This window comes from Xiphophorus maculatus, chromosome 5, assembly GCF_002775205.1.
Source record: "Xiphophorus maculatus strain JP 163 A chromosome 5, X_maculatus-5.0-male, whole genome shotgun sequence".
Classification (NCBI taxonomy): Eukaryota; Metazoa; Chordata; class Actinopteri; order Cyprinodontiformes; family Poeciliidae; genus Xiphophorus; species Xiphophorus maculatus.
Genome location: NC_036447.1, coordinates 12,394,709 through 12,632,103, shown reverse-complemented (window position 1 = coordinate 12,632,103; position 237,395 = coordinate 12,394,709). Strand labels below are relative to the sequence as shown.

The window sequence follows — 237,395 nt, the reverse complement described above, 5'->3', positions numbered from 1 at the left end:
CATTCTCACTTTTTGTATTATATATATACTGTATATAATACATATATTTATTATAAAGAGAGTTAACTATATCGAGCCGTTATATTATACACTTTTGATGATTATGGCTGACAGATTTTAAAAAACTCATCAAAAATTAAAATATAAAAAAGTATAGTTTAAACAGAAATGTCTGCCTTCTGGACAGAACCACTGACACCTTTGGAGTGACAGATGCTCAAATTTAAAATGAGGTACATAGAATAAGCTCTTAAAACACCTCACAAAAACATTTTGATATAAATATAAATTAATTTAATAAAATAAAGAAAATGTATTGTTTCTTTTACACATGCAAATTCAAATATATGTCAGCTAAGAGAGATTTGAATCAATTTATCTGTTTAAAACTGTGCTAAATTAAGCCATAAATTCCATTATTTAATATGCGTTTGATGATACCGGACTCCATGGTAACATAACAACATGAGAATCTAGAATTTTGTCAACAAAGGAGGATTTTTTGTCAGAATTCTCTCATTTGTTGTTGCAGATCTCAGAGAAGTGACACAAAAAACGTTGAAGAGAGATTTACTTATTTTCAGCTAAAACTCAGTGATTATATCTAATATATAGTCAGTGTAAGTATTTTTCTTTTAATATTTATCAAGTAGGAATAAGTAACTACACTTTTAAAAAGATATACTACAATTATTTGGAAGAATTGCTAGTGAAATGTTAAGAAAGAAAGCCAGTTAGAAATAAGTTTTTTTAGTTTAAGATGAAATAGTTTTTTTCTTGTTTAATGAAAAGATGAAAAATATTTTTTTAAATAGTTTTTTGTGTTTTTTTGCATGTTTGATAATGGTGAGAAAGAGCAAATCTGAATGGTATGGCTGTAAATATTAAATAAATCAGTTTATATTTCACAAATGATTTGCAGGTGTTGAAACTGACCAAAAACTCTGCAGTTATGTTACATGTTTGACGTGTTGTTTTAGAGTCACTGACCAACTCCCCATGTCTCTGTTTTAGTTTAGAGATGTCGAGACGAAGTGTTCGATTGCAATCATCTGGATACTACAACCCTGATGGATCACCGACGGTGTGTTATAAAGAGACCAGAGTCAGGTGAGATCAGTCAACAAATACATTCAATGTAAAACATGGCAAAAGTATTCCCACTCTTTGAATGAATACTTTTGCAAAAAACTTAGCATATTTAACTTAAATGTCTTCTAATCTATGTATCTGTTTACATATTTGTATTTGTTTTATCTTGGCTGAACAGGAAGTGGACAAACCGCCGTTATGACCACACAGCAAGAGAGACCTCTTTAGGAAAGAACATCAGCTGCAGCAGGAGCAGCAGGAGGAACGGGGACATGGTGATGTACACGCTGAAACATTGTTTTGTCAGCGTCATGTTCCTCGCCTTGTTTTATGGTAAATGATTTTCTTCTACAAACAGCCAAGCACCAACATTTCTAAGTTTTGTAGAAAGTATTTTGTCTGGAAGCAGTGTTACTGACCCTGTCACCTTCCCCCTTCTCTTTTAGGATTTACTAGCGTTATTGATCCTCTGATGAGGGAACCTCCGGTTTCTTCACCCCCCACCATAAACGCAGTAAGCTTTCTGTTAATCAAAACCCATATATGAATGTCCTCTTTAGAGATATGACCAAACATCTAACTTCAATTGTGTTTAGGTTTCTGTCCCAGGATGTGAAGATGAGGGAAGACAAATACAGGAAGTGAAGGGTGTACTGGTTGTCCTGCAGAATAAAATGGACTACCTACTTCCATCAGCAGATTTGTTGCCCAACTTTGCACTGAAATCACAAGGTAAGTCATTGCTGTCATAAATCTGACTGAATGTTTTAAGCTTATATGGATTTAATTGACTTTCTGTGTGTGTTTGAAAACAGGAGCAAAGGTTTTAGAGTGGATGCCATTAGCTGTACATACTGGCCAAAGAGAAATGGTGAATTGGTTTGGGATTGTAATACAACGGCCGTCAGTCACCCCAAACATTGTCATTCAGGTATGAACTGAACTACAATCATAATGTAACATGAATATGAAGCAGAATGGTATTTCTATGTGATGCAATAGTTAGAAGGCTTTTTGATTATATTTTAACATCCCACTGAAACTTTGAACTCTTTTTCTCTTCAGGGGAGGACTCACCTAAATCCAGGAGAGTGCTGGGCCTTTGAAGGTTCCCAGGGACATTTAGTCATTGCCTTGTCTCACAGAGTTGTCATCAGTCACGTCTCCTTGGGTCACCTGCCTAAAATGTTGTCCCTGACTGGTGACACCTGGAGTGCTCCCAAGGAGTTTTCTGTTTATGTAAGCCACAAGTATCTGAATATTAAACAGCAGCACTCAGTCTAACTTTCAGAGATATTTATAAAGATATTTGTCTAATTTTGTTTTGCAGGGAATGAAGGAGTCCGGACAGGAGTGGAGTCCTCTGGGAACCTTTCTGTATGATAAGGACCAAAATCCGCTTCAGACCTTTGCGCTACCGGTACATTGATCTCAATTACGTTCTTAGCTACTTTGTTTAATCACTTTGCAACATATTTACAGCCATTGAACTTTTCAGTGTTTTAATGTTAAAAATACAAACATTATTGTATTCTATTGGGACTTGATAACAGAAACATGCTAACAGAAAGTAGCTCATCTTTGTGAATCAGATAGAAAATTATACATGATAACAAAATAGGCTAATCTCAGTCAAAGTGGATGCAGAACATCTAAAAAATTTATTTTTTCAGTCTTGCCAGATTCTGATTTGGATTTATGTCTGGACTTTGACTATACCTATCATTTGAGGTGCTTAATCTAAACCTTCCTATTGTATTGCTGGCTGTTTAGGGTTGCTGTCATACTGTCCACCCAGTTTTTAAGTCTTCTGCAGGTTTCCTTCAAGGACTGGTCTGTATTTACAGCTCTGTCCATCTGCTAATGAAGTCCACCCTCACCTCATCACCATCTGCTTCACAATTACGTGTTATGTTCTGTTGGTCTGTCACATAAAATATCAAATACATTGAAATTTGTGATTGTTAAATGACAAAATGGATAATATTCATGCAATATTAGAAATCTTGCTGGGCTTTGCAACATCAAAACAATGAATGAATGTAATTGAACTTCCTATTTAGCTTTACTGATTTGATATTCAGCTAACATATCATTTTGTCATTACAGAGCCACAGAAGAGCGGCTTTTAGCTACGTAAAGTTACACATCAGTAGCAACTGGGGCCATCTGCGGTATACCTGTCTCTATGATTTCCGAGTTCACGGAAAGATTGCACAAGCATATGATGAATAAAGGGTAGTAGGAATAGACAGGTGCAGGGGAATCAGACTGGAAACATCAGGATGAAATTTCAAATTAATTTGATTAAACTATATTTACTATATATAATTCATATAGTAAAACTTTGATGCAATTTGCACAGCATAAACACATTAAATAAATAGAATTCAATATTTAAATGATTTTAGCAGGGGAATTCAGCTGTAAAAACATCAAAGTGGCAGGACATCGAGGCATGCAGTTTGTGTAGGTTCAGACAAAGATAAAAGTATTAGAAATATATTAAAAGGAAAATTACGTATAGGGCTGCATAGTGGCACAGTGGATAGCACTGTTGCCTTGTAGTTTGATTCCTGGCCCGGGGTCTTTCTACATGGAGTTTGCATGTTCTCCCTGTGTATGCGTGGGTTCTCTCCGGGTACTCCGGCTTCCTCCCACAGTCCAAAAACTTGACTGTTAGGTAAATTGGTTTCTCTAAATTCTCCCTAGGTGTGTGTGTATGTATGATTGTCTGTCCTGTTTGTCTCTGTGTTGCCCTGCGACAGACTGGCGACCTGTCCAGGGTGTACCCCGCCTCTCGCCCTAAATGTTCACTGGAGATAGGCACCAGCACCCCTCCTGACCTCTTAGAAACAAGGGTGTACAGAAAATGGATGGCTAGAAAATTAAGAATAGGGCTGCATAGTGGCACAGTGGATAGCACTGTTGTCTTGTAGTTTGATTCCTGGGCCAGGCTCTTTCTACATGGAGTTTGCATGTTCTCCCTGTGTATGCGTGGGTTCTCTCCGGGTACTCCGGCTTCCTCCCACAGTCCAAAAACATGATTGTTAGGTACATTGGTCTCTCTAAATTCTCCTTAGGTGTGTGTATTATAGTTTGTCCTGCATATCATTGTGTTGCCCTGTGAGGGACTAGCGACCTGTCCAGGGTATACCTGGAGACCTCGCCCGTTTACAGCTGGAGATAGGCACCAGAAGAGAAATTTGAACATTAGGATATAAAATAGTTGTTTCATGTGGTAACGGGGCAAACCTATATTTTATTGGTGCATTTTATAATTCTGAACTGCATTTAGCTGCATTGCCTTGTAACTGTGATCAAATTGAATATCTGTAATTGAACTTTAATCTTTCTATCATTGGGCTGTTTCAGATTTCCATTTTTTTTCATAATTATGAGATACAAGCTTATAAGTAGAATAGAAAATTATTTCAGCAGGGAAATTCAGCTGTAAAAACATCAAAGTGGCAGGACATTAAGTACTACTTTTTGTAGGTTCAGATAAAGATAAAAGTATTAACAATATATAAAAAGGGAAACTCAGAGTATGGCTGCACAGTGCCGCAGTTTATGGCACGGTTGCCTTGCAGCAATACTGTCCTGAGTTGGAATCAAGGTCCATTGTTTCTGCGTGGGTTCTCTCCGGGTACTCCGGCTTCCTCCCACAGTCCTCTAAATTCTCATTGATTCTCTTTAAATTCCTACATCACACACATGAGTGTGTGTGTTCGTCTCTGTGTTGAAGTATACCCCTCCTGCCTGTTGACTGAAAGAGATAGTCACCAGCAACCCCATGAAGATATGTGTCTTTAGGTAATGGATGAAAAACTTAATATGCTGTACAAGATTGCAGAAATAATTATTTTAACAATTGTAATATAATTATTACTTAAACAAATGTTCAGTTTGATTCACCTTCACATGTAGGAAAATATGGTGGTTTAACTTACTTGTATTATAACATTATTCCCTATTGATGTAACAAACTAAATTTATTAGGTCAATGCATTTTTTGTAACTAGGATTAAATCGTAATTTTAGCCTCCATTCCATTTTGTGTAAAATTAGCATGTTTTCTCTGTTTTGTGGATTTTCCCTTTTATCATGATGTACATATGCATTAATATTGCAAATAACTTTGTGGTTTGTGTTTTCTCAGCCCATTTGGATCCAGCTGTGTGTTTGTCTCTTTCCTGTCCTCTTGTTCTTCGGCCAGCCAAGGCAGATGGCTGCTCATCCTGAGTCTGGTTCTGCTAGAGGTTTCTTCCTTTTTAAAGGGAGATTTCCTCTCCAGTCTAGCCCTGTGCTTGCTCAGGATGGGGGGTCTCATCAAATTACTTTTGGTGGGACTTGCTCCCCTCTGAAGAATCGCCACCTTAACGTGGTAGAGGGGTTTGAGTACCCCAATGATCCTGATACCTTATTTGCCATGGAATTCCACTCCCAGTCGAGACTCTAATGGCAAAATGGTCTCAGGGTAGGGGTCATACTAAGAGCGATTCAAAACTTTATCATGCACTCTTTTCCCAAGGTGGAATAACACAATTAAATTCAAACGATAACAAATTAAGTTTGAATTTATTTAGCATTTTCTATTTCAATCAGGTGGAAACAGCAGTGGTTTATTCTTCACACAAAATCAACAACACTTCACAGGTGAAACTGGAGCCTTAAATAGTCCCAGCTGTGACGGACCAAACCACCTTTAATTCTCAGGGCAATCTCAATTCATTAATCTCCACCTATTTAATTAAAATACCTTTTACAAATTAAAAACATTTCCATTTACTTTTTATAAATATTTTATCATTACACCATAATGAAACACCACAAAACCTATAAAGAATTCCTCCCGTCCCCACTTTTCAATGGCCTCTCCCAGAAACTATAAATGGTGTGTGGACCCTCGGGGCAGAATTTGTCCAAACACCCTGGAGAGGACACAGAAAATATAGGCGAGTCACTTCATATTAGCAATCCACACTTAACAGATTATGCACAAACATTTGCTCAGTTTTACCCACCAGTAGCTCATTGCTCTGAGTAACAATTATCCTCCCTTCACAGGCAACCACCTCACTTCTCAATGAAGAGCAGCTGTGCAGAGCCCAGAACAAAAGGCTACATGCTAATCTCTAAAAATACTCAATAAATACAATTAAAACTTCTTGTGTGCAAATTGTTATTGATGTGCAAATATCTATGCTTAAAGTGCAGTGCTAAATAAAGTGCTTGTTAATAAAGTGCAAAAAGTATTTTTCAAAGTGCTATACAGTGATTTAAGTAAAAATAGTCCCAGTAATGAAGATCTCTTCATTACATTTCCTCCCTCCTCTCTTAAAACCTTTTGAGGTCGACGCCCGCCCTGTGGCGGGCATGACGTCATGTTTCTGTGTGTGTTTTTTGCTCCAATGTGATAATAAATTTTGTCAAAATGAAACAAACACTGTAAAATCACAAAGTTTAGGATGTTCTGAAAATAATGATACCAAACAAGGTAAGGTAAATAGTTTTTATGGTGAAAATATAAGGGTAAATTCAAAATTAGACCAAAACGGCCATTTAGACCAAAGACTCCAAAGGGTTAAGAGGACAGTACCTCAGTCCTCTGACACTCTTGATAAACAGTCAGCAACCACATTAGACTTCCCTGGCTTGTACTGGACTGTGAAGTCAAATGGCTGCAGCGACAAGTACCATCCAGCGATGCGGGCGTTGGCGTCCCTCATTCGTCTCAGCCACTGGAGGGCATGATGGTCCGTCTGCAGAATAAAGTGACGTCCCAAAAGATAATACCTGAGGGCCTCAATAGCCCACTTCATGGCCAAGCACTAGTTTTCCACTGTTGAATATATTGTCTCCCTGTCAAGCAGCTTCTGACTCAGAAACACCACAGGTCTTCTTTCACCGTCCACCTCTTGTTGAAGGACAGCTCCAAGTCCCACTCCTGAAGCGTCTGTTTGTAAGATGAATGGCTTAGTGAAGTCTTGTGTGTGTAAAACTGGATGAGTACATACTGCTTGCTTGAGATCTTTGAATGCTCAATCACAGTCTTCTGTCCAGCACACTTTGTTGGGGGCTGCACCCTTTGTTAGATGGTTCAGTACAGCCAATCGTTCTGCAAAAGAAGGTATGAATTTCCGGTACCAGCCCACCAAACCAAGAAATCCTCTCACCTTCTTTTTTGTAGTTGGAACTGGGAAGGAATGGATTGTGTCCATCTTCCCCATTTGAGGCTTTATTTTCCCAAATCCAATGACAAAACCCAAGTACTCCGCTTCTCTCTGGGCTACATTACACTTCTTTGGGTTAACCGTCAGTCCAGCCAGCCTGATGTGGTGTAGGACCTCCTGCAGGTGAATCAGATGCTCCTCCCTGGCTATACACCACAACATCGTCTAAATAAGCTGCAGAAAATGCTGAAACATTTCTCAGTACATGATCCATTAAATGTTGGAATGTTGCTGGTGCACCCTGGAACCCAAATGGCATGACTCTAAATTGGTACATACCAAAAGGAGTTTTAAAGGCGGTCAGCTCTCTTGCATCTGGTGCCAAAGCTACTTGCCAGTATCCTTTGCACAGATCCAGCATTGTGATGTAGCTTGCTGAACCGACTTTCTCCAGTAGGTCGTCCACCCTGGGCATCGGGTACAGGTCAAAGTTGGACGCCGCATTTAAATATCTAAAATCTATGCAAAATCTCAGGGAGCCATCTTTCTTCTGTACCAGCACAATCGGGCTGCACCACTCACTACTAGACTCTTCAATTATACCCAAATCCAGCATCAGCTTTATTTCTTTTTCCAGTACTGGAACCAACCGCTCTGGTATGCGATAGCTCTTTTGACGACTCGGCGCATCTGCTTTCACCTGAATCTTGTGTTGAACCACAAGATTGGAAGACTGGAACTTCTTGAAAGAGCTGAGGATCCAACTGAGCAGAGGATCCCTGCTCAGTAGGGGACAGATGAGAAATGTCAACCAAAGCACTGTCTGACATGCTAGTTGGAAAAAAATTTTCAGTCACCTCCTCATCCTTAACTGCTCTCACAAATAACTCCTGGTGCACAGGCTCTTGTCGACCGTGGAACTCGTTCAATAAGTTGACATGAAAGGTCTGATGCTTTTTAGCTCTTTCTGGCATGTACAGTTCATAAACCACTTTACTCACTTGTTTGGTGATCTCATATGGTCCATGCCATTTTGTCAGCAGCTTGTTGTCACTGGTAGGAAGCAGCAACAGAACCTTCTGTCCTGGCAGGAACTCTGTCTCTGGCCTTCTGATCATACCATGTCTTTTGATGTTGTTGAGGTGCTTTCATGTTGTCCTGTGCAAAAGATGCCATTTCCTGAAATCGCTCTCTCATGTTGATGACATATGCTGCAATGTTTTCACGCGCTGGCTTAGCGTCTTCCCAACAGTCCTTCAGTAGATCCAGCTGACCTCTCACTTGACGCCCATACAATAGTTCGAAGGGTGAGAAACTTGTGGACCCTCCCGTTAAGCAAATAACTGGTACGGCGGCCATTGTCCCAGATGGCACCTGTGTCAGAGACAAACTTGCGCAGCATATTTTTGAGAGTCTGATTATATCTTTCCACTAGCCCGTCCGTTTAGGGGTGGTAAAGGGTGGTCTTAAGTCCCTTTATCCCTAATAATTTATAAACCTGCTGCAATAGTTTGGACAAAAAGTTTGTCCCACAGTCTGTGAGAATTTCTCTTGGTATTCCTACTCTAGAGAAAAACTGCAGGAGACAATTAGCAATATGTCGGGCTTTAATGGATCTGAGTGGAAAAGTCTCAGGGTACCGTGTGGCATAGTTACACATCACCAATATGTAATGGTGACCTGTAGAGCTCCTCTCTAATGGGCCCACAATATCCATGCCTAGCCTTTCAAAAGGTGTTTCAATATTTGGCAGCGGTTGTAGCTGGGCTTGTGTTACTCCTCTGCCTGAAGTCAACTGACATTTTTCACAGGAACTACAAAATTTAGAAATCTGGGTATACATTCCTGGCCGAATAAAACGGCTACTGATTCTACTTAGCGTTTTGTGAAAAACCGTATGACCTGCCCACAGAATTGAGTGGCCCAGCTCCATAACTTTGTGCCTGAACTATTGTGGAAGGGCTAATGCTTCATATTGTCCCTTCTTCTGATATAAAATACCTCCTTTAATAGTGTACACTGCATCTTCCAGGAAGTCTAACCGGCGCCGAGTACTCAGTTATACTTGGTAATGAGTATAGTACTTGGTTACTTTTTCAAACCAAGGTTTAAGAGTAGGATCATCTCTCTGGAGTGCACCTAAATCTGAGGGAATGTCAAACTCAAACAAGTTATTTGACTTAGACAACTGTTCTATCCCTTCACCACCTGAGCCTTTGAATTTCTCCTTTCTTTTCTGAGCTTTTGACTTTTTAGTTTTTCCCAGCTGTTTCCAGAGCCTCCCCAAAAAAGGGCAGCTCTTCCAACACAGTCTTTGAACTTTGAGCTCTTGTGACTACATTACAAGGTTTCAATGGTTCTACTGGTGTATCACATTTAGGACATGAATCACGTGCATCTCTGTTAGTAAGCACTTGGGGTTCATAGTCTGACTGGTGAATAAGGTCAAAGAGAGTGGGGATATCATTACCAAGTATAACTGAGTATGGCAAAGAGGGAACTACAGCTACCTGTAACAGGTATGTTTGACCTCCCACTGTCAAATACACCTCAGCACTAGGGTAGACATGTTCACCTCCATGTACACAGCTTATTTTAACCCCCACCCCACTTAGCTTTTCTTCTGAGATTAAGCTAGCATGCACTAGAGACTGGAAGCACCCAGAGTCAAGCAAAGCTTCTTCTTTCTGCCCATTAACTAGAACAGAAACAGTGCACACTTTCTTTTCTACAGCATCAATAGCTGGCCTTGGAACTGAACACAAAAGTGATGGCTTTGATTTAAGGGTGGGGCAGAATTGTGTATGGCCAAAGCCATTACAGTTGTAACATCTAATATCTTGGACTGAAGACTTGAGAAATGACTTAACATTGGGAGGTCTTTGGGAAGGGAACTGCCTTGAACTAGAAACATTTCTAGCCTGACTTTGACCAGAGCCCTGTTCACCCCCAGTGGACTTACTTGATAGGGCATAGCGAGTCTCTTGGCCAAAATAGGTGCTCTTGCTCCCCTTCCTGGCTGATGTGAAGACCTTTGCAAGAGAAGCTGCTTCTTTTGCCATCTTCGGGTCAAGCTCATGTATCCAGATCTCCAACTCTGGATTAACCATTCTTAAAAAACTGCTCCAGAATTATCTGCTCAGATATTTCTTGCACAGTAGATTAATCAGGTTTAATCCATCTTGAAAACAAGTCTTTCAATTGCACATGAAGTTCACGTGGCGTCTCACCTGGTTCAATCTTCAGGCATCTGAAGCGGCGTTGATAAGTGTCAGCAGTGATTTCATATTTTGCCAGAATTGCCTCTTTCACTTTGTCATAGCTCTCAGAGTCAGCCATATCCATTAGAACATAGACTGCGCGGGCCTTGCCGGTCAGCAGAGGGACAAGATGAACCGCCCACTCATCTCTAGACCAACACATCTGGGCCATCCTCTCGAACGTAGTCAGAAAATGCTCAATGTCGTCATCCGTGGATAAGGGAAGAAATCTTGGTTCAATCATGGACTTGGAACCATGAGCCACCTGGACATCACCACCATCTAATTCTTCTGCATGTGCTTCAGATGTCGTGGGTTGAAGAAGTGCTTCTGATACATCAGGTTTTTCAAGTACAGCATGCATTTGAAGCTGCATTTGTTGAAATTGATGCTGTATGCTTTTCCACCTCTGCTCCTGGCGAGAAAAATCTTTATCAATCTTCAGGTCTCTAGCCACTTGAGACCGCATAATAGATTTCACCAACACTGCCAGTTCCTCCAACTTCTCTTCAGGGTTGGTCGCTGCCATGGTCTCCATTTCAGAGGAAGCTCCAGCTCCTTCATCAGGCTCTCCCTCTTGGCCTGGCTTTTTACCACCTCTGGTTATCATCTTCTCACTGTGGCATGAACGGCACACTTCTGACACCACTTGTAACAAGGCGGAATTTTGCGGTTGGATTTTACAGTGAGGATGAAAATCTTGAGGCAGAGTCAGGTAGAAACAGCAGTGGTTTATTCTTCACACAAAATCAACAACACTTAACAGGTGAAACTGCAGCCTTAAATAGTCCCAGCTGTGACGGACCAAACCACCTTTAATTCTCAGGGCAATCTCAATTCATTAATCTCCACCTATTTAATTAAAATACCTTTTACAAATTAAAAACATTTCCATTTACTTTTTATAAATATTTTATGTTTTATCATTACACCACAATGAAACACCACAAAACCCATAAACAATTCCTCCCGTCCTCACTTTTCAACGGCCTCTCCCAGAAACTATAAGTAGTGTGTGGACCCTCGGGGCAGAATTTATCCAAACACCCTGGAGAGGACACAGAAAATATAGGCGAGTCACTTCATATTAGCAATCCACACTTAACAGATTATGCACAAACAGTTGCTCAGTTTTACCTAGTGATGGTCAGATGAAGCCTCATGAGGCATTGAACCACTTCAGCCAACTGGTTCGAGAAAGGGTTCATTTCTTGAAGCTTCATGTGCACACGAAACCACCTACTGGCCAGGTGTATAATCACAGCCAGCTGTATCTTAACACGTGTGATGCATTGAATTTTTGTCTATTATGGCTCTTGAGAATGACTTCACAAAAGATGTAGGACGAAATCATTTGCCTACATAAATTATGTATACACATATGTGTATAATAAAATATTGTTTGAATGTATTCTCTGTGTGTAATTATTCCCAAAATGGTAGTGTCATGTGATATGGCATGTTGTGTAATAAAGTTTTTCTGTGACTCTAGAAAAATGGCATGGGCTTAATAAGGCAGAGGACAGTGAAAGTGCTTGTGGAACTAGGGAGGGGGTGGTGAATAGGCTAATGCTTGTGTAACTTGGATGATTTCATGCATTTTTATTAAGAAACAACAATTTCTCCACAGTTTTTGGTTTCAAACGAGTTCTCTTTTTTGACACTACATGGATGATGTGCTATTATTGTACCCCAACTCCTTGGAGCACAATAAACACCTCACCTTTACAGAAAATAAGGAACAGTGAAAAATACAGTTCCTCATAAGCAAATATAATGCATCTGCAAATGTTCAGTTCACCTTACCTTGTTAGGGCTTATCAAATCGAAATGTTCCCACATAGGGGAAATCCTCCTCTTTCTCGCCGGCTCCATCCTACTCCTATCCTGTCCTCGCGCTCCTAAATCTCCTATCTCTCTCCTAAACTCTCCAAAGACCAAACTAACTGTCTCAAACTAAATAACCACTATCCAAACTCTGCTATCCAAACTATCAAAACTCTTTCCACTCTCTCAACTGACCGCAACTTGCTTTAGAAGCCTGCGGGGTTTCTAAAGCTGTCAAACCCCGCGCCAACATCTGAGCCACTTCCCGAAGCAGTCACGTGGTACAGCCAGGCAGCGAGGCTTCGGACGTCATCGTTTTCGGCTCCTCCCCTAAATGAAGCAAGCCTCGATACGCGCTTTACGGAAACGCCCCCTCCATTACTCGACACACGCCTCGAAGCCTAGGCACATCACGTAACATCACTAGTTTTACCCACCAGTAGCTCATTGCTCTGAGTAACAATTATCCTCCCTTCACAGGCAACCACCTCACTTCTCAATGAGGAGCAGCTGTGCAGAGCCCAGAACAAAAGGCTACATGCTAATCTTTAAAAAATACTCAATAAATACAATTAAAACTTCTTGTGTGCAAATTGTTATTGATGTGCAAATATCTATGCTTAAAGTGCAGTGCTAAATAAAGTGTGTGCTGTCCTCGCCCTGAGATTTCCAGTTTTCAGCAGCTAGACAGCCAGACAACGACGCTCCAATAACCAAACTTCTTTCTTTTTTACTTGTTTATTGAAGAGTGGCCTCTGACCACTGCCATCACTTTAGCCATCGTAAACTGAAACATACAAGACTGAGCATTGGCCAACGAACATCGCAAATGAGCCATTCTTGCTGCTAGCTAAAATAAAAAAACACTTTCCTAAATGACTTCAGCGTACAATTATTTACACCACAATTACATAAAACAAAGAGACAATTATTATTTTCACAATTAACCAATACTTGCGAACAAATCTTGTCTGAAACACAACGTATAAAGACGATAATCAGCTTAATTCCATAAACTTTTCGGTGTTGCGTTCCACCATCTTGGATCTATTTTCTTTTTTAGCGTCAGCAAAACAACATAACAACATATCCACCAGGGGGCGGTCTAGTGCGGTTTTCAACCTTGCTGGTCGAGCTTAACTTACCAAAGGCAGCACAAAGTGCTTGTTAATAAAATGCAAAAAGTACTTTTAAAAGTGCTACACAGTGATTTAAGTAAAAATAGTCCCAACCACTGACACCGTTGGAGTGACAGATGCTCAAATTTAAAATGAGGTACATAGAATAAGCTCTTAAAACATCTCACAAAACATTTCGATATAAATATAATTTAATAAAATAAAGAAAATGTATTGTTTATTTTACACATGCAAATTCAAATATATGTCAGCTAAGAGAGATTTGAATCAATTTCTGTTTAAAACTGTGCTAAATTAAGCCATAAATTCCATTATTTAATATATGATACCGGACTCCATGGTAACATATCATGAGAATCTAGAATTTAGTCAACAAAGGAGGATTTTTTGTCAGAATTCTCTCATTTGTTGTTGCAGATCTCAGAGAAGTGACACAAAAAACGTTGAAGAGAGATTTACTTATTTTCAGCTAAAACTCAGTGATTATATCTAATATATAGTCAGTGTAAGTATTTTTCTTTTAATATTTATCAAGTAGGAATAAGTAACTACCCTTTTAAAAAGATATACTACAATTATTTGGAAGAATTGCTAGTGAAATGTTAAGAAAGACAGCCAGTTAGAAATAAGTTTTTTTAGTTTAAGATGAAATAGTTTTTTTCTTGTTTTATGAAAAGATGAAAAATATTTTTTTAAATAGTTTTTTTTGTGTTTTTTGCATGTTTGATAATGGTGAGAAAGAGCAAATCTGAAAAAATGGATCTAGCAGTTGATTTCAAGTTCTGTGCTTAAAGTTAGTTCATATGAAAATGTAAAGATCAGTGACTGTTATTTATCGTCAGAAATAACACTATGACTGGTATGGCTGTAAATATTAAATAAATCAGTTTATATTTCACAAATGATTTGCAGGTGTTGAACTGACCAAAAACTCTGCAGTTATGTTACATGTTTGACGTGTTGTTTTAGAGTCACTGACCAACTCCCCATGTCTCTGTTTTAGTTTAGAGATGTCGAGACGAAGTGTTCGATTGCAATCATCTGGATACTACAACCCTGATGGATCACCGACGGTGTGTTATAAAGAGACCAGAGTCAGGTGAGATCAGTCAACAAATACATTCAATGTAAAACATGGCAAAAGTATTCCCACTCTTTGAATGAATACTTTTGCAAAAAAACTTAGCATATTTAACTTAAATGTCTTCTAATCTATGTATCTGTTTACATATTTGTATTTGTTTTATCTTGGCTGAACAGGAAGTGGACAAACCGCCGTTATGACCACACAGCAAGAGAGACCTCTTTAGGAAAGAACATCAGCTGCAGCAGGAGCAGCAGGAGGAACGGGGACATGGTGATGTACACGCTGAAACATTGTTTTGTCAGCGTCATGTTCCTCGCCTTGTTTTATGGTAAATGATTTTCTTCTACAAACAGCCAAGCACCAACATTTCTAAGTTTTGTAGAAAGTATTTTGTCTGGAAGCAGTGTTACTGACCCTGTCACCTTCCCCCTTCTCTTTTAGGATTTACTAGCGTTATTGATCCTCTGATGAGGGAACCTCCGGTTTCTTCACCCCCCACCATAAACGCAGTAAGCTTTCTGTTAATCAAAACCCATATATGAATGTCCTCTTTAGAGATATGACCAAACATCTAACTTCAATTGTGTTTAGGTTTCTGTCCCAGGATGTGAAGATGAGGGAAGACAAATACAGGAAGTGAAGGGTGTACTGGTTGTCCTGCAGAATAAAATGGACTACCTACTTCCATCAGCAGATTTGTTGCCCAACTTTGCACTGAAATCACAAGGTAAGTCATTGCTGTCATAAATCTGACTGAATGTTTTAAGCTTATATGGATTTAATTGACTTTCTGTGTGTGTTTGAAAACAGGAGCAAAGGTTTTAGAGTGGATGCCATTAGCTGTACATACTGGCCAAAGAGAAATGGTGAATTGGTTTGGGATTGTAATACAACGGCCGTCAGTCACCCCAAACATTGTCATTCAGGTATGAACTGAACTACAATCATAATGTAACATGAATATGAAGCAGAATGGTATTTCTATGTGATGCAATAGTTAGAAGGCTTTTTGATTATATTTTAACATCCCACTGAAACTTTGAACTCTTTTTCTCTTCAGAGGAGGACTCACCTAAATCCAGGAGAGTGCTGGGCCTTTGAAGGTTCCCAGGGACATTTAGTCATTGCCTTGTCTCACAGAGTTGTCATCAGTCACGTCTCCTTGGGTCACCTGCCTAAAATGTTGTCCCTGACTGGTGACACCTGGAGTGCTCCCAAGGAGTTTTCTGTTTATGTAAGCCACAAGTATCTGAATATTAAACTGCAACACTCAGTCTAACTTTCAGAGATATTTATAAAGATATTTGTCTAATTTTGTTTTGCAGGGAATGAAGGAGTCCGGACAGGAGTGGAGTCCTCTGGGAACCTTTCTGTATGATAAGGACCAAAATCCGCTTCAGACCTTTGCGCTACCGGTACATTGATCTCAATTACGTTCTTAGCTACTTTGTTTAATCACATTGCAACATATTTACAGCCATTGAACTTTTCAGTGTTTTAATGTTAAAAATACAAACATTATTGTATTCTATTGGGACTTGATAACAGAAACACGCTAACAGAAAGTAGCTCATCTTTGTGAATCAGATAGAAAATTATACATGATAACAAAATAGGCTAATCTCAGTCAAATTGGATGCAGAACATCTAAAAAATTTATTTTTTCAGTCTTGCCAGATTCTGATTTGGATTTATGTCTGGACTTTGACTATACCTATCATTTGAGGTGCTTAATCTAAACCTTCCTATTGTATTGCTGGCTGTTTAGGGTTGCTGTCATACTGTCCACCCAGTTTTTAAGTCTTCTGCAGGTTTCCTTCAAGGACTGGTCTGTATTTACAGCTCTGTCCATCTGCTAATGAAGTCCACCCTCACCTCATCACCATCTGCTTCACAATTACGTGTTATGTTCTGTTGGTCTGTCACGTAAAATATCAAATACGATGAAATTTGTGATTGTTAAATGACAAAATGGATAATATTCATGCAATATTAGAAATCTTGCTGGGCTTTGCAACATCAAAACAATGAATGAATGTAATTGAACTTCCTATTTAGCTTTACTGATTTGATATTCAGCTAACATATCATTTTGTCATTACAGAGCCACAGAAGAGCGGCTTTTAGCTACGTAAAGTTACACATCAGTAGCAACTGGGGCCATCTGCGGTATACCTGTCTCTATGATTTCCGAGTTCACGGAAAGATTGCACAAGCATATGATGAATAAAGGGTAGTAGGAATAGACAGGTGCAGGGGAATCAGACTGGAAACATCAGGATGAAATTTCAAATTAATTTGATTAAACTATATTTACTATATATAATTCATATAGTAAAACTTTGATGCAATTTGCACAGCATAAACACATTAAATAAATAGAATTCAATATTTAAATGATTTTAGCAGGGGAATTCAGCTGTAAAAACATCAAAGTGGCAGGACATCGAGGCATGCAGTTTGTGTAGGTTCAGACAAAGATAAAAGTATTAGAAATATATTAAAAGGAAAATTACGTATAGGGCTGCATAGTGGCACAGTGGATAGCACTGTTGCCTTGTAGTTTGATTCCTGGCCCGGGGTCTTTCTACATGGAGTTTGCATGTTCTCCCTGTGTATGCGTGGGTTCTCTCCGGGTACTCCGGCTTCCTCCCACAGTCCAAAAACTTGACTGTTAGGTAAATTGGTTTCTCTAAATTCTCCCTAGGTGTGTGTGTATGTATGATTGTCTGTCCTGTTTGTCTCTGTGTTGCCCTGCGACAGACTGGCGACCTGTCCAGGGTGTACCCCGCCTCTCGCCCTAAATGTTCACTGGAGATAGGCACCAGCACCCCTCCTGACCTCTTAGAAACAAGGGTGTACAGAAAATGGATGGATAGAAAATTAAGAATAGGGCTGCATAGTGGCACAGTGGATAGCACTGTTGCCTTGTAGTTTGATTCCTGGGCCGGGCTCTTTCTACATGGAGTTTGCATGTTCTCCCTGTGTATGCGTGGGTTCTCTCCGGGTACTCCGGCTTACTCCCACAGTCCAAAAACATGATTGTTAGGTACATTGGTCTCTCTAAATTCTCCTTAGGTGTGTGTATTATAGTTTGTCCTGCATATCATTGTGTTGCCCTGTGAGGGACTAGCGACCTGTCCAGGGTATACCTGGAGACCTCGCCCGTTTACAGCTGGAGATAGGCACCAGAAGAGAAATTTGAACATTAGGATATAAAATAGTTGTTTCATTTGGTAACGGGGCAAACTTATATTTTATTGGTGCATTTTATAATTCTGAACTGCATTTAGCTGCATTGCCTTGTAACTGTGATCAAATTGAATATCTGTAATTGAACTTTAATCTTTCTATCATTGGGCTGTTTCAGATTTCCATTTTTTTTCCACGTTCTCTGGTTTTCACGAAAACAATAGGAAGTTTTAGAAAATAATTAACGTCAGTGGGAAAGCTTTGTTTAGTATGGAAATCTGTCGTATTTGTCATTATTATGACAAATAATATTTGTCATTTTGACAAATATGACAAATATATGTAATGAGATATTAATTCACAATTATAGTGATATAAAGCGCCTAATCTCATAATTATCATGAGATAACTCATCATTATGAGATACAAGTTTATAAATAGAATAGACTAGAATAGAAAATTATTTCAGCAGGGAAATTCAGCTGTAAAAACATTGAAGTGGCAGGACATTAAGTACTACTTTATAGATAAAGATAAAAGTATTAATATATAAAAAGGGAAACTCAGAGTATGGCTGCACAGTGCCACAGTTGATGGCACGGTTGCCTTGCAGCAATACTGTCCTGAGTTGGAATCAATATCCATTGTTTCTGCGTGGGCTCTCTCCGGGTACTCCAGCTTCCTCCCACAGTCCTCTAAATTCTCATTGATTCTCTTTAAATTCCTACATCACACACATGAGTGTGTGTGTTCGTCTCTGTGTTGAAGTATACCCCTCCTGCCTGTTGACTGAAAGAGATAGTCACCAGCAACCCCACAAAGATATGTGTGTTAGATAATGGATGAAAAACTTAATATGCTGTACAAGATTGCAGAAATAATTATTTTAACAATTGTAATATAATTATTACTTAAACAAGTGTTCAGTTTGATTCACCTTCACATGTAGGAAAATATGGTGGTTTAACTTACTTGTATTATAACAATATTCCCTATTGACGTTATATTGACATTTTGTGTAAAGTTAGCATGTTTTCTCTGTTTTGTGGATTTTCCCTTTTATCATGATGTACATATGCATTAATATTGCAAATAACTTTGTGGTTTGTGTTTTCTCAGCCCATTTGGATCCAGCTGTGTGTTTGTCTCTTTCCTGTCCTCTTGTTCTTCGGCCAGCCAAGGCAGATGGCTGCTCATCCTGAGTCTGGTTCTGCTAGAGGTTTCTTCCTTTTTAAAGGGAGATTTCCTCTCCAGTCTAGCCCTGTGCTTGCTCAGGATGGGGGGTCTCATCAAATTACTTTTGGTGGGACTTGCTCCCCTCTGAAGAATCGCCACCTTAACGTGGTAGAGGGGTTTGAGTACCCCAATGATCCTGATACCTTATTTGCCATGGAATTCCACTCCCAGTCGGGACTCTAATGGCAAAATGGTCTCAGGGTAGGGGTCATACTAAGAGCGATTCAAACTTTATGAATTTTCCTCAAGTGGATTAGGTTCTTCAGGGAGATGGCTGTTTATTTGCCACTGACGTAGATTCAGGATAGTGGAAGTGAAGATTTGATGGAAACCTTTGGGTTTGTTACAAATAACACATAACTGATTTTGTTGTGAATTATATCAGTAAACTGAGAACTAAATCTACATCCACAGGGCTGGCCCAAGGTTGTGATTTAGTAACCTCTCTTCCTGTTAAGAACATCACCACCACTATCAGGACTGTAACTAGAGATGGAAATTAACTAGCTAGCTATAATCTCCATAAGTCAAATTTAATTAGCTGAACTTAAAAGTTATCACTGGTAATTGGTTATTATTCACTGAGAAATATTTGTGAACAAACTGAACTGAAACACAGAGATAACAAAGCATGAGATTGTGGTTATGGTAACACAACACTCAAACTAGGAATATTAAAAAAATTAAAATATTTTAATTTAGCTGTGCTGAAACAATTAAATGAAATTTATTCGCATTGTCATCTCATTCTCAAGAAACCTACAGCATGTTAAAAATCTAGATATGTGTTAAATTTAAGCATTCATGAGCCCCTGAAGGCCTGAGGACCCTAAGCAGTTGCTTTGTTTAATTATGCCTCAGGCCGGCTCTGTACAGTCAGGATGTTTTCCACTCTGCTTTTTTTTTTTATTGGAGTTGGACAAATTTTTATGGACATAATAGCTCAGCTGCTCAGTGGTTTCTGCTGACTAAATTTAGGTCTGGGTTAGATATGCAGAGCCTTCAGTTGACCAAGTGATCTTTCATTTCTATTTTTGAGAAATCTCTGAAAAATGGAAACCCGTGTAGTCTTCTTTCAGTAGTCAAAATTAGATGAACACAATGTAATATTGTATTTCAGTCAACAAGAGTGTATGCCTATTATGACTTTATTATTAAAACATCTAGATGTAGTTTTATTTTAAGGCTGTAAATTGGTGCTTGTCCTTATTTTTTCCAAGTCACTTCAGCTGCCAGTTTTCAGCTCTACTGACCCTAACATTACCCATTTTTGACACATGCTAAATCTCAAGTGCGGTGACCGGATAGTAATACAGATTTAGTTTTTTTCTTCGCCTCTAGATGGCAGTAACACATTTAACACCGCCTTATATAAATAAAAAGAAGAAGAAACCCCACAACAACTGTCATGGCTGCCTCCTGCTCCTTAGTGTGCTGTGGAGAAGAGACTGAATCCGACAAAGCGGCTATTGGTGAATATATCTCAGTTATTACATATAAAGTCGTTGAACCGGAGTTTTAACTTCGACATCGTCGCTTAGTGTTGTGTGAGATTTAGAGACCGTGTTTAGGGAATAGTGCGCGCACACGTGGGCAAACTGCACCTCGCTCGCCGCAGTTTGACTTCAAACCCATGAATAAATGCACTATTCTCCTCAAATGTGTTGCATCAGAGGTTAACAACTAGTCTCTGAATGTCTCTCTCACACAGTCCGCTTTTCCAATGGCTGCGTCACCAATGCAGAGAGCCTCGATTTCAGCTTGTACAAGAACAGAGATGAGAACAACCCGAGGAAGAAGAGCAGGCGGATACTGGTGAGGAAGATGATGGGTTTCTTATTTCTGTACACCCAGGTTGTGATGTTTGGATTTTTATGCGTATCATGTTTTTTCTTCTGCTGAGGTTGCTGAATCAAACAGACTGAGCTATGTTGGTCAGAATTTTGGAGCGGGATCTCTGAAATGCAACAGCCTCTGCAAGTAAATACAGTTATATTTGTTCTAAAAGAAATGTGTTGGATGTTTTCCTACTGCAGATGTCGCTTTTAAAGATGCTATCCTGTGGTGTATTTTCTCCACTAACCAATGTACACAGAATAATCATGAGCTGGGTAAAGTAGAATAGATTTCCACTTAGGAACAAACTTTGGCTCTATTTATGTTGATGACATCATAGGAGGTATACCAATCAAAAATGGTAACCTGACATTAATATGGTGGAAGAGCAAACATCAGAGTAAATGGTGTTTACTCTGCCAAAGGGTTTTAATACAGAATCATTTAACATATTCCAGATTAAAATTTTTAAGGATTTTTGAAAACTCTTAATCCTTTTCCATCAACTACATTTGTGGTTAGAAAAATGTCTGTGATTCAAAGTTCTGAGTGATTTTGTAGTAAAGTTGGGTTAGGAGCTTTAAACATAATGTTTGGTGTTTTCCCAGATATTATGTTGGAGTGCTGAACAAACAGACCATGCAAATGGAGGTGCATAACGCTGTGCTGTTCAACATGCAGCCTGTTATCCCAGGTAAAAACACTAACACACATTAGTACTAATTGTAACATCAGTGCCTCCCATTTCCTTTGAAAATCATTGAGAACTGTTCAAAATGCTTAATTATTGTGCCTTCAACACCAGGAGAGACACCAACTACCAAACCTCAGGATACTTCTCAATCCTACAGAGACAAGGTACGCAGATTTCTTTTTTCTTCTCCCACTTAATTAAACCATAATGACTTAATAGACAGAAGTCATGTTTAAATCGGATTCCTCTTGTCTTCAGGTTGACATGTTGATTGAGGCATTTGGCACCAACAAGCAGAAACGAGCCCTGGCTTCCCGCAGGCTAAACCAGGTGGGTAGCAATGCCCTGCAGACCGCAGTGGCTAAAGCTGCCACCTCTGTTATTGAAAAGAAAGGTCTGGAAGGTGAGGTTCTAACTGCTCCTCTGTCTTAAAAAAATCAGTAAAGAGAGAAAAGAGCTTCAAGCCTCATTTCTCATGGTGGCTGTGTTACCGGATACTTTTTTTCATTTTTTTCCTCAGCCCTCCAGCAGGAAGTGGTTGAGACAGAGTCCCAAGAGACCCTGGCGTCCCACCTGCCTCCTTGCAATCCAAACGCAGGCAAACGAGAAGACGTCTATCCATTTGATGAGCGTATCTTTTATTTGCTTCTGATCATTGTGTGCAAATCCTTAGGAATGTAACCATAGTTTTATATCTGGAGTTACAGTGGAGGTTTTCTCCACCCTTGACCGATCTCCTCAGTCCTGAGTCCAGTCGAGCTCGCTGCTTTGGAGCAGCCTGGATCCAAGATGGCAGCACTCACCAAGGAGGAGCTGCAGAAGATGAGAGATGAAGGAGGGTAGGGCAACAAGTTGCTCACAATGCCTGAAATTTCTTTAGCGGAGTGTTTTCCAGCATGATGAATTTCACTTTTACTTCTTGATTGAAGGTCACTGAGTGTTGTGAAGCATTTAGAGAGCATGCCATCTGAAGGTGAAGCCAGAGAGAGAATAGCACGCTGCGCCTTTTACCTCTCTTTGCTCCTCAAACTGGCGAGTCAGAAGAACATCCCACGCAAGTGTGAGTGTATCTGCTTTTACTCTTCTTATGCACTGTACACCGGAAGGTTTTTCTGCTCTTCGTGAAGCAGGCACTTATAAAGGTATATTAGGGATTGTACAGACCTGTCAGAGAGACGGATGTTTAAAAAAAAAAGTTTATTTACAAAATGTCAACAAATGTGGGCACTCCATTGACTTCCAAAGAAGCTAATAAAAAGGACATTTTTTAGATGAAAATGACAATCTAAACTGTCCATTTATTAACAAAGTGTAAAACCATTCTAGGAATGGGTAATAAGTAAATAAGTCAATAAAAGAGAATGACCATTCAGCCACTTGTCTGATATGTGGTAGCTGGAACAGCTGACAAGGTACATCTAAGTTTTTAGATGTACCTTGTGACAAGTGATTTCTTGTCACTCCTTTCAAAAATGTTTTTCTAGCAAAGGAAATGTAAAATTCACATTTAAGGTAAAAATATGGTAATGGCAGCATTATTTTCTGGGATGTTTTTCTGTGACTGAGCCTGGAACATTTTCAACAAAGTTGAAGGGGAAACAGAAAAATAGGAAGTTGTCTTAAGCTAGTGTGAAGATGTTTTGGCAATTTAGCACAAAATCACTGGAGTACTCTTTGGGAAAACTCAGCAGAAATGTTACTGTGACTCAGCCGTGGGATTGTCTAATCTTCCTACCTGATTCTGACTGAATGTTCAGACTCTAAAAAGTAAAACATGTTCTTTTCCTCCCGAAGTTGAGTCACAAAAACTCTCCAGAAAGTTTTACTTGTGTGTGCTGAATCATCAGAGGGGAAATTATTAGAACTTTCTTTGCCATAAATTCTGCTCTCTGTTCTTTATGTGTACAGTTGGACATGATGAAGGCTGCCCTCGCATCATTCAAATCAAGCTGTTCAGAACTTTCACTGTGGAGAGTTTCAACAATGGGAGGTATGATGATGAAGTGACGGTTAGCTTGACTTGTTGTCGTTTTGCACCAATTCTTCGACCAGAAAGTTTTGTCCTGTAAAAAAAACTTCAGATTGACTTAAAAATTGATTGTTTTAAATAAATAACCTAATCACATCTTTTATCTTTATTTTTTCCCCTCCCGTGTTTAGGGTGCAGAACATGGTATCAACATCAATGCGTGCCAAATTAGCAGGGTACAGCCTGGCTCTGTTGCTGCACATGGGACACATGACTGCTGACCTGTCATTGCTGCATCGTGATCTGGGAATCACCGAAGCCAAGTGAGTTGATTTTATTTTCAGTGCTGGAAAAAAGTATTTGCACCCAGATTTTGCTTCTTTTTTTTGCCACACTCAAATGTTTCAGATCGAACAGATTTTGTTATCAGCACTACTGGAGTACATAGAAGTACTAGAGTACATTTTCAAATTATTTCATTTACTAAGGGAAAAGAAGCTATCCCATGTGGATTTAAAGTAATTGAAAAGGGTTAGAGAGCCATGTATAAACAAAGATTGTTCCAACAGCATATTGACAACTCATTGAGGAGATCACAGAAGATCCAGAATATCTTTTTTGTTGCGATTCACCAACGAAAAAGAAAATAGGCATATATATAAGCTATGGGAGAGCGAGAGCTCCATGACTAAAACCACTGATGACAAGAACACCAAAGCCTACCTCACATTTGCCTAAAAGCACTTTGATAATCCCTGAGATCTTAAAGCTCATTAGACAAAAGTGGAGCCTACTGAAAAGTGCGTCCATTAAATCTGAAGTAAGATGTAAAAAAGAACATCATACACAGTCAAACGTCTGTGATGTTTCCCAGTCAAAATATGGCATCATATCAGATTGTGAGATTCTGTTGCATGACCTGAAGAAGTCCATGCTCACAAACATAAAAGTGTGGCAGAAATAAAACAACTGATTCCTCCTCAGAGATATAAATGACTTCAGCTTTCACAAATGTTTCAGTTTTTGTGGCCAGGGGTGGAACAATCAATTATTAGGGGGCAATTACTTTCTAACAAAAGGCAAATTTATTTTTGATAGTTTTTCCCTTAATAAACAATCTGCACTTTCTGTTTACTCTGTTTGTCTTTCTCTGACGGCCTGAGTCATTTAACTCTGACAAAACAGCAAGAATAGAAGAAATTAATAAGGGGGCAATACATTTAACAACACTGTTTATCTGAGTCAACATAATCATTACATTTTAAAAAGTGTTATTTAAACTATGACAGTATTAGTATAAGATGCTTCTTTTTCCTAAATAAAATCTCTGACCCTCATATTATGTACAGGATGATCGAGATCGCAAAGTCAATGGGACTGTCTTTGATTAAACCAGCAAGAGCCAAAAGGGATGAAGCTGCACTGAGTGACGACCACAGGCAGGCCACTGTTGCCCTACCGCTGGTCAAGTACGATAAGTTTGTCGAGCAACGGAAACGGAAGAAGATGCATTAAAGTATAAGAAAAGATGAAAGGACTGCAGGAAATTGAAACATCACAAAGAAGAGCCATTTATTATGTTTTGTAGACAAAAGAGAAAAGAGGAAACTTTGAGTTGCACATCTTGTTTTTCATGATTACTGTTGAGGATGTAAAAACTAATAAGCTGTAAACAACCTCTAGATGACCTAACATCCAGCTTTACTCTATAGGCACATTTGTAGACTTCACATAGGCTATATTCACATTGCAGCTTGAAGTGACCTAACTCTGATTTTTTTGGGTCGCTTTCAAAGAATTTCAATCTGTGTTGTTCAGACTGTCGTGAAAAGACCAGACATAAGTAACATTAAGGCAAAAAAAAATAAAAAAATCGGAAATGGGTCACTTCAGGCTGCAGTGTGAACGTAGCCATATTGCACACTCTCTTTCTGTTTGGTTGCAAGAAAATGAGTGTTGGGCGTTGAAGCCAGAAACTCACCTTAAAACAACACACTGTGCAAGAGGCAGAAGCTTAATTTTGGCTTGTTGTTGCATATTCACTTCATACGATCATCTTTCCAAACCCCCCTGCTACAATTGTAGATTTTTTTTTAAAATATCAAAAAAGGCACAGATTTGTACCAGATGAGTTATAATTTCTAAAGCCTTCCCCTGCTACTGGGATTTATTAAAGCGCACATCCTAAACAGAAACTATTAAAAGCAGAACGATAAAAACAAGTCTGTGGTATGAAAGACCATTAAGATAAAGCTTCAGTGAAACATGCAGTTGATATTTGGATGAGTTTTTGTTCAAAACCTTGTGTACAGGCATTTTATTGTAAAATTCTTAATTTATAAAAAAAAATCACATTTACATACAGAGCCAAAGGTGATCTCATGAATCCTGGAAGAAAAAGTCAGTACTTCTTTTGGATTATCGGTAGGTAAAAAGTGACCAGTTTGGGACCCCACAGCAACACACTTCAGTTTTTGCATGCTTGGCCGTTAATTCACAGGATGGAGCAGAACATGCTGCCGCTGTGACATCCGCTCTCTACGGCAGCGCCAACTCTGGTTGTCACGGAAATCCCAAGCCGCGAAGGATACTGGGAGGATGAGAGCCCTGTAGGGGAGCTGGCCAGAGGGCGAGGAGGCGGGTTTTCTAGAACCCATGGTGGGGAAGATGCACCACTAAAACGTATAAAGAGAGAAATAAGAAGCATAAATTACAGGGGACTTATGAACGTGATTTTAGTTCCTGTTTTTAGACCGTTGCTATTTGGGAAACATCTCAGTCTATTTTAGCTGTCGTTGTTGAGCGAATGATTTAAATATTCATACTCCTTGTTCACATTTTGTTCAAGTACAACCATAGACGTCATTGTTTTATTTGGAGCTATGTGACAGAACATAATGTAGTAAATACTTGTGAAGTGGAAGGGAAATTATTCATGGGTTTCAATTTTCAAAAGTGTGGCATGCATTTTTATTCAGACCCTTTCAGTCAGTATCAGTCAATACTTTGTTGAAGTCACCATACTGCTGGAAGTCTTTGAAGGGGTGTCTCTACAAGAGACTAATGTTTTTGTCCTTACCTTTTTCATAAAGTAGCCCAAGCTCAGGCTGAACGGAGAGCTAAAGTGCTCCAACAATTCCATTGCATTACTGGTTGCATGTCATCTTGCTGGATTTCAAAGATATGCCCCAATCTGAGAATATTTGCTTCCTCAAATTAAAGTTTTAATTCAGGATTGCCCAGCAGTTAGCTCAATGATGAACTCAGACCAGCTTAGATTTTCCTGGCCAATAAAAGCATTCCCACAGCAGTAACTACATAGTATTTGTTTGGTGTGATTTTTGTTTGGGATTATCTTTTCAAGTTCACATGTGAATATTGGTTTACATCTTTTAATTCATTACCTAAACCCAAAAGGTTGACCATTAAAATAAAAAATAATAAAATATTATAGCTATACTTATACGTATATATACAGCATATACATATAATACTTTAGCAAGGCACTTCTGACTGCCAAAAAATGCCTTTAGATTTTAGCATTTTGCAAGCTTTTTTAAAAAAAAATAATTCTGCTGTTCAAACCCAAACATAGTTATTAATGCATCAGCAATTAATAAAGGGAGTTTTTTTTAGAGGTTATTCTATGAACAGCCTTTCAAGAAATTGCGTATATTTAAAAGAACTTGAATCCTTTGTTTGAAATGGAACATTACACTGACTAAATTTCACCTGAAAATTGCATTTTTCCTTTGTCTAAAGTAATAACTACTGATATTAGTTTTACAGTAATATCCTGACATTTTAAGCCAGCTACCATATATCATTTCTCAGGAACGGAGGAAGAGCTGCGGGTATAAATTACAAGAAAACTCATACTATAGTGTTCAATTTCTAGAAAATTGTACAACTGAAATATCACTGTTATGAAAGACCAGCAGGAGCTGCTTATTTTTACATGGGAAGAAAAGAAAAAAAACAAACAAGACAGTTGCTTTTCACTCAGTTGCTTGGTTACCTGTTATTAAACCTTAGAATACTGTTGTTACGCAACACGCAGGTTTCATTTCCAGCATCTGTGTGTAGGAGTGGTTTCTTGTTTTCTGGATGACCCTGAAACAGGATGTTGTCATGGACGACACCTTTTACTGGGCCCAGCAGAGCAATACCACAACCCTGTGCTGGTTGGACACGATTACGAACCACCTGGAGACGAGAATCATAAAACTCACATTATATGCACAAAGACAAAGTTTTTCTGAAATAAGTCTTAACAGATCAATTCACCTTAATATCGGTGCTTGCAGAAACCTGGATGCCGTATCCACAGTTACTGACCACATCATTCTCCACTATCTGCCCGCTGCCACTAAACCTGACACCGTGGCCACTGTTTTCATAGATGCCGTTACCGCGAAGCTCCACTCTGCAGTCCTTCTCCACTGTAACGCCACCCCGGCCATTTTCAACAATGCAGTTAGTAACGAGCCGGGTCAGCTGAGTGCTCTGCAGCACAGCAACGCCCGGGCCGCAGTTTCTGTTCATAAGGTTTGCAAAAACATTCAGGGCCTCGCTGCTCTTCACATACAGGCCAACCGCTACAGAAAGACAGAAACAGGAGAATTGTGAAGGCTGACTTTACTGTGCTGTAAGAAAGCATTCAGAACCTGAAGTTTTTTTCAACATTTTGTCACATTACAACAAAGTTAATTAGTTTTTATGTGATTGGCCAATGCAAAGTTGTGCATAACTAAGAAGAAAAATACAAAATGATACATGGTTTTGAACCATCCTCCTAAACCCACAGGAGATTAACCTTCTGATTAGGCTGGGCCTACATGCAAAATACTGCGTAGCAGAAAACTACATTATGCATAAACCTAAACACACCATCCCTATTTTGAAACACAGTGATGGCATCTTCATATTGTGTGGATGCTTTTCTGTAACAGAGACAGTGAAGGTTGTCAGTTATTAGTAGGCTGGAACTAAAAAGAGGCCAATCTTGTAAAAAAAACAAAACCTGCCTCACACTGCAGGAGTCCAACTGGAGTTAGACTCCACATATACAGCCAGAATAGTTTAGATCAACACAGATGTGTTAGAATGACCCTGTCAAAGTCCAGTTGTATATCAAATTGAGAGTTTGTGCCAAGACTTTAAAATTTGTCTTCACAGACAACCTCAATCAAATTTGACAAAGCTCGAGCTATTTTGTGAAAAATAGCTCGTAGAATACGTAGAATCGTAGAATAGTTTAGATGTCATTTCAACTTTAGCCATGCACCTATTTACATGTTTATGTGACATAGCTTAGTACCTCCATTGAAGCTCACACAGTTGCCCTCCATTAGCGCCACGCTGATAGAGCGCCGAGCAGAGTGCCGCTCATCCTCGCTGTCCAGATCACTCTCCCAAGCGAACAGTTCTCCCTCTTCATTGAAGTTCTCCTGCCCTTCCCTGGCCTCTCCTTCAACTCCTCTCCTTTCCCCATTGCCCACATCTCCACCAATCCCTTCCTGTCCAGGCCAGTTCCCCTCCCTGGCTTCAATGTTGTCCGGATCCTTCCTGCAGAACACCGCCAGTCCGTACATACAGTTATGAATGATGTAGTTCCCCAAAAGCTGGGGGAGGCTGGATGACATAACCCACACACCGCAACCTTTATTACCTAAACAAATCAAAGGAGGAAAGTGTTTGAAAGCAAACTGGTCTAAAATGATATGCTCTCCATATAATGCAACCATTTTCAGGCAAGAAAGGACATACAGTATACATGATTTCCCTCAATAAGTCCACGCCCCCTCTCTCCCACCACCACTCCGTCGGAGTAGCCATAACAGATGTAGTTGTTCTTCAGTATTGGGTCACCTCCTCTGCGGATGTCCACTCCTCCCCACTGGTTCTCTCTTATCACATTTTCTGGAAAGGAACAACATAATATCTGCATAACAAGTCCAGTTTTGCTGATGTGAATAAAGAAATGGTGCAAAGCCACCCACACAAACCTGTTATCAGCCCTCTCCCATTCTCGTTTATAGCAATTCCTGCTGCCTGGCCTTGGAAGATGCAATTTCCACTACAAGCAGAGAGAACAAACAGTCCCTTATGCTGAAGCTTTCCAAATTTTAAAGTAGACTTAATTATCAAGCTACAGTAAAGGTAGAAAGTAAGTTCATCCCATGATTTAATGTCTTGCAGCAACTTTAGCAACAATAAGTGTCAGTTTCACAATAAACTGGGAGAAGAGTATCCTAACCCCAGTGCAAACAATAACCTTCATCGGCATGTCCCTGAATTCAGACGAGTTCAGAGCTCGCCTCTCAGCAGAACGACTGAAAGCCTTCCAGGCTTGCCTAGCAGTTTTTCACAGAGACGCACTCGTGAAATTCAGGCTGTGCCACAGGCTGCTTGGTCTGATGGCGTCATCACTGTCAGTCATCACGTTTGGCCATTTGCACATGAGACCGTTTCAATGGTGGGTAGCATCGCTCAATTTGAACCCAACACGCCATGCCCACCGGAAAGTGATCATTTCTGGGACATGCGCACACTCTCTAAGTCCATGGAAACGCATCGCATTCCACAACATCGGCATTGCCATGGGAACCATCCTGTCACGGAAGGTTGTTACCATGGACGCCTTGTTAACTGGCTGGGGAGTCACACATGAGGGAATGATGGTAGACGATGTGTGGAGCTCATAAACACGGACAGCTCACATAAACTGTCTGGAGCTCCTGGCTGTTATACTGGCTCTAAGACATTTTCTGCCCTCTATCAGAGGGCACCATGTTTTGGTCAGAACAGACAATACAACAGTGGTTGCGTACATCAACAGGCAGGGAGGCCTGCGCTCACGTCATTTACACATGCTGGCACACAGACTGATAATCTGGACCAGCTCACGCCTTCTGTCACTGAGAGCCACTCATGTGCCAGGGGTAATGAACAGGGCTGCAGACCTACTGTCCAGAGGCAATCCCCGCTTCCAGGAGTGGAGACTCCAGAGCGGGGTTGTAACCCAAATATGGCAGCGGTACGGTCAGGTGGAGGTAGACCTCTTTGCATCAGAGGAGAACACTCAATGTCCGAGGTTTTTCTCCCTGACCGAGGAGGGCGCTTCGCTGGGCATGGATGCTCTAGCACACGAGTGGCCTCCGGTTCTCCTGTATGCTTTTCCACCGCTAGAACTTATTATTCCTACCCTCGCCAGGGTGCGAGAGAGGAAACATTCATTCATCCTGGTAGCTACCCGCTGGCCGGGGAAGCACTGGTTAGCAGAGATTTTCCAGTCGCTGCAGGGCGAGCCGTGGCGGCTCCCTCTCCGCAGAGATCTCCTAACACAGGCATGCGGAGAAATATTTCATCCTCATCCGGAACGCCTAGCTCTATGGGCCTGGCCTGTGAGAGGGTGAATCTGGCGGCCAGTGGGCTTTCCCAGAACGTCATTGACACAATTCAGAGCGCAAGAGCAGTCTCAACTCTTAGCGCATATGAGGGAAAATGGTGTGCATTTGAGGGTTGGTGCGCAAAAACCATGTTTGGTGCAATGCAGAGCCCTGTGTCAGTTATTCTGACACTCCTACAAGACCTGCTGGATAAAGGCTTGGCTTTTTCTACTGTCAAAGTATACTTGGCAGCTATGTCAGCTTGCCATGTAGGGTTTGGAGACAAAACAATGGGGCAACATCCTCTGGTGTGCCAGTTTATGAAGGGTGCACGACGGCTCTGGCCAGTGTCCAAAAGATCTATGTGGAGAAAGCCAGTTTTCGCAAACCTGAGCAGCTGTTTGTGTCATGGGCTTCACCACAAAAAGGGAAGCCCCTAATGAAGCAACGCCTTTCCCATTGGATAGTCGGAGCTATTGCTATGGCCTATCAGAGTAAAGGCCTTGCACCCCCTGCAGGTCTACGAGCTCATTCCACTCGTGGCATGGCCTCATCCTGGGCACTGTTTCAGGGTACACCTTTGGAGGACATATGTGATGCTGCCAGCTGGGCAACTCCTCACACCTTCACTAGGTTCTATAGACCTAGTAAAGGTCTATAGAACAGCACCAACTCTGGCTCACACAGTTCTGGGTGTGGGATTCACACTTAGATAACTGCAGGAGGTATCTTTTGGTCTTCGAGTAAGCTTATCTGGCAATACGAGAGTCGCCATATCCCACAGTGAGATACCGAAATGAATGTTGAAAGAGAACTTTTGGTTAAGGAATTAATCCCCGTTTCTCTGAAACATGAGTGAGGTATCTCACCAGATCACCCTCGTTGTCTGGAGCAAGGAAGAGGTGTGCTTAAAAGACTGAAGATCACTTGCGTGACGTCACGTATTTATATTGGGAGGAAGTCCCTCCTCCTGGAGCTGACGTCACTTCTACCTGCCAGTCAGTACTGGTGTAATGTAATAAAGCTTCTGGGGTCCGTGTCCCATAGTGAGATACTTTACTCTTGTTTCAGAAAACCGGAGTTAATTCCTTAACCTAAAGATGTCCGTACTTCTTGACATTGTGTTGAAACACACATGTATCTTCCAGTCTAGCAAACTGCTAAAATTCTTGTGTTAATAGAAGCAGCAATAGAACATTGTTAGTTGGTGCTTTAATTAACAGCATCTAGCTGCTACTTTCCTTCCTAAATCATATGGGAATAGCGAGGGTGAATGTTTTTCCAGAGATTGTGTTGTCAACCCTGGAAACTGTATATTCCATCCATGTCTGTACATCATGTCATAAATGCTTCATTATAAGACAACTTATATCAAATAAAAGTGACAGACTTGACAGGTAAAAATGGTGGGTTGAGAACTAATGATTAGTATAATTGTTAAATTGTTAATATTTTGTTAAATACTGATGAACAATTTTAGGTTCCTAACGTTCATGCTGCTCTGGCACGACTGCCATCCAGTGCTCAAAACAGGCCCAAAAGGACACAAATTGGTGAGTATTGTGTGGAAAACCATGACTGATCTGCACAAAGCTCTGACCTTAATCTGACAGAGAATCTGAGCAGAGATTGTGAGCCAACATCAGTGTCAGACCTCACAAATGCTCTGCTGAAAGAACGTTAAACATTTCCATAAACAGACTCCTAGATGTTGCAGACAAACTTCCAAGATGAGTTGAAGCAGTTAAAGCTGCAAAACGTCTTCTTAAAGTTAAAATGGAATTAAAATGAAATTTCAAGTCCATTTGTGTAGTCAAATAATCCAATAGTGTTAATAACTCTTTGAAAATTACATGCCTAAAAAAATGGAAGTATAAATCTTTTTTCATGACTGAAGATGAATGAACTTGGGAAAAAATCCAGAGTGAAGAAATCATGATGCAAGAGAGGGCTAGTAATTACACAACCATATCCAAACATTGGGAAAAAGAGCCAAACAATTCTGGGTAAGATGGATGTTTATAGAGTCTGACATACCTCACCACTGGATTCCCGCTAAAGAGAATGTACACACCGGCTTCCTTGTTGTTATAGATCAGGTTGCTCCGAACTGAACCTTTCCCATTGCCAAGAACAACAACACCAGAACGCAAACCGCTGTGTATCTTATTGCACTGTGGAAAGAAAGACGGAACTTCAGTCTGAAATTCAGAAGTTCAGTTTTTGCCAGCAATCTCAATTTAATTTAGTGGAGATTCAGTACTTATAAATAAAGGAGGTGACACCAGGGAGACTCTTTTTCAATTGGCAAGTGTTTCTGTCAATAAAAAGTTTAACTTTAATACAAGGTGGTATCAGATTTACCAGAATGATGGGGTTAGCTCCCTTTCGGATGTCTAGCCCAGCCTCCCCATTCGAGTGGATGTTGTTTTCTGCGATGAGGCCCTGAGCAGATAGGCGCAGAAACACACCTGAAGCACGGCACTCGCACACCTCGTTTCTTAGCATCACAATCTAAGGAAAGAGAGCGCAAAGCGGCAGCTCAAGTAACAGCCTGAGAAGGAAACTGACCTAAATTACTAATGATACGAGTGCCTTAACTTGATATACTCCTGGAAATAACTTGTGAAATCTAAATGTGTAGAGAAATATAGTGGCTCTCAAAAGTGTACACACCTTTGGTAAAATGTTTTGGTTTTATGATGTAAAAAACTTAGATCATGACATCAAAATTTTAATTTCAAAACATTGGTACAATTAGACTGTTTAAAAAAATAAAAATAACATGGTTTTACAAGTGTGACATCCTTTACCTAACACCTTGCTGAACCAACTTGTGATTTAATTTTCTCACCATCAGCACTCTGCATCTTCATTTGGCAACATTTGCCCACTTTGACATGAAAAAGTTCTCCAGATCTAGAACTTTGTGAGGAAATCTCTTCTACTTGCCCTCTTCTGGTGACCCCCACAGATTTCTCTCAGATTTAGTCCTCGACCCTGGTTAGACCAAAGCTTAAATTTTCCCATCATGGAAGTCACTTTTATGCAGATTTAGATGCATAAACTCACAGAGATGCTTTTTAGCAGACAGTTCAAGGTTTTGGGTCAAAAAATACTAGTATTTGGAACTGGTCATAACTTTAGTGATAGAACAAAGTTTTCTTTGTATAACAGTAATTCCAGAGCATGATCATGCCACCATCATGCTTCACATTGGGAATTGGATGTTTATGCCCATTGAAGTTTTTTATAAAAAACATTTTTGAAAATGTTGCCCAAATACTTAAAGGTTTTGTTCCTTTAGACTCTAATAAAGCCTCTCACAAAAACATCCCCATATGGGGATTTGTGATGCATTTATGCACCACAAATTTGGAACAAACTTCCAGAAAACTGTAAAACAGCTGAAACACTGACTTCTTTTAAATCTCAACTAAAAACCCACCTGTTTAGGATTGTATTTGAAACGTAATCAACTACAAATTTAATGATGGAACTTGACTTAATGCTGTGTTTTGATTGTTGATTCTATGTTGCATTGTGTTTCTGTGTTTGTAATGATGTAAAGCACTTTGAAATGCCTTGCTGCTGAAATGTGCTATACAAATCAAATTTGATTGATTGATGGCTCCAATCTGGCAGGCGGGCTGTTATTAGGAACAAAATACTTAATTTATCCCTACTCCTGGGTTCATTTACACAAAGAATACAGATGTTATTGTCTTTATGAAGATTTTTTAGAAGGATCCATGTTTCTAATGTTGCTGATGCTCCAAATTTTTCCAGGTTGAAGACTGTTATTGTGACAGATATTTTTGTACATGTTCCCATTTTTACTTTGTAACTTGCCTGCAAAATATAACTCTAGCTAAAGCAGGTAAATGTAAAGTCAGGAGAACAAACTAGGGTAGCTGAACTTTAACTTGGATTAAACAGAATCAATATACATGATGTGAACTTTATAAGACTAAATGAGGAAATTGAATCAGGAAGTATTAAATTAAGGGCTTGAACAGTTATGCAACCAGACTAATGTGCCTACAAATGGTGGCTGGCACTCACTGATCAGTTTACAGTTTTATTGTGCAAAAATTATTAAAGGTTATTGCACCTTTTCTACAACCCCACCCAAAACAAATTAGATTTTTCAGTCAGATTGCACAGAATAAACATTTTATGTTATGTAATTTCTTTATATCAGAAAGACCCTGGCATAACAGGAATGTGTAGTTTTTTTTGAGAGCCACTGCATTTTACAGATTTATTAGAGGAAAGAACAAGGTTTTATTTACTGTGGAATGCTGGATGCACCGGACAGCGTAGTTCAGGCTGCGGAACAAGTTTTCCTCCAGTCGAGCTTGCCCATAGTTTGACAGATGTACACCCCCTTTCCCGTCCCTAAACACGCAGCGCCTCAGGATGCAGCCGAGAATCGATGATGCGAGCATCTGAGCCTCGGGGTCCCTGTCTAGCTCCTGCTGCAGGGTGAGAGGTTCAGGGGTCACAGATGGAGGGTCAGGTGAGGAGGCAAGAGGCAGAGAGCCATCTGCCCGAGGCTTCAGTAAATGGGATAGCCCATGGTGGTCATAAAGGATTTTGTAATCCAGCGTAAAGAGCTTCTTGGTGTTGTTAGTCCCTTCCTGGTTCTCCTCCTCCCCATCGCTGTGCTCACCGTCACTCCAGGGATCTTCAATAACTGTGCCCCGACACACTGCATCTCCACCGGTCCGTCTCTTCCAGTCCTCCATGCTTATGTTCTCCTTTTTTACATTACCACCGGGAGGTTCGGGCTTATCGTTGGAGCTGCCTTCATGACCTCTGGGAGTGCTGCTGGACTGAGACGGAAATGACCTAGCCAGAGCAGCCAAGTGCTTGCAAGCCCAGTTCCTTTCTGATGCCGGAGGACCCTCCACAGTCACAGAAGCTGAGTCACTTCCAGAGAAATCGCAGCTGTCCAACAAACTGAGGACAACACCCAGCAAGTGGGCAGAGCTGCCCTGGGAGAAGGAGCAAAATCGAGCCTGGCACGTCCCAGGACCACGGATTTGCAGCTGGGCTCCCTCAAAATTGCAGTTATCGAGTTGGACATGACCCCATGATGTCTAGAGAAGGACAAGGACACAAATTGGCTAGAGTCAGACACACTCAGCAAGACAGATAATAGTATAATTGTGAAGATTCTTAGTGTTGCAAGTACTTGCAAAAAATAATATACATTACAATTGTGTAGTGAAAGGAAAGTGTTCAATTATTTTCTATTTTTATTTACAGATAAAAGTCTAAAAAAAAGAAAAAGTGATGCAATCAATTGTGTTCACTCCCAATTTTCAAGTCTTGCTATGTATTCTCAATTGGATTGCTCGGACCTGGGACATTCTAGGATAAATACACATTTATATAAACCATTGCAGTTCTGGCTCTATGTCTAGGGTCATTGTCCTGCTGGAAGATGAACATCTGTCCACATCTCAAGTATTTTGAAGCTTCTAAGTTTCCCTTCAGAACTGCCCTGTATTGCCCTCCATTTATCTCCCCACCGGTTCTTTCATGCAACCATGTCACAGCTAAAAAATGTTTTGCCACAGCTTGATGTTGCCACCACACCATGTCATGTCCTCTTTTGAGCTTATGTTTTCAGGTTTTGTGCAGTGTAATGCTGCGTTACAGTTGTTATCAGAATTGGGTAATTTTGACTTCCCAGTCGGAAATATCAAATGGAACGTTCTCTAAAGTTAGATTTCCCACTTGGAAAGTGGGTGGCAAATCTGGCTACCCTCAGTTATGACTTGTAAGGTTATCGTTGAGTTTCAGTATGGCCGCTTCTCGTATTAACAGTAGAAAAATGTCGTGGAAATATATTTATAAGATACGCATGTAAGAGTCCATCTACAATAATTGCCTCCTGTACATTGAAAATGAGTAGAAAGTAAAGTTTAAAATGTTGTTTGTAAGAGGTACTTCAAACAATGTTTATGGGCATTGAAATCCCAACTCTTAATTCAATCTGAAGTCAAACTCGACTCCAGGATCCGACTTCCGAGGTAACTTAAGCGCAGCATTAATTTTCCACAACATACAACATTTTTCATATACACCAAAAAGTTCAAATTTGATCTCATTTAACCATCTTTATCCATGTTTGCCATGTCTCCAACATTGCCAATTTTGAACAGAATTTCTAGTAGTTTTCTTCTTCCCACACTTCCATTAAGGCAAAGATCTGCAGAATAGAACACACTTAACGACTTTCCATAAGATGTGCACATCTGCAGCTCCTCCACAATGTTCTCAAATAATCTCAGGTTTTCAAGGAACAGCAGGATTTCTACTGAGATTAAACTATACACAGGTGGATTATTTACTATTTGGTGACTTCTGAAGGCAACTGATTGAACTGAATTTTATTTAATAGCATCTAAAAGGAGTTAATATCTATGAATCAAACAATTATTTTTGTAAAGAAAAAAACATAAAGCCATGTATCCTTTTCCTTTCACTTCATAATCATGAATAACTTTGTTACTCAATCAGATGGAATCCCAACAAAACAGAAAGGTTTGTGGCTGCAAAGTTACAAACTGTGAAAAATTTTAAGTGGTGTGAATACTTTCTGAAGACGCAGTGTGACAAGCTGTGTGACAACACCTTGTAGACAACAGTGGAGAACCAGGGTGGCATAAACACCAGGTTACACAGCCTGGCAGTCGGGCACTGCTGCTCAATGCAAACCAGGAGGGCCACTTCACCCAGTCGCCCCACACCAACCAGCTCCACAGGCACTTTCAGTGCCACTTCCGCCTGCTCTTCATACACCCCTGGATGGAGGAACACACGGTCGTATGGCCCCACCACACCAAGAGCCCCTCGAAGGGTCTCAAACTCATACCCAGGGCCCACATGCCAAACCCTGCGATCCTTTCGTCTGCGGAAAAAGAGCAGGCAGGCGGAAGACTGGAGCTCCTGTCCGTTTCTGGTCCAGGTGCGGGTGGCGAGAGCGTGCTGTTTCAGGGCCTCCCTCCAGGACGGGGGCTCCAGGTGGGGCTGACTGGGCCAATTGGGATGCCGGCACTCGGGACAGCCCAGGCAGAGCTGCCTCCAGCGGGTGTTATCAAGTGAGAAGATGAGCTCCCTCCAGGCACGGCACACCTGGCAACAGCGGCCCAAGTCAGGGAGGGGGAGGTAAGCCAAGATAACCCTCCACAGCTCCACGGGGAGACTACCCACCTCCATGGCAGCAGAGACACCTGGAGACAGGGGCAAACGCAATTAAAGCAACAGGAAACCACTTAGACAAACAATAAAAACAAACATGCTTGATTAGTAAGGTTATACCATCACTGTGTTATTTTAGAGAGGAAACAATAGTGCAAGCTCTGTGTTCGTTATGTTTGCTTGAGAACAAACATCCAGATCCTGTTTTCCTTAAAGTTTGATAGTTCTATCAAGTAAATACAAATAATGATGGGTAGCTAGCGCGAAAAGATACCGCTAGTTATTGCGCAACTGCAGTTAGCTACAAATAATGAAAATTTGAAAACCTTACCTTTCAACAGTTCGCCATAGTTCGACGGATCAACACATGTCGGCTCGACGTTTCCAACAGCTGTTTACCGAGCGCTCCATGTCTGCATGCCGGGCGGAGAGTCTCCTCACAGCCGCCGCCGCTGCAGCAGTTCACTGCAGCCTATCATGACTGCAGATGTGCCACCGAAATATGGAGCTCAGAATCAAATAGGCTTCCAGTTTACGGCAGCAGGCGAGCACTGATCTCCATCTTCCGCTTCCATAAAGTGGGCGTTTACCTTTACGACCTCCCCTTCCCTTCTTCCTCGTCCACTCCACGCACGCACACGCAATTTCAAGGCAAGGAAGCTGTAGTCAGAGACGGTTCTTTTATGAATGTTGGCCTTTGCCAGTCCATCTGTCTGTCATGTAAGGATGTTTTGATCCATCAGTTGTCCGTTTATTATTGCAAGTTTGCAGGGGGAACTGGCTCTTATCTCCAGCAATCACTGAACAAACGCCAGACTACATCCTCGACAGGACACCAGTCCATCAAAACAACAACAGTGACACACACGAAAAACAACTATGCACGACGCAAATAAGGTCGATGTTTTTTTTTTTCCATCAACACATAAAAAAAATAAAAAGCAAGCAAGGTTATTTAATTTTGTTTTAAACTACAAAATATATCAAAAGACAAGCCTTTAAAATGTGTGAGTTTCATACGAAACTGATTTGATTTCAATTTTATGTTAAGAATAATTGCAAGACAAAAAAAAATCACTGCAGCAGAGAAATTAAAGGGTGTTATGTAAAATCGACTTTTTGATCTTTACATCATGTTGTAATGATTTTCCCTCATCAAAAACATACCTGAATTGCTTTGATTCTTTGACGCAAATTTAAGAAATTCTATAATCTTCCGGGGCAACAGCACAAAAACAACAACAACAACAACATCAACAAAAAATAAACATAGGCTACATGAACATGAACACAGACAATAGATAGACAAATATTGTTGGTTAATCAGATGTGACTCTCAAAAAATGTAATCACATTTTGTGTCTATGGTTTTCGTTTTTGAAAATATTATTTATTTGAAAGAATTGTGGGAATATTTATGGAAATGATAAATTCCAGTCTGAGCGAGGGGAGAAAAAGAAAATGACGCACTCGGTTATATTTGGTGTGACCAGCAGGGGGCAGTGTGGCGTTGTGTTTGTTCTGTTTGACTTCCTCATTCCAAGTGCCCTTCGTCTGCACATGGGAAAAATAAAGATTTATTTACTCTTAATCTGCAGTCATATATCTGCAGTAAACCTGAGCTGAGCTGCACTGAAAGGAACAGTTGCATGTGTCTTTTTTTCTCCGATTTAACTGGAAGTGTCAGGAAAACTGTTAAAATTACCTATATTTACTAAACAGTAAGTCAGATAGATTTATAATGTTACTGAATATGTAGGAATGCTTTTCTGAATGAGTGGCAGACAAAATGTTTTCTCTACTGTTACACCAGCGGTTGATTACATCGTAAGTGTTGGCTACATTTCACATTTATGATTAAAAACCTTGTTTTTGTCGCAATATTTTATTACCAATTTAAGTCGATAGAAAGTTAGTTTAATATAAATGTTTTTGATCAAAATTCACATGAAAACAGTTTTTTTTTTTGGATTCAGTGTAATATTTGGTGTCTTTGACTTGGAAACTCCATGGGATACCTCAGGAGTAGATAGCTGGGGAGAGGTGACCCAATGTATCAGTCCGGGATAAATGGAAGACAGTGGGTGGATTGATTTTATAACGCCAACCAGTCCTATGAAAGTAAATGAAATAAGAAATGTATACTTTATTTCCTTTTTAATAAAATGTATTAGTTTATATTTCAACGCTAAACCATTAGTTTTTGCAGAAGCATACTACATTTTGGACTGAAAACATGCACTTTGCTTATATTTTCCCCCCTAGAGCAGAGAAACCTATATCAGCATTAGCAGCTACATTTGGTTTTGTCCTTAGGCTCACTGAAGGACTGTGAAGCAGAGAGCGTTTTGCTTAAAATAATCCAAATTCCTTGTAGTGCCCACGTTTTGCCATCATATGGCATTGTTTGACCAAAAACAAAGTTGTTTCTATCCATCCATTTTCTGTACACCCTTGTCCCTAGTGAGTTCAGGAGGGCTGCTGGTGCCTAACTCCAGCGAAAGTTTTGGGCGAGAGGCAGGGTACACCCTGGACAGGTCACCAGTCTGTTGCGGGCAACACAGACACAGACAGGACAAACAATCATCACACACACTCACACCTAGGGAGAATTTAGAGAGACCAATTAACCTGACAGGCATGTTTTTGGCCTGTGGGAGGAAGCCGGAGTACCCGGAGAGAAGCCACGCATGCACAGGGAGAACATGCAAACTCTGGGCCGGGAATCGGCCCGGAGTTTGCATGTGGAAGTTTGCTTGTGGACCTTTTGCTGCAAGGCAACAGTGCTACCAACTGCACCACTGTGCAGCCCTTTCTACTGTAGTTTATAGTTATTTTTATGTATATATATTTAAAAAAAATCTTTAAAATCTTATTGCCCTTTACAGTGTACCTCAACGGGTAAAGGGTAAAGGGTAATTTCACTTTTTATCTTTTTGAAAGCAGCTGTGGACAATATGAGTAAATATTTAGTTGTGAGAAAGTGGTTACCTGCTTACAGATCTTATATATTTATAAAAATGTGTTCACTCAACCTCTACAATATTCTCACATTTTACACTTCTTTACTTTTGCATCACACATTCACTCTGACTGAAAATGCTTTGTGTGTACTTTCTCAGTATGTTTCCCACAGATCCATTGCTGGTGGTGCAATCTCCATTTCCTGTGTAAATTATCACATCCCTCTATGTTAACCATCCAATGCAAGGCTGAAGTCTACTTAAGAGTTTATAAGTTCCTTATAGTTGTTAACTAAGGCTAACAACTATAAGGTTGGTTTCTAGATCTTCTGAAGTTAATATGTTAAAAGCCTGTTTTGGCTTTGGCCCTTTTTGGAATAGTCTTATGTTCAATCAGGTTTCAGGACATACTAATCCAGATTTATGCTAAATAAAGACCATTTTCTTCTGTAAAATATTTGATTCTTCTAACCTCTTAACAGAACCGCACTTGAAAAATTGTCTACTGTATTTAAAGCAGTTCTAGCTCAAACTGTGGCTGCAGAGTTGTCACTTTAATGCAGATCTTTACAATTGATATTGCTGAATTTATGTACTTGCACAAGAGCATTTAAAAATGTACATGTTTTTATATATTTTTCAAAAAACATTTCCAAGATGTTTCAATAAAAAACCATAGCTTGATATTAGGGTAAAAAAATCTGTTTATTCACAATTATTCTTTCGATACATGTGATGGGAAAAATTCAACATTTACACAACGTATCAAAAATAGAAACTAAGTTCAGAAGAAAAAAATATGAAGAGGAAAAGGACTTTACACATGAACAAGTTTGATTTTTGAAATGAATTCTTTATACATGACTCACATTAGAATTATGTTAATTATTTACAGAATAGCTTTCTAAAGTTACAAGACGCTGTTAATGACATGTAATACTTTCTTGGAAAAGATTTTCTTTTCCCGGTATCCATTCTCCGGCCTGTCAGTTCTTGCAGACAGCAAACTTTGTACCTGTTTACATTCAAAGCTTCCATGATGAAAATCTATGCTTTGGGGGTTTGTTCTTGGACTTTCTGCCTATAAAGAAAGAAATTATTATATTTTATAAGTATTGTCACCTCAAAAACTATCCATGTGACACACATATTATTACAAATAATTTGTAATGATAATTATGTAGGAATGTGGCTCAAGCTTTATTCATCTGGCAGTGATTGCAACTTACCGGAAATGTTAAAGTTACAAACTACGTACATGTTCTCTGTTATCATACGCTACTCAAATCTGTGACTAAGCATGAATAGGTAACTCATAAAAAACTGGCGCTGCCATGCAGCTAAGACTTAGGTGTCATATAACTGTTCTGTTGTAGCCTGTTTCTCATACGGCAGGTTCAAATGCCTATTCTCCACTCAGTCCCTTTTAATGATTGCCTTAAAACAACAACTCTGTTCTCAAACTGAGTATCTCAAAACTTTACACATTTCTGTTAAAGTCCATGTTTCTGTGATGTAAAAAAAAGAAAGAAAGAAAAAAAAAGAAAAATCACGGGTTCATGATAAATCATTTCAAATATTTGTCCCCTTTTATTTAACATGCATCCTGTACAGTTCAAGTGAAAACTAGGAAATCTTTATCCAGGAAAGAAATCACTAAAAATAAAAACTGTAATGATGTGGTTACATAATTGTGCATCCTAAATACTATTAAGTCAGTTTAAAATAAATAAATTTTCTCAGTCTTCTTTGGCAGGAATCATTTTAACTTGCCAGTGTTAGCCGACTCTGTAAAGGTTCCCCAAACTTACAGTCAATGAATTAAAATTTGTGTTTTGATTAGGCTTGTTTGGCAGATTAAAAATACCTTTTGATGAGAACAACATTTCATCAGGCATTAAACTTATCTTTCATCAATCCCGAAAAAATGTTTTCATTTATTGGATATTATATATTTTTCATCATAATCATCATAATTACTATATGTATAAAACTATGATTCATATATTTATTTAAATATGATGTATTTAACTTACCGAATCGAGTTACTGAAATTGTTTTCCAATTAAACTCTGCAATAAATATCACATTCAAGATGGAAGATTTATTTGAATTGATTTGTCATGGTCTACTTTTTAAAAATCAAAAACCTGACTTTTTGCCAGTGGTATAAACACTTCAGAGGACTATTGTTTCTGTTCAGAGTGAGCTCACTTACCTTGCACGCCTGTTCTTTAGCAACTTTTGGACCCATGGAGCTTTTGGATCCAGGCAAACCTTTCGCTTTTCCATCTTAAGAGTTGCTCTGTGGGATCAAAGACACATCCAAGACATCAAAAACTAAAGTACCTTGAGAGGACTTTTGCTTTCAAAAAGACCCATAAAAATACTGCCAATTGCTTCAGCAAGTGTGCAGAGCAACTTTTCCTGAATTACTCACATGATTTGAATTTCTGCACAGTGGGAGCTCACAGGATGCACCTCCAATGCCACTATGCGACGGCCAATGGGCTTTCTTTCCTTGGTAATGCAACGACAGCGCAGATTCACCACTTGATTTCCCACAACACTACCTGAAGTTTTAGAAGATAAAGTCAGAAAGTCAATATCTTTACACAAGAAAATCGCTGACATGGATACAAACATGTATTTGACAGATGGACTCACCTTCATGTATGGTCAGGAAAACCAGGATGGCCACAACAACAGTGCTCAGAGACATATCTGCCTGGAGAGTGAATTTAAAAGTTTAAAATCTAATCCTTAATGTGGCTCCCATAAATGCAAGGACAGTGAAATGAAAAGCTTGCCTGTTCCCTTTCCAGCAGTAGAGTGTGTTGCAAGACTGCTCTGCAGACACTTGATTATTTTTTTATAAGTGCCTCCTCCGCTCTTTTAAGAGAAGAGGGGAGTTTTTCTTTTTTACTGCAGGTCAAACAAGAGTCGTCTGGAATAAATTTTCAGCATTTGACAGTTTGGTTCCTTTTAAATGAGCTCAAGCTGTGTGGCGGTCAGTCTGTGTTTGGTTTCAAGATTTTGACAGCAAAGTTTAGCACAGAAGGAACACTTTTAAATGTATAATTTCATTTCACAAAAAAATAATTTTCCAATTTAAACCAAGTCATTGCTGTTGCATGTATGAGTTCTTAGTGGTAAACTATCTGGAACAAATCAGCTCTGAAGCAACTGTTCCCCTGCAGCTGTATTGCAACATCTTACATTGTTTGGATTCAGGAGACTCCAGATATATTTATGTTTATGTAAATGTCGCTTTGGTTAAACTACATGCGAACCCAAGCTATTGTTATGCAGACATCTATCTAAATTCTGGCTCCTGCATATAATATCTCTTTTATCTTAACAGTGCTATGTCACAATAAGACAGCATGCATGTCCAGACATGACAGTTAACATTCAAGCACATATGCATGCTGTTTGGTCTCCCACCCACAGAAATTTGACCTGAATCCAAGATTTGTCCACTTGCCGAACACGGGTCAGTAAAACTCCATGTCTTATCTCCTCCTTTGCTCTTCGCCTGCCGTGGGTTATTTCATAAACTCCTCCAGATTTCCAGGAATTCCCACACGCTCGTCTTCTGCTTTCAGTCGAGTATCACTTCCTCGTGTTTAAAGGATTTATATTAACCCCAGTCACTCCCGTGCTCCAGCTGAATTTAAGCTATTGTAAACATACTGCAAAAAAACTGACACGTGAAAGACAAAACATACTTACAACATTGCACACACACAGAAACAAAGAGAGAGAAAACAAGACGTGATGATAAGCTGATGACTCATTCCTGATTTTCCCAGCTCTTGTTTGTGCACATTTTATATTAGGCTTTGCATTCATTTGCAAATCTATGTGACAAGGCAACAGTAACGGCGTAAAAAACCAGTTTGCCTAAGAAGATAGAGACATATAAGTGTACGAGGTATATCCACTATACTCAAGCATTTCCTTGCAAACCTTTTTACATTTTATCAAATTAATACAAACTTCTTTGGTATTTAAAGTGATAGACCAAAACAAAGTAGTGCAATAGTGTTGAGTGGAAGAACAATAATAAGTGGTTTGTAACATTTGTAACATTTTTTGCACAAAAAGCTGAAAAGAGTGGCATAATTTTATATTTTGCCCCAGTGAGATGTTGGATTTAGCATTTCTATGTGACATGTTCAAAGGCATAGATCTTGTTTTCTTGATCTAACGCTGCTTTTAACTTCTCCACATCCCTGACCTACCTGCTGTGCCCTGGTCTTCATGATACATTTTGTTTTTAAATAAATATTTTCTAAGAAAACACCAAGGCCAATACAGAATGGTGGGATTCAGTGTGATTAAGTAGTGCACTTTTGACTTGGCTGAACTGGTTGCACCCAATTTTATTCAGGTGAATGACTGTAAAGGCTTCTTAATGCAAATTCAGACCTGTTGTGAGAATTTGAAGGACTAATTGACCATAAAATTCTGTTTTTAGTTTATAAATCATCGATCTGCTGTGGTTGTTTCAACCTTCCAGACCTCTCAGGTCTTCTGGTTCTGGCCTGTTCTGCATCCCCAGAACCAGAACCAAACCTAGAAAGGCAGCATTCAGCTTCTATGCACCACAAATCTGTAACAAACTTCCAGGAAACTGCAAAACTGCTGAAACATTAAATTCCTTTAAATCAAGACTAAACCCCTGCCTGTTTAGAGTTGCTTCTGACCTATAATCACTGGAACATTGATCAACATAGTGATTGTTACTGGTTTCTCAGTTGCAGACTGTATGATGTTTTTATGACTTTTTATTTGTGTTTTTATGAAGTAAAGTACTTAGAACTGTCTTGTTGCTGAAATGTGCTATGCAAACAAACTTGGTTCATTGATTGATTGATAGTGTCCACACCTTTGTGTGAGCAGGAAACGGCCGATAAAGAAAAGAATAATAGGAAAACAGGATGATGAATGTGAGATGATGTGCACTCTTTATCTTGGACATCTGTCCCTTTACTGACCTGTGTTTTGTAGAAGATGTGAGGGTAAGGAAATCCTTTATGGAAAAGCTTGTATCAGCACACTACATACTAGAGGAATTGATGGTACATCCACAACTGTGAGAGAAAGGAATGTTTTACTGTTGGGGGAGGGATAAGAAGTGTCTGCAGCTTGACCCTGTGTGCCTTCAGAGCAGAGCAGGAGGCTGTGTTGACCTTTTCTCTTTACTGCTTCTCAGCTGTTCTTATCTAATTAAGAGTTGAAGTTCAGTTTACCAAAACATGCTGTACTTTTCACAATATTCTAATAGAAAGTGTAAAACTATGCATAAATTCCTATTTACCCATTTATCATTACAATGAGTTAGCATATCTAACTAAGCCTTTATGAGATAAATTATAATTTGTGATACATCATTGTCGAAATGTGTAAAAATTCAAGGGGCATCAATATTTTTGGTATATTACAATACTATTTTTTTTGCCATGTCAAGGAAGGCTTTGCAGCATTTGTTGTCTTTCTATAATGTTAATCTGATTACAAAAATGTCTGGTACCAGTCAGATTTCTTCTGCATGTATAAATTTTCACAACATAATAAATAAATGAATAAATAAATAAATCTCAAGGCTTTACCTACAGTAGGAATAAATGCACATTTTAGATTACGTGTGCCAAGTCTATAACAAGCAGAAGAAGAACAAAAAATACAACTTGAATACTCTTTAGTATAATCTTCTGATTATCTACAAATCTTGCTAAACAAGCACACAAAGAAGCTCCTTGATTAAGTTGAAACTGAAAACAAATCTGCAAATCATAGTGCTCTGGGATCCTGTGTCAGAATGAAAAGTTTTTACCTAGAAGAGGCCTGGGAAAGATTTTCACAGAGGGCCATCTTGATCCAGTTAAATAAATTAATCGCATGGATGGAAATATTGGCAAGTTTCAAAAATGTAGTGAAAGTTGTCTCTGTTTTGTTGTAACTTAGTTTGAATTAGATATTATTTTGGAAGACGCTGATGTTTTTGTTCTCCTTTTTATAATGATGAAAAGTTTCTAGGCTTTTTTTTTTTTTTTTACAAAGTTTGGTTTTAACATAAATACTTCCTGCACACATTTCTACCCAACAGATTTAATTGTTCAATTAAATCATTCACCCCTTGTTGAAATATCTTTGATTAAACATGATTTTGGAAAGCTGTGTTGAAACCCACTTACCACATCCACATTTGATCCATGCTATACTAGAAAAATGAAGAAATCACTTACTTGTTGTACAAGAACAGATGCGAAAAAGTCACTGACTCACAATGAAATTTCTAAAGCATAGTGACTGCCATGAACCACAATATTATTCACAATTACAGCCGGCGTACAGCAGTGGTGCCCATGTCCTCTTCCCAGAGCTGAAAGGTCTACCAGAATTACTCCACAAATGCATCATCAACTCCTCCAGGAAGCCACAAAAAGCTCTCACTTTCCTCAGTTAATTTCAGAGTTCATGATTCAAAGAGACTTGGCAGTAAAGTCATCCAAATATGAAGATGTATTTACATATTTGTTTCAGGAGGAATGAAGCATCATTGTTGTCTCCCAGAAGGTCTAATTATGAAAATATGAAAAACTTGTTTCATGATACTGGATGCAGAGTGAAAAGATTTATTCTTTTTGTGTATTTTTTAAAAGGTATTCCTTCCAACACATCACATCCATTAGCAGTACAATAAGATACTGACCTGTTAATGGCTTTTGCTGAGGCGTAATTTAGGAATATCCCATTTCTGCAAACAGTGCTTGAAGATAAATTTTTTCTTACTTCCTGTGTGATCACATGTGGGTGTCAAGTCTATTTCCCCCATTTGGTACATGTGTGTGTGTGTGTGTGTATTGGTGTGTGTGTGTAAATCCTGAATGATGATGCAATAAGAAATATTGTTAATATAATTTAAAAGAATGTTTTGTGCTAAAGAAACTTGGTATCAACCTGAATATTTTTATACATACATTTTAATAATAACCTGATTTTGGAAAATTCACCAGAAATGGAGCTGATTTTTAAAGGAAGCAGTGAAAATGAACATGTGTCTCATTCTGTCTCATGCTGGTCACATGCTGCTTTTAACTCACCTGATGAACATGATGTAATGTCAACTGCAACGGACAAAATGCTGAAAATCAAATAACTTTCCAGTGTTCATCACATGTTTCACTTTTAACCATATCACTTTCACTTTTAACCGCATGTTTGAACCATATCCATTTTTCATTTCCGTGTAATAAAGTCAAAGCTGACCAAAGATAGAGATGTAGGATGAAAAATTATTTTCCTTTCTTTTTCAGATATATTTAATTCCTATTTACAAGAAAATAAAATGTAAACAACACACATATGCAAATGCATATTCACACTCAGTTGCCTTTTTCACAGTTTATCACACTACAAGTATAAATTGTAGTCTATCTATATTTTATATAACGGACCAATGCAACGCAAAGTAGGACATGATTGTGGTTTTCATTTTTTAAAATCTAAAAAGAGTGAAAGAGTGGCAGTCCCTTACACAGTACGATGCAGAAGACAACCCTTTATTGTAACTGTACCTGTAAGTCTTTTTTGAGACTGAGGTTTATCTTTGTAAGGTAGCTCAAGTTCAGAAAGATTGGAGAGGGTCTTTAAAAAGCAATGTTAAAGTTTTGTTGCAGATTCTTAATTTGGTTTAAGCGTAGACAAGTAAGGGATCATGCCATTTTCATTTTTGGATTGATTGAACAAGGCTCTGTGTTGTATATTGATTTATGAGAATAAACCACACTTTGAACTTCTCCACAACTTGCTGTTTTTCAAAGCAGATGGTCACATTGAATTTTATTAAGGGACATAAGATTAAAGACAACTGAAAATATATGTGTCAACAATTTTAATATGTATTTTTAAAAAGCACACTTCTCAGTTTTCCATTTGTTTGTGTAGGCTTAGTGGACTGAGGATTGTGGTTGCAATGTAGGAAAATAAGAAAAAGCTTTGGACGGAATATAGTGGAAAGGCACTGAAGTCACAAACATAAGCATATCATACCTTGGAAGTAACTCAGAGTACAGTAATAAATGATAAATTATTGTGTCAATACCAGAAGACATCATCCCTTGACCCCAAGTTACCCAAGACTGTTTAGTAAGTAGATGCAGTGACGCCGGGACAGACGGGTCGGAGCCTGTTGAATTAGTCTCAGGCTTTATTCACATGAAAGTTTCTGGCTTACAGCCTGGTGTTGTTTTAAAAGTGTCAAGCACAAGGAATTCAAAGTTTGATGAATTCACTGATGATAAGTCTGTTAATCTTCTTGCAAAATCATGCTTGTAGGGACACAAAAATTTCAACGGTTTATAACGGCCAAAATGATTTCCCTCTCCGTATTCTCTTTGGTATTCAGGTGCTGCAGGTACTCAGTCGAAGACATGTGTTTACACAGTCTGAAGATTTAAGTGATATGACAGTGGGAATAATAGATACGCCAGCAGGCCAGCAGATATGCAGATAGTTATCATTCACCCCCATTAATCCACATGCTATAAGTATAATTCTTTTAATTATCTATCATCTACCAAACAATTATAAATTGTACTCTAATACACACAATTTGTCAGTGCACAGGTACAATATGCTAACAAAACAATAGACATATGTAAAAAAGCAGTTATGCATTACTCAGTTATTACAGTCTGTGTTTTTCCTTGTGACAGGTCTGAATGAGAGACAGTGAAATGAAGCAGCGTAAATTCCCACTCTGTGATTCCTGTCTTGCACAACACTCTGGCATGGGGAAGTGAGTCACTTCCACGACTGAGAATAAAAGCTGGGACTTCTCTCCGCCAGATTCAAACAGCAGCTGGAGAAAGCAGCAAAACCTGGAAGAGCAGAGGACAAGAGGAACAGAGAGAAAGACGTCTGTTGCAGAATAGAAGAAATCTTTTTGTTGTCAAGAAATATTTATTAGAAAGTTCTTATCTCTTCTCACAAGTGAATTAGTTACAGACTTTTTTGAAGCCAAAATGAAGAAAAGCAGCATTATTACCCTCTCCGTCTTAATCTTCTTGACCTTCCCCACCATCAGCGAAGGTAAGCCTCAGTTTTTTTAGTTCATAAAACTATAACTCCGTTGGCAGTTTTGCTTATGTGGACTGGGATTTATCTGGACTTTATGACCATATTAATTTGTAATCTCCACACAGGAATGAGCCTGAGAAGCTTAGGAGTGGAGCTGCACTGCCGCTGCATCCAGACTGAGAGCAGACCCATAGGGCGCCACATAGAGAAAGTGGAGCTGATTCCTGCCAACTCTCACTGCGAGGAGACTGAGATCATGTAAGAACCAATTTCCTGCCTCATTCTGATGATGTTGATGATGATTTTTATCGTTGTAATTGCATTGGTATATGAAAACTCATTGTTTTCACTTTGTGTTGCAGTGCCACTCTAAAAAAGAATGGCCAAGAAGTTTGCCTGGACCCTGAGGCTCTGTGGGTGAAGAAAATAATTCAGAGGATCATGTCAAAGTAAGATTTAGCTTGAACCTTTCCGTAATATAATATACAGATGTACAATTTTAAAGCCTAGAGTTCAAACCACAAAGTATTTATAGTTTTTTTCTGATTCTTCTTCTCTGCAGCAAGAAACGATGAGGAGAAGTGAATAAAGGCAGCGACTTCAAAGAATCAAAAGGATTGGCCTGGTCTGACGATGGGTCACTAAACTTTGATTCACCTGATGCTGAAAACTACAGCATCTTTGTCCTCAAATTGTTTGCATCAAACACTCTGTTTATTAACTTACCACCCCCTCTTTGTATGCTTTATGCTTTATGTACATAGAAAGTTCGGAAGATTGCACTATTGTTTTTATTTCTATTTATTTATCTATGTATTTATAAATTGGAAATCTTATTTAAAATTTTAAATAAATATCTTAAATGGAAATATTTTACATGTATTTCTTTCGAATATCCTTCAGTGTGAAGCTGTGTGGCAAATATCAAACAAGTGTGCCACCTGCAGTATGCATGAGTCAGTGCATTCTGTCTTGGTTGTGGGCTTGTCAGACTCTTGCATCCGAAACAAATTCTAACTTTTAGTAAGAATAGAAGTTATTTCTACATGTATTAGAAGTATTTTCCTACATGTTGAAAATATCCAAGATATCATAGCTATCCCTAGTCAGGATAAGTAAATTATGAAAAGTTTGAAAAAAAAATCTGTTTCTAGTAGTACATGTATTTGTTTTATGCTAAATTGTACATACTACATATTGGTGAGCCATCTGTTAATATTTACTGTACAACCCCGTTTTGCCAGCACTTAGTTTTCTCATTTTGTATTTGAAAGTTGGAGTACAGAAACTGAGAACCGGGAGTCTCAATTCTCCAGAGTCCTGATGCTCTTTTCACTTCAACTCACCACCAAGAACGAGTATAAACATATTTTTTTCAGTTGTTCTGGTTGACAAACTATTTGGTTTTTTTGAGTTGGCTATAACCTTTGGGTTATTATCCTGTCAAAAGACCCACTGCTGACCCTTTTTTATTTGGTTTTCTAAAACAAGCCAACAGATTTTCATTTAAAATCTCCAAGTGCATACTCCACCAAGATTCCCATATTTGGAGAAGTAGAACAAAATCAAAGTTCATGAACTGTACGTCACAGTAAGTATGTGGTTTCCCACATATTCATCCATGGTGGACAATTGAAACCCGATATTTACAAACACTATACAAAAAGATGCATAACTGTTTTATTCTCAACATTTGAAATTAACCCAGACTAAACTGTTGCTGTTTTAGGACAGTTAGGTTTACCAAACTAATTTGCTAAACAGATGAAATTGCCTAAATATATAATTTTCTCTGAAATTCAGAAATTTACATGGCTTTTCTTATAAGTTCATCTATAACTAATTTGAACTAAATGAAGGCCCAACTGTGAATGTTTTAAGGGCACACAATCAAACAGACCGCATTCTTGTCTGACAGCAAGGAAAAATCAAGAGAAATCCACGAGACATGATATAAGGAAGAGAACTGTGGACATCCACAAGTCAAGTTCATCCTTGGGTTCAACTCCCAAATCCCTGAGGCACATTTTTCATCTGTTTAATAATAAATACAACAAAACCCTTCATGGGAATGTCCACCTGTTATACTGGTGAGAAAGACGACATGTTCTAACTAGAGCGACTGTGGGAAAATAGCTAGAATGGGTATACAGGAAAAAAACCCTGTAATAATCATGCTAGGAATATAAAAAAAATAAGAATAAAGCATACATAGAACACCATAAATGACAAATCTAATCAAAATATTATGATCTTGGGCTGTTTAGTTGGGTTTTGTTTGTTTCTGTGTTTCTTAGTTCCTCTTGTATTTAATCAACTATGATTTTGTTTTACTTCAGTTCAGTCCTTTCCTAATTATTTTAGTTTCATTATTATTCTGTGTTATTTATTATTTTTATTAGATTAGTCTTGTTTTAGCTTCACTTTAGCTCAGTTCTTCTTAGTGGTTTTAGTCATGTTTACTTCTTCTAGTTATTCTTCGTTGCTCTAGTTTAATTATATCTTGTGTCTATTATTCTTTAGTGCTAGATTTATTTTCTAGTCCCCTGTGCTTCTCTCTCTCTCTCTTTCTCTTTCTCCTCAGTCTGTCTTTCTCTTCTCTCCCCTCACACCTGCGTTCAGTTCGCCAATCAGCCTGGTCCTTTGTTTCAGCAATCAACCTCCTAGTGCATAAGCTTCTCTTTTTCAGCCACTCCTTGCTGGTTCCTTTTGTTGCCCCTCTCCTTTGCCTGTATGCTCCTTGTGGCTACTCACATCTGTTTCTGGATAGCTATGGATTTATTATTTTGTATTTTTCGCTAGTTCTTGTGGTTTTTGTAAGTTTTTGTATTTCCTTTTCCTTAAATATTTTCTGTCCTTTACTCTATGCCTCCAGTCATCTGCATTTGGGTTCATCGTCAAACACCAATTATGACACAAAAGCTCTCAGATAACAAAGTACTTCCATGGTTGGAGATGAAATAACATTATATCGTAATATAAATTTTAAACTGATTTGTATTTGTTTCCTGGTCCAGCGATAGGAGTTGTTCAAAAATGATCGTTTTTGAATTTTATTTTATAAAATCTATGTTCTTTTGCTAATTTTTAAGCTATTTTCAAACTCCTGCAGAAATTGAGGTATAATTGTGTTGACAGAGAATTATTAATTTTCTTTTACAGTGAAGTTTTTATATCAGCTAAAAAACATTAGCTGATATAAAGTAATAATGTGATGTATTTCTCCAAAGTTGGGCAAGCTAACTTGTGACATCTGTATGGTGTTGTGCTCATTTTTGTCTGATCAAAAACAACCTGCTTATAACAGAAGCATTTGAGGTAGTTATACATTTTTTTACTTCTTCAGGCAATTTTTTATGGGTTTCCTTCAGAGAGATATCCTTAAAAACAGGACTACGAAATGTACAAAACCTCACACAGCTGCCTAAATGTTTTTTGTGATTTCAAGGTTTCAGATTTTAGCTTTGTGTCTTATTTTTTTGGTTCAATGGCACAAAAACCATACTGAGAGGTTCACTATTTTACTTATGCATTTCGGTTGTTTTTTAAAAGTTATTCTACTACATTAACTTGTAGATGCAAACACAAACAGACCAGTAGTTGTGATCACAACAGGGGTTGAATATCTTGCTTGTGCAAATATAACTAGTGTCAGACGGCATCTTTATCAAATTCTGTGTGTGAGATTGGCCATCTAAAAAGATGAACAGATCATAGAACTACTGAATTAAACATTTAGATTTCACCAGGTTTTGCTGATATACTATAAATATTGGTAATAGTGTGCCATTAATCAAAATAGATTTTCCCAAGGTTTTTCAGAGCTGCTAAGTTATTGTCTGAAATGAAAATGAACACAGCTGATTAAAATGATGAAATGATAGGCAGACCTATGCAACAATTAAATATAAATCAGCAATTTAAGTTAGGTGTGGTGAAGCAGGGATACTTCATCATGCAAAACACTGTACTGAACTTAGTGCTATGTAAAATATACTATTGGGTTATTAAATCAATCAGTCTCAAATAGTTGAAACTGGGTAGTTGCACAATGTATAAACATTTTTTTCCCCTCATTGCATAAGATTAAACAAGATGAACTAAACTGATGAAATCCATCCTGAAGAGAATCTGTGAGAATGCTTTTCTACTGCAGGGCTGTGGAAGCATCAGTGTTAATGAGATGGATGGAGCTAAATGAAGAGCAATCCTGGAAGAAAACCTGTTTTAAACAACAAAACAGCAAAGAGTGGCAGAGGTCCATCATCCTCTAAAGGATTCTAATAAACATACAGCCAGGCTTGGGTGAAAAATGTAGACACGCCAAATCCATTTAGCATATAATTACATTCAGTTAGAATGGACAGAAATGGCTTAGTTCTATTTAATTGCACTGACACTAATTTCAGTTCAAGTTATATGGACAGGTTCAATTTCGGGATAATACAAATTCAGTTTATGAAACCAGCTGACAGTTATCTTTCTAGCAACGATTTTGTAATCTGGTTTAACAGTGACCTCTAAAATACAAATAAACAGCATTAGAAATTAGACACTATGAATTATAGTCTCTAGCCTTTTATTGTTATGTGCAGAAATGATAGATTTCCCAGAAAAGCCCACAATATATTATCTGTTAGCAATTGCTATATTGTGATGTAATGGTAATTTGCTTAGCCAATCATCCAAAATTAACAAGCTTACACTACAGACTCAGACATGAATCCTGACTATTCTTTTGCACATTTATATTCCATAATTTCTCTCATTAGTTGCAATAATCCGGCAAAAGCTTTTCTGAATTTGCCTGTTTGAAAATGCCTTTCATTATTTCTGATTTGTAGCTTTGATTATGTCTGATTCGAGTCATTTTATTTAGCTGTAAATAAAATGACTCCCTCCATATTCCTCGTGTTTTATTTTTGTCAGACTGCTCGTTGCCATTGGCCTGAGAGAGGATGCAGGCAAAGGGGCGGGGCCGAGCGCACAGTTGGTGGTAGGTGCGGTAGTGCGGCGTCTGATGTGTGCATAAAGACAACACTCAGCAGCAGGACGAACACGCTCGGAAGACACCGACATGCACACAAAATGCTGCGTCCACGAGCTGTGACCAGCCGCTGGATGTGAAGAAAATAACCAAACACCGGGGGAAAATAACCTTTGAAGCGCGGGCGCGCGCTGGCAGCATTCTTGCCGCAGATTCCAGTAGACATAGATCCTGCTGATGCGCTTTCGCTGTGCATGAATCCCTCTGTTTGGTTTGCACGTTCAGTACAAAACCGAGCGGCATTGACGACTCTGTGGAGCCTGTGAGTGCACCTTATCCGCCTCTCTGTACACCTACACCCCACCCCCCGCTACACTCCGTGGCACCTGCTTCAGGATGGCCTTAACGATCTGCACGCGATTCACCGACGAATATCAGCTGTTCGAGGAGCTGGGGAAGTAAGCACGCATGTTCCTTTGTTTTTATCATCTGTCATTCTCACCCTCAGCGAGATGTCAGCTTGTTACGCAATAGGCCGCTCTGCTTTAGGGACGCGCGGATTTCGATGCTGGAGAGTCTGTGTGCTGTGCGTGTGCGCGCCGCTGACAGTTCATCCAATAGCCTAACCTATGATGCAGAGGCTATATGCGCTCTCGTGTGTGTGCGCGCGTGCATCACGCAGGCCAGTGTAATTGCTTTCTATTTGCTTTAATCCCAGCATCCGAAGCCCTGCTTGCGCTCTGTGCTCATGTCGTTCGGCAGGGTGGCGTCATTTTCCTCCCTCTTGGACAGCCGCTGATGCTGCAGTTGGATATTTGCGGGACTCCTTTGCTAAAAAGCTTAACCAGGATGACAAGTGCATCAGGCGTGTGCGCGCGTGTGTGTGTGCAAGGAGATATGGTAACTCACTCCTCCTTCTCTACCTCCATCACCCCTCCTGCGTGACAGAAATACACACACTGAATGCGACAGCTCTCGTGTAGTTGGGGATGACACACTCCCTAGCCAAGCATAGATCCGTGGTCAATTATCAGAGCCCGGCAAGGGAACTCTCACCTTTCCTCTGACAGAGCCACAGGCCGCCATCCGCACATACCAGCATACACTGATCAGGCAAAACATTATGACTTTTAAAAGGTGAGGTGCATAGCAGTGATTACCTGCCAATTACACCGGATAGTTAGCATAATATACTAAGAAGCAAGCAAACACTTTGTACTCAAGGTTGTTAGAAGGAGGAAGAAAAGCCTACGTGAAGATTTGAATGAGTTTGACAAGCACCAGATTGTGAAAGCTAGATGACTTGGTTCAGATGTCTTCAAAACTGCATCTCTTGTAAGGTGTTCATAGGACTCCACAGGTCAGTATCTATCAAATGTTATCAGGGGGCATGGAGAAGAGAACAGGCCAGTGGAGGGGAAGTCGATGGTTTGGCTGGAAATCCTTGGATCCTGCCCTTGGATTCAACTTTGACTCGACCTACCAAGGGAGTATTGGAAAAGCAAGTCATCCTTTCAGGGAACCAGGACCATCATGAGTATCACCTTTATCACCAGCATAATGTTCTAGCCAGGAAGCAAAAATGGTTCAGGATTGGTTTAAGGAGCGCAACAACTTTTAGGTTTTCATGTGGCCTTCAAGTTCTCCAGCTCTCAATCAAATCTATAGCATCTATGGGATGTGTGGGACAAACAAGTCTGGATTCTGGAAGGCCACACTTCACATCTCCCCCGACTTAAAGAACATTGGTGCCATTTACCAGAACACTACTTCAGGATTCTACCGGGCTGTTTTAGGAGCAAAATGGGACCCAGCACATTATTAGGCTAGTAGTCACAAAATTTTGCCTGCTTCTTTTGTGCACAGCAGGTATGTGTTGTACACACTTTTAAAAGTCTTGCTTACTTGTAAGTCTTTATTCCTTGAAAGGTATGAGCCTCTACGTATTGTTGTCATGTGCTTCCTGATCTGCAGCCTTGAGTCCTACGTGTCTGCAGCTAGTTGACTCCCAGCTAAAATAGAGGGACACAAAATAATGCAGTCTCTGTTTCACTGTTTGAGGAACTGACCTCTCAAAACTGTCTGCAGCTCGTCATCCTAATTTCTTCAATGTTACAGCAGTTTTTCCCTTGTTTAAAGGTTCAGCAACATTTACAATCCAAAGAGCCAATGTTGTCTAAATAAAATTGATGTACTGCTGAAAACATACTAAAACCTCGGAGGAAATCGATAATTTCAAGTCTTACAATAATATGATAGTTATGTACTCAGGATGTCCAGATCAAGAATTGTAAGTTAATACTAGTAAGTTAATATTAGGTATTTGCCAACACTGAGTCCAATTCAATAAAAGTCAATAAAGAAAATTATATACTTTTTTATCCCACAAAATGTTAGATTTCACCAGTATTGCTTGGTGTCCATTAATAGATTTTCAAGTTGCTGCAGTTGCCAATATATTTGTAGAGTTTCTGCTTCATATGGTGGCGACAGTGGTAGGTGTTCAGCTCCACAATCAGTGGGTTGCTGGTTCAAGTCCCTCTCTGTCTGCCTCTTGAGTTAGACTCATCACCTGTCTTGCCTGCTGATGCTGATCAGAGGATCCGTCAGACTTGCGACCGTGAATGAATGTAGGGTGAAGCACTTTGGGCTCCTTTGAACTTGATAAAGTGCTGTACAAGCACAGACCATTTATCGATCCACCTATAACAATCTGTTCACTTGAAATCTCATGCAACTGGTTATGCTATGATTTTTTTCTTTAATAAGTACTAAATTAGAGGTTGTTTTGTGGCAAAATTTTCATTTATGTTAGATAAAACAATGGTTAAAATCACCATTTATCAACAAGTCATTGCAACAATTATTGATTTAGTTTGTTACACATCCTTCACCAAATAAAATAATGGCTGTAATAAACTCAGTTATCAGATCCCAGAAAATGAATAAATCATAGGTCAGGATTGATTTCAGGTCATGAGGAATATTGGATGCTAAAGGTGTCTCCATGACTGCAGAGACTAGCAGTCATAAGATGGGTGAATCTTTCCAAGGCTGCATCAGATGCAGCTCTGTGCTCCTTCTATTCCTCAAATATAGCTGACCTAGTTTTTTGATCTTCGTTAATGACCTTGACACCAAAACAAAAAAGGACTGAAACAATACGGAGCCTTATTTTAAAAAAGTGTACAGAAGGTTTGTAGGGCAAGTAAATTTGTGAGATGAAATGCAGTGCTCACCTCTGCACTTGATAGACAAACATATCACTTTTCACCTGTTACTGTGCTGACTGATGTCAAAGGCAATCCCCGAAATGCCTACTGTCAGCTGAAGATCCAACTTTATGTAGATTAATATCTGTTAGTAATTATTGCAGTTGCTTTATTATCATTGCAGACAAGTTAAGCAACAGTATGATAACACTTCTGTTTACTGATTTCAACAGTGTAATGTAACCTTGGGTAACAAACCTCAGACAGGCTATAAGGTTTATTACCTCAGCCTGTCTGTAGCTGTTGCCCCTTAACTTTTTAAAGGTTGTTTCCTTCTAACTTTGAAAATCGATAACTAGCTGCTTCATCATATTATGGTTTCTCTTGTCTGGTGAGATATTTAAGTCAGTAAAACATACTGATGAGCGTTTCCAACCTCCAGTTGTGCAAGACTTTGCCATGCTGGTAACACTTTTAGCAAATTCTATTACACCGTGTTCCAAATTATTATGCAAGTGATATTTTCTCAGATTTCCTTAAATGGTCAATGCAAATGATGGTCAGTATAATTTTCAAGTCATGAACTATTACAGTATAAATCAAATTTTACTGAACAAAGCTCCCCATGAGAACAGTATTTTTTGTCAAAAATAAAAAACTCAAAATGCACTGTTCCAAATTATTCTGCACAGCAGATTTTCTAAACATTTTATGGATTATAAAGAATTGCAAACGGTCATTCTTTGAATGTGCAGCATTAAGTGGTCACATGTATTAAAATCAAAAGCTACTTCAATCAAAAACATCTTAACAGACCAAGTTACATGTTAACATAGGAGCCCTTCTTTGGTGTCACCTGCACAATTATTGATCCATTGAACTTGTGAGTTTGTGGAAAGTTTCTGCTTGAATTTCTTTGCAGGATTTCAGAATACCTTCCCAGAGCTGCTGTTTTGATATGAACTGGATTCCACCCTCAGATCTTCTGCTTGAGGAAACTCCAAAGCTTTTCAATAGGGCTGAAGTCAGAGGAGGATGGTGACCACATCAAGAGTTTCTCCCCTTTTGTGCCCATAGCAGCTAATGACACAGTGGTATTCCTTGCAGCATGAGATGGTGCATTGTCATGCATGAGGGTGATTTTGCTACTGAAGGTACGGCTCTTCTTTTTGAACCATGAAAGAAAGTCCATATACTTTGCTGAGGTCATTCTTACACCTTATGGACTCTGAAGGGGCCGACCAATGATTCTCTCCCCATGATTTTGGCCCAAAGCATGACTCCACCACCTCCTTGCTGATGTCACAGCCGTGTTAGGAAGTGGTGGCCATCCACCACCAAATCACTACTGCGTCCATCTGGACCATCCAGGGTTGCACAGCAGTCATCAGTGAACAAGTCTGTTTGAAAATTAATCTTCATGTACGGCTCGGCCCACTGCGACCGTTTCTGCTTGTGAGCACTGGTTATATTGTTACTGGTTTTTCTGTCATAAGCAGTCATAAATGATTTATTTAGGCAGTGTAAAACAGGTTTTTACTACTTTTTTAAACTAAGAGAAAATGACAAAGTATCTGTCATTATAAGCTTTCTTTTGTACACTTTTAAATGAGTAATTATTGCTGTTAGCATTAGTCCCTTTTATGTTCCCTTAAAAAAAATAAAGATCCATAGCTTAACTCTGCCAACATTTCCAAATCCAGAATGTTTTATGACAAACTTTGAAGGCTCAAAAGGATAAAACAAACCAACTTTTTTAAAAATGCGTTCAGCTCTTCTATTATCTAGAAAGTCTAACTCCAAAATAGTTTAAAAGTAAAAGCCTGAATGATCAGCAGACATGGCAGGCATGTCTCCACAGAAAACGAGTAGCTTTTTAGGCCTTCTGTACTTTTTCTGATATAAGCATGAAACACCTCGCTATGCTATAAAATAATGATTTTTAATTTTCCAACCTCAGTGAAAACTTCCACACTGAAAGGTGTTGCTATTTGTTCAGTGTTTCTGCTCGGGTGTGATGTGTTCACTGACTGGAAAAAATCTGTTCTTTTTAGTTTGATAACTACTGGTAAGCTGTAAGGCCTTTCAGGCTGAGATGCATCCATACCACACCAGTTTCACTCACCATCTGTTTTCTCTAGTTGTATATTTTTATATTGTTGAAGTTTTTCTTTTTGTGTGAATGTTTCCATTGTTTCTGATGGTGAAAATGTGACTTTTAGACCCCAATTGTAACATTTTCCCTTTGTTCAAAGGATCAAAGCAAAGCTAACTGGCATAGTTTCTCTTTGGTCGCCTAACTCACTACTAGCTCTCTGCTTGAGTTGGTTGCAACAAATTCTTCTTTGAACTCCTTTGACATTCTTTTTGACCTGCACTGTTTGATTCTGCCATCAAACGCCTATGGAAAAATCAGTAACAGAAACTTCATTCAGCCTAGAGCGTCAGATTGGCATGAACGCTTTTCAAGTGGGCAGTTTTTTTTTTTTCCATCAAAGACACATCGCTGACGTATTTTATTTTGTTTGTGTTTAATTAAAGGGGAGCATTCTCTGTGGTCAGGAGGTGCGTGAAGATTTCATCTGGACAGGAGTATGCTGCTAAGATCATCAACACCAAGAAGCTTTCTGCCAGAGGTAAGAAAAACAAACATTTATGTAAGAAAAATAAATAAGGACACACTTTGCATGAATACCAGAAACACTCTCTGCTTGTCACTCAGTGAAGTGTTAATAGACTCTGAATGATGCTCCCTCTCAGAGTGGGCTTGAGGTTAGAGTGGGATCACATGAGGGGGTGCAGGTATTGTTAATGTCACTGAGAGACAGACAGACAGACAATCAGACATGTAGGCAGTGAGGAAAACATCTACCTTGAGTTTGAATGTTGGTAGTTTTTTTTTCCTGGGTTCAGAAGGAAACAATGAACAGCAATGAACAGTAATATGTCATCATTTCTTTGCTCCTTTGCACTTTTGGTGCATTGGTTTCCTTCCTATTTGTGTAATTCTTATTTGTCCTTTAGTTCCTATGCAAAATTTAGTCACACACAACCTTGGATGTGTGTATGTGTTCTGTATTGATTCAGGGCTCTAGCTGGTCTTGTCGTCCCAGGGGCAGATCTCTTGCGAAGCCGACCCAGTTCTTTCACATCCGTCATTGTAATTGTAGCCGCTGGCCTGGTTGCCTCAAGCTTGGGACACACACACACACACGCACGCACCCCCACACGCACCCATATTCATACTCAAGCTCATAAAGACACACTCTCAAACATGTGCACGCACAAGCACAGCCATGACCCAACCTATTTGTGAATACTAACCAGTGGAGTGTTGTGCCTCTAAGGTTTCTTTTCTTCTGTCAGAGTCCACTTATGCCAACACTTGGTTTTTTGTGCAAAACATGGACTGGTACCAGAGCACTCAGACAACTAAGACTCTTTTCTTCCTAGCTTTTTCCTCAGGCTGAATGAGGATGAAGCTGACCACTTTGTAGTCAAAGTGTGGTCAAAGTGTTTGACCACACTTTGGGCCTGATCTTGAACCATTCCGAGGGAAGAACACTAAATTGCATGAGCAAAGAACAAATTGCACGCGCAGTATGTGAGTGTGTTGCACACAGTCAACAAAAATGGCACATGCAAAAGTGATGCAGATGCCCCCATTTAAATGAGGATCTTGTGTGACCTACCGGGTGTTGTCATTGAGATTGACAGAGAGCAGAGAGGCCAGAAAAGAAAAATGAAGCTTAAGCCATCGACTTGGAATGACGATGATAATATGGGTTAATAACCAGAGATTTCTATTTTACTCTTAACCCCAGGATTTCTACACATTTTTGAAGAATGCAAAATTGAGGATGGTGAATCATTTGTGGCTTATATCTTTATCCATGCTCTATTTTCACCCACAGTCTAGAAAAATCCAATTTTCTTTTCGATTAGATAGCAATTTCAGTCCAAAGATGAGTGTTACACCCTGTTTCATTGTTCATTACAACACAGAATAATCTGAAGCAGGAATACAAATATGTCACCCATTAGCTCATGAATTTGTGCTTAGATAATGTATGAGATTATAAACAAAGTTTGAGTTATTGTTTTCTAACGTAATGAGACTGAAGTCTGAATTAGAACAATCAATTATTGAGAATCTTATTGACCTGATGAGATAATGAAACGTGTGACAAGAAAAACAAGCTTAAGATTTAAATTTCTCAATATTGAGACAATGACATCCTAAGAACAGGTGGAAATAAAATGTAATAAAAATTATACAAATGTTCTTTTGACCATTGTAGTGTCATCCTCAATGATAATTTGCATTAATTACATTGGCTGCCAAACAAATGACTCCCTAGGGATAACAGTTTTTCTCAACATCAAAGCTCAAGGCAATTGTGCCTCATGGTTATATTACACAGTATTATAACAGTCAGCCTGAGCTTTTATGTGAAGATAATGGGAAATATTAAATTGTTATTAAAACTCATGCTGGAGTTATCATGAAGATGAGGTGTTGAAACTTTATTCTTAACAAAAAACTTAAGCTTTTTTTATCTCCAGATTATAAATGAAAGCATTATCACAACAAAACGAGGTCAAGATCCTGTTACCTTGAAATCATGGTACAAAAAACTCTAAAATATAGAGATTTATATTCATAATATGTGGTTTGTCTTAGGTAGTAAAATGTATTTTGTGAACAGTTTTAGCTTTACATAAAATGTTTGTACTTTATATTTGGAAAACATCTGAAAATGATTGCAAATTTAAAGGTTGAATCTGGAAAACTGCAGGATTTTGAATCATGAAAACAGATATATACACTATAACACATGAGATCTTATAGAAGATGAGACTGCCTTTTATCCAGGAACAAATGCTGAGCACCAAATCAAAGCCCATTACATTATGTACCACTTTCTTTCAAGTGACATGTCGACAGAAATTAAATAACTTCTATTTTTGCTTCTTTGTTTTTGCCAATTCTCATAATCCTTATTTTTGCCGTTGCCCTAGAACAATATTTACCATACTTCTGGGGTGATGTTAATTTTGGCATTTCATACAAAATATTAGTTACTTTGCCATTAATGTTGCTTTTAAAGGTGTTTTAATGTAATTTCCAAGCAAATAGTTACTTCATTGTAATGCAACAGTAACTGTTACCTTCAGTTATTAAAATGCTGTATATATCAAAAGCAATTTTAAAGAAATTTTACTTGACATCATATCTCTTTCTGATGTCTTGAAATTGGCCTGACTCAGTTGCACACTCGAACAACAGTGATGTCGAGACATGCAGTGGTTGTAAATTTTCTTTACTTTCCTTTTTCTGAAATTACAAAGCAACATTCATAAATCTGATGTGCGTCACACGATGTGCGATGTTCTACGGAGCTTACGTTCTTCAACACAGAACCTTAGGACCCAAAGCTGCCCTAAGCGCCTGTTAAAAACTGATCCCTTTCTTGACTCATTTCACTCTCAGAGAGAATAGTTACCAGCATATGTATGAATATTCAACTTAACATGGACAATGAAACACAGTGCTTTTTAATAACAAAACAAAACAAAATATTCATAGGAAAGAGAATAGAATCATATTTTAATGGAAGAGGTGGGGGTTCCTTGATCTAAAGACCCCAGCAACTGGTCTCTCACATCTTTTTTTTACCTCCTTTTCTGACACTCCCACTTCAGCACGTCATCCCAGCAATGCTTCTCCATTCCAACCACTGATGCATTTTACAACTGTTCTTAGGAGCATTGTAGTTTGAATGATAAGCCTAACAGATGCACAGTTCCTCCAGGTGTTTGCTAATTGCTTCTGCCACTAGTCTGGTGGAGCTGTATGAGGGAGAAGCAGGGGAGGGATGCTCTGAAGGCGGGGGCTCAGTTGGAGACTGAAGCTCCAAGGAGGAGGGTTGGGTAAATACGCATCGAATAGCTGCCATGGGAGATTCAAGGCTTTCTCAAACATGTATTAATGAGTCAAAGCAGCTCTCCAGGTATGTGTTTGAGGAGGAAATAACAGTATTACTTGGCATAAAGTGCAAAAAAAAAAAATCAATGTTGCTTAATGTAAAGCTACCGTCAGTTCTATCCACATAAATAGATTTTATTTTCTTAGGAAAATACAGTGCAACATTCAGCTGTGCGATGGGCCATTACAAATAAATTTGGACCAGGATCTTTGACTGTCTTTCAAAATTTTTTTTATTGTTAGCAGGAGGAGCTTGTATAGCTAAAAGTTTTACATTAAAATAAAAACTACATTGGCATTCTGATGAATGAATGACTAATTTGTCTCTTGATGGCTCACTGGCATCTATTTTGTGCATTCCCCAAGCTGCCTTGACATGCCAGCGGCACTGCATGCTCTGGAAGTTTTGTTTACAACCTATATCTTTTCTGCATTCTGTTGATGTATTAGATAGTTATGTGTAGAACTGTTAACACATCTTTACAATATTTCCACTGGACAGCTTCAGGGCAGTGTTCCTTAATTCCAATCCTCAGGGACTAGGGCCCTGCATATTTTAGATGTGTCTCTGTTTTAGAACACTTGATTCAAATAATTGCATGACATCCTCTGCATGCCATCAAGTTCTGCAGAAGCTTGTAAATCATCCATCTATTCCAGCCAGGTGTGTGGCAGAAGAAAATCACGTAAAACATGCAAGGAAGTGGTCTCTGAAGACTGGAATTGAGAAAACTTGCTCTAGGGGATACCAAAAAAGGAAAAACAAACAGTGCAAGAAAATACAAAAACTCTAAGGAGTTGTTTCATTCATGCTCTTTGCCATTAATGTTCTCACATGGAGCGCACTCTTTAGGTAAACCGCAACAACTTGAGGCTTCAACAGGATTTTGGTTTGTTTTGCAGCAGCGTTCCTTCTCATTTTTTTAAATCTATAAATTATTGCATGTTGCTACCAATAGAGAGCAGTCTAAGGAATATGTGAATTGAACATAACGAGACAATAAATTTCATTGTAAACTTGGTTGATTTACAATGTAAAAGTGTCAAAAGCATTGCTGTACATTCAGAAGTAGAGTTCTACTGAAAAAAATGACGAAAGGTAAATATTGGTTTTGTGATGAAATTTTGCTGATTCTCTAATTTGGGTATTAGTGTTTTTCACTCTTTCTTCTAAGATTCATATTTTTGTCATTCTCTTTTTATTTTTTGTGAAGAATGTTAGACTTGTGGTTTTGTCAGTGCAGCAGCATGATTTTAAAATTGTTAACTTTTTAAATGGCTGTACATAATCCATATGTAAGGTGAATTTTTACAACTCTTGCTTTGCATTTTATTGCTAACTATGGAAACGTGCTTATACTTGTTCAGTCAAAAACATAGGGACTTTAAAGATCATTTTAAAATAAATAACTGGAATAATTCAAATATTTATGTTAACTGAATTCTCACTTTGATTGGCATGCCATGCTAATACTGGGTTGGGCTGTTTTTTTGCCTTCAGTTACGCCTTAGTTCTTCATTGCATAGATGTGTCCGAAACCCTTCTCGGGTGCTATAATTCATTTTAAATTATAGCATCACCCAGTTACAGTATGTTGTCAGCTGCAAATTCTTCATGAAAATCTCCTGTTCCAGTACATCCCAAAGTAGATTCAGAACTGGTGACTGTAGAGGCCACTGGGGTACAGATAACTCACTGTTGTCATTTGAGCTGTGTTGCATTGTGCATTATCCTGCTGGAAGGATATAAAGATGGGTACACTGTGATCCCAAAGGGATGGAGATGGCCTCATACTGTTAGACCACCAGCAGTAGTCTGAATTTATGCTTCCATGTTGTTTATGCCAAAAGATGCAGACCACTTATCCTTTTGCTGATTTAACAAATGAAACCCAGTATAGTGCTGAGTAATAAAACATCTTCAATTACTTATCAGAAAACAGAAAATATCAATAATAATAATAAAGGTAGGCTTTAACGTTTGGTAGGACAGACGGTGCATGTGGCTTAATGAGTGGTATGTGGGGCCACCGTTATTTCAGGATTTTTGCAAGATGGAAAAGAGATTGAAACCAATAGTTTGAACTCTTTTGCATTATGTTCTGGTTGTGCTCTGTTAATATTCTACAAACACATTATCTTCTTAATTTTTTATTTTTAAGGTTGTTTTTCCTTTTCTAGTGGCCTTTATTTGATAGTGGTGAGACAGGAAAGGTGTTTTTGCGAGAGGGGGCAGACATGTGGCAAAGGTCAACAGGCCGGGACTGGAACCTGTGATGGCTGCATCGAGGCCTAAGGCCGCCATATATGGGGCACCATCGCCATGCCCCAGTAAACACACGCTATCTTAAAGACTATACTTTTTTTTTAGTTTGATGCAGTTTATGGTGATTGTTAAAACTCTTCAATACTTAAAACAGTGCTATGATATATTTTTTGTCTATAGCAACAGAAAACTTCTTTGTACCTTTTTGTATTCTTTGCATTGCATTTTTCCTCTCTTCCATTATGTCTTCTCTCTTATTGCTCTGCTGTCCTGTTTTTTGTGTGAAGACTACTCTCGCTATTTCTCTGTTCTACCCGTGTTGACCCTCGCTTGCTCAGTCGGTAACGGACACCTCGGCAGAAGGATCGGTGTCTCACCACTTGCATAGACAGATTTTCCAAAAATACTGTGAAGAATAATCTCACTCCTTGTGCATGTGGGTCTGCCTCTAAAAACACACACTGTCTGCTTGTGTGTGTATCAAGGGCGTAGGTTTGGTCTAAGTTTTGGTGGGACCTTACAACTTACTGACCAACCCCCCGCCCCGCACCGACCATTTTTGACCAGTGGGGGGAGGGGGGGGCACCACATTGGCTTAATAACCCCCTCCCCTCCTGCCCCCTCCCTATGTGAAAAAATATTACATAATTAACAGACCTATTCTACCTCACATTCAGTGCTGACCTTACTAAACACCAGACTTTACAACAAATGCGTTGCGTGATAGATATCTAACTTATGGGTCCCCTCACTGTACTTACAGCCGAGGTAGCGAAATAACTTCTAATGTCTGTCGTCCTTTTCTTTTTTGGTGGCGACATGGTCTCGGAGACTCATAATAAATGTCAAACTCAGAAGGAGACGCGTTCACTGTCAGCACCATGGACCAAGCTTCCGTTCCGCTTGTGGCCAGCTGGCCGCCGCCTGTTGCAGCTAATCAAAGAACGTAGATCCACGTTCTTTGAGCCAATAGCGGCATGGGTCGTCATAGTTCAGAACAGCGAATTTTAAAATGAATGCTACCACTGCGTAGTATATTGAAATATTAAACTAATCAGTGTAGATTTTCGTTTATTTATTTTGTTTTTGTTAAAAAATAAAAAATTTTTAAAATTAGTATGGCAAAAATTGGTCGGGACTATTTTATATCCCTTGAATATTGGTCGTGACATGTCACGACCGTCCACACCCAAACCTACGCCCATGGTGTGTATATTTAAAGGTTTACATGCAGGACATGCTGGCGCGTCAGATACAGTCTTAGCCGCTTTATATGATAAGCTTCAGAATTGCAACTCTGATTCCAGTCTCTTTGGCAGGATCATAAGCCATTGCACCAACCCCCCCCCCCCCCATCACCAAATCATATGCAGTTGCAGGCGTGTGTGTCAGTATCTGGAATTGACAGAGGTTTAAGATAGGACTGATGGCTGGAATGTGGGCAGATCAAAGCTCTGTGTGCATTTCCTGTTGTGTGGGCACGTATGTGCGGTGGTCCTGCTGGGGCTGGTCACTCTCTTGCAATCTACAATCCCGATTGCGCAGCATTTCATTAGGAGCAGTAGATGAGTCAGAGAACAAGAGGGGGTAAGAGAATATGGCAAGAGGGGAAGAAAATGATAGGAAGCAGCGAAAAAGGAAGATAATAAGAGAAAGGATGGCAAGTCAGTACTTGAGTTTTTGTGTTCATGCATTGAGACGCTCTCCCACAGCAGTTGATTTGTACTCTCCCTTCATGCTTGTGTCGGTGTCCTGTCACTGCTTCTCTGCTTGCCATCTCTTGTCACTTTATATTTGCTGGTGGTGTGCTGTGCATGTGTGGGTGTGTGCTGCCGTGCTGTCGCTTGTGCATGCCTGTAAACCCTCATCTGCTTTTAAGTCTCTTGAATATATAAAAGACAACGCTTGTTCATTTCATTTTTATAGTTATTGCATTGCACGATAACAGAAATGGGTCATAGCCTTGTTTGTTTGGACACAGCATTTGAAATATCCCTGGATTTTATTAAAACTAAATTATTTTTGAATTTGTCTTAAACGTTCTCCTTTTCACCGTCATCTTTCTTTTCAAACTAACCCTCAGTCAGAATAGACTTTTGGTAGCAACAGATTTAGTTGTTTTTTTTCTCCTCATTTTTATTTTTTAAATTTGTATTAAGTCACTGTTGGTCTGATTCACCTTGCTTTGTTGAGAGGTAAAATGAGAGATTGCAGAGACATGACGATATGAACGTTGGGGATGGAACGAGATGGAGATTGGAGAAACAGGAGGGAAGGGGAATCACATGACTCACTGGGTACTTGAAGGCTAAAAATAAATGCTGGTCGTGCTCTCATGCTGTCTGTCTCTATCTGACACACACATGTGTGTGCACACGGCTTTGAAAGTATTCCATCTTTTGAACAACGCCATGGTTTTTGGTTTCAGTTAAAGCCTTTCATTGGGAAATGTACCTCTGCACAATCTGTAAATCTGTATAAATATACAATATGTCAGTTACCAGCAAATTGTATCCAATGTATTTTCCGTGCAATTTGTTGACAATTTATCACTTCAATTGCTTCTTAACCTGGAAACATTTATTGTCATGCAAAATGCCAAAAATTTAATTGAGATGAGATGGAGTTTTTTGGACAGAAGAATTCAGGTTTGAAATTTGGATATGTATATTTGCTTTTCAGACATTTCCTGTTGCCAGCTTGAGACATTGAGGTACATAAAAATGATTAAATAATAACACTAGGCATGGGCTGCTATGAGATTCTCACTGTATACTTCTGCATAAATCACGGTCTCACTGTACCATGTCATTGACATGTAAAATTTATAGCATATCATCTAATTACTTTCATTTAGGGACTGTATTTCAACATGTTAATTTTGATTTATGAATTACACAAAATGTTACAATTTTAATGCAATTAGTCACATTTTTTTAAAAATACAACTGTCTCAAATCGGAAACTATTTGCTTGTTTCTGGTACACCTGTAAATCTAATGCATAAGCAATTTTGTATCCACCTTAGTCCTGGTGGTGTTGCTTTAAAACTGTTTTTGATATTGAGTAAGATAGCGAAAAGTCAGTCGATTGAATTGTCTTGGTTACAGATTCATTTTTGCGTTATTTGTTGCTGTGGCTGAAGATTATCTTGTGACTTCAGTGATAGGGATACCAAATATATGGTTGTAAACCAACATAAATTACAAACCTAAATCTAAAGTCTTAATAAAAGACTAATATTGGGAGCCCATTCTGGTAGATTTTAGAGGACAGACTCAACCGGAGAATTAAGCCTGACTTCAAAGGATAATTTCATCTTTAGGAAAATAGAGTCTTGTAACTATAAGCTGGAAATGAAAATTGCAGCTGTTGCATTTAAAATTGCCCTTCGGTGACTCACTCTGTAAGTAAAGAACCTACAGCATGATAAATAAGCCTAATAGACTTCAAAAACAGCTTTCTTAATTATACACCATGTGCTCCCAATGTCTCTTTGTACGCTGTTTGTCCTCCCTCTAGTTTTTCTCCTTGTTTGGCCCCATGGCAATTAATCTGTTCTTTAAGTGCTGCTGTATGTGGATTTTATAAAAGACCTCAACAAAAAATAAACTATTCTGTTATTCTGCCACTGTGTAATGTTCTTACAGTGCTATTAATAAAATAATTATTCTAATGTGATGTTCATTTAAAAGGTAATTTTCATCTTGGCATAAAATTCTCAAGGCATGATAACCTCTGATAAAAAATAGCATGTTGTCATGTTTTGACCCACGTTTAGACCCACCACTTAAAAAAAAGGGATTAACTCAGTTAACTGCTTTTTATTAAAGTCAGAAAAAGAAAAAAAGTTTATAATAATACAGAATTAACAACTGCTAAATTTAGCGGTAGTAGAATATTATATCTTTTTGCTGTAATGTTTGTTACAGCTTTCAGTTGGGTGAGTTGCTCAGGTAGCCAGTGGAGATCATTCTGCCTATATGAATGTCTTCTTTTACTTTCTCTGGAATCAGGCTACAACAAAGCATAGCCTGATTGATTGCAATCCTTTTTATTGACTAACATTGCCTTCTACAGTTTTGTGCTTGGCATTGCACTGATCTTCTATTGATGAAACCTCCAATGCAGAACACAGGAGATAATGTCAGAAGTAGGTTGCATATCAAGTGGTAAAAAGTTACCTGGAGCCTGGAGGTGGTAACGGCAACTAATATGACAAAAAGATGAAGCACAAGATAAACACGTAACAGATGGCAACTTAAAGCACTCAGAATATTTTGGAATCCTGCTGCCATAATGTTGCAAATATTTTTACATAAAAATCATTAGGCATTATTTCTTTTAAATATTATTTTTCTCTAATGACACACAACCACAAGTTGGAGTTAGAAATATCACACCTCTCAGATGTACTACATTTACAATCAGAAGGTGGGAGATTATTTTCAGCACCGCCTCCTATGCGAACGCAGTTTTGCCCATTTATAGCATCTATGTAGTCGTAATTACTGAAATGTGCATTTCAACAACTGCAGGAAATCAGTGTTTTTTTGTTTTTGTGGGACATTCGTCTCTCTGTTGAAATGATGGATGCAAACTTTGTAACTTAGTGTGAATTTTCTGATACAAGATAAAAGACATGACATACAGTATAGCTGGATGTTTTTACACAGATGTTCAAAACGTGTTTGACATAGATGATTACATCTGCAACCAGATGTTTCTTCATGAATTTCTGCATTGTTAGTGGGATTGTAGATATGAATATCTGCCTGTAAATAACAATGATTCTGATGATGCAAACTTTTTCTGCAGCAGGTAAAAACTGAAGCAGCTTTGTGGGTATAGTGGAAATATAAGCAAATTATCTATGAACTTTAGGAAAAGCAAACTGCTATATGAAAACTTCACATCTGGTAACATCTCTAAAAAAGACCTCAAGCTGACAAAATTTGGTACTTAAATGGGGTTTAATGTAATTTATCAGTCCCCTGGAACAACGGCACTTTTATAAAATTTTCACTCTGACCAGAAATGAGATCGAAACTAATATGAACTAACATGAAAAAATGTATACCTTTAGAAAAGTGCATCTTGACTAAACTTATTAAAAATTTTTTAAATGTCAACAAGCATCTGTTACATGTACTAAACTGTGAAGTTCTGTTAAGAAAACATAAAAATCTCCAGTACTTTGAAAATATTTTTGAAATAACTAAAAATTACAATTATAATACAAGTTTATATGTTTTTTCTTTGAAATTGCACTTTGAATAAATGGTTTATTTTAATTATCATTGTGGTTTGACTTGAACCTCGACTAAATAGGGGATCTATATACAGGAGCTTCAGCATGTATCCTTTCAGTTTTCCTTTGTTTCATTTCTTTTGTCCTTTTTGTAACATTAAAAGACAATATTCTCAAAGTGAACCTGTAATACTCTGATGATTGTATTATTACCTCTGTGCTGCAGATGCTCCTCACCTGCAGCACACAACAGTTAGCTCAATGTTGGGCTCATAAATATTAACAAGGCACAGTATGGCCTGATTTATGCATGCAAATCTCTGTATTTAATTACAGAAGTGTTTATGTGCCTACTTGTTTTTCTTGGTCATTTTGTCAGGATGTCTTCAAACTATCCTCTTCAGATTAAAATTATTTCACATATTTGACTGTGTCTGCTTTAAACTTGAACACGATAACAAAACATTCCCATGATGTACTCACAGGCATACTCTTGGAGCAGTTTTATCTTTGACACCAGCTGCCTTTGTTTCTCCTTCAGGGGGAGGAGAAAGGGAGAAGCTTGGGAGTTATTGGTTTCATAATTCTTCCTCTGTTGGTAACCAGCCGAGGGTGACGGTGTCTCTGCTTTTTGAATGGTTTTATTAGGCCCCTGTGTTCTGTAAGCTGAAGAATATAACTGTGTGGAGGAAGATTGCTCCGCTGCTGCCCACTAAGGATGTTACATTTGCCTAACTTAATCTTTTTAATTAAAACTCTTAATTAATTTAGAGGACAGCATTTCTGTTAACCTGCTGTGCTACACGTGGCTGGGATTTGCCTTAGTGTAACAGTTAAGACTAAGGATATGATTTATTGTTTATTGTTTAAAGGTATACTTTGACTGAGGCCAACCCAGAGAGTGTTTACAGCCTGTTTGAAATGTCACACCAAGAAAGCATCCAAAGTAAACTCATGCAGATCAGCTATTCAAAGTATCAAAAACGGTCAAATCTTGGAATTGAACTTGGAACTGTTTGGTATCCATCATAGTCCTGGTGGTGTTTCTCTGAAAACTGGCTGTTTTTTTGATTATGATAGCAGAAAGTCAATCAAGTGACTTAAAAAGATGGATTATTTGTTGCACTGTTTGCAGCTATGCCTATAAATGGGAGAAGATTAGCTTGTGACTTCAGTGGTTGTGTGTTAAACATGCATCCAAAGTAAAATGGAACCGTTTTTGTGATCTGTAGTTTAGTTTCCTTACCTTATGGACAGATGATTAGCTCACTGTAATTTTCAAGAAACCCATACCTGTCAAGTCTCCAGTTTTAACAGGGAAACAACCGTATTTTACCCCTCTGCCCCGGGTTGCTCCCACATTAATATTTTCCCATAAATTTCCTGTATGAGATCCAGCATACATGGCTGTAACAAGTGGTTACTTTAATAGTCTTCCCCTTCTATCATTGCTGATCAGTGTGCCCATTCTCATAGTGGTATAACAGCATCTGTTATACCTGTTATGAAATCTCTATTTTAGTCATATTCTAAATGATGTGTCACTGATCTGCTCTGCTTTATTTATTTCTTTATTTTTCCATTCATTTTTTATGTTTAAACCCTCTCTATCTGTTCCCTGATTTGGCATTATTGGATATATAGGATGTGAAATCGAACTCTTCAGTATAATACACTCCTGCACAACAGCTGCACATGTGAGCCTTCAGGAAACTGAAAGAGGAAGATGCTGGCTGGTCGGGTCTGCATGGGAAATTCTCAAATTGTCTCATGATGCAGATGATGGTGCAATGATTGTTTTGAGAGGGGGGGGGGGGGAGGGGGGAGTCAGTTTTGAAACACTGTCATTGCAACACTTTGGAGTTAGTTAGTGAACTCCAAAGACTATCTGGAGATTTGCATGGATATATATTTTTTTAATATCCAAAGAAAGTAAGATAATACACATATTTGTTTGGTCTAATACTTCAGAAAAATTAAGAATCTCAAAGTAACCTAACTTAAATTTTTTGGACGGTGGGAGGAAGTGGAACAGCTCAACACAGAGACCCTTCATCCCAGGCAGGATTTAAGACCAGGACCTTCTTGTGCCAGATAACAGTGTTAATATGTCAACAACTGTGCCATCATGTGGAAAAAAGGGAAAGAACTCAATGCAGCAGTGTCCACTTATTGTAGATGTTTAAAAAAAAAACCCCAAAAACTTTCACATTGAATAAGATGGAGAAGAATTTCACAAATCAGTTGTGATATGTGGAACATGGCATATGAACAGATTAAAAAACCCAAATGCTTCTGCTCTTTCAGAATAAACAAAGGGAAAAACTGCAGGTTCAAAGAAATTATCCCACTGTATACAGAGGAAAATTACTCATTGTGAACACTTTTACTATGTCCATTATAGAGAGACAAAAAGGTTACTTTATGTTAGTGAAAGTTTAGAGAATGATTTTTTTGTACTTTGTATAATCTTGGGAAAAATATCAACCTCCTTTTGCAGCAACAATTACACTCATGAGGCTTGGTGTATTTCCACCCTATAACTTAGGAAAGGTTTAAATAAGAATGGAAAGCTCCTCCATTTTCAAGGTTTTAAAGAATTTTATTAATGGCCTATTGCTGAGTCAGAAGTGTTGGTTCCCAGACTACCTGTGAGAAACTTGATAACCCAGGTATAGACCATAATGACTCTGTCTAGTTAGAACAGATCAGACTGAATGGACACTGCATGTCATGACATGAACTTGCTGTTCTCATTTTTGCAATAATTAATGAAGTATAGTTTGAGTGAAAATCATTGATTGCTGCGCGGGAAGTAAGAGTGACAGTTCATCAGGGGAAACTCCTTTTTCTTTTTTGTATTATTTCCATTATCACTTACTTTACTTCCCTCTTTAAAATTTGGTTACTACTTTTCTTTTTCTGGCTGCCATCAGCATTGTGGCCTTCGCCTCCACATCATCATGACTGACTAAATGAGTTGATAGAAATGTATTTAAAGTTTTGCTTTTGGAGTCCTGCAATATCTGTGGTGTGTCAGGGAGGAAGTATGTGAAGTTCACAAAGACTCAGATGGCTCCTTTTCAATTCTCTTAGTAAATAATTCACTATGAGGGTCTCAGTTTCATGACTTTAAGAAGACGTATTTCTTAAAAACAAAACACAAAAATGTATTCCTGAGAACAAGATGATACAATTTTCCTCAGAGGATTGCAGTGAGTGTGACACAAAACTCTCCAAAAATATTTTCGTTGTTATAGTACTTGAGTATTGTAGATCACAGCGGATTTTTTAATTCAATATTGAAGAGAAAAGCGTTAAGTAGCCATTCCCACTGCAAACTAAAAATATAAATGCACAGAAATTGAGTCAGGCTTAATGAGACTGAAGTTTCAAAGTCTTACCAAGTGATTGCAGCTGAATGGATTAGATCAACATCTGTGCCTTATGTAGTGCCTTGAAAAGTATTCATAACCCTTGAATTGTTCACATCTTTTCATATTACAGTTTCATATTTTAGTCTCATTTGGCCAGAGCACTTTCTTCCAAATGCTTGCTGTTCCCCCACATGGCTTGTGGAAAACCGACACAGGATTTCTTATAACTTTCTACAAATGACTGTTTTATTATTTACTCCACAAAGTGTGACTATATAAGTACATGGCTGAAATGTCTTATGTCAATTGAATTTTCTATCTGAGCTTTTGATCTTTGCCAGTCTTCAGAGTTACCAGAGACTTCTTGGGTTTAACGTTAAAAAAATATCCAGTAAAGTACATTAAAGTTCACAGTTACAACATAAAAAAACAAAAAAAAGTAAAACAAAGTTTTATGCTTTTGCAAGGCACTGCAATTATAAAGCCAGCTGTCGATTTTAACAAATGTAAGCAAAGTGCCTCTCAAAGCCTCTGCCGCATTGAGGATCAAGCTTGCACATTTGCACTGACACCTAAATATTTTAAAGCTTTTTTGTCATTGACTTGCAACACATTATCGAGTTTAGGCAGTTTCAGTGTCAAGCAGATTTCAGACTTGCTTACAGTAGCAATGTTTATATTAAAGGGGATTTACCAGAGTAAAATATAAAAGAAAATGTTGGGTCGACCAAAAATCTTCACATGCATTCATACACTCTAATCCAAGTTACCCAATTCTTCTTTGTTGTTTTTTTGAATAAGGACTTTCTCAATGAAAAGGCAAGTTGCATAGATAAACAGCTTTAACAACAGACAGGATGGACAGACTAGCACTTCTTTCTCACATAGCCTTCAGAATTGAGCTGAACATTTATTTGCATTATTTGTGACAGTTTGAGTTATTTATCTCATTTCAAAAACAGATGAATTCAGACTAAAAGCTTGTATGATGATGACACCTATTGAACTATTTTTCTGCCCGATGTTCTTTAGAGTTTTATAGTTGCATGAAAACTCTCGGGATGTCTGCCATTTGCATGCAAGGCTGGTTCCACTGCAGAGGAAAACGAGAGGCCTAACGCTCTGATTGGTGCAGGAGTTGCTAGACAACAGATGTCCAGCCAGCTAGGAGGTGTACTACCTGTGGAGAAAGGAGAGGGAGAGAAAGAAGGGAAAGCAGAGTGAAAGTAAAGGTTGGAAAATGCTGAGGAGGAGTGTGGCTTTCATGTGACAGGCATTTGCAGTGTGCAGTTTGTTGGTGAGCACAGCAGCAAATGCCATGTGTGTTAACGCGCCAAGTTAGAGAAACCCCCCGAAATGTCTGATAAATCGTCAATGTGTGGAATGGGTTTTCCACAAAGTGCCTCACACCAACAGATAACAGCTTTTGATAAAAAAAAATATAGGTAATTTGTTTTATATTCTTACAACCAATGACAGCTTAAAATCCTTACAGCACATAAAAATAACCAAAGGCACAAATCTTCACGTAACAGAGAAAATAACTGTCACTCGTGTAAGAAAACCCGAAGTTGGGGTCAATCCAGCTGATTTTTGGAAATTTACAGGCGAAAATAGGGTTGAGACAGATAGAATAGGAGAGATGCTAAATAAGTACTTTTCAGTAACATAGTGAGACTGCGAGAGCAATTAGTGACCTTGCTGTGAGGGTCATGTTAATAAAACACCGTCAACTGAGCTGTCCTTGTTTCAGGCTCTGTCTGCGGCTCTGTGCTCGTCTGTTTTCGTCTACATTTGGCAGTACAGTGAAATATTATTTAAATGGACATGTCCTCACAGGCAATATGGAAAATCTGCAGCACCACAAAGTAGCTGTATTAGGCTGTATGTGCAGGAGTGAGGGCAAGCCTTTACAGAATAGATATATTATGCTTCTTTTCACAAGATGATTTTTCTAAGGCATAAGTGTGGTTTAGGATACTTAAGTGAGGTTGTGTTAAAAGCAGTGAAAGCAGTTAGAATTGTTTTCTTAGGTATAAGTTCAAATTAGTTTGCCCTGGAACAAAGGTAATGGCTAGTCCAAAAGGAGACTTTTGGACATTTTCTTGGAAAAGAAAATGGTGAATTTTCTTTTTACCTTCATGAAAAAAACTCAAAATTCTAGAATGTTCTTGTGGTTTATGGAAACTCTATTTTATAAACCTATTAAGTTTCATCATGTTTGCATTTGGTCAGCATTAGCACTGAAGCCACTGGTTGTTTACACAGTAAATGGAGGTAAACCACTATCTCCTCTTCTGCTTGAGATTTGAATCTGTTGACAAAAGAACAGAAAAAAATTATTCTACTTGTCTTACATGTTTTGAGTATGGATGTGTTCACCTGCTGCTATATTTTTCTTTCTTTGGTTTTTGTTTCCTGGGGGAAAGTTGAAATGGGTCACTTCTAAAACCGTAGCATGTTACTCATTATGACAACTGCTGTTGTGACTCACAGTCCAGTCAGTAGACTTTGGTATTCTCTGACAGACACATTTGTGTGTCGCTCTATGTTCATAAAGTCAGATGAAATCAGTGTACGGTAATCACCCTGCAGAGAGATGTGAGAGCCTGCTTGGGTTGCCATATCTTGTTTGGGGCTGTGCTGCATCCAGGCAGCCACACAGTCACCTCTGTACTTTTTAGTGTTTTCCTCTTGGCATGGCATAATGTGTTAACGTTTCAAAAGTTTTCTTTGACACGTGCTACGAACAACATATAGCGTTTACTGTTTAGGACTAATGTCTTATTTTGGAAAATAATTTTCACTAATTACTCTTGTAGGAAATTAAAGAGAAATGTGCATTATACAAAACTAGTGGTGCTGTGGGGAAATGGTTAGTGGGTTGGCATAAAGGCTGAATAGGACGGATAGAATGTTGATGGATGCCCAAATGCACATTACTGGGGCAGTAATAACTTTACTAGGTTGCACAGAATTTCTATCCTATTCTAATCTTTAATATTTAAATAAATAATTGAAAAACCTTCCATTATATTTTTATCCTCTTATCTGTGCTATTCCTGTTTTTTCTCTCTTCATCTTCACCCTTGTTGTCTCCAGTCTTTAATTACTCCGCAGCTCCAGTGTAAAGTTTTGGATGATGTACTGGCACATATGGAGTATATGTTCGTCAAACACTTTAGTAGGCACATCTGGTCAAGTCTTGCGGATAGAGGGAACTCAATATGCTTTCACATCTAGTGACAACTTGCTGAAGTTCAAATTGCACATGAGTATGAGGGAAGAAAGGGAAGTTATTGCTAATTACTGCATGGCTGTTAGTTTCAGTGTGGATAAAAATGTCTTGTTAGTAAGGGAGATCAAAGGAGAATGGTCAGAATTGTATTCAATTATAGAAACGCATCAGGAATGTGGAAGACAGCTCTGAAAGCCAATTTGAGACAAATTGACCCCTTCAATTGTGGGAAATACCAAGATGATGTTCTGCAATCATCTGACTGACAGCTCAGAAAATTAGCAACGAGCGACTATGAATACTGATTTCCAAATGGCGTCACAATACAGTTGTATTCAATAAATTTGAAAAGTTAATTTATTTCAGAAACTCTATTCACTCAGTGACACACATTATATAGATTTATGGCACACAGAGTAACGTTTACAAGCCTTTATTTCTGTAGATATAATGCATTTCTGCTTGCAGCTAATGGAAATAAAACGGTTAAGATTAGACTATTATAGCAGACTAATAAAAACATTTGAATACAAAAATGTGGGAAAATAAAAAGTATGTTTAATCTCTAAAACAAAAAAAAGTCAGATTAATCAAGTAAAAACAGAAAATCAACAATTCTTTCTTGTGCTGGTAAAACAACATATTTATCATTAATGTTATAGCTATAGCATTTAATTGTTTAGTTTTATTGCAAATACAGAAATCACTCTAGTCTTTAAGCCTATTGGCAATCAGTCTGCAGCAACATGTGTGGGAGGGGCAACGCTGGGTCACTTTACGCTCCACAAAGCAGGACAAAAACTCTGACACACTTTCTCTCAGAGAACCTTAACACCAGTAATCAAGTCTATGTCCAAATTTATCAAACATTTCAACATTTAGATTGTGATCTTTTTGTGTATTTGCGTCCTGTTAGTGTTCTTGCATTTGTTCATAAAGCAGATGAAAAAAGATTTATCCTGCTTATATAGACAGTCATTCAGTGGAATTAAGGAGCAAATTACTTCAATTACTTTTTTTTTTTTTGCTTCAAAGCAATAAAAAATAAAACTGAATCCTCACTCACTCTACATAAATCACCAGAACAATTAATTAATCTGAAAATTTCATAATACTGATCAAAATGGAACTGTCCAGAAATGTCTTTCCATTTCATTTGCTTAACAACAACCTTGACATGCTTACATTACCTGTCATTTCAGGTATATTTCGCTTTTTTTCTCAGCTATTTGTCAACTTACATACCAGAAGTCATTTCGAGCTTACTGTGCCCCTTACTGTGCTGTTATGTTGCTGTGTGTGGCATGTAACCAAGCACATATCAGGTCACATTATTTCTGTCAAGCCTCTCAGTTCTAGTAAGCAGAAGAGCAGGCTGATGCAAAGCCAGCACGCGCAGACGGACTCAACATAAACACGCTGACAGTGACATTAACTCTGTCCTGTGTCCTCCACTGAGGCAAACATGAGCTGGAGCCAGCTTCATGTGGGATCATTTTTGCAGCCAATCATCATGGAGCATGAGAAATACTGTTAATGTCTGTGTGTTTGTGTCTCCTCTGCTTTTCTTTTAGATCATCAAAAGCTGGAGAGAGAGGCAAGGATTTGTCGTTTACTAAAGCACCCGAATATCGGTGAGTGCTAAAATACGCCAGGACACACCCGTTTTGTCCTCAGGTGTCTTGTGATATCCGCAATGACTATTCATCTTTGAGGCACAGTTACGAGACAGTTTCTTTAAAATAAAAGTGGAGAGTGAATTTGTGTTTGAGTATCTAATGATATTGTGCCAGTGCAATCTTCTGGAAAGATTTAAGGAACCTCCAGCTAAAAACCTCTGACCTCTTGGACTTCTTAATCCTCACTACACCACTGATGGAACCTGTGTATCTCTTCTTATGCTTTGTTTCTTTATTACCACATTGAGCTCAATATTTCTGATATTCTAGATACATTTTAGTGAGACATGTGCAACTATCATAGCAGACAATTTAAAACAGTTTAGCATACAGTTTAAAACAGTTTAAAGTTGCAGTAGTTAGTTTATAAATACGTATTTGTTAAAATTATGTCCTCATGGTATCATATGAGACAGATAATCTGAACTCATCTGCCTCTTCACTGTGGATCTATAGCTATCTGCAAAAATACAACCAATCACAGCTAGGAGTAGGGGCTAAAGCTGTCAATCAAGCTCACGTAGACACTACTTACACCTTCTTCCTTGCTTCCTGCTGCGCAACACCTCCTGTGTGGCGATTAAGCTTGTCCAACTTCAGCACAGTTGCAGCAAACTGTCAAGCTTGTCAGTTTGCTCAAGAGCATCTCTCAAACAGTGCTCACATCTTGTTTTGGGAGGGTGGGAGCACCATGTATAGAAGCATGATTGACAGTCCTGAGACCCTCCTCCTGGCTCTGATTGGTTATTTATGACTGAGAGCAATGATTTCTGCAGATGGCAGTAGGACCACTGGAAGGAGTTAAATTTTTTTAATTATCATTCTCATTATACGGTCAGGAAAATGACAATTAAAATTTTTTTATAAATAAACTTATTTACATAAAAGTTACCTACTACAGCTTTAACTGAAAACTCTTCCTAAATTTAGAAAAGTCCTTTTCCCAAACAGCTCCACATTTGATACTTGAATTGGGGCTTTTCTTTCTTTATCACTGTTTGATTTCCTACGTGAGCTGACTATGTTTTTGTGAAATCTCCTCCACAGTAAGACTCCATGACAGCATATCAGAAGAGGGTTTCCACTATCTGGTGTTTGATCTGTGAGTAACGAACTCCTCCTGCCTATCTGTTCACACACCCTCCAGCACAGTCCCATTTTGCATGTTTCGTTGCTTGAATGAGATTAAACAATACTTCAGAGATGCTGTTAGAGATTTTGTTATTTCTAAACATCTTGAGACTAAACGAATCGGTTTCTGCCAAATGACCCAAAGGTTTTCATACAACATAGAATAAACTCGTCAGACTTGGCTCTGCAGTAATTACAGATGTTAAGTCTTTCTTTTTTACTTTAATGGTTTGATATGGTTTGCTCTTTGATAACCACATTAAGGTTTTGGAAACTTTTTCCATCCTGGGATATTTCCTGTACATTTGAACCAAAAATCAGACATTCTTGTATAGGGGAGGGCATTTGAAAAGTGTTTTGAAAAAACCAATGCTTTAGAAGTAAATATACATTTACACTAATACCAAATTCCACCTGAAACAAGTAAACTCAATGCATGATTCTCTGTGGGTTTGTTCTTATTGTGTTGTCCAGTGTTATTTTCACTTAAAACACACCTCTTGGAGCTGTTTTACCAAACACACAGAGGTTGCAAAGAACAACCGTGATAAGTGTTTATTGAAGAAAGCTTATGCTGATTATGATAGGGTTTTTCACAACAAGACATTTTTATTTATTCTTGTTAAGAACAATTTGACTTGTGATGAAAGTTAGAACATTAGAGGACATTTGATGCTGTTGCCGGGGAAAATGAGGGAATTATCTAACAGAGCACAATGGAAAGAGTGGAATCTGGTGGTCAGATGCAAAGGGGAGTTTATCAGTAATTTTATTCCAGAAGAGTCTAACTGGAGGACAATACTGGATTCCACGGTGCTTTTATGATAGGTTGGTGAGTAAGCTGAATATTAGATATGGCCTTTTCGTTTGATAATACCACTTGAAAATTACTTGCTATGATTGGTTTTTATTGTAACTCTAATTTTCGCTCTAATTTGCAGAATTGTTTTTTAATTTAGAAAAACCAGAGACTAGACCAGGTGCATGTAGAGATGAGTGATATGGACTTAAAAAGTCATCATGATATTTTGGTGTAAATGATTAAAGTGACAACAAAAAAGTATTTCTAACTTCTTTGCAGAGTTTTTTAGACAACTGTATAACTGTGGACTTGCATAAGTATCTGTATCCAACATCCTAATGGGTATTTGAAAGGGCAGGCTATTCAGAGGATAAAAGCTCAAAGGTTTGCCCATCTTAAGCTGAGAAATTGCAGAGATCTTCCTTTTCATTTATCTATTTTATCTCCAGATGTCAAGTTATAATACCGTGTTATTAATAAACAGAAAAAGAAGCTGACCTGAATATCTAAGCAGCAAATTTTAGCTTAAATAAATACATGAAACATGATAAATCAGGCTGCATCATCTGAGCTTCCTTTGGTGGTTGTTTCAGTCTCAAACAGCAACAATGAACTGCTGCTGGTAACTTTAGCAAAAAGCCAATACATTTACTTTACACATATGAGACTTTAATCAATTGGGACACTTTTAATCTCCTCTTAGTACTTATGAGAAACTGTGCTGCCTGTTCGTGTTTAACTTTAGCTACAGGTACTATGCATGCCAAATAAGTACAAATAAGGGACGAGTAAACGCTCTCCGTCAGTTTGTAACGAGAAGGACGAGATCACGACAAACTCATGTTGTCACTGTGTCCCTGCAGGGTGACAGGCGGAGAGCTGTTTGAGGACATCGTAGCCAGGGAGTACTACAGTGAAGCTGATGCCAGGTAGCACCCACGTCCCCCCAACACACACACACACACAAACACACACACCCCCACATGCTTTCCAACAGACACACTCTGCTGAGCATAGCAATCATAATGCATCTTTGTCTGTTAAAATAGGGAATATTGTGTGTGTATGAGGCCGTGTTTGTGTTCACATATGGCCGTCTCAGAGGTATGGTACAGCTGCCTTCTCTCTGAGGCATCTTTGAGTTATTTATACAAATGATTAATGACATAAAGCCTGCAGTATTCATCATGACCAACCTAGCTTATAGTGCCAGCTTTGTGCTGGAAGATGGCCCCCCCAGAGAAATGCACAGAAAGAGTGTACATCTGTTTTGTCTTAGCTTTCTTGCCGTACAGGCCATATGGCGTTGGCCTTATAATGTGGTTTCATAGACTGAATGTGATGTGCAAGGTCTTCTTGTCGTTTATCCTGTCTTCAGTCAGGTAAACTGTATGAGGAAAAAGCAGAGTTTTATGAAATTATCTTTTCACTCTCCCCTTTTCATCACTTTCCCTCCTCCTGTAATTCCCTACTTCCATCTCTCTCTGTGGTTTATCCTTCCATTCACAATTCTTTTCATCTCTCTTTCCTCAGCCACTGCATACAGCAGATCCTGGAGAGTGTCCATCACTGCCATGTTAATGGGATTGTTCACAGGGATTTGAAGGTTTGTATGACCAAAGGCATTGCTGCAAACTCAGACAATATGAAGCAGGGGACAAGATTTAGAAACTCCTGTACTTTTGTTAGACATGCATCATTTTGGGCTCTATTTCCAATCTGTTGGTTTTTCTAAGACTTTAAACTCGCTGCTATTGTTTTAGCCAATTGCTGTTTCTCTTTAAGACATAAAAGCAGCATTCAGAATACTTCTTTTTCCCTAGCCTTCCCACCTGAGTAGATTAGGGGTTACACAATATGTTGCTTGTAGTATATTTGACAATTAAAGTTTTGTTTTTTTAATGGCAATGAGGTGGTGAGGTGACCAAGTCATTGAGAAATTGCATCCAGGTTGTTTCCGTGCCGAAACAGGAGATTCTGGCCAGAAGTCACTTGTCCAGTAAAACCTTGCTGCCGAGGTGGAAATAATTACTTTTTTAGAAGCTGGATGCTGGACTACTCATCATTTGTTTTCTGCTTGCTATGAACACAAGGCAGAAAGTCAGTCGCACTTTTTAATAATTTGTTCACTCATCGCAAGTCATGTTACCACACCATTCACCTTTCTAATCACATATTGCAAGGTTTACTAATATCATTCATCCCTTAAGCAAATCATTATTAACATATCATAACAGATGTTGGGAACAGAGGTATTATCAAAGAGCAGTGGCTGTAAAATATATACTTGATTTATCAGTTTTAATCAGTCTAGTTTTTTATATTTTTGACTTCAGATGATAAAAGGTAATCCAGACTAAATGAAAAACTTTAAATAAGCTATTTTGTTTAGCTGAGACAGCAAACCTTGAAGCATATGGTTGCGGATTTTGCACAAAAGTAGTAAAGGTTCAAACCTTGTCATAGTTTCTCATTTTTGTTCTGAGTACCTAAAATACCTCCACATATGTTGGGGGCTTCCTCAAAACTTTGTAACCAAGTGTTGTTCAGCTAAAGACATCTTTGGTAGCCAGGCCTGTCAATCCAACAGGGTAACAACTCCAGAACATTCTTTTGCACTTCAAAATAAAAGTCTCAAACAAGTGGTCTATACCACAGGATCTGATTACACATTTACTTCTTATATCTGTTACCCTGAAGAGCTTTGAGTCTTCTTCACTTGTCAGCATTGTCTTCCAGAAAATGTGTTGTTGTAAGAATGAGCCTGTGGTGCTTAGACATGTCAGATTCACTCACTGAAAAGTGGTTGTATTTTTAAGTTTCAGATGGTCCAATCACCAGTCAGGATCAATGGGAACATTTGAAAGTTTGTGCATTTTCATTTGCTACCGTTTCTTCCTCTTGTTCCCTAAAGAAAAAAATGGTCATATTTTTTTTCTGCTAATGCCAAAGTCAAGAATTGTCTTCTTGCTGAAAACTGATATTCTCTTGAGCATTGTCGTTGGATTTTTTTTAATGATTATCTGCAATTGTGTTGCAAGGTATTGATGGGAACAGAAGTAATCGAGAATCAGCATAATTAGAAGTAGGATGTGATGACAATTAGATTAGGGGTAAAGAAAACTCAAAAGTTAGTAACTCTTGTAAGATTTTAAATTTGCTGAATTTGTTGGGAAATATGTCCTTTGCTGAAATGGTGAAGCTTATATGTGCCTCATAATATCAAGATTTCTTTCACTGTTATGTAAATGTATGTGTTGATGTGAGTGTCTGTGCTCGGTGAGCTGTATGTCTGCCATAAACCGCCAGCTTTTCAGGCTGTCTGTGTTTGGAGTCTGTAAATGTTAACAAATGTATTATTCATTAGAGCACACTGTCTCACTGGCCTTAGGTTAGCAAAGACCTTTCTGCTCCACTGTATGTGTGTTTTTGAGAAAAGGCGTGTGGGCATGTGTGTGTGTGTGTGCTGTGGGCTCATAAAAATCTTTGATTCTACTAAACTGTGCCAGTCTCCAACGTGTTTGTAGTTATATATATGTGGCTGAGTCATGTTTTTACGCTTCTTGTTACCCCACTCCTTCCCCTGTATCTATCTTTCCTCGCTTTGGGCTTTGCTCCCACTCATGGATTTTATCAGTATATTTATGGCATTATAGAAAGAACACTCGTTCTTCACCAAGCCTCTCTTTCTTAATCCATGAGGCTCAGGAGACAAGTCCATAGTTCCAGCACAGAAAATGTCCGTGGTCACCTTGAGAGTCAGTCCTGTGCACGTTTTGTGTCTCTGTCATCTGTGTGACAGAAAGGGAGTTGCCTCAGACACTGATTTAAGAGCAGTTTAGTGTCACTAAGACCTAATAGCTTTGATTAGGTGTTGGTTTGGCTAATCTGATTTTAGATCTGTGTCTGTGGGCAGCATGATCCCTGAGCGTCTGACCTCTCACCTCTAACCTGTTTGACTCCGCCCCCCCCAGCCTGAGAACCTTCTGTTGGCCAGTAAGCTGAAGGGGGCGGCGGTCAAGTTGGCTGACTTTGGGCTGGCTATCGAGGTACAGGGGGACCAACAGGCATGGTTTGGTGAGTATCCACTCATCTGTTTCTCCACTTTTAGTTGATGAATGATTCAACTATATTGTCAATCATTTTTTTACGTTAATAATTCACAAAACTCCCCAAGTTACTAACAAGCCAGACTCTGAAACAGAAAAAGGGTTTAAGTCCATGAGAAACATAACTCAGTGTCATATAAAGATAGAGGTGTGGATATAAGACAAGGACTTGGTCTCGAGTTAAATTTACAAGTCACAAAAACAAATCTTGTGATTTGTCCTAGACTTGTTCTGTCCTTCTACACCATTACAAAAAAGAACTTGCCTCCAATCTTATTTAATTGCTGTGAAATTTGTCTCTTTGCAAAAGTTAATCAAAACAAAAGCATTTTCTGAAATATGTATTTCTTATTCACTCACTCTGTCATGGTACTAGATATCTTTTAAAATGGGTTCTGGGGAATTCTAAAATCAGAGCCTGTTGTCCCTTGTGTAAGAACACATCCTTTCCCAGGAATCCAAACCCACTTCACCAAATTAACCCTCCTGTATATTCAATTCAGTATTCACCTAAAACAACACAGCAGTCAAAGTAAGCTTTCCACAGCAGATGTGTTTCATCACAGTCCCTTTCAACGCAATGTGAATAAACAAATCATTCTCATGATGCTTTCCAAAATGAAGAAATATACTTACCGTAATATATATTTCCTTCTACATCTCCCCCTCTCTACTTTTAAACTCTGCAGGTTTTGCCGGCACCCCTGGGTACTTATCCCCAGAGGTCCTGAGGAAAGACCCTTATGGGAAACCAGTTGATATGTGGGCCTGTGGTAAACAAGTTTCAGATGTTTTCACTTTTACATGTTGAATACAGTTGATGATTTAGCTAAATCATTGCCAGTGGCTTTCTGTTGTGATGCAACTCTACAACGTCACATTTTGTCCAGATTTTGTTGCAGTGTAAATTGTGTTTGTATAATTTTTGAATCAATACTGGCTGCTACTGCTGTAGCCATCCTATTGCCTTTTTATTTATTTATTTATTTATTTATTTATTTATTTACAACTGATCTCCTTTTAGGTGTGATTTTGTACATCCTGCTTGTGGGCTACCCTCCTTTTTGGGATGAAGATCAACATCGCCTCTACCAACAAATCAAGGCAGGGGCCTATGATGTGAGTGTCCACAAATATATGTACCTTACATGAAAAAAAAACATAAACACTAATTATTTGTAGACATTTCTTTGGACATACTGATGTTCTCATCATACTGTACATAACCGAGATTCAAAAAAGTGTTTTTCAAGTTAAAACATCGTATTTGAGAGATTCAGACAGGAAAAAATAAAATTAAAAATTACTTTGCTGCAATATTCAGAACCTATGTTTACCAATGGAACATATTATCTTAAAAAAATGTCTATGTGTCGTGCATAATGTAATTAAAAAAACAAAAACATTTGTGTCTGATTTGTAAATTGTTTACCAAATTTATGTTCTTGGCAGTCATATGTCCTATATCACACATTGCCAGATTCACCATCAGACAACTCCCATTAACCTATTTCTGTTTTTGTTGTTAGCAAGTAATAAAACCTGAATATATTACAGAAATGCAGCACATTAAAACTACATTGCAGTTCCTACTAAAGGTATTCTGAGAATGATGCTCTACTATGGCAAAATCCAGATTTTTGTAAGATCAAAATGTCTTCTGATAAAATATCCACCAAGTAAAAACCTACTCTGTTGTTACTTTAGTCAGGGAGAGAGGTTAAAAATATCATAGTGTCTCAGAGGTTATCGTCAAACTCCCTCCCACACTTTGCCTTTCTTTCCAAGCTTTCCGAAAGGTAATATTATCCAAGGTGAACTGATTTGCAGGACTGATCATGTGGGCATGGCTCCACATAAGCCTTTAGTTTTACTTGCTAAATCTTGAGCCAGGCTGCAAGCTCGTTCAGTTGTTAGCTCTATTGCCTTTCACCAGGAGGTTCTGGGTTCAAATAGAACCAGGCTTTTCTTAATTTTCTTGCAGGGTTTTCTCCAGGTCCTTCAGCTTTAACAGATGAAAATGAGCCTTTTTACTCATTTTGTTGCATTTACAAAAAGATAATTATTGTTCATTGTCCCTATGTATACACACTTCAAGTTCCTCAGACAAATACACTCACATAAGATCAAAGTCACAAATGAACATTACTCATTACTGATACGCAACAAGAGCAACATATTTCTTCTTTTGATGATCTCCTACACGTTCTGTTTTTCTTTTTTACTGGGTTAGTTTACCAGTCAGATCTTAGGAATATGATTTGATTGCAATAAACAGCTACTGTACATGACTGCCTCCGGGCTTGTGATTGGTGGTTCATACAGTGAGTGGTACTTCTTATAAACTGTGATTACAAATCTTTCCCACTCACATGAATGACATAGTTGGAATTTACTGTCATTTCTGACAGATGCTTTAAAGAAATAGAAGTGCGATGGCCCAGTAATGACCCTTGGTTTACTCAGGAACTGAGATGGATGAATTTTGGTATTTTCAACACTCAGGGAGTTTTGGAAATCCCAACTCTCACTGAGTTGTTGATTTTAATTGTTGTAATTCTTTAGAAAAAAAGAATTACAATCTGAACATCTTTAGAATTTATTAGGCCTTGAGAGTTGGCTGAGACGACTTTGATAGTTTGCTTTCGGTGCATAAACATTGTGGTTTTTGAATATAAACAGATCAATGTACAAAGATTTTGCGTGTGCAACCAGATGTTCACATACAGCGACTTAGTCAAAGAAACAAGTTCTCCATCTCATCTAGATCTTTTTATGGTTTCAAAAGTGTCAAAAATATATTACTTTTTTGTGTTGGATACAAGAGCTTTAAATGCTCCTGTGTTTTTATTAACAGTTTCCATCCCCAGAGTGGGACACTGTAACTCCCGAGGCCAAAGATCTCATTAACAAGATGCTAACTATCAACCCCAGTAAGCGCATCACCGCTGCAGAGGCCCTCAAACACCCCTGGATCTGCGTATGTTTCAATAAAACATAGATGAATAATTATACAGATCTTGATTCAGTTGTGTTATTGTCTGCACCCTTTTCTAACTCTATACGTTTTCCCTCCTCCTTGCAGCAACGGTCCACTGTAGCCTCCATGATGCACAGGCAGGAGACTGTGGAGTGCCTGAAGAAATTTAATGCAAGGAGGAAACTCAAGGTGATACTGCAGTCAAACAATTGGTGATGTTTCTATTTATGCTGGGTAATTCATCTGCCCATTCCTCCCCAGTCTCTCCCAATATATCTCACAGTAACCTCAAAATGATGACGTGTCTCCAAATCCCTAATGCGACACTGCTGCTAAGCATTTCTCTTCTTGCTGAAACCTCCTAATCAATCTTCCTTCCTATCTTCTTTTTTGACCATTGCCATTTCCTCCTTCTGTCCTCTTCTGTAACTGCAGGGAGCAATATTGACCACTTTGCTGGTCACAAGAAACTTCTCAGGTATGTTTTTCTCAGCCTGGTGCCCCATGACTGGTTTCTAAAATGTATCTTGGACATTAAACATATTGGCTGGTTGTTAGAGAAAGTTGGCCTTTTACACTTATAATGGGAATTTTTCTATAAAAACTCAATTTAATTGATTGACTTCAATGCATGCTGGAGTTGGAATTTAATATATTTCTGTATGGAGCAGGGATGATTTTTGGCCAGTGGTAAACAGATTCATCTCACTTTATCTCTCTAGCTGTTGCTCAGTCACTCTTCTTCTGCTTTTTCATATTCTCTCTTGCATGTATTTCTTTTGACCTGTCACTAATATTCTGGGTTTTGTTGGCCCACTTTCACTTTCCACTTTTTACAGTAAATTGCATCAACACATTTGTGTCTCTTAATATTCACAATTTTCCTCCCTTTTTCAATTTTTATTTCCGTTTCTGTGTTTGGATTGTGGTATCCATTTGAGGTAAGATGTCTGGGATGATGAGGAAATGTGTGGGGATGGATCCAACCAATTTTTTTTTATCTTAAGGCTCTCCTTCTGTCCTAACAGCCTGTGAAGCATGCAAGGAGACAATTTCTTTCTTTCGTTTTTTTTTTTTTGCATTTATTCTTTTAACAAAACCAGTATTGCACCATGAAACTTTAAAAAGAGGAACTTCACAAAGAACAGCATATGGCATAAATTTTAAAATACTACTAATAGTTAAAAACAAAGTATAAACAAAAGTATATTTAAAGCAGAGGGATGGTACTGAATAGAAGTGCACCTGTCAGAGACTTGTTTCCAGTTTATGATCTTTAGTTTTGTAAATATCTGATCTGCTGATAAGTCTGATTTCTCTTCGATGGCCATAATTCATATTTTTCAATAAATTATTTTTTAGAGTTCCTGCAGTGAGTGTGTACTGATTTATAATGTTTTAGTAATAGTTTACAACAAACAAAATTTGATTATGGAGTTGACAATTTTAGCTGATAGCTGATAGCGACTAGCATTATTTGAATGATTAGCACCATTAGCATATCTAGCCAAAGACATAAGTCCCTACTTTCTCTTGAAAATGTGGACCCTTACCACAACTCAGATATCCCCAAATAGCTAACAACATTGCTAAAATTGGCATGTTCCTTAACAGAGAGAAGTTGAGGAGCTGAAAAGACACAGAACAGAACTTTTTTGAATGTTGCTAAAGTATGGTAACTGCTAAAGCTCTGTTTGGGTCTATGCCAATTTGATAGAAGTCCAGTTGCAAGCAGCTGCCAGATGCAAGCAGCAAAGTTAAGTGCAAAAGAATGCACTTAAAATCGCAAAGCAGTTAAATGACCGGTACTCTTAAAAGTTTAGTTCTCCATAGCAGACTGTTTTGCTTCCAATAGTTTTTAAAATAATATTTCTACTTCCTCAGTATTGCTGTCACTGCAATCTGATTACCCTTTGATATTACGTCGTATCTAAATGGAAAAATACAGGATTTCTTTTCACTTTACGATAAGCCAGTCACCAGCCAGGGCCTACCAAGCTGATTTGTCTAATTCAGATTTCCAGCCAATGTCTTGGTGCATAGAGTTGAACGTTTGGGGTTCTGGTGCATGTGTATGTCACTTTAAGAATGTAAGTCTTTTACTGTTGTTAAGTCATCTTTTCACCTGAACTATATTCACTCAGCTACAACCTTCCCTTCAGTCCCTTACTTATGAATGAAACTCTAGTAGGATAACTGCCTTGCATAAGTGATAATGGTATTAGAACCATTTGTAGTATAACTTTATAGTTCTTGCACTTGTATTTGCACATGTAAATTAAAGCTAAGCACTGATGGTTAAATATGCCTGCTGCATGTTAGTGAGGCCTCAGGCACAGGACTATGTTTATGAATCCTCATTCTGAACTTTTCTTTCTTTCTTGGCACATGCAGCAGCCAAAAGTTTGCTCAACAAAAAAACAGACGGCGTTAAGGTGAGTTGAAGAGGCCGGTGGCCCTTTTCTTTCTCTTTGCATTGTTTTGAATGGAATGTTGAGTTGTGCCTGGGCCTTATGGTTTTATGGCCTTATGGCCTCTATTGTGGTCTGTCGGTTTATTTTTATATTTAAGACCCAGTCTGAAATTCCATACCAGACATGGTGATACATTTGCTGACATCATTGCAAGCTTTATTAGTTTTTAAGAGACTCCAGCTAACAATTCTGTCAGTATCTTTGTTTTTATTCAAATAGGTGTTCATTTTAGATTGGAGTTCTCTGTTTATGCTTTGAAGCTGGGTCACTGTGTTTGGCACTTCAGTTGTCATCAGCTACTTCTCAAAATGAGTGCTGATGAATCTAAAAACACTTTTTTGTCTAAACATCATTAAATGAAGCTCATTTTGGGAAATATAATATTCTATATCACATCTGGTGTCTGGTTTATTAATGTGTCCTTGTTAAATACATTTGGAGTTGGATAAAAGGTGCAAAATTTACAGTGGGTTACTGTGTTCTTGCATACTTAGTTATTGAGCATCTCAGTGTGAAAGTTGGCAGTTGAAAAGTCTGTGCACAATTTAAGTGTTTAACAATATACAGTATGAGCTGAATTAATCTGAAAATGGCATAGACTGGGCTGGTTTGCTGCTGGAGCTACTTCAAATGTTTGGCAGTCTGAGATGACCAAATCTTTCTGGTTCCACACAGAGCATGTGTATAGCATAGCATGAGATCAAATGATTTTATTATCAGGTCATTGCTGCCACATCTGCATTATATCTATATAAACAATACTGTATAATGTATGTTTTGAATCTCTAAGTTGGCTCTTATGCCACTGATTTCTTTGTTTATAAAAAAATCATGGCACCCTTGCTGATCTGGAGATCAAATTACAAATGCTACAGTATTATGTCAGTGCTAGGACCATTTTACCTTAAAAGGGTATATATTCTTTAACATAATCATATGTTAAAGAATTGCAGGACAGACACACAGTAGTGCGATGGAGCATTACCCAGACCTAAAGGTTATTACGGTACAACATTTATCCCCAGGATGTCTTAGTTATTTTTTTCTCTTTAAGGGCAAAATCCACCTTCACACTAATTTTAAGAGGAAAATATGCCTACACCTGTATTGTAGTCAGTAAAATATTAAAAACATTCCAAATGTAAAACAAATCTTCAGCAAAGTTTTGTTTCCCAGATGAAGAGTTGAAAATGTTCTTTTTGAAAATGTTCAGAATACATAGTAACATTCTCTTGTGAGGTATGTATTGTTCAAGCTGGTAAAAAGGAATAAAAATTCCCCATTTTAATAATAATGTATCCAAAAAGGAAAGAAAAAAAATCTGGTTACCTTGTCTGATTCTTGGTGCATACAGCCTTAGCTGAACAACATAAAACACATAATGCACCTCCATAAAGGAACAAAAACAAGAATGTACAGAGGTAATGTTTGGGAAAATACTAAATACAATCTATATTTCAGTTGTTTAGACAGCCAACATTAGATTAAATAATGTATGATTTTATTTTGTGTATGACTTGGTTGGTCTTTTACATGTGGGAATTTTAGCTATTTGTAAAATACATTTTTCGATTAATGTCTCAAAAACAATTTTCATTAGGTTTATACTTGGCCATTTTGACATTTTGTATTTCAGATATATACTTGTACAGATGTCATTCTGTATTTGGTAGTCATTATTCTGTGATTTGATGCAACTTGGCAAATGGCTGACATTTAATTTTTTTAGAGAAAATATTCTTTTTCAGTGGAATTCATCCCGATCTCTGTAAATGTCTTGCATTGTGTATCTTTCTAAAAAAAAAAAAAGCCCATTTGTTTAACTTCAAGTTTATATATGGTGAGGTGTATTCTTATTGGAAGATTATCAGCTGGCGTCCCCAGAAAATTTCCAAATAACTTGTCTTTAAACTGTAGAAAGGCAGCTTGAGGTTCTTTGGAACTGTTTTTATTTCCAAATAAATCTGTAGGAATAAGTGCTATATTGGAAAACCTGAAATCCATCCTTCTTTGGGAAAATGTTAGTGATAAACGCTTGATTTTTGCTGACTAGTTCAACAGTTCTCAGATCAATTAGGATATTACTCAAGTTCATTTTCCCCAGCAAAACATGCTTGAAATTTTTTTTTTTGCACTTTATTCATGAAATAAAATAATATTAGTCATATACCATGTTTTTATTCCTTTGATGGGATGTTTCCATATTTTAGGAAATATTAAATATCAATGTTGAATATCCTCAAAAATATTTCCTGACAGATCAATTTTTAGACATGAAAGTGGACACTTCAGGTTTCATTTTAACTGTATGTTGGTCAAAAGCTTCTACAGTATTGAATCTACCACAAGTCAGTATGCTGTATTCTGAAGGAAAGACAAAAATAGATCTCCTCAACACCTAGACGTTTGTGAGAAAATTCTGTGTGTACTCATGTTTTTTATTTTTATTTTACTTTGTACATGAAATAGCTAAGGGCTTAAAGAGAATTGAGTCATTATCACCCAGTAGTTGTCATCCATTGTCCTTTTCCTTTTCATTGACTATTAGTTATCAAGTAGTTGTGTCTGTGGAATGATGACAATGAAGAATCACTAAAGTTTAGCACTTAAAATGTGTTTCTTTTCCCTCACTCATCTGTAACTCCAATCTAAAACCTTTCTCCGAGTCAAAAGATCCAAATTTTACGTGTATAACTTTGTATTGATGTTTTTGTTAAACTGGGCAGTTTGAAGAGGGAAAAAAACAACTTATTTTGAATTTAAACTTGTGCAGTACTTAGAAAAAAACTAAAAAAGAAAGTATACGTTTTTCAGTGACAGACTTATAAAACATTTTAGTTCATTGTTAATGTGATTGCGAAATTTTAAATTCTCTTTAATGAAGCGTGGGTGAGATAAGTTTTGGTAAACTTATTTTTTGCTGAGTTATATATACAAGTTTTCTGTTTTCTCCTACTTGTTGCTTTTTTTTTGTTTGAAATAAATTAATACATACTAAATACAATACAGTGAAAATAAATCAATGTGTTTTTTGTCCTTCCACAATCCCAGATTTATAAAGAAAGTTCTTAGATTGCAACACAATTTGTTTTAGTAATACTTCCATACCAGTCAGTTTAGCTGACTTATTTTTTTTACTGTTAACATCTGATGTTTCATTTTACTCTATTTGACCCATTCCCCCTTTGACCTCCATTCCAATACTGTATTAGGTGCTGTGCTCTATTTTCCTTGAAAATCAGAACTTGTATCTTAGAATCATGTCCAACTCAGATTACAGTGTTCATTTTAAAGGAAAAACCTTTGGGATTAACTAACTACTGTGCTTAATGATCATTTCTAATCACTATAAGGGAAATAGAAAGTTATGTTTCCAGATTTTGCACATCCACTCGTGGCAACAAGTTCACTGAGTGCAGCACATTAAACTCATGGAATCTTCATTATTGTCGTTTTGCAGGGCTGCAGGTTTAGTCAAAGCAAATTCTTATCCATGCCAGTGGTTGTCAGAGATCTCAAAACATGAGAATGCAACCTTGGTAGGTTGTTTTTGTTGAGCTGTGTATCTGACTACCTAACATGGTGAAAACATGATGAAGTCATGAAATAAAGGTATAGTCTATGTGATTAACGTAATAGTAAGGTGTGACATGTTTTGGGGTAGAGCAGCTGGGTTTATCTCTTCGAAATGGCTGGAAAATATGGTGTGCTAGTTCAAAAACTGCGTACATGTGTCATGTCCCCTCACTACTCCCTGCAGGTCAACAACAAAGCCAACACAGTGACCAGTCCTAAAGACACTGGCCCTGCCTCTGCACTGGTATATACATTCATCAGTCTCATCAACATCCACACCTTTTTTTTTTTTTTTTTACTAAAAGGTGTAAAACTCATTTTCCAGATTGGAGGAGGTACAGGTTCACAATCTCTGTTGCTTGATCTGTACACAGCTTGACTAGATTAAAATTCTTAACGGGGTGTGCAAAAATATTGACAAATTCAAGGGTAGTAAATATGAGATGAAACAGCAGTCATGCCAAGTAGCCAGTTTTTCCTGAATTATAAAGTATGTTAAATAATTTGAGTGCACAGCATGTCCAGAATCTCTGACACAACAAGCCATGAAAGGTGAAAACTTTTCATATTGACGTATTTTTCACTTATATTGATTGGCAGAGCATACATGTTGTGTATAGACCTTAGTTGGTCTAAAACTGAGATGTGTTTTAGCAATAATCCTTTAGACATACCGTCCTAAATTTCTAATTAGGGCGACCTTTACCTCAAGTCTCCAGCCTATCCCTCTTCTCCTTGTCCCCTCATTATTCCCTCATACTGTTCTCCAGCTAACTTCCATGTCTCTTTACTCCTACCAGTTGTGCATATAAAACTAGAATCCACATCTGCATTACTGAGGATTTGTTCCTGACAAGTTTGCCTGTGCATGGCTGTGAGGAGTATGATGGTATTTGCTCCTTGGCCGTCTGTTTAGTGGCTTTTGCGTAGTGTCTGCTTATAAGCTTTCTGTGTCTGGCCATGTGACCAGCGCTTTGCATGATGTGAAAGATTTTCTCTTCCCTCATTCATTGACGGTTTGATTACGCATGTACATGAGGCACACGACATTGGTCTTTTTTTTCTCTCTATCCTCCTGTCTGTCTTCATTATCAAGCACACACAGAGCACACTCACACAAATACAGAAAAAGATGTATCTGGGTGAGTGATTAGAGGGACTGAAGGGATCATCAGGATCTATTCTACAGAAGCCCAGACATCTGATTACTCCCACAGGACCCTGTCAGACACAAAAAAGACATTGATGTCATAGGCAGGCAGACAGACAGTGATGACTAACACAGGCTATAGTTTTAAATTTCAAAATTATACACAAAAAATGCACACAAAAACATTTTCATGGACAATGTCTGTGCCATTTATTGTTACCTGTTTGCTCATGCTCTTCATTCTCTTGTTCTCCCTAGGAGCCACAGACAACTGTGATCCACAACCCTGTAGATGGAAATAAGGTATAACAAAATCTCAATGTTCATCAATATACAAAAACAGCTATAGTTTTAAATTTCAGGGTGACTGTGGCATTACAACCAAACAGCTTAGAAAGGAAGGACTTTCAGTGGATGGAGTTGTTCAGTCCACCTGATGTGTGACAAAGGAGACAAACTGGAAGATGACAGTAATTTTTTAAATGCTGACCAATTTGTTTTTTTGGCTAATTCAATTCAAAAAATAAGGACCTATCCAGTCCTAAGTTGATTTAATACCCCAGAGCTGGGATAGGTCTTTGACACAGTTTACTGGGTTGGGATTTCAGTTCCAAATTACTACAGAGGTGAATTTTAATTGTCATAATTTAACACTAGATAAACAATAAAAAATTTCAATCAGCCACATTTACTTAATAAAGCGAAGGTGAACGGCTTTAATTGTATTCAGTGCTGCTTACTTATAGCGGAAGTTTTGAACAGGATTTCCTCCAGAATATTCCACAGTAATATGGTATTTTTACTTACTAAAAAATGTAAATTAATTTAAGCAAAATAAAAACACCTCAAATGGAAGTTACAATAAAGGTTCAGTCTGATTGAGTCCTGGTATAGCTCAAACTGGTGATCTGTGAAAATTGATCAGGGTTCTTGTATTTCTTTTTCTAACCCAACAAGCCCATGTTTTGACCCAACTTCTGTCCCAGACAGAATGAACCCAACATTTGGGTTAAGAAAACAACCCAGCAGTTTTTTCTTCTTCTCTGCGTTAGCTGCTTTCTCCTTTACCAAACGCACTCTGACCTACTCAGTTAAACAAATATCTTTTTTTTTTTTTTTTTTTTTTTTTTTCCAGGAATCCATTGAAAGTGCCAACACCACCATTGAGGATGAAGATGTAAAAGGTAGGAAAGACTCTCACCACACACCAGTTATAACAGCCGGTACTCATCATTTCAGACTGATCAATCCTCAGTTGGTGTTTCTGATTGTGTTGCCACATAGTTAGCGGAAAGGTAACAAATGCAATTGGGTATTTGGAAAAAGGAAATGTTGTTCTTTTAAAATTGGATGCATGCCTTTTTAACATTTATGTTTTTAGTATTATTTAATCCCCCCCACACCTTTTTTCTTCTTTCTCGTCATTTTATCTCCTCTGTAAATTCCTTTCCTGATCAAACATGTTTGTCTTTGTCATACCCACTACTCAAACACACAAACACTGGACACAAAATTGCACTCTCATCGCTCATGCAATCTTGTCAGCCCTCCGTTTGGGCAGCTTAGTGAGCGGGGTCTTGAGTTCAAAGAGTCGCTCCTCACAGATGTCTGACTCGGGACAGACTCCCACCTCCTCAGTTCAGAGTAAGTCCCCTTTGCAAAAGGGGAGATGCCCTGTTTCATTTATCTTTGTAGGATCATGACCTCTCTGTTTGAAGTGTCTCAGATCCTGTGATTGTGACATCCAGATCATTTCAAGTTTCATAGTCTGTAGTTTTGCATAAATAAATACATAAGTACTTCTCATACCCCATCACTTTAAGTAAGATCCTCTTGTTGCTCCTAAATATTTGCTCCTTGAATCCAGTTTAATGAAATCAATTCTTTATTCTATTCTTTTGCTCTTAATTTAAAACTCTGAATATATGTGCCTTGTACTTCATGTTTTATCTTCATTTAACTTTAGTTCCGTGTACATTGCTCACTTAATTATGCATTCATACATTCAGTGTTGTTGTTCATGTGTGACGGAAATGAAGCTTGACGACTAACCTACATGCACTTTTTGTTGTAACATGTCTCTTTTGTTGCACAATTTAAGTAATTTTTTCAATATCCCCCAGCCTGCACCAATAACAATAAAGGTAATTGTTAATATTACTTAGTTACAGCTAGTTTTGTAGTAATTACATTGCATCTGAGCATTGGTTTGTATGTCTATTTTGAGCTTTGTTGGGTGAAAGAAATCCCGTCATCCTGCATTTTTTTTCCTGCCTGATCACACTATTAGTCATGGGAGGCCCTTCTTTTCTCTCTTCAGAAAACATAAATTATTATAAATAAGATAAATACTGAAACATTTTTTGGGGTTTTCTGAGCGCCTTCCATTTCTAATACCTGTTTTGAAATCTTGCAAACGTGTAGACTAGAACTCATTTAATGCTATTTGACGCCAAATTGTCTATCTGCACTAAGACATTACTTGCTTAAAAAAATTACTTGTTCATCTTTTTTTTAAACATTCCATTCTTTTTTCTTGTTGTAGCTCGTAAACAGGAAATTATAAAAGTTACTGAACAGCTGATTGAGTCTATAAATAATGGAGACTTTGAAGCCTATGCGTAAGTTCACATTTTGCATATGCACAGTAATATTTGACCTTTCGTAATCAGCTGCCTCCTCCATTTTCTGATGACGGACTCCCTTTTTATACACAACAGGAAGATTTGTGATCCTGGTTTGACGTCCTTTGAGCCTGAGGCCCTGGGTAATCTGGTGGAAGGACATGACTTCCATCGCTTCTACTTTGAGAATGGTGTGTTCAAGGCAATTAAGAAAAACAAAATATTAGCTGTTATTATTAACATTTTTCTACAGAACACAAATTGGTGGCTTGTGCTACAAATTAAAGGTAATTTGTAAAAGTTGCAAATGCTTTTCTTTGTCACCAATGACATCCATTGCAGTACAGAACACCAAGTTTCTGCATCTAACATAAACAATGGAGAAAAATTAGAAGGCGGTTTTGTTTACATCAAATTAATCGTTCTTATGCCGATGGTTATTGGGTTTTCAAACAAAAAGATAAATTGTTGTGGTGGTTTACATTAGTGAGATGTAAGCTATTGCACACGTTCTCGTAGCAAATCCGAATGTGGAGCGCTTTCTTTGTTTTTAATTGGGATGAAACTAAAGCCAGGGAACTGACAAAAGTTACATACTCAAAGCACTTGTTTGAATTAATCTTGTAAACATAACAGAAATAGAAAGAAACAAGAAGTACCAAAAGATGACAAGAAGCCTGCAAACAAAAACTAAAGAAAAGTTGGATTTTCTTTTTACTTTTGCACTCTTATGAATATTCTCAACCCTAAAACAACAGCTTTCCCTTTTTTATCTTTTGTGTATACCTAATATAAACTGTGTAAAATGGTACATATTAGTGAAAGCAATGGGATCGTGTAGTAAATACATCCCAATCTTGTTAGAACTCATAATGTTTTTAAGGAAGTCAGTGTAAACTGAAACGTGATGTTGTTCTGTTTGACTTTCTTTTATCTTGCTCCCAAACCTTTAGCCTCTATATGCATACACAGATTTTTGCTGCATTTTAATTAAGTTAACCTCATAAAAAAATAAGTGCATAATGCTTAGGGAGAATTCATTTGAAGCGCCAACTGTGCTAAAAATTCACTGCCAGTGTCCTGCTTCACGCTTTTAAAGAAAGTAATTCAGGTTAGCTGTAAATAGGTTCCTCGATTGCCCAGTTTTGCTGCTCAAACTGGAGCAGCATGAAGGAGCTACTGATAGTTTTTGCAAAAGCAAGCAGATTACCTAAAAATAGCCAAGCAACTAACACTTATAATACATCTTTCCATTTTACTTTAGATTATTAGTTAAGGTGTTCCACTACAAAATGTGTAGGAGAGGATGCAACTGACAAAGTATAAATTCAGGGTCTTTGTATGGCTTCAGTTGAGTGTTCAATATCAATATTTAGTCTGATCATTTTGCTATTTGTGTTTGCTCCCACTCTGCAAGGGCATGAACTAACCTTGGAGCAAAAACTCACTCATGAATAATGACTGCCGTAAATGGCAGAATGTTCTCAGCCCGGGTAAAAATAGTTCAGATAAACCAGATATGTCCCAGAAACCTCAATCACTTGGCAAGCCCCTGTTTGTCCGCTCTCCAACATCAACATATGGAGACTTGGGTTCCTCACACACTATTAGCTTGTACTACAAGGAAGAAACAGTGTATTGCTTTTGGTGTAATTCAAATTGTTTTTAGATCATTATAATGGATTACCTGTAAGTGATGGAGAAAAAGTGGATTTCCACATTACTTACTCACCGTGTTTTCTTTGTAATCTCTCATTCACAGCGCTGTCTAAAGGAAATAAGCCGGTGCACACTATCCTCCTGAACCCACACGTGCATCTCATTGGGGAAAACGCTGCATGCATTGCTTATATCCGGCTGACCCAGTACATGGATGGGAGTGGCATGCCGCGTACCATGCAGTCCGAGGAGACCCGTGTGTGGCAACGTCGTGATGGAAAGTGGCAGAACATTCACTTCCATCGCTCAGGCTCACCCAGCATCCCCTCTCAGTAAGAGGCCATAAGAAATCGATAAACAAGACTCTTACTTTAGCTAAGGACACACATACCAATTGAAAGAATAGAATTCGTGCAATAAATGATAATCTTAATTCATCCTAAAAAGGGTGGATGTATGTATAAACAGTGTCTATATTAGCACATATTTTATTTTAGAAATATGTTAAGGTTCCATAGGAAACTTTTTCATTGACTGAGATATTTTCACTTAAATCATAATGAATAAAGATTTAGTTGAGCCGCTAAAATTATCTGTCACATTCCTAGGGTACGTAGGACTTTAAGTCAGAATAACCAGTTTCCCCAACCTGTACTGAGCATAGAGTGGTGCAGAGTCGCCTCTTTGCCTCGTGTTGCTGAACACTGAACTCTGCTGGCTAAAAGAAGGCTAAGCACATTTTCCTCACAAATTGGAAAGACACATTCGAATGCAATTCTAGTTGAATAATAAATTTAGTTGGGGGTTGTTTTATTGATGTTTGGATGTAATCAGACATTTAATGAATAAATGTAACAATATTAATATGCATGTTATATTAATCAGCAGTCAGAATAATTGTTGCTATTCTGTTTATACTTAAAACAAGTTAGATATTGTATTTTGTTTTTAAGAATTTCTAATAATATAACGACACCTTGCAGCTAATAGTTTTTAACTAAAGGTTATCATATCTTGAAAATCTCATTTTGGTCCAATTTTTCTCCAAGAAACCTTTGATTTTGCATTGAAGGACACAAAAGGCCAACAGGATCACTTCCACTGTCAGTTGTGTTAGCAGCACCAATTGTAAAAAACTAAATTCCTTAAAGTCATGACTTTTAGCAATGTTGCATGAAGCACCCAAAAAACATGACATGACTTGACAGAAGTATGGAAATGGGAACATATTTATATAACCATGCCATTGTAAAAATAGAAAAAAACACAGTAAGTAAAAATTGACAGTATAATAATTAAGTAATTTTATATAGAATGATGCATGTTGCCTCTGCTCTATGACTAAGAGTCATAATGCAGACTTCTACATCCTTATTGAATTTTGAGCTCAGGTTTAATGGAATAAATCTGTCACTTTCCTGTTTGGAAACCCAACGTTTTAATATTTTCTTCATATAAATACAGTGCCAATAGATAAAAACAATGTTATTTTTCTATTTCTGTGTCTTTATGAAAGAACACAGCAAACTGAAAAAAGTACAAACTAATGAACCTTTTGATTCGTGGCATCAAGTGGGTCTGAGGCCTCACCTGATTTACCAATATGTGAAGATATCTATTAGGTTCAATAACTGCCTACTGAAGTTGGCAATAAAATTTAGATTTTGTGTTGAATTTGAATAAAATCCACAATACATTAGTTTTATTTGATTATTTAAATTGGAATTTTTTTGTAATCTGTGTATTACAAACATGTGATTTTCCCAATTAGCCTGATGTAAAAAGAGGTTCAAAAAGTGCAAATTAATAACTTTTTTTTTTTTTTACCAAACTTTCCCCTTAAAATGGCTGTGCAGTCGTCAACTGATCAATATTATTTATGTATCTGCACTTGATGGCAGTATGTATAAAGCTACACCATATTTTCAGTGTAGTTATTGTGGAACAGTGAATAATTTATGCTCTTTAAGTCCTATATTTTTTGTCTTTTCTTACAGTTAATGGAATATCAGTGTGTGAAAAAAATCTAGTGGAGCAGTCAACTAGCCAATCCTCCTGACAGCTCTTTAGACCTTTGACCCTTCCATAAGGACATGACGTCGCACAGGATACAAGCATTATTACATTTTACTGTTATGGTATTTTCTGAACAGACAATATCCAAACCCACCACTGGGTGGCAGCACACTGTATTTGGACATTATGAAACAAACATATTGAGAACATTTTGTTTTTCCTTTTTGGTTTGTTTTTTAAACGTTTTTGGTATGCATTTTAAATATAAAACGAGATGTTTAAAATTTCCTCTACTGTAACCTCTCCTGAAGATTAGTTCTGTATTTTTACGTGTATTTCTGTGTGTGCAACTCGACAACCATTTGGGAGATCAGAATGTTCATAAATTGAGCTTGCTTTAAGTTCTGGTGATGTATATACAACGTGATTGTTGATGAAAAGAAAACAAACAAAAACAAACACTGAATCTGCTATTCTTGCTATCAGAAGACTTGAGAATTTCTGTAAAATCAAGTTTATGAGCTACATTTCTGTTTGCTATGAGCTGTCATACTGTTTAAATTGTCAGATTTCAATCTATAGTACTAATTTAAATGTAAAGAAAAGCAGAGTAGCTTACACTTTGCATTGAGCTATGTTTGCCTTTATATCAGTGAAATAAGAGAATGTAGCATATATGTAACATATGAAAATCCAAGATTTATTGTGTAGTGCATGGTGGGGGAGAGGAGTGTTACCATGAGTAAGACCATATGAAACTAAAAATATCTGCTGTTTAATTTGTCAGTCACTGACTTGTTTGCATTTGTTATTGTTGTGCATCAGTCCTGTCCCAAACTGTTTCTAATGTCCTCCAGTGTCACGAAAGTGTTGTAAAAAATAATAATAATAATAAAAAAACGTCTTATCTAAGCCTCATGTTGAACAGGAGGGATATAAAATGTTGGCTGCCGAAGTACCCCTTACATTTTGTATTAAAAAATTAACAGAAAGGAACACAAGATAATTTTTCACAGTTTGTACTTGTATCGTGTGCCTGTGTGTCGGCTTTCTGTTGTCATTCTACTGTCATACCTGCCTGTTGCTTTACCAGCTGCAGAGAGAGGATTCATGTGATAAAGACAAAGAAAAGGCCCTGGCATCTAACTTCAGTCACATCAAGTGACAACCAGATGACACTGGAGGGAAAATGTGGGGAGAATAGTTGGACAGCCTTGGAAGCTGGGATGTCTTCTATGTTGAGCAGTGCTTTTGCTGGCTATATGTGTCACCATGGCAGAACAATGACAGTGTCTTTGTTGCCCACATTGTTTGCTATCTCCAACTGGTTTCTTTTCTTTTTCGAAAGGGAAAAGATGAGTGTTTCATTTGACAAAAAGTATGATGTCAGTGCATTGCACTACTCCTTACATGGTGTGTACCTGTTGCCAGCATGGCAATGGATGGCTTAACATGTTTAAGAAACAAATATATCAGCTAAAAAGTGTGATGAAAAATGGGTTTTAACTCATGTCTGTGTGGCTGGTTGATTGGCTTTTCTGCTGTAGAGCTACTGTTGTGTATGACCTTAGTGTGGAAAATGCGTGCATTCTTTGATTTAGATCTATGTATTCCCTTGAATTTTAAATATACAGGTGTTGAAAATGAGAACAGCTGTGTATCTGTTAAAACTGAGTTTAACTTGATATTCTTTATTTATCTCGAGATATGGTAATCAAGCAACATTGCCAGTCAAAAGTTGATTTACACTCCTCATTGGCATAGATGTCATTGATTTGGGCTTTTTAATGTTGCATTTAAACCATTCTGATCTTCCAAATTAAATTAAGCTCTTCCTTTTTAAAGGTGTCATAGTCTCAAACAACAATGAATTTTGTAAAGAAGAATTTTGGTCACAATATTTAATGTGTGGCTTTTCTCTAATTAACAAAGTGTCAAATCTATAGATGCAGGCTCAATTGTATATACATGAACCTTTGTTAATATTTGGATAGTTAATAAGCTTTGTCCTATCCAGGTGATTTTTGTAGTCAAGTTTCTGGAAGTTGGTTAGGGTGTTCAGCAACAACATAGGAATCACCAAGGATTACTGGGGGAATCCTTGGTTCACCCAAGGATGAACCAAGGTCCATCTTTTGGTTTACGCCCATCGTAAGCCAAAAGATGGATGAATGCCGGTGCTGGTGTTTATAATTAAGTCATGTTAATATCACCATAGATTTGTGAGAGCTAAGAAAGAATTCCTTTCTTAAAAAAAAACACATGCAAATTTTCAGCAGGAGAAAAGTGTTATGATCAGGGAATACAATAATAGAGCGATTTGGTTGTGAGAGGATTGTGGGTTTTAAAACTGAATGACACTTTACTGTCATGCATGGTGGCAGCATCATGAATTCAATTCATATTCATTTTGAATCAAAAACTGGGTGCTCCAATTAGAGAATCTTTCCCAAAGCCCTGACCTCAACTCTATTCAACTCTGGTGGTCTAGGCTTATAATGCAGGCCAATCCCTTAAAAGCCATCTATTTAAATCAGAAAAAGGCTGGTGCACAGAATTATGTTAAAGCCTAATTACAAAAAACATGTGGTCATGGGGCTGCTTGTGTAGAGACATTTACCCAAATATTAACTTACTTGAGCCTGTATCTGTAATTTTTGCCTCTTTGTGAATCAGAGAAAGTCAACAAATTCGGACTAGTGCACCTGATTGTTTTTAAAATCTATTAAAGGTGTACTCTGTGTAATCATTCCCCCTTTAAAAAGAACAGGTAAAATTATTTGATTTGGGAGATCTGAATGTTTACATAGTTGAGCTTGCTTTCAGATAAGTGTCTGTAAACTCCAGATTGGTACGGTAATGTAACCATTATTATGAGAAAACCGGCTTTAGTTTGAAATATTGTCATGATAATAAATTTTTTTCCCAAACTGCCAGTTGGCTCTTTTGTAATAAAAGATCAGTCTTTAATTTCATTAATTGCAAATATTTCTGAGTTGCAGCTTAACATTTTATAAAATTATAGTTATTAAATTAAAACATTTATTGCATAGTCACAAATGTATTTACATCTGCTCTGTGAATAACATTTTTAGTTCTTATTCATGGCACATTTCCCTAAAATATAAAACTATCATACATTTTTAAAATTAATTCCAACATTTCTCTCTGAAATTCTAACTTTTGGGCTAAATCTTAACTGATGGTGACCCATTCTTTTCTTATTCAAATTAATAAGTTTGTTAGCTTGTCCTGATCTGCCTTTTTATAATTTACCACAGATTTTAAACATGGTTAAGATCTGAGGATGTGCTATAGACCCAGAATTCTTGATCCATTTTGTTATTCAGTCAACCTGCAAAGATTTAATTTTCAAACCGAGTCTGTGTTGCTAGAAGAAGTAGCTCTTACAATATGTTTTAATTCTACTCCTTATTCATGGCTGTTCTTAGCCAGAAATGTGAGCAAGTTCACTCACCTTTTCTTGACAAATTGGGCTCCAAGAGGACAACTCATTACAAAACACACTTTTTGGGTCTTTTGATGCAAGTCCTTTCTCAAAGCAGAAATAAAAGCCTCGTACTCCAACATGCTGTGAACACTGAACAACTTATGCACTGTGGCAATATTTGTCTTGTGTTCTAGTTTCTCATTCCTTTAGTTTTTGCAGATTCTATTTTTAAAATACACCTGCCATAAATTTATGGTGAACTTCAGCATTTTCTGTCTGTGGAGTGGGGTCTGTCTGTAGGGATTCAAGGGCATGGTACACCCCAACCAGGTCGCCAATCAACTTTTATTCCATTGCCAAACCTTAAAGCCACATCTGGACTTTGTGAACCTGATGCTGAAACTCGCTTAATGGCCACCAGAGGGCAGTATAACTTTTATCCTACACTTAGTCCTTTAAACATGCCACAGAACCTATTCAAGATGAAGATTCACTTTGCAACTTAAAATATGTCTATAATATAATATGATGTAGTGTAGATACTAAAAAAGATGTCACAGATTCCACTGTACCTTTCTATAGGATGCAAACAAGTTTGTTGGCAATCTCCAAATATATGTGTAAAAAATAAATTAATTTCTATTGCAGATAGGGTAACTGCATTATCTCACTATGATTTTAAAAAATATATATATCCATTTATTTTAAGCACATTTACTTTGAGGGGGAAAATCACAGAGGTAAAGTTATAGTTACCTCCTAAAACATCTGTAATTCATACTTTATCATGTTAAAGCTTAAGAAAACTTTGGTTCATTTGTGCCATTTAATATGTAATTTTCAACCCATGTTGACTATGTAAAATATATATTCCTTGAATTTGCTAGATGATGTATATTTTGCAAACTGGTCTCAGTTTCTGGAGGTTCTATAATGCATTATTTTCAGTTAAGATTTCTTTCAGGGCTATTTTCTATCATTTTTTAAAATTATTATATTTGTCCAGCAGATGGCGCTATTCTTTCCCCCGTCAAACCGTGCAGCAACATTTCACACTTTATCTTCACAAAGCCGACCTCCTACTCAAGCCTACAGAAAAGCTGTGGGGCGAAGTGAAGAGAAGATTGTATCAGGCAAATTAGAAAGAATGTGCAAAGATGTATGGTCGAGTTCCAACACCGTATGTTTGCAGGTTTTTATTTTCTACCAGTCATAGATACACTGCAGCCATTTACTTTTAGTCTGTTTGAAATTTAATACAATAATTCATGCCCTTGTAGATAATTATTAATTATGAGCTGTATATGCACATAACTGTCATCAAAAAAAAAAAAACAATGCTGTTTCAGTAAACTAAAAGCAAACCTGTCACAGTGAACTTCCACTATTTTGCATGTTTTCTTGAAATCATAACGTAAACAGTGAGAGTGATATACATGTCCCAGGTAAGCACAGTGACATCGTACAGCCATCTTGTGTCATTTCATCATCCTCCACACCCCGCAATGAAACTGCTCATTTACTGTTCCCTTATGGCCGGTGCACAAAAAGCGTGGAGGGGTTCCCACCTGACATTCAGGAGTGCAAAAGCGATTTATGTAAAATAAACAAGCACACACTCATCCACTCAATTAAATATTTTCTCAATGAAAAAAAGAGAGCTAATAAAGCTTTTACATTAAATGGTTCAGCAAATACCTGGTTATGCTCCACAGACATGTAAATGTTTTTCTTTTCCTGATGGATACCTGAAATTTAAATAGCTTTTGAAGTGGTGATGCTTGCAAAACTCTAGTGAAACCAGTCACCACTGCTGCAGCTAGATCAGCACACATTCATCATCCATAGCTCATGAGTCAATATCAGAAAGCCAAGGAACAAATGTAATTACACATAAAAAGACACTGAGGAAAGAAAAAGAAGTCTGAAAGACAGTCCACAGAGCGGCAAAGCAGTCAAAGCCGGGATCTCACTGACACGTGTTGATTAGCCATGCCAGTTTTACTTCACGTGAGTGATTATTAATTCCTAAGCTACAGATGTCAGCTATTTTCATATAATAGATAATATATGTTTCTGGCTACTAAAGACAAGAGTACACATAGTCTACACGAAACACGACAGCAGCAGTTACATTTTGTGTCAGCACAGTCCGTTTTTCTGTTTGTGACATCCTGACCACCTGAGTCAAGGGGAAAAAAAATGAAAAGGACTCAAATTGTTGGTGAAAGAAGCATGTTACAGCCAGAGTGATGTAAATTATATGTTTTTTGTTTAATTCTGAACCCTCAATGAAGACATCAGTAGCTGAATTTATTTTAAGGTAAGTTGTCCTTTACCTTGGACTGTGTTCCCCTGTTTTTATCATCTGTTTTCTTGTTGCTCTTCCACGTATTCAAAGCAAAACTACAACAACCTGGACATTAAGAATAATTCAATAAGGAAACAGAAGGCTTTCTTTGGTCATAAAAAGGCAAAGCAACTTCAGAAAATCATTTTAAAAATTATGGTTTGATAACGTCAAAAAACAAAATTAAAAAAATTGGAAAACAAAAATTAATCTTCCAGAACTGAAATGGGAAGACTGTGGTGTCTCTGAGGTGCACACTGGGATTGCATGTGGCTAATGCATAGGATTAGCAGGGACTTTAGCGTGGACAGAGCTGGGGATCTGGGGAGAGAGATAGTCATTCAGTTGCTCTTCCACCTCTGTTTTGTCTTTATTGTTGTCCTCATTTTCATGGCAGCAGTGAAAAACCTGGTGGAGTTGCTACTATTGATCACAGGCAACTGATCTTTTCCTGGGTCCTCCAATTGTGAAATGAAGACGTCTTCGTGCTGCCCGGATCCTTCCACCACTGTTTGTGGGTTGAACCTTTACACATGTGGGCCCTTAATACAGAATAAGAAGATACTAAATATAAGTGCTAACAGCTACATTTAGCTATTACAGTGGGAAGAACACTCAAATTTAGATATTTTCAGCATCAGTGAGGTGTTTAAAGATAAAATTGAAAGAACCAGAGAAATGTAAACATTTTTCTGTCTAATGCTTTTCAGTGTCCAATCGGCAATAAAACAATGTGAATTTGGATATATCTGCAACAGCTTGATATATCATTATCAGATATATCAGTTACACCCTGAGTGTGACAACAAAGTCACACTCATGGTGCCTCTATCTGCTCCTACTATCAATAATTAATAACTGCTGAGAGCAGATTAGCTCAAAATAGTTTTACATGCTGTTATTAAGATGTTTTCTGAAATGGGCAATCTCTCTCTACTACGGGAGGAAGCTCAATGTTTTCTGATTGTGTTTTCAAGTTGAACTTAAGAATTTGTCATTTTTTTCATGTTTGTTTTTTTAACCATCCATTGCTAAGACCCACCTATTTGTTCAAGATTGTTCATGGGTCACATGGCAAGATGCAGGTTATAGCTTGGCAAGGTTGCCATTCCATCACAGATCAATATAGTTTGCAAGATCTATTTTCAGAAATATAAAGAATTTTTTTACAAACCTGTTTGGAATAATTCTGGGCTGATGGGAGCTTTGAGGCCAAAGACGGACCTCCCTGGGAAGTTGCTCTCCTTTCCCCCTCAACTACAGTTTTCTTTCCTGAATCAACTTTTTCTTGCCTGGATGACAGGAAGCCTTCACTTTTTAAAAATGTGACCTAGGTCAGCATAAAATATTATTAGTATATTTACAATCCTTTGCAAAGCACTATCAATGTAAATGTCATATTAATATAATTATTGCAAACAGTGCTGAGAAAAAATATTTGACCCCTTACATATTTATTCTATTGTTTTTTTGCTACGCTTAAATGTTTCAGATCATCAATCAAATTTCCATAGATAACCTTAGTAAACACAACCAGGATTTTAAAATTCTAATTGGGGCCTGCCATGCAAAGCAATGGCAGGAACCTATTGCTATTCTCCCAAGAAAAGTTTCTTTATTATTATTATTCTTTATTTTTCATCCGTAACCGTTAATGCGGCTCATACCGCTGCGTGCACACCTACAAAAGAGGTATCAAAACGTGCAGAAAATTCACGCCATTCCAGCTATTACTTTTGGTGGGATTCGGGATTAACATGGCGACATAATTCGCAAAAAACTACGAAAAAAACCCCATTATAAGTCAATGGGAAAAATCCTAGAAATACCCTATTTTTGAGGATTTGCTGTGTCGTCACAAATTCACCTAGAAATGCCATTCAAATTTCATTTTGTAGATACGTCTGTGATCTCTTCGAAAGTGAAGACGGCTCGTCGATACCAGTTATGGTTTGTCCACAATTTGCCTCTAAGCGACCCAAAGTTTCTCATTTTTGCTCATATTAGAGTGACAGCCGACCTCGGTTCATATCTGGGCACAACATTTCTTTCTCTCATCACTGTAAATGCTCTGAGTGAGGTACAGATATGAATCTCGGGACTATCGCAGAAGACACATTGAACTGTCATACGCTTAAAACGCTTTTCGAATATGTATTACGGTTCCCGAACAAGAAGGATTTGTTTCCAATGCTTTTTTTCAGTAAAGTGTGTTTGCTCAAACACACTTGTGTGTTTGAGAGCTCACAGCTCAGAGCTCACACCTGCTGAGACCATTATTTGCCATAGCAACGGAACTCAAGAGGCTATTGGCTGCTGGTTAGGACTACGAATACGCATCGTTGTAGTTCTATCTATCCTCAGTTGAAACAGATCAGGACTGAGAACTGGCCTTTACAACTACTTGCTGCTTTGGGCTGTATATAACTGATTTAACTCAGTAACTGTTACACATGGGATTAGTTTTACACTTTAAAATTAAGCATATTGAAAATTTCACAATAAAAGCCCTGAATATTTTTACATGACGTAATTGCTCTTTTTTGGCTTTATTTGACTTTTTCATCCAAAGCACTGTTACACATGGTATTAGTTTGGCCCTTTAAAATGAAGCTTAACAAAAATTTCAAAATAAAAGCCTTGAATATTTTTACATCAGCTACTTGTGTTTTGAGCATTATATAACTATTTTAACCGAAGGACTATTACGCATGGGATTAGTTTGGCCCTTTGAAATGAAGCATCCTGCAAATTTCAAAATAAAAGCCTTGAATATTTTTACATGACGTAATTGCTCTTTTTGGCTTTATTTGACTTTTTCATCCAAAGCACTGTTACACATGGTATTAGTTTGGCCCTTTGAAATGAATATTAACAAAAATTTCAAAATTAAAGCCTTGAATATTTTTACATCATGTAATTGCTCTTTTTGGCTTTATTTGACTTTTTCATCCAAAGCACTGTTACACGTGGTATTAGTTTGGCCCTTTGAAATGAAGCTTAACAAAAGTTTCAAAATAAAAGCCTTGAATATTTTTACATGACGTAATTGCTCTTTTTGGCTTTATTTGACTTTTTCATCCAAAGCACTCTTACACGTGGTATTAGTTCAGAACTTTAAAATGAAGCATACTGAAAATTTCAAAATAAAAGCCTTGAATATTTTACATGAAGTAATTGCTCTTTTTGGCCGTATATGACTTTTTCATCCAAAGCAATGTTACACATGGGATTAGTTCGGAACTTTAAAATGGAGCATAATAATAATTTCAAAATAAAAGCCTTGAATATTTTTACATCAGGTAATTGCTGTTTTTGGCTTTATTTGACGTTTTCATCCAAAGCACTGTTACACATGGGATTACTTTGGAACTTTGAAATGAAGCATACTGAAAATTTCAAAATAAAAGCCTTGAATATTTTTACATCAGGTAATTGCTGTTTTTGGCTTTATATGACTTTTTCATCCAAAGCACTGTTACACATGGGATTAGTTTGGAACTTTAAAATGGAGCATAATAATAATTTCAAAATAAAAGCCTTGAATATTTTTACATCAGGTAATTGCTCTTTTTGGCTTTATTTGACTTTTTCATCCAAAGCACTGTTACACGTGGTATTAGTTTGGCCCTTTGAAATGAAGCATTCTGAAAATTTCAAAATAAAAGCCTTGAATAATTTTACATGACGTAATTGCTCTTTTTGGCTTTATTTGACTTTTTCATCCAAAGCACTGTTACACGTGGTATTAGTTTGGCCCTTTGAAATGAAGCATACTGAAAATTTCAAAATAAAAGCCTTGAATATTTTTACATCAGCTACTTGTGTTTTGAGCATTATATAACTATTTTAACCCAAGGACTATTACGCATGGGATTAGTTTGGCCCTTTGAAATGAAGGTTAACAAAACTTCCAAAATAAAAGCCTTGACAACATTTTAAATCGTACCGAACGGTGCACGTCCGCCTCGCTTAACGTTCTTGCGGTTCTCCGCGTGCCACTGATCACGTCGCGGCGTCCTTTGGCGTCGACGCCGATTTGTGGCGCGACGACGCCGGGCCCATGCCCGACGGGCGCGCCTTGGCAGGCCCCGGCTAAATTTCTTCCGAAATTTTCTAGTTTCATTTATTGAAGACAAAAAGCTAGCCAAAATAAACTGTTCCTCATTTGAACAAGCAACTACCCTCTTTCATGGGGCAAAGTTAGTTTAAGTTCAGGAAAATTTAAATGTGAAAACAAATCAAATAAACAAGAAATCTAAAAATGGAAAAATAATTTTTTAAGGGTAATTTATAGATATTGAGAGTACATGCACCTCTGTGTGGTCTCCAACACTTTTTAGTACGGTCCGCTTTCCCATCCTGGAATAACCATCTTCGTCTGCTACAGTCAAAGAGTCCTGAGAAGCTCCTTCTGACGGTATCTCTTCACCATCCACAGAAGCACACTTGCGGATTACTTTTCGTGTAACCTGAGTGAGAAAATTGTTTGCATATCAAAAAAGGCAACATGATGACATCTAATCAACACTACACACTGAAACAGCTGTACAAAACCCTGTAGTGGATTAAAAGGTTAAATAAAAGAAAGCAACAGAAATTAGAGCAAATGAAAAACAGCTTTACCCTTTTGACAACTAAATGCCCATTTTCATCTCGGTACTTTTCTTCAGTCACGGACTGAGTAGGGAGGTGAGCTACTTCATCAACCTGTTTGAGAAACAAAACAATTGTCAATCAGAAAGGACAGTTTGGTTCAGAATGAGTTTGTATGTTTATCACCGCACTTGGCAACACATAGGGCAGAAACATAGTACTTGCATTTCAGATTCATAAGAAAAGTTTGGGAAATTAGGGAAACAGCAACAAAACATTAAGGGTTATTCTGTCAAAAGAAATCGGCAAAGACGTGCTCACAGCAGAATAAAACACCTCCAAGACCTTCAGCCATCTGTGCAAACAAAGTGGGAGTTAAAGTCCTGAAACACACATGTTCATTCGTTTTATTTGGAAGAGAAACACAGTAAAGTCAAGGTTTCCATGCTAAATCAGCGCATCATCAGCCATGCCTAATAGGATACCTTGATTAAAATTCTCCTTCGTATTATTCTGGTGGTCAGAAACTCCTCATCTGAACTTTCTGATATTGAACCAAATTCTGCAGAGACCTCCTGACCAAGCAATACAAATCTGTTCAGAATCAATTCATTTAGTCCCCCTATATAAAGATTTTGTTTGTAGCAAAGCAAGCTGGGAGTGGAGTGGAATAATGCACTTTCCAGTGTGTTGGATGTTACACTGGAAGATATAACAGCACTCGAACAAAAAAAAACAACAAAAAAAAACATTTGGAAAAATGTCATGCTTGAAATTTTGAAAGAACAATTCATCACCAGGTGACATTGCTAAGTAAAACTGCAGTGACACATGCTGAGTTAGGGTTTGTTAAATTGGAAATAAAATAAATGTGGTTCATAGCGAAATGTAGATTAAAATTTTCCAGCCAGAGGGTTAGCAGTCATTTCTTCATGAGGCTAATTTAATGAACATTATTACTCAACTCTGGTAAAAAAAAAAAAAAAAAAAAAACTTGGATGATCTTTTTTACGCTCGTCTTACCCTTTGCGGAGACTTATCAGTATAGTAAGTTCCAGAAGGTAGAGAAGTTTTGCATAGAGTGAATTCTTCATCTGATGTCTCTGAGTGATGTAGTGATTCTCTGCTCTCTTCAAGTTCCTGATTGTACGACTCATGAACCAAAAGAGCATCTTCATAATCTTCACTTCCAGAAGACGGGAGCATTTTTTGCTTTGCCTTTTCCTGTGTCCCTGTGTCGAGTTGATGCTGAGCTGGACCTGCACTACCAGTTGTCTCAGGTGCATCAAGTTCATTCTCTGACAAATCCGACACTACTTGTTTGCAGTCAAAAAAGGACTCCATGTCAGAGTATTCCAGGTTTGGACTGTCCTTTCTGCACTGTGCTCCATCAGCAATTCTGAGAGGGGTCCTGGCATAGGTCCCTGAAGCAGAGGAGATCTCTGCAGCTTCTAGTGGGTTGGTGTACTCCTCATCAGAACCTGATGAGGAGGTTTCAGTTTTGAGTTTGAATATAGGAGATTCAGGGGCAAAATATTCATACCCATTCTCATCAGAAAGTTTTTCTACACTCCTGGAAGAGGGGTAAGGTATCAGCTCATCAAAGCTGAAATGTCTCGAAGATGTAGCTATGTCAGGAGTAAAATCAGACACAGGCTGGGTAGATATGGTTTTAGTCGAGGTTCCCTCCCTTAAACATTGATCTTGGTTAGTCTCAGCAGAGGTTTCTTCTGTTGTGCCCGTTGACTCTAAAGATTGTGTAGGTAGGAACTGTCCTTCGCAATTTGAATAGGTGTTTGTCATAAGGTTTTTCCTGTTGAAGTCATTCAGATTTTTCTCAAGTGTGTCTCTCGATGAAGAAAATGTTTCAGTAAGACTCTGAATACTTTGGCAGGACTGAAAGTGTCCAAAGCTTTGCTGTTGAATTTCCTCACCAAATCTTTGATGAACTTCAGGGATTGACGGAGCTTCAGTTGGTGATGAATTCGATTCTTGATGAATGTCAGAGTCAGACTCTGACGCATGTTTTGTATCAAGACATTGTCCTACATTTGCAATACCTTCTGTAAGCTGTGGAACAGGAAACACACTGACTTTATCTATTTTTTCAGTAGGGTATTCCTCTTCAGGTGAAAGTTCTGTATATATGTAAGCTTCTTTCTCCTCGGGGCTGCTATCAGAGGACTCTGATGCATGTGAATCAAGTTTTTCTGGTGATAACTTGAGTTTCATTTCCTTCAAATCAGAAAACATCTGATCAAGCTGAGGAGATCCACTTTTCTGTGATGTTGGGCTAGATTTTAAGGACTTGATGGTAAGTACAGAATCACAATTTTCTTGTGATTCTAGAGTCTCAGAGTCTGACTCATTATATTTTCCCTGTGGAAAGCTACTTTGGCTGGTCGATGTAATGTCATATTCAGTGTTCACTACGTCCAACACAGGTTCATTGTGGGATGTTATTACTCCTGTGTTTGAATCATGTGTCAACAAAAGTGTCTCTGTTTGCATGCCCTGAATTTGTCCCATATCAACATTGTTGTGTTTTGGGGCTTGAGAAATATTTGTCTTGAAAGTTGAAGATGATACCTGAAAGAAATAATACAATGGAATGGGGAAAAGATGCATAAATACATTTTGAAGTGCCTTTGGGAATCAACACTCAAGCCAAAATGCTTTCTGTAGCTGAAAGCGCAAGAGTTAAGCCTATGTTAAAAATTTATTTGTAGCCCAACATGCATGACTATTAATATTATACCTTTGAGCTTTTCTTACAGCATTTTTCTGTCAGATTGGAGAGATCTGTTCTAGTATGATAGATGGTCACACAGAAGTTTAAGCTGACTCTATAAACGGTTGCATAATACCATGGTTTTCCACATTACAGAAGGGCACAAATAAATTTATATTAAAATTAGAATGACTAGCAGTGGCAGGGCTGTTTTATATGAAGTTGTTTCCGAGAAGCAAAACATGTACAATGATCAGCTTTTATAGCATCATGATTGTCTGTTGTGGTTCTTATACTTAATCTGAAAGACAGAAAAACAGCTCCTTTTCAGCAGAGCTTTATACCCCTTCACTAACACACAAACATATTTTACCCAAATTGCATTATGTAAAACCAGAATAATTAACAAGCAATCTTGATGAAAGATCCTTTCTGAGATCAGATAGAAAAAGTTAGGCAGTTATCATTTGTGTCAGTGGAGAGGTATGCCTAAATAATACTGTGTGGATAAATAATTTAAATATAATGTAAACATACACTTTTCAGTCAGAAGCTAATGTCATTCAACACATGCTTTCACCTGCTGCCACTTAACACCTTTATTGCAGTTAAAGACTAGAATGAAACAACTGAAGCTCTTCTCAATTATTATGGGGTCATAGGGATTTAGATTAGTTTCGCTACATTGAAGAATCATCTTGATGGTTGAAAAGCAAACATGCGACACTAAGACAATAAAGCCTTTACTTGTTAAATGCCCAAGAAGCATCAGCAATATGACTTTTTATAGTGCCACTAAATTAAAAAAAATTGAAACCAACACTGCACTCATGAACAAACAAGTGCTTGTGCTTTCTTACCAACACCAAGGGATCTTTTTGTTGTCTTTGAACATGGGATTTCCTTTGAGGAGAAATCTTGAGGGAGAGGTTGTCCTAATAAGCACTCTAGAGTCAGGCACTCTCCACACAAGGACGGCTTTTCACTCAGTCTTTTTTTGCTTGACCATGTACATCAAAGCCAGCATGAGGAAACTCTTGCTTTTACAGATGGCATGTGATTCAACTTGAAGCTAAAGCAACCACTAACAAGTGATGTCAGTGAAATAACTTGTGTCAAGATAAGAGTTCTGACAGCACATTGAAAAGTAGTTCGAACATTACTGTTACAGCCCACACCTGCAGCATGTTGCTACTGATGGTCACTACATGGCTTGGTGGTCGCTGCCACCAATGAGAAGTAACTATTAGTATAACTCACAAGAAATGATCATGATCACATGACTCTCTCCATCACAGAATTCCTACAATTTTTCTGGTTTATGTTATTATGAGGTTAATGTTGAATAATTAATTGCCACACATTAAAAAATAGTAAATATGCAAATGTTTCACATGTTTATTTTCACATAAGTCTTCATATTAGTCTCACTTCCAATTTAAAGGACTTTTGTCTCACTGTATTACTATTTCTCACTATTTTTGCAATTTAATAAACTTGTTCACACGAGAAATCATTGAAAACGATGGCGGCGACAAACATAAATTGCAACATGAGATTATGTTCATATTTCAGCCATGGTCCTCATCATCGATCAGCTATCAGAGGAGATGTTGGCATCTTATTCAGATGTTGGAGTGATGAGCCCCATATACTTGGGAGTGGCTGCGTTTTGGGTAACACATTCAAATGACACACAACTTTTTATGAACTGTGCCATGCTGTGAGAGCTCTGGTGGAGCCAGTTGCACATTGTCCGAATAAACATCTGACTGCATGTATCAAATTTGGGGAAGGATTTGTTTCTTAATTTTCAAAAATGGACATAGTAACTTTGATGACCTTATTTGGGGACTTAAAAATTATAGGATAAAAGATTAAACATACCAAAATGGAGTTATTTTTGTGCCACCAACATGAGGATGTAGTGACCAATCCAAGCACACAGTGAGGCTGATCTGAAAGCATATATCTTTGTAAATGAACAGTAATTTGAGGTGTCTCCTTTAACTTTCAAACAAGCTCATTCAAGCTCAACCAAACGTTATGGCACACACTAACCTCTGACAACTCGAGTTTGCATGCCCTTTGCTCGCGCTCGACCCAGAGAATGCATTCACAACTTCAGGTGTAAGTATATAAATCACATCACCAGTGTGGTCTTTTACATCCAATCAGAGTATTCCTTGAAAATGCTCTATTTGCTGGAATGAAAAATACAAAAAACAATCAGAAAATCAAAATACCAAATACCCAAAGTAAAAGAAACACTTGAATTTGGCACGCTGGAAATATTTACTTAAGCATACAAGTATGGTGAAGTTTAGGCAATATTTTAAAGGTTTTTTTTAGCACTTATGTGACATGTAAAAATGTTTGTCTTTTTAAGGAGTTCATTATTTCTAGCTCCTGAAAACTCTTTGTACTTTAATTAAGAAACACATATATAATATCTAAGATAAAAATTTTATACCTTTACTGTCAACTTTTAGAGAAAAATACATCTGAAAATACAAGTAGATGTTTTTCATCAAGTCTGAAAATATGAAAATAGCTGAAGAAAAAGATTGGTCTTCTTCCAAAAATCTACAGTAAAATCTAAAAAGTTTTCATTAATATACAAAAAAAGTTTGAAGTACTATACTAAATATTCCTAGATTACAAAATTCAAGTGTTTATTTTATTATATTTTCTTCAATTTGCTGCAGTATTTTGACTTGCTTGTTGTGACTGACTGCTCTTAATTCCAGCGAACTCAGTATTTTCACAGAACCTCTGAAATGTGAGCAAAGGTATGAAGTGTCAAAAAGCAGAGACAGGACCATGCCAGCTAGCCGAGAACAGGTAAAAATGAAGTGGTCAGAGTTGAGAGCACAGCAAAATACTATTGAGTGGGCTTGTGTGTGACTTAATCCACAATGCTCAAATGATTGTGTATTCATATTGATATAGGTGCTTTGACCAGCATACCTCCTCATACAGATTGGTAACTGCACACACTAAAATTGGTGGCACAAACAAAACGGCATGAAAAACATATTTTAAAAACTTGGACCAATTTATTGGGGGCAATGTATCTTTTCAGAAGATGAAAAGGACTACATTAATTTAGTTAAACAAAGAAAAACTACAGAGACTTGGGAGGCATGAAGGTACAGTGAGAGCATGGCCCACTATAGAAAGGATCATGTAACTTTGAAATAAGTAGAATGTTGCTCTTTAAATGGGATTGTTGAAAAGTAAAATCCTTATCATAGGGTTGAAAAGTTGAGGTGGAAGCGGCATTGTTGACCAATAGATGTTGGTAAGGAAAGGAGTATCCTGGCTTCTCAATTTGGTTGTTATGAAAATCCACTGTAAATGTCTGAGGTTTGGTAGAATTAAAGAATGAAGAAAAAGTCAAAGAAACGCCTGAATATCTCAGTGATGGGGAGCATGAATCAGAACATATTGTCCTGCTTTTACAAATGTTATCCAGTTCAAAGTCTGACCCAACAGACTGAGGGGACTCTCGTCTGTTGTCCCCAAAAGGACTTTCCAGACACAAATCAGTGCCTTCCCAATCGGACAATGTAGATTCTGATGTAAATGATTGGCACCCTGATAATTGTACACTGCATTCAACATAAGAATTTCTGAGGTCAGGAATAGGCGAATCCGGAGACATGGGCCTAATGTCACTGCAAGACCCCATTGATTCAGGAGAATATCTGCATAACTCAGATACCAAATCGTCCTCAATTAGAGGCCTGGATGGCTCTTGTGCTTGGAAAGTAGATGAAACATCATCTGAATCCAACTTCCCGAGATCCGACAAGGGTTCTGATTGTGATTTAAAGGAAATACCTCGAACAACTTCTGCATATGTCAGAGGTCTCACTGTAGAGACCAGTGGAGAAACAACTACACCTGATTGTTTAGACTGTGTAGGAAGTGAATCTGGTGAATCTGTTTGGTTGTCAACAAGCATGTCACGAAGACAAAATTCAGAGCCTTCCAAGTCAGAAAGTATAGAAAGAGGTGACAGTGGCCTATTTCCTGGGTACTGTAGGAAATAGTTACAGTGCTGACCATGTGACTGACGGAATGTAAAAACGTGAGAACAAGTCTGAGATTCACCAGTTGCTACAGATTCTGGTGAGGATGCTCTAAAATCTTCCAAACACTCATTTAGGTGCGAAAAATCCAAATCAGAAGACAAAGAGTCTGGGGACAAAGTTCTGCTGAATAACTTATCCAGTTCAAAATCTGACCCAACTGACTGAGGGGACTCTCGTCTGCTGTCCTCAAAAAGACTTTCCAGAAACAACTCAGGGCCTTCCCAATCGGACAATGTAGATATTGGCGTACATGACCTGTGTCCCGTTAACTCCCCACTGCATTCAACATAAGAATATCGGAAATCTGGAATTGGCGAATCTGAAGACACCAGCCTAAAGTCATTGCAAGATCCCATTGATTCTGGAGAAAGTCTGCTTAACTCAGATACCAAATCATCCTCAATTAGGGGGCTGGATAGCTCCTCTGATTGGAAAGCAGATGAAACATCTTCTGAATCCAACTCACCGAGATCAGACAAAGGTTCCGATTGTGATTTAAAGGAAATACCTCGAACAACTTCTGCATATGTCAGAGGTCTCTCTGTAGAGAGCAGTGGAGAAGCAACTCCACCTGGGTTTTTAAACTGTGTAGGAAGTGAATCTGGTGAATATTTTCGGTTGTCAACAAACATGTCATAAAGACAAAAGTCAGAGTCTTCCACGTTGGAAAGTATAGAAAGAGGTGACAGTGGCCTATTTCCTGGGTACTGTAGGTAATAGTTACAATGCTGACCATATGAATGACGGAATGTAAAAACATGAGAACAAGTCTGAGATTCACCAGTTGCTACAGATTCTGGTGAGGATGCTGTAAAATCTTCCAACCAGTCATTTAGCTGCGAAAAATCCAAATCAGAAGACAAAGAGTCTGGGGACAAAGTTCTGCTAAATAACATATCCAGTTCAAAGTCTGACACGACTGACTGAGGGGACTCTTGTCTGCTGTCCTCAAAAAGACTTTCCAGAAATAACTCAGTGCCTTCCCAATCTGACAATGTAAATACTGGCGTAAATGATCTGTGTCCCGTTAACTCCCCACTGCACTCAACATAAGAATATCGGAAATCAGGAATTGGCGAATCTGAAGACACCAGTCTAAAGTCACTGCAAGATCCCACTGATTCAGGAGAATATCTGCTTAACTCAGATACCAAATCATCCTCAATTAGAGGGCTGGATAGCTCCTCTGCTTGGAAGGTAGATGAAAAATCTTCTGAATACAACTCCCCGAGATCCGACAACGGTTCTGATTGTGATTTAAAGGAAATACCTCGAACAACTTCTGCATATGTCAGAGGTCTTAGTGTAGAGAGCAGTGGAGAAACAACTACACCTGATTGTTTAGACTGTGTAGGAAGTGAATCTGGTGAATCTGTTCGGTTGTCAACAAGCATGTCACGGAGACAAAACTCAGAGTCTTCTACATCGGAAAGTATAGAAAGAGGTGACACTGGCCTATTTCCTGTGTACTGTAGGAAATAGTTACAATGCTGACCATGTGAATGACGGAATGTAAAAACATGAGAACAAGTTTGAGATTCACCAGTTGCTACAGATTCGGGTGAGGATGCTGTAAAATCTTCCAACCAGTCATTTAGCTGCGAAAAATCCAAATCAGAAGACAAAGAGTCTGGGGACAAAGTTCTGCTAAATAACATATCCAGTTCAAAGTCTGACCCAACTGACTGAGGGGACTCTCGTCTGCTGTCCTCAAAAAAACTTTCCAGAAACAACTCAGGGCCTTCCCAATCGGACAATGTAGATATTGGCGTAAATGACCTGGGTCCCGTTAACTCCCCACTGCATTCAACATAAGAATATTGGAAATCAGGAATTGGCGAATCTGAAGACACCAGTCTAAAGTCATTGCAAGATCCCATTGATTCAGGAGAATGTCTGCTTAACTCAGATACCAAATCGTCCTCAATTAGAGGGCTGGATAGCTCCTCTGATTGGAAAGTAGATGAATCATCTTCTGAATTCAACTCCCCGAGATCAGACAAAGGTTCCGATTGTGATTTAAAGGAAATACCTCGAACAACTTCTGCATATGTCAGAGGTCTCACTGTAGAGACCAGTGGAGAAGCAACTACACCTGATTGTTTAGACTGTGTAGGAAGTGAATCTGGTGAATCTGTTCGGTTGTCAACAAGCATGTCACAGAGACAAAATTCAGAGCCTTCCAAGTCAGAAAGTATAGAAAGAGGTGACAGTGGCCTATTTCCTGGGTACTGTAGGTAATAGTTACAATGCTGACCATATGAATGACGGAATGTAAAAACATGAGAACAAGTCTGAGATTCACCAGTTGCTACAGATTCTGGTGAGGATGCTCTAAAATCTTCCAAACAGTCATTTAGCTGCGAAAAATCCAAATCAGAAGACAAAGAGTCTGGGGACAAAGTTCTGCTAAATAATATATCCAGTTCAAAGTCTGACACGACTGACTGAGGGGACTCTCGTCTGCTGTCCTCAAAAAGACTTTCCAGAAATAACTCAGTGCCTTCCCAACCTGACAATGTAGATACTGGCGTAAATGATCTGCGTCCCGTTAACTCCCCACTGCACTCAACATAAGAATATCGGAAATCAGGAATTGGCGAATCTGAAGACGCCAGTCTAAAGTCACTGCAAGATCCCACTGATTCAGGAGAATATCTGCTTAACTCAGATACCAAATCATCCTCAATTAGAGGGCTGGATAGCTCCTCTGCTTGGAAGGTAGATGAAAAATCTTCTGAATACAACTCCCCGAGATCCGACAACGGTTCTGATTGTGATTTAAAGGAAATACCTCGAACAACTTCTGCATATGTCAGAGGTCTTAGTGTAGAGAGCAGTGGAGAAACATCTACACCTGATTGTTTAGACTGTGTAGGAAGTGAATCTGGTGAATCTGTTCGGTTGTCAACAAGCATGTCACGAAGACAAAACTGAGACTCTTCTACATCGGAAAGTATAGAAAGAGGTGACACTGGCCTATTTCCTGTGTACTGTAGGAAATAGTTACAATGCTGACCATGTGAATGACGGAATGTAAAAACATGAGAACAAGTCTGAGATTCACCAGTTGCTACAGATTCGGGTGAGGATGCTGTAAAATCTTCCAACCAGTCATTTAGCTGCGAAAAATCCAAATCAGAAGACAAAGAGTCTGGGGACAAAGTTCTGCTGAATAACATATCCAGTTCAAAGTCTGACATGACTGACTGAGGGGACTCTCGTCTGCTGTCCTCAAAAAGACTTTCCAGAAACCACTCAGTGCCTTCCCAATCTGACAATGTAGATACTGGCGTAAATGACCTGCGTCCTGTTAACTCTCCACTGCATTCAACATAAGAATATCGGAAATCAGGAATAGGTGAATCTGAAGACACCAGCCTAAAGTCACTGCAAGATCCCACTGTTTCAGGAGAATGTCTACTTAACTCAAATACCAAATCATCCTCAATTAGAGGGCTGGATAGCTCCTCTGATTGGAAAGTAGATGAAACATCTTCTGAATACATCTCCCCGGGATCCGACAAATGTTCTGATTGTGATTTAAAGGAAATACCTCGAACAACTTCTGAATATGTCAGAGGTCTCTCCGTATAGAGCAGTGGAGAAGAAACTACTGTTACACCTGAAATTTTGGACTGTCCATATGTCAAAAGCGCGGTATTTGTATTGTGTTGAGGGAAAGGTACCAATTTATTTGAGTCTTTGGAATCTAAATCTGGAGAACAAGAGAGTGTTGAATGCAGTTTGCTCTCAATCTCTTCAATCATTTTTGTAGGATTATAATTGGTAACACTTTCTTCAGCCTCATTTTTCTCAAGTAATGATAATCTGTTTTTAGATAGTGTTTCGGGTGTATTCTGAAAATGTAAGACATATTTTGGTTTTCTTATCAGCTCAAAGACTTTTATTTGTTTTTGAACTGCTGCTTCTTCAATAGAATTATTCGTTTTTTCTGCTATTGTGTCTTTCTTTTTAGCTCTCTTTTCTGCAGAGTCTCCCTCTAGATTCGCATCCATGCCTCCTGTTTGCCATATATTTGCCACATCATTTTCTTCTTGACCAAGTACTGGCTCAAGAACAGAATTCCAGAAATACATGTTAGATTCTTTTCTATTCTTTGGTGTTTGGAGTTTTATTTTCTCATTTCTTAAATATGAGGTTTTTAACTTTTCACTTTCACAAAACGCTTCTTCACTTATGTTGTCATGAGCCTCAGGTGCTCTTTGTTTTTCCTCTTCTTCTATCTGATCTCCAGTCCAATCATTAAGATATGGCATAGGAGCACTTCTAGAGGATTTTATATTTACACATCTCTGAACACTGTATTGTACACATGGAAAATATGATGGAGGATTGCCATTTGACATGGTCCAGTTTGTTGGAGCTTGACTATCTGAATTATCTAATTGTTTTGTCAAGAATATATCTGGATACACCTCCTCACTGGGCATAATAGCATGAAAACCTTTGATTGTTGGTGGGGATGTTTGGTTCTCTCCTGAATAATGTAAGAAATAATCACAGTATTGGCTCCTCAGTTGGGAGCGAGTTGGTTCAGAGAACATGAGATCAAGAAATGAGAAGCTGCACTGAGAGGATTGAGATTCTGGTGAAAATGGTCTACAATCTGTCTGTGCTCCTTGATTAGAGGTTAATAATTCTGGTGAAAATTCTTTTCTATCAAGTAATCTAAACTGTATTAAAGTATCATCACTTTCAAATTCTAAAGACACAGGTGACAGAGTTTTTCTTTCTACCCTCTTATGTGAAACATCTGAAACAGTTTCACAAAGCTTAGCTGCTTGAGAGTTTGAGGACAGTGGCCTACAGGAATTCCATGACTCAAAAGACTCTGAAAAATAGGAAGCTGAAATCACAGGCACTGTGAACTCTTCTGGACAAATCCTTTGTTTATCTTCAGATGTTTGTGTGTGGAATGTGTTCTCATTGTAAATCTGATTAATATCTGTTGAGCTACATTTGTCAGACATTGCAGAAAGTTCTCGACAACCTTCCCATGTTTTGAAAAAGTCTGCAGGTAAAAACCATTTGGTACCTAGTGGAGAATCAGGTGACATTGCTCTGTAATCACTAACTGACATGACAGATTCAGGAGATGACAGCCTGGACACACTTGTGTTTGTCATCCACATATCAGCTTTGAAAGGGTCTGCTTCATTAATCGGTGAAAATAAGTCATGCTGTTCCTCGGACACCAAATAATTAGGAGTGAAAGGGCAGAAATCTAAAACAACAGATTGTGAAGTCTCAGTTATTCTATCATTTTCAGGTTCAATGTGTGAGAAAAAACCTGAAGGGGTAATATTCAGCTCAGGAGTGTGGGATGTTTTAGATTTAATGTCAGTATCTTTATATTCTGGAAAAGGACATAAATTAGTATATCTATCAGTTGAGTCACATGTCAAATGAATGCAATTACTCTTTTGATGATTATATGGCATAATAGTTTGAATTTCCAGTTTTTTGTCAGATTTCACCATGTTGTTCTTCACTGAACTGAAAACAGATTCACTTGACTTAATGTCATCTTCATCAATGAAGGGTATATCTTCCATTTGTACTTGGTCTTTTGGATTTTTGTTCTTGCATGACTTGACAGCTTTAACGTCTGAATCCAAACTTGAAAAATGTGGAATCTTGTAATTACTACGTAGTACATCATCAGGTTCCTTCTGAGATGACCTACTTTTTTGTGCTACATCTGTGTCATCTTGAGCCAGAGTTGACTGTGTTACCATGGTTTGTGACACTGGTTCATAGAGTCTTCTTAGGCTAGTTCTAGTCACGTCTGTATTACCAAGCAGGGGAGTGCAGTTGAACTCATCAGAAAGCTCAGTAAAGTCACTTTCGGCTTTGTCTGACTCAGACAGGCTCAAACTGAAGTCTCTGATAGATATGGATAATGGTGCCTTCATAACTTCTGGTGACTTGCTTTCCATATCCTTACAAACACGCTGCATCAACAGTGAAGTTTGACAACAGTCACCTTTGAATGAGAGGCCGGTTTGGCCAGATCTGAGGCAATCACCTTCATTACAACTTGAAACTTGATGATGTTTCACCTGAGATGCTTGGCTCTTCAAGGTTGCTTCTTTTGTACTGACTTGTGTACTTACTTGCTCATCTGAGTGACTAGTGGATTCTTGTGTAATCACATCCTCTGAGGTCCACAGATTAGGGTTCAGTTCACTGTTGGGAGAAAAGAATAGGCCAAAACAACATGGTTTTGATTACAAGATCCAAACGTCATTAAAAGATAAGAACTGGGAATGTAATGAAAAATTAAGATCTTGAGAGGGGATGGACCACAATAGGCTTATCATAACAATACAATATTATTCTAAGTTGGAAAACTTTACATTTAATGTAAACATTTAATGCATTGCCTTGTGTTGTTTGCAAGACAACGCTTAAGTTTGTCTTGCAAACTTATGCATTCTAAAGTTTTAAGATGCTAACAGCTAGTTAGTTGAGCATGTTCTAACAGAGCTTAGAAATCATCCATTGTCACTATTAGCCTGTCACTCCGTCACAGATTTATTTTCCAGAATCCAGAATACTGTGACACACAAGTCCAAAGCAAATGTTTCCTAGTCAACACCATCAACAGATGGTAATTTTTTGAGTTGTACTTATATATAGTATATTACCCACCTAGGTTTAGTGAACTAATATGTATGATCATAGCAATAAGATCCTTCTGTATTTTTCACTAGTAGTAAATATTACCTTTAACTAATGACACCGTTTATATTCAGATTTTCAATAAATAACTATTGTTTAGTACCTGAACAAAAATGTGTTTTACAGTACTCCCATCAATGTGGCCACTCCACTGAATTTCTATGAATAATTGTATATTTGGGTCTGACTGGATTTCTTAAATGATATACTATAGGTCTGTAGAAACAGTTCACATTTAAATTCCAACCAATTTTGCTGAGTCAATAATAATTCTAATTATTGATTTACTGTGGGATTTCGGGATCCTCCAATAAGTCCCCGTGCATGCTTTCTGAGTGAGTTTGTCCTGCAGGTTCTGCCCATGAAGGAATATCCAATAAGGAGGCAACTGAGAGGTCTTCTTCAGACACAGCTGGGGGTGGTCTGCGGTCTGACTCTACCCTCCTCACAATTCTTGGGCTGTCTGTATCCTCTTGCACTGAAGATAGAGCTACTGAGACTGGAAAACATAGACCCTGGATTAGAGTACATGTTAACACACATATAGATGTTTGAAATGACTTAAAGGTTCTGTTACCTTCACTGTGGTCAAGAGTCTTTTCTATCTCTGCATATGTCCTTGATGTTTGCTCTTGAACTGACTTGTTCATCTGGGTTTCAATAAGATGGACTATGTCCATGCGATTGATCTTCGTTAGCCTTTTGATCAGGCTACCCTCTGCAGAAAAACAGAAATTTTGTTAAAATATTAAGAATTGTGGATAATGAATTAAGAAATCCTTTTTTGACAATCTCCTAGCAGTAATACAACAGAAACAACATTCCTGTATGTGTTCACTAGGTGCCAGGAAATAATAATGATAGACCAACTCCAATAAGCCTTTGCAGTGCTTTTGTTGTTTGGTGCACATTAACAATGTTTAGCAATTTTATTTACAGCATTCTCATTGACAAAGAAACCACATATTCTTTCACATTAGAAGGAACATTGTTAACTATGCCATCACATAGTTAATAATGGCAAGATTGACTTAAAAAATAACTGAAGAAAAAATAACATTTTGAGCAGTAAAGCTACAAGACCTTTCCAAATCTGGCTTCTGATGTCTTAAATGTGCAGTGCCTAAAGTTTGTAAAAATAACTGCGCAAAAACAAAACCCAACTAGAAATGTTCAAATTAAAACATATAATACAATTTTTAAAGGCAAATACCCGTAGCGTGTTTGCCTTCCCGTTCAACCCATCGTTGCAACAAGGCATGGCTCTGCTCTTGCAGGGAATTAGGATTCTCTGTTCTTACTTGCTGAACATCATCCTCATTGAATTCCAGTTCCCTTGCCAGCTCTGATGTTATTAAAAACAAAGAAACAGACAAAAAGGTTAAAGAGCCATCCCTGTAGTAAATACAATGAGTTTTGGTTTGGTAATGTGGACATAGATAAGACATTGTTTTAAAAGTAGACATTGAAATACACTGTATGAAAACAAACATTTTCACTCACTGACTGCCATTAAATCAGATTAAACATTTCATGTTCTCTATTTGTAGTTACTAATTGCCAGAACAATTAGAAAAAAATTAAATTATGACGATTCTGTGTTCTCATATTCTTTTTTCTTGCATACTACAGATGAAACGGCACCTTCAGCCATTTACAAATTATATGCATAGATGAATCAGAATTCTGGAGGCCCATAGGTCTTTCTCTGTTAATCTGAAAGATTTCTTTTAATATTCCTTTATATCCTAGAAGAAAGCAGTGTGTTTGAGATGTTGCCTTACATCCTCAGATATCCCTCCAATCAATTCAAATGCTGTGAAATAGCAGAAGGATTAGAAGCTTACGAAGCCACTTTTATCTGGGCTTTTCCAATTTGTTTAAAGGCATAATATTTTAGTGAATGTAAACTTCTTCTCCAAAATCATTTTGGTCTTTCATGACTAGTATTTAGAGTATAGAAATAATTTAGCTAAACCTAATTAACTTAAAACATGAAGCATTTAGTTTGACCTAATATTAGTGAAGAAAAGTCCACAGTGTACGTAAACATCTGTTTTCCAACTTTTGGCTCACTGGTCACTTCATTAGGTACATATATTCAATTGTATGTTGACACTAATAATGAATCAACAGATTACATGGAAGCAACCTAATGGATTTAAGTCTCTACACAGGTTGAAGGCTGTTTGGGAAAGTTCAAACTGAGCATCAGAATGGTTGTGAAAGGGGATTTAAGGGGCTTTAAAGGTTGGTTGGTATGGTTGTTGTTGCCAGACGATTGATCTGTGCATTGTAGAAACAGCTGGTTTGCTTTATTGATGTCAAACATTAACGAAGAATGAGCACACTGGTTCAAGACAACAGAAAGAAAAGCTAAAACATGGACAAAAAGACACAAAACAAAGGCTCAGGCTGCTGGTAATGATGTAATGGTGCGAAGATATTTTTTTGACAAACTTTTTGTCCGTTGGTGCAAATGGACAGTATGCTGTTGCAAACCCTTTCCATTCCTTATAACCATCATGTACTCATCTACAACATGGCTACTCCCAGTAGGATAATACACAATTTAACAAAGTTATAATCTTCTCAAGCCTGTTTATTAAACATGGCATTGAGTGTACAGTAATCCAATAGACCCACAATCACTAGCTGTCAATCCAATAGAGTATGTGATGTGGTGGAACAAGAATATCACGGTAATTGTATAGTTAATAAATATGCAGTAACAACATGATGCTATGACGGAATATGGACCAAAAACTCTGGTGTTTTGTAAATGTCTATGAAGAATTAAAGCAGTACTGATGTCAAACGGGACTGGGCCTTAATTTGGTATTAGTTATGTTTAGTTAATAAAGCAGAGGGTTAATGTGCCCTGCTCCATTTATGTTACTGAATCCATAAATATGTTTTTTAAAAGAATCTATTGTGTTTGCTATCAATGCATTGTCAACGTTTCTTTGTAGCAGTAAGCTGAAGAAAATGAATGGCTTACCAGTCCAGCTGAAGCCAAGAAGATCTGCAATGATTGCTAATGTTTCTTCTTTCCGGTCAGTGTCGTCCTGCCAGTCAGCTAAAAGATTCAATCATAGCCAAAACATAAATGGGGATGTCCAGCTATTGAAGACACCAACTGTTTTTAACAGTATATGCAGCATAAACACATTACATAAAATATCATTCTGGATAAATACAAAATGTAATTTCCTGAGGAATCTATGCTATAGGCTGTAAAGTCAATGAGGACATGTGATGTCTATATGGATGATAACACAAAACTTGGTTTGCTTATGCATAGTTACTACCTAATCAGATAAACAAAACATGCTTTTCGGCCATTAGTGTAAACAGTGTTGTTAATGTGTCAGTCAATATATGCAAATGGTTCACTGAGTTGATTAACATTAGTAAAAGTGGGTTGTTAGTACATAATCCCAACATTGCAATAGACTTGTATCAAAATTTTCTAATTTCAATCTTAGAATTGCTTTGTCCTCAGACACAGCAATAACTTATCAAATGTAATACACTATTACCCATGTGCACATGGACACAAACAAAATATGGTAACAATATAAAATGGAGGAAATAAATCCCAATGTTAAAAAAATAACAGTAAATGGGTAATGGAGAGAATCTTCTCTAAAAGAGAAAAAAGGATCTCGCTGCTGAAGAGAGACGATAGACCAAAAGCCTAATTCATCTAAACCATACCTGATGTAAATTCTGGAGTCTGATCATCACCGATTCTCTGCATCTGAGTTTCCACTGTGTCATCCCAGGCAGGCCTGGACTCAAACACATCCTCTGTTCCGCAGGATGGATGTACAACTGGCAACTGACTGCCATCAGAATCTGAACTTTGGGAGGCTGGGATGTCATATGTAAATATAACAGAATCTGAACTCATGTGACTAGTGCTGCTCATTTCATCGGTCTCTAAAGAAGACCTCACAGATGTTTCATTTATTGGAGGAGAACTTGCAGAAATCCAATCACCCAAAGCTTTCTCCTGGATAACGGTAGTAGGTTTGGAAGAAAGAATACTTAATATATTAGAGGGTTGACTACTCTCAGAATAACTCCTACCTTCTTTACTAAAGGCGTTAGTTGTGTTATCCTCAGATCTAGTTCTACGACTAAAAGTTAGGATTTCTCCTGCTTCTCGAACTTGAACAAGCTCTGAAAGCTGTGGTTCTCTCACTGATATTTCCTCTCTATCGTTGGGGGTTTCTTTGAAATCCGGGAGTGGGGGTGAGCGTTGATGATATCTCATTTCTATGACTGAGCATTGGTCTTCATCTTCATCAAGCTCATCATCATCAGATGATGAGGAATCTAAAGAATTCTTTTCAGATTCAGCAGATGTGTCTAGCTGAAGGTCAGCTATTGTGCTGTCCAGATAGCCCAGCCCAAGGTTTTTGAGACTTTCAGCCTCTGTTGAAATATCTGTAAAAGTATTAGAAGCATTTGGAGAACCAAGCTTGGTGTCCGTACGGCTGCACAGATCAACATTTTGAAGCGATTTCTCAAGTTTTGACTTTTCAAGAGAAGGTTTTGTGGTACTTTTGGATTCAGGACTGGAATTTACAGCACAGATATATGGAGTTACCTGTGATTTTGGGGTCCCTTGAAGGGTTGTGTCTGAAACAGTTGTTTCCAAAACAGCCTCCTCAACAGGATGTTCCCCGACATGAAAGAATGAATATGATTCCTCTTCCTCATCAAAAGTTCTTCTTGTCATATCAATAGCTCCACCCCGAGTCATTTCAAATAGCTTTCCTTCCTGAAACTGAAATGGACTGGGGCTTTTCTCCCCACCTGGTGTCTGCACAATTATTTTTTCAGGTGTTTTTGTGTCCTCCAAAGCATCAAGAGGCACTTGTTGCTCACCCTCAGTATGTTCCTTTAAGGTCACATTATCATAACTGCAACATAATGTGACATCTTCTACTTCAATAGTTCCATAGTCCTGGGGGTTATTGTAATACTCCGAATCATGTGTCAATACTGACTCATTTGCAAAGCCACTGGGTAAGGTATGTTCATTTCTCACAGTGCAGGGAAAATGTTCTTTTGCTACTTGAGAACTCGCACCTTCTGTCATGTCTTTATGTATTTCTGCTACTTGGGGCACAGAGACACTTCTCTCAGGTTCCTCTTTCTGACTTGTAATTATACACAGTGAATCTTCAACTGACTGATTAGAGTGTTCTGCTACTTGTTTTTCAGAGATTTGGTGTAGCACATCTGTTAAGGAAGGCTTTGCAGCTGGGTCAAATTTGAGATCCACTGCACTTTCATCAGATAGAGAAGGGGCATCAACCAATTTGTCTTTCTTCATTTTTGATTCATGTTCCATTTCATCAAATGTTTTGATCTTTACAGCTATTTTAAACATCTCCTCTTCTGGAGTGTATTGTTTATTGGTGGTGTCATTCTCACTGTCATTACTACCAAGAGAGTATTGCCTAATGAGTGTGTGAACACTCTCGTTTGACCACATACCAGTTACTTCATGTGTAGACTTAGGAGAATGATCATCCATCACTTTATTATCCACTTGTGGGATTGCAGTTGTGTTTTCTTGTGTAGTGTTGCCAGATTCATCTGTATGAATGGCTTTATCAGAAGGAAAACATGCTTTGAGCTGGGAAGCATAATCTTCATACACAGCTGTCTGTACTGGCATTTGAAATTGTTGTTCCTTTGGTTGAGTAGGACTTCCTTCAAGAGAGTCTTGACATGGAGATTCTTTAGTGGGGCTTGGCTCAATGGAATCAGGAGACTTCTTTGATGATCTGTCTTCCATAAGAGGACTGGCCTCTAATGAATCCTGATGGCATGGTTCCTGATCTGAGTCATCAAACCCCTGAGTCTGAAGGCTGTCTAAATCAGATGGTCGTTTTAGTGTGCTATGAGTACTTGAAACCTGAAAAGACCCTTGTATATTGAGATGTGATGAAGCAGCTAAACTTAAATTATCTTCTAAATTATCCCTGGGCAGTTTTACTTCTTCGCAGCTCTCACTGACCAGATCTTCCTCAGAATAACTTTGTCTTGTCAATGGCATTTGTTTGTCATTTTCATCCAGGTCACTACTGAGAAGGGACAAGATGCTTGTCATATCTTTCTCAGTCACTTGCTTTTGTGGGCTTCTTTTTCTCTCAAAGTAAACATGTTCAAACTCATTCTCTAAATCTGATGATTGTTGTTTTTGTTTGACTCCAAATGCAGCCAGCTGAATGTTTTCCCCTTCCCCAATCTGTTCTTCTAAATTATCCCTTGCCAATTTAATTTCTTTGCACCTCTCACTGACCAGGTCCTCATCAGAAATACCTTTTGTTATCACTGGACTTTTTGAGACATATTCATCTATGTCAGTTCTCAGATGTGACAACACTGTTGACATATCTTTTTCAGTCATTGGCTTTTGTGGGGTTCCTTTTCTCACAACATCAACCTGGTCAAAATGAGTTTCCAAAACTGAGGCTTGTGTGTGTTCCTTGACACCAACTACATGAGTCTGCAAGTTTTTGTCAGCCGCAACCTTGTCTTGTGAATCATCACTCGCAAGTTTTACTTCTGTACAGCTTTCGCTTACCAGATCTTCCTCAAGATGACTTTGACTTGTCATTGGTTTATGTTTGAAATATTCATCCAGGTCACAACTGAGATGTGACAACATGCCTGACATATCGTTCTCAATTACTGGCTTTTGTGATCTTCCTTTTCTCTCCATATAAACTTGTTCAAATTTGGCCTCTGAAAGAGATGTTTTTGTTTGTTCTTGCACTACAGCTGGGTCAGCCTGAACATTTTCCTCTTCCACAGGCTTGTCTTCTGAATCATGTTTTGCCAGTTTTGTTTCTTTGCAGTTCTCATTTACCAGATCTTCCTCTGGATGACTTTGACTTGTCACTGGTATTTGTTTGAAATGTTCATCCAGGTCACAACTGAGATGTGACAACATGCCTGACATATCTTTCTCAATTACTGGCTTTTGTGATCTTCCTTTTCTCTCCATATAAACTTGTTCAAATTGGGCCTCTGAAACAGATGATTGTGTTAGTTCTTGCACTACAGCTGGGTCAGCCTGAACATTTTCCTCTTCCACAGGCTTGTCTTCTGAATCATCTTTTACCAGTTTTGTTTCTTTGCAGTTCTCATTTACCAGATCTTCCTCTGGATGACTTTGTCTTGTCACTGGTATTTGTTTGAAATATTCATCCAGGTCACAAATGAGATGTGACAATATGCCTGACATATCTTTCTCAATTACTGGCTTTTGTGATCTTTCTTTTCTCTCCATATAAACTTGTTCAAACTGGGCCTCCGAAACAGATGTTTTTGTTTGTTCTTTGGCTACGGCTGGGTCAATCTGAGCATTTTCCATTTTCTCAGTCTTGTCCTCTGAATCATCTCGTGAAAGTTTTATTTCTGTGCAACTCTCATTGACCAGATCTTCGTCAGGCAGATTTTGTTGAGACACTGGTACATGTTTTACATATTCATCCAGGTCACTGGTGAGATATGACAACATGTTTGACATATCTTTCATGATTATTAGTTTTTGAGGACTGCCTTCTCTCTCCATCAAGACTTGTTCAAATTGGACCTCCAAAAGAGATGTTTTTCTTTGTTCATTGACTACAGCTGGGTCAGTCTGAACATTTTCCATTTTCTCAGTCTTGTCCTCTGAATCATCCCTTGCAAGTTTTATTTCTGTGCAACTCTCACTGACCAGATCTTCCTCAGGTAGACTTTGTCTTGTCACTGGTATTTGTTTGACATATTCATCTATGTCACTACTAAGATGGGACAACATGCTTGACATGTCTTTCATGATTATTGGCTTTTTTGGACTTTCTTTCTTCTCGACATAAAGTTGTTCAAATTGGGGCTCTGAAACAGATGGTTTTGTTTGTTCTTTGATTGAAGCTTGGTCAACCTTAACATTTTCCTCTTCCACAGGCTTGTCTTCTGAATCATCCTTTGCCAGTTTTGTTTCTTTGCAGCTCTCATTTACCAGATCTTCCTCTGGATGACTTTGTCTTGTCACTGGTATTTGTTTGAAATGTTCATCCAGGTCACTACTGAGTTGTGACAACATGCCTGACATATCTCTCTCAATAACAGCCATTTGTGATCTTCCTTTTCTCTCAAAATAAACTTGTTCAAATTGGGCCTCTGAAACAGATGATTTTGTTTGTTCTTTAACTATGGCTGAGTCAATCTGAGCATTTTCCATTTTCTCAGGCTTGTCCTCTGAATCATCTCGTGAAAGTTTTATTTCTGTGCAACTCTCATTGACCAGATCTTCCTCAAGTAGACTTTGTTTTGTCATTGGTATTTGTTTGACATATTCATCTATGTCACTACTAAGATGGGACAACATGCTTGACATGTCTTTCATGATTATTGGCTTTTGTGGACTTTCTTCTTTTTCCACATAAACTTTTTCAATTTGGGCCTCAGAAACAGATGTTTTTGTTTGTTCTTTGACTACGGCTGGGTCAATCTGAGCATTTTTCATTTTCTCAGTCTTGTCCTCTGAATCAATCAGTTTTATTTCTTTGCAGCTCTCACTGACCAGATCTTCTTCGGGCAGATTTTGTTGAGTCACCGGTATTTGTTTGACATATTCATTCAAGTCACTACTCAGATGTGACAACATGCCTGACATATTTTTCACGATTGTCGGATTTTGTGGACTTCCTTTTCTTTCAACATAAACTTGTTCAAATTCATTCTCAATTACAGACATTTGTGTTTGTTGTTTGATTACAACTGGTTCAGTCTCAAGGTTCTCTATTTTCTCAATCTTGTCTTCTGAATCATCCCTTGCAAGTTTTATTTCTTTGCATGTCTCATTTATCAGATCTTCCTCAAGATGACTTTGACTTGTCAATGGTTTTTTGATGACATATTCATTCATGTCACTACTCAGATGTGACAACATGCCTGACATTTCTTTCTCTATTGCTGGCTTTATTGGGATTCCTCTTCTCTCCATATAAACCTGTTCAATTTTGGCCTCCAGGTCAGATGTTTTCGTCTCTTCATTGACTACAACATGGTCAGTCTGAACATTTGCGTTCTCCTCAGTCTTGTCCTCTAAATCACCTCTTGCAAGTTTTATTTCTTTGCAGCTCTCACTTACCAGATCTTCCACAATATGTATTTGTTTTGTCACTGGAATTTCTTTGACATATTCATCCAGATCACTACTCAGATGTGACAACATGCCTGACATTTCTTTCTCTATTGCTGGCTTTATTGGGATTCCTCTTCTCTCCATATAAACTTGTTCATTTTTGGCCTCTGGGTCAGATGTTTTTGTCTCTTCATTGACAACAACCTGGTCAGTCTGAACATTTACGTTCTCCTCAGTCTTGTCCTCTAAATCACCTCTTGCAAGTTTTATTTCTTTGCAGCTCTCACTTACCAGATCTTCCACAATATGTATTTGTTTTGTCACTGGAATTTCTTTGACATATTCATCCAGATCACTACTCAGATGTGACAACATGCCTGACATTTCTTTCTCTATTGCTGGCTTTATTGGGATTCCTCTTCTCTCCATATAAACTTGTTCATTTTTGGCCTCTGGGTCAGATGTTTTTGTCTCTTCATTGACTACAGCCTGGTCAGTCTGAACATTTGCGTTCTCCTCAGTCTTGTCCTCTAAATCACCTCTTGCAAGTTTTATTTCTTTGCAGCTCTCACTTACCAGATCTTCCACAAGATGTATTTGTCTTGTCACTGGCGTTTCTTTGACATATTTATCCAGGTCACTACTCAGATGTGACAACATGCCTGACATATCTTTCTCTATTGATGGCTTTTCTGGGCTTCCTTTTCTCTTATCACAAACTTGTTCAAACACTATTTGTTCTTTGACTTGAACTACACAAGTCTCCAAGTTTTCCTCTCTGCCTAGCTTGTCACTTGAAAAATCTCTTACCAGCTTTTTTTCTTTGCATTGATCATTTATTAGATCGTCCTCAGAATGACTTTGTCTCATCACTGGCTTTTCTTTGAGATATTCTTCTAGGCCACTGCTGAGATGTGATAACATGCCTGTCATATCCTTCTCAGATACAGAATGTTCTGGGCATATCTTTCTTTCAGTATGAATTTGTTGGCATGGAGTCTCCAAAACTGAAATAATTCTTTCTTCTTTGGGTGAAATTACAGCAGTCTGGGAGTTTTTCTTTTTCTCAATTTGTTCTTCTGAATGATCTCTAGACCGTTTTACTTCTTTGAAGTTCTCATGGAGAACATCTTCCAGATGGCTTTTTCTTCCCACTGGCTCTTCTTTAATGTATTCATGAACATCAGAACTGAGATGTGAAGACATACCTGACACATTCTTTTTGGTTTCAGATTGTTGTAACCTTGCTCCTTCTCTTTTGTATTCTTGTATCAACGTTGACTGGCCAATTTCCTCTGTTATGTTTTCAGATGCACTACTTTCACTATCTTGATCTTCTTTTATTTGACATGTTTTCTTGTCCTTGTATGGGGAAAATTTACTATCACTGACTGAAAAGTTTGTTGAGAAATCTTTTAATGTTTCAGATGTTTGGTCTTTTTCCAGTTCACTTTTTCTTTTGTCACTTGCTGCCATAATTATATTTTCATTTGTCCAAATCTGTGTTCTTTCACCCATCAATATTTTTTTGTTTTCATTAGCTAGTGATGCTAAAGTGTCTTCATCTATTTCTTTATGTACATCTGTTTCTTGACACTCCTGATCAATTTTATGTTTTTCAAAAGACTTAATCTGTGGACACTGATCAAAATCTTTTCCCATTAACAACAGCGTCCCTTGCATGTCCTTTTCTGCTGTTGATGCCTGGTAAGATGTTTTCTTCTCTGTCTGGATATCTTGAAGTCCTGGCTCCCTGATAATGGTTTCTTTTTCTTCTATGTCAATTTGTCTATAAAGTATTTTGCTTTCATAGTCAGCTAATATATCTGCCTCAGCTGCCCCAAAAATATTCTTTTCTTCTTTGGTTTCACTTATTGAAAGACTAAAAGTCTTTTCATTTCTTCTTTGGTGGGTGTCAGAAGTTTGTATTTCTCCTGAGCTAGAACAAGAGGAATCAACACTCTTCTCTGAAGATTCAGTCAAGTTTTCATCCTTGGGTGTCCCAGGAAGGTCAGAACTGATGTCTCCCACATAGCAAGGACTGTCAAAGTCATCAGGTGATTCGTCCCCTTCAAGGACCAACACTTGATAATTAACATCTGAAACTGTTTGAGTCTGCCTAAACAGCTGATATTCGGAATTTTCTTCCAGTTCAGCCTTTATGTCAGCACTGAAGTCCTCAGAAGTTCTGCGATCTGGGCTGATTTGAGTTTCCTCAGATAAACCCCTAAAAGTGCTTAAGAAGGATCCATCTAACTGCATTTTCCCTGGGCTTTTCTCTGACAAACCTGATGCTTCTTCCTTAAGGCTAATATTTTTATCATTAAAATCAATCCTCTCCATTTTTTCATCAGTATTTCTAAAATAGGTCACATCAAAACTTTGTTGAGATTCATTTTTAGACTCATTCTCTTTGTTTACTGTTTGGCGAACTGAAGTAATGGTTGGAATATCCTTTTGTGCTTGAGGAGCTGGAACATCATTGGTTTTAATATTTTGAATGTGTCCATGTTCAACTGAAGAGTCCTGGAATGTTTTCATTAGTTCTTTCACAGACACAGTGGGCTTACCTTGCTCCTCACCTGGGGAACAGATATGTACTGTCTCACTTTTAACAGAATCAGGACGTGGAACTGTTTTTCCAAAAAGAGAACCGTCTGAAACTGCTGCTTCCTCAGATTTACATCCCACAAAATTTGATGTTTGATCTTCTGTGCTGTCACTTTGTGGACTAAGAACCGTGAGGCCCTGAGCATGGTCCTGGGATTCAGATTCAGACACAAAATGTGTGCTAGAAAAAGCTATGGCTATGTGTTGTGAAAGTCCTGTGGTATTTTGTGGGAAATCCTGTTCTGTTTGGAATATTTTCATCCGATCCTTCACAGACAGTGTCTCTTTATCTTGCAGCTCTCTGTTTCTGCACTCTACCAGTGGGCTATCATTTCCAAAGTCATCTTGAACTGTATCAGCAAACTTTACTGTTTTACCATTGGAAGGTCTTTCTGATATCAACAGGGTTTTCTCAGTAGTGTTTCTGATTGAGCTAACTTGTTCATCTCTCATGTCCATCTTGTCCATTTTATTCACATCCTCATGTTGACTGAAAATGACAGGAATCTCATAGGTTGGACTCTGCTCTGTTCCAAGTGTCTCTTCGGTACCTGAAAGCTTGTATTTCAATGTTTCACTATGAGAAGAAAGTGGTGGCTTATGCTCAAAAAGCCCAAATGTACATTTTGATGGGTCCTGTCCAGTCTGAAAGGCTTTCATTAACTCCTTCACTGACATAATCTCCTCTAATCTTTCTGTCTGAGATCTAGGAGATTTAGGGGATTTGGGAACTTGTGGAAGTTCTGGCATGACATCATCTTGTTTCATTGGAACAATGGAAGATTTTTCTGCACATGCTACACCTTGACTAGTTTTTTGCATGTCCTCCTGTTCAACTTTGGTTTGTAAAGCTTTAACCTTGTCTTTTATGGACCCTATAGGTGTCTCAATAATTAAAGGAGAAACAGGGGGTTGAATAACTGAGCTAGCTGAAAAGCTTTCTTCAAGAATAACTTCACCATCCAAAGATTCCTCAGAGCTCACCCTTTCCAGCTCCCCCTCAGAGCTGCTACACCTGGACAGCTCTCGTTCTCTAAGCTTTTTCCTTATAGGTTTTTTGATATTTGGGGGACGTTGTTTGCTATGTAGTGCTGTTTGCAATTTAGTACCATGACCAGATGTGCCTTGGACAAGGTCTTCTTGTGAACTATGTCTCACAGCAGGTTCAAAATGTTCTCCCATATCTGTGTTGACTTTTGAGACCATGGCTGTTCTTTCTTTCACTGACTCACTGCTATAAATAAGGTTCTCTTTTTGAATCTCTCCAGTCATTTCAGATCTATCTTTAAAGTATTCCACTGCAGCAAATGACTCTTTTTCAACCAACACTACAGCTCTAGCTCTCTCCTCATAGACATCTATTGGAAATACTGCAGATATTCTGACATCTGATATGTCTGATAGAATGTCTGGACTTGCAAGAGTTGCAGGATCAAGTGGTTGATTAGTTCTCAGTGAGAATGTCTCAGTAGACTCAGATTCATCATCTTCAAAGACAAAAAGTTTCATAACCAAAAAGGGAAGATAACATATGGGACAAATCAAGTGGGAAAGAGAGACATTAGAAAATTGTGATCAAGACAATGCCATTAAATATCCATCTTCAGTTCACAGTGAAAGAAGAAGTCTGACAAGGCAGAAGATAAGAAAATCTTGGAAAAAAGGCCCAACAGGGTAGTAGTCCAGAAAGGTTTGAAATAAAAAAAGAGGAGCAACAGCATAAGCAAAAGCCAACAGGAGAAAAAAAATAAGGCAGGTAAAATGTGGACAAGAACAATGACAATCTGTTGTGTTTTCTACACATTTTGTAATCTAACATGAACAAAACAAAAAGCACAGAATGTAACAAAGAAACCTACATGTGAAATGAACAGACACGACAGATTAACAAACATCGTCAAACCTACTTTTGAAATAGTCATGTATCACTATAACATGGCATTATTAAGTATGAATTGAAGAGAATTACAGTGCAACTGAAAAAGGAGGTGCTTTATAAACCAAGTAATCTTAAGTCATTGGTAATTTGCTGTTTTAAAGTATCAATCTCAGCTCAAGACAAAAGTAGTATCATATATTGATATGTATTGTGAAAAGCATAGTTATATTTTTATTCAGAAGAACTGCAGATGTATATTAGACAATAACTAATTTGAAAAAGGTTATGGTTTTGTGACTTTATGGCCCATACAAAGAAATGATTGCAATGTAAAATAAAACAAATGAAAGTGGGGAAATGTTCACTTGCAGCTAGCATTTAGTGCAAGGAAGATTAGATAAAATGTGTGATGTTAGCTAGAATACAATTTTTGTACATAGTCGGAATTAGAGAACAAACAAGATGGTATTGTTTATTAAAATCAACCAAAAATTTGAGAAAATTGAAAAATAAGTGTTTTTTTAAACAACTAAATGGTGATTTCTTCATTTACTTTAACGTCATTGGACACAACATCAATCCAACATAGATACAAATTAAGATTATATGTCAGTTCAATTATTATTATTTTTTTTGGCAAACTATACAACCTTTACAATAAAAGGTCAAATAATACTTTAAACAGCTCAGCATAGCTAATAAAGAAAGTTTCATTATTAGCAACTTTGAATGACTGCCATAGTTTCAAAATTACTCAATTCCTTTATAAAAAGCATATTTGGTAGAGTACCATTTGGTCATCATGATCTGCTGCAAACGTGATGCATAGTCAGACACTAGCTTCTTAGCCCACTGCTTATGGACAAAGAACTCCACTTTACTAATATCCTTAGATTTGAGTATTGCCACTGCGTTTTGCAAGTCCAACCTGAGAATTTCAATGTAATTCACTTACTAAAGGCCATTCAAGTATCTTCCAGGATGTCTTGTGACAGGTTAATGAAGTGTGCAGTAAAATCATTTAAAGTAAGTGTAACATTAATTTTTCTTATATTACTATATTGGTTTAATCTTATTTTCTGAGTTGATTTGAAAGCTTTTTTATTTTTGGGTTGTATTTCTGGGTAGGGCAAATACATATTTTTGACATGCTGCTAATAAAACAGATAAATGGATGCAAACAAACAAAAAGAGGCCAAAATGAATACTTTTTATATTTTGTTAGCACAAAATAAGTGTGCTCTTAAATTGACTAAGCTCTTAAATTGAATGAATCAAAATCATTTTAAAAAAGTATTGTTTTGACCTTAATGATTGGCTGTTAGAAAAATCTAATCAGCAAAAAATGAAAAATGCTAAGAGATGGAGAGGGTTAGTAAAGTCTGCAGTGAGGGAACACAGCCATAGCATAGCTGCCATCAAAAAACATGTTACTACACACTGTGTTAGTGGAGCCAAACAAGAAGCACGGTTCTCACACTATTCTATCACATTTAGCTACCAACAGTTAATGAAATGTCAATTAATGGACTGATCTTACATTTAGTATTTAATAGATTTCTTTACAAGAAATAACTGAACAAAATTTGGTCTCAATTAAAGGCATGTATCTAATCTTTCTGTTTTTGTCTAAAAATTTAATGTATACATTTTCAAATTTGGAATAAATATCACTGAATAAAAACTTACATTTCTTCTCACTCTTCTCACTCTGAAAAGAAAGAATTTAACAGTCACTGTTATAGCTCTGTGATTTAATATTTTTTAATTTAAAACAGCACACAAAACATTTAATTTACCTCATCTTCCCCATCTTGATCTGAGTCAGACTCCTAAGGAGAATAAAAAAGCATTTAAGTCTCTATACTACCAGAAACATTGCATAGTTTCTAGTTATGCATTCATAGAATATAAACCAATAATAATTGTTTCACTTTAGATATTTACACTCACTTTTGAGTATGTTGGAAGAGTGATGTTAAGGTTGCAGATGGCATTGTGATGAAGACTTCGGTATGTGCGTGGTTCTTTAGTGAAAGACAATCGTCCGCAGGGCTCCTGGGCAGTATCACGAATCTGATCAATGAAGACATCATTGAATTTAAGGCTCATTCATAGCGATCCAAACAGGCATTTCAGAAATGTTTGCCGTTTGTATGATCATACTTTAATAAAGAGTGCCAGTCTGTTCTCTTTAAAAGCAAAGAAACTGAATACATGGTGCTGTCCACTCTTGGTAAGGGGTACAAGGTTTCCGAAGCAGTCTGCATATATGGGTTTTCCTTCCAGCACCTGTTTGTAGATAATATGATAATATGTGAAAAGTATATAACACCATCTTTGCTCTATTCAATTGCATGAACACCTTTTAGTACAACATTAGGAAAAAAATCTTTGTTGTATTTAGTTGACCATAAAAATTGGCTTCTATAATTTCTTTTCTCAAACATTTCCCTCATTTATGTATTCATTAACCACACCTCAACATCTCGGCTGCGAGCTACTTCGGTGAAGTTCTCTTGCTGTTCCAAGGTTTTGTCCATCTTGTCATCTGTCATGCAGAAGCACCGCAACCGTGCCTCAATGGGGTCCAGCGTTTTGGCAAAGATGACAAACTTAGCCATGTAGGGAACACAGATGATTTCTCTGTACAGCTGTGTCCCAAAATTAACAGACTCCTGGGTCTGTCTGCAGTCTATAAGCCAGAACCTGTAAATTTGTCAGTAACCAGCATTTAGTAACCAGAAGACTACTGCATACTGAGCATACTGAGCTTACAAAACAACTTCAGTCCACACCAACAACCTTCAAAAGAGACACCAATTTACCTTGCTGAAACATTGGTGGTGAAGGAAACACACTGGTTAACAAAGGTGAGTGGTGTGGAGCCAGTGATGTCTTCCCACTGGGCAGGTGTGGTTCCACCTAAAACATAGAACAAGTTACATGAGGTGTTACATCATATTTGATGCTATTAATAATAGAATGGTTATATAAAAAGAATTTGCTTTAATGGATAAAAGCAAAGACAACAGTTCATACATAAATATAAAACAATCTAAGTTGTGATTTTAGGTTAAAACACCTAAAATCATAGCTTAGATTGTGGTTCACAATATATAAAACAGATGTTTTTTAACAGGTTTTAAGTTGTTATAATTTCAAGAACTTTATTATAAAAGCTCAGATTATTTGCCATGTTACCTGTTATACTGCAGAGCAAACGTAAAGTGGGGGTCTCCCCACTGAACATGGCATTTGGTCCATCGGTGTTGGAGCTCTCGGGGATTGGAATCGTCATGGTGATCGGCTTGTGAAATTTTCTCCGTCTGGGTTCTAATGTAACAATTGGGCTAAAAGTGGCTTTGTTGCCAAGACTCTTTTTCACCAGCTCCACATCAATAGGCTGAGCCTAAAAATAGAGACGCAAAATGTGTTAATAGTGTTCTGTAAACAAGAAGTGGTTTACTACTGCTCCACAGTGTAAACTGTAGAAACCGATGGTAATAAAGCATATGGAGGCAGTATGCAAATGTGCTCATACAAGCAGGTAAATATTGTGATCACCATAGGCAAGCATCATCATAAAGAAATTTAGCAATTTATAGGATCTGAAAAGTTAATTTGTCTTCAATCTTTAACTACATTTGATGTAGTTAAAGATTTTTGCCTGGTATTTAGGTATTTTTGGTTGTATATTCTGAATTTCATAGTGCTATAAACTAAGCTAAAAAATACTGACCTATACTTCCTAGTGGATAACACAAAGTAGCCATAAATCATATAGTGACCAGACAATTGCTCCTTAAATAAATGCACCTGTAGCCCGACTCTGATCTTCTTAGTGAGGGCACCTTCAGGGAAGACAGCCTGAACCTGGGGCACAAGGGTGCTACTGAGCACGCCACCCTCTGGACCAATCAGATGGCTGTCCTGCTTTATTCTCGATACCACTGCGAAATACTGAGGGAAGTCTCTGGTGATGATTCGGCAAATTCTCTTCTTTTCAAGCTCCTCGGGGGAATCAAGCTCTATGAAAGGTGGAGACAAACGATGCTCCTTAGTATTTATTTTCTTTACCCATTCAATAAAGGATATATGGATTAATGTCTTTGTTTCTTACTTTCATCCATGCCATTAAGGATCTGGTTCAGCTCTTCCTCAGTGAAGTCACAGTGGTGTTCTTTCCAGTTGTCTCCGGTTTCACTCCGCAAGATCACAAGTTCCCTCTCAGTGCCCCGAAGAGCGGCAAAATGGGGAATCTCCACAATCACAGGCCTGGTGTGGAATCAAGAGGTGAAACAAAAGAGAAAAAATCTAATTAGAAAATATAGATGTCTGACAGGGCTTTTTGGATGTAGGTGCTATTAATGTTAAATAAGCCATCTTATGAACAAACACATAAAATAAAAAAGAATTCATGATGTAGGTTTGAGGAATTTTGATTTCATGCTAAAACGATCATAAGAAATAATTAAAAAGAAAGATTACGGACAGCATCAACTCCATATGAGATAAGCAAATGCAACTAAGAAAGACATAGAAGATCCTCTCACAACAAGAAACTTTTTTGAGTAAAAAAAAAAGAATGAAAATCAAGAAACAGTAAGAACTTAAACACTTTGTAAATAAAAAAGGATGATCTTAAAGTAATCATAACGGGAAAGAATGAGTGCTTATGTGACCAGGATTCCAAGGTGGCAGGATGTCCCCCGTCCCATGATCCTACCCGAGGAACTTTGTTCCTGGAGGACCCAGCTGCAGGATGCGACTGACCAGGCTCTCGCCCTCATTCAGAGGGGGAGGAGCAGTGGGAAGATGGAGCTTACTGATTCCACACGCAGCACAGAGGAAGGAGTGAAGAAGAAAAGTTTGAACACACCACACCACTGAGCATACTCATGCAACCAATTACACAAATTCTAACAAACACACACATAGATACATGTAGTGGATTAATTTGCAATGATCTGCATAAGTTATGAGTCTAATTCAGGCTCACCATCTTTAAAAATCAGTTTTGAAAGATGAATTGAAGAACCTACCCAAGGGAAAAATTCCATCAAATAAGTGAAAGGTTTCCTGATGTTTACCACAGTAATGATTCATATACCCAGCAAAATAATTATAAATAATCTGTATTTACTTTTCCTCCCAATTACAGTAAAGCTGGGGTCTCCAACTTCAGCCTTCAAGAGCTACTGTCCTATAACTTTCAGGTGTATTCCTGTTCCAACACACCTGACTCAAATGACCGAATTACCTCTTCAGCATGTCACCAAGTTTGGAAAAGGTTTTTTAGTGAAACATTCATTTGAGTCAGAAATTCACCTAAAAATTGCAGAGCAATTGTTCTCAAGGATTGAAGTTGAAAACCCAGGCGCTGAAGTCTATTATGTGATGATTAATCAGAATGAAAAATCCCACAAACATAGTAAAACAAACAAAAAAATGGAACGCTAATTCTAAACATCACAACAATAAGTTAGAAATTTTGATTAATAAGAAATAAGCATAAGATATAATATTTTTATGTTTATTTGATAGGGACATACACATAACGACAGAGAAACTGAACATAACATGTTTACGTCATAGTGCAATAGCAAGAGCTAATTAGAGCACTTGTCTCTAGATGGGCTTTTAAACAGCACATCTTAAACTTTGAAGTAATAATCATTTAAAATAGCACAACATAATGTTGACAACATATACACAAACAGTGTATCTTAGCTTCCTAAGTATTCCACTTTTGTCAAAGGTTCACTAGGTGTCTGGTGTTGAAGAAACAGTTTCTCAGGATAATTTTGAGTTATAATTTGAATTTGCTGTTACTGGCTATGGAATCTCCGTACGTTCCTCGTTATGAATCTGGAATCATTTGAAGTGCTTTAACAAAGTCACTGATTGCTCCATGGCATGGATTTAGAGGAAAACACATAAACCTTTGTAGAAATGTTATGCAGTAATATGCAGAAGTGACAAAGCAAACACAAAAACATTTTTGACAACCCAGATCTAGTATATCAGACTTGGGCTAGGCAAAAGCATTTATCTGGTTCTGTTTCTTTGTCTTCTTCAGAAGAAGAGCTTACTTCAGAAGCTCTTCTGAAGTAAGAGCTTTCAGAGCAGCTCTTACTTCAGCTGCTCTGGAAGTAAGAGCTGCTGAATGGGATGCCTGGAGTGACTTCCCATTCAAAGAATTCAACTGAATTAAATTACAAACCTAGTTTTCACCTTTTGTGAGCATAACGTTATTGCCAAAACAACAAAAAACAATTAACATTTTAAAGTCATGACAGGAGGTTAATTAGTAAAATATTAGCTATAGCCTTCCAACCAACAAAAGAACAAAAAACAGCGCAGTTTCTCCTACTTCACACAAAAAAAAGAGAAGCATTGCTCTCCACCTTGTTCATCTAAGAGGTCTGTCAACTATACTTTATTAGGTATTCAACAAAAGGAGCAAAAGTTTTGTGAAAGGTCAAATCTGAGTGTTTGTGGTCATTACATACTTCGACATTCACCTACCCCAGGAACTGAGCTCCAGTCGGTCCAACCTCGATGATACGACCAGCAAGTCCCTCGCCCTCCACCATGGGGGGCATGGAAGCCAGGCGATGTCTCTTAACCAGTCTGCATGTTACGCGGGTGGGTGCCGAACACTTCCTTGGTGGCACAATGATCCGTAGGCCATTATGACGACAACCACGCATAGCTCCGCCTCTGGCATCTACCATGAAGCTAACCAGGAAGCTACAGATAGAGGGCCCAGGAAAGAGCAAACTGAGTTTATATATAAGATTTCCATCAGTTGTTTACTCTGTTGGCAAATCTCCATGCAAACAAATTGAATAGAGGAGAAATAGAGACATTTACAGCAAATGGGAAAACAAAGATTTTCAGCTCAAATTCACATATCTACATATACTGAATAAAAGTCACATGACTTTATTTGTACTACCATCTTAAATTATATGAGACTAGATGTTTCCTGTATTAGGTAAAAATCAGAAGTTTCAAATATTTTCTTTTGTATTCTTTTTCAAACTGTATGGCCTTTGTGAAACGTTTTTGAATTCCTTAAACAAGGTTCTTTCAGTAGTTTGGGGGAATTTTTTATGCCGACAAAACTGCCCTGCCATGTTTGTAGGCTGCCTTGCTTACACACCTTTTTAGCTCTGAATTTACTGATTTATCAGGTCTTTGTAATGGCCCTTCTGTAACATTGGTTTTGTTGTCATTTACATCCAATTTCCGGTGAACGGAACAGAATGGACAGGTGCATCACACAACAGTCCATTGATTGGGGGACGGAAAAGCATCCTTGCTTGTGACAAACATGAGACATGCTAGTGTGTCACGTTTTTCATTGCACCAAGTCACAACGTCATGTGTTTGAGTTTGGCCCTACGTGCCCAGTGAGAGTCCAGCAGGTGGTGGAAATGCTCTCCTGGATACACCTGAACATAAAATAGTGGACCTGACCACACCGACCCATACCATGCAGCTCAAAGGAAACAAGACATAATTAAATGGTTATGTATGATTAGGGTTTTTGTCCACTTTTTTGTCCTTTGTCTTCAAGATGTATGTATGGTAATTAGGGCCAAAAACGTTCATATTAGATTCATGAGAGCACAGGACAAGTGTCCAAGAATTAAGATATGTCCCTGGAATGTATGTGGAAACTGCTTGATGTTGCTTTTGGAGAAATAGATTTTACTTCAAATGGCTCTTCAGCCTGTCAGTAGAAGAGTTGTTTCACTTTGCATAAAACATAAAATTGTTTTACCAGTTAAACCCAGAATCTTAAAATACCCTTCTGAAATAGTTTCATGATGTCACATGAGGAAGAACAGGTGTCTTAAAATACATCTACAGGTGGTCTTTGGATTAAGTAATATTTTGTGAGTTAGCCTATCAGAAATCGTCTGGGCTATTCCAAATTTGAAGGTATAGCAGTTTAAGTGTATAAAACACTTCTGCCCTTGAAGAAAAAGATACAAAAATCAGTGAAGAAAGACAGGTCATGCTTGTTTTTTTATGCAGTCTATGTAAAATGTTAAAGTTATATATTTGTAACTTCAAAAACTGGGAAATTCTTGCACGACATTTTTAAATTCTGAATGTTTTTATACTTGAAAATGACTGATTACTGCTCGTGTATTAGAACTTTGTAAATAAACATAAGACAGAAATTATTTCAAAAACTGGGAAATTCTTGCACGACATTTTTAAAGTCTGAATGTTTTTATACTTGAAAATGACTGATTACTGCTCGTGTATTAGAACTTTGTAAATAAACATAAGACAGAAATTATTTTTATAGGCACTATAACATATAAATAGTATTTTTCAACCATATATCCACAGATTTATAGATTAAAAAAACTCAAAGAATAACCCCCCCCCCACAGTTATAGTATTTTTTTAAAAACCTAAATCCAGGTCATATAAACCCATGCATAGATAAACCATGCAAAAATAGGATGGGAGTGAGAGTGTAATTTAAACTGGACTGAAGATACAAGCACAAAATCAAGAGTATCACCTGCTGTTGTCATGGTCTAGGCATGGAGAGGAACGGCTAGAAGCAGAACACAGCAGTGACACACAGACGCCCAAACAGAATCACAAGAGGACAATGGAAAGAAGTAACAAGAGAAAAAGAGAATAAAGAATGAGTAAAAGTGAAAACAAACCCAACCAGACACAAAAATACACACAAGCATACTAGTACACATCAAAAAGTGTAATATTTCTTGCCAGTCATCTCAGAAAGTGAAACTCATATATAAAATCATCACACATAGAATAAAATAGTCCAAGTATTCGTTTCTTGTAATTTTGATGATTATGATTTACAGATAATGAAAACCCAAAATTTACTGTCAGAGAAAATTAGAATAACATGAAAAAAAAATTATGGAAACACATGAAGTTACAACTTAATCAGCAAATTAGCTTAATACACCTGCAAAGATTTCCTGAGCCTCCAAACGGTTTCTCACTCTGGTAGACTGTGTCAAAAATAATTGACATACTCCACTGATTGTGACATATCCAGAAGACAGTCAGTGGAAAGGTCCAGAGCCTAGTTTTTGAAATAAATTCTGCATTTCAATTGAAAATTAAAGTCATAGGGTCTGGAGAAACAGTGGAGCGGCACACAGTCCATGTTGTTTAAAGTCCAGTGTGAATTCTCCACAGTGATAGTTTGGGGTGCCATTTCATCTGCTGGTGTTGGTACACTGTGTTTTCTGAAGTCCACAGTCAATGCCGTCGTATACCAGGAAATGCTAGCCAGCCATGGTGTTCCCGTTCTTAATTGACCTTCAAATTCCTCTGACCTATATGAACCTTTAAGAGGAAGATAAGACATCAGACCCAACGAGGCAGATGATCTGCAGAAAGTTATTAAAGCAATCTGAGCTTCCATCACACCTACAGTGTCAAAATCCGATCGCTGCTCCAGCTCCGCTGTCGTAGGGACAGATACAGAAAATCCTTCCTGCCACATGCCATCTCACTGTACAATAAAAGCTAAATCATTGTTCTGCACTAATCAGTCCGATTTTGCACAGCTGCACTGTGGCACACTTGCTGTACATATATTTACATATACATATCTGCATTATTTTTTTTTTAATCTTTGCAAGGACTGCTCTTAATTTGCTTTTTATATTAACAGCATTTCATATTTTTACAATTTATAGACAACTACTACTCAGTGGTAGTTATTGTGTCTTGTCTCTATGCTGTAACTGCGAAGTAATTTCCCTGCTGGGATAAATAAAGTACTTCTATTCTATTCTATTCTATTCTATTCTATTCTATTCTATTCTATTCTATTCTATTCTATTCTATTCTATTCTTAAAACATCTGTTTTTGATTGGTCTAATGTGATATTTTAATTTTGCAAGACACTAAATTTAGGGTTTTCTTTACATGTAAGCCATAAATTGCAATTAATACAACTGCAAAATACAAAAACTTGAAATATTTTACTATGTGTAATGAATCTTTATAAAATGATTCTTTCACTTTCTGAGGTGACTGATAGGAAATATTGCAATATAAAAATTTTTTGAGATGTACTAGTACATGAAGAAAAAAAGAGAGCACACCAAAAATCTAAACTGCTTGGTTATTTCATAATCCAGATGTTGGGGACATGTTGTTAGGACAGAAGTTGGGGCGTTTTCACCAAAGATTGGGTCCAAATTTGAGACCCAGTTTAATATTCATCGGTCAACAGCAGAAATGCTTTTAAAACTGCATGCACATTAATTGTGAAGCTGTGATTCCCTACAGTAACATCAGAGCACTGGGTTACCTGACGGCTTGGTAGGAAACATAGCTTTGTAATGTTCATAGTTTGAGTCTCTGCTTTGATATGACAGGCCTTTGCACATGTTGCTGTACATACAAAAATAAAGCAAACATTTGCAACTGGATACAACATCAGAATCCTAATGTTATATTAGATCTAAATGTTTCCTCTCTGGATGTATAATTGCTAAATGAATGTTTTAATAGAAAGTACTGTTCTCTCTGTTACTTAAAGGTTGTAATGTTGTTAGATATTGAGTGGGTTAAATGTAGAGACATGTATTGCTTTTGGAACATTTAAATTAAAAATTAGAACCATTTCATTAAGTCATTTTTTTATAAATGTTCTTATGGTGCTGGTATTCGAAGCTTGTTCTTTGGTGTTAAGAAAGTGTAAGTGTATTGATCTCATGTTAGCATGATGCAAAGTAAGCTAACACATTAATTTTAGTGTATGGCTTGGCCGAGAAAATGCTGTAATCACTTTGACAAAATGAACAGGAATATATCTGATGTAGTTTTGTAAAACTACACCAAAACAATATAAAGTTTCATAAATTCAGTAAGTCATGGGAATCTCTAGGTGTGAAGTAGTGTGTTCCTATACCCTGAGTGCAGCAGACTGGAAGACAACATGACATTATCGAGATGTTCAGCACCCCAGCTCAGTCGGAAAGTTTCCTTGTCGTTCTCTCTAGACAATGTTGATACCTAAAACACAAACATCAGCTGGTCAACTGGATTTTTAAAAAGGCAGTCTAATAGAGGCTTGCAGGATGTTGCACCATGTTCCCCCACCTGGTGGCTCGTCAGTATGTCTTCGAAGAGAACGTCCTCCCTCTGATGAAAGCTTTGGTGAATAGGAGTGTGCTGGGATCTGTTGGAAAGCCAAAATTTTTGACTATAGTTGGAACATGGCATCCCATGCATTGGTTCTCATTCTGCATGTACAGTTTTTATCACCTGTCGAAGTTGTGGCTCATATAGCTGAAGCTGTCCAGATAATGTTCTGGCAGAGAGTCGTCCTGCAGTTTCCATATGTCCTCTGCTCTCAGGTACTCCCCACCATCCCCCGTCATTGTGTCCTCACCTGGAGACAGAGGTAGAATCATACTGTTAAGCATATAATGGAAAAAATCATAATGTGAATTACTAGTTATCTTATTACTAACCAGTGTCTGAAATATTTATGTACTCTAATGCACAACCTTTCAGGATCTAAAGCAACAAAAATATGATTGGGACTATTACTTTTATCCACATTTAACACTGTTGTTTTTATTGACTGTTTAGTCAATGAATATTTAAACTGGTAATGATGGGAAATTTGATGTTGCTGTAGCGCAAAAAAGACCTAGTGGATGCTACAAAGGGTAAATTATTTACTGTTAAAAGAAAGCTTTTCTCACAAAGCTCAAACCATTTTCATCAGCATGCCCCCACAGTTTTAAGTCCTTATTCTTCAAATGCCAAACATTTCTTCTAAGTTATGAGCATTCCATAAAGTTTAGTGGTCATCACAAATTTGATTTCAAATCACACAAACCTCATGGAAAGATATAATTGGTATAAATTAGTTCATGCTCCAATTTACAAGAAAACAATCCATAATCTGTTGTTATCAAGTTCATATTTAAATCTAATTCAATAGTAAATTCATATGCAGTTAGTACTGTGGCATTATGGTCATAAACACAGAAGAAAAGTGAATATATAAAGAACTTAAAAAAACAAACACATCCAGGTATTACAGGGCCTAGCAATCTAAAATCCATTTTGTTTATCTTCAAAAAAATTGATGTAACACTGCACACCATGCTGACAGAGCATATAGTACCTTCCAGTGCCACTGTCATCTCAGAAAATGCTTCATCTTCCACCTTCAAAACTATGGGACATATATTTTTAAATGCATGTCTTGATAAATACATCATTCCTCTCTGTCTGGCAAAATTAACACAGATTGTATCTTCTCTGTAGCCTTGGTTAATTAAATTCATTTTTAGGTTTCAATTGTTACATGGACTTTTGATGTGACTAACCTTCCTCATCTGATACATCTAGAATCTCTGTCATGGTCTCTGGAACGTTGAGTTTATGTTTCTCTGTCACCGTCTGCCATGGCACACACAGAGAAGGTATGGTACATCAAACAAAGGTTAGATTACTAAAGATTTGCTTCAGATGTGTAATGATAGCACAAACTCACAGTTGTGGTGGTGATGATCTCTTCTGTAACAACTTTCAGCGTGTCAACCACAGATATGTAACCCAGGCGTTTGGCAATGGACAGAGCAGTGTTCCCATTCTGCCAGAGCAAGGGGCAGAAATATAAAAAAACAGAATCATGATTAATATTATCAGTAAGCAGCAGTATGTGGGATTATCAATGTAATACCAAATATGAGAGTCAATGAAAGGCATAAATTTCAGTCTTACTACTGTGGTTGTGTTGGGTTTGGCCCCATGTTGCAGCAAAACATTAATTATGTGTGTGTTCCCTTGCTGTGCTGCCTGGTGAAGTGGTGTGTAACCATTCTGTAAACCAGAACAAAAACACAAAGGACAATTACATTCAAAGGCTTTATTGTCACAACAAAGCAAATATGAATATAAAGTCAGTGTATTTTGTTTTAAGCTAAGTTTTTATTCTCCATACGTTTAAACCCCAAACAATTTCTACCTTGGTTTTGGCATTGACACTGGCACCTTGCTGTAGCAGGAAGTTAACCATTTTGACATTTCCATAATGACATGCTACTATCAGAGGAGTGTATCCAAGCTGCAAAGGGAAAGAGAACGAGAACAGGATGAAATAATTTCCAGACATGGCTGATTATTCTGCTTGGGTGCTAAACCAAGTAAAAAGAAGAAACTCTTAAAAATGTTGATACCTATATCTCAAAATTCTGGGAAGCTATTCTGTGGACCAACAGAGACCAAAGTGGAACATTTTGGAAGTTGTGTGTCTTGTTACACATGGACACAATTGAGATATTGTGGTTTGACCTTATAAAGACCACTAAACGTTAAAAGTCTTCTACTTTATCTGTGACAGTTATTAGGTTTAAGGTTCAATTAATTTTTCCATTTAGGAAATTAAGAATAACTAAGAACATCAGCTACATTTAAATCAAGGTAGTGGAAATACACACAAAGAACATGTAGGCAACACATAAGCTTATGTGTAATTCTACATCATCACATCCCCTAGTTTGTCTGCTACTGTGTTTTTTAGTGCATCAAAGAGTGTGTTTGTACTTTAGTTTGCTGGTCCAGGTTCGCATCATGTTTGGCCAGAACCTCCGCTGCATTCACTCTGTCCTCCTGGGCTGTGAGATGCAAAGGAGTGAGTCCACTCTGCAACATATAAAGCACAAGATTCTCACAGTGAGAAACAGCAATCAAAATGGATGCGTCAAACAGTAAATAAAACAAACAGGATCAGCTTATTATGTATGGGACCTTGGTTGCTGTATTGACGTGAGCTCCTTTGCGTAGCAGCAGGCTGACCATCTCAGCATGTCCTTCCTGGGCTGCCAGGTGCAGGGGACTGACTCCCTGCTTGGTCAAAACGTTGGTCTCTGCTCCGTACTGCAGCAATGCTAAAGCAATGTTGGTCTGGTTCTTTTTAGCTGCAATGTGAAGTGGAGTGTAGCCGTTCTAGACAAGATGGAAGATTGACAATTCATGATGAAATAAACTGCTGCAGAACATTTACATTTGAAAACCATGTGACTTTTACTAACCTTTGCAGTGGCATGCGGTGATGCCCCTTTATCCAGCAGCAGCAGAGCCACCTCCTGGTTGTCATAATGAGCTGCTACATGTAATGGAGTCAGGCCGTTCTGTGAAAAAAGGCATTCTAGTAAATTATATTTAAAACAGAATAACTTACCTTTGCAGTTTTATTATCTAAATTTAGATTAATCATAATGAGTAATATTCTGCAAAATTATCCACTGTATTTTAGAGATGCAAACTAATTACTGAACTGCAGCTGTAAATTTAATGCTCACCTTCCCAGCATCATCTGGAAGTGCTTTCCGTTGAAGGAGAAGGTTAGTTACATCAAGGCTTCCATATTTGGCTGCTACATGTAAGGGAGTGAATCCTTTCTGTGGAAAATGAATTGGAGAAAATCCTTATTTCCAGATTGTTTTTTCGTCATGCTGAGTACTGTCTCAGTATGCAGACATCATCCTCCACCTTCCACCCACCTTGGTGGCCAGCGAGTGCGAGGCTCCTGCCTCCAGCAGCACAGCCGCTGTCTCTACCTGACCCTCTCTGGCTGAAATGTGAAGAGGGGTGTAGCCGTTGGTGGTGGCAGCGTCCGGGTGGGCCATGTGCTGCAGGAGCAGTTGGACAATATCGGTTTCACCCAAACGAGAGGCAATGTGGAGGGGTGTTTGGTCCTCCTGTTGGTAGACGGAGAAAGAGAGAGAATGTGTTTTAGCAAAGTCAGAATATTAGAAGCAAAACATTCTTTCACATTTAAAGGTCGTAATGATACTGTATTTTGTTGGGATTATATGTGATAAACCAGTACAAAATAAAACAAATAAAAATTCAATGCTTGCTAATTAATTAATCAAACAACTAAGAGGCCATCTACTTTTCTATTAATCTAGTCTGTTGGGAAAAGCAGCAAGAAAAAAGATGTATCAGAAAAACAGCCATAGAAAGTCCCATTAACAGTTTGCTAAAAGCCATGCAGGGACACTGCAATACATGGAGGGAGGTGCTCTGGTCAGATACATGTAAAATGCCATCTGTGACAACAAACTAAAACTGCACATCACCACTACCATACCATGCATGGCAGCATCATATTATGGTGATGGTTTTCTTCAGTGGGAAAATGCAAATGCTCACTCAGTTTTTTTAGATTTCTATTAGTAACAAAAGTGAAAACAATGTTTTAGTTTTTATTCTCTCCACAATGAAGCTCTACATTGTGCATGTTTGTCACATAACCAAACAAATAAAACAAAGTAGGGCTTGTCTTTAAAATATCAAAATATGGAGAACGTCAAGAAAAGTAAGAGTTTGAAACACTATTACAGTTTTACAGCAAAGTAAAGTGATGAAATTGGGAGATGACTCACCCTGGCCATAGCATCCACCAGGGCTCCATTTCTCAACAAGCAGCGAACCACTTCCATCTGACCTGCTCGTGCTGCCATGTGGAGCGCTGTCTCACCACGCTGTCGTGCAAAATCACAACATTTAGTAACATTAAAACACTAAGATGAAGGAAAAACCGACCACTAACTTGTAAAATCCACAACTCACAATGTTGCGGACATCAGGAGAGGCTCCGTTCTGCAGCAGGAGCAGAACAATGTTGAGGTGACCCATGAAAGCTGCTACATGAATGGGTGTCAATCCAGACTGGGATGTGAAAGACAGAGAGGTAAAAGAGCAAAGACTGGCATCAGGTGAAAGTGCACAGAGTTGTGAACAAGCACTTTTTTTTTTCAAAAAATCATGCAGAAACTTACCTCAGTAATGGCCTGGATGGAAGCACCATATTTAATAAGGAGCTCCATCACTTTCACTCGATTTTTCTTGCAAGCAATATGGAGAGGAGTAAATCCATTCTGGCAGAGGGAGAATTAATAGACAATTGTTTTGTTATTCTTCTGCAGTTATTGCTTACATAAAATCTAAGACAGCCTCCATATTGATTTGATTTCTCACCAGCGCTCTGGCGTTTGGGTTGGCTTTCTTGTCTAAGAGGAGCTTGGTGACTCTGTAGTGGCCACAGTGAGCAGCAACATGCAGCGCCGTGAGGTAATCGAGTGTAACGTCGTCAACAGGCGCCTTGTGTTGCAGCAACAGTTTCACACACTCTATGTGGTCTCCCTGAGCTGACATGTGCAGCGGGGACAATCCGTTCTGTATGGTGCAAGAATATATGCAAAAAGTAAATAAGAAGAAGGCAAAGAAAATGCTTATACGGACACAGTAAAGGAACAGCAGTATTTTACCTTGGTTCTAGCTAAAATGGGTGCTTCTCTTTCCAGCAGAAGCTCCAGGGCCGTGTCATGTCCACTCCTGGCAGCACAGTGTAGAGGCGTCAGACCATCCTGTTGGACAATCACATAAAACCCACATGAATAATGAATCAGCAAATGAAAATTTGAGAAGCATGTTGTGGAAACAATGATTTCTATAAGCTAGTTTCAAAAATATAAGGTTTTATTCAATAAAATCTGTTGTCGAAAAAATTCATTAACGTCTTACCCTTGTCTTAGCATCTATTTGAGACCCTCGATCCAACAGCAAAGCCACCATGTTGGTGTTTCCTCTCTTGGAGGCCACATGAAGAGGCGTAATCTCATTCTAACAAGAAAAAGGAGGAAACAGAAATAAGAGTTTACCAAAAATAATAAGACTGTCAAAAATAGAACACATTCTTATATATGCATTCTACAAGAAGCCGGACACAGGTACCGATGTATGCCACAGTTTATGAAAATTAACCCATTGCTGTCTTAATCTACTTTCAACTATATAATAAACTTAACTATTTGTTTTTGCTTCCAAGCAAAAGCTAAATTGAGTAAAACATTGTTGAGTTGAATACATCACATACAACACATATTTTAATAATAATTTAGGTGTGTTGAAAATTAGCATCATTACTGGGCATGCCAATCATTAACAAATTACTCGGTCTTGAGTATGATAATTTTATTGACTCTTTCATCACAATTGCCAGACGGGTTTTTAAAACTGCAATACAACACACATTTCTGTACAATTGCTCTGGTCCATCAACACAATATTTTAAATACATTGTTAAAATATAAAATCAAGCTTACATATTCACATTCTGATGTGGCAATTTGCATGAGATGAATGTAAATCAACATATAACTTTGCAGCTTGGACCACTGGTCATTTAGGGTCTACTCATGACAAAAGTTCAAATAGGAATAAAAACAATCCATCTAAAAGGGTGTGGCGCTTGGTGAAGCAATTTAGTGGGTCATCCATATGGACTATTAGTTCTCATTGCAGCCATTGAAAGCTTGATTTCTGACCACAGAACCTTTGATGCATCTCCCCAACATCCTCCATTTCTCAATCCATTTCCTGTCTGAAATACACTTATTGGTTTCTAGTAAAGTTAATGTTTTGCTCTAAACATGCTGTTCTAGAGCTTAACAGACAGGATGCTCAGGAAAAGAAGATGACTGTACCCGTGCTGTGAAGTCAACGGCAGCTCCTCTGTTCAGCAGCAGAGTGGCGACGTTCACATTACCGTAGTGAGCAGCGATGTGCAGGGGAGTGAAACCACTCTGTTCGCAACAGACAGGTAGAACGCAGAGAAGAACGGAATGAGTGCAGTTATCATAAGTAGGTAAAGAAAAGAACCCTGACAGCTGAAGCAGTGTAATGACAAATATGCATGCTGTCAAAATACAAACTGGCCTTAAAGAAGCGCAATAAAGGAGCATATGCCAAAATACCTCATGCAATGCTTTCTGCATGCTAAACCCTTGGACATAAAACATGCAAGCTAAAAATATTCAACAATTACAACTGTTATTTCTGAACTTTAAAAAAAATCAACAAAAAGTAACTTTGCATTTCTGCAGGGACAGACAAATGAATCCTATTAAAAAGCTCCAACATATCTACATAACACACTAAGAGTATGTTTGGCTCCTTACCTTCCCATTCTGATAGACATGGTGCAATTTAATTAAGAGACACAGTTAACTTAAAGATAAACCAAGTATTTCAGAGAATAAAAGCAATAATAACATGCTGAAAGTACACATGCCATAAGTTTTTTCCTGATAAAAACAAGCATGAACAATAAAAAAATACCTCTACCGCTAATTGTTCAATTAAAAATTTATAAAATAAAGAATGGCATTTAAAAAATTTTCAACCTCTTTAACGGTAAAAAATAAAATGTGATGTGAGCTCCTGTAGAGTTTCATTAACAAACATTCTCTTGGATCAAGTAAGACACCAAGTGTTTCTCTATTAGCCATGCAGTGTGTGACCTTCATGCATCCATGTTAACGGTACATAAATGTGACGTGCAGGAAGTCTGAAAGTCACAAAAGTTCCATTAAAATTGGGGAAGTTTCAGGATAAGAGAGCTGAAAGAGATGGCCATAGGTGACAAAAACAAAATCAAATGAAGAGGTGGCGAGTCTGTATACCTCTGTGGTTCTATTGACCATCATCTGGTTAGGAGGCATCAAAAAAGAAAGGAGGAATAGGGTGTAGGAATGTTAGGGAACGGACTTCACACTGTAATATAAAACACAAGCTCAAGACACTCAAACACAAGGAGGTATAGAGCAGGACAAGGGGTCTTAAGAATTAAACTGGCATATGTTTTTGTATATCAGGAGCTTTTAAAGAGTGGAAGAGAGAAATTGGCTAAATGTTCTGAGTTACTTATTTTGGGTTTTTTTTTCTCATGTTGCACACTCCTCCAGGTGGCTACATCCCACTCTTTGAAAAGTCCTGTTGTAAAGCACTGCTCACTACACCCTGCCTGCTTCTGTTAGTTCATTTTGTAAATGTATTCATCTTACAATCATCAAAAACCATTCCATGACCAAAATCTACCTGTTTTCTGCGACATACCTTCGATTGCACATCAGCGTTGTGGTCATTCTGAAGCAGGAGGGCAGCAGACTTGGTGTCATCTTTGCGGGCCGCTATGTGCAGGGCAGGTAGGCGGACCTTACCCTTGGTGTCATGCTCCAAAAGCAGCGAGACCACCGAGTTGTGACCCTGTTGGAGGGCGATCGCAAGTGGGGTAAAGCCATCCTGCAAAAGCAATAAAAAGTGGAAAAAATATTGGTGAAACTAATTTATAAAAAAACTGAATTAACTACAACTAAATATTTGATGTGAATAACTGAAAACATAAATAAATTTCCAGCATATACACACTTCTGTTGCAATGCTTTGGTTTCCTTCATTTTCCAGCAAGTACCGCACCACCTCCAAATGATTTTCCTGGGCCGCCATGTAGAGAGGAGTGAAGCCATTCTGCTCAGACAGAAACATCATATCAATATATGCACACACCTAAGATACAAGTAGACATTAGCTTGACGTCACCCACTTGTTCATTAATAATATTTAACCTCTACCACTCTCACCTGTGACTGAGCATTGATATCTGCCCCTCTGTTCACCAGCAGCCTCACTACTTCTTTTTGCCCCGCCAATGAGGCGATATGGAGGGCGGTGTTTCCTTTCTGCAAAGCAGAAACAATAGGTGATCTCAATTTCTTTCAGTCATTAAATTATGAAAATTCTGCCTAAGAATTTGGGCAGCACAGCATATTAAGCACTTCGAGTGTCTTGTCTCTATGCTGTAACTGCGAAGTAATTTCCCTGCTGGGATGAATAAAGTAATTCTATTCTATTCTATTCTATTCTATATTATTTTGTTAATATAATGATTCAGGATTCTTAAAAATATAAGTCTTATTTACCCAAACTTTAAAGTTCCTGTTTTGTGTGTTTTTGTATTATTTCCACAATCAATTAACAGGAATTAAATACTTTTGAGGGAATACCTGAAAAGAATAAATATATAATACAATTTTACAGGGGCCTTATGAAGAAATCAAAATAGATTGTACACATGGTAGCATTAGCCAAGAGCTTCTGGAATGTGCATAACATGAATACTCTGTTGTCAGAAAAAAAACGTGTTTATAGACGAGTGTAGCTTCATTTATTGATACACATATTTACAAAAATAAAAACGTACATAATACTTCCAGCAGGATCAAAGTATCTCTTGCTCTAAAAAAAGGTTGAACTTCAATATCATTGGTGAGTGAGCTAAGTGGATATTTTGTAGGTTTAAGCACTTCCACTTCTTTCATAGACTGAACCCATGTGCTTAGGGCCATTGCATTCTGAAAAGTGAGCACAGCACGACAGAAAGAGACAAAAGAACTACAGTAGCGTCAACTTTGGTATGAATGGAAATATTATCAGTACCTAATCTCTCACCGTAGACTTTATACCTAGAATAAATCGGGTATGAAACAACCAAAACATAAAAGGATCAGGAAATCACAAAAGCGGAATACAAAAATAGTCAGTTCATCAGTGTGGGAACACTTGAATTAAAAGACACAGATTTCATTAAAAAAAACTAAAAAAAACTTGTGATGTGCAAGAACTGATGTTCTTTTGTGAGGAGCAGTAATTATTATTATTTAGCTTTTACAATTTTAGCCATTACTGTTTCAGCCCAGTAAATAGAAGGCAATTCTCTGTTAATCAGAAACCATATGGATATCTTTCCAAACTCAGTGATTAATCATTTGAAATAATCATCATTTCAGAATAATCCTGATTATCTTGGTTAATAGAATTTCTATGAAAAAACAATTAGTATTGCTAATTTTAACTCGAACTATTATTTAATATGGAATGAACATTATCATATAACATTATAAAGATTAAATATTCAGATTTTATTGGTATTTTTTCTTATTTCACAGATAACTATGCTGATTGTTATATTTCTACTTAAATTAAAGCAAATAATATTATAAACAAACTAGCCCTGTATATAGCTTAACAAGGCAACAACCAGTCACAGTTGATGTAATTGAGTAGTAAATTGGGGGAACTAAACAACAGAGACTGAGAGAGTTAATACTTATAAAGGCTACAGCTCTACAAACATAAATATCAAAGACAGAGAAAAATGAATTATATATTAAAAAGTTAAAAGTCAGATTCTTTGGACATGGAAAACGTGATCTTTTAAATGTATCCTTTTCATGAATCAAACCTTATTTATTCATTCATTTACAAGGATATGTGAAAAACTCCACACAGATATACATGCCAGTTCACGCCCACAAGCAGCATAGTGACAGATTTCATGTTGGCTACTCAGTGGCTCATAGTGAACAGATTGCCAAGCAGCATATTACACAGCTACGGTTATCCCACTTACACTGTTTCACTGAATGTGAAATACGAACTACCATCCAAGTAAAGAATCACTTGATCTTTTTGAAGTTGGGGACTTGAAGTAAGTGCAGAAAGGAAAGGATATTCCCTTCCCGCATTCCATTTTTAAATTTCACATATGTGATTACTAATTAGCAGTCAACATGTGCTATATATCTGTAGAATCAACACTGAATAACACAACATAAGCGTACCTTGGTAGATGAGTCAACGGAGGCTCCTCTTTGCAGCAGTTCTTCTACTAAATCTTTGTGTCCTTCCTTAGCTGCCAGGTGTAATGCATTGAGACCATTCTGCAGAAAAAAAAACATTCATGTTGTTATAAATACAGAAACATTTTGTTACAGTAAAAACATGCTATATGCAGTGTGACGTCTCCTTTGTAATAGCTGAGAGTAGGAAGGCTGAAAAACATGTTTTCAGTTTTGTTTTTGAAACTTTTTATATCATATTTCTGATATAGAAATCATGATTGGAAATCATTGTAAAATTTCTTAATGTTGCATCCACAGATATCTTGATCAGAATTTTGGGAATGATATTGGATTTTTATTTTTCGTTAAAGTTTGACTTACCAATACTGAAATTGCAGAATGCAGCTGCAGATATTACATTTTGTATTGGATTATTAGAGTTTCATTTTAGTAAAGGATGCTGCTATTCGTTGACTCAACATTTCTGCAAAATAAGGCAAATTAACTTGACTCAACAGGGCAGTAATACATTCCATTATGCTATGTGACTATTAACAGTCCTCCAAGTTGATTTTAGACATGCAAGATATATAAATGACAATATAAAACCCACAGAAGAATTTGTTCTACTGTCATCCTCTAGAGCAGTGGTTCTCAAACTTTTTTCAGTGATGTACCCCCTTAAAAATATATTTTTAGTCAAGTACCCCCTGACACGGGCAAAACATTTTTGGAATTAAAAAGGGGTACAGTGCTGTAAAATCACTGTCTGATTTATTAAAGCCAAACAACTTATATCAGTGAACCTGACAAATACATCCATATTGCAAACATTGCATGGTTAAACAAAAAAGAAAAACAGAAGACGGTGACCACCAGGAAGGTATAAAACCAGTCAAACCGTTTTATTTTAAAGGATATTGAAACTAAATACTGAATATAAAATTCAGTACATGAACACACATTTATATTTTATCGAACTTTTCACAAAATAATTTTTCCCAAGACTTATTATGAGGAGCCTACTGATTTTTTAAAGATATTTTGAAAAGCTTCACGTACCCCCTGCAGTACCTCCACGTACCCCCAGGGGTACACGTACCCCCATTTGAGAATCACTGCTCTAGAGAACCAAGACATTCAATTGTCTAAAAACATTCTAAGCCATGATTATTAAAGATTAACTCTCTGGAAAGTTATGACTAGATAAAATCTCTTAGTCAAGGTAAAGATCAACTTTATATAACAAACAAACATACATCAAACAGTGCTATAGCAACAGCACAGTAAGACAACAAATTAATTAAAACCAAACTAAACAAATTGGATCTTTCATAAAAGAATTTAAAGCTAATCTATCCACTCTGCACAACTCACACATGAACACGTATCTTCTTTGAGACTAGTAAACCAAGAGAAGAATGCACCTCATCCTGCTTTTCCTCCATTCTCTTTGGTGCTCCTTTCAATATGAGACAGAATGGCAAAGTACAGTTCACACTTCAGATTCCGTGCTTCATTAAATCATCGGTCTTCTCAGGCTCAATATTCCTTTTCCACCAGATTGTCCTTTTGATTTTCTGTATTATTTGGAACTCCAACATGGATTTAAATGCAATGGAGTTTGATTTTCCTTTAAGTTTTTCTGCACCCACTCTCCTCACCACTGCAGGTTATGTTGGATAGATCACAGAAGGAGGAGGTGCTTCCCAGTCAGTACTGAAGGTTCTTTGGTGGATCTGATGTAGAAGAGGAACTGTTATGTTGCTAAGGGCGTATGTCTTACACAACTTTGGTGTTTGCAAATATACACTGGCAAATAAAAAAAAATAGACACGCATCTCACTCTAGCTACCCAAGTTGCCAAATGCCAAACAGCCAACAGGAGAGTCAAGTTTCTGCATTGTCACAGGGAGCATGTGGGGCACACACAAACATAGAATGTAGCTTTTTTTAGCAGTGACTAAAATTATACCAACATTTCAACAAAAAAAGTGGGGCATTCATTAGAGGAAAAGGTTTCCTTACTAAGTAAAAAACAAAAACGAGCTCGAGCTGTACTCTTCTTAAAGCAAAACATAAACGCAGTTGTCCACACATAAGATTTCCTTATGTTACATTGTCTTTGTTTATCCAGTTAATATCTTTTGACTGTGGACACTTGTGAGTTCACGCCATACTTTGGTAATATTGCAGGCGACAAAAGAGGTTTAATCATCGTGTGTCAGTTGTAAAATGGCGGACCATGACTCAGCTAAAAAAAAAAAAAAGACTGCAACCTCATCATAGTCTTTCAATCACATTTAAGCCATTATGTATTCAAGGAGAAAAGTGCAAGTCCACCAGCAAACACACATATGTGCACCCCTCTGTCACGCAGACTGATCTAAAGCCCCCTTTCCTCACTGCATTGAGCTGTAAGTGAAAGCTTCATTTAGCTAATGGACAGTCAGCATCACCAGTTTGGACGAACTCCGTCCAGCACAGATTAATATTTATCTGTCTTCTGACCGCTGACCTTTGTTATGATCACACTTAAGTGGTCACAGTTAATTGGGGTTGCTTTAGGCACTCGAGTGTCACATGGGGATAAAATGATGGCGGTAAAAAGAGGAAATGCAGATTAAAGAGCAATATCACTCACCGAGGATTAACGCTGGAGTGGATTAGAGGGAAAGTCTGTTCAATTTGACAGTAAGAATGTAGAACAAAAGAGCTCAAGCAAATAAAGCTGATTCATATAGATTCAGTTGCCCACAAATGCTCTAGCAATTTTAAATTTGTTTAAAAAAAAAGGAGAATGAATTTACCCCTCTCAAAAAAATGGTTGCATTTGTTTGCCTCATTCATCCAATCAGTGCAAAAGGCATCCTAGGTTGACGGTAGCTTTGGCAGGCTAGGAATAAATCTCTTCTCTTTTATTAAGTTGGAAAGTCCCCTACGTTTAGCACAAGACTGTAGGTTCATGCAGGGATGCTGCTTTCTAGGACTGGATACTTCGGTTATTAATGAACTCATTGCTGAGGTTCCAGCTTCTATGAGTATCTAGCAATTATACAGAATGAGTAAAATATTTTTTTCAGAACTACGTGATTGGGAATTCATAACTGTCTTTATCATTAGACAAAATAATATTAGATAAAATGAAAGAAACAACTAAGCAAACAAAAAGAAATCAATTTAATTAAAAATATGATGCGCCGCAGTGGTGTTTAATATTATAATAATGAATAGCTGTGGCTGAAACCAGATATTAACATACACTGTATTTATATGTAAGTTTTTTTTCTCAGTAAGCTTAAATAATTACATCAGTTAGGATTACTATACTAATTTCTATTTGCAACACAAATAGACAAAACTGTAAAGATGGGTGTCAGCAAAGCAGCAAACTTGACTCAGTTACACCAGTTCTGCCAGGAGGAGTGGGCAAAGATTCAAGCTCACTACTGTGAGAATGTGTAACAAATGTTTAAAACAAATTTCTAAAATGTTTTATTTAAAACAATGTAGGCAAGCTTTTCAGTTTAAATAAAATCAAAGATATTTAGCAAAACAAATAATGTTTCTAATCCTATATGACTTAAAATATGAAAAGTTATGTAATTTTATGTCAGACAATAATGTTTTTTTCTATGGTGGCTTATTAAAGCCACTTTAAGAATCAGGATTAAAGCCCTAATCCAATGTTAAGTATTGATATTAAATTTAATGGTAATGTGATCCAAAAGTTGGTCTTTTAAAGAAAATAAATATGTAGATTAGCAAACATAAAACTAGTCAAAAACTAAAACATATCAAAAAAGATGATTGATGTGGAGATATACCTTATAATGCCACTCATACTTTTAGTCACCTGACAACATCTAACACTTGGTCATCAGACCCAAGGAAATAATTTTAAAGGCATGACTCTCGTGTTGCAGGGTCTTGTGTTTGTGTGTATTCGACCATCCCTCCTAATGTGCAAAGTAACCCCTTGCTGCCCATGGCAACAAACAATGGATGGGCATCTGTGCTTTCTTGCTACCAGCTAATTACAATCCAGTTTATAAATAATTAGCGTTAATTCACATTATAATTATAAAAGGCCAACAGCAACATGAAGGTGGAACATAAGGCAGTAACTCCCATGCACAACACACATGCTCACGTAGGCTCAGGCGGCATCCCTCTGTGAGACGCCTCGTGACTGCTGCAAATCACAATGACACAGAGGGGTTGACAGAGCTGTATTCGGAGCTATTTGACCCCCTTGGAACGCTCCCCCTCCGGAGTGGAATCCGAATAAGGGTGGGCAGTAGGGGTGAGAGCAGCTGTCAGAACCTTACTGCTCGGATTGGTGGGGGAAATGGGTGTGTGGAGGGATGCAATTTTAGATATGTGTTTGGGAGCAATGGCACCGTTTGTTTGGGTGTGTATTAACAAAGGTAGCTTCTCTGATGAAATTATGAAACAGCAGCAAAAAAGTCAGCTTTCCAAGTTTTATGAACATGAAGTAGCCATCAAACTGTATGTTTATGTTTTACATTGGAGGAGCAGTCCAACCCTGTTTAAATTTTTAAATGGTGAGTTCTGGATCATGTGCAATCTGTTTTCTATTGCATATAGTATTTGATACGTAGGACAAAAAGTTTGTTCTTATCTGTGCATATAACTGCGGTGTCCCCTACATGACTTGTGCATAAGTAACAGTTGCCCTGTTGATATATTCTCCCACCTGATCTCCGCAGTTCCTTCAGAGCTACCATGAGCCTTTTCACCTTTTCTCTGATTGATAGATGTGTAGTTGGACCATGTTGTGTCAGTGTTTGTATGATTGAGCAGTGCTCTGTGAGATGTTCAACACTTGAGATATTGCTTTATAATCTAAGCCTGCTTTAAGCATGCTATATAAAAATATTCACTAATGAAAACAAAGCATTTATGATTAGAATAATATATCAGACCAATAACAGCTTCTTAAAGGTTATTTTCAAAAGATGATTTTGATTTTGCTGATAAATTAAAGATAAATGAACATAATTTTTTTATTGAATATAGTGTAATTTGAATGTAATTATTTAGTATGAAAATTAGCAAAATTAGGCATAATTTAATATATCTCTGACCAATAGGTGGTAACAAAGTGCTTCCCACATGCTATGTGGGCAATATGCATCAACAGGTTTTAGTTATGGCTACATTAAGTAAAAGTAAAATTATGCACCTCAAACAAAGCAACACAATATAATGTTGTGAAACAGTTGTGGCATTTCAAGTTTTCCTACCTGGTTGCAGGTGCAGATGTCTACTCCATTTTTGAGGAATTCAAGGACTTTGTCAGTGTTTCCGGCTCGGGCAGCCCGGAGAAAACTGGTGTTACTGTCAGACTGTAGAGACAGATACAGAGTTGTTTTAATTAACATTAACGAGAAAACAATTATCTTTACTTTTGCATTTATATGTTATTTTATGGTGTAAAAGACAAAAAAAACACTTGCAAGGATTTTTATTAAGGGCTGCATAATATTAGAAAAATGCGTCTCCAATATTGTTATCAAATGCAATAAATTTCCAGGTTAACCCACATGTTCTTCCTTATTTTCATACAATGTTAAAATCACTCCTGTGAGTTTTAGCGTCTCAGTCATTATCATTATATCAGTAGTGGTCCTCAAAGGTATTGAGAGTCCATACAACTAAATATGCTGCTAACACTAACATATGATTGGTTGGCACTTTAAATGTTATAGCCTATGAGATAACAGATCCAGGCAGTTCTTTTGCAATAGCAGTTTTATATACACTTGTGTTGATTTGATGAGACATTTCTGTTTTTCTATCATTTTCATTTACATATGCCTACATTATACCATTGCTTTAAATGAGGAGGTGAGCAGTTTTGCAGAAGTTAGAGATCCATAAGATAAGTCTGAGTAGGCCATTCTAAATTTAAACATGAGACATCTGCTCAAATGAGCAACACGCACACACCAATTTCCATCACCCCCAAACATATACATATTTTCTTCTCACATTAAAAGTTCAAAACTCTTGAAGACTTGGAGTATTTGCTTAACTTCCTATTATCAGAAAGAAGTGTGAACTTACACAACCTAGATGTATAAAAGTTTTACTTCCAGCATTTTGAAAAAGTTGTCATAATTTCTGAGCTTTTTCATATTCTGTCAGGCAACAACCACAAACTTCAATGTATTACATTGAGATTTCATGCGAAATTACAACAATATACAGTAGCATTTGTGAAGTGGGAGCAAAAGGGAAGATGGTTTTCTAAATTTTGTAAATATGCAAATCTGAAATGAGGGATTTCTATTGAGACACTGAGTCAATACTATAGAAACACCTTTTGTTACAGTTACTGTTGCAAATCTTTTGGGGTATGTTCTGTCAAGTGTTGCACATCAAATTATTCATTTCTTAGATTCTTCTTCACAAAATAGATCAGGCTGGAGGGAGAACGTCTGTCAGTCATAATTTTTACATATTGCCTCAGATTCTCAACTAGATTTTGGTCCAGACTTTACCTGGACCATTGTTTTATGTCTACATCATTTCATTGTACATGTGGCTGTACATTTACCATCATCGTCCTGCTGGAACATCTGCCCTACTAAAATATTTTATGCTGGGAATAGAGCATTTAGGTAATGTCCACCAGGTCAAAACATTTGATTCTGAACAAATCTGAACAGGGCACCTTCCTCCATATGTTTTTCTGTGTCTCAAACATTGCTTCTTGCAAACTACAACTTGTTTCAGTTGTTAAGGGACGGTGGTGCCACTAAGGCTCTGTTGGATGCTGCTAAGTAGGAAGATGTGCGCTCAGAGCACAAGGGAGATGAGGCCAAGCCCTTGTGTAAGGTCATAAGTCAAACCTCTTACCACCGAGGTCATAACACACAGACAAACACACCAGCGGCAGTCAGGTAAAAATAGGCAGAACTTTTGTCAGTACAGACCAGAAAAAAACATCTATAGCAGCAGAAGCCAAAATTTGTCTTCTCTTACCTGGAAATCAACCTCTTCAGGTAGAGAGTCAGCATATTTGTAGTATTCAGATTGTTGGTTTGGGTCACTTTCACTCCCATCACTTTTTAAAGTTTTATCTGATCCACAGGCTTTACATGATGCTGAATTACCCATTATGATCAAATTTTTCACCTACAGATAAATCCCCCTCACTAACGTCAACACAGCTTGCTGCTGAAACAGTCCATGGAAGTCTAGTTCTGAAGTTGCTCACTTTACATCCTTTGGTAGAATCATTTTTTTTTTTGCTTCCCAGCATTAGTCCGCCAGAAACAACTTAGATTGTTCGTCCAAACGCTGAAATCAGTCAAAATCATCCTTTCTTCTTAGTAATGACATCATTCAATCTTTTCCATATTGTAAATATCATATTCCTCAACTTGGTTCTGTCTAATATGTGTCCTGCATGCATCCAAGGCTCGTCTTGTCTGGCCTTCCTCTATGTCTCTCTCTTTGCAGGTTAACAACTCCACACGTAAACATTTCACCGTCACAGTCGCTCTTGCTTTTGCTATTTTTATCATTATAGATCGTCAATTCTACCACGTCTCCAGCCCCTTGCTGTTAGCTACTGGGGGTGTGGGGGTTTGGGAGGGTTGGGGGATGGTGTGACAGCTGGGGTTTGAATCAGAATGTGGACTGCAAGGTCTGTGGTGTTCCCTACACACAAGAATTGTGCAGGGGAGACATGAGCTTGTCACCAAAAGAAGGTTATTTGTATTTAATTTTGATTATTTAGTTTTCAATGTACAAGTTCGCACAAATGTGAACTAAAGGGGCCTTCAAATGTGCCGGTACATGTGCAAATTGCATGTCTCATTAGCTGTTACCTAGCAAAGTTTTCAGACTTTGGAATAACTAGACAGGAAAACAATTTGTACACCTGACACATAGTAAACACCTTCACAGCACTAAAAACAATAAATAACTCGATAGGTTACAACAGCACAAAGCCTTCACCTATTTAAATGAATTTGATACTTTAAATCCAAGCAAAGTTGTTGGGCAAAATCCTCAGCATTTAGGCTGCACAATATCAAGAAAATATCGAATGGTGACACTCATGATAAAAATTGCAATGATATGTTGAATATTATTGCAAAGAATAATCAACATTTTCTTGGTACTTTTCTTTCTTTGTCATTACACAATATCCCCACCGTCTTATTGTGTGAGCTTTGATATCTCAGCCCCTACAGATATACAATATATTGCGTGTTGACATTAAAGAAAGTATTTGTAATATTTCACCACATAGTGCGTCTAAGTGTTGCCTTTTGACTGTGACCTTGAACACTGATACAGTAAGGGTGGATATATTCATAAAATTCAGCTGATCAACACATATCTCAGATCAGATGGACACCAGAGGATGATGTCATTTCCATCATGTACACAGCCACAGATTGTGCTGCGGCTTTCTTTGCCTTGTACTTCAAAGAAAGAACAAGGCAAAGTACTTTTTACAGAGTCCAATATTACCTGACTCTTCAACACAAACAAAAGCATTACGAAGGTTGCAAAAGGCCAGTGGGCTGCATGCTAGATATAATTTGTGTTTTATATATTACATAAACAAACGAATGATTATTGCCTATATCTTAAATGGGAAAAATCTGATTACATTACAGAATTTAGTTTGAAATCTTTCTGTTAATATTGTACCACATAAACCATGGTATTTCTATTAAAGGTTATCACATTGTTGAAATCCCATATTGGCCAAAGCCTAGCTGCAATACTCTGTTGGATAAACAGGAAATAGCCTATGGTCAAACACCTAGAGCTCATGTACTGTATGTACTGACCTGTAGAACAAGACCAAGTTAAATATCAGCCAGTCTGAACATGAACTCAACAATGAAAAAGACATTCAACTGCAAAGATTTTACCTGACGCTTAGCCTTTTCCCGCTTCCTTCTCCGCCTTTCCCTGGCTTTTTGTAGAGCTCTATATTCTGGATGTTGCTCAAGCTCACGAGCTTTCTTCAGATGAGCAGCAGCATGTGCCATGACTTCTCCCTTATGACTTTTTGTCGTCCCAAGTAAAAAGGATTTTGCCACAAGAAATGTTATTTTGCTAAAGTCTCTCTTTGTAGGTGTTATTCAAATTCCCAAATATTAACATACAGTTAAAATAGGGCTTTCCTCCATAAAAAACCTCGCTCTGATTAGAAAAAAAATCAAACTCTGGATTAAAATATTGTAAAAATAAAAAAACGTTATTTTTGATTTAAAAGATTATATGCAAAATCTTGTTCTTTTTTTCCCCCTTTCTCAGTTGTCTTTATACAAGATCCAAAATGAGACTGTGCTAAACAAAACAAATTGTATTCTCCAGCTGAAGGTCCTGGCATTGAGAACCAAAGAGTGAAACAATCAAATGAAAAGTAACTATTCAAAAACAAACAACCAAGAGGATGGGAACTGTGAAGGGCTGATGAATGATGAAAGAAAGACCCGTCCTTATACCACAACACACACTCTGACACAGACACGCATACACACACAGAGAAATTATCCTGACCAGATGTGCATGAAAATCTCAGTCTGTATGAACAGCTTTAGCTGTAAATCCACTCCAGTGTTTGTGTGTGTGTGTGTGTGTGTGCGTGCGTGTGTGTGCGTGTGTGTGCGTGTGTGTGTGTGCGTGTGTGTGTGTGACCATCAAGCATGAACATTTGAGCATTTAATGTGAATGTTAGTGAATATGTGACCTACAGTCAACGGAGATGTGCATGAGAACAGCCAGCTCACTGCTGCAGTTCCAACTGCGCCAAGACGCATCCTTCCACATTAGCTCCTTGCACATTTCATATTAGCAGGTAATAAAACACAATGTTACAGTTCATGCATGTGTATGAACCACCAGCATGCCTGCTTCAAAGGTCTCTCTCCATTAATGCACGTGATGGTAGAAGGGTGAAATTACAGCACAAAGGACAGAGACACCTTCTCACACGTCTATTTCTGTTCACACTTTCTATCATCAACTTCAACCGTAAGTTCTTCCTTATTTTCATACAATGATAGAATCACTCCTGTGAGTGAGTTGCAGCAGCAACATTTCTTCCAGCTGGCAATCAATGCATGAGACAGACATGCTGAATCATACCTCAGTGTAGCACCACTGGTAGAAATATCTTATTTTAGTGCGCTCATAAGGAGTGGCACTGTCCTTATGAGCGCATAACCTTTTTATGCACTTTTCCTGTAGCACCCTCTGCTGGCGAGAGGGGTTAATGCAATATGTTGATTTAAAATTTAATCGCGCAGTCAAGAGCAAAACTATAAAACATACTAAAATATAGTACAGTTAAATGCTGTTTTGAACTATTGTGTCAAACTGACTTAAAACAATACTGTCACTCTTCTTCTAAAAGGCTTCATTGGTCATAAAAACCATGTCTAAATAAACCACTAAAGCTGTGTTTTAGCGGATTACACATAGAGCAACATAAGCTTTTGCTTCATGTTCAAAGCAACATCTTGCTTGGGTCAATGACTTTTATGATTTAGCTATATAACTAAATAAAAATGGATAATTCCATCGATTACAGACTATATTATATAATACAAATACAGTAGGGTGTGTGTGTTTTTATGTGCATATGTTTTTGTCTATTTAGGAATCAGATTACACTGACAGGAGATTCTAAGCGAAAGCTAAGATGAGCTTCTGGTTCTCTTGGTTTAGGGAAGTGAGTTAATGCTCTGCTGTCCAGTTTATAGATCCAGAGGCTTTTATTTGGTCCATTAGACTCGACTGATAGCCAGATGAGAAACGCAAGAACCAGCATGTTCAACCAACCCTGTACTTTACAAGTGTTTCAAACTGTAAATCTATGCAACCAAGGGCTTTATCACACCTACAGATGCAGGTTATTTATCAAAAGGAAGGAAGAAACTAACATGTTCTTCTTATATAGATTTATAGTATATCTTAAATATTAAGCTACAGGTTTAAAATTCTGGTTGTTGTCTCTTAACATTATTTCATGAGCTTTGGTAGCAGTTAAACAAGTCTCTGCAGTTTGATCGATTGTGCATAAACAAGTACTTTGCTGCTGTTTATGTTTGTCTCTCTGTTACAAGAACTAATTTATCATAATCTAAAGAATTCCACAAAACAGTGCTATGAAAATGATTCCCAACCAGCATTATAAAAGAGTAATAAAAGGTACAAATCTATGTGCTACTACAAGACTTTGTTTGCCTTTGTTTTCAAAGTGTTCAGAATGTTATGGAGGCAGCTGTTTATTTGTCTGCCTGCTAATAGAGCTGCAGTGCTGATGAGAGATTTTTATTGCCAACAGTGTTGAGCCACAAGCAATGGATTGCACATTAGATGGACTGATTATCTTTCTTTATGAAACAAGTAATTTGCTTAATTATTAAATAATTGTTTGACTATAACTTCAAGTCATGTGCAAACTGTTCCTTCCTTAAAAATATAGTTTTTTTATATCTAAATGTAATTGCTTAAACTGAGTAAGATCTGCTGTTACTTATGTTGGTAAAACATAAAAAACAGACCACAGTCTTTTTCCTTTAAGAAAGTGGCATCACAATGTTTTGTTTGTTTGTTTTTCTTTTGATTTCTTCACACTCTATGGGAAATGTGAAATCTCTCCAGTGGCAAAAAGTCCAGACAAAAGATAGTCATTCTAACCCACAGAAAATATGTAACTAATACATCAACTCATTGCATACACTTCAGCTTTTCTAGAAAGGCACCCAGGCTCCTTTTTGGAGTTAAGTGTTGAAGGAAAAGAATCAAAAGAGGAAAATGTACAAGAAAAAGAGAGAGAAGATCTATGCTGAAGTCCATCCTGGTATAACCGCTAATGTAAAAAGTAATCACACTGAAAAACCAATTAAGTAAGTGTCATGACTGGTAACTATCTTTACACACAAACCTAAGTGACATCCTAATCTATATCTTCAAAGTTCAATATAATGCTAGACAACTGTTTGCAGGTGTAACTCTTCTAGGAAAGCTTTCGACAAGGCTTCAGAGTGTTTTTGTGAATTTTGATCAATCTTTCAGAAGCTTCTGAGGTTTTGGCCTCATTTAATAAATTTGGTAGCTTCAAAACTAATTGCTGCTGGAGGACCAAATGGACAAAATACAGGGTGAGTTATGAATAGAGTAATGTCAAGTTATCGTCTAGCATTTTTACTGCTTTAGAAAGGTCACAGCAATAAAGCAGATCACACATGTCTCCTCTTCCCCCTTCTGGTTCCTCACTAAATAAAATCATGCAAAGTCAAATTCAATAGCAAGCACAAAGGGCAGGCAATCAAGAATCCAGACCAGACCACACCCAAACAAAGCTAGTAAGGACAGTGAGACATAGGATGGCTGGGGAGGGGTTTAGTTGAGATGGGGATATGTAACCTTGACAGTGTAACAAAATATGTCCAGCGAAAGTGGACTAGAGGAGGAGAAATTCAAGACCCTATTTCTCGTTGCAACTGAAACATTCCAATGTCTAAAGTCAAATAACCAGATAAAAAAAATCTGATTTAGTTAACAGCAACAAAATCAGCTCCGTTTGTTGTTCACTGCAGCAACCATAAACAACCAGATAGACACACAGGAAAACAGCTACATTAACTAATTGCTAGAAATATACATAACAATAAATACTCTTAAATGCATCTTAAAATGCAAATGGTTAGCTACATAAAGTCATGAATTATTTCCCACTCAGGCTCAAATTCATGGCAACACCTATTTTATGCTCTTTGAAGTGCAGCATGTCTGCTGGGAAAAGATGATGTCAGCTTGCCATTCCTAGTAATTAGATGAGAAAGAGGCCTTCAACAGAAAAATCCATCCTCATAAAACCCAAACATTGCATAAACTATTGACATCACAACTCAATATGCTAGAAACCGGTGCAAAAAGAAAAAAAAAAAAACAGGTCGTATATAAAAGAACTGATTTAATTCTTGAAGTCCTTGGGAAGTCGATTATGCAGCAATTGTTTTGAAGCAGCAGTAGGTAATTTCCTACAAAAAATATGTTTTCCACATGTTTGTTAAAACTGTCACTGTTAATTGACATGTTAAAACAGTCTTGATAGTGTAGTATGAAACAGATAATTTCTTAAAAACCAGAGTTCCGCTGCTTCCTTTCTGATCCGACTCCCATCTGCAGAAACAAACCGCTCCGAGTCAGAAAGAACCAGTCGGAGTCTGGAGGAGTGTCTTGGCATTGTCAGTCTCTTTCATGAAACCACTCCTAACTCTCCTCTGCAAAGCAAATACAAAATCAAGATTGCTGGTTTTCTGCAGCTCTGCTAATGGTGGAGGAAAAACCTAACCTTACAGAAAAGCTGTTTACCCACTGTCATCGGAGCCGTAATAATTAACCTGTGCTTTTACAGCAGACTCCATTTTTTGGGGGGAGGAGCTGTGGCATAGCAAAGAGCAAGGGGGGACGGTATGAACAGCGTGTACATGAGCATTATTGTTTCTAACTGAGAAGTGTGTTTTTACAGATGACAGTAAAACCACAGGGAGGAGGTAGATAAGCTTGATTAGTAACAGTTCCAACAAAAAAGTAAAAAACATGTTTTTGTAAAAGTTACCCTCTGCAGCGTTAAAGCTGCAGCCAGAAATTTTTGGTAAACTAAAAAAGCTCACTAGTTATAGTTTAACAACCAGTGAATGATGAGTTTCACTTTATTTGCCATTTTATTTTAAGTTATTTAAAAAAAGATCTAATTTATTCTATCAAAAACAAGCTTTTAAACACACCCCTCTGATTACATCACATAAGGGTTAAAGCAACTGATCACAGTTCCTTTGAGATTATCTGTCTTTATTTTGGCATTTACTCGTTTTGGGACAGTTGAATATGCACAAAAACAATCAGTGCAATCCTTGTAAAATTCTGCAGTAAAGAAACACTCTTCATCAAGTTGTGTTTTTGTAGTTGAGTGAAAGCACACTTCACTACACAATATATAACTGTATAGTGTAAAATAAGTTCTACTACTGTGTATAAAATCTGGGTTTTTGTCAAAATGTGTGGCCAAGTTATTTTTAAACCTACATTTTCAACAGACAGCACAACAAATTATGTTTTTGCGCGCATCTGTTTAGATTTTATGGCTGCTTCTGTAAAGCATCACATCACAGAGGGTATTGAAGCAAAAATGATTTCACTCCAAGTTGAATGTATTCTGAAGAACGAAGCGTGTGACCTGGAATTTGATGCAGAGCACATTCAGACTGGTACTGCTGAGAAAAAAATAAATAAAACAAGGAGATGCACTGAATATAACTGTCTCAGAAAGGGAGAAGAATGTGTAATTTTTTATAATTAGCAGATGCTAGTGCATCATATATAATGGGATCCATCTATCCATCTATAAATATACAGCAAGAGAATGGGGATAAAAATAATCTAGAGCAGGTACACTGCAAAACCATTCTCCAACAGCCAAGGTCCTCGGTTACGTCATATTCATCTGAAAAAGGCAGGCTGATGTTCGGCTGCCATGTATTCATCTGCATTTATGCCTCAAGCTCTTAAAAAAAACAGACAAAGAGATTTTCTTAGAAAAAGAAATGTAACTTTCACAAATTTAAAACTGATGCCAAAGGAAAGAGGCAGAGAAGGAAAACATGGAAAGGAGCTAATGAGAGATTTTTACATGGAAGGTTTTTGGGCTCAGCTTCTGAGAAATACATTGATCACCAGCCACGCCCAGTACTCTCTCTCCCCTTTCTACTTCTCTCCAACTGGAAGCAGCGTCATCAGGGCATGATGAATAATTAACCTCTAAATGCCTCTTACTGCCCCCATGCAACAACAGCTGTCCTCTGCAGGACAGAGGGCACAGATAAAGTCAAAACTAATTTCATGCATGGATAGATGGATGGACAGAAGGACAGAAGGATGATACAACAATGAACCCATTTCAAAATGTTTAATGTTGTTTAGGATTTGCTTTATCAGACAGTACAGGCATTTGAGAATAAATATTATTTACAATATTTAACCAATCCAGATGTACTTGAATGCACTAAAAGTGCAATTGTCACTAAATCCTCTCTCTGGTCAGAGGGAGTCATCGTGACAGCTGATCATGCAGCAGCCATTGAGTTGTTGCATCCCAAATGAGGTGCAGCGTTTTGGTCTGGTAAATGCTACAAAAATCTGGATTTGGCTGATTTTTTCCCAGTACATATGATGTTACACTGACATTTTTTCAGGTCAGAAATTTAGCTAGCTAAATATCTTATTGTTGTTTATATAGTGCGTACGCTGAAATAAAGTTTTGATTCGGTTCACTATGTTTTCTCCATTCCAGAGCCATGTTTCCACATACCAGAGTTTGTAGACGGCTGTGAGCCCTGTTTTTTTTTTTTGTGTGTGTCACTTTTTAAAAGCATAAATTACATTGAGAATGTCATTCTTCACATTGACATTCTGCTTATGTTCAAGTATAAAAAACATTTTTTTACGTGTTTACCAAATCGACAGGGCTGGACTGGATATCAAAAAGAAAATCAGCTTTTTAAGTGTTATAATTTAGCTGCATCTCTCTCATTCACTGTGATTTAGGAAAAATACAGCTAAGAAATTTGTAAAGATATAAAAGGTGGTAACCAAATGTGAACAAAAACAGGTGCCATGTAATCTCAGTGTGTGCTAAGCTAACTATTTAAGCAAGCTAACATTAGTCATTTGAAATCAGATAGATATTTCATCTTATATGAGGTGAGCACCCTAAATGTGTGACTCTGTTTCTGACAAGGGTTTCTAAACATTTTTGCCTGATTGGTAAAAGCATAAACAATCTACTCTCACTACTGCTTAAGTCCTGTGTTATTGACAAAATGGAGTATTAACAGATGGGCTACCAGCAATGGTACCATCTAACCCTAACCCAAAAGGTCATTCTTGATTTTCAGTATGAGACTGTGATGCTCAGATAAAAGCTGATTTTTTGAGTCACATCTTTACCGAGGCCCCCAGCACTTCATGACTCTTCAAAAGATGCTCTGTCTATTCTTAATGTGAACCAGGAAGAGACTGTCGGTTTAAAAGTAGGACAGACCAGCCAGATAAGCAGTACCATAGTGACCAAAAGGAAGAGTCGGGACACTGTTTGTATCAAACATAGATCTGCTGATGCACTATATGTAGATCTGGAAATGGGGCACGAATGCTAGTGCTCTTTTTTTAGTCTTATCACCATTACACACCTCATGCGTTACATTGCATGTAAACACACATATGAAACTCCAGAAAACACCATGTGACTGTTATATGAAGATTGCATGAGGCCATGCTTTCAGAGCCAAATATGGTTAATTACAGAATATATAAGTGCTTTGTTTTAGCGTCGTCTGCAGCGGTATTTACTACAGTAAAGGCACGTGATAATAGCAGCAACAACTTGGGTAAACTAATAATGATGCAGCAGCACACTGGTTTTTGGCATCCACTCAACAACCACGTAATTACATCTACCTTTTTAATTGCTTATTAACACAGTGAATCCACCAAACATATAGCAGTAACTGCATTTAGGAGCAAAACTGTGGTGAAAATCACTTGATGAAGCCGCAACTGTTTCAGAATGGGGACGGGGTAGGAGTGAGGTAACTTTAAATGTCACAAGGTTGTTTGCTATGAGCATAGAAAGACTTAATGTTGTAGAGTTAAGTATTTGCTTATTTATGCCAAGTCATATTGTTAAAATTGATCAACATTATTAGATATCAAGAGTTTTCCAAATACCGTGCAACTCTAAGTTCACCCCTTTCTGACCACAGTCTACCCTGACATCGCCATAAGGTGGCTACACAAACTGATTTGTTGACCATGATAACTTCACTGTACACCAGAGGCTTCCATACCAACAAGACCTAAAACCAAAAGAACATCTTTGGGATCTGATGGAGTTCATCTGATGGATGTGCAGCAACCATGTGATATGTCAATATGGACCAAAATCAGATGTAAAAACTCAGACCAGTGAATCTCTGGGACTTTTCTGCTTTCAAGAAATGTACATGACTATGACTGACTAAAAGGAGGATGACTATTTTTAAGATGTAGAAGATATGTATAAATTAAAACCGAAACTAAATGGAGACGCGGACCATGTCTGAATGCAGACATTGCTGCACCCTAGCTAGATTTTACAGGAAGCAATTATAATGCTTTTGGTAAACATCTGCAGATGCAGAGGTGGGGGGTGGAGAAGGGTTGAGTGATTGTGGTTCTTTGCAGGTGTCTATGTAAGCATTTATGATCAGGAAAGTGCTCTAAGAGCTGCATTAATCTGATGTGTAACACAATGTATGATGCTGGACGATGGTTAAAGATGAGCTCTTTCAAACTGCACCTGAAGATGCAGCCTACAGTCCAACATTTCTATTAGGCACTATGCAGGAAGACAGATGCAGTCCAATGTGGGGGTGTATTGATGTAGTTGCCCATAAGTAATGTAATGAAGGCCATGACTCCATTAGTACTCCCTTCCTGCACAGCCCCATCTTACCACTCCCAGTGGAAAAAGACGGGCAGACAGATAAGCAGGCAGATACAGAAAAATAAAAAATTTTACAGACAGGGAGGCAGAAAAAAGAGGGGGATGAAAATGTCAAAGGTTGCAGCGTAAGCCGACCCACTGGCGCGCCGGGACCTCTATGTTGGGGCGGATACATTGCAGGGAAACTGGAGATGGGTAGGAATGATGGCTGGGACGACAAGGAGAAATCTGGGGTAAAGTGTCACGTGTTTGGGCAGTGAGAGAACATCTACAGCTCTGGTGGAGAAAAGATGAATGGTACAATGGCCAGAAATAGTAGAGGGAATGTAGTGCAAGATGAGCTGCGACCACGGGGGTAGTTAGTTCTCAATGAGTATGTTGTCACATTCACACAGGAAGTGATGAATCATAACATATTTGTTTAGATAGGGCAGAGTAGATAAAATAGTTTTTCACCAGAACAACTGAAAAAAACTGAATTAAATCCCAGTAATGCAAAACCATTCAGAGATGTGGATACATTCAGATAGAAAGAGGGTATTTTTCTCCAATACCACACTGGAGATAGGCAGTATTTTTAGACCTGCGAGTAAGATCCCCATGTCACGTGTTCTTTTGTCGTTTTCTCTTTTTGTCTCACCTATACTAGAGCTGTTTCAGCTGAAGCAGACATCCTGTCAACATTATGCTTTAATGAAATCTCTATTTTAGTATCCTTCCTCTTTCTGCTAGAGAACCTTCACATGCTGGCCTGCACTGCAAAAACATATCTAATCATGTCTCACCTAATTCACTCAAAACCAAAAGGCTAAAGCTAAAGAATATTTTAATTGGAGTTTCTTTTTAAAAATACTCACTTCAAATTCAAGACATGACAAGGTGAATTTTACGGTGTTGCTGAACAATTTTCTGAAGAAAATGTGAACATCTCTCACATGGTCACCAATGTCTGATGAGAGGACCTTTTCTTAAAAATATAAGAAAAGATTTTAAATTACAACAATGGAGGTCATTGAGTCAAAATGCACACTTCTTTATGCTGAGAGTGGGTAAACTGTACACAGAGAACCAACTCTAGGCCTAGAGGGCCAGTGTCCTGCAATTTTTAGATTGATCTCTAATTCAACAAACCTGAGTCGAATAATGAGGTCATTAGAAGGACTCTGTAAAACTTGACTGATCTTAGGAGGTGATTCAGCTAATTCATTGAAGTGTGTTGGACCAGGGAGACCTCCAAGAGTTGCAGGACATCGGCCTTTGAGGACCAGGATAGCCCACCACTGCATCACCTACGTAGCTAGTGAGAAACTACAAATGGGAAGCATACAACTAATAAGTATTCTATTGGTAGACTCTCCCATACAAGTTGTGAATCTCTGCTGCTCCTCCAGAGTTACCAGATCAGACAGTTTAGGTGGACTGTCATGCCTGGGCAGATGTGCAGTTGCGTAATGCTCTTTATATTTCTGACTGATTTCCTTCCACATTGCAATATGCTATTTTCTGTTAGATCAAGACATACAACACATTAAAGTTTGTCATTGTCACATGACCATATGTAAAAGGGGTGGATATAGTTATTTTAATGCATGTAATCTGCCCACATATTAAGCTCTGTTTTCATGCGCTGATAAAACAGCATCAGCTGCCAAAATTGGATTTTCACCTGAAAAGAATCAAATTCCTCAAGACTCTTCTGTCCCAAATAAAATCTGCAGGCAAACCAGGTAATATCAACACAATCAAAATCATGCAAAGGAGAGAGTCCCAAATAGAAGTTAATAGAGGGAGAACAAATTTATCTATAAGTAAGATAGAGAGAAAAATTACACAAATTTGATCTTAGTGCTTTTGAATAACCTTAGATTCCTACAAAGTTATCTAAATATTTCACTAAATGTTCCTATATGTTACATGGTTACTCAGGTTACTCAGCTTATGACCTACTTTATTCCAAGCATCACCATTCCAAGCTTCAAACCAAGATGTTTTACTGTTTTGACATTTTTACTTTGTCTGACTCCTTTAATGTATTCGACCTCCAGAGATGCTCTTCCACTTGACATTAACATAAAAAAGCAACTTTGGATAAAGGATTTCATATGTTGAGTTAGTTTCTTTTACTACGAAAGAAACAAAAACTAAATGCCCCAGTTGCCGGTTCCCAGGAGTTCACCAGAACACCTGTCAGGGTAGAGATGACTATGCTTTTTCTTTTCTGATATTGCAATCCATCAATGGGTCTGATCTTAAGAACCCCACCCTGTAATGAGAGCCAAAAGTGTGTGTCTGTGTGTAGCACTAGATCCCATTACTGAAATCATATTAGCTTCAGAGAGTGCACTGAGGGAGGAAGCAAACCTTCACAATCTCCTCCTGGCTCACATTCACCAGCCAAACATGCAGATTACACAATCAAGAGTGAATGAGAACTAGACATGGTCCAATTTTTCTGTACCCTAACCGTTGGGGAGAATTACATTTTTACTGGACTTACAAATGTGCAAACAAATTAGGTATGCCTGTTCAAATGATTGATATAGCAACTCAGCCAATCTCATGGCAGCAGATCAAGTGTCTGAAGGAGGTGAGGACAACTGGCTGAAGTTCAAACTGAGCAAGGGCTCATATAAATTGGATAATAACAGATTGGAAAAATGTTGACTAGACAGATTACACTTGGTTTCAGCTGCAACATTCAGATGTTAGTATCACAATCGGGTGTAAAGGCCAAGAAAAAATGGATGTATCATCCTTTGGTCAATGTTTCTGACTGGTGGTTTTGGTGAATAGTATGGGTAAGGTTTTCTTGGCACACTTTGCCTCCATTTGTGCCATAATAATTGATGCCTAATGGAAAGACCTGAATTTAAGTTATTTTTTGACTGAAATCTGACCTTTATTATAAATTACTGTATGGATCTATTACTTGCTAACCTATAACATGGGTCTTGACAATGATCATTAAACATTCAGCAAAAGCAAAGCTGTTCCGCTCATGAGCCAACACGTTTATCCATACAGTAATTTAGATTTGGGCAATATGGTTCATTGACCAGGGAAGAAAGCCTTGAGTCCAGCTCAGGACTTTTTATGAAGGCATTTTTTTTCTGGTTAAAATTTTATCTTTCGGTTGTGTCCCAAACCCAAACAAGTTATCTATTGTTTATTTGCATGTCCTATTGGTGGGGAGTAGTGTCGCCCACCAGTGTTCTGTACAATGTAAGCATTGAAAGAAAATATGACTGTACAACCATGAATGGCTAAAGTTGTTATCAGATTTGCTTCTGTAAAGCACTATTACACTTCTTATACAGCAATTGGGGTTACATCAGATCAACTATGGCACTAAATCTGAAATACTTAGACTGATTGTTTTACGCTGCACAGATAGCATGAAAAATGTAATTTGAGTTTTATGAAACTTTTATTCTATTTGCGAAAACAATCAGCAATTTCAGAGTTTTTTGTTTGTTTGTTTTGCATTAGGACCACCTTGGATTCTGGCTGGGGCGTAGAAGGTGCCCCTCCTGGCAGCGAGCAATAACCACCATTGGGCAAACACACACACAAACACACACACAAATAATGTACCATGCCGAAACAGACTGTGCATCCCGACAAGGACAGAGGGAAACATGTAAACAAAAATTTTATAAAATTATTCCAGTTCAGTCCCCAGACAGGATTAGCTTAAAATTTGCTTTATGAAGACAGAAAAGTAAATAACCCAAATTCTGACTGACGGGATAAGTGACAAGTGTGAGAGAACTACATGTTTACAGTAAACCACGGTTTGAACACTATTAAACTACCGTAATTTAAAAAAAAAAGTCTTTTGCAGATGTGCAGATGTTTATTTCCACGGCTCTAAACTACGGCCCATTTTAATTGCCTTAAGCAGCACTTAAGCAGCTCAATTTAAGTATTTTGTGAAAAGAAATTACGTCTTCTACAAAACAAATCCGCCGTTTTATTAGCAGCTAATTACATAGCAAAGTGAGTTCGAGGATGATCATGGTGTTTTCTCACAAGGCAACGCCTTGGAGAGCCCTGCCTAAGCGCAGAGCATCAGCAGAGATGTTTACACGGCTGACTGGGCCGGTCAGTGCAGAGAGAGCAGACTACGGACAGACACCCACCTGCCGTATGCGGTTCTGGTGCAGCGGCGGTGGAGGTCCACCCTCCGGGGACGTGTTGCTCGAGGAGGCCCGTTTGGAGTCTCCGTCGGAGGCGCAGCCGCCGCCCCCGGAGCGACTTCCTTCAGGGCTGCTTGACATTCCGTCTTGGTCTGACTGCCAGTAAAAAATATCAGTGCGGTCAGTGAGGGTCTTTATGCCGGTGCAAGGTGGATGTGTGCGGGCCTCAGCATGCACAGAGCTCGGCGGGGCCCCGCATCATTCTGCGTCGTCAGTGAGATTCTGTGTGATGACAAAATGTGAAGAAAAAAAAACATAACAAACGAAGCGATCGCTCTAGACTGCGAGAGCAAGGAGAGCGCTCTCTCTGCGCAGGGATGCTCCCGGTGTGCAGCTGGACCCTGCGCATGTACGTGTGTGCGCACGTGAACGCGCTTCCTTCTGATGCGCTTTCCCGAAACTCTGCAGGATTCGTGCTGCCTTCCAAGACAATCGGACATTTCGTTAACGCCCTTCGATTGTCAAGGAACCTAGAATTTTTATGTAGTTAACTTTTTTATTTGGCCTATTTGTTTGAAACTAAGGTTTGTACACAAATTAGAGCTTTGCATATCGTAAAACAATTGGATTTATAATTTAAAAAAATCATTATCAGCTGCTTAAATTCAGCAAGATGGCATCCTGGTTTTAGCGTGTTTTTGTATTTTCTCTATTCAGGTGTTAGGCTGCCACTGCAGTGAAGTTTGTGATTGTAAAATTACAAAATGTTTATGAGTTCACTTTTCAAACTGTAATTGGAGTTGGACTTGCTTAGCCTGTGCAATCTTAGTATTTCTCAACCTCTAACTGAGCCTGGGATTCTTCACTAAGCTACATATTTAATGAAGGTTGACAAGATCAATACCAAGATCTTGAAAGCATAGAAAAAAAACGTGCCTTCAAGGGGGTATAAATTCATTTAAAACGATCATGATACAATGTTGCTGTAAGAAAATCTTTAAAGTGGAGTTGGTAAATAAAATCTAATAAAGTGAGATTTTTATTTATTTTTTTAGTGTGTTTTTAATGGATATATCTGATGAGGAAAAAAAAATGTTGAAAATGGGTGTAACAACTTCATCTTTTAGTTTTGAAGTTACCTAGAATTTAGTAAGAATGTCATTACTTATGGGTCATTTCAGGTTATTCAATTTATAAAGCTTTTGACAATGTTAAACTGAAGACGGCACAATTATAAACATCGTTTGTAATAACCTTGTTTTCAGACATTTTCCATCAAAACATAATGAACTTGCAGTCTAGTTTTTACAAAGACCATTTCTTTACTGCAGTCATCAATAGTTTTGGGCAATCATGGTGGATTGTGAAGTTGGGCTACATTAATAACTCTTGATTTTCCCACTTGGAAATATTTGGTTCTTTTTTAATTGAACATTTTATAATAAAGCATAAAAATGTATTGATGTACCAGTGATTGGTTGCATTCCACAAAATTAGACTTTTTCTAGCCCAATAAATGCATGAAAACTAAACTGCCACTTTTGGTGGGAAAAGCTAGGTTTTCATGCACAGATTGGGAACAAACTTACTTGAATTCAAAAACACTACAATAAAATCAGCCGCACATTTATTTTATGGTTAAAGTTTATTACTGTTTGAAGTAAATTTTAAAATTTTGACATTGTGCACCAAAGCAAAAAGTAAACCCATTAACATAATACTGATTGCTGTAAAGAACAGGCAGATCTGTTGAGACTATGGGACACTACGACATCTGCAGTCAATAATTTTGATGGCAAATATGAAGCTCATTTTAGATGTGGCCACTCAACACTGCACTCCGTTTCCATTACAATGTATTAAAATAAAATTTCCCTACCCAATTAGATGAAGTATTCACCAAGTGAGCATAAGATACCAAGAGACAACAAACATCTAAAAATATAAAAAGGCTTTATTACACATTTAACAATATATCACTGAAATGATTCCATAAACGACAGCAGCAACAGAATCACTAAAAAGCATTAACCATGACAAACACCAGTAATCAAATGTACATGGCAGGAAAGCTTATAAGAACCAGAATGAGAACTTCTAATGGACTGCTGAGTCTTATTTTAGTGTGCAGAGAGTTGGTCCAAGTTGTCATGGCTGCGACTGCTGAGATGGCTCTCCAAAATTTCCCCAAACAAATTCCTTTTCAGCAAGCTGTAGGCCATTGGTAGAAGTTGCTTGACCACCTTATGAAAGTACTGGAGGAAAAAAAAAAAAGTGAACAAGATTAACAACTTAGTGGCTTAGTGAAATTCAAACTATTATCTTATGTCAGAGACATTTTTTTTTCCATACTTTAATGCTACATGAGGTTAACAATTATCTAAACTGCAAGTAAATTATTACTCCAAGGTTGTAATGGGGTTGCTGTTACTCAACTCACATGCGATCCATAACAAAAGAGGTCAATTCCAAGTTCGTAGCCCATTCCATAGTCGCATTCGTCATTAGCAAACTGAACAAATGTCATCATCTCCTGGATCGGTCCAAAGGCTTTGACACGTTCCTCATCATTCCGAGCTTCTGCAATGGCTTTACAGATCTTCTTGAGACCAGCTAGTCAAAAGATGTGTAAAGAAATACATTTAAAAGTTCACATAAAAAGAATATATCAAAGAACGAATAAAAAAAAAAGGTCACCATCTGTTTCTGGCAGTTCTCTGTATCCTACATCATTCTTGTCCACAGGCACAACAATACCAGCACCATGGAAGGTCTTTGTAACGACCTGCAGCGTTACAGAGAAGAAGGAGATTAATATCTGAGCTCTATTATAATGCAAGCTATGTAAAGGTTGTACACATATGGCTTTTAATGACTGGGAATAACTGTATAATATATTGTTGTGATATTTATTTTCTTTACAAGAATTCTGATTTAATGTGAGAATGAAACCGTTTTTGTTTGCAAAACCAAAAATTAATAGTATTGTCAGAATTTTAACTGATATTCATATTTTTTCCACTGTTATTTCTGAGAGTATTTTAATATCCTTAGGTAAAAAGCAAGGAGTGAGGGGAACAAAATAGAAAAGGTACTGCAAAAAAGGAAAGAAGAGAAAAAGCAGGAAGCTGTGGTCAACAACACAGGAGGAAACAAAGAAAGGACAACGCTGAAGATAAACAAAGCAAGGATGAGAGGCAAGAAGGAAAGGGGCAAAATAAGAAATTGAAACAAAGTAGAAAATAGGAAGGAAAGAAAACAGATGAATGAAGGAAAATGACAAACACAAATGAATGAATAAATGAAAGGAAGCACAGGTAAGGTTTGGAAAGTTTGGAGTAATGAGGCAAAGGAAAAAGAAGCCATGAAAAGGGAAGGAATAAACAAGATCTGAAAGAATAGATAGATAGTGTATGAAAAGGTTGATGGATGCAGTATTTAGACAATATAAGGAAAAAAGTTTGGAAAAAAATAGTCTTCAGTACTTTTTAGACTATGAAAGAACCTGGTTTGAGAATCACCTTTCTGTCCCGCTGCTTCATGACTTTGGACTTCTGCTCTAAAGAAAAGCCTAACGTCTCAGCCTTGTCTCTCAGCTTTGACTCCAGGCTTTCCAAAGCCTCTTCTTCTGCTCTTTTACCATTTCTCTCTTTCTTCTTCCTCAGCAAATACAGGCTAGAGAAGAGATGTAAGAGAAGTATTTCAAAGACAGAAATAGATATGAAAAACAAACCGTATGAAATCACAAATTTTTCTCAGCTGATTAAATGGAGAACAATGTGATTTACTTACTAAACAGCTGCAAAGATGTTGTCTCCCATCTGTGTTATGTTGCAGCCCTTCTTGGCATGATTTTCCCCAACAAACGAAGGCAGAGAGTCTGGGCTATCTCTGATGTTTTGACAGTTGAACAATTAAAATAATTACAACTTACTCTGCTCATAGGTCTCACTTTAGCCAACATATTAATTTCTGCAAAGTTACAAGATTTTATTAATAAAATTGTATACCTGTAGTATCCCATGTGATGCTGGGTATCCTCACTCCCTTTGAGAACTGTCTGAAACTCTGGTGGGTCATAAAAATACCTCCAATGCAGATGAAAGTTGGGCTGAGGATTCTTGGCGTTTCTGTTAGCTCCTGCCAGAATGTCGAAAGGGCCGACCAGCTGCAGACCCAGCGTGTCTTTCACGGCACCTAATCGAAAGTGTATTGAGACAATCAGCGTAAGATCACAGACAGAGAAGCTAAAATAATTTCTAGTTCTGATTTTTAAATTTAGACTTGCATAAAACAGCATACTGATTTCCTCCCCACCCCAAAAAAATATGCTCAGGAATTAGCCTCTCCTGTGTTATGCTTTCAATTGTTTGTTGAGCCTTTCAGCTGATTGCGAGGAGTAAAGAACAGATTTAGTTCATGGATTGAAAATATGACCTGAATAGGGATCTTTAAAATCATTTTGCTTCTACATAGTCAGGGGTGTCAAACCCATTTTGGTTTTGGACCAAGTTAATATTATGAATACTCTTAAAGGGCCAGTTGTGGCAATTTGTTGATTTTGTGTGAATTTCAACAATAATTCTCAAAAAACTGGAGGAACTGATTGATGTAATTTGGCATTAAACGGATAAAAACGGCATTGATTTGATTAATAACATGATATTTAAGCATACTTAATGTTTAGACTAATATCAAGACGGCCGCGTAGAAAGCTATGGCGGGCCAGATTTGGCCCATGGGCCTTGAGTGGTCCAAGTCATCATAAAATAATAATGGCTATGGTAGTACAGCAGTACTATTAATTCCAAAAACCCTGTGGAGAATGACAGAGTCTCTGACAACATCCAGAGACAACGGAGGAGCAAAAATAATGGTTTAGCACAAGTATAAACTATTGCATTTAATCACTGCATATACCACAGGGGCTGTCAGGACTGAGCTCCTTGCAGAAGTCCCAGAAGTGGTACAGATCCTCTGGCACGTGAAAACCATATAGCTGAGCCAACTCATCACGTTGCTCTGCGTCGACTCTTGATGAAAGCATAGCTTTAGGTTCATCAGCTCGGGCTTTCTTCACCTGTCCATTGGCTGAGCGTGACTCCTAATGAAGAAGCAGAGAAATCCACAATGACATGCGTTCAGTTAAATTAGTTGGATGTGTTTTGTTGCCATCTGGCGTCCAGAACTTTTGAAAACTTTTTCACACTTCAACCACAACATTCAATGAACTTTGGAGGGTTTTAGGCAACAGATTAACTCACCGTAGGACAAACGTGTAAAGTCGATGAAAAAGGCTTGATGACTCTCTCCTTTCACAAAACAAAGGAATGGAGGTGTGCATTTCAAGAATCTGAAATCAGTTTTTCTTAATATCGGTATTTTTCCAATATTGGAAAATATTTATAAGTTTGATTGTTTGGATATTGTTTTTTTTTTTTGTCATTTGTGAATGTTTAGAGTGTAGCGGACTATAGAAAGCTGGTGGTCCAGATCATTGTGAGCTTCTGCGAGCCCACACATAACCTACTGAACACGGGTTCTTTTGCATATCCTGTCATCTGCACAGTGTTGGGAGTAAACACCTGGTTGGTCTGCATCATTTCTCTACCTCCAGCCGTCAAAGGCCACTCTAACAATCAGCCTGGTACAGGTGGACTCTGCTTACTAATTAGGTGACGTTTAAAGACAGCCGGACGCAGCGGATTTTAATAAGTATCAACACGAACGTGTTCCATTTGTAAAACCACTCATTATTTCCTTCCACTTTATTATTACTTGCCACTTTGGTTCGTCTGTCACACAAAAATCTAACAAAATACCAGACACTACAGGTTTAACTCTGTAGCCTCTCTGCGCTCAGAGTAGTAAACTCTGATATATATGTGAGCTTCTTAGAAAGAGTTGAGGGAAGCCTATGAACACGTATTAATACATTTAAAAGTTTTAGCTCGTAACAGACCATTCGTAGTCTTTGATAAATAACATTAACCATGGCAACATCCCCCTACCTCAATCCAACAGGCTAATTGACGAGATTAGCTAGTTAAAAAGGGAGACTATCTAGTAATTATCAACACCAACAAATGTGAAACAGTGTGTGAAGCACCATTAAGATGACGTGACCAGTGTTGCTGCAGCAGCAGCAATGAGCAGTGAAGCTGCTGCCATGTTGGCTCCCACCGCTGATGCTCACTCAGCGCATCACACACTTCTGCCATTTGCGTTTAATAATAGATGCAGTTTCAGTATTTTTGTATTCATAACCAATATGTGTCTTAACCTCGTAAGTCCATCTTCTACACGGATAGTTAAGGTAGCAGTCAAATGTGGTTAAAGGAGGTTAAAATTACCTGATTTGGTTTGGTTTTTCTTTTTGCGCGCCCTGTCATTTTCTTCCTCTTGTCTCTCTGGCGTTGTCTTCTTCAGCAGGTTTACCGAAGGAGCAGCAACCTAAGTTAAGTAAATGCAGCGCCCCCAACAGATTGGCTCGGGTAAGTACTTTTTCCTCATAAAATATTGCACTGGGATGGAGGATTGCAATAACGCCGCAGCAGCAGTGAGCGAATTCATGAAAATTGTATCATTTTATATATACTTTTTATATATTCATAATAATTTTATATATATGTATACATTTATATCAATAAGTACATCTACAAAAATAAAAATAATAAAATGTAGGATATCTCTAAAAAGTCCAATATTTTTTTGTCCAGGATTTGTTTGTGTCGTAGCTTGATGCACTGACTCCAGCCTCAGTGCTGTCTTTGTGAAGCTCCTCCAAATTTTTAAGTAGATTTTGTTTGATAATCCTCTCAACTATCCCCATTGCTAGTGCATCGTCTTCTATCACACTTTTCCTTCTGTTCAATTTTGTGTCAATACGCTTGGGTACAACATTTTTTGAAAAAACCCCCACTTCTTTAGCAAAGACCTTTTGTAATTTACCCTCATTGTGGAGGGTGTCAATGACTGTCTTCTGGACATGTGTAAAGTTAGCAGTCTTCCCTATGATTATAATATGACCAATACCTAACATATATACATAAAAAATGCTTTGTTAAAATTGATATTATGTAACACTCAAATTCTAATTATAAAACTGACCACAAATAAAGGCTTGAAATTAATCTCTACAATAAATCTCACTTTCTAAAATAGGAGACAAAACATTTGCAGCTTTTTCTCGTCCTTTTTTTTCTCGACATCCTTGTGTTTTGAAGAGTTTGCTATGTTTGTAGATAACTCTTTGCAAACTGATTGACACTCTCTCACCAGCTTCAGTTTGGAAGGTCTTCTGCTTTTATTCTGGGAATGATTTGATCATTTCACACCAAAACACATTTGTGTCTGGGACAAAAAAACTGTTTCACTCCAAAATAGTATGGTGGCTGCAAATTCATATGGTGTTTGTCCTTGCATAAAGTTGTTTGACTACAAGAATGTGACACATTGAGCCACTGGAAATTGTACCAAACAAGTCTTCAATTCTGTTCATGATATCTTGAACGATTTTTTCTTATTTCTACATGATTTCACACAAGGACTCAGAGTGTGCCAAGTTGTGCCTTAAAATACATCCAGAAGCAACCCCCCCCCCCCCCCCCCCCATTAGTAATTGTCATCTGGGCTTTCACAATTTTAAAGTGTATCAAAGTGTATGTGCATACAAACTTGTTAATAAAAAAATTCTTTCCCTTATAGATTCCTGTAGCTCAAAATTCAGGTGTAGGTAGAGGAACAAAAATCAGCCTACTGACAATGGGTTCCAGATTCATTTTCAGTTCTGATGTGTCCAAAAAATGCTTCAAAATATCATGTGTTTTGTTCTTTTGCCAATTGTTCTGCTCCTCTTTCTGCCTCTTCCTCTTCAAGTATTTCAGTTTCAAAGTATAAACTGCAGTTATCTTCAAGCTTTTCTTCCCGTGTGCCTTCAGCAAGATGCAACCAGTTTTTTCTGTTCTTCTTACAAGCATTCACCAATGGAGAGCAGCTGTCGAATAGTTTTGACACAGCCTGAGTTGAACACAGAGAGAGAAAGAGAGGATGGATGGGTAAGTAAAGATTCAATTAGAGTGAAGTAACAAGAGTATAGATCTTACATACATATAGTTCCTCACAAAAGTTTTCATACTTATTGAACTATTCTACATTTTGTCTCAATGCAACCCTAATCTTTATCGGAATTTTCTCTGGATGTGACAGACCGACAATGTTTTATAAACCAATTAGCTCAAACTTTGTGACTGGCATGCAAAACTTTTTATGTAAAGTTAAGCTAACGCTACACGTCCCCTAAACATTCAGTCCTCACTTTAAGACATTACTGTGGCAGCAGCAAGCTGCGGGGATGCTTTTGCACATAGCGGCAGGAAGGCTGATAGAAAGATGGATGGCGCTAGATTCAGTATGGATGGAGCTAGATACAGTATATTCTTGGGGGAAATCCATCAGAGGCTGCAAAAAACTTCAGACTAGGCCAGAGGTTTCCCTTCCATCCGAACAACTAAAAAACACACACCCAGAGTTACAATTTCATTAAATTTGCTACTTTGTTTTGCTCTATTACATCAACTTCTAATAAAATCAATTGAAATTTGTAGTTACAATATAACCCAAACTAAAAAAATGTTTAGTTTGGCTCATACTTGAGCAAAGCACTGTACCTAAAACATCAATTGCAATGTCAAACCTTGTACAGAGGGAAGCAGATCTCATCAATGTATTCAACCTGCATGTATGGCAGACGGGTGCTGTTTTCTCTGTCCATTACGTCCTGATGAGGAAGAAGTTAAACCAGCTTCTAATATGGATGTATTCATTGAGAATACATCCATATTCTATCAGACAAACAACATTGAAATACAACAATAAAAATCCTTTTAACTCAGTTTTATCCAAAGTGCAGTCACCATGTCGTCAGTTCACTATACTATCTCATAAATAACTGTTTAACAGATTGTACCACAAAACAATACAAAAAATGTTGTCAAGCTTTGTTAGTAATGTCTGTATTACAGTATTACTGTACCAGGAACTCCTGATGAAGTGCAACTTACAATAGGCTTGGTTTTAAACTCCTCTCTCTCTTTGTCCCCTTGTGCAAAGAACTCCATGGCAACAAGGTTGGCAATCTGAAAGGAGAAGAAATGAAGGTAAAAGCAAGTAGTAAATCAAAAAGACTGTGTTTATTCACGTAATTAGAATTTTCTGAGGCCTACCCTTTTTTGCTCGGGCCAAGGCTTTGTGATAGCAGATAAGTCACTAGCTGTCATCAGCATTGATCTGTCAGGTGAATTAATAACATAAAAGACAACTCTTCACTTTCTTTTACTATACGTATAGTTATAAATTACTCTCAAATGAATTATCTTCACTTTCACCTCAGCAAATCTCTTTGTTTCTCACTCCTCCAGTTCACCCTGCTTTTCTCAGCAAGAGAAAAAAATTCTCCTCTTCTTCTACAAATAGCACAGTAAAGGAATTTATGACGGGTTAGAATTCTTCTCATACAAGGCCGGACCGCTTCCTACTTTGACTATTTTTTTTCCAGACATACTGCATGTAGATGTTAAGATTAGTAGCAAGAACTGCCCTTTTGATCATGTGCAGTACAGATCTGTGGTCCTCATCTGATAAGTTGCTGAGGATCTGGCTCCCCTAGAAGAAAATCAGAGAGAGACTAAGAGAGGAAGACAAATAATTTAAAAAGAGACAACTAAAAAGGTTGAAAAAATAATGAAAAAAAAACCCCAAGGAGATCAGATCTTACGGTGTTATTCATAATGAAGATGCACAGGTTGTAGTGGTGGTTCTCTAAAGAGGAGTGACCGTACAACTGAGCTAAAGGCTGCTGAGACCTACAAGATAGAAAGAACACAGCGTAACATGCTTTGCAAAAGTATCCAGATTCTTTAAATGTTTTCACATTTTGTCAATTTTGAGCCAACTCAAAGTAGTGCATAATGGTGAAGTGGAGAGAAAGGGTACACATGGTTTTGGCAATTCAGTATTGATGGAAGGTGATCCTCTGAAACGGTCTTAAATCTTTTGCAGGGTCCAACAAGTTTTCCCAAAAATGCATTTCTTAGCTGAGGCTGAGAAAAAAAACTAGGACGCCCCTCTCCCTAATTGCTAGTTTTACCACTTTAATTAAAAAAAACTTCATCGAGATGCTTCTTATAGGCGTCAATAAGTGTTTGACATTGGTCTGAGGTCAGCTTATTCTATTCCTCACTTTCAGCTGTGAGATGTTTGAGAGATTTCTTGCATGTACAGTCTGTTCAGTCTGTTTTACATCTCCCAACATCTCAATTAAATCAAGACCTGGAGTTCATCTTAGACCATACATTTCCATTTTATAATTTCGAGCTAGCCTTTTATACAGTAAATGTTCAGGTATGTTTTCTGTCATTGTCATGTTGTATGACCAGGTTCAGTCACACCTCTAATTTTTCTACAGATCTTCTTGCATTTATCTTAAGTACCATCTGATATGTGTATATATGTCCTCCATTTGTAGACTATCTTCCATGTCTTGGCTTTAGACATTGAACAGTCATCTGCACTGAACAGTCATCTATAGAAGGTTGAACTTTGGAAAATGTTTCTAAGCTTCTAACAACTTTCTCTATGAATTGTCAATTGTGTTCCTTAATCTCCATGATGCGTCTCACTAAGGTATTCAAACAAACTTCATTGGCTGCACAATATCTTATTTATGGCTGTCAGGGAACATGGTGATCAATGCAAATGCTCACCACTGTTTTCAGATTTGCATTTATGATTTAGAATATATAGATTTATGCAGATTTTTTAATAGGGAAACCTGCAATCATTTCTCTTCCACAATTTTGCTCTAATTTGTGTTGGTCAAGATCACATCAAATTCCAGTAAAATACATTCAATTTTGTAGAAATAATGTAGCAAAATGTGAAAGTGTTTAAGAAGCATTAGTATTTATGATATATCACTGCTTATTTGAAAAATAAATTATGAGTTGAATGAAAAAAAGTTCACCTTTCTATGTAGGAGTTGCTAACTCCTCTGTGGTCAATGTCATGGTTCAGGGTGGCTATCATCAATGCTAAGATCTCCAGCCGAGAAAGATTTTTCTGAGACACAAAGACATTAAAAGGAAGGTATGAAGACCAAATTAATTGAGTATAATCAGCTTCATTTTTCTTGTCCCATGTATGAGAAAATATTTTCCTTTTCATGTTTGAGCCAATCTCTTTGTATAGTCTGTATACATTTTGATCAAATGAGATGAGCAAAAACATACATACTGTTATGTTATTTACATCAGACCCCCCCAGAATCTCCCTGCTATTTCCAGCTGTCTAAATCTGCTTCTTATTAATTCATGTAAATCAATAATAACTGCATTAAATCTTTGTTTATTGAAGAAATGACCCAAAAATACATTTGAATATTTAGATGCTCTTCAAACAATAGAAAAAAAGTAGAAGAAAAAAGTCAGACAAAGCCGCATCTGTTATTCACCCAGATTTATGTTCAAAATGGCTAATGTTCTCCTGATGGTAAACTCTGACAGTCCAAGTTTACAATTAGTCAAAGTGGATACAGTGAGTGTCATTCAAAGAAAAAAAATCATCTTTTAACTTCACTTGTACACACACTATTATACATATAAAAATACCCTCCATATTTATTAGTCTGTGACTCATACATTCACTCACCTGTAGCTGATCTGTTGCCATGAGCATAGCAAACATACTTTGAGCAGTGCTCAGTGCATGGCTCCAGTTGTGATAAGGAAGGTGGCTCCTGTAGCCACGTCTCACAGTGAGGACCCATTGGCAAAGGCTCTATGCAGGAAAGAAAGATAACTGACATATTTGTATTATGGTTTAGAGAGAAGGAAATCTGCTTTACAAATGAAGCTTGCTTTAATAGAAACAAAGCAGATCAGATACCTTGTAATCAATGTTGAAGTCCTGCACTAAATTCAGGTCCAGAAACATTCGAACTGTGGCCTGAGTGGTGGCGTCTTCTGGTAGGCCAAAATCAGAGAAATGGAAGTCCAAAATATTCAGTGATTCTGCTGATGGGATTGTGGTCTCCTGCAAAACCAACACCATCATCACCACCACACAAAAACAAATGTGCATTTTATTTTTGTAATCAAAAAGCATTGCTTAATAGCCAGAGGGAAGTGTTTTGGTCAGGTGTAGTTTTTTTTGTAAATATCACATCAGTCAACATGTAGACTCTACTTTGAAAGAAAGAATGGATAGAGAGAAAAAAAAGAAATCACCTGCAGTGCCTTAATGTCCTCTTCTGCTGCAGTGAGGTGGTAGGCAAGAATCTGCAAGAATAACATCCATATAAGTAAATTAAAAAAATTAGAAACAAAGTAAGAAACATGCTTTTCTAATACTCACAATTAAACCACAATTAAAAAACATTCTGAAACTCATATTTCATATCAGGAAGAGAGGCAACAATGCCAAAAACTACACCTCTGTATAGCAAATTTATGGATTAATCTGAGCACATTTACTGTACTATCCAAGGTTAAAGGGTTAGGCATTCCTCTAAAAGCTGTCAGAACATTCTTAAAAGGCATAGGTCTTTAGTGAATTTATAGCCAAACATACACAGAAATCACTGACCAGACACAAAAACAATCTTCTTGCATATCTCAGACTTAATGTAGAAAACTATATAGAGAAACAAAAAATGAAAGAAGAACGGAATCAAGGGAGAAAACAATGAAGAACATTAGGAAAATAAAAAGGAATAAAACAAGGAAGGACAAGGAAGTGATGTAGAAACAAGAAATGAAATAAGGTAAGATGGAAGCAAAGAAGGAAGGCAAGATGTAAAGATCTGAGGATGGAGGGAAAGACAGAAGGAAGAGTAGCATGACAAAAGAAAGGGGTGAAGGATACATAGACACATAGGAAGCAGAACAGTAGGTAGAAAGGAAAGAGAGAAGGATATAAGAAGGAAAGAACATATTTCTGTGCATCTTTCCTGAAAAGAAGGGACGTAGGACACAAAACAGGAAGGGCAGAGAATAATACGAGGTAGGAAAGAGGAAAAGAAGGGCAAAAAATAATTAAAGACAGAAACAAGGAAGGGCATACTGTAATTTCTTTTCACAGGCCCATTAGACCTGAAAAATATTCAAATTAATTTCCAGGCTTTTCCAGACTGATATAAACCAGACCTGAAAAACAACTTTTAGGATTATATTTGTTTCATAGATAGAATGATGTCACTAGGAGCAACCTGAAAACTGTGACTAAGAGGACAACATACAGCAGTCTCTTACCTCTTCTGTAACCTCTATGCTGGCTCTTCTCACTTCAGTGATCTTTACAGCTTGAGCATACTGCAAGGCCAGGCCACAGTACACAGCCAGATCCTCCAGGAGTCGCTCGTCATATCGATTAAAGGGTTCCAGTTCATCTGAGTCTCTGGTCCGTTTGTTTATGAGCTGGCACACAGCTAAAGGACAGAAAAACAGACTCAGGATGTTTAATAGTCTTCAGTCTTTAGCAGAAAATCATGCTGCTCCTGTTATATATCACTCTCTTTCTAATGAATCTACATCAAATATGAGTCTAATTTTTAATTTGAATTGTTAAAAGAACTCGAATTTTCAGTGAACATCAATTTTTTGGGAATAAATCTGTAAAGGTGTAGAAGAGGCCATGAAATTCCATGTTATCAAAATGGAAAGCCTTCTGTTCAGTAGCTCCCAGAATCTGGAACTCTTCTTTAGGACTTCAGATTAGTGACTTGTTGTCTTTTTAAAAACCAGACATATTTTTATGTCTGTTTTTTGTCCATTTTTTGATCAAACTATACTTTAAAGTTTGATCATCACTCAACAATCATTTTAGATAAAAGTAAGTGATAAATATATAAACTCAAGAAACTTACCAATAACGTTTTCTGACCTTTCATTTCTCACAGGGCAGCAGACGATACTCCTCTCTGATTCAACAGCGCTCTTTGCCATATTAACAGTTTCTGTAGCCCTCATTGTTTCACAAGCATGTGACAAATCTATATCACTGATGTCATGCTCCCTAAAAAATATAGACACATGATTTCTTTTTTAACCAAAAATCTAAAAGTGAAAGATGTTAAATTGTCAAAAGGTCTCATTGTCTGCAGGACATACCTTCTGTAGATCTGGCAAGTTGATCCAAGCTCTTCACACTCCAAGTGTATCACACATGAGAATATTATCTACGGTAAAAGCCAGAAAGCAGCAGAAAATACAATGTTGTATGATATAATACAAACCTGACATGTAATACAACAACTAATAAAATGCAAAATATGATGTTAATTAGAAGATCAACCTCATCATCCTTTGTGACTGAGGTTTGGTCACTGGGGATGAAGATAGTGCAGTATTGAGCATGAGTGAAAGGCATGATTGTGGCGGCCATCTTGCTCAGCAGAACCTCAAAAGAATGATGCTCCCTTGATAACACCTGTGCCATTTCTATCAGAGCCTAACAGACACACAAATATACAGTATGCATGCACATTGAGGGATTTATTTTATCGACACACAACAGATGTCATGTTGCTACCTGGCTGCGCTTAGCCTCTTGTCTTGAACTCTCATACAGCTGGATGTTTTCCAGAACCATCCCCAACACATCCATATGATTGGATATTACCTGAATAATAAAATTTAATAAACATTTTTTCCAGGCAGGAATTGATACATATTCTAATAAAAACTCTCATCCACTGGTTCCATTTCTCACCTTTTCATCCATGGAGGTAAAAGCAGGATGGGAATCACAGCCTTTTCTTTTGTTGATCATTACCACCACACCCAACATCTAAAAAACAAATCACATAACTCATTGTTATGCAGTATTGATAGAACTTCAGGCGCAAAATCAATACACAAATAGAACTGTGATGAATGTTACCTCTCGCCTGTGGTTCTTGATAGGAACACTCAAAACTGTCCTAATCTTTAGGCACTGTTTACTGTCTACTTTGAACTTGGGATCCTGCAGAAGTAAACAAATAAAACAAGTCTTACAATATTATTTCCGAGGGCCTCACTTATTTTAAAAACATATGCATGTAAGGCAGGTACAGAAAAAATGCATGTGTTAGATATTTGTGTAATTTGGCAACAGAATATATTACTTATTAACCAACCTCCATGCAGAAACATTTTGACAGTATGCAGGCACACTGAGCCTTGCAAAGGGATTTGTTCACTTTCAACACTTAACAACTAGAAGCCCTGATGGATTTAACTTGAATTTTATCTGGGAGTCAAACACAAAAATTCATGCTTTTGGTAGTTGTACAACTTCTCTGTACAGCTCTATGCAGAGAAGCTGTACATAGTTGACGGGGGAGTGGCAAAAATTGGGCAAACCTTGAAGTAAACCTAAATATGGTTTAGATTAAACCATATTCTTCCATTAGAATAGAACAGTGTCAAAGTACAAACCTCAATATAATTGAAAACATTTGGCAAAGCTTAAAAATGGATGTTCACATATACTCTGTCTCATCTGGCTGAGATTAAGATATTTTGGTAAAAATAAGCACAAATATTGACTCAAAAGGAATTAATAAAAATGCACACCCCACTTTCCCTATTTTATCTAAAACAAAAAATATGAAAACCATCAATCTTATAAACATTGAAGTTTGTAGTTGCAAAAAAACAAAATGTGAAAAGACTTCAACAGTTTGAATGCTTGTGACTGATCAATAACTGGAATAGCTAGAATTGCTAGAATACCTTTCCATATCCGTCGTGACAAAGGATTACGTGTGTTCTAACTGTACCAGGAAATAACTCATCCCTAATGACGTTGGCCATAAAGACGAGGGCTGGAGAGGGCATCAGATGTAAGCCTTTTGGTGGCCTCTGCCACCTTTCCTCACGGAGCAGGTCAGTGGCTGTGCAAATGTCATCAAGTAAATCATGCATTTTACTGCATCACTGCAGGTTTTTGGGGAAAATGAAGACTCTCAGTTTGGTTCCTAAACCCTCTTCATGTATAATTATTACACTGAACTTCAAATGTATGTCAGTATTTTTATAGTGTTTGGTTTACAGAAAAGGAAAGTACAGCATCTATTTTGTTCACATATTTACTGGGAACAGCTTTAAGTGAATGTTTGGGTGAATAAACCTGGTTAAAGCCAAATGGTGCCACGCTGAAAGCACAGCATAATTGCTAATTACTTCAGCTTAGCAAACCACTTTATCAGTAGACTAAGTCTAAAAGGATTAAAAGAAGCTACACCATCTGGGATTTTGTGACTTGCTTCCCACTAGCCATGAGACGATCATGTTGTCAAACATGTCGCTAAATCAGAGGACACATGAGGCCAACTCTTTATGATCTTCATAAATAGGGTGAATTCAGATTTTAAATCTTTCACTCCAAACTTGAATATGACTATTCCACTTTATGTCACATGGAAAACATAACAAGCTACATGTTTGTTATGTAGCACAAAATAAAATTTTGTGTGATAGATCAACCCAAATTGGGGAGTGTAAGGAAATGAAATGCTTACACTCATATACTGTATATATATATATATATATATATATATATAAAATGAACCACTATAGGTGGTTCTTTAAATTAAATAATTTATTACACATAAAAAAGTTTAAACTCAGTCTATGAACAGCTAAGTTGATTAATGATCTAGTCAAAGTTAGAATTTTTAACATTTATTGGATCAGTAAAGTATTTTTGATCCCATGATCCTATTTTGATATTTAGAGGGGATGTTGTGTTAAGGGTTACGGTCAGTGATGGTTTTCCACCACACAGCAATTGAAAAAGTAAATTTTTTTGGTCTCATCTGAAAAAGCAGCTTCCTCCACATGTTTTTTTTTGCGGTAAGCTGCTATATTTTTATAGTGCAACATGACCAAATCTGAAAACGTTTGGAGGTACAGAAACCTTTTCAAGGTACTATGCAAAATAAAATACCTTCTGAGCATCTCTTAGGTTTATTGGTGATCCTGTAGCCAAAACCAGCTCCATGACACCCTGCAGTATATTCTGGTGTGCCTGGCTGCACCCATTTACTGTCAAGGATATCACTTCCTCTAAATCACTTTCTCCACCGTAGACCTTTCTCACAAGGGAAAGGGCACCACCCTCAGCAGCCAGCAGCTCCCCCGCATGGTTGAGAGCTTCCTGACAGAGCTCTGCCACAGATCCCATCCATCTCAGCCCTCCTCCCAGGAGCCCTATCATCCATGGGCAGCCTTCTCCGAGGCCACAGGACACACTATTTGGACCCACTGAAGGCTGAGCATAAGGAGCAAAGGGCAACTTGTTGGAGCAAAGACAAATGGGAGGACAGGGAGAAACTGAAGGCCATAAGGAGCAATCCGTCTTATCAGGAGCACTAAGGATTGGAGTAACGGGAACAGACATTCCGCGGTGAGGAGCCATCATTAGAGGGTCATGGAGGTCATGAGAAACTTGGCAGTCACATCTGTCCTTGTGGGAGATGATGTCCAGGTTTCCCATGCTCTTCAGAAACCTTGGTGTCATATCTGCCTGAGGATCACTGATCCTGAAATCAAACACAGGAAGCCAAGTAATGATAAACAGCTGAAGCACAGCTTCTAGTAAACATTGGCTGATTCAGGAGCTGCACAGGTGATGGACATCAAACTTGTAAATGCAAAGAAGTCTGGAGCCTCTTGTGCTGAGCATAGTTTAAGAAATGGGAAAAAGATAAATCAATTAATCAAAAATAATTTGATTAATTGATCATTAATTGATTAACCCTAATAAGTTAGAGTTTCCCCTAAAAAAGTAGGGGGAACTTGTTTTGATAACAAGTAGGGTTTTCCAAATATTACTGTCTGAACAAACATTTCAAAAATAGTATTACAACAAAACATGGCCTTCTTCTGGTGTTTTCAGTCATAAACACAAAATAAACACACAAAAGCTTTCCTTTTATATGTTTTTTCTATTGGGACTTTGTATTGGTCAAAGGACAGTTTCATTTTGTTCTATTTGTATTGAAAAAAAAAAGAAGAAATGTTCAAGGTTGAAAAAATAAAACAGACTAAATCAAGGGTCCCCTAAAATCTGCATTCCAAGAGGGACATCTTTGACTCCTCACATCAATTCTGACCTCAAAAATCCAAAAATGGCTGACTTGCAATTAAACTTTTTCACAGTTGCGGTCATAATTATTTCCTTTTTTTCCCCCACAATTCCAACTATGCAAAATTTCTCATTGAATCTTTCCAACACAGTATTATAATGTATTATTAACAGACACCTTACCAAGTTTGAAAGTACAACAGGGAGAGACATGCCCAGTTTTTGTTGTTTCTGATAAAATATTAAACGTTTTCTATAGTCATTAGTAGCGTGGGTGTCATTGTGGATCCGTTTGGAGCAGTAAGAGCTCCAGACCAGCTGAGCCAGAACAGACACTGGCTGGGAGAAACACAATGTTGTTAAGAATATCGAGTTTTGCACCCTTTTCTTTTGAGAAACTGTTCAGCTTCCAACAATAAAGTAAAATCCATATTTTTGTATACGCGTGTGAATGTTAAGGGACATTTTATTTAATATTTTAAACGTTATTAATTACACTCGGCCGTCAGAAGTAGCAAAAACTTACACTGACGCTCTGCGTGAAAAGTACGCGCTGGTAAAATCCGAGTGGTCATCCAGCCACGCTCCGTCGCTTGACATTTCACCGTCTAATTTCGCTTTTCTCACTTTGGAGCGGGGGCTCCACAGGGGGGAAGAGAGCCACCCTGCGCCTTGAACGGAAAGAGACTCCATCACTTCTGTCCTGCGGAAACATTTTGGAAAAGCAACTTCCGAAGCCGGCAGAGACGCACCGGGAGTGCCGCTGTCAGGCTCCATGGACTCCTTCGCTTCAGGGTTTCTTCCACGTAAAGACAAACAAATGGGAAACACCAGCTAAGTGATCAGATTAATGACGTGTCAGGAAGCAGGGTGATGTCTGAAGGTAATCCCCTGACCTTAATTTAACCGGTCTGGTCCCATAGGTTTAGATACTTGGAGCCGATTTAAACCTCAGCTCAGAAAACATTAATTGATTTAGAGCTGATGGCTTTGCGTCAATAGGAATTATGATTCTATTTTAGCCAGAAATCGCCGAACAGGCTTCGAATCTTCTGCTGGCTAATTTGAAAGCTCATAAATGCAATGCTAAATAAACCTTCGCTTAAGTTGTGACCGAATTACCAAGAACGTATTCATTGCAAATATATTTTTGATATTTCCAACAAAATAACATTTGTTGCAGTATACCATGATCACCAATAAAAAATAACTAGAAAAATTAGATTGAAAACATAAAGGAAAGTAAAGCAATTTGCACATGTTAAGCATGTCATCATACACAAAATCATTTGAGTAAAAAAATGATCACTTTGAACAAATATACAGTAGCCTAAGAAGAGCTCTATTGACAAACAATTGAATGTAAATAATCTTCCTACTAAACTCATAACTGGCTTTATGGCCAATTCTATTGGCAAAGTGTAAATACTGAAAGCACTAGCTTGCACTAGTATAACACATTTGCCATATTACGTGAAAAAAAAAATCAATATATAAATATGACAGATAAATATATTTTTTTCAAAATGTAGGTTCCCTGTACAATGTTTCATTAAACATTAAGAGATGCCTTGTCAGAAACAAGCGCCTATAATGAAAGCATTATACATCTAAATACATCAGGAGTATGGAGTGCAAAATAAACTAAATTAAATACAAACGTTACTTCAGACCCAGGAGGGTTAATATACATTTTTCAAACTTTCTGGGTGATCTTTTTCAGCTTTCAGCTGCCTTTCGGGACCTAAAAACTAACCAACAAATGTAAATTCTTATTCTCTTTACAATCACAATGGATCAACTGTGTAAATCAAATCTATGATCAAAAAAGTCAAAACCTTATAATAATTCTTATTTTATTCAACACACTACATATAAAGCACTCACCAGTGAATGGCTCCCCCTGCTGGTCAACTGCGCTCCCCACCACCTGCAGTGGGCGGATCCGCCGGTGACAGCTGTGCTGTGATAGGCTGCTCCAAGAGGAGGCTGCCATGACATCGGTGGATGCTGCACAGGATCACATCCACACCATCGGCAGCAAGCGCTCCTCCATCCACCTTGCCATCCCTCCGTCTTTTCTCTCTCTTCTCCTCCTCTGCTTCTCCTCCTCATACCACCATCCTTGCTCCATCTATTCCTTTTCCCCTTCCCTCGACAGGAGCACACTGCAGCAGAGGGCCGTGTACACACACTCTCCAGCAGGAACGGCAGCAACGGGCAGACTGGTAGGTGAGCTGGGGCCTGATCCCTCTTGTCCCCCCATCCTCCACCCCTCTTCCTGCAGCACAGGCAAGACATTGCATTCTCCTCTGATCTCCGTCAAGGACTATCTGACTGTAAAGTGTGTGTGTGCGTGGAGGTGTGTGTGTGTGTGTTCGGATATAAGAGGAAGGAATACCACACCCTGAGATTATTTCCTACTCCTGACATAGCTTCTGGGTGAATGAGTGGATGAATGCATTTATATTTGCCCAGTCTTCACCCTGAGCAAATTTTTGCATGCTTACTGAAACCAGCACAATGACTCGTATTCTGTGTCTGTGCTCGATCTGTTTGTTATCACGGCTCCTCTGCTCAGTGCATGGGTTTACTCCAGCACCAGTTAGGCCTTGGCAACACATTTACACTTATCTAATGTAGGAAGTAAATTTCTGACACTTTTTGACATGTGGACTCTTCTTCTTTTCTTTCCAAAAACATCTTTCTCTTCAGGCTCTCCATTCACTTTGTCCTCCTCTTAAAACCCCATTTTCTCCATCCTCTTTTCTCCTCCTCACCCTTCTTCTCCGTCTTGCTGTCTGGTTTCCCAGGATGCCTCGGTTCAGGATGCTTCAGTAGGCCCCAGCAGCATGGGCGGAGCCTGGGCGGGAAGAGAGATTACAGATTGGACCCTTCCCCTCAGGACGGGCGAACTGGCGGGCCACCCTCCCTCTTCTTCAGATGGGCGAGGACGCTGAGAGCCCCAAAATCAACCACACCTTCCTGAGAGACTACGTCACAGAAGGTGGGTCAGTGCTCTCTCGGTGGGGATCACAGATTGAACGGGTTAATAGGGCTGTCTGGGAGAACATGATGGCACCATTTTGTGGTTAGATTTCAAATATTACTTTTGAAACTTATTCTCAAATTACTTGTGGATATTTATGATGTGATGTTTAGCAGAAATTAGATTTTTCTTTTATGACTTGGAGAGTTCACAGTGATCATGTTGTTTTCATGTTTCTTTACATTTGAAACCTACCTTCTTTCTCCTTTTCATTTGTATTGCAGCTACTATTCAGGGCTCAGTATTAAGGTATAAAATTGTTTGAGAAAATTAATGCCAAAACTCATAAAATAATCTGTCTTACAGTTTTGATAAGTTAGGTTAGGTTTATAAGAGACACCACCAGAAAGTGGTTCCCAGATAAATGTTATTCTCTGCTCCTCACATGTTGCTTCATGTAAGGTGGGTAAAGTGTATCTTCTCTTGCCTGCACCAAAAATCCAATTGATTGTTTGAAATCGCTGTGTAAAAACCAGGCATGGGCTATCAGCGTGAGGGTATTTCATTATCTTTTAGTAGCATGTTTTGGAAAAATTGCTTACATTATATGCCTTTTTTCCTGTGGTTTAAAGTTATTTTAATTAAATGCCAACAGAAGTCCTAGAATGTCCGAATTCTCCAGCTGTAGAAACTACAGAGCATTGAGTAACATATTGTTGTTCTCCTACTTTTGGCTTGTTGCTGTGCTGTCCTTCCTTAAAGGAAAGCAAAATTCTAGTTTTGGGACATTTTTCCAGTTGCAAATAACACAGACCTTTGGGTCTAGATATGGAACAGTATCAAGACATCTAAACATCTTAAAAAAGCTACAGTTTCAACATATCTCAAATTTTCTAATGTAGCTCCCTATATTTCCTGCCAAGAAGAGCAAGACTGACCAAACGTTTCTCCAGCTGTCTGGAGCAAACTCGGCTGAAAATATGTCAATTCACAAATCATTAATGGAATGGAAGCTTATTGAGTGCTACTTAGTTAAATTATATTATACATTTTGACATTATCATGTAAATATGTGGAAGTGTATTTACCTTTCATATGACTTCATTTTCTGGTAATGGGATGACAGAGAATATGGTAAAATGACCAGAGTTTTATTTGGCTGGCTGAATCACAGAAGTGAGTCAGCTGAATGAAAGAAACATCATCTAATTTTCCTTCACAATACAGTCAAATTCTAATGTTTGGAAATATCTTTGGTTGCAAAAGTTACTGTGTTGAAAACGACTATTAAATCATTTCATATATTTTTGTTTAAAAATGATAGTGTTTATAATATCTTGGTATTTTTAGTTGAGAGTATCATACCATAAAAATCTCATACCTGTATCTGTTGCCATGCCTATCATGTCTGTATGTCTTTATGACTTAGTTGTCTTCGTATCCTTCTTAGTCATTATGGGTTTATTTTAACCACCATCCTGAGTGACTGGTGCCATTTTCCTTGTGTCCCTTCCAGCCGATGTCATCTCTACAGTGGAATTCAACCAAACAGGGGACCTGCTGGCAACAGGGGATAAAGGTGGCCGAGTGGTCATCTTTCAAAGAGAAACCGAGGTCAGGTCACCTTATTGTACTGCTGACTCTCTGCATGCAGGACTGTCTTCATAATGCATCAATACAAATGGCAAAAAAATGGTTTCTGACTTGCTTTTCTGCACTTTTTAGTCCAAGGGTGTGTCAGAGGAGGCGGGTGAGGTGGGGGACTCGGGAGAGTACAACGTCTACAGCACGTTTCAGAGTCACGAACCTGACTTTGATTACCTGAAGAGTCTGGAGATAGAGGAGAAGATCAACAAGATCCGATGGTTGCCGCAGCAGAATGCCGCACATTTCCTGCTTTCCACCAATGGTAAGAAACAGATCAAACTCTGACAGGAAGTCTCATTGATTTTCTGCAGAAAGCTTTTTAAATGTCACAGGAAAAGACCACAGCTTTGGTCTCAAACTTCACAGCTATGTTCCCACAGCGCATAAAGTATTTTAATCGTTGGTAGTGACTGAAATAAAATCTTTATGACTGAACTGCTATTGGTTACTTTGGAAATTATCTCAGATCTTTGTTTGACACTTTATCTCTCCCTGAAGAGATAAATATTTCAAATTAATTTTCAGTGTGAATATGTTTTAAGGCACTGTGTGTCTGCCAGCTTTGTTTAAACAAACTCCATATCACTGCTGAGAATGTGCTATGTTCCTTTCGCAGATAAAACCGTCAAACTGTGGAAGGTCAGTGAGAGAGACAAGAGACCAGAAGGATACAATCTGAAAGATGAGGAGGGACGAATCAAGGATGTTTCCACCATTACCTCTCTGAGGGTACCGAAGCACACACACCCCTACACACATGCTAACCTACTCTTATGTGTAGTTTTGTATTAGCTTCACATTCAATGCAAAAACAGCTTGCTTTGTGCTTTGTGTATTGTGTTCTTTAGTTCTGCCCTTTCTTATGTATTGTGTATCCTTTCTCATCTGCATACATTTTTTCCATCTTGACTCTTTAACTTTCTGTTTAAGGTGCCGGTGCTGAAACCAACAGATCTGATGGTAGAAGTTCGCCCCAGGCGGGTGTTTGCAAACGGACACACATACCACATCAACTCCATCTCCGTCAACAGCGATGGGGAGACCTACTTGTCTGCTGATGACCTCCGCATCAATATGTGGCATCTGGACATCACTGATCGTAGTTTCAGTATCCTTTGCAGTCTTGGTTTGTTTTATGATTTACCCAAATTACTACAAAATGATTGTAGTAATTTGATTTACCAAGTTACTACAAAAAACTGCTATTGGTTACTTTGGAAATTATCTCAGATCTTTATTTGACACTTTATCTCTCACTGAAGACGAGATAAATGTTTAAAATTATCCATCCATCCATCCATCCATCCATCCATCTTCTTCCGCTTATCCGAGGTCGGGTCGCGGGGGTAGCAGCTTCAGAAGGGAGGCCCAGACTTCCCTCTCCCCGGCCACTTCTTCCAGCTCTTCCGGGGGAATCCCGAGGCGTTCCCAGGCCAGCCGAGAGACATAGTCTCTCCAGCGTGTCCTGGGTCTTCCCCGGCTCAGTCATCCGGGAGGGACTCAGAGTAGAGCCGCTGCTCCTTCACATCGAGAGGAGCCAGTTGAGGTGGCTTGGGCATCTGGTCAGGATGCCTCCTGGACGCCTCCCTGGTGAGGTGTTCCGGGCACGTCCCACCGGGAGGAGGCCCCGGGGAAGACCCAGGACACGCTGTTTAAAATTAATCTTCAGAATTTACCAATGTATCTCTTTTCCATTTGGACAAGCAAAATCAGTGCAACACATGTGTTTAAACTACAGTAACCAATTAATTTTGTTTAACCCTCCCGCGCGGAGCTCAGGAAAACCACAACCAAAGTCACAGTCGGACAGTGACGAGGGGGTGTCCTGTCAGACTGTCAGTTTACGAAACGACACACACAAAACAAAAAACCTTGTAAAAGTGCACATGGGGTCAGGACTCTGTCTCTTAAGACAACGGGAAGGTATTAATCAACCTAATAAATGTAACATTTCCACTTAAATTAATATGCATTTATATTAAACATTATTAACAACAATAAATAATGATAAATAGCTAAAAAAATTAACATGATTGTTATTTACAAAAATAGTTTATTTTTTCAAGGTTTTGCAAGGGTTAGCAGCACCTTTGTATTTTCCTGAACTTCTGAACTGGTACGATCTCTGTAGATGATTGAGGTATGCGAACTGAGCACTAGGAACTCTTCTGAGCTCCAGATAAAATCACAAAGGACAAGCACAAACAGTTATCCCAAACATTAGACATTTTTAACAGTTGTTGTTTTAAATGTGTGATATAAGTAAGTTTGACTTAGCTGTGCGCACTAAATCTTGTTAATCATATTTTGAATAAACCACAATTGCGGCAACATGTACAGCAAATTTTGTTAATGAATGTGCCGAAATGCTCACTTTGAAAAGACTTAACCATTCATGCTGTAAGGTATCCTATAATTTAATAATTCTGTAATCTATATTTCCATTTGTAATTCACTTTGCTACTCAGACACCTGAATTCTCCCACAGTGGAACAATAAATTATGTTTCTATTCTATTCTATTCTATTATAGAATATAACCACATACTATTATAAATATAGCCACATTTAGCAGAATAACCCATCATAAAGTTGTGTTTATATGTTAATAACACGGTAATAATACCATGGGGTGTTTGTTTTGATAAGAGTGCCGCACACACTGTGATATCATTGCAGGTTGCAGCATGTTATGCAGGCTGCCTTTGGTGTTTTCCCATTCAAATGGAAGCTGACCTAGAAAATCTCAGACACATCTATGGAAGACTAGTTTGAATTATTCACTCAGCAGTACACTTTCTGCTGAGCCTCATAGGACCACTACAACACAAATAGAACAAACTGAAGAACAGATTGTGCAGCCATGTTAGAGTTGAATGGGATGCATTATTTGGTTGTTGTTTAAGGTTAACAATTATGCAATAAAAAGTCTGGACCAAGAAGAAATGCAAAACATTATTTGTTGCTTTTATTTTTCTTGATGGAACTTCTTCTCAGACATTGTAGACATCAAACCTGCCAACATGGAGGACCTGACAGAGGTGATAACAGCAGCAGAGTTCCACCCTCACCACTGCCATCTGTTTGTGTACAGCAGCAGCAAGGGGACCCTGCGCCTCTGCGATATGAGGGCCTCGGCTCTCTGTGACAGACATACCAAACGTGAGCATGTTTTTTTAATTAAAAAAATTTATTGCAGTAAACAATGGAAGAGGGGATAAAGAATTCCAGGCAGAAAACCAAAAAAAAAAAATCTGTATATGTGTAACTGATTAGTTTACATCTCTGCACTGTGTTTGTGAAGTTTTTGAGGAGCCTGAAGATCTCGGAAGCCGTTCATTCTTCTCCGAGATTATTTCCTCTGTGTCGGATGTTAAGTTCAGCCACAGTGGGCGCTACCTGCTAACAAGAGATTACTTGACTGCTAAGGTGTGGGACTTGAATATGGACAAAGGCCCAGTTGAAACCTACCAAGTAAGATCATACTACTTTGATTTCAGATGGCCCCCATCTGGTGTATGATGTAGGAATGATGCTGTTTTATAGCTCTGCGTATGCTGATTTCTGAATGCGGTGGCTGACTGACTCTTTATCATTCCCAGGTCCACGAATACCTGAGGAGTAAACTGTGTTCCCTCTATGAGAATGATTGCATCTTTGATAAATTTGAATGTGTCTGGAACAGCTCAGACAGGTAAGTGTTGACTGGTGGAGACAGTTTGCAGAATAATTACATTTAAAAGCAAATTAGATGAATGTGTCAGTGCTAATCACTGTGATTCTACTAATCGCCTGGCTCTGACATTATCTGACATCTCAATCAATGTTGAAGACAGTCTTTGGAGACATCAGATCAATCTTCCAGGTTTCCTTGCTGCCCTCTTCTCTGGCCCATGACAAATCTTTCTTCCTGCTCTCCTGTAACCCAGTGTGATCATGACGGGGGCATACAACAGCTTTTTCCGGATGTTCGATCGGGAGACGGGCCGGGGCGTAACCCTTGAGGCATGGAGGGAGAACAGCAAGCCTCGGGCTGTGCTGCGGACACGCCGGGTGTATACGGGCGGGAAGCGACGCCGTGGGGACGTAGGCGTCGACAGCCTGGACTTCACCAAGAAAATCCTGCACATGGCCTGGCACCCTGAGGAAAATATAATTGCTATTGCAGCCACCAACAACCTATACATCTTTCAGGATCGTGTCAATCCCGACGTGCAGATGCAGTAACAGGAATGCAAACGCAAACTTGAAACAATTTCAGTGTTTAAGGAGTGCATGTGAGAGATGCAGCCTCTGAAAATTGGGATTTATTCTTAATGAGTAAATAAAAGACTGATTATTGATCTAAAAGAAGTTAATAACTGAGGAATGGTGTCTAATAGTTTTTTCAGCCCTGAGATGTGCTCATGTCTCTAGTGGCAATTGGGACTTCATTTTTTTGCTGCACTCTACTCCCACTTTTCCAAGATGTTTGTGTAATTTCCTTCTGCAGAAGCAGTGAAGAAGGTGCAGGGACACCTCTCCATCTGCAATGACTCAGTGCTGTTAATCACACAGTGTTGCACCGCTCACTAATCTACTCTTTTCACGGAAAGAACGGAAAGCGCTTTGGTAAAGAAATGTGTGATGCTCCTGACATAACTGGATGACTTTACGAGACATTGCATTTAAAGTTGTTTTTTTTTTAAATGTGGAATGTTAGGAATGGTGTAAGTGAATGTTTCTTTGCAATATCTTTATTTTCTCTGCTGAATTACAACAGCTATTGATACTCTCCTTTAGAGCAGTGCTCTTGGAGATTATACACATAATTCATACATGATCTGTTCACAATGAGATAATATCACCAACAGTTCAATGGTACTCCTGCTATAAAACATGATAATTTTCTATAGACAGGTAACATATACACTTTTTACAGTTAGCTGTATATATCTGTGTTGATTTCTTAAAGACAGTACCTCTTTGCTTCAAACAGATTTTGTTGTGTACACTGTAAATGAGCATCTCATGCAGAAACGTTATGATATCTATAACATGGTTATTATTGTGTAGCAATACATTCAAAGTTTTGGATGGAGGAGAGGGCTTGGTGAATCAATTAGTATTTTGTTGTGTTTCCTACTTATGCCCAGATAAAGGCTGATGATATTCAAACAAATAGTGCCCTGCGAAAGTGTTCGGGTACCTTAACATTTTTATATTTTGTCATGTCACAACCACTAACTCCAATGTTTTGTGAAAGGTTAGCACAAAGCAATGCATGTCTATAAAGTGAAAGGCATGGGATACATGGTTTTTTTTTTTTAAATTCAGCCCTTTTGAGTCCATGCTTTGAAGAAGCTTTTTTGCTTCAATTATAGATGTAAGTATATCTATACCAGCCTTGCACATCAACAAACTTACATTTTTGCCAATTTTTCTGTGCTTCAACATAGTCAGGTAGTCAAAAGAGTGTTTGTGATCTTTGATTTTCAAGTCCTCTCACAGACATTTAAATAGACTTAATTGTTTGACAGATCTGTTTAAGCAGATATCTACTTTCAACTAAACCATTCTAAGATGGCCCTGTTTGGTTTTTTTAGGGTAATTTTACTGCTGTAAGGTGGGACTCCACCTCAGCTGGAAGTCTTTTACAGCCTGTTAAGTTTCCTTACAGGATTGCCCTGTATCTAACTCTTACCTGTTTTTGCGTCCAACATTTTGCACGATGCAAAATGCAAAAAGTTAATTTTTTGGTCTCATGTGACAAAACCCCATTTTTTCACATTTGTCGTGTCCCCTACATTGTTTGCACCAAAGTGCAAACAGAACTTCTTATGGCTTGGTCTGATATCTTGTCTAGGTTTAGAGTTTTAGATAATACTCCTCACATCTCAATAGGATGTCCAAAGCTTGGATTACCTTACTTTAAACTTCTTTACTACTGATATCTTTGGTATGTTTCTTAGTTGTTTCTTGGTCTTTCTGATGCTGTTTATTCTCTCTAACAACCCTCTGTGGCCTTCACAGAGCAATTGGATTTTTCCTGAGATTGCGTTGCACACAGAGGGAGTGTAATTATTGATTAGAGAAGTTCTGAAGTCATTTGACTGCACTTTGTTTCACTTAAGAGTATAAAAGCAAATGGTTTTGATATAAATGGACAGCTGACTTTTAACTATTTTTAATTGTATATATTTTTGAAAACCATGCATCTTATCCCTTTCATTACAGAATCATGCACTATGTTGTGTTGTTTCTTCACATGCATAGACATGTGAGGGTGTAAGATGACAAATTGATGAAAAAGTTCAAGGTTTATGATTACTTTGGCAAACTACTGTGAATAAGACAAAAATGTAACTGTTATAATGTGTGAAAATCAAAATGAGCCTTGTTCATAGAAGCACATTTTAAAAAGGGAACTCACAATCAAGGAAAACTTGCACATTGTTTATAAAAAAAACACAAAACCCTGACTCAGCTATATAAAAGCTGAAAACTGTTTTGTTCTTATTTGTAGGGTGCTCGAGGGTCAGAGGTCATTATCAGTGCAATAGCTCATTGTATGCATCATTGAAAGATCTTTACTGTCCAAAAACTTATTATTGTCTAAATTTATCATAGTGTATCACAGGAATTATTGTTGTCATAGTTGATACCTCACAGTGCCGCGTGCTGCTCTGGGTTGCGACAAATGAAAGCTATAGGTACTCAGCGTGTAGATGTGGAATGGTTTTATTTCCTAGGGAGCAGTACATTGTTCTCAAGTGACCTTGGTCCTGATAGGATTATTGAGCGGTCTGCATGTTGACCACATATGGAGGAGAAACAAAATTATTGCAGAAGTGGTGAAGAATTTTGGATCTTTTTGAAACCTGAGCTTTGAATGGGCAACAGTTTCTCACATCTGTCATTACATTTACTGTTTCTGTTTCTGAGTAAGGACACAAATGTGCATTAAATGTTTTTATTATTATTATTTTTTATAGCAGCTCAACACAAATGTGAGAAACCACACACAAAATGGCTTAAGTTGTCATTGAGTGACTTGTAAATCTGTCATATCCGCTGCCATTCAGCTGGAAAAGACATTAAGTTTAAGGTCACAGCAGCATCATCATCAGCAGCAGCAGCATGTTACCATTACTCAGTGCTTCTTATGTGTATATCTATCATACTAAAAAAAGATGTAAATGTACAAAAACCTTATTCATGGATGAAAGGAATGTGCATTAATAAAACTATCTGAAAACATGTCTATTTCTGTCTGGGTGTTTATCTTAAATGGGTCATATTTTTATTCTAATACAGAACAAGACTCCAAATTTGGCTCTTTGTTGTTAGTAAATGTTGAACCACTTAGAATTAAATCTTTGCCCAGAAGATTAAATATAGTGTTCATTGTTATGAAAGTAAACATTTGGACTATTTTTAATGGTATTTCAACACAAAATTCAGCAGTTTAAATACAGATGTACACATGTGACTCCATTATGGATATTCTATAATCAACACTAAAACTACAAAGCTAAAACTACAGGTTCAGGTTCATATGTCTGTCACCTGTTATCTATATAACCACCTCAATGTTTGATTACAAATTCTTAGGCATCAGTCCAGATTCCAGATATATTAAATAATGAACTGAAATGACATCAGACTTATTTAGCTTTTTATTATGAAAGCTCATAATAAAGACTCTTTACAATGTAATCAGTCATTCCCATTCACACACACATTCACATGCTGATGATGATGACTAGCTACTGGATTGTAGCCAGTTACCTTGGGGCAAGGCTTCCTTACCAGCACCATCTGTCCTTCTGACCACCAGCAGCAGGTAAGGTGGGTAAAGTGTCTTGCCCAAGGACCCAACAACAAAGATAGAAGGGCAGTGTCTCAAACCGGCAACCTATCGACTACTTTCAGGGCGAACTCCTACTTCGGTTGCCGCCATCGCTCCATAGTACAAGACATTGCTTGATAAAGATTGCATTATCATTACTCTGACAAGTTTGACTTCAACTAAGGTAATGTTTTAATGTAAACACATGTCCACCCACCATCTCCGGCTCTCCAGAGGTCTCAACTACACCACACAATAAAAATTTTTTTTTGAGGGTTATCAGAACCATTTGAAATATTATTATTTTAATCACGTAAAAGATTTTAAATGTAATTATGAATTTACTTATTTTTTTACATTTTGGTAATGATAAGGTTGATATGTTTATATGGAGTGTACATTAAATTATTATATTTACTTAATAAATGTAAACAGCTGTCATAAGACCCGGTGGTTGCAAATGTTTCTCTGTAGAAGGAGGAAGGATTTAACTAGCAGCTTTAACTAGCTTAGCTACAGCACTAATGCTGATGACAAGATTGCTCGCATAACAAGTTTGCATGCAAACTTGTTAGGAAAACGTAGAAAGGTTTGACTTAAGGTTTAAAATGTTGCTCTTTCCCAAAGCATCTTATGCCTTAATCACAAACCAATTAGGATTTTCAATTATATTTAAAAATCCTTTCACAAGAAAAGATTCAGGTTTCTTGTTGTCTGTTTAATCTCAGGTACGGATTTCTGCTGACAGGAACGGTGAAAAGAAAAAGTCAAATGCAAACTTGAAGGCTCTAACTGTTGTACGCCTGAAGTCTCTCTCGATCTTCACCTGCTTGCCTCCAGTCAGCCATGAAGAAGCACAGTCGAGGCAGTGGATAGCTTTGAGCTCAAAGGCCAGAGCCTTTGCTCCTAAACGTCCGTCCAGCTTAGTACTGAATTCTACTATGTTACCAGGTTTCAGATTGAGCAGAACTTGTCTAAACTCATTGCTGGCCATAAGAATAATATCTCTGGCTGCATCCTCTGCTCCTGAGCTTCCATCTTGGATAATTCCCACAGTCACTTCAAATCGATAACTGTCAAAACGCTTGACGTGGCAGGTGTGCTTGGCTAAAGCCTTAATTTGACACAACTCCTCTTCTTCTTGCATTTTAAGCAGTGTGGCCAGAGAAACTGGACCTGACAAAGTACTGTCTGCTGACGTTGAGTTTGCCAGTGATGTATTCTTTGGATCACACTTGGGATATGTCTCACCATACAAGCAGCGCATCCAGTCCCCAATAAACACTGGCAGCATATTAATGACAGACTGGGCACCATTCTCTGTCTCAGCAATCCGGACGTGTCTAAAGCGTCCAGTCCAGGTGACTCTGTGCCCTTGCAGGTGGCTGCAGAAGATCTGAGTCTGGGCCATGCCTTTGCTTTCCCAGGCTGGAGGCCCACAAGCCTGGCTGTACTGGTTCCATGTCAGAGTGGAGTTGTACACCTTCTGTCCCTCTGCATGGTATACATATACCGAGAACAACAGGATTACCATGGAAATGCAGAGTAAGATGAATTTGACTGGACCCCAGTGCGTAAATGAGCGCAGAACATCCAAAATAGACATACTGAACCGTGTCCAGAGCCGCAGAGTGACGGGAATTGCACATATCACCAGGGTCACAATCATCTTTGTCAGCTCTAGTTCTATGAACCATTTAAACAGCTGGATGAAGAGCATGATGACAAGGCCAAACACCAGAACTGGGAGTGCAAACAAGAAGAGGAAGTATGCCACGCAGGTGCGGATTAATCCAACAGCAGAGGAATTTTGTAGGAGGACCACTGAAAACTCACACCACATGAAGCATACAAGATATGGGATCAGGAAGCAGTAGGTCCCCCGAAATCCACGGGTTCTTGCCATGCTACAGTGAGAAGAAAGAAAGAAATATGCAAATAATTAGTAATGGCAAACCACGCAGAGCAATTTTTAGTACACATAATAGTCTTGTCTGTCAGGTCAAACTCTACTCACCTGAAAAACAGGTAGAAAAGGTAGATATACAGAAGGCAGGGGATGCTGAGTTTGAGTACCACAGATTCCCCAAGTGGCACTGTGGTAAATGTGTGACCAAGAAACCGAAGTCCTGTCATGTCCTCTGGCAGTAATTGTGTCAGGCAACACAGATTTGAGGCTACCTAAGATGAACAAACAATCATATTTTAGTAATTCATTGTTGTGAAAATAAAAGCACAATATTCAACTTCAAAAATTTGCCTCAGATTCTCTGTTTTATTTAGGTGTGGACTTGGACTGAACCTTTCTAACATTCTAAATATCAACAGATTATTCCACTAAAACTGTAGATCTCTGCTGCTCCTCCAAGGTTACTATCAACCCTTACGTTGCTTCTTTCCTGTGCCTTTCAGTCTAGGTACCAATGTAAAGGTTCATAGTTGTTTTCTATACTTTAAATTCTCTGATTATGGACTGAATAGAACTTTGTGAGGTACCCAGTGATCCCTGCCCTGCCTGCTTTTTCAATTGGTCTTTATGGTACCTATTATTCTCCAATGTTCTCTTAGAGCCTTTAAAACTATGCATGTATCACATTAAACACAACTAGAACACATGGCTTGTGGCTCTATTGCGACCAAATATGAATAGGTTTAAGGTTGAATGGAAAGAGTACAGCAGTATTTTTGATCTAGTGGCCAATCAACCGAATAACTTCTCATCTTGTAAAAAACAAAGCACAGTCTAACTTAAAACAGAAATTAAGCAAAATGTTCAATCTAAATGTGAGATAATTTTAAAGGTCACCTCATAAACATTAAATACGCTTCCAGTTAATCTAAAAAGTGTGATTTAAATCCTTCTATCAGATACCTCTATAAAGATTGCACGACGTGCATATGCTGCTGCAGCTGGGCTGAGGCTGTAATAGCCGAGAACTGTGAAGAAAATTGCCACGGTGGAGAGCTCAGAACAAGGGATCCATTTCTTGTCAGCGACAGGGAAGGAGAAAATCACAAAAAAAACGGAAAAGATAAAGTAAAGGTATTGCTCCAGGTTGTTCCAGCCAAAGTTGGTCTCCGCCTGCTCCACATCAAGACCTGGTTCAAAACGAGTCAGCAGGGATGTCAAGGCTTTGAAGTTCTCCCATGTCTGGAAAGAAGAAGAATGTTTGTCCATTTATATGATTTAATTCATTTGAATTCCATACACCATCATGAAAGAGGAAAGTCTTAGTTTAACCTTGCTACTCTGGAAGATCCTTAGCGTGCAGATAATCATGGCAATGAAGGAGAGGTAAAAGACAAGCAGGGGTATAACAAAAGCAAACAGGTCAACAGTCAGGTTGCTGATGATAAAGAAGAAAATGAGGGCGTTGACATGCTGCGTAGGGATGAGCGTGCTCAACCACTGGACGCCTGCCCTTGAAGCCCAGTCAAAGAGGTGCTCCTTCATCTCAATAACTGCATGAAGTGGGTATTGCAGCATCTGAGGTGGACAGGAAGAAAAGAAGAGGGAAAGTGTCATGTACAAACCAAGAAGAGTTTGAAAGTGAAATTCATTAAAAAGAAATAAAGTCTCTACATATTCTCCCAGTCATTTTACCGTCAGGTGTGACTTCATGGCATTTGTCTGCTTGGCGTCCGGCAGCATCCCACTGTAACCAAAGCTCCAAGAATGTTTCTGGACCTTCTTATGTTCTTTAGGAACTACCCCAGACTTGTCCTTTGACACATAATCACACAAACACACTGTCATCCTAACACAAATACTACATATAAAAGCATTTGTTAGGGAAAAGGCAGCTTTACCTTCCCTTTTCTATCCAGCAGGTCAGGACTTTCAATTTTTGATGAGGCCTGGCCTCCATTTTGAGGGACACTAGGGACAATGCCTTGTGCATACTTTTTTGTCATTTCAACAAAGTCATCCAGGTCCACCAGCTGTTTGGCTGTGAAGTCCATAATATACAATTATACAAAAGAACACATACTACTCTGTAGCTTCTTGAATTTTTTTTTATTTGTATACTTACCATCAGTGCTGACCATGCTCTCTAATACTTTCTGAGTCTGGCCTGAAGTAGGAACAGGGATTCTGCTTGCTGTGCCCCCTGCTGGTGAGAAATACCCACAAATCCAATGAATGGATCTGGGCATGCAGTGGGATACTTGAAGACAGCTGCGACCATTGAAATATCTAAAATGTCTAATAGTGTGATACATTACTTGGCGAAGAGTACAGCAGACACAACTGATATTGCATTGCTATGTATTCTGCAACTGTTTCTGTCACCTACCTGGCACTGCGTTGACCTGGCTGACATTTTGGAGCAGCTCAGAGACAGACACTTCTTTCTTCCTGTCTGGGTTGAGCCTCCAATACATCATCATGGCTGCTTTGCGTACTGCCAGCTCAAACTTGCCCTCTTTTGACAACTTGCGCATGTCAGCCTCATTTTCTGGAGTTACTCCTTTTTTCTGGATCCAACAGCGCTGAAGAAGTCTTGCTGCGGACATTCTTCCCTGTTTAGCTGCTTTGATTAGCCAGTTAACTGCCAGGCGGTTGTTGAGGTCTGGGTCTTTGTCTTCAGCAAGTATCAAGAAGTGCTGACCCAACTGAAAGACAAAGGGGGAGAGAGAGTTACTCTTGTTGAAGAGGGTTTACAGTTTCTTGCTTCACCACAGGATTTCAATTAACACTTTGTACACATATGAAAGGTTGTGCAAAGGGAGAACTTTTATGGTTAATTGTTTTGTTCCAATGTTGCCAATGTCAGAGCCACATAAAGAAATGAATTCGAAACCCAAAATCCTGCAGTCCCATTGCTGTATGTCTTTCTGTCTCGGCTAAGTAACAGGGGCAGCTGAGCACTCCAGGACATATCCAGTGTCTGTTTTCTAATCTTAACCATCTTTACATAACTTTCTTCTCACATAGTTGTCATCAAATCTGCCCTCTGCCTTTCAGTGAGTTCTGAAACAGATAAAAAAATAATTTCACAGTGTTACCAAGTCTTGTAGATAAATTAACAAAACTAGACCACATTTACCTAACTATTAATAAACAATGATTCACATGTTTTATAGTTTTACAGATTCTTTAATACATGAGACTTTGATAGAACTATTGTCCTATTGTAATCTGTATGCAAAGACGTGTCTGAAAGATAATTATCCACAGAAAAACACACACAATCTGCAGCCTTTCAGTTTTCTTTGTGACTCACAATTTAAGTATTTGACACTTTGTGAAAATTTAGAAGATTCTGCAAACAAGTTTTTTTAAAATGATTTATCAGCTGGGAAAGAGTTGTGTTGTAAACTGGAATCCAGAGATCATCTTGCAGGTGGCAGAAATAGAAACACCCCACCACTGAGTCATTCAGCGAGATTGACAACAATACCAAGTGTCGGTCACGGTGTGTACAGGGGTGTGCATGTTTGTGTGTGTATGCAGACCCGGGTCTGAGCTCTGGCATCACCAGTGTTGGCTTTCTCCTCCATCTGAGCCACAGTCACGTCTTCTTCTAGTTCTTCATCTTAAATGGCAACAAACAGAGTTATTAGACATTGAAGTAAATTCTATGAAACTATTTCTTCATGAGTTAGCTGATAGGTAGTTTGATCTTGTATCAGTGTTACTAAGCATGGATTATTCTAGACTGAAATTTAAGTGACAATGAAATTGTGCCAGATATGCATCCTGTAACTCAAGATCAAAAAACCTGAAAGGTGGAGTAGATGTGAATCCGTGAAACTTTAAACATGTCTGGCCTGAGAATCTATAATGTGATTAAAGTTAAGCACTTGAGGAACTTGATGCTAAAATATTACATCAGGACATGTTTATTATATGAACTGGTCCTGTCTCTGGAATGTGCTTCATCACAAAGGTGTCTTTCCTTCAGATGCCAGAGATTCGTATGTATGAAGCCCATGAGCTGTAGTATCACAGGTCCGCATTTTAGGTTTTACCTCCAGAAGTATCCAACTATAACATATTATAAGAATCACTGTATTTTAAACAAGAAATTGATCCTGGATTAGAATCACAGTCAGAGCCTTCTTGTGCAGTTTATGGGTTCTTTCTCAGCATGCATGGTTCTTTACAGGTACTCAGCCTCCCCCCACAGTCCAAAAGCATGGGTGTTAGATAAACTGACCAAAGTGAATTGCTACTAGGTGTTTCTGTGTTGGTCTAAAAAGACGTCACTTCTTATCACCCAGAGACTGGTGTAGACGGTACCACTTTAAAATGAGTAAGCAAAGCAAAGAGATCTGCATTTTTACATCGATGTAGCTTGATTTTACTACTATGTTTGTAGTCATTATAAATGAGATGTAATTTTGGTTTTAATCTCTATTTGTTTTGTCTTTTTATAATTGTCATGAATTTTATGGATACTTAATTCCAACTTTCAAATAATTATCTTTACTAGTTGCATAGTTTACCATATTCTGGTTAGATTGTTTGTTCTTCATGCACCCCTGGGAAATGTTTTGACTTATATTTGATCATATTAATGGCACTCTATTGGCATTGATTTAGTTTCATAATAAATATACATATTTCATAATAAATATAAATAACATATACAGAAACAGATTTAGACCTGCGTTGGAAATGCAATGGGAAGCTTTTGAGAAAGACTATCAGAGTGTTTTCAAATAATCCTGAAAAATGTTTGTTTTGGGGATCAAATTAATCAATGAATTAGCCTGAACTTGTAAAAATTTGATGTTATAGTAATTATATATTTTAGTCTGGTAAGTCTGTATGCATGGAAATGAGCAAAGACTATTGTAAACAATCTTTCAACTTCAGTCAGAAACATAATTACAAGTGAGTTTCTCTTTAGAAAAAACTATGATGTTGATATCGGTGTGTGCAAATGTTGGTCAAATGGTGAGGCATGATCAATAACAGTATTCCAATGTATAAAGATGAACAAAAATGACTTTGACTTAGATTAATAGTTTTTGTGAGATGTTTTTAAAATAAAATTGTATAGCCCAAATAGTTTCCCATTTATCTAAATGAATAACTACAGTAAACTTGGTAGAATGGATTCTTTATGACGGCCCAGTGACGGATTTTTTATCCACCTCTCTGTTATATAAACTTAATAATGATCTGTCTTTGTTAACACGTCGCTAACTGAAATTGAGTGGATTCTCACCATCTTCTTCATCATTTGCATCCTCTTCCTCTGCTTTCCTGAGTCTCTCCTGCATTATCACCTGCTTAGCCACAGAGGCAAAGCTGCGTTTTGTGGAAGTAGCTCCAGAGGGGGAAGTGTTGGAGCCAGAGCAAGATGATCCAGGACAGGTAGATTCAAACTTTGCAGAAGATGACATGCTTGTTGTTTTGGAGACAGACGTGTTGGAAGAACCTGGTTGAGGTTTTTCAGTTATCTCACCAGACAAACGTTCTGAGGACACAGATTCAGCAAAAGACACTGGCTTTGATTTATCCAAATGAATAGCTTGTGTGGATGATGAAGAGAAATCAGATAATTTTCCGGGACTTGATGGAGATGTTGATTTGTTAGGCTGAGAAGTTGCAGCAGGTTTATTAGATGCAGGGGGAGAAGGAATCTGTTTAGGAGCTGGTGAGGGTCCCTTCAGGACAGGGCACGAACCTGTGGTGCTGACAGACGAGGATGGAGACCCAGAATCCTTCTCCATTTTTCCTAAAGGATTCAGGAACATTCAAAAGCATGTGTCAGGAAGATACATGAAGATTCAGAGTGTGAAAAGGTTTTATGAGATAATGAAATAATGTTTTTAGTTTTAAAAAAGAAAATCATGAAACAGCTAAACTATGGTATAGGTGGAGTCTGAGAGATTATTTTTTGAGAATAAAGTTTTCTTCTTTTTTAAATTACTGAATCTTTTGTTTTGGTAAGAAATATTACCCAAGCAAGGGATTTTTGACTACATAATTAACATTTTATTGAATAAACAAGGGTGAGAGTTAAGAGTTAGAGGTGCATATTCTATATAAAAATGAGTACAAAAACAGTCTTTTTAGAATTTTGGGAGATACATATAATTTAGAAAGATGTACAGTCATATTCAGTAATTATATGCTTTAATTACATTCACGTGTCTGAATAAAAATTTATTTTTAGTGATCTAGTGTAATATTCTAATATTAAATGTCATTTGTCATAATTAATGGAAACAAAGGCCTGAAATTCAGTCTGTGTGGAGATAAACTGTATAATACGTCTCACTTAGTGAATTGAGTATTAATAATAACTTGTCAATAATATTCTAATTTGTTGAACAGGTCTGTAGTAGATTTGAGACACTACTTCACAAATTAATAAAAGTGCCTGTAAACCACCTACTTCTGCACCAACACTGCTCTCACAATGTTATTTTTTAAAAAATTACTTACCAACTAAATGTTCATGATTAGCCCTCCTGGATTCATATGTTTGATTCCATGTTCTGTCTGTACAAGAAGGATCCCAGTAAGAAGACACTCACAGGCTGCTGTCAGTCTAGTCTATAAACAACACCACAACTTTATGACCCGCCCACTCCTAAAATAGGCTCTCCAATATTAGAAGGTCCAATGAACAGCAAAGAAAATAGCAACTTATTAAATAATTAATAAGTTATGTGAACCTATTTGTGAATGTCCTAAGCAGTTTGTGGAATCTCATGAATTATTTTAATGTCTGAGCTCCACATTTGTACAAAATTTCCACCATTTTGAAGAGGCAAACCAGAAATATACCCGCAACTATTAATCCTTGTAATTTTTTGTCACCACATTCAGATAGAGTTGTGTGCTTTAAAGCTTGGCAACAGTTACTATTTAAGGAGATTTCATGGTTTAAGGTCAAACTGTGAATTTAATCAAGTGCAGCTCCGCCCCACAAAACACCAGTGGGTAAAAACTGATCCAGGACAAGTTGGGGGGAGATTTGATTCTCACACGTGAATAAATGTTGCTAAACAATCTGAAGCATATTGGAAGATTAAAACCCAACAATTTTTACAGCCCTTTTCCTGCATACATGCTCACCATTCCCAAATTTGGAAAAGACAAAAGACAATATTTATCTAAGCGGTCATGTAGAGGGAAAAAATGCTGTAACTGCAAGGGAAAAATTATTTTCAAACATTTTTCTGGTAGCTCAAAAAACAGCTACCAGAAACCATAGAACATATGCAGCATCTTGGTGAAAACACGGATCTATTCTTTCTCAAATAGAAAAGCCCAATCCGTCTCTTCTTGACAGATCATTTACTCTGATGGTAGGGTTAGAGTTTAATGTAAACAACATGAAGTCATGGATCCACCTTGCATTGAATCAATACTTCAGGTTGGTAGCATTGGTCTCATGGTGTGGGAGGTACTCTTTTCACATGTTGGTGTCCCTTTATAGCCACAGTGTACACATTTTCTGATGGCATTCAACAAGATAATATATCACAAGGTTCAAACCATCAACCCAATAGAGAAGCTGTGGAATGTGGTGGAACTGGAGATTTGCACACTAGGTGTGCTTCCAATAAATGTGCTCAACCTGTGTGATTATCAACCCAGTACTGGCAAGGTGTACCTAATAAAATGGCCGAGGAGTGTATTTGTAACATTTAAAAGACTAAAACATTTGTTTTTGAAGGGAGGGTATTATTTATCAATCCTAAATTCTTATGGGCTTTAGGGTATTACAGACGACATAATTTGGAGTCAACAAAGCAGTAGAGCTATTTTTAACTCACTGCGGAATCTCCTCTTGAATGAACTTGACCTGCTCTCTGCTCACTTAAAGCAATCTAGCTGCACAGTGCGTACTCATCCAGAAAGCACATGGATCACTTCATCCCCCATTTTGCCCGCAGATATAGGTTAAACACATGCTTCTTTAATCCGCAACCCAAGAGAACAGGAGACCTCTAGTGCTTGTATTTATCTTCTCTATTTGGTTAATTCCCGTACCGAAACCAATAGTTGTTTTTAAACTGGAGAGCTTCACTATCACTGGTGTGTGTGGGGAAAAATAAAAATAAAATATTCTAGTTAACAATTTCACACATCACAGCACTTAATGAGTGCGCCTGCCTGAAGAGGCGGGACCGTGACCCGCTTACAGACGTAAAAAAAAAAAGAGAAAAAAAAGCAGAATTGTCTCCGTCGCTTCAGACAGAAGAAGCCACCATCATGTCTGACTGCAGGAGGCAGTGGAACCGGGAGGATGAGCTGCCGGTCTACTTCGCCGGTCCGATCACCACCGGGCCGAACCAGCGCAAATCCTTCGGGATGTTCAGTTCCGTGGAAGGGGCGTTCGATAGCAAGACCATTGACTTCGACAACTACGCGGTGGGCAGGAAAGGGAGCCGCACCCCGAGAAGCGGGAGCCGGGAGAGGGTCTTGGAGACCGGTGACCCTGTGGGGAAGACACCCGGGGAGGCTCGAGAGGGATCGAGGGGCAGCCCAAGCGGGGAAGCAGATGATGCTCGGAGCGGCGTGGAAGTACGATTTACATCGGAGAAGGAAAGCCCTAATGAAATGGTATGGCGATCATTTTTGTTGCTTTTCACCAAATACAATTGACCAACATTAAATAGGCCGAAAGCACTTAATGCCTGTTAAAGTGCCTGGTGACCTATCGGTTCCTTACAGTATTTAGAAAAGCCATTTTTATCAAGCAAGAAGAAATTTCAGTCACTTTTATTTAGAAAAAATATATATATATTCTCCTTATATTTTAGGCTATGGTTCAATCTGCATAAATAATAAGCTATTTTCTGCATTGCAGTTTATTTTAGTGTAAGCCTGCGTGGCTTTAAGAACCCTCCTCCCTCCTAAAAAGATGCAGGCTGCAGATAGAGGTGCTACATATGTGGTGCTGAAATGGACAGCGACATGGTACATTACCCCCCACGGTACTGTTTCCGTGTTGCCAGGCTGGGCAACTCGAGGTATTGCGTGAAATTTGTCAATGCTCCGAGAAAAGACAGTGAAATGAAGTTGTCAAAGGACATGTTAGAAACCATGCAAGTTTTACATATAATAAGGAAAATCTTTATATATTGAAAGTTATTCTGATAGAGTCGCAATTTGAAGTTAATTTAACAGAATCTGTACATGGTAATCAAAATATGCATGTAGAGGAGAGCAAGAGAAAACCTAAAACGTATATTTTTAATACTTTCACAAAATAACTAAAAAAAATATATAGTGTTGTATATTTTTTGTCCCATCTTCAAAACCTTCGCTACAAATAAAGGCTGACACTTTGCTGACCTACTTTTTTTTATTGTATTTTCTAAATTACAACCCAGCAAGTGGCAACAGCACAATCTGAATTACCTAGCATTTTATATAACATGGTTATGCATCGTTTTCCACATTTATTTGCAAACAGTAGCAGCTATTAATGAAATGCTGGATTCAGTGACTTAATAGACCACCAAGAAAACAACCCGTAAATCTTCTGTAATTTTAAATGGGAACAGTCTGGAAATTTGCAGATTTTCTCTAGCTATTATCTAGAGAAAGTACTGAAAGTAAACACTTCCTAGTTAGTAACTGCAACGTGAAGGATGTGTCTAGCAATAATCCCACATTGGGATTTATCCTAACTGTTTATAAATAATTTAGTGTGCAAAAGCTTTTTTTTTAAATATGGATGCTTAAACTTTAACTACTACAAAACAAATTGTAAGCACATTTGGTTTTCATACTTAAATTTGGTTTTACAAAGTAATCACGTTTTCAAATATTACACTATTGTGAACTGGTTATAAATTAAAAATTTAATTTATAAATTAAATGTTTATAAATTAAACATTTAATTTAATTAAATGTTAAAGTAAAGTATCGTACTACTAACTTCACTGCACTAGTTATAATAAACTCTTTAAAGCAGTGTTAGCAGTTGTAAAGAGCGTCACCAGACCCAAAGGTTCCCTAAATACCCCGTTGATTTGAGGAAAAAGGAGTAAGTCAGTTGATATTCATCTGATTATCAAATGATTTGCCATGCAAAATACATTTTGTCTTGGAATCAATAACCTATCATTGGCTCACTAGGTGTCAGTAAAATGCAGAATGTAAAGAGCTTAAGTATAACTATAAGAAACTTGAGAGAGTGTGGCGGACTATACAAGTGGGCCCCCGAAATGAAACGCTGCCCAGAGCCTCTTTCAGCCTTGGTCAGGCTCTGCTGTCAGGTGAGTTGTTGCGTGTAACTCCCGTTGCCCGCACGCGCAAAGCCACGCTCGATCTCGTCACTCGATCTGTCACTCACGTGCGCAACGCAAGCAGACGCAGTCGGACGGTGGTGGCTTCACGGCTCTCCGTCTCTGCGTCCACCGAAACAATTAAGTCTAAACTAAGTCACAGTGAAAGAAAGTCAAAGGGGGCGCATCCATCCAGGACATATCCGGGGCTTCTGGACGCTGCCCGATCCGCTTCTGAGTTGGGCCGCCTGAGGGGGGCAGAGGAGACGGAGGGAGCATGTCTGAGAGCAGCTATCTGGGGAATAACTGCATCCCCCATCAGACGGTAAGAGACCTACAAATCCCCGCTACAAGGCAGAGAGGGGATTAAACTCTTAGTGAATGGCAAAGAACACCAGGGCCTTTTGCACAGTATATGTTGCTTCATTGCGAATTGAAGATAGCTGACAGTTTCCCCCCTCTGTCTAATAAAGTACACTTCATAGTCTCTCTCTAGCTTGGATAGTGTTGCATAATCCTGTCGCTTGTGGGATTAAAGCAGCTGACGTGACGGGAAAGATCGAGAGCCGAAACCATGGAATAAAGTAAATCAGCTCTGGTGTGAGGCATCGTCTTATAACTGTATGTGTCACACATTTGATCAAAACATGGGCTGTTATTATTTAGAGAGAGGATTTATTGTTCCTTTTAAAAATATAAAGGATGATATTCATGGAGGGTGTCGTCTTGTGAAACCACGGGTAAATCACTGGTTACCATGGAGACCCAGCATCTTTTCATACTCTTGCCAGGCACCCTCCATTGTGGAACAGGGTGTTTACGCTAGTATGACCGGAAAAAAGCTTCTCTTGCGTATTTCAAATTTTAAACCTTGATAATGAGTTCTTTCTTAAAGAGCTAAGGTTCTAGCTCCACCATGGGATTTAAAGCCTGTTAAATTGTGTTGTGTTTTAGATGCATATGGAACATATACGTATTTTTTTGGTTTGGGAATAAATGGTAAATGCATAGTCATACATAAATATTGTACCAGTTATTATCCAAAAAAAACCCAGAAGCAAGTGATATTTGGAGAAGAAAAGTTTTCTTTTTTTTGTCTTTTTTCGGAGCATTCAATAAAAGGCTTAAAAATTCTACAACTATTACATCAGACTTCAAATGGCTGAAGCCAAGCATTTTATCCATGTATAGCCCTCATTTAGGGCATGCTTTTGTTGATCTTGTGTTGCACTGCATCAATTTTCCTATATACATAGCTGTTACATAAATGATTGCACAACACAGTATATCTAAATCCCAACACTTGTTTGAACCTCTCGTCTCTCCTCCTCCCTGTCTCTCTGATCTGCTCTTCCTGCAGGGTGAAAAGTTACTGATCAAAGGGGGTAGGGTTGTTAATGATGACCAGTCTTTCTACGCAGACGTTTACGTTGAGGATGGGATCATTCAGTATGTATCAAGGAACAATATCTTCAGTTGTCATTGCTTATTTTCTGTGTAGACTAATGGAGAGTCTAAGAATATTTACATCTCTTGAATATTTCCATGTTATAACAATATAATCACCAGCTTAACCTCATATTCCCATCAACAGCTGCGAATCTCTGAAGTGCATGCACAGTTACCATTGGCCTTTCGGTGCTTTTCTGATTAATGGTCTCCCTGCCATGCTGGGTGGAGATTCATACGGGTAGATTTGCAGTTCTGCCTTATCAATGTGTTGATTGAAGAGTGCTCTGTGAGATTACCCACCAATTCTGACCGGCTTCCACGCCCCTGCAACTCCACAACATGATGCCGCCTCCATCATATGTCGCTGTATTTCCTTTTATCTAACCAAAACCTGAGTAAAAATCAAGAAGTATGAGTACTTGCAATGCTCATAGGTTTCCGTAATGGGCTCGTTAAAGCCCATTACTTTTATGTACTGTCTTCATATGCCTGCTTTTCTCTTTCCTCGCCCTCATTCTTTTTTTCTCCTTCACACATCTTTTGCAGGCAGGTGGGGGAGAACCTGGCTGTTCCAGGTGGCGTCAAGGTGATAGAAGCCAATGGTCGTATGATAATACCAGGGGGAATAGACGTCAACACATGCCTGATGAAGTCCTATCTTGGCACGCAGCCTGTTGATGATTTCCTTCAGGGCACCAAAGCTGCACTTGCTGGCGGCACCACCATGATCAGTGAGTGTTGACATTTTCAGCTCAGCATATCACAAGGAGGTTAATTCCCATCATAACCGTTAATATTTCCCTCCTTGTCAGTGGATCACGTGACCCCTCAGCCCGGTGACAGTCTGCTGGAGGCGTTTGAGCACTGGCAGGAGGCTGCAGATAAAAAGGCTTGCTGTGACTACTCTCTGCACGTCGACATCCCCCAGTGGAACGAAAATGTTAAGGATGAGCTGGAACTGCTGGTGCAGGACAAAGGTATTCAGCTGATTTTGTTACTTTTTTATGATCTGTTACTGCAATTCTTCACATAATTCTTGGTTAGGAGACATTTCTCATAAACATCAGGGATCTATTTAGAAACAGTTCAGCCAAATGCTCAATCCTCTTACAATCAAGACACAGTGGAGATCTGAAAGTTTCAATCACAATGCTGCTTTAGTGGCACTGTGCAGCTTTTCTCATAATCCTTTTTAGTCTGCAAAGACAAACATTTTACTTTGCGTACAGCTGTAAAGCAGATCATCCAAAGTAATGTGTTGTGTTTCTTTTTAGTGAAGTTGTGCTGTATTATTAGGCCCATATGTTAGTCATAAATGATGCACCATAAATCTGATCAGAATGGATTAGGGATGAGCTAGAACAATAATTTTCAACTGTAATAGTTTTGAGTAAAATTAATATGTAATCACAGACATACAAAAAGAATTTTTGCACAAACATGTCGGACATTGTATAACACAATTAAACTACTTTTGTTAAATAACATAAAGAGCGGAAATAATATGACCTGCCGATCATTGCGGTAATAATAATGTTATCTGTTATGTATTTTTTAACCATATTTGTCTTAATAGAGCATTACCTAAGGCTTGTGGCTCTCCTTAGGTATTAAAGAACCCCAGTTTGCTTTAATAGCAATACATAATGTTCAAATATATTGACAAACTTTGACTATTCATCTGTTTAAAACCATAATCAGGAACAAACCCTCAAAAATATCACGTTTTGTATGTTAGCAGCAGGGTAGGATTTTACTTTTTGAAGTGAATTACTGAACTAAGTTATCTTTTTGATGATATTATGATTTAGTGATCTACCTGTATGTTGTAAATGTTGTTGTTGTTCCCACCTGCTCACTATCAAACAATATCCTGTCTTGACAGGCATCAACTCCTTCCAGTTGTACATGGCTTATAAAGATTTGTACCAGATGACAGATTCTCAGGTAGGGTTTCTAATTAATGACATAACCCAAATTAAATACTCACAAGTTCAGTAATGTATAAAATGTTTTTATTTTGTAGGTCTCTGAGTTTATAATACTTTATAACCTCTTTGTATTGTTTTTCTCTATCTTCAGTTGTATGAGGCTTTCTCCTTCCTAAAGCAGCTGGGCGCTGTGGTGTTGGTTCATGCTGAAAACGGAGACCTGATTGCACAGGTGACTACTGCAGATTCTAGATTGCAGCCTCCCTCCCCCCTATAGCTGAGAAATACTCACGTTATGTAACTCACCATCTTTCAAAAGGAGAATCAGAGGATTATTTCTGCTACTATAGCTGCAGAGGATGGCAGGTTTTATCTTTGGCTGGCAGTAGTGCTGACTTTTAATATACTAATGATGATGATGTAATGGTGATTAAGATAGTAATGGTGATGGTTTTGATGCTGCATGCAGCAGTGATAAGCGTTGTAGCTAACAGTGTGATTTATAATAGGACAAACCAGTATTTTAAATGAATTAAAGAGCAGTTATGAATATTATTTGCATGTTTGTCAACTCAATTGCCATAATGAGATGTTATATGAAACAAGTGGCATGTGGAGTAGAAACTATTCGAAGATAGTGTTGTCAGAAGCAAAGTTTTTGTCTCAAACTTCAATGCCTTTCTTATGTAATACAATTAAAACTGTCATTAGTACTTTTTGGTAACGACAGTCATCACAATATAATGTTTGTTCAATAGTTGATTGCATGGTCTTTTCTTTATAACTTTGCAATTTTGTGGTTTTGTTATGTAAAGCACCTTGAACTGCCTTTCTGTTGAAATGTACTGTGCAAATAAACTTGATTGATTAATTGATTAAAAAGAACTTAGTACTCACTGCACAATGTTGTGAGTGGCAGGAGAGAATGTGAATAATTACAAATGTTGTGCTTCAGGAACAGAGAAAAATCTTGGAGATGGGAATTACTGGCCCGGAAGGCCATCCTCTGAGTCGACCTGAAGAGGTAATTTTTTACTAGTATTAGTTCAGTGAACAGTCTCTCACTGAAAAACTCTGAAGTCTTTCTTTTTTCATAAAGCTGGAAGCTGAAGCAGTGTTTCGTGCCATTACTCTTGGAAACCGTGTGAATTGTCCCGTCTACATCACCAAAGTGATGAGCAAGAGTGCAGCCGACACCATCACTCAAGCCCGGAGGAAAGGTACACTTTTCTTTTATTTCATTTATTCTTATTTTCAGGTTATTACAGTCAGGTAGTAATGATTGTCACATCGTCTTTCATTACAACCACAAACGTCTATACATACCATGAGAATTTTATGTGATAGACTAACACTGGTGTGTAATTTAATTTCTGTTAATTTTTGTTTCTTGCTGGAATCAGAATATGCTTAAAGAACATTAGTGAACAAACAGCATTATGAAAATGAAGATGTAGAATATGCGTTTTGGGAAAAGAATATTGCATACCTTCCTGAACACATCCTCCCTAAATGTAAAACATGTTAGTGACAGCATCATGCCATGGAATCGGTTTAAATTGAATGGCTTAGATCAGGTTTCTCCAACTCTAGTTCCAACACCCCTGTAGACTCGAGCTGGATATTCCTAATTCAGATAAATGCATGTGTTACAAAGGCCTAGCCAAAGACCAGGCAACCGAGGAAGTGTTCTATTTTTCTTTAAAGATTTCTGCTAGTAATTTTCCATCCACTTCACAATTACACACTTTTTTGTGCTGCTCTGTCACATACATTCTCAGTGAAATAAAAAAGGAACTGTGTTTTACTGAAATTTAATGATAAAAGTTCAAAAGATGTATACACTTTTTAAGGGTACTGTAGTCCTAAAGTATACCACTTGTTGCTCTCAAAAGTGTCTGCTTTTATCCTTCCTTAAAGGTTCTGTAGTTTTTGGGGAGCCAATCACAGCAAGCTTGGCAACCGATGGCTCTCATTATTGGAGCAAGAATTGGGCCAAGGCAGCTGCTTATGTGACATCTCCGCCACTGAGTCCTGATCCCACGACTCCAGACCACCTTCACACACTACTGGCCTGGTAAGAGGGAATCAGTTGTGATGCATTTTAATGGGCAGAGCTATTTGGTTTGTCTGGTTAGTAACGGTCTGCTTCATTTTCTTTTTTTAATATAAGACTTTACCACAATGTCAACTGTGCATTAATATGGTGACATAAAAAGAGATACCAAATTATTCTGGCATTATATTAAATATAAAGCGTATTATACTTAATATGCATTAAATACAGTATAATAGACATTATATTTAATGCCAGTGAAAAACTGAAACAGATGCAGGAAAGGTGAAAACATGTGATGAGGCAAAGGGCAGGGATGATCAAGGTTAGTAAGACTTACTTATAAACATTAATTTCACTTAGAAATAGGTCAAACTGAAATACAATACGGAATATAGTATTATATAAAGTTAGAATCCCACTATAGGAAGGGGAAAAGGGCATGAGACGAAACCCACTTCTGCTCTCACCCCAGACATCCACACATCCACCAGCAACTTCCAGCTGCACACTTTTGTCTGTCCCCAATACCATAAATAGCACAGGGCCTAGAAGCTCTCATCATCTGTTGCCTTGGATACCAAGTGCCTCCCTCCTCCTCTTGTTTTCCCTCTTCTTTTTTCTTCCACACTGCTGTTATGCCCTTCATGTGTATCTCCGGCTTCTTGAGGCAGTTCCATGCTGTCACTCTGATAGTGGGAAAAGAGTGTATTCTTAGCTTCTTCATCAGAGACGAGAGTACTTTCTGCCATTTCTCAATGTGGACTATTATTGCTGTAATAAGCACTCTCTTGGCATTAGTATGCTGATCAAACAATAATCACTGTAATTAAGGGTTAAGCAATATGCCTGTCATCAGAGCTTTACTTTAAACCAAGTGCTCTGAGTTTGCTGTCTTGTGCAAAAAAAAATAGATTAAGTAAGTGTTTGTGTTCTGCTGCTTCCGATATAATATATATTTATGCATTAAATGATACTCTTGCTGTTGGCACTGCAGCTACATTGCACTATTCAGACTTGTTCAGCTGGCTGATTTTATGTTGCAAACCTCTTCCTGACATTCACTTAAATCAGAGGCTCTATGAGGACACCTGGTGGCCAACATACAAAAAAATTCCTCAATTTATGTGATGAATCAGATTGAGTTTGTGTATTCATTGCACAGCAAAAGTATTCAAATCGCTTAAGGTTTTTCACATTTTGTCCCATCACAAATACAGACAAGCATGTACTTTGTTGGAATTTAATGCAACACATCAAAACAAAGTGGTGTGTAATTGTAAAAATCCTTGGAAAATGACACATGGTTTTCAACATTTTTACATATACAAATCTCAAAATGTGGCATTGATGTGTATTCAGCCCTCTTTTCTCTTACACACCTAAACAAAATCTACTACGACCAGCTTCCTCTCTACCTACAGTTCTGGATATTTAATCTCAGGATAAATTCAGGTATTGAACATTGGTGAACAAACAGTTGTGGAGTGATTTAAAGCAGAGCTAAAGTATATCCTAAGTTTTAATCTCTTTACTATTCAATTCATCATCAAAATGAAAAGTAAACATAGGACGTATTGACACCTAGTTGTTCACAAAACTACCAGCTAAAATATATTGAACCTTGCGACTCTAATGTGACAAAATGTGAAAGTGTTTAGGGCTGTGAATACTTTCAGAAGGAACACTACATTTCTGATTTTGTCCATCGATCTCTTTGCCTCCCTGTTACAGTGGGGACCTTCAGGTGGTGGGGAGCGCTCACTGTGCGTACAGCACTTCCCAGAAAGCAATTGGCAAAGAAGACTTCACCCTGATCCCAGAGGGGACCAACGGAGTCGAGGAGAGAATGGGTTTTGTCTGGGATAAGGCTGTGGTGAGCAATAACACCCTTTGTGTTTCAGTATATTCTTTACAACTGTAAGGTTTTTATTTTGAATGTAACCTTCTTTAAATTCACCTATTTTCATACTAAGGCCATGGGAAAAATGGATGAAAACCAGTTTGTTGCAGTCACGTCAACCAATGCGGCAAAAATCTTCAATCTGTACCCACGTAAGGGACGCATAGCCGCAGGCTCTGATGCTGATATCGTCATATGGGACCCTGACAGTGTGAAAACCATCACAGCTAAACTGCAGCAATCAGTAAGAATATGAATAAATAACAAAAGATGTAAAAATACATACCTACTTGTCTCTAACTGAACAAAGTCTGATCCAGAAGTAGGAGACAGAGTTTAGATGTTTTTGTGGGGTTGAAAATGATTTTAGTCTAAGCACCACGGATGCTTTAAAATACATTCAAGGAAAACAAATTGAATTGATTAAAGGAACTCTAAAGATGTCTGTACCTTTTCATTATTTACGAAGGGAAATAGAAATTTAAACCGTCTGAACAGTAAGTTATCAGAAAATGTGGTTGCGACAGCTTTAGCAAGGGAAGTTCAGTTTATTCCTACTTAAATTGGGGTGCAATAAATATTTAATCGAAAACGATATAAAAGCCTGAAGGAAACAATACACCACAACTACGAAGCAAGAGTATTCTGTGGAAAATGTACTTTTGATAAGCTGCCTAAAATATTTCACCAGAACCCCTTTAAACATGCAAATCTGCTTTGAGCGGAGCAACACAATGCTGTTTTTAATGTATTCAGACTGCATGTTGGATCTTAAAAAGACCTCTTATCCTGAAGCCAGCCTGAGGGGTGAATGGAGTTGACTAATCCCCCATTCACCCCTCAACGTTCCCTGCATTAACACAATATCCCCTCCCCCCTATCGCTTTCACCCCTTTGTCAAAATGCATGCTGTAAAGCAAGATGGAAGACATTCCTTTTTTTTTCCCAATACAGGCTGCAGAATACAACATCTTTGAGGGTCTGGAGTGCCGTGGTGGCCCAGCACTGGTGATGAGTCAAGGTCGGATAGTTTACGAAGGGGGCAAACTACAGGCTCAGCAGGGCACTGGCCGGTTTCTGCCACGCAAGCCCTTCCCTGACTATGCTTACCAGCGGGTCAAGTGTAGGAATCAGGTAAAATATAGAGTTTTAAAATGAATAGCATTCATTATACATTGATTGTATCTTAAGCATTGTAAGTACGGCATTACATCTCCATTCAAAATGTTTTAGTAGTGTGCTTTGCTATGCAGGGACGAGACAAGAACTAAGACATGCTAACATTAAGATAATAAAATCTGCTGAAATTGGTGTGTGCAATTTGAAGTAGTAACTTTTTGCATTATTTTAGACTAGCATATTTATGGTAATCAGAAAATGCCTTGGTTTACTCAGTGATCTTCAGATTAATACATAAAGGAAATGCAAAGAAATATACCACTGCAGTGTTTTGATTAACTGTATCATGTAGAGTGATTTTGAGTAATTAACAGTTTTCCCTGTCCTAGATTTCCTAATTTTTGAGGATATTTCTCCAATAGGTAAAGAGCAAACAGGGTGTCACCCGAGGGATATATGATGGCCCTGTGTACGATGTTGCTCCTACACCCAAATACATCACCCCCTCTCCATCTGCCAAGACTTCACCCACCTCTCACCAACCACCACCGATACGCAACCTTCACCAATCCAACTTCAGCCTTTCAGGTCCAATAAATAACAATTCTGTATCTTTTATATTGAATTTCTTTTGTATAAGTTATTATCAGTAATTCTAGTTCCTTTACCTGCAGTATAATGATGTCATGTTGCAGTGGGTTTGTAAGTGAAGTTGTAAGCAGCGAACAGCTAATTAAATGGAATTCCTGATTTAGTTGATTTTAGCTATTTAAAACAACTCAAATGTTTATGTGTGGGAGATACAATATATTAACTATTTCCTTTTATAGATGTTTTCTCAGTGAAACAACAGAAATAATGGAGGCTATCAGTTTTATCTATCCAGTTTTTTAAATTGTGTTGGGCCGGTTTCTGTACAAAATAGGAACTTAATATTACACAAGCTATATTGAGTTAGCGCTAACTCACTGTGATGGCATACATAAACTGTGGGTAAATGGATAGGTTATTGATAATTACTGGACAGAAGTCCACTTAATAAAAAACTTGTCTAAACTGTTAAGATTTAGATTTTTGTAGCTAATATATATATATTTTAATTTGTCTGTTTTTTACCGTAGGTGCTCAGATTGACGACAACATCCCTCGTAGGTCTGGCCACCGCATAGTAGCACCCCCTGGTGGTCGCTCCAATATCACCAGCCTTGGCTAAAGGCTTGGCTCTACATAAGCCACTGCTGGTTTGGGATTTCACCTTTTGAGAGTGCGTGAGTGTAAAAGTATGACTGCCACAAAATATTACCTTTTTGTCCACTCCATAATTGTTGTTTTTACAGCTTTGCACTAAATTTAAGAGTGTATGATTCACAATCAGGCACCCTATTTAAAATCCTTTTTCACGAGAAACTTAACACTAGTAACACTAGTCATGATATCGTTTTGCTTGTCCTTTTAAGCACGACTTTCTCTTTATACTTCCTTACTGTCCACATCTTAATTGGCAAGTCTGCTCTGACATGGTGCTACTTTTCCACCACCAAGTGGACTGCAGAAGATCTAACTTATTTTGTATTTTATCTGTTCTTAGTTTGAACACATTTAGATAACTTATTTTAGTTTAACTAAAAAAAAATCAGTTTTACATAGGTTGTTGCATGGACAAATCTTTAAATGTTGCACTACTTGTTAATTGTGGCAACACATTACACATGAAACTGCACTAGAAGCACATTTGTATTCAACAGCACAAACATATTTGTATACTGGAAAATGTAGATGCTTTAATGATGTAATCACATTCACTGTGGCTGCTTCCAGATCCAAAACATAGGCTTCACTGGGAAGCTCTTGCAACTGCAATAAAAACAAAGTGAGCGTCCTCCACCAGATACGCTATGCAAAGGTGTTAATGTTCTCCAATAAAAGGTAAAGTAGCTCAGTGGCTGAATGAAAGCTACTGTAGAGTTCAGCTCTAGACTCGTGTACCAACATAACAGGCTTCCTCAGCAAATACTTGATGTTGTTTGTGAGTTTCCTGCCAATTACTGTTGCCAGGAATGGATCATTGCTATAATAAACCCTGAGCTCAAAGCTGTAAAAAGGGCTTCAGAAACCTTCCTTGCTCTTTCAATCAATTTTTGTGATTTGTTTATACTTCTTTTTATTAATTCTAGGTGTTTTCTTTTGTTTTGTTACATTCAGTGTTTTGGATGTGCTCCATTTTTCTTGTTGTGCTCCAATGTGTCTGTGTCACTTATTATAAATAAAGATTGCACTGTTGTCAAAACCAGTTGTGAAAAAATTCTTATGAGCATTATTAAATAAAATAAAATAAACATTTAAATTCCATTATGGCAACCCAAAACAAGTGTACAGTGACCAAATATTCTATTTGATCAAATAACAGATTTTGGTGGTTTAAAATAAGGTTACTCAACTTCTCATGCTCATGGATGTACTACTCCACAGGGAAACTTTCTTATACTTTAAACCAGTGGCAGTTTTTAATCTGTGCAAAGTGACTGTCTGTTTAGGGTGGCATTCTCTTGGGGTTGGCATGGACAACTTTAAGAAAATATTGTTTCACATCACGGCTGGTAAATTGTGCTGGAGTGTTTGTATGATCTTTAATTTTC

The 237,395-nt window shown here is 38.0% G+C and overlaps 11 protein-coding genes across 39 annotated transcripts; 5 read left to right on the top strand and 6 right to left on the bottom strand.

The window, feature by feature from the left end:
* The first annotated feature begins 20,401 nt into the window (after positions 1 to 20,401).
* polr1e (RNA polymerase I subunit E) lies at positions 20,402 to 25,727 on the top strand. Its single transcript, XM_005805040.2, has 12 exons — positions 20,402 to 20,481; positions 20,721 to 20,824; positions 20,913 to 20,989; positions 21,454 to 21,539; positions 21,651 to 21,703; positions 21,798 to 21,942; positions 22,060 to 22,170; positions 22,282 to 22,378; positions 22,469 to 22,599; positions 23,448 to 23,529; positions 23,700 to 23,831; positions 24,858 to 25,727. Exons 1-12 carry the CDS (start codon positions 20,418 to 20,420, stop codon positions 25,021 to 25,023), a joined length of 1,248 nt encoding a protein of 415 aa, XP_005805097.1. The 5' UTR covers positions 20,402 to 20,417; the 3' UTR covers positions 25,024 to 25,727.
* On the bottom strand, positions 25,056 to 38,924 carry fbxo10 (F-box protein 10). 2 transcript variants are annotated; one of them, XM_023333737.1, is made up of 11 exons: positions 38,446 to 38,924; positions 37,548 to 38,146; positions 35,195 to 36,004; positions 33,264 to 33,344; positions 32,937 to 33,073; positions 29,517 to 29,587; positions 29,278 to 29,430; positions 28,829 to 29,179; positions 27,796 to 28,106; positions 27,527 to 27,714; positions 25,056 to 26,183 (listed from the first exon to the last, which is right to left on the bottom strand). In XM_023333737.1, the coding sequence occupies exons 2-11, from the start codon at positions 38,130 to 38,132 to the stop codon at positions 26,003 to 26,005; spliced, it is 2,868 nt and encodes a 955-aa protein (XP_023189505.1). In that variant the 5' UTR covers positions 38,133 to 38,146; positions 38,446 to 38,924; the 3' UTR covers positions 25,056 to 26,002. The 2 variants fall into 2 exon arrangements, with proteins under 2 accessions (XP_023189505.1, XP_023189504.1); XM_023333736.1 differs by having other exon boundaries at positions 33,264 to 33,413; positions 38,446 to 38,922.
* Positions 38,925 to 41,763: 2,839 nt separating this feature from the next.
* On the bottom strand, positions 41,764 to 44,823 carry LOC102217432 (interleukin-8-like). Of its 3 annotated transcripts, none has more exons than XM_023333233.1 (5): positions 44,540 to 44,823; positions 43,745 to 43,805; positions 43,518 to 43,650; positions 43,296 to 43,382; positions 41,764 to 42,158 (listed from the first exon to the last, which is right to left on the bottom strand). In XM_023333233.1, the coding sequence occupies exons 2-5, from the start codon at positions 43,797 to 43,799 to the stop codon at positions 42,125 to 42,127; spliced, it is 309 nt and encodes a 102-aa protein (XP_023189001.1). In that variant the 5' UTR covers positions 43,800 to 43,805; positions 44,540 to 44,823; the 3' UTR covers positions 41,764 to 42,124. The 3 variants fall into 3 exon arrangements, with proteins under 3 accessions (XP_023189001.1, XP_023189002.1, XP_005805083.1); XM_023333234.1 differs by having other exon boundaries at positions 44,565 to 44,823; XM_005805026.3 differs by lacking the exon at positions 44,540 to 44,823 and adding an exon at positions 43,888 to 44,516.
* A 5,097-nt stretch (positions 44,824 to 49,920) lies between these two features.
* Positions 49,921 to 51,018, top strand: LOC102217177 (interleukin-8-like). Its single transcript, XM_005805025.2, has 4 exons — positions 49,921 to 50,179; positions 50,293 to 50,425; positions 50,530 to 50,616; positions 50,730 to 51,018. The coding sequence occupies exons 1-4, from the start codon at positions 50,113 to 50,115 to the stop codon at positions 50,740 to 50,742; spliced, it is 300 nt and encodes a 99-aa protein (XP_005805082.1). The 5' UTR covers positions 49,921 to 50,112; the 3' UTR covers positions 50,743 to 51,018.
* A 4,125-nt stretch (positions 51,019 to 55,143) lies between these two features.
* Positions 55,144 to 105,623, top strand: LOC102238314 (calcium/calmodulin-dependent protein kinase type II delta 2 chain). Of its 6 annotated transcripts, none has more exons than XM_005805020.2 (22): positions 55,144 to 55,612; positions 60,908 to 61,002; positions 80,062 to 80,121; positions 81,214 to 81,268; positions 82,963 to 83,028; positions 83,633 to 83,705; positions 86,074 to 86,176; positions 86,898 to 86,981; positions 87,233 to 87,327; positions 89,066 to 89,188; positions 89,294 to 89,377; positions 89,624 to 89,666; positions 91,586 to 91,623; positions 95,423 to 95,482; positions 96,647 to 96,691; positions 97,524 to 97,572; positions 97,934 to 98,032; positions 98,512 to 98,532; positions 98,934 to 99,009; positions 99,109 to 99,203; positions 100,775 to 101,003; positions 102,669 to 105,623. In XM_005805020.2, the coding sequence occupies exons 1-22, from the start codon at positions 55,551 to 55,553 to the stop codon at positions 102,670 to 102,672; spliced, it is 1,659 nt and encodes a 552-aa protein (XP_005805077.1). In that variant the 5' UTR covers positions 55,144 to 55,550; the 3' UTR covers positions 102,673 to 105,623. The 6 variants fall into 6 exon arrangements, with proteins under 6 accessions (XP_005805077.1, XP_014326489.1, XP_023189048.1 ...); XM_014471003.2 differs by having other exon boundaries at positions 91,583 to 91,623; XM_023333280.1 differs by lacking the exon at positions 97,934 to 98,032 and having other exon boundaries at positions 91,583 to 91,623.
* A 1,680-nt stretch (positions 105,624 to 107,303) lies between these two features.
* On the bottom strand, positions 107,304 to 183,910 carry LOC102237700 (ankyrin-2). 17 transcript variants are annotated; one of them, XM_023333878.1, is made up of 52 exons: positions 183,497 to 183,910; positions 167,068 to 167,169; positions 161,798 to 161,896; positions 159,758 to 159,856; positions 159,546 to 159,644; positions 159,234 to 159,419; positions 158,801 to 158,824; positions 158,297 to 158,305; positions 157,823 to 157,921; positions 156,861 to 156,959; positions 156,605 to 156,703; positions 156,315 to 156,512; positions 156,116 to 156,214; positions 155,907 to 156,005; positions 155,720 to 155,818; positions 154,832 to 155,029; positions 154,631 to 154,729; positions 154,361 to 154,459; positions 154,077 to 154,274; positions 153,873 to 153,971; positions 153,295 to 153,393; positions 153,051 to 153,149; positions 152,821 to 152,919; positions 152,654 to 152,726; positions 152,449 to 152,499; positions 151,575 to 151,701; positions 151,410 to 151,488; positions 151,219 to 151,322; positions 148,830 to 148,865; positions 146,807 to 147,031; positions 145,005 to 145,103; positions 144,399 to 144,553; positions 144,095 to 144,306; positions 143,480 to 143,687; positions 143,104 to 143,200; positions 142,756 to 142,984; positions 142,442 to 142,567; positions 142,229 to 142,351; positions 142,075 to 142,107; positions 141,965 to 141,986; positions 130,344 to 139,883; positions 129,625 to 129,702; positions 127,837 to 127,968; positions 127,201 to 127,341; positions 126,912 to 127,122; positions 126,056 to 126,128; positions 114,108 to 115,673; positions 113,570 to 113,659; positions 113,115 to 113,198; positions 112,805 to 112,960; positions 109,663 to 109,818; positions 107,304 to 109,030 (listed from the first exon to the last, which is right to left on the bottom strand). In XM_023333878.1, exons 1-52 carry the CDS (start codon positions 183,632 to 183,634, stop codon positions 109,016 to 109,018), a joined length of 16,779 nt encoding a protein of 5,592 aa, XP_023189646.1. In that variant the 5' UTR covers positions 183,635 to 183,910; the 3' UTR covers positions 107,304 to 109,015. The 17 variants fall into 17 exon arrangements, with proteins under 17 accessions (XP_023189646.1, XP_023189653.1, XP_023189658.1 ...); XM_023333885.1 differs by lacking the exon at positions 113,570 to 113,659; XM_023333890.1 differs by lacking the exon at positions 130,344 to 139,883.
* Positions 183,911 to 185,429: 1,519 nt separating this feature from the next.
* On the bottom strand, positions 185,430 to 189,914 carry LOC102237444 (histone PARylation factor 1). 2 transcript variants are annotated; one of them, XM_005805016.3, is made up of 8 exons: positions 189,847 to 189,914; positions 188,414 to 188,597; positions 187,504 to 187,690; positions 187,286 to 187,384; positions 187,015 to 187,168; positions 186,191 to 186,278; positions 185,934 to 186,106; positions 185,430 to 185,748 (listed from the first exon to the last, which is right to left on the bottom strand). In XM_005805016.3, the coding sequence occupies exons 1-8, from the start codon at positions 189,883 to 189,885 to the stop codon at positions 185,614 to 185,616; spliced, it is 1,059 nt and encodes a 352-aa protein (XP_005805073.1). In that variant the 5' UTR covers positions 189,886 to 189,914; the 3' UTR covers positions 185,430 to 185,613. The 2 variants fall into 2 exon arrangements, with proteins under 2 accessions (XP_005805073.1, XP_023189058.1); XM_023333290.1 differs by lacking the exon at positions 189,847 to 189,914 and adding an exon at positions 188,758 to 189,216.
* Positions 189,915 to 191,127: 1,213 nt separating this feature from the next.
* Positions 191,128 to 202,552, bottom strand: LOC102221893 (cGMP-specific 3',5'-cyclic phosphodiesterase-like). Its single transcript, XM_023333465.1, has 20 exons — positions 202,149 to 202,552; positions 200,483 to 201,077; positions 198,431 to 198,514; positions 198,260 to 198,337; positions 198,080 to 198,169; positions 197,843 to 197,998; positions 197,659 to 197,726; positions 197,415 to 197,563; positions 196,801 to 196,976; positions 195,778 to 195,828; positions 195,437 to 195,583; positions 195,200 to 195,328; positions 194,517 to 194,611; positions 193,269 to 193,356; positions 193,056 to 193,156; positions 192,880 to 192,957; positions 192,718 to 192,781; positions 192,556 to 192,630; positions 192,189 to 192,272; positions 191,128 to 191,512 (listed from the first exon to the last, which is right to left on the bottom strand). The coding sequence occupies exons 1-20, from the start codon at positions 202,397 to 202,399 to the stop codon at positions 191,312 to 191,314; spliced, it is 2,760 nt and encodes a 919-aa protein (XP_023189233.1). The 5' UTR covers positions 202,400 to 202,552; the 3' UTR covers positions 191,128 to 191,311.
* A 1,057-nt stretch (positions 202,553 to 203,609) lies between these two features.
* Positions 203,610 to 213,498, top strand: LOC102237020 (serine/threonine-protein phosphatase 2A 55 kDa regulatory subunit B beta isoform-like). Of its 2 annotated transcripts, none has more exons than XM_005805014.2 (10): positions 203,610 to 203,850; positions 204,436 to 204,629; positions 206,128 to 206,225; positions 206,337 to 206,520; positions 206,875 to 206,987; positions 207,189 to 207,366; positions 209,255 to 209,419; positions 209,562 to 209,731; positions 209,860 to 209,951; positions 210,187 to 213,498. In XM_005805014.2, the coding sequence occupies exons 2-10, from the start codon at positions 204,566 to 204,568 to the stop codon at positions 210,482 to 210,484; spliced, it is 1,362 nt and encodes a 453-aa protein (XP_005805071.1). In that variant the 5' UTR covers positions 203,610 to 203,850; positions 204,436 to 204,565; the 3' UTR covers positions 210,485 to 213,498. The 2 variants fall into 2 exon arrangements, with proteins under 2 accessions (XP_005805071.1, XP_023189988.1); XM_023334220.1 differs by having other exon boundaries at positions 204,338 to 204,629.
* A 159-nt stretch (positions 213,499 to 213,657) lies between these two features.
* LOC102220803 (wolframin-like) lies at positions 213,658 to 222,566 on the bottom strand. Of its 2 annotated transcripts, none has more exons than XM_014471002.2 (11): positions 222,496 to 222,566; positions 221,270 to 221,782; positions 219,549 to 219,628; positions 218,387 to 218,705; positions 218,123 to 218,203; positions 217,899 to 218,038; positions 217,693 to 217,812; positions 217,330 to 217,575; positions 216,961 to 217,239; positions 216,106 to 216,269; positions 213,658 to 215,995 (listed from the first exon to the last, which is right to left on the bottom strand). In XM_014471002.2, the coding sequence occupies exons 2-11, from the start codon at positions 221,775 to 221,777 to the stop codon at positions 214,813 to 214,815; spliced, it is 3,120 nt and encodes a 1,039-aa protein (XP_014326488.1). In that variant the 5' UTR covers positions 221,778 to 221,782; positions 222,496 to 222,566; the 3' UTR covers positions 213,658 to 214,812. The 2 variants fall into 2 exon arrangements, with proteins under 2 accessions (XP_014326488.1, XP_023189987.1); XM_023334219.1 differs by having other exon boundaries at positions 218,123 to 218,200.
* A 1,642-nt stretch (positions 222,567 to 224,208) lies between these two features.
* Positions 224,209 to 237,049, top strand: LOC102236590 (dihydropyrimidinase-related protein 1-like). 2 transcript variants are annotated; one of them, XM_005805012.2, is made up of 14 exons: positions 224,209 to 224,625; positions 227,659 to 227,747; positions 228,297 to 228,481; positions 228,563 to 228,727; positions 229,636 to 229,697; positions 229,833 to 229,913; positions 230,637 to 230,705; positions 230,781 to 230,901; positions 231,602 to 231,758; positions 233,472 to 233,613; positions 233,714 to 233,884; positions 234,595 to 234,774; positions 235,182 to 235,347; positions 235,881 to 237,049. In XM_005805012.2, the coding sequence occupies exons 1-14, from the start codon at positions 224,275 to 224,277 to the stop codon at positions 235,970 to 235,972; spliced, it is 2,031 nt and encodes a 676-aa protein (XP_005805069.1). In that variant the 5' UTR covers positions 224,209 to 224,274; the 3' UTR covers positions 235,973 to 237,049. The 2 variants fall into 2 exon arrangements, with proteins under 2 accessions (XP_005805069.1, XP_005805070.1); XM_005805013.2 differs by lacking the exon at positions 224,209 to 224,625 and adding an exon at positions 226,224 to 226,623.
* The last annotated feature ends 346 nt before the right edge of the window (positions 237,050 to 237,395 follow it).

Excerpts from the sequence above, each read along its gene's own strand:
- polr1e (XM_005805040.2), top strand. The coding sequence starts at position 20,418 with ATGGCTGCCTCCTGCTCCTTAGTGTGCTGTGGAGAAGAGACTGAATCC. Across the intron at positions 20,482-20,720 it reads ATCCGACAAAGCGGCTATTG|TCCGCTTTTCCAATGGCTGC; the intron begins GTGAATATATCT and ends TCTCTCACACAG. Across the intron at positions 21,704-21,797 it reads CTCAATCCTACAGAGACAAG|GTTGACATGTTGATTGAGGC; the intron begins GTACGCAGATTT and ends TCTTGTCTTCAG.
- fbxo10 (XM_023333736.1), bottom strand. The coding sequence starts at position 38,132 with ATGGAGGTGGGTAGTCTCCCCGTGGAGCTGTGGAGGGTTATCTTGGCT. Across the intron at positions 29,431-29,516 it reads TGGGAGAGGGCTGATAACAG|AAAATGTGATAAGAGAGAAC; the intron begins GTTTGTGTGGGT and ends GTTCCTTTCCAG. Across the intron at positions 28,107-28,828 it reads CTGTGTGAGCTTCAATGGAG|CGGTTGGCCTGTATGTGAAG; the intron begins GTACTAAGCTAT and ends GTCTTTCTGTAG.
- LOC102217432 (XM_023333233.1), bottom strand. The coding sequence starts at position 43,799 with ATGTCTCTGAGCACTGTTGTTGTGGCCATCCTGGTTTTCCTGACCATA. Across the intron at positions 43,383-43,517 it reads TGTGCAGAAATTCAAATCAT|AGCAACTCTTAAGATGGAAA; the intron begins GTGAGTAATTCA and ends TTGATCCCACAG. Across the intron at positions 42,159-43,295 it reads CTAAAGAACAGGCGTGCAAG|GCAGAAAGTCCAAGAACAAA; the intron begins GTAAGTGAGCTC and ends CTTTCTTTATAG.
- LOC102217177 (XM_005805025.2), top strand. The coding sequence starts at position 50,113 with ATGAAGAAAAGCAGCATTATTACCCTCTCCGTCTTAATCTTCTTGACC. Across the intron at positions 50,180-50,292 it reads CTTCCCCACCATCAGCGAAG|GAATGAGCCTGAGAAGCTTA; the intron begins GTAAGCCTCAGT and ends ATCTCCACACAG. Across the intron at positions 50,426-50,529 it reads TGCGAGGAGACTGAGATCAT|TGCCACTCTAAAAAAGAATG; the intron begins GTAAGAACCAAT and ends TTTGTGTTGCAG.
- LOC102238314 (XM_014471003.2), top strand. The coding sequence starts at position 55,551 with ATGGCCTTAACGATCTGCACGCGATTCACCGACGAATATCAGCTGTTC. Across the intron at positions 55,613-60,907 it reads CTGTTCGAGGAGCTGGGGAA|GGGAGCATTCTCTGTGGTCA; the intron begins GTAAGCACGCAT and ends GTTTAATTAAAG. Across the intron at positions 98,033-98,511 it reads TCCCACCTCCTCAGTTCAGA|CCTGCACCAATAACAATAAA; the intron begins GTAAGTCCCCTT and ends AATATCCCCCAG.
- LOC102237700 (XM_023333878.1), bottom strand. The coding sequence starts at position 183,634 with ATGTCAAGCAGCCCTGAAGGAAGTCGCTCCGGGGGCGGCGGCTGCGCC. Across the intron at positions 158,825-159,233 it reads ACGCTGATGTGCAATCGAAG|ATGATGGTCAATAGAACCAC; the intron begins GTATGTCGCAGA and ends CCTCCTAACCAG. Across the intron at positions 152,920-153,050 it reads AACCCAACACAACCACAGTA|AATGGGAACACTGCTCTGTC; the intron begins GTAAGACTGAAA and ends TTGCTCTGGCAG.
- LOC102237444 (XM_005805016.3), bottom strand. The coding sequence starts at position 189,885 with ATGACAGGGCGCGCAAAAAGAAAAACCAAACCAAATCAG. Across the intron at positions 188,598-189,846 it reads GAAAAACCAAACCAAATCAG|GAGTCACGCTCAGCCAATGG; the intron begins GTAATTTTAACC and ends CTTCTTCATTAG. Across the intron at positions 187,169-187,285 it reads AACATCTTTGCAGCTGTTTA|CCTGTATTTGCTGAGGAAGA; the intron begins GTAAGTAAATCA and ends TCTCTTCTCTAG.
- LOC102221893 (XM_023333465.1), bottom strand. The coding sequence starts at position 202,399 with ATGGAGCCTGACAGCGGCACTCCCGGTGCGTCTCTGCCGGCTTCGGAA. Across the intron at positions 198,515-200,482 it reads ACCTAAGAGATGCTCAGAAG|GATCCCAAGTTCAAAGTAGA; the intron begins GTATTTTATTTT and ends TTACTTCTGCAG. Across the intron at positions 191,513-192,188 it reads TCTGCTTCCCTCTGTACAAG|GCTGTGTCAAAACTATTCGA; the intron begins GTTTGACATTGC and ends TGTTCAACTCAG.
- LOC102237020 (XM_005805014.2), top strand. The coding sequence starts at position 204,566 with ATGGGCGAGGACGCTGAGAGCCCCAAAATCAACCACACCTTCCTGAGA. Across the intron at positions 204,630-206,127 it reads GAGAGACTACGTCACAGAAG|CCGATGTCATCTCTACAGTG; the intron begins GTGGGTCAGTGC and ends TGTCCCTTCCAG. Across the intron at positions 209,420-209,561 it reads CTGTGACAGACATACCAAAC|TTTTTGAGGAGCCTGAAGAT; the intron begins GTGAGCATGTTT and ends GTGTTTGTGAAG.
- LOC102220803 (XM_014471002.2), bottom strand. The coding sequence starts at position 221,777 with ATGGAGAAGGATTCTGGGTCTCCATCCTCGTCTGTCAGCACCACAGGT. Across the intron at positions 218,204-218,386 it reads CCAGGTCAACGCAGTGCCAG|CAGGGGGCACAGCAAGCAGA; the intron begins GTAGGTGACAGA and ends ATTTCTCACCAG. Across the intron at positions 218,039-218,122 it reads GAGCATGGTCAGCACTGATG|CCAAACAGCTGGTGGACCTG; the intron begins GTAAGTATACAA and ends TGGACTTCACAG.
- LOC102236590 (XM_005805012.2), top strand. The coding sequence starts at position 224,275 with ATGTCTGACTGCAGGAGGCAGTGGAACCGGGAGGATGAGCTGCCGGTC. Across the intron at positions 229,698-229,832 it reads ACCAGATGACAGATTCTCAG|TTGTATGAGGCTTTCTCCTT; the intron begins GTAGGGTTTCTA and ends CTCTATCTTCAG. Across the intron at positions 230,902-231,601 it reads CACTCAAGCCCGGAGGAAAG|GTTCTGTAGTTTTTGGGGAG; the intron begins GTACACTTTTCT and ends CCTTCCTTAAAG.